The sequence below is a fragment of the Eleutherodactylus coqui genome, chromosome 12 (genome assembly GCF_035609145.1).
Source record: "Eleutherodactylus coqui strain aEleCoq1 chromosome 12, aEleCoq1.hap1, whole genome shotgun sequence".
Lineage (NCBI taxonomy): Eukaryota > Metazoa > Chordata > Amphibia > Anura > Eleutherodactylidae > Eleutherodactylus > Eleutherodactylus coqui.
The window spans coordinates 111,339,537-111,627,894 of record NC_089848.1 but is presented as its reverse complement, the minus strand read 5'-3'; the positions used below and the strand labels follow the sequence as shown (position 1 = coordinate 111,627,894).

Genomic DNA, 288,358 nt, shown 5'->3' with positions numbered 1-288,358 from the left:
GCCATTTATTATGGGCAGAAAATCTGCCTGTGCAATAGGACCTTTTAAAGGGCCTCCTACACTGCCTGATGATTGGGCAGATCTTTTGTTTCCCTGATTAGTGGGCCACGTAAGGATGCTCGCCATGGGCAATGAATGAACAAACGTTCGCATCCAGGCATAAAAATACTTGCCCGTTGGCTGCGCATCTTCCCGGGATGTACATACAACCAACGATGGCGGTGTGGGACGAGCCATCACGTTAACCATTTGTCTGCTTACCAGCAGTCCTACGCCGTATGAGCAGCAGCAAACGGGAGCCGCTTGGGGCTCATTACAGCAGGTTGATTCTTGGCCCATAAAATAGGTGTCTTGGGGCGTCGCTTCAAAAAATGGCTGAAATGGCTGATTTTGAGCGGTAGTTGTCCTGTGTAGACGTGGAACCTAACAGGGTCCTGAGTGACAAGTTGCTCGGTTTCTTCTTTGTTGAGCATGTTCTCGCTCCGTGCAAACAGGCCGCCGGGAATAGAGGTGACCAGCGGGGATCTCCGGGGCTCCGACTCCATTTACTGAGTGACTATCGCTCCTGTTTGAAAGCGCAGAAGTGACGGTTGTCCTGCGTAAATTAACCCTTAGGTTGTATCTACACGGACGAGTGTAATATTGGTCCACGAAACTCGCATGGATATTGCATTTGTAAACCAGTGAATAGAAAAATTGCATCGCACTCGAATGAAACTCGCATTACATGCAAATGGGATTTTTTTTTTTTCTCCTCCTCCTTCCACAGGAAATAATGGTAATTCCGTAACGGAATCGCTCAAAATCGGGTCGTGCTGTGATTGATTTATTTATTTTAGTCTCAGACCATCGGTAAATAAGGCCATTAGAATTAATGTTAATTTCACACAACTTGCGCCTGACACTTGCCCGTGTAAATACGGGTGTCCTACGATTTTCGCTGCCTGCGTTGATGAATTTTATTTGGACCAAGTATATAATTTCCTGCCGCAGTAACTTCTAAACAATTAGTATCACTGAGGATGGGATCTCGCTGTGCGGAGTCACGTCTTTTATACGGATCGCCGTCTGGTGTTGGCTTCTTATGGGGGGAGATCTGCGCGGTTTACAGCTCCGGCGGCATCCATTGTTGCTAAATGCAATCGTCACCTTTGTACTTCATTTGCAGGGAAAAGTTCAGGAAGAGCGGTTCGTCCTCCGCTGCACACTTGGCAGACTATTCCAAAGTGCGTTCTAAATATAAGCAGTCGGCGTGCCGGTGATGGCGCAATATGTGATTACCGTGTAATGCTGAGACATTCTCCTGGCACTGATGGCATGTTTTGTCCTATTAATGACTGGAGACGCTCTTGACTGTTTCTACATAGACTAACGGCTCTTCCACTCTTGCGTTTTTCTTGCAAGTTTTTTTTTCGCGTGATATTGCTTTTTTTTACGCAAATGTCATAAAAGCATTGCACAAAAATTTCAAGTTTGTGCTTTGCGATTTTTATTTTTTTTTATTTTTTATTTTCTTCTTTTTGTGATGCATTTTCAGTATTAGAAAGTCCCGTCGACATTCGCATGAAAAAAAAAGTGCAAGAAAAACTTAAATGTAGAAGAGCCCTAAGGCCATGTTCACACAAGCAGATTTTCTGCAGACTTTCCGTGCCGACCCTCTGCAGGCAAAATCCACAACATTTACAGTAGGAGAAAAGACTTAAAGGGGTTGTCCCGCGAAAGCAAGTGGGTCTATACACTTCTGTATGGCCATATAAATGCACTTTGTAATGTACATTGTGCATTAATTATGAGCCACACAGAAGTTATTCACTTACCTGTTCCGTTGCTAGCGTCCTCGTCTCCATGGTGGCGTCTAATTTCAGCGTCTAATCGCCCGATTAGACACGCTTGCGCAGTCCGGTCTTCTCCCTGGTGAATGGGGCCGCTCGTGCCGGAGAGCATCTCCTCGTAGCTCCGCCCCGTCACGTGTGCCGATTCCAGTCAATCAGGAGGCTGGAATCGGCAATGGACCGCACAGAGCCCACGGTGCACCATGGGAGAAGACCCGCAGTGCATCGTGGGTGAAGATCCCGGCGGCCATCTTAGTAAGGTAAGGAAGAAGTCGCCGCAGCGCGGGGATTCGGGTAAGTACTAAACTTTTTTTTTTAACACATGCATCGGGTTTGTCTCGCGACGAACGGGGGGGCTATTGAAAAAAAAAAACCCGTTTCGGCGCGGGACAACCCCTTTAAATTTTTATCCATGCGCTTCAGAAAAAGCCGCCCAGAATCAGTGCATTAATTGGCACGGGTTCACCTTCTCAAACGACGAAGTGAATTCTGCATCCAAATCCACATTAAAATGCAGGTCAAAATTTGCTCCAGATGGTGTCTGTTTTGATGCGGAATCTGTGCTGCTCATCCACCGCGGACATCCTGCCGCAAATTCCGTCCCGTGTAAAGGCAGCCTAAGGCTTATATTACACGATCGCGGGCAGTTACCGCCAGCACTCGCTTCTCCCAAACAATTGCCGGTCCCATTCCGCAGGTGCAGCGTGGTAATTGGCGCTGTCACACGAGCGTTAGTGGCGCTTGTGTAGGAGCAGTTTTAAGGACCCTTCACAAGGCCTGATTATCGGGCATGAACCTTCGCCGAGACATCGGGCCAAGTAAATGTGGCAGTGATCAACTGGCGAACGGGTAAATGCTCTCTATTGTCTCTACTTGTAAACCAGTAATAACGATTGTTCGCCTCCATACTGATGCTCTTCTACCTGTGGGAAAGCTGCATAGGCCCCCAATGTCAGATCGGAGATGGGGTCCCTCCGCTCAGTTGGTTAAAGGGTCTGCAGCACTCGGGAGCGCTTGCAGCATCTTCATGGTTTCCATGCGTCTTGTAGCAGCTGGGCCGACTCTTGCAGCTCTGGATGTGAAGACCCTAGCAGACTTCTGTGGCCCCTGGGATCGTCCTAGAAATGAAAATGTCTTGCAAATGTTAAAGGGGTTGTCTCGCGGCAGCAAGTGGGTCTATACACTTCTGTATGGCCATATTAATGCACTTTGTAATATACATTGTGCATTAATTATGAGCCATACAGAAGTTATAAGAAGTTTTTCACTTACCTGCTCCGTTGCTGGCGTCCTCGTTTCCATGGAGCCGCCTAATTTTCGGCGTCTAATGGCCAAATTAGACGCGCTTGCGCAGTCTGGGTCTTCTTCTGTTCTCAATGGGGCTCCGTGTAGCTCCACCCCGTCACGTGCCGATTCCAGCCAATCAGGAGGCTGGAATCGGCAATGGACCGCACAGAAGCCCTGCGGTCCACTGAGGGAGAAGATCCCGGCGGCCATCTTCAACCGGTAAGTAAGAAGTCACCGGAGCGCGGGGATTCAGGTAAGCGCTGTGCAGTTTTTTTTTTTTAAGTCCCTGCATCGGGGCAGTCTCGCGCCGGGGGGGGGGGGGGGGGGGGTTTGAAAAAAAAAACAAAACCCCGTTTCGGCGCGGGACAACCCCTTTAAGAGTTGACATTAAGGTGCGGTTCCGTGTAGGATTGTTTGTGTTGAATGTTCTTGTTGCTCTCCGCTTTGTGTTTACCGTTGGTAATCTGTTTATATAAGGCCTGTTTCACAAGGGCTACATAATCATTGCTACAAAGCGCATGTATGTGAAGCTCATGGCTTTATATGGGTTCTTTTAGGCTACAAAACCTCATGTGAAAGAACCCGTTGGAAACCATCAGCTTCACATCCATGCGTTTTGTAGCTTGTGTGAACGAGGCTTGAAGAGTCCATCGGAAGCTCCTGGCAGTACATTCAAAATGTCTGTATGCCCCGACCCACCTGTCGGAGGTCGAAAGAGCGTCTTTGTGGCCTCCGTCAGGCCGGTATACATCAGCAGATCTCCTTTATCTATGTGGGAGCCTATGGGCCATCTAGGTTAGCGTGCGACTCTTCAGCGGCATCCATTGGATAGTTCTTGAACTCCTCCCGACGTATAAATCCATCACACACTGCAAACTGTGTGAATACACCCTGAAAAGAGCAGGAAAACGTGTATTTAATTGGCCCCTAAACCTACCTTTGATACTTGGTTTGGCAGAAGTTACATCAAAACTGCAATTCAACTATAAGAGCAGCATTACTGATCCCATAGAGCCCTCAGTTATTGATCCCCAAACAGTGGCTCATAACCCCTTTCTGCTTGGCTTGCCATGGGGGTCCTGAGGTCTGACCACGTGTGTTAGCAATGGACATGATTACATACATGTCTTAACCACCCAACAGTGCCAATGTGGATGCCATAACACTAGTGTCAGATGCCACGCGAATATTTGAAATTTCACCAATTTTGTTTCTTCACATCTAGGCAGGGGTATCATGCAGCCAAATATCGCGCTCCGGTGGTCGTCCTCCATGACCTCCTACATTTAAGCGAATGCTGTCTCGTTGAGGCGCGCACGTTCCTGCGACTCAATCATTAAAAAAAATCCATCAGATTTGGATTTTTTGCAGTTGTTGGGTTGACGCAACTTACAAGACTTCATTCGCTTATGTTGGCCATGCAGTGCAAGCAAAGTCGCCGTGTAGCCCAAAGACTCCCCTCTTCCATCTCCAAAAATATACAGATTTGAGAATATAGGTTGTTGGTCTCAAATGGGGAGAGAACCCAATGCCAAGTGATGGAAAGCCTTACAAATAAAGGTGGGTGAGTGAGTTTTGAGTTGAACGTGCTTCCCAAGGTACAGAAGGTTTGGGACCTCTGCCCACAAGATACCCATGGGATCTGGTCTGTTAGGCCTTGTAAGTCCCTTGAGCAGGACGTTCTCTGTGGGCGATGCCGCTTGTCAAACAAGTTCAGTTTTCAGTTCTATAAACTGAAAATTACAGTTTGACTATTAATTGGAGTTGAGTTGTAATCCTTCTGTACTCCGAGGACCGAAGACTCGCTGCTCCTGTATGTATGTGTTAGAAGCTCAGTAAGTCAAGTAGCGTTTGAGCTGAATGTTTTGGGCTGTGAGCAAATCCCACAGAAGTTACTGCCGCTCCTACAAGGCTTTATAGTTAACCAAAAATACAGAGGCCAAAACAGGGTTCCTCACCGCAATCCTCCTTATTAGAGCAGCGATATATGAAAACATAAAGGGCCTTTCCGGGACACCGCTACTGATGAGCTCAGTTGATCGGAGGGGTTCCACTGCTCGAGACCCCTGCCGATCACTAAATGATGTGACAGTGCTCCGCCACAAGGCGCTTGCTAGAGGCTACCGGGGTGCGCTAACACCCCAAGCGTTGTGAGGTCAGGGGAGAGCTGGATCTGATGAAATTGGCTGCAGATATGTAGCTGATTTTGAGTCCAAATCCACAACAACGATGCAGATTTTTGACTGTTTTGGATGCGGAAATACTGTGGAATTTGCCATGGAATTTTCTGGTGGAGAAACGCCAACATTTCCGTCCCGTGTGAACGTACTCTAAAGCCCTATTTACACGCAATGAGTATCACTCAAAATTAGTTCAAATAATGGCATATGATCGATAATCGTTGCGTGTAAATGCTACCATCGTGCACTTTTGGCAGAACGATTATTTTAAGGTGAGCTTAAAATCCATACTTCAGCTGGAGAGAGAAAACTGGGACCGCATGCTGTGTTCTCCAGGGGAGCAGCTGATTACATTGTATTCAACTGACAGCCCATGCGAGAACAAAGGAGCTGATTGCAGAGCTCAGGCCGTCTGCCACTAATGTCCATTTGCACTTTATCAGCTTAATTTGTGTGTAAATGAGTCTCCAGGACCTGCTTGCAGAACCTAGAATGGTAGAGTTGGAAGGGACCTCTCCAGTGTCATCTGGTCCAACCCCCTGCTCAGTGCTGGACTAGATGACCCTGGAGGTCCCTTCCAACTCTTCCATTCTATGATTCTATGTTCAGCAAGCAGCTCCTGGAGACTCATTTACATGCAAATTAAGCTGATAAAGTGCTAATGGACATTAGTGTCCATTAGCACGTTATGCAAAATAATTGCTAAAACTTTTAATCTTTCATTCGTTTGAATGATTATCTTTTCGTGTAAATGGGCTTTTAGACTGAGTCCACAGCGATGGTGCATTTGGTTTGAGGAATAAATCTCTTTATGCTGTCAAGTATTCTTATCTTGTGTCTTTGTTTTCCAGCCTCCTGTTAAGGTTTACAGATGACACATTTGACCCAGAACTTGCTGCTACCATCGGTGAGTGACGTGCAACTGTTCATTTGGTTTTTATAACCTTGTTAAAGGGGTATTCTGGGCACAAACTAGTGCTTTAAAATCTAATCTACATTACAATAAGGCATTCTGTAATGGAATCGCTGTACCCGGTCCAGCTACCTTCTTCAGTTTGTCTGTCACATGACCATCCAGTCGACAAATATCTCCAGTTCCTCTGACATCTTGTCTGCATTTCCACTTCCCTGCCCATAGTCTGACATCCTGTGAGCAGTGCATGATGGGAGGACGGTGCAGTGTACTGCTCATGTGCAGTTCAGAGTGCTGGATGGTCCTATCAGTCTGCCTCAGCCGGCTTTATTACACTCTCGGTGAGAGGGACACTGGTGTCACGTTCCTGAACTCCTGGCATCATGGCACTTAGGATGTGAGAGCCAACGCCAGGAGAACGAGCCGTGATGCTGCAGCGTCTCATCGGCTCCTGTGACTGCAACTATCACAACCACCAGCGGGACCACTGCGTTGGATCCTGGTGGCGGCAGAAGGGTAAGTATATCCCAGTTTATTATTATAACAGGCAGACCTATAGAAGCAGAGTTAACTGGTAACCAGACAACCCCCTTTAACATTATCAAATAATGTCATTAAATGGTGACTGTCACCTTAAATACTGGAGTCAATATTTGCAGCTTTCATTTAAAGTGAGTTTTCTGGCACTTTAATATTGATCACGCTTAGGATAGACCATCATTATGTGAACCAGCTCCCGGCACTCCCACGGATCAGCTGGTTGAAGAGGCCCGAACGCTGTGGCCTGCTCATGGTTTACATATACATATAGCACCCCAAATCCTATGTAGAGGCCTGTCTTTTGAGCGATAATCGTTGTGTCTAAACACGCGGCCATCGTGCTCTGTTTGTTCAATGCACATTTCTAGCCAACTAGAAATGAGCAATGAGCCTTATCAGCGCCGCATGCTGATATCTCAACGGGCGGTGCCGATGGCATTCTTTCAGGTGGTATCCCGCTGGCAGTTCTCAGCGGGACACCAGCTGAAAGTGCTGAAAACAAAGCAGCTGTTTGCATATACAAAACAGTGGCATTGTTCTCTGAGCTATCACAGTGGTATCCTGCTCTGCCTACATTAACTCTTAAGTAGCTAATTAGCTACTTTGAGTTCTGCAAAGATAATCACTCAAAACTGTCACTCAGACTGTCGTTTAAGCGATCATCATTCGGTGTAAATGGGCCTTAATGAAGGCTGTATTCGCACCTGTGCTGGAGCCTCTGTTCAGAGGGTTCGGTGCAAATCTGGCAAAACAGAAATCATGGGCAAAATGGCTCAATGATTCCTGTTAAATGGGTTTTCCCACCTGAGACTCTTATGGCCTATCCACAGGGTATGTCATAAAAGTCTTAATAGACGCGGGTCCCACCTCTGGGATACTCTCCTTTCTCCAGAATCTAGTGTGACCACCCCGGCCTGTCTGTATGCAGTGATTAGGATTTACAGAAATGGCGTAGCGCAGCCCGCTCGGCTGTTTCCATACTTCTGGCCGTGTCACTGTAGATGGGGAATACCCCTTTGATCAGTAGATCACGGTCTCGGAGCGCAGCAGTCACACCGTCTCGCCCTGTTCTTCCATTTGCTTGAGGAGAAGACCGGAGCTTGTCCATTGTCCCACATCACCTTTCAGGTGTTCCTGCTCGTCTTCAAGCTGTTGTCATTCCTTGCAGCAATTCATGACTTGACTTGACCAGAAGTTTAACCATTTGTGGTGCAGAAGACTCGCTGGATTATCTCATGTGCAGCCGATCAAATAACGATGGTTTATTTTACAGGTGTCGACTTCAAGGTGAAAACAATTTCTGTTGACGGAAACAAAGCCAAGCTGGCTATCTGGGTAGGTGTGAGAAGAATGGCCTCTCTGTTCTGGAATGTTCTAGACTCGCCCTAGTTATTACGCTCTACTATGACAGGCATGCCGGCAAGACTTGTCTAGATGTGCCAGGATGATGTATTTGTGGCTGCACACCCATGAAGCTGAGGGTTCGCTCCTGTTTGTGCGGTGTCGGGGCGTGTCGGCCGCCATCTTGCATCTTCGCACTTTTATTAGATGATGTTGAAAATAAAATATGTTAATACAGCCAGAAATAGACTGCATCTAAAAACATTCTAGGTTACTATAAACCCTCCAATTATCTTGTACTGCCGGCCGTTCAGCCCACTGCCGGCTGTTAATAACCGGGGTGCGGGCGTTGGAAGCACCTGGTAGGCTGGCAGACGCTTCTTACAAAAACCACTGAAGGAAAAGGGCGCTGCCAGCAGACCACCTTGGGCCGGCGGGTCTGGCTATATGAAGACAGCCGCTTTGGGGAGGGACTACCTGAATGTCGCTGGTTTTGTTGATTGACACAACCCCTCGGTAGGAGCCGTCCTTCAGGAATCTCCGGAGCAGGGAAGGAGTTGGCCCACATAATCTTCCATGTGATGTCATCTCATTTTAGACTTATTGTACTTTGGTAATTTGATACAAAAATATTGCAGTAATTCCGGTGATTACATCCCTCATCGGAAAAGTGTAGGCAGCGGTATCCGTACCTGCATCGTGAGTGTGTGTATATATGTGTGAGTGATATATATATCTCTCACACTCCTACCAGGGGACGGATGACAAACTGATTCTCACAGAGAGCCGCCTCATCCTTACTTTTGCCTTCAGAGACCTGATTGTAGTATCGTACGGGCTCACTCACAGGAGTGGATTTGCGCAGCGTATTATGTGCGCAATTTTTGCACGTGTAACACAGTGAATGGATTAGTTCGCATGAGGGTATTTTTGAACATTGCGTGAAAAAATATGCAACCTGAAGTGAAAGTATGGTGCAAATACGCAGTGAATATGCAGGAACCCTGTGTACTTGTGCGCCATTTCAGTGATTCTATCTGTATTCTTTTGTGTGCGCAAATATGAAGTGTTTTTATGCATATACAAACACAATGCAGCGGCCCAAAACGTGGCTGCACTAGTAATAGTGACCTCCTCCCTATTGTGCCCGCACTAGTAATAGTGACCTCCCCTCCCCATTGTGGCCGCACTAGTAATAGTGACCTCCTCCCCATTGTGGCCGCACTAGTAATGGTGACCTCCCCTCCCCGTTGTGGCCGCACTAGTAATAGTGACCTCCCCTCCCTATTGTGCCCGCACTAGTAATAGTGACCTCCTCCCCATTGTGGCCGCACTAGTAATGGTGACCTCCTCCCCATTGTGGCCGCACTAGTAATGGTGACCTCCCCTCCCCGTTGTGGCCGCACTAGTAATAGTGACCTCCTCCCCATTGTGGCCGCACTAGTAATAGTGACCTCCTCCCCATTGTGGCCGCACTAGTAATAGTGACCCCCCCCCCCACCACCACCATTGTGGCCGCAGTAGTAATAGTGACCTCCTCCCCATTGTGGCCGCAGTAGTAATAGTGACCTCCTCCCCATTGTGGCCGCAGTAGTAATAGTGACCTCCTCCCCATTGTGGCCGCACTAGTAATAGTGACCTCCTCCCCATTGTGGCCGCACTAGTAATAGTGACCCCCTCCCCATTGTGGCCGCACTAGTAATAGTGACCTCCTCCCCATTGTGGCCGCACTAGTAATAGTGACCTCCTCCCCATTGTGGCCGCACTAGTAATAGTGACCTCCTCCCCATTGTGGCCGCACTAGTAATAGTGACCTCCTCCCCATTGTGGCCGCACTAGTAATAGTGACCTCCTCCCCATTGTGGCCGCACTAGTAATAGTGACCTCCTCCCCGTTGTGGCCGCACTAGTAATAGTGACCTCCCCTCCCCGTTGTGGCCGCACTAGTAATAGTGACCTCCTCCCCGTTGTGGCCGCACTAGTAATAGTGACCTCCTCCCCATTGTGGCCGCACTAGTAATAGTGACCCCCCCCCCACCACCATTGTGGCCGCAGTAGTAATGGTGACACCCCCTCCCCATTGTGGCCGCACTAGTAATGGTGACACCCCCTCCCCATTGTGGCCGCACTAGTAATGGTGACACCCCCTCCCCATTGTGGCCGCACTAGTAATGGTGACACCCCCTCCCCATTGTGGCCGCACTAGTAATGGTGACACCCCCTCCCCATTGTGGCCGCACTAGTAATGGTGACACCCCCTCCCCATTGTGGCCGCACTAGTAATGGTGACACCCCCTCCCCATTGTGGCCGCACTAGTAATGGTGACACCCCCTCCCCATTGTGGCCGCACTAGTAATGGTGACACCCCCTCCCCATTGTGGCCGCACTAGTAATGGTGACACCCCCTCCCCATTGTGGCCGCACTAGTAATGGTGACACCCCCTCCCCATTGTGGCCGCACTAGTAATGGTGACACCAGCTCCCCATTGTGGCCGCACTAGTAATGGTGACACCCCCTCCCCATTGTGGCCGCACTAGTAATGGTGACCTCCCCTCCCCGTTGTGGCCGCAGTAGTAATGGTGACTCCCCTCCCCATTATGGCCGCACTAGTAATGGTGACCTCCCCTCCCCGTTGTGGCCGCACTAGTAATGGTGACTCCCCTCCCCATTATGGCCGCAGTAGTAATAGTGACACCCCTCCCCGTTGTGGCCGAAGTAGTAATAGTGAAACCTCCTCCCCGTTGTGGCCGCAGTAGTAATAGTGACAACTCCCCTCCCCGTTGTGGCCGCACTAGTAATGGTGACCTCCCCTCCCCGTTGTGGCCGCACTAGTAATGGTGACCTCCCCTCCCCGTTGTGGCCGCACTAGTAATGGTGACCTCCCCTCCCCGTTGTGGCCGCACTAGTAATGGTGACCTCCCCTCCCCGTTGTGGCCGCACTAGTAATGGTGACCTCCCCTCCCCGTTGTGGCCGCACTAGTAATGGTGACCTCCCCCCTCCCCGTTGTGGCCGCAGTAGTAATAGTGACCTCCCCTCCCCGTTGTGGCCGCAGTAGTAATAGTGACAACTCCCCTCCCCGTTGTGGCCGCACTAGTAATGGTGACCTCCCCTCCCCGTTGTGGCCGCACTAGTAATGGTGACCTCCCCCCTCCCCGTTGTGGCCGCACTAGTAATGGTGACCTCCCCCCTCCCCGTTGTGGCCGCAGTAGTAATGGTGACTCCCCTCCCCATTATGGCCGCACTAGTAATGGTGACCTCCCCTCCCCGTTGTGGCCGCACTAGTAATAGTGACCTCCTCCCCGTTGTGGCCGCACTAGTAATAGTGACCTCCTCCCCATTGTGGCCGCACTAGTAATAGTGACCCCCCCCCCCCACCACCATTGTGGCCGCAGTAGTAATGGTGACACCCCCTCCCCATTGTGGCCGCACTAGTAATGGTGACACCCCCTCCCCATTGTGGCCGCACTAGTAATGGTGACACCCCCTCCCCATTGTGGCCGCACTAGTAATGGTGACACCCCCTCCCCATTGTGGCCGCACTAGTAATGGTGACACCCCCTCCCCATTGTGGCCGCACTAGTAATGGTGACACCCCCTCCCCATTGTGGCCGCACTAGTAATGGTGACACCCCCTCCCCATTGTGGCCGCACTAGTAATGGTGACACCAGCTCCCCATTGTGGCCGCACTAGTAATGGTGACACCCCCTCCCCATTGTGGCCGCACTAGTAATGGTGACCTCCCCTCCCCGTTGTGGCCGCAGTAGTAATGGTGACTCCCCTCCCCATTATGGCCGCACTAGTAATGGTGACCTCCCCTCCCCGTTGTGGCCGCACTAGTAATGGTGACTCCCCTCCCCATTATGGCCGCAGTAGTAATAGTGACACCCCTCCCCGTTGTGGCCGAAGTAGTAATAGTGAAACCTCCTCCCCGTTGTGGCCGCAGTAGTAATAGTGACAACTCCCCTCCCCGTTGTGGCCGCACTAGTAATGGTGACCTCCCCTCCCCGTTGTGGCCGCACTAGTAATGGTGACCTCCCCTCCCCGTTGTGGCCGCACTAGTAATGGTGACCTCCCCTCCCCGTTGTGGCCGCACTAGTAATGGTGACCTCCCCTCCCCGTTGTGGCCGCACTAGTAATGGTGACCTCCCCCCTCCCCGTTGTGGCCGCAGTAGTAATAGTGACCTCCCCTCCCCGTTGTGGCCGCAGTAGTAATAGTGACAACTCCCCTCCCCGTTGTGGCCGCACTAGTAATGGTGACCTCCCCTCCCCGTTGTGGCCGCACTAGTAATGGTGACCTCCCCCCTCCCCGTTGTGGCCGCACTAGTAATGGTGACCTCCCCCCTCCCCGTTGTGGCCGCAGTAGTAATAGTGACCTCCCCTCCCCGTTGTGGCCGCAGTAGTAATAGTGACAACTCCCCTCCCCGTTGTGGCCGCAGTAGTAATGGTGACTCCCCTCCCCATTATGGCCGCACTAGTAATGGTGACCTCCCCCCTCCCCGTTGTGGCCGCAGTAGTAATGGTGACCTCCCCTCCCCGTTGTGGCCGCAGTAGTAATAGTGACAACTCCCCTCCCCGTTGTGGCCGCACTAGTAATGGTGACCTGACCTCCCCTCCCCGTTGTGGCCGCACTAGTAATGGTGACCTCCCCTCCCCGTTGTGGCCGCACTAGTAATGGTGACCTCCCCCCTCCCCGTTGTGGCCGCACTAGTAATGGTGACCTCCCCCCTCCCCGTTGTGGCCGCAGTAGTAATAGTGACCTCCCCTCCCCGTTGTGGCCGCAGTAGTAATAGTGACAACTCCCCTCCCCGTTGTGGCCGCAGTAGTAATGGTGACTCCCCTCCCCATTATGGCCGCACTAGTAATGGTGACCTCCCCTCGCCGTTGTGGCCGCACTAGTAATGGTGACTCCCCTCGCCGTTGTGGCCGCACTAGTAATGGTGACTCCCCTCGCCGTTGTGGCCGCACTAGTAATGGTGACTCCCCTCGCCGTTGTGGCCGCACTAGTAATGGTGACTCCCCTCGCCGTTGTGGCCGCACTAGTAATGGTGACTCCCCTCGCCGTTGTGGCCGCACTAGTAATGGTGACTCCCCTCGCCGTTGTGGCCGCACTAGTAATGGTGACTCCCCTCGCCGTTGTGGCCGCACTAGTAATGGTGACTCCCCTCGCCGTTGTGGCCGCACTAGTAATGGTGACTCCCCTCGCCGTTGTGGCCGCACTAGTAATGGTGACTCCCCTCGCCGTTGTGGCCGCACTAGTAATGGTGACTCCCCTCGCCGTTGTGGCCGCACTAGTAATGGTGACTCCCCTCGCCGTTGTGGCCGCACTAGTAATGGTGACTCCCCTCGCCGTTGTGGCCGCACTAGTAATGGTGACTCCCCTCCCCGTTGTGGCCGCACTAGTAATGGTGACTCCCCTCCCCATTATGGCCGCAGTAGTAATAGTGACACCTCCCCTCCCCGTTGTGGCCGCAGTAGTAATGGTGACTCCCCTCGCCGTTGTGGCCGCACTAGTAATGGTGACACCCCTCCCCGTTGTGGCCGAAGTAGTAATAGTGAAACCACCTCCCCGTTGTGGCTGCAGTAGTAATTGTGAGTAAAAGAGATGAAAAAGGAGGGTGGAGCAAGACCCAGTAAGGGTGGTGGAATATTTATGGGGTACAAAGTGTTTCCAATGATGGAGGTGCTGCCAACCAGATGACGCTCCACCAGGGTGGGTGTGAGTGTAGCGAATAGAATGTGGAAAAAAACTGGTGTGGGGGCGCAACTGCAGTAGTAATAGTGACCCCTCCTCCCCATTGTGACCGCAGTAGTAATAGTGACACCAACCCCCCCCTCCCCCTCCCCATAGTGGTCGTAGTAGTAATAGTGACTTCCCTGTTGTGGCCGCAGTAGTAATAGTGACACCAACCCCCCCCCCCCCTCCCCCCTCTCCCCATAGTGGTCGTAGTAGTAATACTTACACCCTCCTCCCCATACTGACCGCACTAGTAATAGTGACCTCCCAATTGTGGCCGCACTAATAAGTGACACCCCCCTTCCTCTCCATTTTGGCCGCAGTAGTAATAGTGACACCCACCTCCCCATAGTGAACGCTGCAGTAATAGTGACCTCCCCGTTGTGGCCACAGTAGTAATAGTGACAACACCCCCCCCCCCCTCCCCATTGTGGCCGCAGTAGTAATAGTGCCCTCCCCATTGTGGCCGCAGTAGTTATAGTACCCTCCTCATTGTGGCCGCAGTAGTAATAGTGACCCCAACCCCCCCTTTCTCCCCCTCCCCATAGTGGTCGCAGTAGCAATAGGTACACCCTCCTCCCCATAGTTACTGCACTAGTAATAGTGACCTCCCTATTGTGGCCGCAATAGTTATAGTGACACCTCCCCATTGTTGCTGTACTAGTAAGTGACACCCCCCCCTTCCCAATTGGGGCAGCACTAGTAATAGTAATCCCCCCCCCCTCCCTTCCTTCCCCACACACACACATAGTGGTCGCAGTAGTAATAGTGACACCCCCCTCCCCATAGTGGCCGCGGTAGTAATAGTGGCCGCAATAGTAATAGTGACCTCCCTGTTGTGGCCGCAGTAGTAATAGTGATGCCCCCCTCCCTATAATGGCCGCAGTAGTAATAGTGACGCCCCCCTCCCCATCCCCATAGTGGCTGCAGTAGTAATAGTGACCTCCCTGTTGTGGCTGCAGTAGTAATAGTGACCTCTCCTCCCCATAGTGGCCGCAGTAGTAATAGTGACGCCCCCCTCCCCATAGTGGCCGCAGTAGTAATAGTGACCCCCTCCCCGTAGTGCTGCAGTAGTAATAGTGACCCCCCCCCATCCCCATAGTGGCCGCAGTAGTAATAGTGACCCCCCCCCATCCCCATAGTGGCCGCAGTAGTAATAGTGACCCCCCCCCCCCCCATCCCCATAGTGGCCGCAGTAGTAATAGTGACCCCCCCCCCCCCCTCCCCGTAGTGCCGCAGTAGTAATAGTGACCCCCCCCCCCCATCCCCATAGTGGCCGCAGTAGTAATAGTGACCCCCCCCCCCCCCATCCCCATAGTGGCCGCAGTAGTAATAGTGACCCCCCCCATCCCCATAGTGGCCGCAGTAGTAATAGTGACCCCCCCCCCCCCCCCCATCCCCATAGTGGCCGCAGTAGTAATAGCGACCCCCCCCCATCCCCATAGTGGCCGCAGTAGTAATAGTGACCCCCCCCCCATCCCCATAGTGGCCGCAGTAGTAATAGTGACCCCCCCCCCATCCCCATAGTGGCCGCAGTAGTAATAGTGACCCCCCCCCCCCATCCCCATAGTGGCCGCAGTAGTAATAGTGACCCCCCCCCCCCATCCCCATAGTGGCCGCAGTAGTAATAGCGACCCCCCCCCATCCCCATAGTGGCCGCAGTAGTAATAGTGACCCCCCCCCCCATCCCCATAGTGGCCGCAGTAGTAATAGTGACCCCCCCCATCCCCATAGTGGCCGCAGTAGTAATAGTGACCCCCCCCCCCCCCCATCCCCATTGTGGCCGCAGTAGTAATAGTGACCTCCCTGTTGTTGCCGCACAACATGTAATGTGTAAGCGGAGGACCGGCCCCTGCCCCCGAGGACGAGGCTTTAGGGACTGATGCAACTCGCTGGCTGCAACCACAATGGTGTAAGGCTGCTCACAGACCAGCGGTGTCCATCCTGATCCTTCCGATGTCTGTTGGTTTATGTGCAGCTTTTCTGTTCTGCGTTACTCGAGGCGCAGTTTTCATTTTCTTGTTTTAAAGGGTTTCTGGGAAATTAAAAAAAAAAATTCTGTGGCCTCTAAACAAAGAAAAACTAAATACTTTCCTATGCGGATGGATCACCGTCCAACAGTGCCCCAGTGTCCGCCGCACTCGACCACCTGCCGCTTCTTCCAGGTTCTGTGCGGTGGTCATTAGGGCAGAAAAACTGCACGGGAGCCGCCAGAATAGAGGAGTATTCAATTTTTCTTTGTTTTAACCTATTTTATATCTCAGAAAAGCCCTTTTAAAGGCGTATTCCACCAAAAAAACCTACCACACGAGATGGGAGATAAAATGACTGATCACTGGCGTCCGACCGCTGGGACCCCCGCGTGAATGCACAGCTCTTGTGGTCCCCCTAACGAATGCATGTGTGACCTTTCACCTCCTGGTAACACTGTAGGGAGCTGAGCGGATCGCTTGGTGGTTCCATACAGTAAATAAATGGCGGGGTGGTCATGCATGTACGCTGCCACTGCTTTTACCAGGGGTGCGCCATTCTCGTGAGCCCTGGAGGGCCCAGCGATCTCACAGCTGCCTTGTGGATAGGCGATGTGTATTTTGGGCAATAAGACCTTCAGGTTTGTGTCCACGAGATGCTGAAGAGCTGCAGATTTTTTGCAGCATTAAATGTGACTGAGGTTGTAGAAAACCTGATCCACCTGCTGGGGGAAAAACACTGCAGCAGAAACGGACAGACGCTGCGAACGTCACATCTACGGCGTGTTGTTTTATGCTGCAGATTTTCAGCACAGATCTCGCTTCCTCAAATAAGGGGGCGAAATCTGCGCTAGTTTTGCTGCGGTTCAAAATCCGCGATGGATCTCCAACATGTGAACATAAAGCTTACAGTTTATACCACATTTGTGATTTGCACAATTCCTGTGCAGTTAAACCTTTTTTCCACAGGGTGGCGCCAGAGTACAACACAACGCGGCCCGTCTTCTCTTGTATTCACCTCTGTAATGTCTCTGCAGGACACGGCCGGACAGGAGCGCTTCAGGACGCTGACTCCCAGCTATTACAGAGGCGCACAGGGGGTTATACTGGGTAAGAGGGAAGATTTTGCACACATGCTTAACTTTGTTTAACCCTTTAATGACCAGCAGTTTTTCAAACTTCCTTTTTTGATCCCTGCTTTTCAAGAGCCATAACTTTATTTTTGACAGCCGTTTGAGGGGTTTTTATTCTCCATGAGATGAGTTGTGTTTTTACCAGCTCTAATTAAGAGTTGTCAGTTTTTTAAAATTTGTGTTCCTTTTGCCAGAACATGATTAAAATTAGCCAATATTCGCCCCTCTTGGCGTCCCACACTGCATCTCTGTACTGTAAAGGGGCTGCTGTAGCCTGTAAATATAACATCATAGAGGAGACTGCAGCTGCAGGACCTGCAGGGAGTCGGGAGAGTTGAGGACCCGCTTATTGAAAAATGTTTATTTTTTGTTTATTTTTTTTATATGGAAAAGGCGGGTTGAACTCCTAATATTTTATTTTATATATAGTCCTAGACACTTTATTAAACTTTTTTTTTTATCTCATGTCACACTAGGAGAGCGGAGCTTGTGATCAGTTGATTGGTTGTACAATATACTGCAGTACTTCTGTATTGCAGTGTATTGTACACTTCAACTTGTCTATTAAGCCATGCTGCAGGCATATATTAAAGGGGTTGTCTATAGGATAGGGTATAACCTGCTGATTGGTGGGGGTCTCGCCTCTGAGACCTACACTGATCTGAGAATGGGGGGTCTCGTGTCTCCTGTCGTCCGCACTGTCGGTTTATAGCACCCCCCGCAGTGAGGAGACTGAATGTATTGATGGTCTCACAAGCACACTGCTGCCCCATTTATTTTCACTGGGATTGCTGCGATAGCCAACTGACGCGTGCTCAGGTATTTTCATCAGCCCCTTGAATTGATTGGAGTGCCAGCGCTCTGTTCTTTCTGATGTCACCTGCGGAAGGAGAAGCGACCCCAGAGTGGCGTACTGGCTGACATGGTACCAGCGTTCTCGAGATTGACGGGAATTAGCAAGATATCCCCTTCCCTATGACCTGTGATCCTGGTACAACCCCCTTAATAGACTTCAATGTATGGCATCCCTGGGAATCTTCACTAGGCTGCAGGCTGTCATGTGAACCCTTCAGCACCCATCGGTTCTGTCATGAGGGGGGCCTCCAAACCTATGGCAAGCTGCCTAGACGACCTGGTCAGCATTGACCACAGCATATAAGTCGATCAGCAGTATCTCCGATCTTAAGACGGGTTTCAAGCAGTCAGCTCTTGCTAAATCTGAAGTGGTCTTGGCTCCCGTGCCCACACCATACCATTACAGTCGGGGCCCGCTGTATATTTGCAGGGGTCGTCGCTAACGGGTTAAGAAAAACGGAATACTTGGAAATTTGAATTTAATTAGTAAATGAAGAACTAGTAGTCTGAATATACGGCAATAAGTAGTACGTTGTGTTCAATCATCAGTAGAGATGAGCGAGCATACTAGCTAAGGGCAATTGCTCGAGCGAGCATTGCCCTTAGCGAGTACCTGCCCGCTCGAGAGACAAGGTTCAGGTGCCGGAGCGGTGAGTTGCGGCAGTGAGCGGGGGGGGGGGGGGGGAGGGAGATCTCCCCTCCGTTCCTCCCCGCTCTCCCCCGCAGCTCCCTTCCCGCCGCCGGCACCCGAACCTTGTCTCTCGAGCGGGCAGGTACTCGCTAAGGGCAATGCTCGCTCGAGCAATTGCCCTTAGCTAGTATGCTCGCTCATCGCTAATCATCAGAGATCAGGACTTGATTCCACCATATACTATAAATATCCGTTTATTACTGTGCCTCGTTGTAACCTGCTGTCTCCCTCTTACTTGCCTCTCAGTGTATGATGTCACCCGGCGGGACACGTTCGTAAAGCTGGACAACTGGTTAAACGAGCTGGAGACGTATTGCACAAGAAACGACATAGTAAAAATGCTGGTTGGAAACAAGATAGATAAGGTGAGTCTGAGGACACGTTCTGCGCACGGCCGGGGCTTTATGGCTGGATTTGTTACAATGAGCACATGATCAATGACAGACGGCCCTGCCCAAAGCCACCGCCGCAACGCGATGGAAACCGGCAGCGTATTTAATGCTCATTTAAAGGGATGGTGCAGGATTAGAAAAACATGATTGCGGTGTCTTCCAGTAACGGCACCACGCTTGTTCTTGGGTGGTGTCTGGTATTGCAGTTCTGCTGTACTGAAGTGAATGGGGCTGAGTTGCAATACCGCATACAACCTGTGGACAGGTGCGGTGCTGTCTTTGGAAGAAATCAGCCATGGTTTTCTAATCTTGCAATGGATGGCAGACGAACACCCACCCATGTGCTGTCCGATACACTGGGTTATTACAAATGATCTTGCTCGTAGCAACACATCACAGTATGGCTTTTATTTCTCAAGCTGCTGAGGTTAAATGAAAGCTGCTCTGTGACTGGTTGCTATGGACAACAAGGACATTTATGGTTACACAGTTTTGCTAAATTAGACCCAAAAAGTTTTTTCTTCTGCCGTTGTCGTCGCCAGAGAGAATATGTAGCTGCCGATGAAGAACTCGAAAGCACTTTGTGTCCTTGATTTTCATGTTTACCAGTCTGTTCCAAATGGACGTTACACACTAATAACAGTTCTGTGAAGCTCCATCCAGCGGCCGCAAAATTCGTAAGCGGAACTCCAATTTTAAGGAAAAAGGTTCCATCTGTTAGCGAAAATCGTCCGTCCGTCCACCAGTGATTGTGGAAACAGCGGAGCGTCCCGTGCAAGTTTTACATGAAATACTCAGAAATCCACAGTCAGAGCGAGCAGAGCACTGGGCGTCCCGCCGCTGAGCGTGCGGAAGATACTGCGCAAATGTTTGCAATGTTATCCCTACCGACTGCAATTGTTACCAGCCGTGAAACCAGATGACAACGCGCGGCGACGCTCTTAATGCGAGCGGATGGAGACTGTAATCGGAAGCGATGATGTCATAGAGTCGTTAGTGATGAAGCTGCCTTCCGGGCAACAAACAATGTCACAATGTGGGGTGGGTGAAATTCAAAGCGCAATTGTTTGTTTGCCGCAGATTTCATCGTGTGCTGCGAAGGATGAGATCCGCTGTGATGATACGCAGCACAAATCAAAATTCTGAAGATGTTAAATTCGCACTGCAGGACGACTCCTCGCAGACTCTTCTTGTGCGCGGCGTGTAGCCGAACTTTGTTTTACTCTTCCACTTTGCGGCTACTTGAAGACCCTTAACCTCTTAAGGACGCGGCCTATTTTGGGCTTAAGGACGCAATGATTTTTGGCTGATTTTCATCTCCATTTTTCAAAAGCCATAACTTTTTTTTACTTTTCCGTCGACGCGGCCGTGTAAGGGCTTGGTTTTTGTGTGGTGAACTGTAGTTTTTATCGGTGCTATTTTTGGGTACATAAACTATATTGTAAACCTTTTTTTTTTATGATCACAGAGAGAACGCATCAATTCTGCAATACATTTTTTTTTTCCTTAAGCGTTAATTATGTAACATAAATGACCCCAATACATGTTTTTCTGTGGGTTGGTACGGTTACAAGGATACCAAAATTTTTTTTTTTCCAGATTTTCCACTTTTCTGCAATAAAACACTTTCTTTTGGAAATCTTTTTTTTTCTCTAAATGGCTGCATTCAAAGTCCTGTAGCTTTTTAATTTTTTTCTATGTACGGAGCTCTGTTAGGCCTTATTTTTTGCAAGAAAAGCTGTCGTTTTTTTTTTTTTTTTTTAATACCATTTTGGGGTACATATGGCTTTTTTTGATCACTTATTGCGTTTTTTGGGAGGCAAAATGCTAAAAGAAAATGATACCAAATATGTGGGATTTTTTTAATGCTAATATGAGAAAAAGACCAAAAAGGGTGGGGGTGTGTTACAATTTTTTTTTTTTTTTTTCCACACCATTTGTGTCCCTTTGGGTGACTTGCATCATAGCACCAATGATCGCTATGATAAGGCATTGCAGGACTTTTCTCCTGCATTGCCTTATCGCTTATAACAGCGATCATAGGCAGTGGTAATATAGGACACCTGTAGTGTGCTCCCTCTGTGAACCCTTCCCATGCCGCAATCTATGTCGATCGCAACAGGGAAGTGGATAACAGCGGGGGGGCGCATCTCCGATGCACCCTTGCTGTTGCAGCTGGAGGCCTGCTATCAGTGACAGCCGGCTCATGTTGCCGAATACCGCAAGATCTCGTATGACCTGCGCTATCCACATGATGTAAGGGTATGTCCAGTTGCAGGAAGTATCCATGACGTACCGTGATGTCATATGGAGGGAAGGGGTTAAAGTTGGTGAGCGCCACATAATATCCTACTGCTGGTGGTTACCGCATTGCTGCACATGTTGTGTTCTAAAATTGGGAAGACCTAATAACATCCTGATGATCTCAGCCACGTTTGCTGTTACTCTGCATTCATGTAATGTTCCGTTCATTGCCAGGTCTGATTTACAGAGTTACTAATATTTAAAAATGTGTTTTTGCAGGATAACCGAGAAGTGGACAGAAATGAGGGCCTCAAGTTTGCACGAAAACACTCAATGCTGTTTATAGGTATGAAGGTCTGATATTGCCTCCAGTTACTTCCCATTCAGGTCTTCTGTGCCTTAGACATCTGGTGCGTCTAGTAGCATTCATTCAGTCTAGTCATGAGTGTTCTTATTGAATTGAATGTCCCCTTATTAGAGCCCCGGCCCTCTCACGAATCGCTCTTCCCTGCCGGTGACACCGGAGTGCAGCATAAAATCACGTGACAAGCTTTCCATGGATCAGTTTCAGTGTAAATCCACATTAGATGGGAAGATCCAGCGATCGGAGCGACTTCCAGTGAGGCCGGTCATCGGTGCTAGACTAGCCGGCGTGATTGAGGAAAAACATCCAGCGAAAGGGGATCCTGTTGAGTTAACAACTCTTCACTAAAGGGGGTCAGAGGAGGATGCACAGTCAACTAAATGCAATGCTCATGGCTCCTACTAATGTGCCCGAACGCACAACTCACTCCTTAGCATGGTGGGTTATAACAGCAGAAAACCAGTCCCAGCGCCATCGTGCCTAAGAGAAAGACGAGACTCCAGCGAGCAAAAAAGCAAAAAAAAATTGTATCGATGAGCAGCGGAAAAACATCCCCTAGTTATATGGTTCCAGATTTCTGTTGCTGATGGGAGGTTAGAATTTGGTGCAAGCAGCATGAATCGCTGACCCCTTCCTGTCAGCTAGTCAGAACATGTCAGCACCGCCATCTAATCCGCAGCAACTGCAAGAAGCTTCCTGTCCGCAGGGGCCGATATTCCTGCAGGACAATTTCATCATCTAGAGGAATATCTACCATGGCATGTGGCTGCAGTTTTGAAGGCCAAAGAAGGTCCAATGCTCCACTAGATGGGGGGGGGCTCTAATGAAGTGACGATTCAGTGTATAACAGAATGCTGTAGGAAGCCTTTATATTGTACTTTACATTTACAGCTATGTGGAGGATTTGATGCTTTGACTGCTAATGAGGTTATATTAAAGGGGTTTTGCAGGTAAATCCTGTTGATGACCTAGTCTCAGGATAGGTCACCAATAGTTGATTGGCTGGGGTCTGCCACTCAGGACCCCGGCTGATCAGCGCACATTGTGATTGAAACAACACACAAGGGTATGGAGTAGAAGCAGTACACGTTGGGTCGGCACCGATCAGCTGATCGGCCACGGTCTCCAGTGGTATCCCTTTACATTTTGGTAAATGTAAAACATGCTAAATAATACTTGTTTCTAGCAAAGTCCTAATTTTGCCCACCACATCTTTGCCTGGCATATTGAGTTTACAATTAGAACGGCAGCGTTGTGTTGGTGGGGGTCAGGAAGACTGGTTTTAGGTCAGCTGGCAGTCGTGGTGGGGTTGGGAGGAGGGGGGTTTACCTCAGCTGGGGGTCATGTTTTGGGGGGCTAGGAGGATGGGGTTTATATTAGTTGGTGGTTGTGCTGGTGGGGCCTGGAAGACTGGGTTTATGTTGGCTGGTGGTCGTATTGGTGGGGCTGGGAGGATGGTGTTTGTTAGCTGGTGGTCATGTTGGTGGGGCTGGGAGGACGGGGTTTATGTTAGCTGGTGGTTATGTTGGTGGAGTCGGTACAACAGGATTTGTTAGCTGGTGGTCGTATTGGTGGGGCTGGGAGGACTGAGTTTGTCAGCTGGTGGTCATGCTGGTGGGGTTGGGAAAACGGAGTTTGTTGGCTTGTGGTCATATTGGTCGGGCTGGGAGGCCGGGATTTACGCTAGCTGGTGGTCATTTAGGTGGGGTCGTGAGGACGAGGTTTGTGCTAGCTGGTGGTCGGGTTTGTGGGGACGGGTAGACTCTGTTTATGTCAGCTGGTGGTCATGCTGGTGGGGTTGGGAGAATGGAGTTTGTTGGCTGATGGTCATATTTGTGGGGCTGGGAGGCTGGGATTTACGCTAGCTGGTGGTCGGGTTTGTGGGGACGGGTAGACTCTGTTTATGTCAGCTGGTGGTCATGCTGGTGGGGTTGGGAGAACGGAGTTTACGTTAGCTGGTGGTCGTGTTTGTGGGGACGGGTAGACTGTCAGCTGGTGGTCATGCTGGTGGGGTTGGGAGAACAGGGTTTGTTGGCTGGTGGTCGTATTGGTGGGGTGGGAGAGCGAGGTTCTGGTTGAGTGGTTTGGACCAATTGGGCTCACTGTTCGATGCGTCTGCTTCCTCCCTTCGTTCCAGAGGTCTCTAAGACCTTTAAGTCAAGGACGAGACAGGAAGCAGTCTGTTTCTGAGACCGCAGCAACTTTTTTTTTTCCTGCTCGTCTGACTCTTCATTTGATCTTTTTTACTGCTTTTTATAACCACATCTTAAAAAGAGACAATGTGGTATTGATTGTGCTTGAACAACATGCAAATAATGCGTTACACGTCTCGCTGCCTGCAGCCCCTCGGAGACGTCACTTGTATCTTTCCCATAATAGATTTGACACATTGTAACTTCACCTGTTCCAAAAGTGGAATCATTTCCTGACCGTCTGATATCCTTTGCCCCCGAGCGGTGCTGGCCGGCTCGCCGGATGGCTCCACGCTCAGTTAGGCTGATGAGTATTTCTTGTTCTGTGCGGATTCGCTCCACATTTGCTGCGGTGTTCCCTGTGATTGGGCCATCGCTGGGATTCGTTTCAGATGAGTAATGAGACGGTTTATCAGCGTTCTGTAAGGTCTTTTGTTGAACGGTCTTGCCAGTTTTGTTCTCTTCCATACAGGCCGCGTTCAGGCAATGTTTCATCCTTGTTTTGAGGATTATAATACAGAGCTAATGAAATCCTGTGACACGTTTTACATGGCCGCCATTTTCACGGCCGTGTTTTAAAATGCAGCATATGCTTTGCTTTTGATGAAAAATCTGCTGTTCTAACCTGTGGAAGATGATTAAGGAGTAGCTGCACTTTTCACAAACTTTCGACATGTTAGAGACATTTCAAAAGTTTTGATTAGTGACGGTCCTGCTGCTGAGACCCCTGCTGATTGCTAGAACGAGGGGGCTGCAGCTGAGCTCTGAGCCCCTTCAGCCATCTTTGTTGCTTTTGGCTCCCAGCAGCTGAAGACTGCCTCCTAGAGGGGAATAGAGGCTGATGGTAATGTAGCGCTTAGTTTGTAAGTGTTGCGCACCCAATGGTTGCATGTTGCCCCGGGACTGCCTGACGCCCCCCAGTGGACTGTTGGGGTTCATTCTCGGTAGAGCTATTATATGCTGTTGTTTGGCCTCATCCCAGAAGTTGAACAGTAAAACGGAAAGCTCTGGATCTGACACATGCTGACCCTAGAAGGCACCAGGTGGACCGCATTGACTATTGGGGTCTGTCATGAGTCTGTTATGCCCTCCACCGGTTTCTCGGATAAGATGGCGCCGCATGCGGAGATATTTCGTACTGTATTTGAATGGAAACCTGCGACGACGGCTCCAACTGGAACCCCCGACTTGGATGTCTACGAGTCTCGGTCAGGCCGAAAAATGTCAGCTGTGAAACAGATCTTAAAATATAATATATAGAGAAGTGATCCTGTAAATGGCGCGGCCCGATACAACACATAATCGCCTACAGGGTCATAAAAGGTGAAGTCTAATCCGTTCGCTATGCGGTACAATAACATGAATACAATTATGTAAAATAATTAGCTCGACTTCATTAAACCTGAATCATTGAGTGGAAGAATGATTGATATATACGCGGCCTGAACTCGCCAGTAACCGATCGGGTGTAAATCTTCAGATCTTGTTCCTTTCGGCAGGCGTTATGCTGACTTTTTACTAAATCTCGATTTAACTGAAGGGCAATGACAGGTCCCAAATCCCGCAGAGCTGCGCTCCATAATCAAAAGAAAACACATTAGGTATCATTAAAATTTACTGCTCGGCGGTCCAGGGGTCAATCCTTATTGTTCTTGGCAGCCGAACGGGAATGAAGTTATGAGGCTGGAAGACGAGGCCGCTGGACATGGAGGGTAGCCGCTTGACCCCAGGAGCCTTGGGGAGGGGTGAGCGGAGCTGCTGCGTCTCCACGGCTTCAGTTACAATTAGCCGTAAGGAGCGCGCAGTTTTCTCATAGTTTTATAGATTTCATGCCCGCAAATACAGATCGCAGTACGGCGATTGCACAGACCGCAGCAACCACCCACGGGTCAGGGGGCCACGAAACAAAACTAGTTCTTCGGTGTTGCATGTTACTTTGGGCTCATTCACACAGGTGTATGCCAGACCAAAACTGGGTATTCCTTGCATATTGCGACGGGGGCCGGTACATGAAAGAGCCGAGGGTGAGGGTGAGTTCCGCGGTGCTCTCTGCAGGCGCTCAGGTCGGGTCCGGTTGCGAGAGTTCTCGCAGCCGGATCCGACCCGGCCGTCTGCAGGCGGCCTTAATCAGCAGGGCAGCAGATCTCCATATCTCACACACGTAAAAGATATGCCCGTAATATGGAGTGCAAATACATCCATGTGGATGAGGACTTTAAATGGTTTTGCCCAAGGCGTTTTTTTCTGGGGGGGTTAAGGAATAATTTGTGTGATAGTGGTTGTTTTTTGGGTTTTTTTTACGTGTTTTTTGTGGTTTTACCGCTACACATTGTCGCATCTTGCCCGCTATGAGGGCGAATAACTTTCTGTGTTGTGAAAGTAAATGATTTCACTGGTTCTGTTCTTGGAAGCCGCAGCGGCCGTATCCACTGTCGCCAATGCTAACCTGTGTCTTCCGTCTATTCCAGAGGCCAGCGCAAAGACCAGAGACGGCGTTCAGTGTGCCTTCGAAGAACTCGTGGAAAAGATAATACAGACCCCCGGACTCTGGGAAAGCGAATCGCACAACAGAGGTGTCAGACTGTCCGACGAAGAAGGCGGCCGGGGAGGAAGTTGTGGCGGATACTGCTCCATGCTATAAAGTAGTCGTTGACCTCTCATCCGCCGCCCCGTGTCTAGTCAGACCCGTTTCCTGTATATAACATCATTTACAGTTAATATAGGGACCTTACCAGTTTGCACATCTTTGTTTGTATCATGAGGCAGATATTTGTAGAATACCCTTCAGCAGATTTGCAGTCCGAAAATGTTAAGCGCATGAAAGTTTTTGACTTTTTACCAGCGGCACGAACAAAAGCGCGTTAGCAACTGCATTAATTACAGCGCCGCCTGTTCATATTGTACTTTTTAACTTTCTTACATTGCAGCACATTTCTATACTACGTCGCTACGTCCTGTTCGCTCGCCTTCTTGCTCCTCTGCCGTACACTTGTGTCTCTTGTTAAACAATCCCAGCAGCGGCCATCGCTGAGGACCCCTCGCTCCACTCCGGATGTTCCAGCAGATGTCTTTTTATCACTTTGCCAACAAATTTGCAATTTCCTCCGGTACTGTAGGTAATAACCCCGGCATATGGTGTTTATGTTTGTAAGTCCCCGAGAGGTCATCACTTCTCGGCGCGGCTCCTCGGGGTTTATAGTCGGTGGAGGAGTCAGAGCCGATATTCCAGCAATTGCTTCCTGTCGGAATGACCTGTTAGAGATGCTGTCCTGCTCCTATAACCGTCTCCCTGCTGCACGTCGTCTCCTGTCTCTCTCATTTCTTTTGCGCTTTGGGTCATTTGCAATCTATTACATTGAATGTAGGATCCTCCATAGATCTTCCTGTCGCTGCTCGTGCCACTTTGTCGATTAAATTTGGACTTTGTTCACCACCGATCCAATTATGAAATGCATCGCCATCTCCACCTGCAGGCGCCGGTCACGATGTACCGTTCGGCTTTCTGGGACTCTGATGAACTTAAAGGGCTTGTATGAGATTGAAAAGATTTGAGTTGCTTTCCTCGGCCCCCAGAATCGGCGCCGCTCTTGTGTACTGGCGGTCTCTGGTACTGCGGCTTCTCCTGAATTCTTATACGGCGCAACCCATTGAGGCTTCCTTCAGATTGTCTTTTTCTGGCATTTTAATTAAAAACGTGCAAGTAAAATGCATCGTTTTTAACAGCACCTGCGCACTTTGTGAGGCCTTCCTCCTTTTTTTTTTTTTTTTTTTTTTTTTTTAACACGTGCGTTTTTTAAATATTCCCCGTTTTTGTTTTTTTTTTGTTATAGAAGCCTGTGAGAAAACACCAGGGAAATTAGCAGATCCGGAACTTGCGGTGATTGTAAACCCAAAAACGCCGCAAAACGGAGGGGAAAATTCTACTAAACAATGAGCTGTTGGTGGGACTTCCGCAGCGATCATCTGGATGCAGTGGATTTTGCCGCAGTTATAAAATACCAGTGTCAATCACCAAAAATGTGTTGTTTTACCAAAAAGACCGATTGCAAGCTTTGGGTTCCTTCTACATGAGAAGATCTGTCGGGCGCAGATGTCCAGCAGGTCGTCCCAGTGAGGATCGTTCTTGGGCTTTTGCCTCAGTGGATCCTTCCGGTCTGCCGCCTACATTCTCAGGGTAAGCCGTTCGTGAATGAATGACTGCCTGTTTGCGCGGGTCGATTCGTCGTTGGGTTTTTAGGCGTGCCTAAACTGAACAATGGAGGAACTATCGCTCATTCGGTCTGTCTACGCTCTTACGCTGAACAACAATCCTTCAGATTCTCGCTGATTACGGCAATCTGATTGGTTTGCCGGCGCGTGTGAAAGGGCTCTTCCGTTGGTGTCGCACACTGACTTTTTTGCAAAAATGCTGCATTCTTTCCAGTTTAAACGCAATGGCCTGTTTTTCTTATTTTTAAGACCAAAACCCGCTGCATCCAGGTGTTGGCTGTCGGTGAATATGAAGAGTCCTACAAGCAGTGCGTGTTTTTCGTAGTGATGTTTTTCTCACTTTTGCCGTGTTTTTGGGTCAGTGGCATCTTTCACAATTGCAGCATTCTCTGGTTGTTTTTTTTTCTCCTGGCATTTTGCCATAAGCTCCTCTATAGGGAAAAGAATGTATGTGACCAAAATGCCGACATCAGAGTATTGCAGGTGACTCTTTTAATGTCTTTACAGTACGAAAAAATTTAGAAAAAACCTGCCTGAAGGAGGCCTTTGGGGCGCGGGGTTAATAAGAGGGGGGGGGGGTGCAGATTTTCTGTGTGGAAAATCTGCTTTCCACATCCGTGGCCGCTGTTGTGGTTTTGCTACAGATTTCGCAGTGGATTACCTCCTTGTTTCCTGCACGGATCGGCCTCCGGTGAGGTCTTTTGCCTAAAATCCACAGCGTCGGTTATGTAGGTTTTCTGTGAATATACACTTGTGGTCTTTCCAGGATTAAATGGACCAGTGCAGGGGCTTTAAAGAAGACTCAGCAGATTTGGCCAAGTACCCCAATTAAAGCTGCACCCCCTCTTGCAACGACGATCTCCTAAAATGAAATAAACCTATATTAATATTCTAGTGACATGTAAAGTGTTCTGATGACTGTTTACAGCATTGTAGATGGGTTATCACAATGTGCCGGTCATGTTAACAATTGCTGCGTCTGTATGCACATGTGGTGCCGCCATTTATGTAATCGCAGGGGGGTTACTCAAACTCCAGCCTGCGTGGAACCAGTCCCCGCTCCGTGTTCTTGAGGTGGCGGACGGCTTCCCAGCCTGGTTTGGCGGTATTACATGCATGGAGTGTCGGAGCATTTCTACACTGTGGATCCTGCAGCCGCCATTCGGAAGTCTTGTAATTTTTAAGAGCTGCTTTTCCATTGAATACATATCTTGTGTTTTTGGGTTTCTCCGCTCTTCTTCGTCCCGCCGTCACTCCATGCAGCAGTTCATGTTTCCTAAAATTGCCTTGAAGTTACTAAACCTTTTATTCCACGTATAAAGCACATTATAACTTATTTACAGAAGTGAATAAACCTTCTATCACCGTTCTCTTCTCTTCTCGCCCGGTTTTGTGTTTTTCTGCCTACATTTAATATTTAAAGGGATATTCCGGTTACACAAAGTTGCTGTCAAATAAATAACCAAATGTTATTAAAGTTTGCAGTGTGTTTGTGCCTTGGGTTGTGCCTGCAGCTCCATAGACCGTTCTCTTCTCCCGGAACGTCACAAGTGTTGGTTCCCAGGTCCCCCTGTAGCGCTGGCGGTCTCACTCAGGAGGAATGACCTGGGGCAGCTATTTGGGGATGGATTGCTGACCAATAGCAGGGCCACACTTAGTGGGGACACTCACAGGAAGAAGGTACAGAGCGGAAAATTGTGCGACATGTATTTTCCAGCTGCATTATCGGCAGGGATGCGGTGGCCATTTTGGAAAATAGGGATGCGGGGGAAAGTCTGATATAAAGGAGCCGATAAGGTGGTGACGGCTGTGAGATTTTCTACCCGTAACCAGCGGTATATGAACATGGCGCAAACACCTTTCAGATCTAGAAGTTTTGAAAATTTGCTTCACATCTGGAATACCCCTTTAAGTAGATATATTATTATATTGGCACATGATTCCTAAAGCGGCATAGTGGATGCAGAACTCGCAGCCTGTATGGTTGAGAGTAGCTGCACTGTTAGCCCTTTGGACATATCCTAGAAACATTGAAGAATATTGACCAGCGGGGGTCCTGCTGCTGAGACCCCGCTGTTTGCTAGAGGACTGCAGCGCTCACACAAGGGTTGTGTTCCCTTGACTGTCTTGGCTGCTTTTCAGCTCCTTCCGGCAACTTCATCAAGGTGTATAGCGCCTTCTGTAGACCTCTGTGTGGGCTGTATTCTGCGTTCAGAAGGAGGGGACGTAACGCTCAGGGTAGCGTTGCAACCCCTCATTCTAATAATCAGTGGGGGTCTCGGCACCCAGACCCCCCACTGATCAATACTTTTATCATGTCTCTACGACTTATCACACATTAGCTGAAAGTTTAGTTACTCTTTCAAGAGGACTTCCCATGTCAGAGGGGCCAACTGCAAAACTTTGCAGCCAACCCCGCTGACTTCTGTCTTTTGCTTCTGTTGGCCCGTATGGACTGGTAGACCTAGCACTGAATGTGGTGTTAACCCTCTCGAATCCACTGTCTGACATCTAAAGACATTATTATTTAAGACTGTACAGCTCCGACGTTGGAAGACGTCCGTCGGGGTTCTCTTACTGTATATTGCCAGCCTCTCTGCTGCCCGAGCCTATCCAACGTGTCACCTCATGCAGTACTGGCTTTAGCCAGCAGATAGCGCCATTGTATAACAGAAAGAGTAAGCCCCCCTAAGAAAACCAGGATACAAATTGGATTGAAAAGGGTTAATATGTGACAATGAGTGGTGGACCGCCCCCTTGAGATATTCACTGCATTGAGTTGAATCGAAGATGTCAGGTGGGCGGTACTCAATGGGTGACAGACTTGACAGTGAATGATAGTGATGGCCCACTTGACACATTTACATAGCCAGGAGTCAAATCTAAGAAGAGCAGACCTATGAAATGGGTTAGTATATACAAAAAGATGGCATTGCAGCCGCAGCCCCGCTGACTCAAACTATGTAGCCATCTGTTGTGACGAGGACATGGTCGGTCCTCTTTAAGGGAAGTAAAAGGCGACTCTCATTGATTTTTTTTTTTTTTTTCTTTTGTAACTGCGCATGAACTCATGTGGGCAACTTGTATTTGTTGCCCATGTGATGTAGCAGAGCTCAACATGCCATTTAACTTTTGGAGCTGCAACCCTGTGACCACTCTACCAGGGCGGAGATGCAGCAAAGTTAGATTTGCTATGGTGGTATTTTGCAGCAGGTTTACCTGCAGCCCAGCCTAAACCCACAGGGGTTGTGCCAAGTGATAAAGTTATGCCATATTCGCAGGACAGGGAATAACTTTATTATCGGGAGAGGTCCGACTGCTTGAACAACCGCCGATCCTGAGACTGAGGGTTTGGTCGATCCCATAGTGCATGGAGAGGATGTCGCACAGATGCAATACTCCATTCACTTTAATGACTGACGGCGCCAGAGATTGCCAAATCACTTAAACTCGGTAGTCTCCGGCGCGGTCATTGAAGTGAATGGAGCAGTGCCATGGCTGCGTGACCTCCTCTCCATTCACTCAAGAGACCGAGCAGACTCCCATTCTCAGGATCAGTGTGGGTCCCAGCGGTCGGAGCCGTACCAATCACAGTACACTTTCCCATGGAGAAGGGATTACTTTATAGTTTTGCACAACCCCTTTAAGAAGTGTGATCATAAAATGACCTATTATATAAATCTCATTGTTGTGTTAAACGCATTTTTTTTTTAATGTTCGGCTATTTATTTTTTAAATCTACAATTTTTGTTTTTAAGGGAAAGGAATCTTAAACTCCTGCAATTCTCACACTGACCACTAGGCCTAATCATAGTCTGACACTTTCTGCTCTGTAGAGAAAATTCCACTGTCATGACAGGCTGGATTACACTGAGAAGTGACACCTATATATAGATAACACAGGGCCCAACATTCACAATAGTCACAGCTCACCTCCTCCCCTGCACCCGGCCTAATCATAGTCTGACACTTTCTGGTCTGTAGAGAAAACTTTTAAGCTGTCATCTCCTCATCATCACAGACAGGATTACACTGAGAGGTGACCTATATATAGATAATGTAGGATCCACCATTCACAATAGGTAATGTCACAGCACACCTCCTCACCTTCCTGCACAGATCACGCCCACAACTCTCTCCCATAAAAGAATATCCACTATGTATATGGCCCATGAGGCTGCTGTAAAGCTAATCTCTTAAATGCCCTTCCCCCATGGTCATGTACAGACAGTAGAATTAAAAAAAAAAGTCTTCAATGAGAAAATAAAACCAGATTAGAACAATGGAAAATGTTTCACCATCTGCTGTTACTAAACGCCAAAATTTAAAAAAACAGCCCATTGTTGGGTTTTCAAGAGCCAATTTAAGTAAATCTATCTGCATGAAGGCTTGTCTTTTGCAGGACAAGTTGTATATTTTACTTCCACCATTGGTGAAAACGTTTTGGTCTCCAGCATCCAAAGAATAAGATAAACCTTGACGCTTATTGCATCATGTTAAAAACCTCAGCCTGTGTGCACACGGGTTCCTCAAACTTTCTGACGCGTTTCAGCAGAACATCTGCCTTAGGGTGCATTCACACGAACGTATATCGGCTCGGTTTTCACGCCGAGCCGATATACGTTGTCCTCATGTGCAGGGGGGGAGGATGGAAGAGCCAGGAGCAGGAACTGAGCTCCCGCCCCCTCTCCGCCCCTCTGCACTATTTGTAATAGGAAGAGGCGGGGCGGGGTGGGGCTAATTCTCGGAACTCCCACCTTTCCCCATTGCAAATAGTGCAGAGGGGCGGAGAGGAGGCAGAGAGGGGGGCGGGAGCGGGAGCTTAGTTCCTGCACTTGGCTCTTCCATCCTCTCCCCCCCCCCCCCCCCCTGCACACGAGGACAACTTATATCGGCTCGGCGTGAAAACCGAGCCGATATACGTTTGTGTGACTTCACCCTCAAGCCTGGTTTAGACACAACGATTATTGCTCAAAAATCTTGTTTTTTAACATGATGCAATAAAGGTCAAGTTTTATCTTATTCTTTGAATGCTGGATACAAAACATTTGTTCACTGCTGCATGTGGAGTCCCGGCTTCAGGTTTCTCCATTCATCCTGTTGGAATTCACCTGTTCATTTTTCAAACATCTCTATGAGGTGAGCTGCACCATTACCATTTACCTTACCAAGTAATGAATTTGGAAATGGGGAAAAAAATAAAAATTTGGGTGAAAATGGGAAAAAAAAATAATTGTCGTATTTTTCAGGGGAACTTGATGTAGCAGCATTCATGGTTGGTGGTAATGAGATGTTGCCATCAGTATATGGGTCAGTTATGATAAAACTATGCTTATAGATGTATAGATGTAGTTTTTTTTTTTTATATATACATTAAAAAAATAAATAAACCGCCCTTTTATTAAAGAAGAATTGCTTTTTGCTGCCATAGTCAGAGCCCCATCATTTTCAGGATCTCCATCTGTTCAACAGCACAAAGCGTGTCTATAAAGAGTGTCCCTTCCTCTGGAGGACCCAGCATGCCCATACTTCAAAGGAACAGCTCATTGATTTCAGTGTGAACGGTGTAATGCTCCATTTGTCCACCGGTGGTGCTGCAGGTGATTTGAACGCTTCTGTCAGGCTTTTTCATCGATTTCAGCTGATCACTGGAGGTCCCAGTAACAGAACATCCTTTGATTTGTCGTCAGGGAAATCTTCCAAAAAAAGTTGTATTGTCCAAAATAGGCAACCCTTGTAAAGGGTGGAAGTCTTCCTGGCATCACACCTTTTATGTGTTGACAGGGTCGAGCAATATTGTATCCTTACCAAAAGCGAGCATTAACTGTTCACAACGCAGCGGCTCCTGAAATGTATATGGCTTGGACGCCGTTTCCCCCTTCCCCGTTTTGCTGAGGTTCCCTGGTGATGACCTTGTTATCAGAACCACATGCGATGGCTGGCCCGCTGGCTGGATTTCATTTGAGAGCTTTTTTGGACTCTTCTGTTCCTATAACTCTGAATGACACCATAACCTGTAGAAAAGAAATACGGCGTCCTAAATATTCGGAAATTAAAGCCATCTTTGTTCACAATAAGCTCTCTATGATGCTGATAACAAGGAATACATTGAGGCTTCAGTGGAGCTGCAGATCGGAGGAACTTGGATAGTAAAAGTAATAAAGTGCAACATAAATCACATTGAGGTCTATTGTAGAGCAATTACATGTGTCGGCAACCTCTGTCTTACCGTTCCATGAACCGTACAAGACACGGCGCTAGCGGTATCAATACAATTAGGCAAGTTTGCTGACATAATCACATTAACCCTTGTGGGGTACCATGGGCTCTGTCTGATCCCAGCCTTGTTCATTGCAGTCCTGTGCTTTGAAACCGGTCCACACAAGGGTTAAAGAAAATGGCGTCATGAACAGGATGTGAAAAAGTTACCAAAACTGGTGCAAAAGGAAAATTCAGGTTCTGGATCTTATTTCTTAAAGTCCATTTTCTAAATGCAAGAAGCAATTTGATTGGTGCAAATAGAAAGGGGAGGAGTTGCCCATTAATGGTCAGTTTTTAGTCCAGTGGTAATGCTTCTCCTTGTGGAGGGCACTGTGGGAGTCTCACCGCACATGCAATACTCCCTGGGAAAGAGCTATGCAAATAAGCAAAAGAATAATGCACCAATGAGGGACGTACAGCAGGGGCGTAACTATAGAGGATGCAGGGGATGCGGTTGCACCCGGGCCCAGGAGCCTTAGGGGGCCCATAAGGCCTCTCTTCTCCATATAGGGAGCTCAGTACATTGAGTAAAGGATTATAGTTGGGGGCCCTGTTACAGGTTTTGCATTGGGGCCCGGGAGCTTCAAGTTACGCCTCTGACGTTCAGGTTTAGTTTACATCCCTCATCACGTTGCAGGGCCTGTTAAAAAGTTGGATATTGACTCCTAGAGTAGCTACCTTCCATTTTGTGGTGCTGTGGAGGAATTATATCATCACTCATCTGCATAACTTTTTCCCAGGTAGCATTGCATGACCTAAAACTGTTAATTTGGTTATTGGTAGGCTTTCCGCTCTTTCTACCAGTTCTTTGCTTGGAATCTCCACTGCACCCTGTGCAGCCGAAGCCTATTTCTCGCCAGGCATGTATTTGACTTGGTGTGGCCTGAACCCGAGACTAAAACCAGCCATTAGGGCAGCCCGAACAAGGGGCAATTAAACCTTCCTTGTCCAATGAGCCTAATTGTGATGCCACCTGTCACCAACTCCTTTACAAATATGCCCTATTAGAGCATGTGGACATCAAAGATGGGGATCCCCCACTCCCCAAACAGAAAGTGGTAAATGCGGTTCCTGCTCAGCTGGGCTTGGTGCATCCATGTTTTCTCTGAGCTTGAATATTAATACACTTAAAGGGCTTATCCCCAGATATGAACCTATCCCCTATCCACAGAAGAGGGAATAAGTGCCTGGTGGGGGTCCAAACACTGGGAGCCACTCCTATCACACAAACCAGGTTCTCATGTCCCACCGTAAGAGATGGAGTGATAGCGTTGATGCTCAGTTGCTGTGCCATTCAAGGATCTGTCAAAGACGACCCAAGTACAGTGGTGGCCGTGCCGGGGATTGCTGAGTGTTGTACTTGGTCTGCCTTGGAGATGAATGGAGTGGTAGCGTGCATGCTCAAGCGTTGCTCCATTCATATGGGGAACATGGGACCCCCATTCTCACGATCAGTGGGTCCCCCAGTGGTCGGACCCTCAGCCATCAGACATTTACCCAGATAAGTTCATACCGTATCTTAGGATGACCCTTTGATACTTAATCCCCCCCTTGGTGCAGTTAAATAGTCAGAAAATGATGAGCTGATTGTCGAGCGACCGGTTTTTCTTACAAATGGTTTATTTTAATGAAACCCCTCTTTTAACAGTGCCCCACTATCTATCATTATGTACATCTAAGGCCGCTGGCCCATGGGCAGGTCAGATTCCGCATGTGGAACTCAGCCCTGGCAGCAGTAGCTTCCGGACGTACCTGACTTTCTGTAGCTTTTCATCCGTACTGCGGATAGTCCGCACGGCTCTCCGTCGGACATGCGCAGTACAGATTTTTTTTTAACTCCTGTTTTTCCCATGTCATAGCCTAGCTATGACGCTGAATCCGCGACCTCTCCACAACGTCAATTTCGGGAAGGCCGCGGATCGGACGGCTACCATTGACTTCAATGGAAACCGTCCACAGAATCTGTGCAACATGGAGCATGCTGCGCGAAGACTGCAGTTGCTTTCCGCTCGTGTGCAGGAAGAATCACTTTTTCATAGCATGCTATAGGCGGTATTTGCTGCGGAATGCAGGGGTGGACGCCAGCTCCGGATTCCGCGATGCAAATCTGCCCGTGTGCAGGCGGCCTTAGCTTGATGTGATGCGGTTTGTTATCAAAGCAACTCTGTCTTCATGTGTATGCATTATGTAACTATGAAATAGGGGCCCCTGGATGGTGGTGGGGCCCTTCTGAGCTTACCACTGACCATGAGCGTTTAGTGTCGGTGCAGGACCTGCTTTCACCCATGGGGCTTCTTTTAAGGGGGAAGAGTTGGGAGCTTTCATTGGTACCATTTTGGGGTACATGTGACTCCGATTGCTTTTTATTGCGTTTTTTTTTTGGAGGCGAACGAAAAAAAAATTCTGACGTTACTTTTTTAAAATAATTTTTACGGTGTTCAGCATGTAAGATAAGTAACAAGATATTTTAATTGTCTGCGTCGTTCCAAACGTGTTATTATCTATTATGTGCTGCTTTTGGAAATATTTTTTGGTGTTTTCTCCATTTAAGGGTTCGTTCCCATCGGGTGGAAATACTCCAGAATTTGCACGTCAGAAAATACCGCTGCAAACTTCTCAGCGTTTCCACATTCAAAAGTCCAATCCGGCGCCCAATGTGATCGATGAGACGCTAGGATAGTACACTGCATTACTTATGTAGTGCATTCTACTAAGCCTATGGTTACTTGACAGACGTGGAGGCCTTTGTCAGGCTTCCAGCTGTTCTGAGAATACATTGGTACTTTGCAATCGCATTGTAAGGTGCTGATGGGTGTCAGAACGAGCCCCCTCACCCTGTCATCTGCTTACATGCTGCAGTTGCAATTGATTGTGGCATGTCATAGAATCGTAGAGTTGGAAGGGACCTCCGGGGTCATCGCGTCCAACCCCCTGCTCAGTGCAGGATCACTAAATCATCACAGATAGATGTTTGTCCAGCCTTTGTTTGAACACTTCCATTGAAGAAGAACTCACCACCTCCCGTGGTAACCTGTTCCACTCATTGACCACATCTATAGAGTTAAACTGCCAGGATCTGAGATTTCTTCAATCCTGGCTGTTAGATCCAGAGCCTTGCTGTCAGGAGTCAGCCAAGCCACCGCCTTAAAAATAATGTAAGTGCAGGTTTAAAGCCCTTAAGGCCTTATGCACACGGCGGTGACGGGCTCCGCAAGTGGAATACCGCAGCGGAGTCCATCATGGCGTGCCCCCAAAGACCCCATAATTACCTCCGAATCTGCTGCGCGAAGTCTCGCATGATGGTCCGGTGCGGCCGAGGGTGTGCAGGGCGGGTATTCACCTTGTACTACCACTGTTCTACAGCGGAAGTATAGTGTGATGGGCGGCTTCATTGACTACAATGGAAGCAGTTTGCGTATACCCACGGCAAATAGGACATGCCGCGAGTAATTTCACGTAGTGTGTACATTGAGCTATTAGGTTCAATAGAATCTAATAGCTGTGGTGAAAAGCCGATGCATTAGGCCTTAGTGAGGTCAGTAAAAGGCGTATTGCGATCATGAAAGGGTTAATAACAACAGTCAGCAACAAGTTAGCGAACAATTGCAAATACAGAGTATATAGGAAGAGTAGGCTCAATAAGCTTGTCTTGTAAGAGTTTGGGGAACGCGGGCCATATAGAGCATATAAGTCACACCGCTCATCGTCTGACAATCCGTAAAGTAGCCTATTAGGTGAGTCTTCGGCAGAGATTAACTGTTCGCCAGTCCCGGGTACTGAGCACTGGAGCCGGCTGGTAACTGTGGCGCTGGTACAGCGGTCCTCCGGATACACAGTGCCCAATCTTGCGTCTCTTGCACGCCAAACCCACGCCTCTATTGTTATATCACACAGACGTGACCTATGTTCCCAGCATACCCACGCCCGATCACATGATCGTGCAGGCATATAGTTACATTATAAGACCTATAAGTGGTGACTGCATTACTTTCATGCAGCCACTAGAGGGCAGAGCAGTCTCACACATATACACTGTATGCAACTGTATAACATACATGGTAAAGTGTTACGGCACGCGAAACCACTCTACAACTATACGCTGCGCCTCACACTCACTCATCATCACCATAGCATCTACAGGGTGGGACACAGAAAAGTAGTCGGCACTGCACTCTTATGAAAGCTGTCTAAAAGAAAATCTGTCTTTGTTGCCCAAAGCGACCAATCACAGCGCAGCTTTCATTTCTTAAACACTGCGCTGTGATTGGCTGCTAGGACAGCAAAGATTTTCTAATAGTGTGGTGGCTGGCTGGAAATTTATATGTATAGATTTCAGTCGCCGTCCTGGGACTAGCTTTGTTTATAAGGCTGTATTCAGATGACGAAACTTGAGTTGTATCTGAGAAACTTAGGAGGGAGTTCCTCGGCCAGTACATAGGTGTCCATCCATGTGCCGCTCAATGTTCATTGCATGTGCTTTTGTACGCCATGAAAATGGGGCATGCATTGGTCAAGCTGGCTATAATGGACCTGTGTGTTGTCCGTGGAATCCATGAACGTCACGTGGCCCGAGTGGACAGCCATCTCAGTGAGCGCTTAATATTATTTTCTACTCCTGACGTTCCTTTTCGTATCACAAAAATCCTCTTGCCTCTTCAAGGTCCTATTAAATGTTCGCAGTAGGGTAGAAGATGAGACACTTTGGGTGTGTGGCGGCATACGTTTATTGTGCACAGGTCATTACGGATGTGGTGATACCAAATGTATATATTTTTAATTATTTGTTTAAAAAAAAAAAACTTTGTGCACTTTTCCATTTTTTAAAGTTATTTTCTCTATTTTTTACTTTCTTTTATGTCCTTTTTAGGGGACCTGAATCTACGATCTTGTGATTGCTCAGACAATATAGTGCATTACTTCTGTGCTGCGGTATATTCTCTGTTCATTCACATTAAGGGCTCGATTCAAACAAACATATATGCCCTACTTATTACGCACATAATAAGCGGTGCCAAAAGCCCATGGATTTCTAACGGGACCCTCACACCAGTGGTTTTTGTATTTTCTCACACACGAATTGTGCGTGTGAACCAAAAACACAGCATGCCCTATTTTGGTGTATATCATGCACTAATATAAGCTATGGGGATTTCACATACGCAACGAACATGCATGTACACGTGTATTTGCTGTGTACTGCATATTTTACACGCGTGAAAGTGAGCCCTAAAAGCCATGGCAACTAGAGATAAGCGAGCGTACTCGCTAAGGCAAATTACTCGAGAGAGTATTGCCATTTTCGAGTACATGCCCGCTCGTCCCAAAAGATTCGGGGGGCAGCGGGGAGGAACGGGGGAGAGAGATCTCTCTCCCCCCCCCCCCCCCCTCTTTCATGCTCACTCCCAGAACTCACCGCTCACTCCCGCTGGCCCCTGAATCTTTTGGCATGAGCGGGCATGTACTCTAAAATGGCAATACTCGCTCAAGTAATTTGCCTTAGCAAGTACGCTCGCTCATCTCTAATGGCAACCCATTGGCCCTCCAGAATTGGATGGCGGAGTGCTGATGACATCGTAGATGGACCCCTCCGCCAGAAGGGGCAACATCGATAGAAGCATGTAAAGAGTTAATGACGGGGATTAGTGCTCTCTCTGATCGCTGCCACTACAGGTGGACCCTGGCTGTCAGTCACCGCCAGCTCCAGCTCCCGCTGTGGCCAGCTCCTGAACCCGTGCCATCCATATGCTATGCATGTACCGCATTTCATAGGATCCACTTCCCTACCATGACGGCATGGGGGAAGGGTTAACCAGTTCTCGACTGCCCATAGCTTATAACTGTCCAGGTGGTCCTTGTTTAGTAAGAAGGGGGACAGGAAAGACTTCTGGTCAGGAAGTGGTTAAAATGACTTTTCGACTTTGAATATTAAAATGGCGAGTAATCTCTCCAGATAACAGCGAGCTGAGCGTGATGTATATTCATGTTAGCGTAGAAACTTCAACAAGAAGCGTCTCTGGCGGGTTGAATCCTGACAAAACAGTTTATCTTTTGTTCTTCTGCACAGTAAGGAATAATGTTTTTGACATCCTTGCCCTGTTCCTTCCCTCTCCAGTTGCTGCCTCTGAAATCTCAGACTCTGCTCCAGCAAATTACAATTAAAATTGGCACAACTGGCAGACGCAAATGCGGAGCTGGCAGCGAGCGCGCCAATTATTTTCACAGGGAATTCATTTGGATGTTGGCTGTAAGAGCCCCTTCTCTCCTTTGGAGCAGGTACCACTTAAAGCTATATTTTTAACTTTTTCTAGTGCCTTTTGGCTGCTGTTATTGTTATATCATATTTTACCTAAACAATACAGCATGTTCAGATTCCTTCTCAAACAAATAGTTGGGTTAAAGCAACACACATTGGCTGGCAGGATCAAAAAAACGAAGCTAAGGGAACATTTGTAGGTCAGATCAAGAGCAAACGTATTTGTCTGAAATCCTTTGTGATTCACATAACTTAGAAATGTAACAAAATAAGCTTAAATGATTCCATACCGCCCCGTCACCGAAAGAGCCGTGTAATCCGAAGAAGGATTGATTCATTTGCGGGGTAGCGCTGTATCATCAGTTGAACTGAGTTCAGTGTTGTGAGCGGCTCGCAGTAATGTCCTTCCGTGTGACCCGATCTTACATTGTGGAAGTGTTGGAAGAAGTTTAAAAACAACATAAAGAGTGTAAAAATAAAGGTCTTTTATTTCCAAATGTTTTCCACATTTGGGAAGATTTACTGTCTAACAGTTAGTGCAAACTTTGACGAGAGCCTTAACGAGGTTTTCAGACATTTACTATTGATGACCTCCTGTAAGGCTGTAATGACACCTATCTCAGGTGCGGTGGTTCCATGGATCCTTGGAACCTCAATAAGATGGCCGATCACAGTGTGGCTAGCACCACAAGACAGTCAGACAAGGCTTGATTGTGATGTAGTTGAGTCGGGCAGGTAACAGGATAATGTAGCTGAGCCGGGCAGGTAACAGGATAATGTAGCTGAGCCGGGCAGGTAACAGGATAATGTAGCTGAGCCGGGCAGGTAACGGGATAATGTAGCTGAGCCGGGCAGGTAACGGGATAATGTAGCTGAGCCGGGCAGGTAACAGGACAATGTATCTGAGCTAGACAGGTAACAGCATAATGTAGCTGAGCCAGGCAGGTAACAGGATAATGTAGCTGAGCCGGGCAGGTAACGGGATAATGTAGCTGAGCCGGGCAGGTAACGGGATAATGTAGCTGAGCCGGGCAGGTAACAGGACAATGTATCTGAGCTAGACAGGTAACAGCATAATGTAGCTGAGCCAGGCAGGTAACAGGATAATGTAGCTGAGCCGGGCAGGTAACGGGATAATGTAGCTGAGCCGGGCAGGTAACGGGATAATGTAGCTGAGCCGGGCAGGTAACAGGATAATGTATCTGAGCCGGGCAGGTAACGGGATAATGTAGCAGAGCTGGGCAGGTAACGAGATAATGTATCTGAGCCGGGCAGGTAACGAGACCTTGAAACAACTGCAGTGATACTCTGGCAAGGCATAATGGAAGTCCCAAGATAAAAATAAAGTACTTAATGAATTAATTAGGAACCACTGTAGCAACATAGACCAAAAACCAGGGAGAGCTAATCATTGCATTGCCACAGTGACCATACTGTCAAAACATGCTTCTCCTGGCCAAGACCACAGTGGCGTGTACAGAGGCCTTGGCAATATGGTGCAACCTCTTCAAAGATGCAGACGGACAGCACCAAAGAGTTGAGCAGTGAACAGTCATATTATTGGTGCACTCTGTGACACGTATCATCAGGATCGGTCATTAGACAGGGGTCTGTATTCTGCTCCCTGACCTTGGCTCTGTATTCTGGACTCTGTTATTGTGTTATTGCCTGCTGCCTTCGCTGACCATCTGTCTGGAACCTGTTATTGCACCTGTGCTGCCAGCCCTGCATACGCACCTGTTCACACCATCAGGTACCTTACCTCGGCCCATTGCCACGTTGCCGTCACCGGCGACACATCCGCATACAGAAGAAGACGACTTCTGACAGGTACGCAGGGTCGCCAGCAGCGGGCACGGGAGGATTCCTTGCGGAGGTTCCCACATGGAATCCGTGCATGCCTGTGTGCATGAGGCCTAGCATTAGGTTTTGGCCAACCACAAGTTACAGCAAAATTCATACATTACACCAACTAAAACGTGATCCCGTGTCTCCCTATGGAGTTGTCCCGCGATTGTGGTAATGCCATAATCTCACCACAGCTCACAGACATCCATGTAGCCCAAGTCTTATATACAACTGCTATAATCCTAATTCTGATAATATTATAGCATACAGTAGCGCTGTGATATGCAATATTATTATAATCTGAGGGGGTCCGACCTCTGGATACCCTGTTGATTGTGACAACGAAGGCACCAAAATCTAAACTAATTTTGACTTTGGGGATATTTGGAACTCAGCCCCACAACTTTATTCGAAGCCTCAGTAGGGGTTCTGGCAATCCTCTGAGCAATCTGCCATCACTTACTGGTGGGAAAACCTCCTTCGAAACATGCAAAAATAATTCTTCCAAGAATCTGGACAAATAGCATTCTGCCAAGCCTCTACTGCCACCCACCACCCGGATGTTTTCTGCCATCTGGCTACTTAGTTGATCCTGACAGTAGCCTATGCTTGCATTCAAGGTTAAAGGGAATGGCCTGTGATTGAAAGTTATCCCCTTTCCCTTATACACCGGATAGGGAATAACTTTCTAAATTGGGGGAGGTCTGACCACTGTGACCCCAACTGATCCTGAGAATCAGAACTTTGCTACAAGTTCAGTTCGACTCCAATCCAAACCAAGCTTTTGGCAAAGTTCTACGTGAAACAGGGTTCTACTCAGGGGCATAAACAGAACTCATGGGGCCCTATAGCGAATCTTGAAATGGTGCCTCTTCTCTGAGCTCCTGTGGCTTGTGCTCAGTACCCGTTACCCACCCCCCTTTTTTGCTGTAAGTGTGCAGGAGACCAGGAGAGGAGTCGAATGGTGCCCTGAGCGCTTCAGCTGGCATCAGTATGGTATGACAGAGTATGTAATCACATTTTAACTGTCAGACGGTTGTTGGGGGTATAAAGCCTCCACAAATGGGCGCGCTCAACAGCGATCACATGGCCTGCCTCTAGTGGCGGCACGCCACTGGTTCTACTGTTACTGTTCGCTCAACGTTTGTCCTGAGCACTGGTATATAAGACCCATAAAAACCCTCCACAGTTATCCACAGAGTCCTACACCATTATAGACACAACATTTAGGGCCGCTGGTGAACTTCCGGTTCAGTTTGAACTAATCTGGATTGAACAGAACTTTTTGCAAAAGTTCAGCAAACCGGCCAAAGCAAACTTTTAAAAAGTTTTCTCATCACTTGTCATCAGCATTCGGCAAGTTGATACTTTGATGGCAAATGCACCAACTAGCTGAGGCTTGGTAGCAGAGCGGAACATTTTTTTTACTTTCTAGGGTAATAGTCAGGTCAATAGTAAGGCTCTTCTTCAACTTTTAAACCAGAGTATGAAATCGATAGGTTTGGAAAACACATTCATCACACACAAAAGGTCTTAAAAACGTTTCTACCTCCAAAACTGTTCAAAGATTTTGACATTGCCAGTGCGGTATAAATCCTAGGGACATCCCAAGTTATAAATCACCTCGGTGGGTGTGCACACTACACAATGTTAACATCTTTATTGCTAGTCTAAAAATTGTTGGTTTGTTGATGATACATTTAGATATTACAACTTTGGCAAAGCAATCCCATCTTATATTTCAGCGCTGTCCTGTGGAGACCATGTAATTAACGAGCGGCGATAAATCTTTAACATCAGCTCTCAAACCCTGGCACGATGCATCCATATTATATCTACAGAGCTCAATGTGTTCCTGAGCAATTCAGATGTTCACCTTTCCTTTGTACCTATTTTTCCCTGAGGGTCTCTAATGTATACAGAGAGAATGTAGTTACATTATCTGCGACAGTGGAATAGTAGAACTTAAAGGGGTTGTCCCGCGCCGAAACAGGTTTTTTTTTTTTCAACAGCCCCCCCGTTCGGCGCGAGACAACCCCGATGCAGGGACCTAAAAAAAATCCGCACAGCGCTTACCTGAATCCCCGCGCTCCGGTGACTTCCTACTTACCGGTTGAAGATGGCCGCCGGGATCTTCTCCCTCCGTGGACCGCAGCTCTTCTGTGCGGTCCATTGCCGATTCCAGCCTCCTGATTGGCTGGAATCGGCACGTGACGGGGCGGAGCTACCAGGAGCCGCTCTTTGGCACGAGCCGCCCCATTGAGAAAAGCAGAAGACCTGGACTGCGCAAGCGCGTCTAATCTGGCGATTAGACGCTGAAAATTAGACGGCACCATGGAGACGGGGACGCTAGCAACGGAGCAGGTAAGTGAATAACTTCTGTATGGCTCATAATTAATGCACAATGTACATTACAAAGTGCATTAATATGGCCATACAGAAGTGTATAGACCCACTTGCTTTCGCGGGACAACCCCTTTAAGTATCAGGGACTTGTAATGCCAGGCTACAGAAGGCTCAAGAAATGCACAAGACTGTATTGGTGCTGCTAGTAATCATACGTGACTCAGGAATGTTATATTACTAATCTAGATGCATACACATGTCTTATTAGCGTGTCACGTGTCCTAAATAGAGATGAGCGAGCGTACTCACTAAGGCAAATTACTCGAGTGAGTATTGCCATTTTTGAGTACATGCCCGCTCGTGCCAAAAGATTCGGGGGTCAGCGGGGGTGAGCGGTGAGATGCGGGAGTGAGCATGGGGGAGCGGGGGGAAAGAGAGAGAGAGATCTCTCCCCCGTTCCTCCCCGCCGCCACCCGTCGGCCTTCGAATCTTTTGGCACGAGCGGGCATGTACTCGAAAATGGTAATACTCGCTCGAGTAATTTGCCTTAGCGAGTACGCTCGCTCATCTCTAGTCCTAAACTATACTACATAAGATGCAGACCCTTGCAGCCATCGTTTGTGATGGGAACTGCACAGAATTGGATAAACTGGTTAATCTTCAGCACACAAGTCATTCATCACTAAGTGCAATGCATCGGCCCGTCTACAGTGGTTCAAGGAGTGTCATCATTGGACAGCAATGGAAAAGCTTTCTATGGAGTAACTAATCACTCTACTTCATCTTCAAATCAGTTGGACAGACCTGGGTGTGGAAGACACCTGGGGAATGCATTTTGTATTAGTGTGTTGTACCAACAATTAAAGGGGTTTTCTGCCCTTTTTTTTTTACTGATATCCTATCCCCTTTAATTGATGGATGGGGGTTCACCACTCAGGACCCTTGTCCATCAGCTGGTCATCCAGCCCACTGGCCAGCGCAGTGGGCCGGATGTGATCATCAGAGGTCAGAGGAGGAAGTCAGAGGGCCAACTTCATTCTCATTCAAATCAATGAGAGCCCAGCACTGCTCTTACACTTCCTGGGAATGGTTAGCCATATTACCAACAAGACAGCACACCTTGTCACACATCTAACGCTGTTTTATGTTGGTTTGACGTAAAGGATACTCAGTAATTGAACTGGCCTGTATAGAATCCCCACCGGAACCCTACTGAACATCTTTGGGACAAACTGGAACATCAGGAAAGGAAATATGAACAGCATCCATCTTCTTTGAGAAAACTCGCAGGACATTTGCAGGATGACTGGAGGGAAATACCAGCTGAAGTGTATTAGACGTTAGTAGAAAGTATGCCATGGAGAGTATCCGATGTCATTAGGGCCAAAGAAGCCCCACTAAGTATTATCATAGGGAAATAAATACTACTTTTGATTCTGTCTCAGGTGTATGATGGCCTGATGCCTTACCAACCCAAAAGCTGATGGGGCGTCTATGGAGCCCATTGAATGATCATCTTCAAACTCCTTATCTAAGAAAATTCCAATTTCCTCTTAATTTAACCTTGGAACTATCTAATACGTATCATATTAATAGACTCACATTCTGAATTTATATTGTTATACATTGCAAATTGACTGAATTTATAATTTGAACTGTTCGACTGATATTGCAACAGATGCACCTCATGATACCTCCTGTCATTATTGGTAACTTGCAAGAAGCAAAGAGGCAAAGAATTAAGGATGAAATACTCACTAGACACATATTTCTATTGTCGTATGGATCAGACTCCTAAAAAAAAAAGCTTGACCTCTATATAAGATCTTCATTATAAAAACTCTAGCATTTGAAGGGAAATATAAAGAGCCAGCCAAATAGACCCAATGACCGAGTCACATCCACACTGGATATCCATAATAGACCCTCTAGTAGTCTGCAAATGGCTCATATTTCGAACAGCAAATCACTAGTCAGAAACCTCTCCGCCGAGAAAGAATGGAAATGTATCCTGACCAAAAAAACGTAAAGGTTGTTCCACTGCAAGCTGATAGTATATAAGGCTGTCATATGGACAAATGGAGGAGACTTTGAGTAGTCCGAAATGTGACGACATATCCAGATTCTAAGAGTCAATCAGAAAAATTAGATGTTTTTGTTTTTCAGTTCAATACACACAAATATCCCAAAGCATCGAGATTTGTGACTATTTCTTCCCAATTTTACATTTTTTAGAGTTGTTTCCAAACTTATGGAGGGTCCTGTAGTTTGTAGACTTGTCCTACATAATACATGGATTCTATATAGACATTAAAATCATGTTCAAAGTCAATCTGGACTTTCGGTTTCTTGGATTGGGTACTGATGCACCCTTATTTGTGAATGCTGAGGCGTATCCTCCAGTATCACATGGCTGGTAAATACCAATAGTCATTGGGGGAAATTGAAAAAGTTACAAGAGTTCATTCCTCGTTATAATACTGTAGGTGATGCATCCTAGCTATTGTACGGTAGGGTGGAAGCCCTGAAAGAATAGTCAACAACAAAACTAGCAACAATGACTCTTGTGCAAGCCTTGCTGCTGTCGTGGGTTGTGGTAGAGTGACACAGGATTCGGGATGTAATGCAGCAGAGGGATTAGCAAAAATATACAATGTTTGTTAAAGAACAGAATAATATAAACGAGTTATGACACAATAACGAGCAAGTGAATAATTTTCTGTTGCATGGTAGGGACTTCTACTACTGTATCCAGGCTAGTTTCAGGTCAGGAACATGACTTTGCCTTGATTCCCTCAGTTCCAGGTCATGGTTGTAGCATGACTATTTTCTTCATTTTGGTAGCAAATAATCTTTGGATCCTTCTGGTCAGCCCCTCTCACATCCAGGGGTTCAGGCTTCTGTTGTGCTTTTCATTTTCTCTCTCCAGCAGCAGCTCCCATCAGCACCTCCACACACTAACCCAGTCTTGGTACTCACTCTGTGGTGCAGCTAAAATTGCCTTACTAGTGCTGACATCATCTCACTAGAAAGTTCCTACGGAGCATGCTCAGTTCTATTTTGAGCAGCCATCTTGGTGCTCCATTGCGAAGCTCAGTACACCCTTTAGGAGAGCCCCTTACACTGCCCTAGAGTCAACCACAGTGACCCAGCTGCAAACCACAGTCTTCTTTCATCCTCATCGCAGCATTTCCATGATCCTATGCACTCAAAAATCATAATCCTGTGCTGAACTGCACAGGGGAACATATTGAAGTCATCTGTGATAAACCACCTCTGGTGGGACAAACAAAAGCATTAGAGATGGTGGGACTGTCCAGCAGAAGCAGGGACACTTGGGGCTATGCCACACAGCATCGATAACAGAGGCCAATTTCACCAGTGACAACTGGCACCTTTCGAAGGATACACAAATGTCATGAGTGGTGGTGCATGACCCAGCATCCAGGATACGAGGCAGACAATGGAGTTACAAACATAACAATATTAGTTGTAATGAAGAAGCTTGAAGAGAACAGGCTTATGCAACAATTATTAATTACAGTATAAGCAATACACAGCGGGGAAAGAACAAGTGAAACTTCAGTATACCCCTTTAAACCAATAATCACGGCTTGCCGCACACAGTTCGTAAATAACTGAAGAACTGACCGCAGTTAGCGAATTTGTTGTAAACTCTCAAAGCAATTACCCAAAAGTCCCAGACTCAGACCTTTCACAAAGTATTCGAACCATACATTTACCAACACCCCAAAGGACAGCCTTTTGTGACAGGCCTGCATATTCCCTAACAGTCACTAAATGTTTGCACACGTTCGGCTTTATCGAGGTTGACCTCACTTACAATCTATTGCAGTAGCACTCCTCGCTAGTTAGTCATGGTTCTGGTCCAGGAGCTTTACCTTTTCTCAGTTGCAGTACACATGTTCTACAACACAATCATCCTGGGAGTTCACTCACATGGTGACACACATAGTTCAATCCGGCATCGAGCCTCCTGATCTATTGGCTCTCGGTAGTCCTCCATTATGCATCTACAGCCTCACCTAGTACATAAATCCCCACAGACTCTGCAGTTCATTACACACTCAGTCTCAGCACAACACTCTCTGTATCACCAGCAGCCCCTCTGCCTGCTGTGCAGCACCCAACTCTCGCAGAGTTCCTAGTAAGTTTTTAAGACCTTTTTGGGGAAAGCGATCTAATATGTTCCAGGGACCTTTTCTATGCACTGTGTAAGGGGGGCACTGCTTCCCCATTACACAAACATCAGACTTTGGGAACGTCTTGTCCTGCAGGTGACACAAATCTGTGGATTCATGAAAACAGTAAAGGGGTTGTCCCGCGCCGAAACAGTTTTTTTTGGTTTTTTTTTTAACCCCCCCCCCCCCCCAATCGGCGCGAGACAACCCCGATGCAGGGGTTAAAAAAACAAACCGCTCAGCGCTTACCTGAATCCCGGCGGTCCGGCGTCTTCATACTTACCTGCTGAAGATGGCCGCCGGGGTCTGCTCCCTCTGTGGACCGCAGCTCTTCTGTGCGGTCCATTGCCGATTCCAGCCTCCTGATTGGCTGGAATCGGCACGTGACGGGGCGGAGCTACACGGAGCCGGCATTCTGCACGAGCGGCTCCATTGAAGAGAGCAGAAGACCCGGACTGCGCAAGCGCGGCTAATTTGGCCATCGGAGGGCGAAAATTAGTTGGCTCCATGGAAACGAGGACGCTAGCAACGGAGCAGGTAAGTAAAAAACTTTTTATAACTTCTGTATGGCTCATAATTAATGCACAATGTACATTACAAAGTGCATTAATATGGCCATACAGAAGTGTATACCCCCACTTGCTGCCGCGGGACAACCCCTTTAAGTAGACCAGGAGAAGCAGAACAAAAGTTACATGAGAGTCTAGAATATTGTTCACCTGACATGTAGACTAAAACTTTTGTTTATCCATGACATTTCGAAGACCGCTAGGAAATATGTCATCTCCGCCCCTAAAAAGACTGAAGATAATGTTGTTTGTTGCTTGTTCTTTAGACATAATAAGTAGTCGTCCCTTGAACAAAAACAAGAGTAATACAAAAGTCATGCATGTCTAGCTTGACATTTGAAAATGAGTTGGCAGCCATGTCTTTTAGGGTTTCATTGCCAGCAAAGTATAAGCCGAGTTAATATTTTCCACTGTGTTACAGATGTTAACCGAGGCTATTGTTTGACCTAAATGACTTTCTTGACCCGATCAGCCAATGACATCATATCCCACACGATGCGTAATAATGAGCTTAGATCTATTACAGATTGGTCGTTGCCTCTCCGCATTGTCTGTTCTTGGAACCCGTCGCTCGTCTTAGGTATTCCGGTTAAAATGTGTCACCTGAAAACGAGCAGCGTTTATGTAAGGTCTTAAAACTTGAAACAAATGGTAAACAAAAAATGTGGAGAGTCAAATCCAATAACATCTTGAACTTGTAACTATCTCTGTGTTGTCTTTCAAGCATTAATAAAATCCACATTGGAGATGTGGCTTTGATACTGAGGAAAGGAAGCAAACACATCTGTATTCGCTAAACCTTGGCCCACTTTTATGTTTGTTACTTTTGTCTTTCCCCTTTTGATGACATCTTTTGGATGGTGTTTTAGGCTTCACATTTTATTACATTTTGTAATGCGGGGGGCACGGGATAATCTCATTTCATATTAACGAATGTATTTTTGTGTTCCTTTCTGCTGAGCACGCTCTGTATTTTTCTATGACCTCATTTGTACATGAAGGTTACGTGTTGCATGATAAAGTATAGGATTTACTGGGGGGGGGTTGCAGCTCAAATATTGATTGATTCTTAGATGTCGAAAGGCATTGATATTGCTATCTCTAATCATTAACAGTATTAGACACATTCCGATAAGCCACAGACAAATTTGTATGGTGTCCTTGGCGAAGCAGACAAGATGTAAATCCTCATCAGCTGACTGCGTGAAGCTTCACGCTGAGCCACGGTTACATGACAGCCAAATCTCGAAAGTCAAATAATGGTCAGGACAGTAAATTCCTGGGTGTGGGCTCTTAAGAGCTATGGAAACCCTTAGGCATGCAAAATCAATACACACATATTTTACTATATCCCTGAAGAAAATAATGATGAACTTATCCGTTTTCTGCATTGAGTTTTTTCTTCTCTTGCATTTAAAAAGCCTCAGTTGGTTTGCAAGTTTCTAGCTGAGGGACATTCGTTGCTCTGGTCAACTGGTCTCTCTCATCAACATGCACAAGTTCAGCATCTCCTCCCGTCTCTCAGAGGCTGTGTAGCATATCTACACCCACTCAATACTGCACAGCTATCTCTCATCTTTTCTCTGAGTAGCTGCTGGTCCTGTTCCTCCTCACTGCTGATAAGAGCAAAGAATTCACCTGGAGGGAATTACAGCCCTCTGTAATAGGTGCTTTCTCTGCTCTATTTCTCTTGCTGATCTCGTCCACAATCCCAAGGTAATGTCATACAGCCCTCTGTAATAGTAACTTGCTCTGCTCTCTGTCCTCCTGATCTCCTCCACAATTCCATGGTAAGGTCATACAGCCCTCTGTAATAGGTGCTTTCTCTGCTCTATTTCTCTTCCTGATCTCGTCCACAATCCCAAGGTAATGTCATACAGCCTTCCATATTAATAGCTTGCTCTGCTCTCTGTCCTCCTGATCTCTTCCACAATTCCAAGTTAATGTCATGCAGCCCTCTGTAATAGGTGCTTTCTCTGCTCTATTTCTCTTCCTGATCTCTTCCACAATCCCAAGTTAATGTCATACAGCCCTCTGTAATAGTAACTTGTTCTGCTCTCTGTCCTCCTGATCTCTTCCACAATTCCATGGTAAGGTCATACAGCCCTCTGTAATAGTAACTTGCTCTACTCTCTGTCCTACTGATCTCTTCCACAATTCCATGGTAAGGTCATGCATACAGCCCTCTGTTTTAATAGCTTGCTCTGCTCTCTGTCCTCCTGATTTCCTGCGCCATTCCCTGACAGCCCTCTGTAATAGTTCATTGGAAAGGCAGTGAATGCACATTTACAGCAGGGGAGCGGTCTAGGGGAATAGCTGTCAGTTTACTCTTAGGGACACAATTTGCTAAGATTTCAGTCCTCCTGTCTGCAGTGCCTTGGAAAACAATACATTGTAGAAATCAAATAATTACACATTTTTAATGAAAACCAATTACAAAAAGTCTCTATTTCCAAAAATACATTGTTTAAAAAAAAGAGTGTCAAAGTGTACATATCCTTTAAGTACTCAGATCAATAAACTAGGGAGTCTTGTCGTGAACCCTGGGAAGTGAGGACATGCACCTTCAGCAGCTTCCTCTGCAATTGACCTGTTGAGCCTAATGCAAAATATGTAACGGGGTCCTCCAACTTTTCATGCAAGTGAAGTCTCAGGCACCAGCTCCTAGACGTGACCGCAACCCACACACCAAAAACATGCAACAGTGATTTTCCTGCACAAGAATAATGCTTATAGGACATGGATAATGCACTAAAAGATATAATGTCAAGAAGCTGGTCCTGTATCGATCAGCCAATCACCGAGCTGGCTTCTAGTTAAAGAGGGATTATGTCATAGATAACCATCACTTGAGGATGCTACATGACCATGTCACCTTATACTGCAAAAACCAGATGAGGCCACCTATAGACGACTTGCACAGTTTCACATCAGACTTCTGCCCTTCTATGGAGCTTCTGAACTTTTCCTTTATATTTCATGTTACCAGGTCCCATATTGGGTTTTTTGGGCCTTTAAGGAAAGTAGACTATTTTTATTAGTAAATTAATTTTATTTCCCTTTACGTAGGATTTCTCGCTCCCTTCTATCGTCGGCTTTAATACTAATACCTTTATTCTTCATGTTCATGCTCTTTATTCTCACAGCACTTCCCTCCTCGCTGCCCGTCATTTCTCGTGCGTCTGCTGTAGTATCAGGAATTACCATTAGTTTCAACCTTAATGCTAAAATAAACAGAGCAGCCGGCCACCCGAGACATTATTATTCCAAATGGCTTGAAACGTCGTCTATGTAACTGCGCCCGTAGATTCAACAATGTCTTTGACTTCAGACCACAGCAACCACACGGCTATTGCTGTACAAATTGCTTCGCATTGCAACGGCTTAATTACAATCAGCAAATCATAAGCAACTAAGGAAGAAAAGACTCCAAAGTGCACTTAGGTAAAGTTACATATTAGAAGATATTGTGGATAATTCACCTCTAAGGAAAACTTACCATTAAACTGTACTTGTCACTTATACGCCGAGGAGCCGGCGATATTATGAGCTTAAGCAATACGGTTTGGAATGTGCGCTTTCAGTTATAGAGGCAACTGCAACTAAAGCACAAAGTTTTCAAAAGTGACCCGACCCGGAAGATAGAAACAAGTGATGCTGGAGATATGTGACAACAAAGTTAGGACACTCCTGTAAAATTGTAATTATTTTTTTTTACACTTGTAGACGTAGTAGTATATAAAAATAAGCTATGTAATTAACCCCTTCAGGACCAGAAATTTTTCTTTTTTTTTTGTCCCCCACCTTCCAAGAGCCATAACTTTTCAATTTTTCCAGTGACACGGCAGTATGGTTTTTTTTTGTGTGTGGGACAAGTTGTATTTTTTAATAGTCCCATTTAACGTACTATATAATCTATTGAAAAATGTAAAAAAAAAAAAAAAAAAAAAAAAGGAGGGGGAAATGTGAAAAAATCTGCAATTGCGCCCTTTTGGGGGGATTTAATTTTTACGGAGTTCACAATACAGTCTAAATGATGTATAAACTTTGTTCTATGGGTCAGCATTATTACGGTAATATCAAATTTATATAGTTTTTTTTTTTTTTTTTAAGTAGATAAATTTTTTCTTAAACAAAAATTGCTTTGTTAACTACTTTAAAAGACTAAAATGGTTTAAAAAAATGATTAGGTCGCCCATATTCTGTCGCCCAGAACTTTTTTATTTTGCAGTCAACGGGCTGGTATGAGGGCTGTTTTTTGGGGGGTGAGGAACTGTATTATTTTGGTACCATTTTAGGGTGATCTATGGGTTTTTGATCACTTTTGAGCTGTAAGAAGTTTACAGTTGGACATTTAAAATGTGCTTCTGGGCTGCAAGTTTTAAATGTCCCGGTGTAAGCAGCTGGGAAATCCTTCAACCCCTCTGCTGGGCAATTCCCCAGCAACAGGGGGCAGTAGGGGACTCTTTTTACCTCTCCCCCAAGGGATTCCCCCATAGCAGGGAGAGAGAGGGGGGCTGGGTTACAAATCTCCCCTGAGAGTTTCCCCCGAGAGCGGGGGCAGAAACAGAAGAATCCATCCTCTAGCCCCGCCCTTCTAGCTCCACCTCTCTCAATTTGCAATGTGCAAAATCTCAGGGAGGAGACATATAGCCATGCCCCCTCTCTCTACCCCACCCCCTCCCTCTCCACTATGAGGATATCCATCCGGGATCCCTTGTTGCTCTACCCACTCTCTCTATGCACTATGGGAATATTCCTCAGGGATCCCCAGAGCAGGGAGAGAGACAGAGCGGGGCTATGGGGTAATAACCCATAGCAGGGAGAGACAGAGCGGGGCTATGGGTTAATCTCCCATATCCCCACTCGCTCTCCCTGCTATGGGAAAATCCCGAAGCCCAGCGGGGCTTTTTCTCTCTCTCCTCCTGAAGCAGCTGCGCTTTTTTAAGTGCAGCTGCTCCAGTAAACGGGCAGTTTTCATGCCCATGAAGCTCGGGACTTCTGCATAATAGGCCTTGGCAGACCTGGACACCATTGTCTGGTGTCCAGTTTCCATGGCAACCCTTCGACCATGGAGGGAGTCCCATTAACATCGATCATGGCATGTTAGGGATTAACTGCGGGGATCAGTGTTCTTACTAATCTCCACAAAATTTGCTGCTGATGATAATTTATTGTGCCACATAAAAGATGAGCTAACCTGACAAACAAGTGTTTGCGCATTTGTCAAGTACTTTGCGGCCCCTTCACACGACCCAATCATCAGGCAGTATAAACGGCCATTAAGGAACAATAATCCCTGTGGCTTATCTCCTGCACAGCGGATGGCTGGGAACACCAGGAGCATGGCCGGCCTTAGTGACGTGCGCCCCGTGCGGTCACACAGTGAACCGGCAACCAGCTTGTTGGGGATGCAATAGGTGCATGTAGGCTGGGGATCATCACTCTCCTAGGTTTACCCAGCCAAATTATCTTCTTCACTCGGGTGGCAGCGTCTTGTGGAGTTGCATTAATCATCGCCCTCTTAGCTCTTTTTCCTCCTTTCTGATGTTCCAAGGCAACAGTCTCAGCTCACTGGCGTTCTCGGCAACACAATCACTTAGTTTTGGTTCTGTATTAGGTTATGTACTTGATTCTCAGATTGTATTTATGTTTTGAGCTTGGTTCTGGTGCTGTATTTATGGACAGAGTTAGGTCTGTACTGTATTTGTGTTATGCTTTTGGATATGATTCTATATTTATATACTGAACTTTGTTCTGGTATTGTATTTATGTTATTAGCTTGCTTCTGGTACTGTATTTATGTACTGAGCTTGGTTCTGGTGCTGTATTTATGGCATGAGTTGGTTTTTGTCTTGTGTATATGTGATAAACTTGGTTCTAGTTCAGTATTTATGTTATTAGCTTGGTTCTGGTATTGTATTTATGTACTCAGCTTGGTTCTGGTGCTGTATTTATGGTATGAGTTGGTTTTTGTCTTGTGTATATGTTATAAAGTTGGTTCTAGTTCTGTACTTATGTTATTAGCTTGGTTCTGGTATTGTATTTATATACTCAGCTTGGTTCTGGTGCTAGATTTATATTATAAGCTTGTTTTGATACAGTATCTATTCACTGAGCTGTTCTGGTGTGGGTATGCTGCTACTTTCTGCACGTGGGATGCCATTTAACCCAATATAAGACTGGCACTGACCAGGAGCACCTTTGACATGAATTCTGTTGCAAAGGCTATAGGGAAATGGTGCGCTTACTCCTCTGGACATATATGGTGAAGTTAGGCCATGTATCCCCCATTGCGCCGGTACCTCAAGTTGTACCCAATTTTCCAAACAGTTGTCAACCGCTGAAAGGGACTGTTGGATAATAAAAATGCTGTTATGTGCCAAATACCGTGTTTCCCCGAAAATAAGACAGTGTCTTATATTAATTTTTGTTCAAAAATGTTTACCTTTTTTACATGTATAGCTGCCTGGACACTATTTAAATTGACTTTTTTAATTAACTGTTAGCAGGGCTTAATTTTGGAGTAGGGCTTATATTTCAAGCATCCTCAAAAAGCCTGAAAAATCATTTTGCATCCTCAGAAATTCTGGAAAATCATGCTATGTCTTATTTTCAGGGTATGTCTTATTTTCAGGGAAACAGGGTATCTACTTTCTATCTAGTTATGTTTCTCCATAACTGCACATTGTTAACATATATTTGTAATGTCACATTCTCCACGTTGTTGGGATGTCAGTGACGCCGGTGACGTCGGCGATGTATCATCCCAGATGAGATTCGTTTCAATTTAATATTTAATTTTACAGTTCATATATTTAAAAAGCTCAATTATGTTCCTGTGATGGAAAAGGAAACCTGCTCCTTGGCACCGTTAATTTTTAAAGCAAATACAAGCCAGGTACATTTTTTAAAGTATGTGTTCCACGGGAGCCAAGAGAGAAAGCGATTGGACTTGCTGACACAGGAACCATTGACCTACATCAAGGATTATGGCAAAATATATTAAACACATTTTACGGCTACCTAGGTATTGTCTAAGCGTTTTCTCAGCATTTTTTTGGCGCGGCGTCTTGAGTCCAGGTTACTTATGTTGGAATGAAGAATTTGATTTGATTCTTTTTCAAAAACTTTTTTTTTGTGCTTTTCAAAGAAAGAATAAAGCAAAGAGAACATTGAAATTCATTTGTTTATATGGTTTTCCTGTTTGGAATTGAACATTGGAGAAATTAATTTTTCCAGCTCATAATCTATAAAGTGAAGAATTAAAAATAGAACTTTGATGCGCAGCAATTGGACAGGAACTGCTGACTGCCCGCGGTTCGCCAGGCAAGATCAACTGATCGTCCTGGCAGCTGCATTTCCTGTACAGCAGCCGGCTGGTGTGTAATAGGGGTACAAGTTATTACTGTTCCATGTCAAATGCTCTGTTGTTTTGTGGTCCTGTCTCTTTTAGAGAGTCAGAAGTGGTGTTGAGTCTCCTTAAGGAGAGTACCCAAAAAGTGTGTAGGGACACCTAGGGGGTGAGTGGATATGGGGATGGTATAGTCTCTTCCCAAGGAGAGCACTCAGAGGGGGTGTAGGGACACCTATAAGGAGACTTATAAGGCGATGCTCCTCTAAAAAATGTATGCAAATCAGAAAGATGGAAAAATACCCCTACAGCGCCATCTATTGGATGGCAGCATTCCTTTAAAGGGGTTGTCCCGCGGCAGCAAGTGGGTCTATACACTTCTGTATGGCCATATTAATGCACTTTGTAATGTACATTGTGCATTAATTATGAGCCATACAGAAGTTATCAGAAATTTTTCACTTACCTGCTCCGTTGCTGGCGTCCTCGTTTCCATGAAGCCGTCTAATTTTCAGCGTCTAATCGCCAGATTAGACACGCTTGTGCAGTCCGGGTCTTCTTCTTTTCTCAATGGGGCCGCTCGTGCCGGAGAGCGGCTCCGTGTAGCTCCGCCCCGTCACGTGCCGATTCCAGCCAATCAGGAGGCTGGAATCGGCAATGGACCGCACAGAAGCCCTGCGGTCCACTGAGGGAGAAGATCCCGGCGGCCATCTTCAGCAGGTAAGTAGGAAGTCACCGGGAATTCAGGTAAGCGCTGTCCGGTGTTCTTGTTTAACCCCTGCATCGGGGTTGTCTCGCGCCGAACGGGGGGGCTGTTGAAAAAAAAAAAAAAAACCCGTTTCGGCGCGGGACAACCCCTTTAATTCAAAGTAACCTTATAAAAAAAGTCTACAATGATTGGGATTTTTAAACCAAGCCAGAAACCATGCATATACAGACTGTTTCGGGTTTTGGATTGGTTTAAAAATCCCAATCATTGTAGACTCTTTTTTTAAGGTCACTTTGAATTGAAGGAATGCTGCCATCCAATAGATGGCGCTGCAGAGGTATTTTTCCGTCCCTCTGATTTGCATATATGTATCCTTTAGAGGAACAGAGGTGAGCTGAAGGAACAGAAAGTGCAGATTGGTGAGGAGAGCAGCTAAGCTGGGGATGGAGGAAGAAGAGAGTCTTTCGTGCTATAGGCAGGGGCGTAACACTAGGAAATGCAGGGATGTGGTCGCTCCTGGGCCCAGGAACCTTAGGGGACCCATAGGGCCTCCATAGAATAAGCCTAGTAGTATGAATAAAGCATTATCGTTGGGGACCCTGTTACAGATTTTCATCGGGGCCCAGGAGCTTCAAGGTACGCCCCTGGCTATAGGGTTTAGTAATTGTTTTATGAGCAGTTTTCCTAAGATGAACAGGGAAAGGAGTGTCCATTATTGAAGTCAGTTCCAACTGGTTTCTCCATTCCCTCCCCTCCGAAAATACTGGACCCGCACTGGTGAGCTGGTGAGAAATTGATCCCCGATCGTCTGGGCACAGAACTGCTGCAGGTCATGCCAACGGGCCTAAAGACTGTTCAGTGAACTCAGTATCACCTATTGTTTCTTCCAGTGAACCGGGCCAGGACTTTGAGTTGCAACCACTTCTTGGGCATTATTATTATACTGATATATTCTTGGTTACTAGATTAGAAGTTACTGCATTACAGTTAATGAACCCATTGGTTAACCGGCTATGATGACTCCCAAAGGCAAAAGCTGAAGGGGCTTCTTCCCCTTCATTCACAAGGGGCATTTGGGGTGTGCCATTCTTGGGATCACTTGGGATCCCAGTGGACTGATATTTATGCTCTCTCTTATGGATAGGGAATAAATGTCTTTAGTGGGAAAAAAACCCTTTAATATTACGGCCCAACCTAATGATATATCAATATATGGAAAAATCTCTTTAAAGGGGTTGTCCCGCGCCGAAACGGTTTTTTTTTTTCAACCCCCCCCCCCCGTTCGGCGCGAGACAACCCCGATGCAGGGACTTAAAAAAAAAACAGCACAGCGCTTACCTGAATCCCCGCGCTCCGGTGACTTCTTACTTACCGATTGAAGATGGCCGCCGGGATCTTCTCCCTCCGTGGACCGCAGCTCTTCTGTGCGGTCCATTGCCGATTCCAGCCTCCTGATTGGCTGGAATCGGCACGTGATGGGGCGGAGCTACACGGAGCCCCATTGAGAAGAGAAGAAGACCCGGACTGCGCAAGCGCGTCTAATTTGGCCATTAGACGGCGAAAATTAGACGGCAACCATGGAGACGAGGACGCCAGCAACGGAGCAGGTAAGTGAAAAACTTTTTATAACTTCTGTATGGCTCATAATTAATGCACAATGTACATTACAAAGTGCATTAATATGGCCATACAGAAGTGTATAGACCCACTTGCTGCCGCGGGACAACCCCTTTAAGGCCTCGTACACGTCGTATATCAATGTGTATGTTGTCTGTCTGGAGGCACTCAAGGTCCTAATGACTCAAAACTACATATTGTACTACACCCACATTCATCTGTAATCATAAATGTGAGAGCGAACATGTTATCAGAAAATGACCTCTTGTATCAAGCAACTTTTTATGACAAATATAGTTTTTTAGAAATTTTTTGGTTCAATTTTTGATGTCACGAATCTATAGTTAAAAAAAAATCCTACAATGCTTTAGTTTACACACTGACCATTAAGGCCCCCTGTCCACAGCAGTGAATCACGCTGGCCGACGCTTCCCATAGCATTGCTATGGAAAGCGCCGGCACCTGTCCACGAGCGGAGAATCATTGCGATTCTCTGCTTGCGGCGGGCAATTCGCAGCATGCTGCGAATTGCCCCGATTCTCCGCAGTCAGCCTATCTATTAGATAGGGCTGACGGGCGGAGATTTGGCGGTGGCTCCTGCTCCCAGGCGGCGACTCCGACGGTGGAGCTTCGCTGCGGGATACCGCATCGCCCGTGGACAGCTGGCCTAAGTCTTGTAATAGTTTTAGACTATTACAATAGTTTCTTCAGTTGTCATCTCAGTATCATCACAGACAGGATTACACTGAGAGGTGACAACTGTACATAGATAACAGAGGATCCACCATTCACAATAAATGATGTCACAGCTCCCCTCCTCCCCTCCCTGCACACTGATCACTAAGCTTAATAATAGTCTGACACTTCCGGTTCTATAAAGAAAACTTCTCAGCCGTTATCTTGTTATTAGAGACGAGCGAACGTACTCGGTTTGGGTGTTTTTGGACTTGAGCACCGCTTTTTCAGAGTAACTGACTACTCGGACGAAAAGATTCGGGGGGTGTCGGAGATGCGCGGGGGGTTGCAGAGGGGCCTGGGGGGGGGGGAGAGAGAGAGCTCCCTCCTGTTCCCCACTGCTACCCCCCGCTCCACCACGCCGCCCCTCGGCACCCCCGAATTTTTTCGTCCGAGTAGAAAGTTACTCGGAAAAAGCGGTGCTCGAGTCCAAAAACCCCCGAACCGAGTACGTTCGCTCATCTCTACTCATTATCATCACAGACAGGCCCCCTTTGACATAACACAGTAAGTGCTCATCATAGTGACCCTTACACAGTAAAGTGACCCAACTTACCAATAAAGCCTTTGTTATGTCCCCATTGTAATAATACCCCCTTTTGCCTTCACTCAATAATACTGACCCTTTACTGTCCTTATTTAATAATACCACATTTAGGAAATAATGCCACCCCTCTTCCCCCCCTATTTGTGCCCTTTTGGAAATACACTCTTTGTCAAAGAAAATCCTGCCCCTAGAAGGAGTTGTCATTTTGCTGCAAAACTTGGCAAGCGGTTACATCTTGGGCAGATATGTTCAGGACGTCCTGCAGCCACATGTGTTCCTCTCATGACGGCTTCGAAGAGGCAGCAGGATAATGCTTGGCCGCACACACAAGGGGGTCACAGGAGCCCCCACAACATTGTCATACTTCCATGGCCGCTCGGTCACCAGATTTAGCACTAATAGGACATGCATGTGACCATCTGGGACACCAACTTCCAGAGCCTACGAGTTTACATGATCCAGAAGCTCAAATTACAACAAATGTGGAGCTATATACAGCAGGATACCAAACAGAACCTGTATGCCCGCCCATATCACATCTTGTATCCAAGCTAGAGGTGGTACAACAGGGTACTAGAGCCTCCATGCCTGCCAGTATCACATCTTGTATCCAAGCTAGAGGTGGTACAACAGGATACTAGAGCCTCCATGCCCGCCCATATCACATCTTGTATCCAAGCTAGAGGTGGTACAACAGGGTACTAGAGCCTCCATGCCTGCCAGTATCACATCTTGTATCCAAGCTAGAGGTGGTACAACAGGATACTAGAGCCTCCATGCCTGCCAGTATCACATCTTGTATCCAAGCTAGAGGCGGTACAACAGGGTACTAGAGCTTCCATGGTCATCCATATCACATCTCGTATCCCAGCTAGAGCCTCCATGCCCACCCGTATCACATCTTGTATCTAAGCTAGAGATGGTACAACAGGGTACTAGAGCCTCCATGCCTGCCCATATCACATCTTGTATCCAAGCTAGAGGCAGGACAACAGGGTACTAGAGACTCCATGCCCGCCCGTATCACATCTTGTATCCAAGCTAGAGGCAGGACAACAGGGTACTAGAGCCTCTATGCCCACCGGTATCACATCTTGTATACAAGCTAGAGGCGGCACAGCAGGGTACTAGAGCCTTCATGCCCGTCTATATCACATCTTTTATCCAAGCTAGAGGCAGTACAACAGGGTACTAGAGCCTCCATGTTGACCAGTATCACATTTTGTATCCAAGCTAGAGGCGGTACAACAGGGTACTAGATCCTCCATGCCCTCCCATATCACATCTTATATCCAAGCTAGAGGCGGTACAACAGGGTCCTAGAGCCTCCCTACAAAGGGTCATTTTTCCACAATAAATGGTCCTCTTGCTCTGATATTGTAATTACTCTTATCAACATTACAATCACACAGAGAAAGTTTCATCCCATCCGACAACTTCTAGGGGAGGGATTGGTTTTGATAACAAGTTTAATTCCCCCAAAGTACCCCTTTCAGAAATAATGTTCCATGCTTGTACCCCCTGTTGCACTGCAATCCCCCGCTGACTTCTCTGTTGTGCCATCATGTGACAGACACCTAATTCTTGGGGACGTTCGCCCGCCACATTAACGTTGAGGCGAGGAACTGACTACAGTGATCCTGTGTTTGTCACACATCGCAGAATGCGGAGGTCAGTGGAGGTCAGCGGCGCCTGCTGCAGCGGCTGGGGAGCGACAGGGGAGGTGAGTATGGACTGTTTTTTTTTAATGAAACGTGCCTAAAATTAAAATCAGGGCGCCAGACTGCTATGCCTGCGCCACACTCGTTGTGGGTCCTGTGAGCCCCGGTTTGCTGGTGCTGATGCCAGGCCTGCCTAAGGCTCCACATTCGGCAAGTTCCTAAAAGAGATGAGCGTCCAAAAACGTTACATTACCTAAATTGTTACTATTTGGCAGAAGCGGCATGTAAGTAAAATCTTTATGTTTATACCGAATCCGGGATTTAATACATCCATAATAAAGCTATCGCCATATAACTCGTGCTGGTCTGGTAGAAGTGACTTTAAAGTCTGCAATATGAGGAATAACTCCCAGAATATTGTGTTGTCTGCAGACGGAATGATATTTCAGGACTGTAATATTTTACTGCTTTCCCCATAATGTGTTTTTACATGGAATTTAGCCCCTCAGGAATCAAAGCCGAACATTTACGGTACAATATTGAATAAAAAGCTGAGCGGTCTTTGGAAAATGATTCTCAGACGTATAGATGTGTGCAACAAAGCGGCCTTTTTCTACTTGACTGTAAATCCCTGCGTGGCGCACATTGCCGAGAACACGGGTTATGTTCATAAATGACAAATAATTCTGCTATATTAAGGAATATCTGTTACTCATGAAGGGAATACATTAAACCGTAACAATCTGTTTTCCTTCAATGCCCGATGTCCGCTCAGTTTCTAGACACATCTGTATGTAGCCTTTGATGGCTGCTCCTTTCATTCTGTTGGCTTTTATTCATTTTATCCAGTGCAGAGAACATTTGTAAGCTACATCATAGCAAATCACACACTGCATTTGTTAGGTCATCCATCATATACTCGTCAAAGAATACTATCAAACCCACAGAAGAAGCTATCGTTTTGCTGCTGAACCCGTCCTGCAGTTCCATCTCGAGCAGATCTGTAAATGATGAGAGTTGTGGTGATTAGATGAACGGTCACCTGAGGTCCTAAAAGTGGTTGCCCCTTGGTCTATAAAAGGGTCTCGGAGGCTCCTTGTGTGCTTCTTCTTCTGCTTGTGTAGAGCTTGTTGACCACTAGACGCCTCTACGATACAGAGAAGAGATTTTACCCCGTTACCAGAGTCTGAGAAGGGCGCATTATTGGGATGTGAGAAGCTGGATGGTCGTATCGACGAATTGTCCCCAACGGGCCATTCTGTCCAGACTGTTAAAAGGTGTTGGGAACAGTGGATGTGTGAGGGCACACAAGGCGACCGGGCTCAGGATGCCCCCTACAGACAACAAGTAGAGAGGAACGTTTGACCAGACTGTTAGGAGGTGTTGGGACCAGTGGGTGGGGGCACACAAGGTGACCAGGCTCAGGACGCCCTCTACAGACCACCAATAGAGAGGAGCGTCTGACCAGACTGTTAGGGGGTGTTGGGACCAGTGGATGTGTGACGGCACACAAGGTGACCGGGCTCAGGATGCCCCCTACAGACTACCAGTAGAGAGGAGCGCCTGATCACCCAACAAGCACCAGCAACTCCAACTGTTTCATTGTGCACCATCCAGTGACAGGTGGCGCCATCAGTACAGGCCCCTGTGTTTGTCAGAGCCATTTCCAGGCACTTGGCTGAAGGACATTTGGTCTCACAGCGCCCATTACATGTACGGCCTTTGACACCCACCATTGCGTCTGTTTGCTGTCGTGTCATGAACTATGAAAGTGGACGCTACAGAGTGGAACCAGGTTGTCTTCAGTGCCGAACCCAGGTTCAATTTGGTAACTAATGATGGCCGTGTTCATGTCTTGAGACCTAGGGATGAGCGCCTCAATCCTGCCTTTGCTGTGGAGCAGCACACTGGCCCCACTGCTGGTGTGCTGGTCTAGGGAGACCATCACATACAACAGTCGGTCCCTCCTAGTAGTGGTAACAGGGACAATAACAGCTCAGCAATATGTTCAGGACATCCTGCAGCCACGTGTGTTCCTCTCACAGCGGCTTCCAAGAGATATTTTCAAGCAGGGTAATGCTCGGCCACACACACCAGGGGATCACAGGAATATCCCCACAACATTGTCATACTTACGTGGCTGCCCAGTCCTCATATTTATCACCAATAAATCATGCATAAAACCATCTGGGACGCCAACCTTGACAGCCTATGAATTTGATGATCTAGAGGCTCAGCTGCAGGAAGTGTGGAGTGATATGCCGCAGGATACCATACGGAACATGTATGTCTGCATGCCTCCCCTTATCACTTCTTGTATCCAAGTTAGAGGAGGTCCAACAGGGTACTAGACCCTCCATGCCTGCCCATATCACATCTTGTATCTAAGCTACAGGTGGACCAACAGAATACGAGAGCTTCCATGCCAGTCCGTATCACATCTGGTATCCAAGCTAGAGGCGGCCCAACATGGTAACAGAGCCTCCATGCCTGCCCGTATCACATTATATGTCCAAGTTAGAGGGGGTACAACAGGGTACTAGCCTCCATGCCCTTCCGTATCCCACCTTTTATCCAAGCTACAGATAGATTAACAGGTTACTAAAGCCTCGATGCCTGCCCGTATCACATCTTGTATCCAAGCTAGAGGCAGTACAACAGGGTACTAGAGCCCCCATGCCTGTCTGTATCACATCTTGTATCCAAGCTAGAGGCAGTACAACAAGGTACTAGAGCCTCCATGCCTGCCTGTATCACATCTTGTATCCAAGCTACAGTCGGTACAACAGGGTACTAGAACCCCTATGCCTGTCTGTATCACATCTTGTATCCAAGCTAGAGGCAGTACAACAGGGTACTAGAGCCTCCATGCCTGCCTGTATCACATCTTGTACCCAAGCTAGAGGCAGTACAACAGGTACTAGAGCCTCCATGCCTGCCCGTATCACATCTTGTATCCAAGCTAGAGGCAGTACAACAGGGTACTAGAGCCTCCATGCCTGCCTGTATCACATCTTGTATCCAAGCTACAGTCGGTACAACAGGGTACTAGAACCCCTATGCCTGTCTGTATCACATCTTGTATCCAAGCTAGAGGTGGCCCAATAGACTTTATTCACTTAAAAGTCTCCTCCTCCTCCTCTGATGCCTCTCACAAATTTATAGCTGGTTGATTGAGGGTCTATCCACTCAGAACCCCGTCTTTATGAGCGCATGGGACAATGATCTCGCTACAACCAAAACACCAAAGGAGTGGTGCAAAGCAGTTCTCATGTCTCTCAAGCTGCCCATGGTCTGTAAAGCTCAGGAGAAAAATTATAAACTATTAGCAAGGTGGTGCCGATGTCCTGCACTGCTACATCGTATATATGCATCTATCTCACTGAGCTGCTTGAGATGCGGCTTGGGCACTGGAACCATGCTGCACATGTGCTGGGACTATCCTTCATTTAGAATATTCTGGAACATGGTGTTCTCCACCTACACAAGAGTTACCAGATGATCTATTACAGCGTTCCTCAGATTGTCCTGCTCTCCATCCTCCCAGGATCTATCTCATCAATAAAGAAGGATGTCTTACGCCATTTCTTAACTGCAGCACGTGCTGTTATCCCCGGATATTGGAATACTCCACAAACACCCACTACTCTTGAATGGATCCAGGAGTTAAATGAGATCATGACAATGGAAGGGTTAATGTCTGAGGATTCAGACTTCCCATAGAACTTTATTGTAATATGGAGCCGCTGATTCTCTTGTTAATCTAACTATAAGGCAGTGGGGATACTTCACGGTGCCTCCCAGTTCCATCCTCTGATATGTGTCTATCTCCCTTATTAAAAAATTATTATTATTGTATTTCTTCCAACCCCCCACCCCCACCCCACCCCGCTCTCTCCTCACTCCTCACTTTCTTTATCCACTTTCTGATAAATTCTACTTCTAAGTTAACAATACTAAACTTACTTGGAGTTCAATATAGTTATGTTAAAATCTTTTTGTCTGAAGTGACAGAGTAATAGTGACCCAGTAGTGGCCCCAACTAAGTGACCCAGTAGTGGCCTTTAACTAAGAAAGTTCCTCCTTGTAGGACGTTACATGGATGCTTAGTCATCTCTCTAATTATAATAACTACAGTTAAACCGATCCATAGATCCGGCAATGTGAAAGTTACAATAGTTGATTTTGTAAATTCTAGGGGACCTTCCTGTCCAATAACAAGATAATGTAAAATTAACGAATCACAAAATCAAAAGGAGATATGTATAATATATGTTTTGAAATTACATAAGAAATGTTAAGGTTACCGTTTTCTTACATTTTTATGGTCCTGCGAGACCTTTGTGCTTTTGTTTCTTTTATAATATTCACAAAACTTTAATAAAAACTGATTAAACACAACTGCGAGATAGAAGTACATTAAAGTAATGTATTGACATGTGAAGGTCAGACTCTGTTCTTTGCACCATCTCCTTTCCCCGGCCCAGGAGATTTACTGAGTCTTCTCGAAGCGCGGCAGGTCTGCCCCTTGTCTCGGAAGCCTCGTGGAGAGTTGTCAAATATTTAAAAGTTATATTTTGATATCTCTGTATGTAGCTTTTACTATTGACTCCTTTCCTACATGCATCTTATATGTACAGCGCATATCAGGTATCATTGCATGGAGCCAGCTTGGGAGCTGAGTCTGCTCTGTATATGGTGGGTGTCAGACATCTTTTTTCCCTTTTCTTCCCTTAGACATTTTTTAAGTTTTCCAATACATTATATGGCACATTGAATGGTACAATTCATTACACAAAGAATGTGCTCTCATGTGGTCATGTCGCTGCCTACAAGTTTCAAACCACACAGGGGCTTACTCACAGCATTGGACCTTGTGTAGTTTGAAACTAGTAGGCTAATCAGGATGTCCTAATTTTACTATATTTTAAACTCATGAAATAAAACTTTGGTTCTGTTCTTTTCGTTCTGTGTTTTTCACTAAACCAAGGCCGCCTGCAGACGAGCGGGTCGGATCCGGCAGCGAGAAATCTCGCCGCGCGATCCGACCCCAGAGCCTGCAGGGACGAGCGCGTACTCACCCGCGCCTGGCGGCCCCGGCTCTTTGATGTGCCGGCTGCCGCGCAGCCGGCGCATGCGCAGACCGGAGCCGGCGGCCAGGTGAGTGCGTGCCCCGCAGGAAATTAGAACATGCCGCGGTTTGTTTGCCGCGCGAGATTTCGCGCGGCCAAACCGCGGCCGTCTGCATAGGAGTGCGTATTGTAATGCACTCCTATGCAGACTTTCAGCGGCGGAAATCCCGCGGGAAATCCCGCGACGGGATTTCCGCTCGTCTGCAGGCGGCCCAAGTGTTCGACTTTTCTACTTGGAATTTAGTGCTACTATCCCCTCCTGACATGGTCGTTTATCAACAGCAGTTTTTCAGAGATCTTCAGAGATTTGAGGGATTTATGTGGTCACATTCAGTGAGCAGTACTGCTGTGTCTGAATTGCTGCTTGTGTGTGGAAGCTGACTTTAGCTACATTCACAGGGGAAACTCAGCCCGATTTTGCGTTTGTCAATGTGTGTTTTGCCCAAAGATGTGAGGCGTTTTTCATGCAAAATGCCTCGCATCACTTCTGGGAAATTGCGATCCTCCATCGCTTGATTTTAATGGGAAACATCACATCGCAGTCGCTTGTACATCGTACGGCATGTGATGTGTTGGACTGTCTATTGAAAACAATGGCTGATTCATTCAGAGGAACGCGAAAAAATAAGACATCCAGTGATTTTTTACATTGCAGCATTGCTGTCTGACTCCATTCAAAAGATTGGCGTTCATATCCGCGCGAGCTTTGTGCTTGTGTGCATGAAGCCTTACTCAGGTTTAAGATTTCAAGCACAATTTCTATCTCATTGAGTGGCAGCCAGAATGTGGATTTTCATCCTTTTGTGATTAAATATGTATTCATTCCTTTGAAGGGGTGTTTCCTGTTTCTTGACCCAACATGACACATCTGCTTTTTGTACTCCGTTTCAAACAACTGGATGTCCCTAATAAGCTAATTACATTTAAATGTTAATTTTTATAATAAAGTCTTAGAGATTCCATGACATTTGAAAATTGAATACAAAAGCAATTGGCTGCAGCTCAACAACAGTCGTATGATCTTAACGGAGGCTGGACGACATTGCCGGTCAGTTGTAGCTAAATGTTTTGTATCATTCAACACGTCCATTACAGTGGAATCGTAAGCCTGATCACACCATCCTCTCCATGTTAATTAATACTCTTAATATTAATCCTAAGTGAATGATGTCGGCGGCCTCTGCCCGACTGCTCTGTATTATTGATTCGACTACCACCTAAGATTGGCCTACTGCATGCTCAGGGTACCCCAAGCCCTTATGGTGTGTAATGGCACCCCCTCCTGTAAAATAAAAAAAAATCACTTATTTTACAGGCACTGAAAGTGTCAAAACACAAGATACTCAACCAATATTTGAACCATTGAGACTTGTCTGAAGTGACAGAGTAAGGGCTCCCACCCACTGGCGATATTTTCTCCACTGCGATGCAAGACTAAAGTTAAAGTCTCGCATCGCAGTGTGAGAAAAAAATCGACATGACGCCAGGATATCGGCATCACGTCGACATATCGCCAGTCTTTTCAATTGGGCCAGCGGCAGCAGCGCTAGCCCCATTAAAAAGAGATGGAGAATCCTGGGGACTTCTACCACAGCTGTGACAGCTGTGGCAGGAGTTTCCTTCATCCCCGCGGGGACAGCAGGGATTAAGGAATCCTCTGCCACAGCTGTGGCAGAAGTCCCCGGGATTCTAGCCCATTGCTTTCAATGGGATCGGCAGTGCCGCCAATCCCATTGAAAGCACTGCTTTCTGCCAAGCCCCGCGGAAAGATTATCGGGGAAGGGCTTGAAATATAAGCTGTTCCCCGATAATCATCAATAAGTGGTAAAAAAAAATTTAAAATTATTACTCACCTCTCCTGTGCTCAGCCGCGCCCTCCTGCTGGCTCCCCGGCGCTGCTATTAAGCTAAGGGCTATGTGTGATTGGCTGAGCGCTCAGCCAATAGCTTAGCAGTAGCTGCTATTGGCTGAGCCCTCAGCCAATCTGCACAGCCCTTTCAGGGGGCAGGGATTTTTAAATCCCCGACTGCTGAAAGAGCTTAATAGCAGTGTCGGGAGCCAGCAGGAGGAAGCGGGTGAGCGCAGAAGAGGTGAGTAATAATTTTTTAAAATTTTTTTACCACTTATTGATGATTATCGAGGAAGGGCTTATATTTCAAGCCCTTCCCCATAATCATTCCGTGGGGCTTGGTAGAAAGCAGTGCTTTTAATGGGATCGGCAGCAGTGCCGATCCCATTGAAAGCAATGGGCTAGAATGCCGGGGACTTCTGCCGCAGCTGTGACAGCTGTGGCAGAGGATTCCTTCATCCCTGCGGGGATGAAGGAAACTCCTGCCACAGCTGTCACAGCTGTGGCAGAAGTCCGCAGCATTCTTCCTACGCTTTCAATGGGGCTAGCGCTGCTGTCGCTGGCCCCATTGAAACCACTTGCGATATGCCAGATCTATACCAGCCTCTTTCTTGCGCTGTGATGCAAGAGTTTTCTCGTGCTCTCGCAGCGCAAGAAAGAAAATATCGCCAGTGGGTGGGAGCCCTAATAGTGACCCAGTAGTGGCCCCAATAGTAACTGTCCTCCATAGTGACCTCAATAGTAACCGTAACCTACTCAATGGCTCCCTGCAGTAATAGTACCCTCCATAGTAATAGTGCCCTCAGCAGTTGCCACAATAATAAGTGTTCCCCCTTGGTGGCAATAATAGTAATAGTGACCCATTTATTGGCCTCAGTAGTAATAATATTGACTACCCTAATGTCCCCAGTAGATATAGTCACCCCTTTAGTGACCCCAGTAATCATAGTGACCCTGTTAGTGGCACCAGTAGTAATACTGACCCCCATAGTGCGCATCTGCGCTATGTACAAGCTGGCATCTGCATACAAGAATTCAGACACCGGGGGTGGGGGTGGAGGAGGTTAGGGGTTACCCTCTGATTACAGCAATAGTGGTGACTGCCAGAAGACAGGAGCAATAGGGCAAATGAGTTGCATGTTTGTTTAGTTGCTGCCTGGCTGGCTGGCGATTTTTTACTGGCCCTTAATATGACTAATGAAAACTAATTACCGTCTGGGTGGCAACCCTCTGCACCTATGAGGTCCAGTAGTCTGCCATCTGAGGTGGCAGTCTCAGCTCACCTCATTATAGGGGCATCCCTGAGCATAGTTAAAGAAATTGTATTGCAGCATAGGAGGTAAGTGTCTGATTGGAGGGGTCGAACTGCGAGGACCCTCACCGATCATGAGAATGGTGTTCCACATTCTCCCTGTAGCCAGAGTAAAGCATGAATGATATCCTGTGCTTGCCAACTGTGGGGGTCTCAGGACCCCCAAAAATATGACACGCATTCCCTATCCTGTAGATAGAGCATCCTGTAGATAGAGCATAAGTTTAAAACTTGGTGCAGCTCCTTTTAGGGGACTAAGTCAGACCCCTTCTTTCCCTATACGGCACTGGGAAAAGCGGGAGTCTGGATTCATCTTAACATCTATGAATACTATTATGATAGAGTCACCAACATTTTATGTGTACGTCAATCTGAGCATATCTATACAGCTATGACAGTATTGCCTCCCCCCCCCCCCCCCCCCCTCCAGCAGTCCAGTGCAGTCAGGAGATGTGAGGACATTAGGTATGAAAAAGAGGATCACACAGGCATATCCCAGTACAGAAACCATTAGATGCCCCCAGGTGTAGAGCTGACAATGGGGTCTGGTGGTGGGATGTCACTTGGTGTAGAGCTGACAACGGGGTCTGGTGGTGGGATGTCACCAGGTGTAGAGCTGACAACGGGGTCTGGTGGGGGGATGTCCCCAGTTGTAGAGCTGACAACGGGGTCTGGTGGAGGGATGTCCCCAGTTGTAGAGCTGACAACGGGGTCTGGTGGTGGGATATCATCAGGTGTAGAGCTGACAACGGGGTCTGGTGGGGGGATGTCATCGGGTGTAGAGCTGACAATGGGGTCTGGTGGGGGGATGTCACCAGATGTAGAGCTGACAACAGCGTCTGGTGGGGGGGATGCCACCAGGTGTAGAGTTGACAACGGGGTCTGGTGGGGGGATGTGACCAGGTGTAGAGCTGACAACGGGGTCTGGTGGGGGGATGTGACCAGGTGTAGAGCTGACAACGGTCTCTGCTGGGGGAATGTCACCAGGTGTACAGCTGACAATGGAGTCTGCTGGGGGAATGTCACCAGGTGTAGAGCTGACAACGGGGTCTGGTGGGAGGATGGGACCAACCAATCAGTATGGGACATCGCAGTTTCTGGACCTTCCAGAGTCCACTGTTGGCCATGTTATTGGGAGATGGAAACCATCCAGTGTGTGTGCTGCCGCCACGTTCAGGGAGACGTCGTAAACTGACGGAAAGTGGACAACGAAGCCTTGTAGGAGCTGTGAAGACATCCCACACGACTTCTGCCCTCGCTCAGGAGGTCTCACCAGCCACTGGAACATACCCCGTGGATAGGAACTAATTTGTAATTCTGGTACAACCAATTAAACACATTAAGTATCTAGTTAAACTTTGAAAGATGGATAGATATGAGATAGATATGAGATAGATATGAGATAGGTAGATAGATAGATAGATAGATAGATAGATAGATAGATAGATAGATAGATATGAGATAGATAGATAGATAGATAGATAGATAGATAGATAGATAGATAGATATGAGATAGATAGATATGAGATAGATAGATAGATAGATATGGGATAGATAGATAGATAGATAGATAGATAGATAGATATGAGATAGATAGATAGATAGATAGATAGATAGATAGATAGATAGATAGATATGAGATAGATAGATAGATAGATAGATAGATAGATAGATAGATAGATAGATAGATAGACGGACCTACAAATCCCAGCAAGGAATTTTCATGAAGACGAACAATATTTACCTCCATATTACCATCATATTGCCCCGTCTCTCACCCGTCGCACTGAATGTACTTACACTGACTGTAACCTGTACTAATATTATGGTTCTTCTCTAGACTATCACTCTTCAAAAGGTTTCTGGTTTCTGCTCCATCGCTGACTGCTATAAGTTCTGGCAGCCTCCATTCTTCTTGGTTAGCGCTGCACTCCTACCCGCCATCAATGCTCTTATTTCCTGCCTGCAGCTATTTTCTCACTCCGTCCTGCTTTCAGGATCAACAGGTTCTCATCACCCCTGATGTGTTTTGGAGATATATAGCACTTCAGCTGGAACTCCGGCACATTCTTTCAGATTATTGACACAAAAGAAAAGATTCTGCTCACTGGAGGCTTCAGAGAGTCCTAATCTTATTAAAGTGTTGGCTCACAGGTAAAGATGAAGGTACATACATCTCCGCTGCTAAAGGTCACCAGAATCAGTCCCTTGAAAATACAGCCTGATGATGTTTATAAGAATCCTACATTCACTGTTACACTTCAGAACTTTAATGGAACTTTTTTGGGACAAAACATAACTTGGAGTCAGACAAGGAGGTGCGCAAGTGCCGTTCCAACAAAACTAAATATAGACATTTTCCAGACAAATCTCCAGAAAACAAGGGCTGATAATGCAGTGCTGCGGAGGCGACAGAGATATGGATGGAAGGACGGACTGACAGATAGATAGATAGATGTGAGATAGATAAAATTATAGATAGATAGGAGCAGGGGCGTAACTATAGAGGATGCAGGGAATGTGGTTGCACCCGGGCCCAGAGCCTTAGGGGGCCCATAAGGCCTCTCTTCTCCATATAGGGAGCCCAGTACTATAAATAAAGCATTATAGTTGGGGGCCCTGTTATAGGTTTTGCGTTGGGGCCCAGGAGCTTTAACTTACTCCTCTGGGTAGGAGATAGATAGATAGATAGATAGATAGATAGATAGATAGATAGATAGATAGATAGATAGATAGATATGAGATAGATAGATAGATAGATAGATAGATAGATGTGAGATGATATAAATATGACGTAGATAGATAGATAGATATGAAATAGATAGATAGATAGATATGAGATAGATAGATAGATAGATAGATAGGAGATAGATAGATAGATAGATAGATAGATAGATAGATAGATAGATAGATATGAGATAGATAGATAGATAGATAGATAGATAGATAGATAGATATGAGGTAGATAGATAGATAGATAGATAGATAGATATGAGATGATATAAATATGACGTAGATAGATAGATAGATAGATAGATAGATAGATATGAGGTAGATAGATAGATAGATAGATAGATAGATAGATAGATAGATAGATAGATAGATAGATAGATAGATATGAGATGATATAAATATGACGTAGATAGATAGATAGATAGATAGATAGATAGATAGACATGAGATGATATAAATATGAGATAGATAGATAGATAGATAGATAGATAGATAGATATGAGATAGATAGATATATTAGATAGACAGATCTGAGATAGATAGATAGATAGATAGATATGAGATAGATAGATAGATATGAGATAGATAGATATGAGATGATATAAATATGAGATAGATAGATACATATTAGATAGATAGGTAGATGAGATTAGATATGAGATTCTCCCGCCATTTGTAACATTTATATTCGGTGCCTGGAGAGGGATAGCTCACTACCCCTCTCCTCTCCAGTAGGGCACACAACATTTAACCCCTTGAGTGGCACGCCCGGAAATTTTCCGGGACGAGCTCCACTGCTCATAGTGACATAGCCCGGAAGATTTCCGGGCTATGTATCACTATGGGAGCTGCAGAGCACAATGCCACAAGCTGTGACAGTGTGCTCTGCCTGCACAGACCCACACAGAGCAGTGCAAGGGCTTTGAAAAACCAGCAGAAGGTATTGCCGACATGTCGGCAACCTCCTGCTTTGTTTACAAGTTGCCATAGAGACCATCGGCTTGTCAGAAGCAAGCCGATGGTCTCTGTGGCAGGGAGAGCTGGTTGTTAGCTGTCAGAGGACAGCTAGGTACCAGCTCTTACAGCAGAGATCAGAGAAAACCTCCGATCTCTGCTGTGTTAACCCTTTACATGCTGCAGTCTATGTGACTGCAGCATGTAAAGGGTTGTCACTGCAGCATGTAAAGGGCTGTCACCATCGGAGCCCCGGAATGTGATCAGGGGTCCTGATGGGTCCCTGTGGAAGTCCCCTAAAGGGACAAAAAAAGAAAAAAAATGTTTAAAAATTAAAAAAAAAGTAAAAAAAATTATTAAAAAAAATAAAAAAAACACTTGTCTCCCTTTACTTTGTAAAAAATCAAAAATACAATCACACATGTGGTATCCGTGTGCGTCGTAATGACCCAGAGAAGGAAGTTAATACATTATTTAACCCCTTAATGACATGGCCCCTTTTTTTCTTTTTTCCCCATTTCTTTTTTTCCTCCCCCCTGTTTAAAAAATCACAACTTGTCCCGCAAAAAACAAGCCCTCACATGGCCATGTCAATGGAAAAATGAAAAAGTTATGGCTCTTGAGACGCAACTGCAAAACTAGTTGAAATTCAATGATTAGACCATTTTAAAAAACCTGCCCTGGTGGGCACGACAGGGTGGTAGGAAACCTGCCACTCAAGGGGTTAATGGTAAGTGCAATCTGCTCCCCACGCTTGCACTTATTTCAGAGCTCTCTTGACCCTGTATAGGCTAAGCCTCTGCTAGTACATACATACTAACACTGCAATAACCATTTGAATATCCTTTTAATAAAATATACTAAAGGGTTCCTTGAGAATATTTTTTAATTTTATTAATAGAGATGAGCGAGCACCAAAATGCTCGGGTGCTCGTTACTCGGGACGAAATTATCGCGATGCTCGAGGGTTCGTTTCGAGTAACGAACCCCATTGAAGTCAATGGGCGACCCGAGCATTTTTGTATATCGCCGATGCTCGCTAAGGCTTTCATGTGTGAAAATCTGGGCAATTCAAGAAAGTGATGGGAACGACACAGCAACGGATAGGGCAGGCGAGGGGCTACATGTTGGGCTGCATCTCAAGTTCACAGATCCCACTATTAAGCCACAATAGCGGTAAGAGTGCCCCCCCCTCCCAACAACTTTTACTTCTGAAAAGCCCTCATTAGCAATGCATACCTTAGCTAAGCACCACACTACCTCCAACAAAGCACAATTACTGCCTGCATGACACTCCGCTGCCACTTCTCCTGGGTTACATGCTGCCCAACCCCCCCGCACGACCCAGTGTCCACAGCGCACACCAAAGTGTCCCTGCGCAGCCTTCAGCTGGCCTCATGCCACACCACCCTCATGTCTATTTATAAGTGCGTCTGCCATGAGGAGGAACCGCAGGCACACACTGCAGAGGGTTAGCACGGCTAGGCAGTGACCCTCTTTAAAAGGGGCAGGCAATAGCCCACAATGCTGTACAGAAGCAATGAGAAATCCAATCCTGTGCCACCGCCATCAGGAGCTGCACATGTGGGCATAGCAATGGGGAACCTATGTGCCACACACTATTCATTCTGTCAAGGTGTCTGCATGCCCCAGTCAGACCGCGGTTTTTTATAAATAGTCACAGTCAGGTACAACTCCGCAATGGGAATTCCGTGTGCACCCACAGCATGGGTGGCTCCCTGGAACCCACCGGCTGTACATAAATGTATCCCATTGCAGTGCCCATCACAGCTGAGGTAACTTCCGATTAAATGCAGATGGGCTTCGGCCCACACTGCATGCCCCAGTCAGACTGGGGTTCTTTAGAAGTGGACACATGCAGTTACAACTCCCTGTGGACCCACAGCATGGGTGGGTGCCAGGAATCCACCGGCGGTACATAAATATATCCCATTGCATTGCCCATCACAGCTGATGTAACGTCAGCTTTAATGCAGGTGGGCAAAAAATTAATTGGATTACACTGTAGGCGAGGGCCCCAAAAAATTGGTGTACCAACAGTACTAATGTACCTCAGAAAAATTGCCCATGCCCAACCAAGAGGGCAGGTGAAACCCATTAATCGCTTTGGTTAATGTGGCTTAATTGGTAACTAGGCCTGGAGGCAGCCCAGTTAAAATAAAAATTGGTTGAGGTGAACGTTTCAATGCTTTAAAGGGGTTGTCCCGAGGCAGCAAGTGGGTCTATACACTTCTGTATGGCCATAATAATGCACTTTGTAATGTACATTGTGCATTAATTATGAGCCATACAGAAGTTATAAAAAGTTTTTTACTTACCTGCTCCGTTGTTAGCGTCCTCGTCTCCATGGTGCCGACTAATTTTTGGCCTCCGATGGCCAAATTAGCCGCGCTTGCGCAGTCCGGGTCTTCAGCAGTCTTCTATGGAGCCGCTCGTGCCAGAGAGCGGCTCCGTGTAGCTCCGCCCCGTCACGTGCCGATTCCAGCCAATCAGGAGGCTGGAATCGGCAGTGGACCGCACAGAAGAGCTGCGGTCCACGAAGACAGAGGATCCCGGCGGCCATCTTCAGCGGTAAGTATTGAAGTCACCGGAGCGCGGGGATTAAGGTAAGCGCTCCGGTAAACTTTCTTTACTTCCCTGCATCGGGGTTGTCTCGCGCCGAACGGGGGGGGGGTTGAAAAAAAAAAAAACCCGTTTCGGCGCGGGACAACCCCTTTAATGAGCATTGAAACGTATAAAAATTGTTTACAAAAATTATATGACTGAGCCTTGTGGGTCTAAGAAAAATTGCCCGTTCGGCGTGATTACGTGAGGTTTCAGGAGGAGGAGGAGGAGGAATATTATACACAGATTGATGAAGCAAAAAGGTCCCCGTTTTTGATGGTGATAGAGAACGATGCTTCCATCCGCGGGTGCAGCCTACGTATTGTTTAGGTATCGCTGCTGTCCGCTGGTGGAGAAGAGAAGTCTGGGGAAATCCAGGCTTTGTTCATCTTGATGAATGTTAGCCTGTCGGCACTGTCGGTTGACAAGCGGGTACGCTTATCCGTGATGATTCCCCCAGCCGCACTAAACACCCTCTCTGACAAGACGCTAGCCGCAGGACAAGCAAGCACCTCCAGGGCATACAGCGCGAGTTCAGGCCACGTGTCCAGCTTCGACACCCAGTAGTTGTAGGGGGCAGAGGCGTCACCGAGGACGGTCGTGCGATCGGCTACGTACTCCCTCACCATCCTTTTACAGTGCTCCCGCCAACTCAGCCTTGACTGGGGAGCGGTGACACAGTCTTGCTGGGGAGCCATAAAGCTGGCAAAGGCCTTGGAGAATGTTCCCCTGCCTGCGCTGTACATGCTGCCTGATCTCTGCGCCTCCCCTGCTACCTGGCCCTCGGAACTGCACCTTCTGCCACTAGCGCTGTCGGATGGGAATGTTACCATCAGTTTGTCCGCCAGGGTCCTGTGGTATAGCATCACTCTCGAACCCCTTTCCTCTTCGGGTATGAGAGTGGAAAGGTTCTCCTTATACCGTGGGTCGAGCAGTGTGTACACCCAGTAATCCGTCGTGGCCAGAATGCGTGTAACGCGAGGGTCTCGAGAAAGGCATCCTAACATGAAGTCAGCCATGTGTGCCAGGGTACCTGTATGCAACACATGGCTGTCCGCACTAGGAAGATCACTTTCAGGATCCTCCTCCTCCTCCTCCTCCTCAGGCCATACACGCTGAAATGATGACAGGCAAGCAGCATGGGTACCGTCAGCAGTGGGCCAAGCTGTCTCTTCCCCCTCCTCCTCATGCTCCTCCCCCTCCTCCTCAACGCGCTGAGATATAGACATGAGGGTGCTCTGACTATCCAGCGACATACTGTCTTCCCCCGCCTCCGTTTCCAAGCGCAAAGCGTCTGCCTTTATGCTTTGCAGGGAACTTCTCAAGAGGCATAGCAGAGGAATGGTGACGCTAATGATTGCAGCATCCCCGCTCACCATCTGGGTAGACTCCTCAAATTTTCCAAGGACCTGGCAGATGGCTGCCAACCAGGCCCACTCTTCTGTAAAGAATTGAGGAGGCTGACTCCCACTACGCCGCCCATGTTGGAGTTGGTATTCCACTATAGCTCTACGCTGCTCATAGAGTCTGGCCAACATGTGGAGCGTAGAGTTCCACCGTGTGGGCACGTCGCACAGCAGTCGGTGCACTGGCAGATTAAACCAATGTTGCAGGGTCTTCAGGGTGGCAGCGTCCATCTTGGACTTGCGGAAATGTGCGCTGACCCGGCGCACCTTTCCGAGCAGGTATGACAAGTGTGGGTAGCTTTTCAGAAAGCGCTGAACCACCAAATTAAAGACATGGGCCAGGCATGGCACGTGCGTGAGGCTGCCGAGCTGCAGAGCCGCCACCAGGTTACGGCCGTTGTCACACACGACCATGCCCGGTTGGAGGCTCAGCGGCGAAAGCCAGCGGTAGGTCTGCTCTGTCAGACCCTGCAGCAGTTCGTGGGCCTGTGCCTCTTCTCTCCTAAGCTAAGTAGTTTCAGCACGGCCTGCTGACGCTTGCCCACCGCTGTGCTGCCACGCCACCGACTGCTGGCAACGTGCTGCTACTGCTGACACATCTTGATTGCGAGACAGAGGTTGCGTTGGAGGAGGAGGAGGGTGGTTTAGTGGAGGAAGCATACACCGCCGCAGATAACAGCACTGAGCTGGGGCCCGCAATTCTGGGGGTGGGTAGGACGTGAGCAGTCCCAGGCTCTGACTCTGTCCCAGCTTCCACTAAATTCACCCAATGTCCCGTCAGGGAGATATAGTGGCCCTGCCCGCCTGTGCTTGTCCACGTGTCTGTTGTTAAGTGGACCTTGGCAGTAACCGCGTTGGTGAGGGCGCGTACAATGTTGCGGGAGACGTGGTCGTGCAGGGCTGGGACGGCACATCGGGAAAAGTAGTGGTGACTGGGAACCGAGTAGCGCGGGGCCGCCGCCGCCGCCATCATGCCTCCGAGGCAGGAAAGAATTTTGCGCAAGCCTGCTGTAACACTTAGCTGGCTGCGTATGAATTAGGACAACTACCCCCAGCAGAGACCCAGTACACTTGTGGACAGGAATACAGCGGTGATGTAAGAGGCAACACAGAGGCAGGAAAGAATTTTGCGCAAGCCTGCTGTAACACTTAGTTGGCTGCGTATGAATTAGGACAACTACCCCCAGCAGAGACCCAGTACACTGAGGACAGTCACAGGCAGCCCAAATAGATTTTTTTCCCAAATGTTTTTGGAAAGGCCCACTGCCCATATACACTAAATATGTCTTCTGTCCCTGCCTCACCACTACTGGCCCTGGACAATGTAAAATTACTGCAGGACGCAATGCTTTGCACGGCCGATATACAAAAAAAAAAAAGTGCAACACTGCAAAAAGCAGCCTCCACACTACTGCACACGGTTAGATGTGGCCCTAAGAAGGACCGTTGGGGTTCTTGAAGCCTAAAATAACTCCTAACGCTCTCCCTATAGCAGCTGCAGCACCAGCAGCACTTTCCCTGAACTATGTCAGAATGCATCTGTGGCGAGCCGCGGGCGGGGCCGATTTATATATTCGGGTGACACCTGATCTCGCCAGCCACTCACTGCAGGGGGGTGGTATAGGGCTTGAACGTCGCAGGGGGAAGTTGTAATGCCTTCCCTGTCTTTCTATTGGCCAGAAAAGCGCGCTAACGTCTCAGAGATGAAAGTGAAAGTAACCCGAACATCGCGTGGTACTCGTCACGAGTAACGAGCATCTCGAACACGCTAATACTCGAACGAGTATCAAGCTCGGACGAGTACGTTCGCTCATCTCTATTTATTAACTAAAAATGATTTTTATATGTATTTTCCTTTTTTATCCCATTTATTGTCATTTTAGCATGTTCTAGCTTTTATTGGAACAATGCAGCATATGCACATGCAGTATCATGTATTCCGCTGCATAACAAGTTTAAATAGAACCACCTATCATGTATGTAACCAAGTATATGTTTTTTATGCAAAAATATGTTTTCTTTTACCATTATACATAATTAATTAATTTATTTATTTAATTTGTCAAATATTTTTTTAGTTTTTGTTTTCCCTTTATCTCTCAACTATTCTTTATATCTATTCTTTATTTGATATTATTCATGCAATCGACATGCCATAATGTGTAATCCTTCCCATTACCCATTCTATAACTTAATTCGATACCACTAGAGATGCTCGGGTCCTTGTTATTCGAGTCGAGCTTTTCGTAAAATTCTAGAGCTCTACTCGAGTAACGAACCCCATTGAGTACAATGGGAGACTCGAGCATTTTTTGATGTGGGACGCCGGGTCCCGAGCTTTTTTTTTTTTTTTATTGGTTCGTGTTTTCTCTCTTTCTCTCTCCCTTGCCTGCCAGACAAAAAATTTGCCAATGGCACAAGCTGCGTCGCAACGGGGAGGGGCCAAAACAAGCACGTCACAGCGGGGAGGAGCCAAAAACTAGGGCAGGGCCGAACACAATTTGATGCTCATTCGAGTAACGAGCACCATCGAGTACGCTAATACTTGAACGAGCATCAAGAGTACTCAGCAGAGTATGTTCGCTCAACTCTATGTACCACCCATTCACAGCTAAGTGTTCCAGCAAAGTACTGAGGAGGGGTGCAACAGCCCGAAAATGTGATTATGTATGCTGGTCTACAGTAAAGACAGGGAAGGCAAGCTAAATATAACATCTCCTGCTTCTCTTTATAAAAGGTTGTGCCTACACCCATTTTTTTCATTTTGTTTACTCTGCACACATGTCCCCCTTGAAAGGTGTGAAAGTTTTGGGGTTGGCTGCACCATTTAAAAAAAAAAGTTTACACCACAAAAATTTGTTTTTATGCTCCTACAAAAAGGAAGAAAGCATCTTAGGAAGGCTCTTGTTTATAGATTTTAGCCTCCCGGCTAGTGCTCCAACCGCTCTTTTTACAATCATTTTTGAGAAATAGCTCTTTGTCACAATTTATTTAATGTATTAACTGTCAAGTTAAACTTTGCTACATTGTTAGATAAACAGATAGATAGATAAATAGATATGAGATAGATAGATAGATAGATAGATAGATAGATATGAGATAGATAGATAGATAAATAGATATGAGATAGATAGATAGATAGATAGATAGATAGATAGATAGATATGAGATAGATAGATAGATAGATAGATAGATAGATAGATAGATAGATAGATAGATAGATAGATAGATATGAGATAGATAGATAGATATGAGATAGATAGATAGAAGATAGATAGATAAATAGATATGAGATAGATAGATATGAGATAGATAGATAGATAGATAGATATGAGATAGATAGATTGATAGATATGAGATAGATAGATAGATAGATATGAGATAGATAAATAGATATGAGATAGATAAGACTAAATAGTAAATATGCAGACCGTTCCTAAACCAAAACGACGGGGTGTCCAATAAACTGAGCTGTATAAGGGTCAAAGCCACTAGATTGAACCTATTTGGCTAAAGATAACCCCAGGGCTCATAAGGAAGTATTGCTAAAGCGTCACTCTGACTCTTCCATAATTCCCACAGTTTGTAGTGAAGTACACCCTAATCTATTTTATCAGCATAAGAGATAAAAGATAAAATAAAAAAGAGTAGCAGCACCTCTGGCCTTGATGGTAGGTCATATTTTTAAGAAGTCCAATCTGTGAAGGGCTTTCTAAATTAAATTTGACTTTTTCTGCACTCTGTGAATAAGATATGAGATAGATATGAAATAAATAGATAGATAGATAGATAGATATGGGATATAGATAGATAGATAGATAGATAGATAGATAGATAGATATGAGATAGAGATAGATAGATAGATAGATAGATAGATAGATAGATAGATAGATAGATAGATAGATAGATAGATAGATAGTGGGGAGGCAAGCAATAGCTCCCTGTCACAGTTTATTTAATGCATTAAGTGTCAAGTTAAACCTTGCTACATCTGTAGATAGATAGATCGCCCGGTAGATGTTTATAAGAATCGTACATTTCTTATTAAACTACAGAACTTTAATGGGACTTTTTTTGGGACAAAACATAATTTGGAGTCAGACAAGGAGGTGCGCAAATGCCGTTCCAACAAAACTAAATTTAGACATTTTCCAGACAAATCTCCAGAAAACGAGGGCTGATAATGCAGCGCTGCGGAGTGGAGGTTGCCAAAGATTTTAGGAGGCATTGTAACCTAATATGAAAATGGAAACTGAAGTGCGTCACAGAATATTGAGGAGATGGAAAGAGGGCACAGCATTATAAAATAGTAGCAGGCGGAGGGGTTTTATGACTCCAATTTCTAAGTTGTTCAAATTAAACTATTAGTATGGCCCAGCTGGGAGTCAGCTTACTGCACGGACTGAGATAATCGTGTGAGCCCTGATATATAAGGATCACTTATTCACTTTCTGGTTGGCACCATGCACTTACTATTTATGGCTATACGGATATACAGCCTGCAGTCAAAAAGCCGGATCCAGCGCAATATCTCAATACTGATGACCTTTAGTGAAATAACAATAGTGTACTTGAATAGGAAGGCATGCTGTGCTATACGATGGTACAGTGCACTGGCCCTTGAGGGCCCCAGAACATGGGTTTCAATGTTGTGTTGTGGCCCCTGTAAGAGAGAGAGAGTAAAACCCAATTGCAAAGTTGAAAAGTAGTATGTGCAAAGCAGAAATCCACTTTCTGTGTCTCTCTAAGCCCCGTGGGACCGCTGCTATGACTGAAGTAAGGGAAGTCCTCTTCTGCTACGATACATGCAAGGAGCCACCGTTGGACCTGTGTTCATTCCAGGGGCTCTCAATGTGGATCGATACCTGAATCTCCTGCAGACGACAGTGCATGACTTCCTGGATGACCTGCCCCTACATGCTGTTGCGGGTGGTGGTGCGACAGAAGTTCAGGATTAAAAGAAAAAACGTTTGGTACCGTGTTAGTCAGTAGAGTAAAATGTGACTGTTCACAGTAAGAGAAACCACGTAATCTTGTAGACATGAGACCTTCAATTGGCTAACAAAAATATATGATGTTATAGCAAACTTTCGTAACTATTTAGGGTTAATAGGACAGACCTAATAGAACAGATCAGAAGAAGTATATATATATATATACACGTATATACACACATACATATAAGAAGGCACGGACATGATGTAATTAATTTGCACTTAAAACAATACCAGAACAGGCGGAGTAGAGGAGTCAATACTTAGTCCACTGTTAAGGGATGTCTAAGCTGTTCCCCCCCTCACCGGCTCTCTGCTTCTCTCCTCCAATCGGCCGTTTGCAATGGGAGGGGGCGTAGCTAAACTCTGCTCTGTCCCGCCCACTCCCATTGCTGGGAGTGGAGGAGAGAGACAGAGAGTCGGTGAGTGGGAGGGAACTGCTTAGATGGAAGCATATACTGGCCGACCATGAAAACGCCGGCCGATATACCCTCATGTAAATAAGCCCTGAACTTGTATTCCAAACTTATTCTATGAGATTGAGATTTGAAGTTGCCTTTTAATATAGTATCTTTCATATGTTGTGTCTGGGGCTAGACAAATGCTCAGCTGCAGGTAAGTTGTTCTTTCTTTCTTTAACCCCTTAGTGACGGAGCTTTTTTGTTTTTTTCTATTTTCATTTTTTCCTCCCCCCTTTTAAAAAATTGTAACTCCTTTATTCATCCATCGGCGTCGCTGTATGAGGGCTTCTTTTTTGCGGGACGAGTTGTATTTTTCAGTTTTACTATTTAATGTACCATATAATGTACTGAAAAACATTTAAACAATTCTAAGTGGAGAGAAATTAAAAAAAATTCTGCCATCTTTTGGTGCGTTTTGTTTCTACGGCGCACAAACTGTAGCAAAAATGACATGATAACTTTATGATAACTTCATTTTATGGGTCAGTAGGCTTACTATGATACCAAACATATATATATTTTTTGCTGTACTACTTGTATTTAAAAAGATAATTAAATTTTTTAAATTATTTTCTGCCACAGCATTACATCATACTGCAATCTGACAGGCAGTCTATCAAGCCACCCCACGGGGATGGCTTGATAGGCATTCTGACATGACATTTTTACAGGGGCAGTATCGGTCCAGTATGTAAAATTCAAAGAAGTTAACTGCGTGGACCTTCAAGTTAATAATGTTAAAATATAACTTTTATTATGAATAAATAAAAGAAAAAAAAGGAAGAAGAACAAAACACACATATATAAAGTCAAATACGGGGTGATGGATTTAGAAGTGAGTTCCACTAGTATAGGTAATTATAGACCAAATTAATTGAGTCGGATAATCAGACTCAGTTGATACGTATTATTGGTCTTAAAGGCATGACTGATAGTCCAAATCTGCTGAACGTGTGTCATTCAAATAAGGAAACGACACACGTTCGACAGTTGAGCATAAAAAACATAACCCAACGCGTTTCCCCCATGTAGTGGGTTCTTCAGGGGTTCCAATACGTTACTTCCAGTAATATACTGGGTAGTGGCTGAAAAAATATTTTTCGCCGTTAGTTCCAGTTATATACTGGGTAGTGGCTGAAAAAGTAAGTGATTCACGATGCGACCTCGGAGTATCAAAAAATGGCCTCGATAACTAGCCAATAGATACGGAGGAGTCGCAGCTAGATCTACTTAGTCAGGAAATAGCAACCAGATCCATATCAAGGTGGTTTTATAGATAAAGAGGATAATCAGATGGTTCCGCCTTGTGTAGGAGTGTTTAACTTAGAGCCAATCAGTGTGACTTGGAGGTAGTGCCTCATAGCAGTAGTTGCTATGGAATCCAGGACGCTATTGTATAACAATTCCTATTTAAAGCACTGAGAGCTGTTGATTCAGTATGCTGTCAGTCCACCACCAGGACTGACATGCCACCGTTTTTTTCATTTACTTTGATTTCAGTTTTGTTCCTATGGCTCCAATGCAGGGTTTAACCTATTGAGCATCTAAAATAGGTAGCATCTATTGAAAGAATACCTGCAGAACAATAGAGGTTGCTAGGGAGCCAGCTTGAAAATCTTAGTTAACGGCAATAACTCTCTTTGACCAGGGTGTATTATCCTGGTCACATCTTTACTTAGAGGATATATTTGTTCTTAAAGCTCACCCTATCCGTGTGCATCATCATCACGGAACTAGATCTGTCAGGGAATATTCTCTTTATCTATAAAACCACCTTGATATGGATCTGGTTGCTATTTCCTGACTAAGTAGATCTAGCTGCAACTCCTCCGTATCTATTGGCTAGTTATCGAGGCCATTTTTTGATACTCCGAGGTCGCATCGTGAATCACTTACTTTTTCAGCCACTACCCAGTATATAACTGGAACTAACGGCGAAAAATATTTTTTCAGCCACTACCCAGTATATTACTGGAAGTAACATATTGGAACCCCTGAAAAACCCACTACGTGGGGGAAACGCGTTGGGTTATGTTTTTTATGCTCAACTGTCGAACGTGTGTCGTTTCCTTATTTGAATGACACACGTACAGCAGATTTGGACTATCAGTCATGCCTTTAAGAGCAATAATACGTATCAACTGAGTCTGATTATCCGACTCAATTAATTTGGTCTATAATTACCTATACTAGTGGAACTCACTTCTAAATCCATCACCCCGTATTTGACTTTATATATGTGTGTTTTGTTCTTCTTCCTTTTTTTTCTTTTATTTATTTATAATAAAAGTTATATTTTAACATTATTACCTTGAAGGTCCACGCAGTTAACTGCATTCTGACATGACAGCCTTTCAGAAGGCACTCGGCTGCCATGACACCCACACTGCTCCCGTCGATCTTAGCGCGGCTGTACAGGACCCACGAACATCGTTCGGAAGATTTAAATGCCACTGTCAGAATTGACGGCGGCTTTTAAAGAGTTAACAGCCCTGATGAGCGGTACAGATTCAGCCAAGCTCTGGATTCAGATTGTCTTGTCTGATCAGGATATACCGAAACTGGTCTCTCAAACAGTTCCTAGGCTATGTTTACACAGTGGAACAAAGAACATAACCCACCACAGGTAACGTGGAATAACAGATGAGAGGGAAACTTTCCCTATATGACTCAGAATAAGAGACTGTACCTGCTGTAGCGGATGTCCTGTCCTGATTAGAACGCACCCGACCCATGGTCCTTGGCCACTCATTGTCCCTATTTGGGACAGAAGTATACAACTAAGGCCTCGTTCACATGAGCATTGTTTTGCACGTGCGTGTGTGCGCACAAATCCATGCATCCATGCACGTGCCAAACGCATGAACCTAGCTGCATGCCTACTGCCGTCAATGGGACCGCCGCTGATGCCGGCATCCCCATTGAAAGCAATAGGATGCAGGCATCCCCTGCAATGATTTTCGGGGTAGGGCTTTAAATATAAGCCCTTCCCTGAAAATCATTCCTAGCTGTAGTTAAAAATAAAAAAATATATATATATTCACCTCTCCACCACTGCCGAGGCTCAGGGGCATCTAGCCACTTGGTCTGCGGCACTGTAACGGAGTTCTATTTTACCCTGACGTCTGGAGCTCCTCCCACTAGGAAATATTTGTCCTAAGTGCAAATATACTTCTGATCAATAAGGTGACTAATGCTGGAAGTCTGACCAATAAGACTGATGAACTGGAAGTAATAATGTTTGAGGAAAACTACAACATAGCAGGAATAACTGAGACATGGTTGATGGAACCTGTGACTGGCTGTGAACTTACAGGGTTACAGTCTGCACAGAAGAGACTATAAACTAGAAAGGGGGAGGGGGTTTGTCTTTATGTAAAATCCCATTTAAAGCCCACCCTATGAGAAGATCCTACGGAAGGGAGATGAACATGCAGAGTCTTTATGGGTGGAAATATAGCGAGGGAAAAACAACAATAAAATCTATAGGGGTTTTCTATAGACACCAAATATAACAGAAGTTACTGAAAATCTATTACTGAGGCAAATAGCTGAAACAGCAAATCATAATGAGGTAATTATTATGGGAGAGCTTAACTATCTGCATATAAAGTGGGAGGGTGAAACCTGCAGATCTCATAAAGAAACAACTTTCTGTCAATAACAAGGGATAATTTCCTTACCCAACTTGTACAGGACCCGACTAGAGGGATGAACAACTTGGACTTAATATTTACCTACAGACCTGATAGAATAACAGAGGTGCAAGTTGGTGGCATCTGGGAAATCGATACTATGATATAATACACTTCTACTTCTCTTCAAAGGGGAGTTTTATCAGGAAGCTACGAAAATATTAATGTTTAGGAAGGCAAAGTTCGATCAGCTCAGAGATGCCCCGAACCTTATTATTGACTGGGGCAAAGTCCTCAAAAATAAGAGTGCAGACAATGTATTGGAAATATTTAAAACCATCCTAAAAACCTACTGTGAGAGGTTCATACCCTACAGGAATAAAAGGGTTAGGAGGAGTAAGAGAAAACCAATGTGTCTCAATAAAGATGTAAAGTGGGCAGTAAACAGCATAAAGAAAGCATTTAAACTACTAAAACAAAAAGGCAGCGAAGAAGCACTAAAAACCTATAGGGGAAAAAATAAATTCTGTAAAGAGCAGATAAAAGCAGCAAAGATTGAGACAGAGAGACTTATTGCCAAGGAGAGTAAAACTAACCCTTAACTGTTCTTCAACTATATAAATAGTAAAATGATTAATACTGAAAGTGTTGACTCTTTAATAAATAATATAGGAACAATTGTACAGGGTGATGAGGAGAAAGCAAATGTATTAAATAGTTTTATCTCCAGTGTTTTCACAGAGGAAAACAAAATGTCAGATGAAATGCAGAGTGATAAAGTAAACTCTCCACTAAATGTCACAAGTTTAACCCAAGAAGTAGAGCAGAGCCGCCTTAAAACGATTAACCCCTTAACAACCATTCATATGTCTTTTGATGGTGACCACTAAGGGGCTTTATTCTGATGAGCCGTCTTTTGATGGAGGCTGCATCAGAAGCCTGGCATTGGTCTCCCATTCCAGAGAGAGTGGGTGCTCATCTATTACATAACAGCCTGGCACCTGCTCAAATCAAGGACCCAAGAAATCTCTGTTTCCCACTGTTTAAACCTTTACATGCCATGGTCAGTGACAGAGTGAGGGGCTCTCATCAATGAGACCCCTGTGATATGGTCACGGGGACCCAATGGGTTGCTATGGCACCCATAGGCTTGAATATGGCCTCCAGATCTGCCAGCCATGGTGGCCTATTAATTATAATAAACTGTTATACTGAAGTATAGGGTTGCATTAGAAGAATGATAAAGTTCTAGGAGGACAAAAATAAAAAGTGAAAAAAGTATAAAAAATGAATAAATAAAAACATCAAAACCTCCCTTTACTATGAAAAAAAAATCACACATGTGTTATCGCTGCGTTTATAAGGATCCAGAGAAAAAAGTTCAAATCACAGAAAGGGGGATATCAAACAGACAAAAAAATCACAGAAAGTGGTCATATACTCACTGATATACTGATACAATAGGGCAAACATATAAACCTCTTATCCCCCAACATGCAGACGGCCAGACTGCTAAATGGAGGAGCAAGTAACACACGTGAAAGACACTGATGAAACAGCCACTCACAGACCCTCTTTTTATTGAGGGGGTTACTGTTTGGTATTTATTCATGCACAAAAAGTAGATACAGGGTGTCAGACCACATGATACGTGTAGTGCACCGTGCAGGCTTAAAACCTATCAGTGATGCCATATTTGAATCCAGCGGGTTGCCCTGTATCCCACAGATGAACCACACTGGCACTGGCACACTGGGCTTCCCCAGCATTCAAAGCCGCACTACATGTTAATGATAAATACTGATAAATACGAGGTACTAGCTGATATTTTGGCCAAAATCCGTGAGTCCACAACCCGCATCACGGGTCTTTGTTTATTGTTGGTCCCTACACTAGCATTAGTTAAAATCACAGAAAGGGAAATATCAGACAAAAAAAAAATCACAGAAATTGGCCATATACTTACTGATATACTGATATCAGGGCAGGCATATACACCACATCCCTCAGCATGCAGACAGCCAGAATGCCAAATGGAGGAGTAGGTAACACATGTGAGGACACCGATGACACAGCCACTCACAAAGCCTCCTTTTATTGAGGGTGTCAGACTACATGATACATCTGAGAAAAAAGTTAGTACATTATTTAACCCGCATGGTGTATGCCATGGAAAAAAACCATACAAAAAACATGCTGAAAATAGCTAATTTTGCCTATCTCTCCTTACAAAAAAATGAAATAGTAATCAAAACGTCACATGGATCAACAAATGGTACCATTAAGGCAGGTTGCACTCGAATGTGTCAGATTCTGAATGCGGAATCCCGCACTGGAATCCGACCCTGTGCCCGGCTGGTGAGCCCACGTACCTGTCCAGTCGTCTTCTTTTCTGTACTGACGATGTTCCGGACAGCTTGCCATTGGAGATGCGCAATACAGATTTTCCCACGCCATCGTTAGATGATGAAATAGAAACATTTTAGTGTAAAAAAAAAAACTTACCTCTCCACCGCTGCCGTGAATCGCTCAGCCAATCACAATCAGAGCTGCCAGCAGGCGGAGATTTTAAATCCCTGGCTGCTGAGAGCTGAGAACTACAGCTAGCCCTTCCCTGAAAAAGAATGCAGGGGTGCCGGCAGAGCATTGTTTTAATGGAGCCGCCGGCAGCAGCCGCGGCTCCATTGAAAACTATGCGTGCATTCCCATTGGTGCACGCATGTCCTATCTTTGCAGGCACACGCCTGCAAAGTATGGACATGTGCCCACACCATAGGGAATGCATTGGGGCTAATAGAAGTGTGTTTTTGTGTTGCGTATGTACACACAAAAACACGCTCGTGTGACCCCCACCCTTACACAGCTCAGCTGAGAAAAAAATTACAAATGTTAGGGGTCTTTGAATGCAGCAATAAAAAAAAACAATACTTTTTTTAAAGTTGCAAATAAGAAAACTTTTGTTGATTTTGTTAATCTTACTTCTAGAAAATAATGGAATAAAAAACAATCAAAATGTCATATATTCCCAAAAATTGGACAAATGAAAATTAGAGTTCATCCCGCAAAAAACAAGCCCCCATAGAGCTCCAGCGATGGAAAAATAAAATACTTTGGCTCTTGGAATCCGACAATACAAAAGCAAATCTTTAAAAACAAAAAGTGTTTTTTTTTTGTACAAAAATAGCAACACATTAACATACAGTATAAACTTGTTGTCGCCGGAATCGTGCCGACCCGGAGAATAATGTTATCACAGGATTTATTTTACACACTGAATGCTGTAAAAATGAAAGTCCCCAAAAAATGGCAGAATTCCTTTTCTTTCTCCAATCCCCCTAAGATAAATTAATAAAATGATGCCATTAAAAAATACAACTTGTCCCGCAAAATACAAGCCCTCATATGGCTATGCCGACTGAAAAATGAAAAAGTTAGGGCACTAGGAGTGTCTTTAAAGATGCCATCCTGGAGGACCTCAAGGAAAATAGCTGTATAACTCTGTATCAGCATGGGTTTATGAGAGATAATCTGATTGGGTCACCATTACTAGTGGGGTACCACAGGGGCAGTATTAGAGGGGTCACTGTTACTAGTGTGATACCACAGGGGCAGTATTAGAGGGGTCACCGTTTGTTGTGGCGTACCACAGAGGCGGTATTAGAGGGGTCACCGTTTGTAGTGGGGTACTACAGGGGCCAGTATTAGAGGGGTCACCATTTGTAGTTTGTACCACAGGGGCAGTATTAGAGGGGTCACCATTTGTAGTTTGTACCACAGGGGCAGTGTTAGAGGGGTCACCATTTGTAGTGGGGTACCACAGGGGCAGTATTAGAGGGGTCACCCTTTCTTAGTGTGATACAACAGGGGCAGTATTAGAGGGGTCACCGTTACTAGTGTGATACCACAGGGGCAGTATTTGAGGGGTCACGATTTGTAGTGGGGTACCACAGGGGCATTATTAGAGGGGTCACCGTTTGTAGTGGGGTACCACAGGGGCAGTGTTAGAGGGGTCACCATTTGTAGTGGGGTACCACAGGGGCAGTGTTAGAGGGGTCACCATTTGTAGTGGGGTACCACAGGGGCAGTATTAGAGGGGTCACCCTTTCTTAGTGTGATACAACAGGGGCAGTATTAGAGGGGTCACCGTTACTAGTGTGATACCACAGGGGCAGTATTTGAGGGGTCACGATTTGTAGTGGGGTACCACAGGGGCATTATTAGAGGGGTCACCATTACTAGTGTGATACCACAGGGGCAGTATTAGAGGGGTCACCGTTTGTTGTGGCGTACCACAGGGGCAGTATTAGAGGGGTCACCGTTTGTAGTGGGGTACCACAGGGGCCAGTATTAAAGGGGTCACCATTTGTAGTGGGGTGCCACAGGGGCAGTATTAGAGGGGTCACCGTTTGTAGTGGGGTACCACAGGGGCAGTGTTAGAGGGGTCACCATTTGTAGTGGGGTACCACAGGGGCAGTATTAGAGGGGTCACCATTACTAGTGTGATACCACAGGGGCAGTATTAGAGGGGGTCACCGTATGTAGTGGGGTACCACAGGGGCAGTATTAGAGTGGTCACCGTTACTAGTGCGGTACCACAGGGGCAGTATTAGAGGGGTCCGTTACTAGTGGGGTACCACAGGGGCACTATTAAAGGGGTCACCGCTACTAGTGTGATACCACAGGGACCAGTATTTGGCCCTATTCTTTTTAATATATTTATTAATGGGCTGGTAGAAGGATTGGACAGTAAAATATCAATATTCATAAATGATACAAAACTGTGTAAAGTAATTAACCCAAGAAGGACAGAATGCGGTTGCAGGAGGCTCTGGATAAGTTGGGATTTGGACAGAAATTTGGGATATGAGGTTTAACACTGATAAGGGCTCCTGCACACTTGCGTTTTTCTTGCGCGTTTTTTTCACGCGATTGTCAATGGGACTTTCTAATGTTAAAAACGCATCGCACAAAAATTGTGAAGCACCAACTTGTGATGCGTTTTTAACATTAGAAAGCCCCATTGACAATCGCGTGAAAAAAGGCAGCGATATCGGAGTGTTAAAAAAATGCAGGTGGGTGTGAGCCCTAAGGCTGGCTGTCCACAGGCGCTGCGGTATCCCGCGGCGGAGATCCGCGGCAGGAGCCGCCGCCTGGAAGCAGGAGCCAGCAGACGAATCTCCGCGGTGAGCTTATCAGATAGATAAGCTCACCACGGAGAATCGCAGCAATTCGCAGTATGCTGCAATTTGCCGGTTGCGAGCGGAGAATCGCAATGGTTCCCCGCTCGTGGACAGGGGGGCTGTGCTTTCCCAGGACTGTAACAAAGGGGCACTCTAATAACTATGTATAATATATCAGGGGTCAGTACAGAGATCTCTATCACCATCTATTATACCCAGGACTGTAACAAGGGGGCACTCTAATAACTATGTATAATATATCAGGGGTCAGTACAGAGATCTCTCCCATCATCTATTATACCCAGGACTGTAACAAGGGGGCGCTCTAATAACTATGTATAGATATATCAGGGATCAGTACAGAGATCTCTCCCATCATCTATTATACCCAGTACTGTAACAAGGGGGCGCTCTAATAACTATGTATAGATATATCAGGGGTTAGTAAAGGGATCTCTCCCATCATCTATTATTCCCAGTACTGTAACAAGGGGGATGTGTGCATGTTTAATGCTTGGCAGGCCCACCCCTCCCCCTAAATTTGCGGTAAGTATATGAGTGGTCGTTCATCAGTATTTTGCTCCTCCATATAGCAATCTGCCTGTCTGCATGCTTAGGGATAGGATTCAATACCTACCCTTGTATTTTGTATCAATATATCAGTAAATGTAGCCATCGCCTGTGATTTTTTTTTCACATTTCCTTAGAATTCAATGCAGGAATCCAGGATATTCAAATGGGTTCACTTACTTTCTTACAACTGTGTTTGATTTTCCATCTAAATGAAGCAGTTGGAAATTAGCCAAAAAGATCTTTACGTCCAGTGACAAACCCACTTATACATTTAGTAAATCTGCCTAAATATCTTAAGCCTCGCCTGAATCACAGTTAATCATTTGCAAGGCTGTGAATTTAAGAGGACTATCCAGCAGAATTATCCGCTGCTCTGTCTTCTATCACTCCCTTCTGCTAACATACACTTGGCATTAACCTTCTAGCCTTTACAATACTACATTATCCTCCAAGTACTTCTAGTCCATGTGTGATCAGGCAAATGGATGAGTTGTCATCTTACACCTACTTTGAGAAGATGGTTCTTGCTCGAGTCTCGCCTTGGCAAGGTCACCGCACATCATCCTTCTGTTTCTTCTTTACCTCCGACTCCCCCAGCGTTCATAAAAACCTCCAAGTGTTTTCCATATGTGTAAACAGCGCCTTAAAGTAAAACAAACACGGCTCTTTAACATTCCATGGCTTCATTGTAACGTACAGTAATTAATAAAAGCTGCTCCTTCCAAAAAAAGCTTTTCAAAATTAATTGACAGAAACAGCTTCGGTTAGTCAGCAAGAACATCTGAACAACTGTCATCCATGAGCTGGAGTTGTGTGTTCTTTGGAAACCAGAATGTATTGAGGAACCTCGTCCAGAAGAACGAAATGGTTCTTATCTAGACAGAATGTAAACTTGCTTTATTGCCGCACATTGTAGTTACTGACAGGACTTAATTTCCTTCAGGTTCAAGCTTACTGTAAACAAACGAGAACGAAGAAGTTCTATGGTACAAGAAACAGCAAAAAGCACACATCGAAAAACAGCACTAAATTACCAAGTACCTATACAGCCTATGCATAGGGTACATAAAGCCAATAGCACCCCATCGAACTGAGATCAAACCTCCAAAGGGTTATCCGGTTACCCGGCACCGCCTTTTCAATAGGACCCCCTGTATTTAAATAACAAACTAAGATATTCTTTGACTCTTTGTGGTTTTGCTGCAAACCCGTCCTGCAGTTCCATCTCAGGCAGATCTGTACATGATGAGTTGTAGTGATTAGATGAACGGTCACAGGAAACCCTAACAGTGGTTCCCCCCATGGCCAATAAAAGGCTCTCGGAGGCCCCTTGTGTGTAGTGACCTCTTCTTTCATTTGTGTAGAGCTTGTTGACCACTAGACACCTCTACGACGCAGAGATTTCAACCCCACCGGCCGTTCTGACCAAACTGTTAGTGGCTGTTGATATCAGTGAATGCATGAGGGCACACAAGGTGATTTGGCTCAGTACGCCCCCTACAGACCACCACAGGATTCTCTCCTTGTCCAATAAGCCCCAGCAGCTCCAACTGTTTCATTGTCCGCCATCCAGAGACAAGGTGGCACCATCGTTACAGGCCTCTGTGGAACCAGGTGGTCTTCAGCAGCAAATCCAGGTTTAGTTTGGGCACTGAATACACACGACACATTGCCCCCCACTTGTGGTGTGATGGTCAGGGGGGTCATCGAATACGACACTCAGTCACCCCTAGTTGTTGTATGAGGGACAATGACAGCTCGGTGATATGTTCAGGACATCCTGCAGCCACGTGTTCCTCTCATGGCCGGACTTCCAAGAGGCATTCTTCAGCAGGATAATGCTCGGCCGCACACACAAGGGAGTCACAAGAATGCCTCCACAACTTTGCCACACTTTTGTGGCTGCCTGGTCACCAGATTTATCACCAATAGAACAAGTATGGGATCTACAAGTTTGTAAGATCTAGAGGCTCAGTTACTACAAATGTGGAGCCTGTATGCCTCCATGCCCATTCGTATCACATCTTATATCCAAGCTAGAGGTGGTACAACAGAGTACTAGAGTCTCCATGCCCCCTGTATTACATCTTCTTTCCGAACTAGAGGTGGTACAAAAAGGTACTAGAGCCTCCATGCCCACCATATTACATCTTGTATCCAAGCTAGAGGTGGCCCTATTGGGTACTAGAGCCTCTATGCCCACCTGTATCATATCTTGTATCCAAGCTACAGAAGGCCCAGTTGGGTACTAGAGCTTCAATGGCCACCTGTATCACATCTTGTATCCAAACTAGAGGGGTTCTGACAGGGTACTAAAGCCTCCATGCCCCCCTGTATCACATCTTGTACCCAAGCTATAGGCGGTACAACGGAGTACTAGAGCCTTCATGCCTGTCCGTATCACATCCTGTATCCAAGCTAGAGGCGGTAAAACAGAGTACTAGAGCCTCCATACCCTCCCATATCACATCTTGTAGCCAAGCTAGAGGCGGTACAACAGGGTACTAGAGCCACCAGGTGCATCCGATATCGTGCTCGTCCGTGTGAAACTAGCCCAAGTCTAATGTTGTCATTTGCTATACAGTTTAACGTCATCTGTGAGTTTTTAATGGGATTCCTGAAAAAAGTCTACTGTCCCGTGTCTCTACAATTCTGAGAACTTCTAGAAACATCCACAAACTTTTCCTCTCCCTTCATCTACTAGCATGTTGGACCTTATTTGTTCTTCAGAATCGCAGCAATTCCTCATAGATCACCCTAGGTTATAAGATCGTTCTGCAGGGAAAAAATGAAACATAATAAATAATAAGATTAATAATAAAATATGTAACACTGTGCGCCAAAAATTGCCAACCAATAGGCGGTATAAAGTTAGACTGGATAGTCTAAAAATATGCCAAATTTACAGCAGAGCCACTGTGATAAATCTGGCAGGTAAACCCTTAACACTCCATGGTGTACATTTACATCTTGGGCATGTAGGGTTTGTAAGGGGCGGAATTGGGAGCCAATCTCACCACTTTGACAACTGATATGTGCCCGCAACAGCCGCAATCAGCATTGATGGTGTACATTTACATCTTGGGCATGCAGGGTTTGTATGGGGTGGAATTGGGAGCCAATCCCACCACTTTGACATCTAATAAATGCCCACAAGAGCCACGATCAGCATTGATGCTGATCGTGACTGCTAACTCTTAAAAGGCTGATGAAAATTCTGACAGTGGCATTTAAATGTCCTGAGTCTTGTTTGGGGGTCCTAAATGCCCCTTCACCACCCCTTCCTCCCCACCATGATAAGTTCACAAGGTGCCCTTTGGTTTCCATGGCAACCAGGCTGCTGTGATAGATTGCCTTTGCCGATGCCTGTGATTGCCTGTCAGAATGCGATATAATGCTACACTATAGTATAATATTATAGGCATGAGGGATCAAACAAGCCTTAAAAATGAGTAATAAAAGTTTTATTACTATTAGAAAAAAATAAAAGATAATAAACGTTTCAAAACCCCTTTTCCCATATTTATAATAAAAATCAAAATAAAAGCCCAAAACATACTTGGAATTGCTGTGTTCGTAAAAGACCGATAAATCAAAGTAACGAATTACACGGTGAACATTAGAAAAAAATGCATAATACTAGAATTGCACTTCTTTGATCACCTGATCTCCAAGAAAAAATGTAATAAAAAGCAATCTACAAGTCATAGGAACTCTAAAATGATGCAAATAGAAACTACAGAACAAAAAAACGATGTAAAGATAAAAACGTTACGGCGATCAGAAGATGGCGGCAGAAAATAGCGTTTTTTTCCAAAGATATTTAATTTTTGAAAGTAGTACAGGAAAAAATATATCTATTGGTATCATTGTAATCGTACTGGTGCATAGAATAAAGTTATCATGTCATTTTTGCAGTAGTGTGTACGCCATTTAAACAAGCCCCCATCCCCCCCCACAGGATGGCGGAGATGTATGTTTTCCCCATTTTACTCCACTTCGAACTTTTTTGATGTTTTTCAGTAAATTTTATGGTACATTACCACATATAGAATTATTGAAAAATACAACTCGTCCTGCAAAAAACAACAAGAAGCCCTCAGCCAGTGACGTCAACGGATACACAAGAGTTCGGATTTTTTGCAAATGGGGAGGAAAAAACTAAAATGATAAAAAAAAAAGGTCCGCATCATTAAGGGGTTAAAGACTGTCTGGGCGAAGTCTGCTCTGTTTAATTAGACAGTATTAGTAAATCAGCTCCAATATGTTCCTTTCCCAATCATTAATAGTGCTTACACGCGACATACATGCATGTAGTGCATAAAACATGCTCGCGGTGCGGTACGAGCGTCTCGCAGCACTCGCCATTATATATGTATGGTTAACAGATTAATTCTTGTAACATACGATGGAAAACCAAACATTGTCGCCCAAAGAACAGAGAAACCGCCGAAGTTCTGCTGTGAATTAATTATATTTGCATTTTTTGTAGTAAAGCCAGTTGAATAGACGAGAAGACACCGGATAATTAACTCCATGTTTGAGCCTGTGATTTACATTGTTTTCCACCGCAGCGCTGCTCGCTTCGTGTTTCATACGTTGTAGGAGAGCGCAGCCTTGTTTTAACCAGAGGACGACCACATTGTCAGATTGTATTACTACTAAGAGCTGCAATAAAACTACACTGCCCTACCAGAAGAATTTGGACCCCCGTAGAAGTAGAATGGATTGTGTCTTATTAACATGCCACATGTCCTACACCACGCTACACTAGATGCCGATCCTTGGGGCGTCATCCATAGTTTGTGACGGGAAGTGCACACTATTGGATATACAGGTTATGCCGCTGCACACAAGCCGATCATTACAAAGTGATTGGCTAAGCTGCGGTGCTTGAAAACCAATCAGAAGTATCACATGCTGGAGGCGGGGTTTACAAACCCTGTTACCAGCAAGCGATCTTCTGTCGGCATTATGATCTGCAAGAAAGCCTGTCGGAACTGCAGAGACCAGCAGGAGGGATCCAGACGGCGCCTGCTAGGTAAGTATTGCTTTTTTTTTGTAGTACAGCTAGGGATTATTTTCAGGGTAGGGCTTATATTTCAAGTGCACCAGAAGGTGGCCAGTTGGAGTACAACCCTTGGCAACAGGTTCCATGAATGACAAGGGCATCGCCATGGCTCCCCGTTCACCGTGTAATGGTGCCAGCTCAGGAACAGGACCAGGTGGGCACACTGCAACGCACGTAAAGGGGACTCATGCTCCAGCTTGTGGCTCATGTTGTAGCAGGAACATTTATTCAACACTTCTCTTTTAACAGCTTCGCCTTATCCCTCTGCTGAGGGGGAAATGTTTATAGTCCATTGACTGGAACAATGTTGGTGCAGTTGAGGCAGCTTCTTCTTTTCGTTGCTCACAGTCTGTACAACATTCTACCTCATGCTGCAAAGCACTGCTCCTGGGAGTATTCCCATCTGACCACACCTCGCTCAACCGCTCAACGTCTCCTCCTCTCAGCAGTCGTACAAACAAAAAAACCCAACCATTTCCAGATCCTTTGCCTCCCCTTCCTTCCTTGAAGTCTATGAAGGCGTCAATGGCTAGTGCCCAAATATAGAGAACATCTATTGCTGGCGGAACCATCGCCAGCTGGCAATACAAGAGGCACTAGCAGCTTAGTACAAGGGGCCCTAGAGCATAATACAAGAATATAAAAATGATAACAACTAGTTGTCAGTTTATTCATACATTTTCAGGAGGAACAACTGAGGTGAAATCACATGTTGTTTTAAGTCACTCCCCAAACCACACCCTTTTTACTTTGGCCTGTATTTTTTGGTGAGAAGGATGACAACCCTATCCGGCCACCTCTGCTGTGACCCCTGATGTCTCTGCTTAGCGTCTGCTCTGTGTATAGAACAACGTCTGCATGCACGAATGCAGACATTGGGGGGAGGAGTCAGGAGTCACAGATCGAGTACAGTAGTGGCGGCTGCTTAACCAGAGCCACGGACCGAGCGAGTGCAATGCTTGTTGGGTTTCTGCCCAGCCGGCTCACAGCTGACAATTACTTTTTACCAGCCATTAATATGATCGATAAAAAATAAATACCGTCCGGATGGCAACCCAAGCGCCACTCATCTGAGGTGCTGAAGACTGCTGCCTGAGCCAGCTGACTCAAGTTGCCTTATGGTAGGGGCACCCTGACCCTATCTTTGTCCCAGCCTATATCTGAGACTCTTGCTGCGAGAGAGGAGGGAGAGCTGCACCGGGAAGAATCAGCACAGATATAGACAGAAAATGTATATTTCCAAAAATGATGCCGGAGGGGAATAGAAAAGATGCAAAATATGCAGGTTACACATATTTCTGTCTGCACTACATCTAATACACATCTACAGCTGCCTAATTTAGATGTCCAGCCCAATAGTCTCAACAAAATAACTCATTCAGAATCAACACGGCGAAGTATAAGCGATAACCGTATTTGTATAGTCCATATATCATAAAAAATATATATAAAATGGAAATGTGTTCCGACATAAAGTTATACGTCTCGCTGACATCTGGCTGGAATACGTCGCCTGCTAAAAGCAGCATTTAGTTTTGTAAGAAAAAAAAATATTCTAAACTGATCCAGGCTGTGAGCGCAACGTTACGGCCAACTATGCAAGAACATAATAATAAAAGCCCCGTAATGATTTATGGCCGCAGGATCCTCTTGCATCACACTGGAGCTTGATTTCATGTCGGGGAAGATAGAATACATCTCCTTGAACATTAATGTTCTGACTTACTACCTATAAATTCACCTGCTGTCACTTTGTAGGATACCAGGAACGACTTTAGCGCGACTCTTTCGCTACAGTTAATCATCTGTTTGTTTTTGTCGGTTTTTCCTCCTTTTTTCGGTGATGTAACACGATCTCCCCGGCGGTGTTAGTTTACATACATCCCCGTTTCCGCATGTTTGCATTCACTTTCCAGTTGTAAATTTACGCTCTCCTAAAGCCGTGTCATGGACTTGCGCACGCTCCAGCGAAATAGATACCAGATATATTTCATTATGGAAATCGTGTGCTGAAGTCCCACCTCAATTGCACAATAGGAAATTGTGCAAAGTGCGTGATCCCGTATTAAATTGGTTTCATCCATGTGCTATTGAGTAATATTTTATGGAAAGGCTGAAATAAAGTCGATTAATTTCGTTTTTTTAAAAAGGCAGATAAGTTTTTGAATCTTTGCAACATAAAACAAAAGCAAGTCCATATAGTACACATGAAAAAAACGTAAAAAATCAGTTGGTATATCTGTGTTTTTTTCTTGTACATTATAATCTTATGGCTTATTTGTAATGGGGGAGTCTCCCGGTGGAGAGGTAGTCCCATCCCTACTTATCTTTGGGGCTATGGGAGCTGCTTGAGATCGGCCACATGCTCTTCAGCAGGGAGCCTTCTGGCCTGGGCCGAACTCTATCCCCATGGGTCCTCATATACGGTCGGTCACAGGACTGTAATAAAGCTGCCATGGGCTTCCAACCATAAGGATGAACAGCATAGGCCATAGCTGCCAGAATGTATAAACATAGAATTTATTGAACCAGATCAGTCAACGGGTTCAAAATATGACAACAGGAAAATTTCTGTATCACTTGCTAAGTAAGGCTAAAGTTCTTAAAATGAGTAACATTGCAAAACTATTCACAGTTCTTTTTGTGGTTTGGAAGATATATTAAGTAATTAGTAGCTGTCAATGCAGATGTAAATCAGATTGGCATAGTTGCTGCTCTCAGAATGGGCGTTGTGATTGCAGTCTCCCAAGACGCCCAAATTCAGATACAATCTGCCAGCCAGGCTATAAGCCATGAATTCAGATGGAGACCAACTCTTTACTGGAACAACAGCTACAATCTGAGGTCTCCAGGGCCTACAAGAGGAGTGAAGACCATCTTCCTATTGGGAGTCTTCCTTTCCTTCTTCTCCTCACTTTGACACACTAAAAGGGTGAGAAACACCCCCCACCCTCCATATATATGTCCGGCTTTGGGAAGGATGTCCTAGCACCCGTGTGCCCACGACCGCATGACTACCTCCCCACCTGGCATGCAACATGAACACCAGATGGCGATGGAACAAAAATACTGAACCCCCCTGTCATACTATTGCATATCAAATTAAGTGAAAACTCAAGAACAGGCAAATGCAGGACAGTCCCTCTTCTTCAACTTCACCATAACATCATGGCTTCCATTTATAACAGATCCAAACAGGACTTGATTTTAACTGCTTCATGACTACCGATTGTAAAATTACATTATGTGGTTTGAAGGGTATATGTAGCGGAATCAGGTGCTGATTCTCCTCTGTACCTGGTGACTATCAGCTAGTTTTGACAGCTGACACACATCCGCAACTGTCATCATTGGAGCTAGCTGAAATTATTGCAAATAACTATGTAGATGCCATGGTCAAAGTTAACAGTGTGTCTAAAGAATCAGCCTAGTCACAAAGCGACCCTTGGACTCGTATGCTTGGATACCTACCAAGTTCTACCATAGGTGGGGCTTAATAGACATAACTGAAAATCACCATATACTGCACTACTGGAGTATTGCAGTTTATAGTACAAGCGATTAAATCATTGCTGGTCCAAGTTTCCTATGGGGATTAAATAAAAATGTTTAACATTTTTTTTTAAACATTAAAAAAATAAAGAATATTAAAAGTTTTAATAAACTCCCCCTTTTCCTATTCTCCAATACAAAATCTAAACAATGAACAAAGCCCACATATTTGCTATCGCCGTGTTTCTGAAAGGCAAAACTATTATAATATTGTATGATTTGTATGACATGATGAACACTGTAAGAAAAAAAAACAGAATGCTAGAATTGTGGTTTTTGGTTACCCTTGGTTAAATAAAAAGTACTCAAGAAGATGTATGTACCCCAAAATGGTACTCATAAAAACTATAGCTCACCCTGCAAGAAGTGAGCCTTCACAAAGCCTAAATCGATGAAAATTTAAAAGTGCTATTGATCTGACTTTAACAACAGAAAGCAATGTTTACAGACTGTGATATAAAGAAGAGGGGGTGCTACACCATGTAGACACGGCCCTGGTCCAGTTTTTCTTAGATGTGTTACTGCCATCCATTTCTAAATGCGTTAAATATTGTGAATGAGATAGAAGAATGTCTCCCTTTCCACTTCTGGTATGTGTTCTACTGTCAATAAAATATCATTAGATGAGACTTCCAAATCATTGCATTCTTTTTTTCTTTACATTTCTTTACATTTTATGCAGCGGCTCAACTTTTTTGGAATTGAGGTTTTATATGTAAAAAGTAACGTTCAATAAAATAATAGCGATAAAAGACAAACCACACATAAAAACTAAACTGTGCAGCAGGCAGATTCCCTATGCTGAGGAGCTGCAAGGAGTGAGACTGACAGAGACTGAAAAGGCCCTAAAGACCCTGGGGCCGAAGGGATGGCTGAAGAGTGCACTGGCTGGATCACTGGGATATAGGACCCTGCAGAGCATGGGAGTAGAGCTTCTATGCAGATGCCAGATACCGAGACGTGGGTGTTGAAGATAAATTGTGACAGAAATGTCAGGGAAATTCTGCGTACAGCACCAATCAGGCCCACCACAATGCCCCGCTGCCGGCGGTAAAGAAGAGACACCACAAACGGAGGTCTGGTATAGTTCCTCACACGGGGACATAACTGCGCACTTTATTACAGATTACATGGGGTCTGATACTCTTAGGTCACGTCACTAGGAATGTGTAATGGTTCTTATTGGCCCAAATCCACCGCATAACCATATATGTGATGTCCGCAGTTCCGCCTAAGGCAGTGTTAGTCATATACATAGTTAAACAGTCGTTATCTTGGTACGGCACTTCTCGGAAAACAGCCAAGCACACGGCCTTCGTATCCGGTTCTGTATTATCTCTGAATTTTCGGACACATCTCTCTCAGCCTTGCAAAGCCTTGGCATATGTGATATGATTTTTAAGGTTACATATTAAGTTTTTGTACTACAGCATAGAATAAGTATATATAGAAAAATAGAATTAGTATACATATAAAAAGAAAGACACATAACGAGATATATTCATATTTTCTACCTACAAATGTATATATTTCCCTCTCAGAACCATCAGCGCAGAAGAGATAGACCAGCGCAACAGAGAAGCTGATATTCAGCAAAGCCAGATACAGGCACAGACAGGTTGTAAGTGGACTGATTCCTCCGGGACTGATAGGTGTAAATGCATGGCCACAGATGGGGGAAAGTGGGCTTGTTGAGACAGGCGAGCAAGTGTTATAAGATTTGCTGCCAAAGTATAGTGGAGTGCAAGGCCTTGCAAGAGTTAACCAGCTATATTGTTGTCTAATATGTCCATTATGTAAAGAGTGATGTATATATTACACGTATAATTGTGCAGTGAGACACATGACACATGGCAGCACTGAAGATGTAAGACCAAATGGAGAGATCATAATGGGAGTCAATGGCGGCTGGTAATCTGTGTGGAAAGAACACACTCAGTCTGAAGATAATGACGAAGGTATCAGGCAATGATTGTAGAAGGCCTGTTAGGCCTGTGCCTTCATGCCATCACCGGGGAAGGAATATGGAAATGTCTAAGTTGATACATTTGCCACTGGTTATGACAAGAGTTTGGATGTAATAGTTATGGCCGGTAGGGATGTACTGTATGTCCCTGTGTAATGGGAAAATAAAACAAAGAAAAGGGGTTTGGTACCGCGTGCCAGTAGAGCAAAGTGTGATTGTTCTGAGTAAGAGAAACCAAGTACAGATAGTCCCCAACATACGAACATTCGAGTTACGAATTTTGGTAAATACGAATAAGGCTGTCCTCAAGTTAAAAGTTAGCACCTAAGGGTAATTCGCATGACGGGTGAGTGGTGGCAGCAGCGAGCAGGAGCAGCAGCTGCCGTAAACAGTAGCTCTCTCTTACTGTACCCACGTGGTTTCAGTACAACGCGTGTTGTAAATTCTAAACATGTCGTGTGCCAAGCGCAAAAGCAGTGGTGATGCAGGTATTTCTAAGAAACGCCAGGCCATCACAATGGAAACAAAGGTTGACATCATAAAAAGAGTGGAGCGCGGTGAGAAGATGTCTGATGTTGCTCGCTCATACCTGATGAATCGTTCTACCATCGGTACCATTCTGAAGAGCAAGGATAGGATCATGGAACATGTGAGAAGTTCAGTGCCGATGCACTCTACTATTATTAGTAAGAAACGTGGAAAAGTGATAGAAGAACTTGAAAAATTTCTGAGCATTTGGATGGAGGATTGTCATCAGAAAAGAAAGCCACCAAGCTTAATGCTGATTCAAGAGAAGGCTTTAAAGGGATTGTCTCGCGAAAGCAAGTGGGGTTAAGTACTTCTGTATGGCCATATTAATGCACTTTGTAATATACATCGTGCATTAATTATGAGCCATACAGAAGTTATTCACTTACCTGCTCCGTTGCTAGCGTCCCCGTCGCCATGGCTCCGTCTAATTTCGGTGTCTTCTTGCTTTTTTAGACGCGCTTGCGCAGATGGGTCTTCTCCCTTCGGCTTGCCTCTGCAGCATCGGTGTTTTGGCTCCGCACCCTTGTACGCGTCATCCCGTAGCTCCGCCCCATGACGTGTGCCGGTTCCAGCCTCCTGATTGGGAAGGAAGAGAAGTCTATGCCTGGCTTCAAACCCGCAAAGGACAGACTGACGCTACTGCTTGGTGGTAATACCGCAGGAGATATGAAGATCAAGCCATTGTTAGTGTATCATGCTGAAACCCCAAGAGCCCTGAAAAATATAGCTAAGGCCTCACTTTTTGTTGTGTGGAAGAGTAACTGTTTTATCACCATTTCATCACTGAGGTGGAGAGGTACTGCCGGGATAAGAACATTCCCTTCAACATTCTTCTCCTTTTAGATAATGCACCGGGCCACCCTCCTCTTCTGGATGATTTTCATGCAAATGTGAAGGTAGTTTTCCTGCGGCCCAACACTACCTCCCTAGTCCAGCCCATGGACCAGGGGGCCATTGCAACCTTCGAGGAATACTATCTCCATCACATGTTTCGTCAGGCACTGAAGGCAACTGAGGGTGATTCTGGGATGACATTGCGTGAATTTTGGAAGAACTTCACTATCTATAATGCCATAAAGAACATTGATGCTTCATGGCGTGAAATTAGCACAGCCACCATAAATGGAGTTTGAAAGAAACTGTGCCCTATGTTTGTCCACGATTCCCCTAGTTTAGTGAAGCTACAGGCAGAGGAACAAAATGTAGTCGGCAACTTAGTGAGCATCAGCGAGAAGTTTGACCTTCATCTTGAGGAACTGGACTTCCATGAATATTTTGCTGTGCACAACCAGGAGCTGACAAATGAGGACCTCATGGAACTGGAAAACCAGAGGAAGGAGGAAGAAAAAGAGAACAAACTGGAAGTGGAACCAGCACCGAAGAATTGCCAGACCAAGATGATGGCAAAGGCATTTCAGATGATTGAAGACTCTCTGGCACTCCTTCAATCACAGGACTCAAATGTGGAACGGTACACCAGGGTTGCAGCATCTGTCCATAATGCACTTCATTGCTACCGGGCCATATACGATGAGAAAAAGGTGGCCACCACCCAGGCATCCTTAGACCAGTTCTTTAGCAGGATGGAAAGATGTGATGAGTCTCATCATGACCCTGAACCAGTGCCATTAATGTCAGGTGTTACAGCATCCACTCCAAAATCTTCTCACCCTCCCTCTAGTTTTGACGTCCCATTACCACTGAGTGCCGATGACTCATCCTCTCCAATTGTTGATGCATCATTGTCTCCCATTTATGCTGCTCCACCATCGCCCAACGCTTCCTCTACTTCCAGTCAGTAATTTCCCACAGAGAACCAGTCCACGTACTCCAGCTGTGTCACCTTATCAAGGTAAGATCCTATTTTTGTTACTATTTTTTACACTCAACGATTCTATTACTTGACTGTGCATTTGTTCGGACATACGAACAAAATGTACTTGCGAACAGGCTCCTGGAACGGAACCTGTTCGTAAGTCGGGGACTATCTGAAATCTTGTACATATGATACCTTTTAATGGCTAACAAAATTGATGATGTTACAGCAAGCTTTCAGGTCTTCTATCAACCCCTCATCAGGCTAAATTAAACATTCCTCACAGATCACCTGCCGTTATTTTGCTTGATGAAAGGTTGATAGAAGACCCGAAAGCTTGCTGTAACATCATCCCCCCCCCCCCCACCCACAAAAAGGAGAAATCACGTGGAAGGCGGGGGAAATGAGGGGGTTAACATAAAAAGACCAAAACCCAATATGCATCTAAAATAGTCACCAATCTGGAGGCCAAAAAAGCTGAAATGTTTCTAATTATTCCCTCACAAGAGCGGAGTTGGGAATCCTAAGCAAAGGCATTTCTTTTAACCCTTCTAGAGGCCCAGATTTCCTTGATTTATTTGTAGTGTTAAACAACTTTTCCACAAAATTAAGATATTTTAATGCAAAACAACTTGAGACCCCTACAACAATGGTAATCTCCCCCAGTTCCCAGTCTCCCGATTTCTTTGAGGGGATACTTTCACTTTCCCTTTAAAGGACCTTTAACCACTGATTTATCTTTTTATCCAGTCGAACACAGGAATCCACTTAGAGAAACTCTTTATAGTAAAGTAATGAATGACTTCAGAACACTTAACAATAAAACATGCAACAACACTAATCATCTACTTAAATTATAATTTAAGTAGATCGTAAGTTGATTCTTTTGAAAAAACTTTCAGAGAATCATGATATAGTGATCAAGAAGGCGGATACGAGTGTCGGGATGGTCATTATGAATAGTTATTCATATGATCAGGAAGCTAAGAAAATTCTACAAGAGAAAGAGTACAACAGGAAACTCCATGTCAACCCCACCCCTGACATAAAGAGAGCTTTATTTTATTTAGGATGCATATGTTAAAAATGGTGTGACAAAAGACATAAAGGACTGTATTTGTATCAATACCCCAGAGACACCATATGTTTATTTCCTACTGAAGATTCACAAGTCTCTTACAAACCCATTTGGACACCCTACTACAGCAGGTATGGGCTCTAGTAATTAGAGATGAGCGAGCGTACTCGGTAAGGACAGATACTCGATTGAGTATTGTCCTTTTCAAGTACCTGCCTGCTCGCCCGCAAAGATTCCGTGCCGGCCGGGGGCAGCGGGGGAGAACGGGGGGGGGGGGAATCTCTCTCTCTCCCCCCTGTTCCCTCCTGCTCACTTCCGCAACACAGCGCTCACCCCCACCGGCACCCGAATCTTTGCGGGCGAGCAGGCAGGTACTCGGTAAGGACGATACTCGCTTGAGTATCTGCCCTTACCGAGTACGCTCGCTCATCTCTACTAGTAATCTATCCCAATACGTAGACCACCAGTTACAAAGATTCGTCCCTTACCTACTGGTCTTTTTGAGATATACTATACACCTATTAGAGCTGATTAAAGACCTTAAATGGAAGAATGTATACCTCTGGGCATTCCTTGATTTAAAATATCTCTATACAAACACCACCCCATGCGAAAGGGATTCAAGCCATTCACCATTTTCTTGTCTTTGACGCCTTATGCCTTCTGCACAAACATTTTTTTTAATCTTGAAGCAATTACATTTATTTTAACCAATAATTATTTCACATATAACAGTAATTTTTATCTTCAAATCAAGGGCACTGCCATGGGCACGAAACTCACACCAAGCTATGCAAATCTTTACATGGGGATGTATGAAGAGACTTACATGAATGATTCCCGCTTATTTTTTTATAAACGATTCATTGATGATATACTGATAATATGGGACGGCCCACAGAGTGACCTCCGTAATTTCATTTCTCATCCTAAAAGTAGTCATTGGGGATTACAATTTTCAAGTAACATTGATAATGATCATATGGTGTTTTTAGATCTGGAGCTTTTTATATTTGAAAATGTTATCCATACAAAAACCTATTTTAAAACAGTCGATTCCAATAGTTATTTTACCTTTATGAGCTGCCATGCAAAGAAGTGGAAACTAAATGTTCCATATGGTCAATTTTGTCAGATCAGGAGAAATTGCTGAAGAGACTCTGACTTTATTGAATAGCCCAGTGTTTTAAACAAAAAGGTTACCCGGCAGCCTTATTAACATCAGCTATAACAAAAGCCCAAAAACAAAAGCTTAGTCTCAAATTCCAAAATAATGAGGAAATAAAGAAAAACGATTTGCTTATTACACGCTTTAATACTAGAGATGAGCGAACCTACTCGGCCACGCCCCTTTTTCACCTGAGCGCCGCGATTTTCGAGTACTTCCATACTCGGGCAAAAAGATTCGGGGGGCACCGTGGGTGAGTGGGGGGTTGCAGTGGGGAGTGGGGGGGAGAGGGAGAGAGGGCTCCCCCCTGTTCCCAGCTGCTACCCCCGCTCCGCCACACCGCCCCCCGGCGCCCCCTGAATCTTTTCACCCGAGTGCGGAAGTATTCGAAAATCGCAGTGCTCGATCAAGTAATTACTCGAAACGAGTAGGTTCGCTCATCTCTATTTAATACGCATCACATGTCTATAAAGGGTATCCTTGCAAAACATTGGGAGACTCAACAAGGGAATCCTCTATTGTCAGACCATCTCATGTATCGACCACAAGTAGTTTGTAGAAAAACTGAAACCCTAGGTAATATACTAGCACCTTCATTACCTAGGAAACAACATGAGAATACCCTGATACATGGGGAAAGCGTATTTGTGGGGCATACAAAAGGAAGCGTTTAGAATTGCAAGTGCTGCATTTTTATCGGTGATGAAAGAAAAGAAATACCTCAAGAATGGGAGGACTGTAAAAAATGCATGATAAAAAATGTACTCAATTGTGGATCGAAATATATTATATATTTGTTGGAATGCCCTTGCGGCCTCAAATATGTGGGATGCACTATCAATTTACTGAGAATTAAGGTGAATCTAGCAACGCTATGGAAAGCTTCAGCGGGCGTGATTCGTCGGCGGTTTACCACTGGCGAAATCATGTCCATGGACAGGCACCCTAACTCTGATCTTTAATACCAAAAACAATAACAATACTGAATGACTATAAAACACAACTGTAAAGAATAAATTAACATTGCAGGGACATCATTACAGCAGTACGTATCACTGTGTTATCTGAGGTTTGACGTAGGACTGCAGGGACATCATTAGCAGTATGTATCACTGTGTTAGGGCTTAGTCACACGGGCACATCCTGCACAAAGAAGACGGCCGCACCTGCAGTGCGGATGACTCTCCGCAGCACCGGAAGAAAGAACACATGACCGGCAATGGAGCTGGTCATGTGTTCTTTCTGCCGGCGGTGCGTAGAATCGTCCGTACCTGCAGTGCGGCCGCCTTATCCTGCAGGAAGACGGGGGCATCGGGGCCCGGATGCGCCCATGTGACTAAGCCCTTATCTGTGCTTTGATATAGGATTGCAGTAATTATTTGCAAACGTTTCCTTACTGTACTGTACTCATCTGTACAGTCCTTACATTTTGCAGTACAGTGGGGATTCAGGAGGCAGGCAGCGTTCAGCCGGCACTTTGGGGATTCAGCTGCTGTACTGTGTCAGCAGGCTGGCAGACACAGCAACGTTCAGCCGACACTGCGCACTGTGGAGAGGGGGAGGAGTAGGCGCACGCTGATGCAGGAGAAGCAGAAAGTGACCGGCATCAGCTGCGCGCCGACTTACTGAGCGGCGCCCGGGGGCATGGAGCGGTCAGCGCCCTTATCTTAGGAATGCAACTTTATTTGAGGGACAGCCGCTGCGCTGACACATCGACTTTAGTTGAAAACAGCTTTACTTAAGAGCAATGCTGGTCAAGGGTTTACTGTATATAAATTTGGTATCATAGTAATCGTACTGACCATTAGAATAAAGTTATGTCATTTTTGTTGCAGTTTGTGTGCCGTAGAAACAAGACGCACAGAAAGATGGCGAAATTTTACTTTTTCCATTTCTCTCCACTTAGAATTTTTTGAAGGTTTTTCAGTACATTATATGGTATATTTACTAGTACTATTGAAAAATACAACTTGTCCCGTAAAAAACAAGCCCTCATACAGCAACGTCGATGGGATAATTAAAGGAAGTACGATTTTTTTTAAAAGGGGGAAGGAAAAAACGAAAATGGAAAAATGTAAGAAAGCTTGGTTATCAAGGGGTTAAAACTTTATGGGGGAATAAATTATTAGAAATCATCCTTTCCATCTCTTGATATCTGGTTGATCTGTGAAGCTGGATATTGAGGAGACCTGATAGGCTTCAGGTCTGCCCTGTATAGTAAGTACAACCATTGATTGCTAATCTGACAACAGCACAGTAGGGAAGGAGGGGTTTTTACTTCTTAATTCCTGCTTTTGCTGACCAAGGTTCTGAGGCCCTGGCGACCTCCGCTGTCGCTCTTCCTGCTCTTCTGGTGGGGGTTAGTGCTTGTGATTATGTTTGGAGGCGGGCTTGAACCTGCGGTATAGAGACCTGTCCTTTTAAAGGGGTTCCCCACACCAGATGAGTTCATTCCTATTTATTACAATATCTATAGTTATTCATTCACATATTGATTCCTCCTTGGAGCGCGGATATGATTATCCATCCTCTCTTACTTCCCAGTGTTGTTGCCCATGACGAACGGCATGCCCCTCTTCCACCTGCATCCTGTCATTTCTGAAGGGTGCTGCACGCTCCCAGCCTTCCAGCTGCCATTCCCAGCAAGTCTATTTAATGCATCCTCTCCCACTGGATAATGCCTGAGTAATTAGTCTTCTACTGTGCAAAGGTCCTAAAGTGTTTTTGACGATCTGGAGTTGACCCGTACCTGTCCTATTTGGTTTTCCTAGCTTCTCCTCTCCTGACTTCAGCTAGTTTGTTGACCATGGTTCTTTCTCCACCCTCTGGTATCACATTTTGGAATTCCTGACCAAGCTGTGTTGTGATAACAGTCTGGGCTTCCCTGCAACAAAGAGCAGATCCCCATTGGTTGGGCTAAAGGGTGAAAAACAGTGTTCCACAGGTACAGCTCTCAGATCTAGCCCTAAGTCAAATTGGTTTAGTGGCACTGAAATCCAAACCTGCTGCAATCGCATTAGGAGAAGTGCAAAATACAAAAAAAGTTTATATTATAAAGTGTATAAGTGTCCCAGACTAATGATTAAACTATGGTGAGCAAGGTACCAGAGCAGTCTGGACAGGCGTGTGTACACAAGTCTAATGAGGGCTAGATGCAGGAGCAGACCAAACAAAGTGGTACAGATCTGAGCGGAACACCTTGAACCTTTCCGACAGGACTCGCCTCGAGGTGGAGCACCGTCCTGAAAGGGACGACCCCACTGCTTGAACGAGGCAAGAACAGAGAAGAACTAGAGAACCAAAACTGGGACTACGGAGGGACTGAACATGAAACACAGAACAACAACAAAATTGACAACAAACAGACTGTAGACAATAGATGACAATAGAAGGATAATACAGAGGTGTCAATCCTCACAGACAGCACAGTTGCTGACATATTTAATGAGAATCCTAATTAGCTGACAGAGCTTCAGCTAACAGCAGCAGGGAGATCTTTAACCCCAACTAGTCAGGACTAACTGATGTTTGTGTGCATTGGCAGCGACATGGCGGTATTATTTTGCACTTAATCACTAACCCGCTTTATTTATAGAAAGTTTAGTTTATTAGACAGTTTAGTTCATATTTACAATGTCTGTTGTTTCCTTATTGCACAGACCTTCATACGAGTCTCTTTGAAGTAGTTTGCTATGGAAATTCCCGCACTAGTTATGGCAATAATTTGCATTTTACAAAGCATGAAATAGTAACCCACATCAAAGATATGTATCAGCTCTGTGTGTTTGTTTGGTTCCCACAACATCTTGAAATGAAAAAAAGACCATCATTAACTGCGAAACATGCGAAGTCTAATATTTTCTCATCATTTTAATATAGCAAGGTAACGGAAAAGACTTTAAAGGGAATTTTATATATTTTTTATATTAGTATAATATTTTTCTAACTGAAATCAAATAGCGTACTTTCCATTTTTTTGATGTTTTTTTTTTTTTTTCCGAATTGCAGATTCTTTTATTCTATTGTCTGCATATGACTATGGGGCGGCCATCTTGCCTGAGCTGTCTTACCTTAGCATTTCGAGATATGCTTTGCGGCAGCATCATGAGCCATTCACACAATGGACAAGAGCTGACTCATTAATTTCTATGGAAGAATATTTTAACCATGCTCTGTACAGTGGTTAGTGTGCATAGAGAGGGGAAGGAGGTGAGCTGTGACATCACCTCTCGTGAATGGCGGACCCTGTGCTATCTATATATAGGTGTCTCCTCTCAGAGTAATACTGTCTGTGCAGAGAGGGGAGGAGGTGAGCTGTGACTATTGTGAATGGTGGATCCCATGTTATCTATATATAGGTGTCTCCTCTCAGTGTAATCCTGTCTGTGCAGAGAGGGGAGGAGGTGAGCTGTGTTTATTGTGAATGGCAGATCCTGTGTTATTTATATATAGGTGTCACCTCTCAGTGTAATCCTGTCTGTACAGGGAGGGGAGGAGGTGAGCTGTAACTATTGTGAATAGTGGGTCCTGTGTTATCTATATATAGGTGTCTCCTCCCAGTGTAATCCTGTATGTACAGGGAGGGGAGGAGGGGAGCTGTGACTATTGTGAATGGTGGATCCTGTGTTATCTATATATAGGTGTCTCCTCTCAGTGTAATCCTGTCTGTGCAGGGAGGGGAGGAGGTGAGCTGTGACTATTGTGAATGGTGGATCCTGTGTTATCTATATATAGGTGTCTCCTCTCAGTGTAATCCTGCCTGTTATGATAAGATGACAGATGAGAAGTTTTCTCTACATAATAGGTGGTGTCAGACTGTTATTAAGCTTACTGGTCAGTGTGCAGGGAGGGGAAAAAGTGAGCTGTAACATCAACTATTGTGAATGGTGGATCCTGTGTTATCTATATATAGGTGCCTCCTCTCAGTGTAATCCTACCTGTACAGGGAGGGGGAGGAGGTGAGCTGTGACTATTGTGAATGATGGGTCCTGTGTTCTCTATATATAGGTGTCTCCTCTCAGTGCAATCCTGTCTGTACAGGGAGAGGAGGAGGTGAGCTGTGACTATTGTGAATGATGGATCCTGTGTTATCTATATATAGGTGTCTTCTCTCAGTGTAATCCTGTCTGTACAGGGAGGGGAGGAGGTGAGCTGTGACTATTGTGAATGGTGGATCCTGTATTATCTATATATAGGTGTCTCCTCTCAGTATAATCCTGCCTGTGATGATAATTAGATGACAGCTGAGAAGTTTCCTCTACAGAACAGGAAGTGCCAGACTGTTATTAGGCTTAGTTGTGAGAACTGCAGGAACTTTTTAAATATAGATCTTGACATCAAAATGTAAAAAAAATGCCCAAAGTTCTTAAATGTTTAACATAAAAACATTTTCTGATTACACATCCCTTTAATAACATTCCTACAAGATAAATGCCTCTACTTCCACTGTAAACAAGACAGGTCCACCTCGCCAACCCCAAAGGGCGTGTTAATGTTGCAGTCAGGAGAGATAGCACTTTCTCACATCTATGGACAGCTCTACTAATGTGTAAATAAGGGGTTGTCTTATGAGGACATTGATGATTGAGGGCAAGTTCAACTTTTCACATCCTTATCAAACAGTTAATTTTGCAAAGGAAAGTTTTTGCAGCTGCCGGAGAAATCTAATACCCCATGTCATATTCAGATGAGCGGGCAGTCATGTAATATACGGACAAGTCAAGCCAGTCGGTATGAGAGATGTTCTGTCCTGCCTCAGAGAGGGTCCCCTTTGTATAACGTCTCTACTTGGGTGTATGGACTGGTGTTTGCTCTCTCAGACAACCCATTTAAGACTAAATGATAGAATTATGTAACTTTGGCAAATGGACGGCTAACCCGACTGCCCCACCATAGTGGGTTATTCCCCCTCCAGTTTGATATCAGGTTGTTATTTATTTCATGAGGAGAAAAATCTCATAAATCCGACAAAAACTGGTTGATTTTAACAACATATAAACACAATTAAACGGCAATTGCTCAATAAAACTGACAAATATTGAAAGGGGAATATCCAATATTCATCGGTTTAAAGTCATCGTGAAATGTAGAAGGAAGCTCTTCGAGAGAACAATCTGAAATCCCATTAACCAGATTAAAACGCATTAGAGTCGGCCACAAATGTTCACTGGCAGTTCATTTGGCTGATCCGAGGTTTCCAATCCCTCTGTTTGTGGTTTGCTAGAAAACTGTAAATCTATCAGTATACAATAAAATGGACAATCCTATTAGAACTTGAAGCCTGTTCAACAGATTGTAATGTTCAGTTGTTTCAAGAGAACCGCCGAACAGTAACTAAATCTAAGAAGGGCTTAAGTCCACGAGCCGTGGATAGTGTTATATATCAACTCCTACCCACCAGCCTGTAAAGGGGTCCTCTAAAGCAGAGATGTCAAACACAAGACCTGCGGCCCAAATCCAGCCCACCACCTTGTCCTATGTGTCCTGCGGATATGCTTAAAAAAGAGGTTATTCAGGCAGCGCCTGGAAGCATAAAATGGGGTCAGAGCCGAAGCCACTGCTCCGACCCCTGTGTAGTGGCCGAAGCAGCTCTCATTGAAATCAGTGGGAGCTGCACCGGCCACTACAGAGGGGTCAGAGCAGGGGCTTTCGCTCTGACCTCAGTGTATCCTGGCGGGCGCTGCTTCTACTCACCCCACCTGTAGCTCCGGTCCAGCGGTACGGTGCAGAGTTTATGAACGCTGACGTCTGCGCCGAGGGGAGAGGTCAGCAGTCACAGACTCAGAAGCGGCCAATAGGGGTGCTGCTATTCGCCTCTGTCCAGGCAGATTTCCTGGGACAACTATAAGGGGTTACTATTACTACTGGGGCCAATACAGTGGACACTGTTACTACTAGGACCATTATAGGGGTGACTATCACTAATAGGACCACTATGGGGTCACAGTTACTACTAGACCAGTATGGTGGTCACTAATTCTACTGGGACAACTATGGGGGTCACTATTACTACTGTGGCCACTATGGGGACACTGTCACTACTACGGCCACTGCGGAAATCACAGATAGGGTTTGTTCATACAGGCATAAGCAAATTTTGGCTGTAAAAATACGCTGCATATTTGCACAACCAAATATTGCTTAACCCTTTTCAATCCAATTTTGGATTCAGGGTTTCCTAGGGGGCTTTCTCTTTCTGCCATTATACAATGGTGCCATCTGCTGGCTAGAGCAAGTACTGCGGTATGGGACATGCTGGAGAGGCCCCCGACAACAGAGCGGTCAGTAATCTACAGTAAGAACACCCTGCCGGACATCTTCCGACATCGGAGCTATACAGCCTTCAATCAGAATGTCTTCAGACGTCAGACAGTGGATTGGAAAGGGTTAAACCACATGTTTCAGCATGTTTTTCTGTGCACATATACACTGGGTAGGCTGCAGACAGGCTCATTGAAATAATGCACAAATATGCAGTAAATACGCTGGTTTCCTGCATATTCGCTGTGTATTTGCGCCCGCTCATTCACTTCAACTGCCTATTGCAAAGTGTAATACGCACCAAAATAGCTCGCTCCACGGATTCTTTTGCTGGATTTGATGTCTTTAAGCTAAGTGCACCTGTCATTAAAACTTCATTTAGTAACCAGACAACCTCTTCATGTTGATCAGTAAGATGCAACATTTTGATATTGTATTCTGATAAGATCTTTTTGTGGATTTGCGCTTCTTCTTCCTCAGTCTGCGCCGTTATGCTTTTTTAAAATCTTTCCCCAGCTTTCCACTTCATATTTCTTATTCTTCTGGCATTTATAGTCATGATGCATTGTGGCCGGAATTCTCTCTCAGTGCTATGGCCGGTGCTGAGTTTGGCTCATGTCCTTAGCTTTTAAAATCCCAAGCAAAAGGAACCCTATTGTAATGCAGCGAACCCCTGATGATGTCACCGCACTCCGGGACAACTTGTGTTAATAGGATAGCCTCTGTGATACTAGAAAAAGTGCAAATCACTTCTCTTTCCTAAAATTTCCTGTTTTTGAGCTAAAATATCCATCTAAGGTGCTGGCCACCAGGGGGCTCTCTTGCTTCTAATTTGCTGCTCTCATGTGAATTTGTCTCTAGTAGCGGAGATAACCAAATGGAGAACTGGGGGTGAAAAAGTGTGATCTCTCATGCTATCCATAGACGTCTACAGAGAAAATAAGGAAGGGGGGAGGAGTGAGAGAGACTCACACAGATTCAGCAGCAGTTAACTGTCGAGTGATTTACTGCTACTGAAATCCCATTTACACTGCTTAGTACTTATCTAGTGTTTTTCATGCTGATATTTTGTCTCTGTGTGTGCTATAGAAGGTTAGGGGGGAGAATCTGCAGTTTTCTCCACGTGCAGTGTATAGAGACATCATAGCAGCAGTCTACACCCACCAGCTCAGAGATAGAGAAGAGATCCTGCTCCCCTATGTGTGCAGTATATGGAGACATCATAGCAGCAGTCTACACCCACCAGCTCAGAGATAGAGAAGAGATCCTGCTCTCCCATGTGTGCAGTGTATAGAGACATCATAGCAGCAGTCTACACCCACCAGCTCAGAGAGAGAGAAGAGATCCTGCTCCCCTATGTGTGCAGTGTATAGAGACATCATAGCAGCAGTCTATATCTACCAGCTCTGAGACAGAAGAGATCCTGCTCCCCTATGTGTGCAGTGTATAGAGACATCATAGCAGCAGTCTACACCCACCAGCTCAGAGATAGAGAAGAGATCCTGCTCTCCCATGTGTGTAGTGTATAGAGACATCATAGCAGCAGTCTACACCCACCAGCTCAGAGAGAGAGAAGAGATCCTGCTCTCCCATGTGTGTAGTGTATAGAGACATCATAGCAGTAGTCTACACCCACCAGCTCAGAGATAGAGAAGAGATCCTGCTCTCCTATGTGTGTAGTGTATGTAGACATGATAGCAGCAGTCTACACCCACCAGCTCAGAGATAGAGAAGAGATCCTGCTCTCCCATGTGTGTAGTGTATAGAGACATCATAGCAGCAGTCTACACCCACCAGCTCAGAGATAGAGAAGAGATCCTGCTCCCCTATGTATACAGTGTATGGAGACATCATAGCAGCAGTCTACACCCACCAACTCAGAGATAGAGAAGAGATCCTGCTCTCCCTATGTGTGTAGTGTATAGAGACATAATAGCAGCAGTCTACACCCACCAGCTCAGAGATAGAGAAGAGATCCTGCTCCCCTATGTGTGTAGTGTATAGAGACATCATAGCAGCAGTCTACACCCACCAGCTCAGAGATAGAGAAGAGATCCTGCTCTCCCATGTGTGTAGTGTATAGAGACATCATAGCAGCAGTCTACACCCACCAGCTCAGAGATAGAGAAGAGATCCTGCTCTCCTATGTGTGTAGTGTATGGAGACATCATAGCAGCAGTCTACACCCACCCGCTCAGAGATAGAGAAGAGATCCTGCTCCCCTATGTATACAGTGTATGGAGACATCATAGCAGCAGTCTACACCCACCAACTCAGAGATAGAGAAGAGATCCTGCTCTCCCTATGTGTGCAGTGTATGGAGACATCATAGCAGCAGTCTACACCCACCAGCTCAGAGATAGAGAAGAGATCCTGCTCTCCTATGTATACAGTGTATGGAGACATCATAGCAGCAGTCTACACCCACTAGCTCAGAGATAGAGAAGAGATCCTGCTCTCCTAGGTGTACAGTATATGGAGACATTATAGCAGCAGTCTACACCCACCAGCTCAGAGATAGAGAAGAGATCCTGCTCCCCTATGTGTGCATAATATAGAGACATCATGGCAGCAGTCTACACCCACCAGCTCAGAGATAGAGAAGAAATCCTGCTCTCCTATGTGTGTAGTGTATAGAAACATCATAGAAGCAGTCTACACCCATCAACTGTTCCTGTATTGTGCTCGTTTCTGTATATGTGAAGTGTATGGTGACATCATAGCAGCAGTCTACATTAACGGTCAAAAGTTTTTGAACACCTAAATTTTCCGGTTAATTTTGATATTAACACAGTTCAAGTCCAGCAAATAATGTGAAATGGTCCAAAGGTTTAAATGTAAGTTAAAAACATGAAAATATTTTGAAACTTTAACCTGAAATGCAACAATAGTCTGAATTTATGATCTTAACCAAAAGGTTTTTTCAGGGAACTCATCAAGGACGGCTGCTCTTCAGAACAGAAAGCAAATTCTGATTTGAAATTGGATGCAAACTATTCCTACAGGCGTCTTAACTTTTGTAGATTACTTTCAAACCCTCTGAGTCTATAACCAGTGTTGGAACAGAAGCATTACATCCTCTATGGCAGGATGTGGACAGTTTTGCTCTTCAGGACGGAATACATTGCTATCATAATGGCAAGAAAGGCAATTAACCGAAGAAGGTAAACAAACAATTATAACCCTTGGAAGTGAAGGTCTGTCCTACAGAGACATTGCCAAGAAAGCCAAGATGGCAGTCAGTACAGTTTGCTATACCCTCAAAAGGCACTTAGAAGCTGGAGGAAACTCTGACAGTAAAAGGTCTGGTGGACCAAAGACCACTACAAAATCACATGACAAGTGTTTGAGCATCAGTAGTTTGTGTGATCGGCACCTCACGGCACAAAATCTTCAGTTGTATGCAGCAAAGAATAAACATGTTTCCATTTCAGCTGTGAAAAGAAGACTTCTATCTGAAGGGGTCCGACAGGTAGAGGATCAGTAAGAAAGCCACGGCTAAGAGTGCAAAATGCAATATAAGACTTGCCTGCAGCAAGCAGCATCTGCAGTGGACTACTGAAGAGTGGAAGAAGGTCTTATGGACTGATAAAACAAAATTTTACATCTTTCATACATCACAGAGGGTTTTTAATGCCATCAATTAAGTGAAAAGATGGTTCCTGAGTGAGTGAGACTAACTGTCAAGCATGGACGAGGAAGAGTGATGGTCTGGTGCTCTTCAGAGTTGGCAACTTGCTCAGGGTTACTGGACAAAAAAGGTTATGTCAGAACTACATAAGAAGACAAGAAGAAGTTGGTAGATCTTTCTCTCCTATGTGTGCAATGTATAAAGATATTATATCAGCAGTCACCATCCATCAGCTTGGAGATAGATTAGAGATCCTGTTCTACTATGTGTACAGTGTATGGAGACATCATAGCAGCAGTCTACACCCACCAGCTCAGAGATAGAGAAGAGATCCTGCTCTCCTATGTGTACAGTATATGGAGACATTACAGCAGTCTACACCCACCAGCTCAGAGATAGAGAGCAAGAGATACTGCTCTCCAAAATGTACAGTGTATAGAGATATCATAGCACCAGTCTACAATCAGCAGCTCAGAGATAGAGAAGAAGAGATCCTGCTCTCCTATGTGTGCAGTGTATGATGATATCATAGTAGCAATGTACACCCACCAGCTCAGAGATAGAGAAGAAAACATCCAACTCTCTTATTTGTACAGCATATGGAGATATCATAGCAGCAGTCTACACCCACCAGCTCAGAGACAGAGAAGAAGAGATCCGACTCTCTTATGTGTGTAGTGTATGGAAACATCATAGCAGCAGTTTACACTTATCAGCTCCAAGACAGAGAAGAAGAGATCCTGTTCCCCTATGTGTGTACTGTATGGAGTCGGCATAGCAGCTGGTCTACACCCACCAGTTCAGGGAAGACTGAGAATTACAGTCACACCCTGCAGAGGGGATAACTGTTGATAAATGCAGGATACAAGCCATATAATGGCCTAATGTAATTATATTCCTCATGTACATACATGGCACCTTATTCTGACAAGTCACCTGAAAGTGCGGCTATGTTGTAAAATATAGGTAATATTTGGGGGTGACTGAGAATTGTAGATAAGTGTTGGCATTATCTATGAAACTAAAGATAACAGAGCGATTGTGGAAAAAATTGGTAAAAGAAAGTTTAGAAAATGTAATAAGCAGCAGCTCGCATAGCTTTATAAAAGCCCAATTTTGTCAAACAAATCTACTTAGTTTTTCTGAAGAAGTGAATAAGACGTTGGACAGAGGGTTGGCACCGCACGGAGCATATTTAGATTTTTCAATAGCACTTGACACAGTGCCTCAGGCACTTAATATATAAGGTAAGGAGTTGCGTCTGGAAAGTACAGTTGGTAACTGGATAGAAAGCTGGCAGCAGGACGGTGCCTGGAGGGCTCTTGTAAACTCTTCATACGTTATCTGGACTCGGGCTGTAAGTGCTGCCCCCTGGGGCACGGTAATGGGACCAGTGCTGGTGATTTGTGTAAAACGGATTTGGATGTAATTTTATTCTCCCCATTTTTTTGTATTTGCGGATGACATAAAATAATGAAATGTAATAGATTTATAATCGTGTTCTCATTCTTATGTAGCAGCCCACATGCAATGAGAACGGGAAGCAAAATCAACTTTGATGCTGAAAATGTATAATTGGTTCCAAAAATACATAACACACAATTTACATTTTTAAATGGATCTCTATTCTATGACTTGAGGGTAAGAATAGATCCCCGACTTGCCAGCAGTGGTAAAGCAATTTACTTGTTTTGGCTCACCATGAAGAGAAAGCTCGACATGGGAGGGAGGCACTGCTGCAATGCCCAGCTATGACACACACTGCCGCTATTCAAAGCTGATCATAGCATGGCAGTACATACAAACATAGCAAAGTTTAGCTTGACACTGACAGTAAGTTAGCTCTGATCGCAGTAGTTAACTCCTTAGATGCTGTGGTCAAAGCTGGCTGTGCGTCTAAAGAATCAACAGGAAGGGGGCACCTGCTCTCGCTCTCCATCAACACTCCCTGCAATGCAATCAGTGGGTGCCGATGGGCTTGCAGAGCAGTTTGGAACCTACCAAAGGCTCTCAGGGCTGACATGGATAACTGCTCATCGAGTCCTGCCCAAGGCAGTGCTTAATAGGCAACGTGAAAAATCGCTGCATACTGCAATGCCATAATGATCGCAAGTTCAAGTCCCCCGAAGGGACTAAATAAAAGTGTAAAAAAAGATTTAGCAAATTTTTTTTTAAAGGTAAAAAATAAATATATATATAACATTCAAGAAACCCCTTTTTTTACCACAAAAATATAAATAATTAAAAAAAACACATATTTGGCATCCTTGTGTACGTAAGAGTCCAAACTGTTAGAATATCACAATACTTATCCCATATGGCGAAGGTCATTAAAAAAAGATGGAATGCTAGAATTGTGATTTTTAAAATAAAAGAATGAAAAATTTCTGATCTTGAAGGGGCCAAATAAACTGTGGCATAGAACTTTTTGTTGCCTTTTTAATAGCTTGTGTTGTTAAGACAAGTTAACGTATTGCAGCAAGTTATCAGCATTGGGCTTCATTTTGCTGTCTGCAAAGTCATAAACTGATTTGGACTCATTTGCATAGCTTTTTCCCAGAGAGTAGTGCACGGCCCATGAGACTCCCGGCATTCTTGTTATGCTCTTCACAAAGAGAAACATTACCTTCCAGGACTCAATGTCATAGACAAATAGGAAAAGGCTCCTGTGACTTCTTGTAACATCAGATTGATGGCCTCTCACCCAGCTAATTGTAACCTTACTGTACACTGATGAGGGGCAAGAATCCTGAAACGGCTGTCTGTACATGGGTATTTTGATTTGGTTTACACCCCTAGTCATGTTGCAAGGGCTGTTAAAAAGTTGGATATCATTTACAGGATAGCCAACTTCCAATAGGTGGTGCTGTGGAGGAGTATTCTAGCACTCATTTGCATAGTTTTTTCCCAGGGAGCATTGCATGGCTGATAGAACTCCCTATGCTCTTGTGCTGCTCTCCACAAGGAGAAATTTTACCTTCCTGGACTCAACATCACAAATAGGGGCAGCCTCATGTGATTTCTTGTAACATGATCTTCATATCCAGGGACTGTAGAAGTACCTCAGGGCTAAATGGCCATTTAACATGTCCTTATGGCATACTTTAATCTCTAAGTGATTACAATATCAGAGCAAAAAGATCACTTATTGTGGAGAACTGACCCCTTGAAGGGAGGCACTAGTACCCTGTTGTGATTCAGCCAAGTGCCTGAAAATGGCTCTGACAAATACAAGGGCCAGTACTGATGGTGCTACCTGTATCTGGATGACAGACAATGCAACAGTTGAAGCTGCTTGCGCTTGTTGGACGATCAGATGCTCCTCTCTACTGGTGGTCTGTCGGGGTATCCTGAGCCCGGTCACCTTGTGTGCCCTCACACATCCACTGGTCCCAACATACCTTAACAGTCTTAACAGTCTGGTCAGATGCTCCTCTCTACTGGTGGTCTGTAGGGGGCATCCTAAGCTTGGTCACCTTGTGTGTCCTCACACATCCACTGGTCCCAACACTTCCTAACAGTCTAGACAGAATGGCCCAGTGGGGGACAATTCATCGATATGACCATCCAGGTTCTCACATCCCAATAATGCGCCCCCTCTCAGATTCTGGTAACAGGGTGAAATCTCCTTTCTGCGTCGTAGAGGTGTCTAGTCATCAACAAGCTCTACACAAGCGGAAGAAGAGGTCACTACTAGAGATGAGCGAGCGTACTCATCCGAGCTTGATGCTCGTTCGAGTATTAGGGTACTCGAGATGCTCGTTACTCGAGACGAGCACCACGCGATGTTCGAGTCACTTCCGTTTTCTGGCCAATAGAAACACAGGGAAGGCATTACAACTTCCTCCTGTGAAGTTCCAGCCATATCTCACCCCCCTGCAGTGAAGGGCTGGGGAGATCAGGTGACACCCGAGTATCTAAACTGGGGCCGGCCGCACAGATGCACGCTAAGAGACATTAGGGAAAGTGCCGTCCTGCTGTAGCTGCTATAGGGAGAGCTGTTATGTTCGTCTTCAAGAACCCCAACGGTCCTTCTTGGGGCCACATCTGACCGTGTGCAGTACTGTTGAGGCTGCTTTTAGCAGTTTTGCACATTTTTTTTTTTTGTATATCGGGCGTGCAGAGCATTGCGTCCTCAGTCTGCAGTCATTGTACAGAGTATAGGGGCAGTCCTGGTGAGGCAGGGACAGTGGTACAGGGAAAGAGATTATACTGGCTATATAGGCAGTGGGCTTTTTCAAAAAAATAGGAAAAAAAAATCTGTGGGCTACCTGTGACCGTGTTCAGTTTACTGCGTGTCTGCTGGGGGTAGTAGTCGCTCATTAATACCCTAGACTGCTACTACTACTGAAATGGAACTAATAATGTGCTCCCCCTATACTGCTGCTTTGGAATTGTTACTGGGGCCTGTCTGGACTGCTACTACTACTGAAATGGGCGGTTGGGCAGCATGTTACCCAGGAGAAGTGGCAGCGGTGTGTCCCACAGGCAGTGATTGTGCTTTGTTGGAGGTAGTGTGGTGCTTAGCTAAGGAATGCCTTGCTAATGAGGGCTTTTCAGAAGTAAAAGTTGTTGGGGGGGGGGGGGCCCACTCTTGCCGCTATTGTGGCTTAATAGTGGGACCTGTGAACTTGAGATGCAGCCCAACATGTAGCCCCTCGCCTGCCCTATCCGTTTCTGTGTCGTTCCCATCACTTTCTTGAATTTCCCAGATTTTCACAAATGGAAACCTTAGCGGAGCATAGGTCCCATACAAAAATGCTCGGGTCGCCCATTGACTTCAATGGGGTTCGTTACTCGAAACGAACCCTCGAGCATCACGGGAAGTTCGACTCAAGTAACGAGCACCCGAGCATTTTGGTGCTCGCTCATCTCTAGTCACTACACACAAGGGGCCTCCGAAAGACTCTTATAGGCCAAGGGGGAACCAATTTAAGGGTCTCAGGTGACCTTTCATCTAATCACACCACAACTCTCATCATTTACATATTTGCCTGAGATGGAACTGCATGCTGAGTTTTGCAGCAAAAGCAGCAACTTCTTCTGGGGGCGGAGGGTTTTTTGATAGTGTGTAACATATTATAATTGTTATACGGCATTTGTAAAGGTAGAGGATGTATCAGTGGCTATTAAGCCCAGATATGCTTCTCCACTTAGGTTCTGTAGACTGATTCCCCATGGCTACTTTGCAGCTCCAGAAAGGCAACAAGTTCAACATCTTCGGTGCAACAAACAGGACTCACCCAAGCAATACAGCTGCTATTCATGAGCTTCCACTCTAAGTGCATCACAGAATATGGCACCACTGCTGTGTCCACATCCAGTATCTCCGGGTGCCTCACCCTCTTAAAACAATGGATTTGCTGTATGGGCTCCAGATCCATCTAAGCAGATTGTAATAGAAGGAAAGGTCATCAGAGGAACCAACAGCTCGATGTACTGACTGCATTTTTCCAAGGTTATCTGCGACATGTTTCCCTGTATTCCCCATTTAAGTTTTGTAACATAAGCTGGTGGTAAATCTGTAGTCAGACGTATTATATCATGCATCATTAGCTGCTAAGTCTTTGTATCCCTCTAGGTCTACAGTTTACAGTTTCTCTTGAAGGCTGATCTTTCTCAATTTGATGAGTGATTCTTTTCCAGTGTTGGTGGAGCTGATGAAGAGGGGAACACACAAAAACTTTCCAGAAAGTTAAGATAAAAAGAAATGTTGCTAAGGCACGAGTAGCCGGTAGTGAAGACACTCAAATGTTTTTTTTTCTTTCTCTTTAATAAAAGAGACTCTGTCACCATCTTTTTGCACCCCTCTGTGAGGGCAACAAAAGTTGGTGCCTGTCCCACTGAGTACAGTATACATCTGCTGTGTGAATCTGTGCAGTAGTTTTGGAGAAACTTTTATTTTATCAGTGGCAGCAAATGCATAAAGGACTACAAGAAGTAGTCCAGGATTGTCATGAGCTGCAGCTAGCTCCACCCTCACCAAACGTCAACCAATGATTGACTGGTGTCTGCTTATTATAGTGCATAGAGAGAGAGAGAGATGCCAAACATTGGCTGGAGGGCAGGGTGGGCGTGGCCAGCCTGAAGCTCATAAATTTGCAGGACTAGTTCTGTGTCTGGCTGCTTTTAATAAAATGCACGTTTCTCCAAAACTCTTGGAACAAATCTACACGGCAGTAGAGATGAGCGAGCATACTCATCCGCGCTTGATGCTCGTTCGAGTATTAGGGTGCTCGAGATGCTCGTTACTCGAGACGAGCACCACGCGGTATTCGTCTCGATTAAACGAGCACTGACCATTGAATTCAATGGAGCCGGCAATACATCCGGCTCCATTGAAAGCAATGGCCTGCCGGCGAGCGCGGGGTGAATTGTCGGGAAGGGCTTAAATATATAAGCCCTTCCCTGCAATTCATCCAGAAATGTGTAAAAAAAAAATATATATATATACTCACCTTGTCCCGGCAGAACAATGTTAGCCCATCGAATTCAATGGAGCCGGCAATACAGCCGGCTCCATTAAAAGCAATGGACTGCCGGCGATCTCGGGATGAATTGTCGGGAAGGGGTTAAATATATAAGCCCTTCCCCGCAATTCATCCAGAAATGTGTAAAAAAAAAATATATATATACTCACCTGGTCTCGGCAGACGGAGTTCAGCGCGGCCAGCGGCAGTCCTCCTGAACTGCTCTGAACAGCTGTGAGTAGTATTCAGCAGCCGGGGATTTAAAATCCCCGCCTGCTGAATTTGCTGCCTCTAATTGGTCACAGCCCGACCAATCAGAGGCAGATTCCACTCACACACCCATTCATGAATTTATGAATGGGTGTGTGACTGCTGCCTCTGATTGGCTCAGCGGGACCAATCAGATGAGAGGCAGCAGTCACTCACCCATTCATAAATTCATGAATGGGTGTGTGAGTGGAATCTGCCTCTGATTGGTCAGGCTGTGACCAATAAGAGGCAGCTCATTCAGCAGGCGGGGATTTTAAATCCCCGGCTGCTGAATACTACTCACAGCTGTTCAGAGCAGTTCAGGAGGATTGCCGCTGGCTGCGCTGAACTCCGTCTGCCGGGACCAGGTGAGTATATATAAATATATATATATTTTTTTTTTACACATTTCTGGATGAATTGCAGGGAAGGGCTTATGAATTTATGAATGGGTGAGTGACTTCCCTTCCCGACAATTCATCCCGCGCTCGCCGGCAGGCCATTGCTTTCAATGGAGCCGGCTGTATTGCCGGCTCCATTGAATTCAATGATCAGTGCTTGTTTAATCGAGACGAGTACCGCGTGGTGCTCGTCTCGAGTAACGAGCATCTCGAGCACCCTAATACTCGAACGAGCATCAAGCTCGGACTCGCTCATCTCTAGTTGTTATGGATGTGGACTTAGCAAAGTTCTGTTTTTTTTTAAAAAAAAGCATAACGTATACAAAAAAAGTTTTTCTTCATTATTTTTAACATAGATTGTTTTTTGCTATTTTTATAAATGTAACTTTCATGGGACTTGAACCTGGGATCTTATGATCTCTCAGGTAATGCATTGCAGTACCTCTGTGCTGCAGTGTATTCTCTTTTATGCACATTAAAAGCTTCGGCAAACTATTGGCTCTCCACTAATATATGAAAGTCACTAAAGTGAATTTTTATAGCAGTTTGTCACATTAGTACCAGCACACACTTTTTTCAGTTGGTCCTGTCCTTACAAGTTATGGTTATTATCTCCTGTCCAGACTAGTTAGGGTTAGTATATCTTTGCTGCTATTGGCTGAGGTTGCAGCTGGTAATTGACAGCTCTGTAAGCTGACCAGTAGGTTCATTAATTATGTCAGACACTGCGCTGTCTGTGTTGATTGACAGCACTGGCAGCCAATCAGCTGCTCCCCTTTCCCTATATAATCCGGCTCTTCCTGGCTGGAAGTGCTGCTTATACTTTTGTATCTCTGGCTTTGTCAGCAACCTCAGTTTACTTATCTGTCTCCTGGTTAGTTCCCTGTGTTCCTGTTTGTTTAGTATTCTGTGTATTCCTGTATTTTATTTGTTGTCAGTTACTGGTTGTCACCAGTATCTGTACTCTGGTTCCCCTCTGACTATGGACATGGCTTTGTGTAAGTAGTGGGGTCGTCCCTTTCGCTATGGGTGCTCCGCTTCAAGACAGGCTCTGTCAGAGTGGTTCAGAGTGTCCTGCTCAGATCGGTACCCCTTTGTCCGGTCTTCTCCTGTGTCTAAGCCACATTTAGTAGCGAGCATACATGCCTGTCCTGACTGTTCCGGTACCTTGTTATCCATGATTTTGTCAGCAGTCCAAAATAGACGTGACACACATTATAGTATGCTATAGATACACGTTAACCACTTCGTGACAGACATACGACTATTTACATCCTGACTGCTCATACCTCGTGCAATTAGGATGTATGTAACAGTTTACAGTATGTGCTGTGTATGGAGCGTGCTCGGGAGAAGAACCCGTTCCATACACAATGGGTATCAGCTGTCTCTGACACCCACCAGCAACAGCCACGATTAGAGATAACAGCGGCATTGAAATATCCCAAACGGGATGTAAATGTCCCAAAAAGTCCTTCCCCCCTTCCTCATGATAAGATGGGTGCTCCCATCTCGGTATCTTAGCAGCCTGGGGCCTTCTGAATACCCCCAGGGCTGCCATGATTGTTGGTGTGACTGTGGCCACTGGCAGGTCTTTAACCCCTTCCCGCCCCATGATGTAAGGGTACGTCATCGGAGCGGGGTACTTCCCGCAAAATGACGTACCCTTACGTCATAGGGATAGCGCGAGATCATAGCAGATTTCGGGCTATCCCACTGCGGGAGCCGGCTATCAGTGATAGCCAGCGTCCCACTGCGACGGCAGGGGGCATCAAAGTTGCGCCCACCCACCGTTAACCCCTTCCCTGCCGCGATCTAAGTAGATCGTGGCAGGGAAAGGGTTTACATAGGGAGCGCGCTTCCTCTGTGACAACCAGCCAGGTCTCTCACGATAACATCGCGAGAGCCCAGCTGGTTGCTATGGCAACAGGATGCCGGATACCAGCGTCCTGTATTGCCATAGCCTAAGATCGCTGTAATAAGCAGTAGCCGTGCCATGCCTTATCACAGCGATCATAAGTGCTGTGGTGAAAGTCCCTCAGAGGGACATAGATGTTGTAAAAAAAAGAGAAAAATAAAGATCAAAAAATAAAAATGTAAAAAAAAGTTAAAAAAAAACTTTTTTATGCTTTTCTTATATTAGCATTAAAAAAATCCCACATATTTAGTATCGATGTGTCCGTAACGTCGCATACAATACATTGAACACGCTTTTTATCCTGCACTGCAAAAAAAAACGCTAAAAACTGAGGCAAAATGCAAATTTTGCATCCCAAAAAACGCAATAAAAGTGATCAAAAAAAATGTATGTACCCCACAATGGTACCAATAAAAACTACAGCTTGTCTCGCAAAAAATAAGCCCTCACAGAGCTCCATCCATGGAAAAATAAAAACGCTATTGGACTTTGAATGCAGTGATTTTAGAAAAAAATAATAATTTCTAGAGATGAGCGAACGTACTCGTCCGAGCTTGATATTCGTGCGAATATTAGGGTGTTCGGGATGCTCATTACTCGTAACGAGTAGCACGCGGTGTTCCGGTTACTTTCAGTTTCCTCTCTGAGACGTTAGCGCGCTTTTCTGGCCAATTGAAAGACAGGGAAGGCATTACAACTTCCCCCTGTGACGTTCAAGCCCTATACCACCCCCCTGCAGTGAGTGGCTGGGGAGATCAGATGTCACCCGAGTATAAAAGTCGGCCCCTCCCGCGGTTCGCCACAGATGTCTTGTGAGTTAGCTGAGGGAAAGTGCTGTTCTATTGGAGTTGCTGTAGGGAGAGTGTTTGTAGTGAGTGTAGGCTTCAAGAACCCCAACGGTCCTTCTTAGGGCCACATCTACCTGTGTGCAGGCTGCTGTTAGCAGTGGAGAAATTTTTTTTTCTTCTCAAAATCCGCAGTGCAGAGCATTGCACCCGGTATTAGGGACAGAAGTGGTGCTTAGGCAGGGAGAGTGTTAGGAGTGAGTGTAGCCTTCAAGAACCTCAACGGTCCTTTCTAGGGCCACATTTAACTGTGTGGAGTACTGTGCTGGCTGCTGTTAGCTGTGTTGCTTTTTTTTTTTTTTTTCTCAAAATCGGCGGTGCAGAGCATTGCACCCTCCATTGATACTACAGGCACAGAATTGTGTAGGCAGGGCCACAACACAGTTATTAGTCATTGAATATCCGCAGTGGGCCTATCCTTTTAAACAAAAGGCAAAAAAGTATATTTGCCCTGCCTCTGTCAGTCCTAAGGGCTCTGGGTACGTGTGTGCTGCGTGGAGAACGTAAAAAAATCAGACGCAACCAGCTACGGTTGAGTGCAGCCTTGCGCCAATTTCTTTCCTGCCTGGGAAATACCTGCTCTGCCACAGTTAATAACTCTGCAACAGTAAAGTTCTGTGACACTTTTGCAGGGCCGCAACACAGTTATATTAGTCAGTGAATAGACGCAGTGGGCCTATCCTTTTAAACAAAAGGCAAAAAAGTATATTTGCCCTGCCTCTGTCAGTCCTAAGGGCTCTGGGTACGTGTGTGCTGCGTGGAGAACGTAAAAAAATCAGACGCAACCAGCTACGTTTTACTGCAGGCTTGCGCCAATTTCTTTCCTGCCTGGGAAATACCTGCTCTGCCACAGTTAATAACTCTGCAACAGTAAAGTTCTGTGACACTTTTGCAGGGCCGCAACACAGTTATTAAACTTATTATTCATTCACTAGAGGCAGTGGGCCTTTCCTTTTTAAAAAAAGTAAAAATAAATTATATTTGGCCTGCAGGCTTGCGCCAATTTCTTTCCTGCCTGTGAAATCAAATCACTGCTAATACAGCATGCTGAGGGGTAGGGGTAGGCCTAGAGGACGTGGACGCGGCCGAGGACGCGGAGGGCCAAGTGAGGGTGTGGGCACAGGCCGAGCCAGTGCGGTGTCCAGGGGTACAGGCAGGGCCAGACCGAATAATCCACCAACTGTTTCCCAAAGCGCCCCCTCGTGCCATGCCACCCTGCACAGGTCAAGGTGCTCTACGGTGTGGCAGTTTTTCACAGAGACGCCTGACGACCGACGAACTGTGGTGTGCAACCTCTGTCGCGCCAAGATCAGCTGGGGAGGCACCACCAACAGCATGCGCAGGCATATGATGGCCAAGCACCCCACAAGGTGGGACGATGCCCGTTCACCGCCTCCGGTTTGCACCACTGCCTCTCCCCCTGTGCCCCAACCTGCCACTGAGATCCAACCCCTCTCTGAGGACACAGGCACTACCGTCTCCTGGCCTGCACCCACACCATCACCTCCGCTGTCCTCGGCCCCATCCAGCAATGTCTCTCAGCGTAGCGTCCAGACGTCGCTAGTGCCACAGTTTGAGCGCAAGCGCAAGTACGACGCCACGCACCCGCACGCTCAAGCGTTAACCGTGCACATTGCAAAATTGATCAGCCTAGAGATGCTGCCGTATAGGCTTGTGGAAACGGAGGCTTTCAAAAGCATGATGGCGGCGGCTGCCCCACGCTACTCGGTTCCCAGTCGCCACTACTTTTCCCGATGTGCCGTCCCAGGCCTGCACGACCACGTCTCCCGCAACATTGTACGCGCCCTCACCAACGCGGTTACTGCCAAGGTCCACTTAACAACGGACACGTGGACAAGCACAGGCGGGCAGGGCCACTATATCTCCCTGACGGCACATTGGGTGAATTTAGTGGAGGCTGGGACAGAGTCAGAGCCTGGGACCGCTCACGTCCTACCCACCCCCAGAATTGCGGGCCACAGCTCGGTGGTGGTATCTGCGGCGGTGTATGCTTCCTCCACTAAAGCACCTTCCTCCTCCTCCTCCTCCAACGCAACCTCTGTCTCGCAATCAAGATGTGTCAGCAGCACGTCGCCAACAGTCGGTGTCACGCCGCGTGGCAGCACAGCGGTGGGCAAGCGTCAGCAGGCCGTGCTGAAACTACTCAGCTTAGGAGATAAGAGGCACACGGCCCACGAACTGCTGCAGGGTCTGACAGAGCAGACCGACCACTGGCTTGCGCCGCTGAGCCTCCAACCGGGCATGGTCGTGTGTGACAACGGCCGTAAGCTGGTGGCGGCTCTGCAGCTCGGCAGCCTCATGCACGTGCCATGCCTGGCCCATGTCTTTAATTTGGTGGTTCAGCGCTTTCTGAAAAGCTACCCCCACTTGTCAGAGCTGCTCGGAAAGGTGCGCCGGCTCTGCGCACATTTCCGCAAATCCCACACGCACGCTGCCACCCTGCGGACACTGCAACATAGGTTTAATCTGCCAGTGCACCGACTGCTGTGCGACGTGCCCACACAGTGGAACTCTACGCTCCACATGTTGGCCAGACTCTATCAGCAGCGTAGAGCTATAGTGGAATACCAACTCCAACATGGGCGGCGCAGTGGGAGTCAGCCTTCTCAATTATTTACAGAAGAGTGGCCCTGGTTGGCAGCCATCTGCCAGGTCCTTGGAAAATTTGAGGAGTCTACCCAGGTGGTGAGCGGCGATGCTGCAATCATTAGCGTCACCATTCCTCTGCTATGCATCTTGAGAAGTTCCCTGCAAAGCATAAAGGCAGACGCTTTGCGCTCGGAAACAGAGCCGGGGGAAGACAGTATGTCGCTGGATAGTCAGAGCACCCTCCTGTCTATATCTCAGCGCGGTGAGGAGGAGGAGGAGGAGGAAGAAGATGAGGAGGAGGGGGAAGAGACATCTTGGCCCACTGCTGACGGTACCCATGCTGCTTGTCTGTCATCCTTTCAGCTTGTACGGCCTGAGGAGGAGGAAGAGGAGGAGGAGGAGGATCCTGAAAGTGATCTTCCTAGTGAAGACAGCCATGTGTTGCGTACAGGTACCCTGGCACACATGGCTGACTTCATGTTAGGATGCCTTTCTCGTGACCCTCGCGTTACACGCATTCTGGCCACTACGGATTACTGGGTGTACACACTGCTCGACCCACGGTATAAGGAGAGCCTTTGCACTCTCATTCCCGAAGAGGAAAGGGGTTCGAGAATGATGCTATACCACAGGGCACTGGTGGACAAACTGATGGTAAACTTCCCATCCGACAGCGCTAGTGGCAGAAGGCGCATTTCCGCGGCCCAGGTAGCAGGGGAGGCGCAGAGATCAGGCAGCATGTACAGCGCAGGCAGGGGAACATTCTCCAAGGCCTTTGCCAGCTTTATGGCTCCCCAGCAAGACTGTGTCACCGCTCCCCAGTCAAGGCTGAGTCGGCGGGAGCACTGTAAAAGGATGGTGAGGGAGTACGTAGCCGATCGCACGACCGTCCTCCGTGACGCCTCTGCCACCTACAACTACTGGGTGTCGAAGCTGGACACGTGGCCTGAACTCGCGCTGTATGCCCTGGAGGTGCTTGCTTGTCCTGCGGCTAGCGTCTTGTCAGAGAGTGTGTTTAGTGTGGCTGGGGGAATCATCACGGATAAGCGTACCCACCTGTCAACCGACAGTGCCGACAGGCTAACACTCATCAAGATGAGCAAAGCCTGGATTTCCCCAGACTTCTCTTCTCCACCAGCGGACAGCAGCGATACCTAAGCAATACGTAGGCTGCACCCGCGGATGGAAGCTACGTTCTCTCTCACCATCCAAAACGGGGACATTTCTGCTTCATCAATCTGTGTCTAATATTCCTCCTCCTCCTCCTGCTCCTCCTCCTGAAACCTCACGTAATCACGCCGAACGGGCAATTTTTCTTAGGCCCACAAGGCTCACTCATATAATTTTTCTAAACAATTTTTATATGTTTCAATGCTCTTAAAAGCGTTGAAACTTTAACGTCAACCAATTTTTCGTTAAACTGGGCTGCCTCCAGGCCTAGTTACCACTTAAGCCACATTAACCAAAGCGATTAATGGGTTTCACCTGCCCTCTTGGTTGGCCATGGCCAATTTTTCTGATGTACATTAGTACTGTTGATACAGCAATTTTTGTGGGCCCTCGCCTACAGTGTAATCAAATCAATTTTTAGCCCACCTGCATTACAGCTGATGTTACATCCGCTGTGTTGTGCAATGCAATGGAATATTTTTGTGTATCGCCGGTGGGTTCCAGGGAGCCACCCATGCTGTAGGTGCACACGGAGTGTAACCTACATGTGTCCACTTGTAAAGAACCCCAGTCTGACTGGGGCATGCAGTGTGGGCCGAAGCCCACCTGTATTACGCACGACATTACTACCTCAGCTGTGTTGGGCAATGCAATGGGATATTTCTATGTACCCCCGGTGGCTTCCTGGCACCCACCCATGCTGTGGGTCCACAGGGAATTATAAATGCATCTGTTTCCACTTGTAAAGAACCCCAGTCTGACTGGGGCATGCAGTGTGGGCCGAACCCCACCTGCATTAAGCACGACATTACTACCTCAGCTGTGTTGGGCAATGCAATGGGATATTTTTGTGTATCGCCGGTGGGTTCCAGGGAGCCACCCATGCTGTCGGTCGACAGGGACTTCACAATAGGGAGTTGTACCTGCCTGTGTCTATGAATTAAAAAGCCCGGTCTGACTGGGGCATGCAGAGACACCTTGACAGAATGAATAGTGTGTGGCACATAGGTTCCCCATTGCTATGCCCACGTGTGCAGCTCCTGATGGCGGTGGCACAGGATTATATTTCTCATTGCTTCTGTACAGCATTGTGGGCTATCGCCCCGCCCCTTTTAAAGAGGGTCGCTGCCTAGCCGTGCCAACCTCTGCAGTGTGTGCCTGCGGTTCCTCCTCATGGCAGACGCACTTATAAATAGACATGAGTGTGGCGTGGCATGAGGGCAGCTGAAGGCTGCGCAGGGACACTTTGGTGTGCGCTGTGGGGGGGAGGGGGGCGGTTGGGCAGCATGTAACCCAGGAGAAGTGGCAGCGGAGTGTCATGCAGGCTGTGATTGTGCTTTGTTGGAGGTAGTGTGGTGCTTAGCAAAGGTATGCCATGCTAATGAGGGCTTTTCAGAAGTAAAAGTTTTTGGGAGGGGGGGGGCCCACTCTTGCCGCTATTGTGGCTTAATAGTGGGACCTGTGAACTTTAGATGCAGCCCAACATGTAGCCCCTCGCCTGCCCTATCCGTTGCTGTGTCGTTCCCATCACTTTCTTGAATTGCCCAGATTTTCACACAAGGAAACCTTAGCGAGCATCGGCGAAATACAAAAATGCTCGGGTCGCCCATTGACTTCAATGGGGTTCGTTACTCGAAACGAACCCTCGAACATCGCGAAAAGTTCGTCCCGAGTAACGAGCACCCGAGCATTTTGGTGCTCACTCATCTCTAATAATTTTCAAAAAAAGGGCTTTTATTGTGGAAAAACCTAAAAAAAAAATTACAATTTTGTTATCTTTGTAACCGTACCGACCCGCAGAAAAAAATGTAGTGTGTCATTTATGCTGCATAATTAACGCTCTAAAAAAAAATCCCAAAAATCTATGACAGAATTGATGCGTTTTCTCTCCCTGCGATCATAAAAAAAATAATAAAAGTTTGGCAATCTAGTCTATGTACCCAAAAATGGTACCAATAAAAACTACAGTTCGCCACGCAAAAAAACAAGGTCTTATACGGTGGACGGAAAAATAAAAAAGTTATGGCTGTTGAAAAATGGAGATGAAAAAATACCAAAAATCATTGCGTCCTCAACGCCAAAATAGGCCGTGTCATTAAGGGGTTAATAGGCAGGCTGTTTAAAGCATAATTCAATATAATAGTACAGCATTATACTATATAAGTAATGAAACAATCGCAGGTTCAAGTCCCCTAAAGAAAAGAAGTGAAAAGAAGTAAAATAAAGATAAAAGAGGTTTTTTGAATTATTATAAGAATAAAAAAATATTAAAAGTTATTTAAAAACCCATTTCCATTTAAAATGTTTTAAAAAATCTAAAAATTGTCATTACTACGTCCATGAAACTCCAATCTATTAAAAAATCACATTATTAATCGTGCATGATCCGTCAGAAAAAAAATATGCAATTGCAGAATTGTATTTTTCGTGGTCACCGCGTCTCAAAGAAAAATTTGGATAAAAAGTTATCAAACCGTTGTATGTTCCCCAAGCTAACCCAAAGGTCCCGCCGCAAAAAGGAAAATGTAAAAAGTTATGGCGGTTAAAGGATGGCGACAGAAAGCAATTCTTTCTTTTTTTAAATGGTATTTTGTGTTTTTAAGCATTACTATATAAAATCCTATATAAATCTGTTATTAAACGCACTGAACACGGATTAAAAACGTGTCATTTTTACTGCACTATGCACGCTGTAGAAATACATCCCACCCCCACACACAAACACACACACAATAGTGGGGGGAGGTATTTGTCCCATCTAGAAGTTTTTAAAAGTCTTCTAATACATTTTGTGGTAGGTTAATTGGATGCCTAAAAAAGACTCTGCTGATCCATGCAAAAGCTTAAATCTTGTATTAACCCCAGCAAGTACTAAGGAAGAGGTTCCAATACCTCAAAACGTGTATACGTGCTGGTTTTAATAATGAAAAGAGATCTTTTTGGACTAATACACCTCTCTTATATTAATTTTATTTACGTAAAAAGGGTTAAAGGGTTGCGCCAATATCGCCCTCCAAAAGATATGTGTGTGTGTGTATATATATATATATATATATATACATATCACCCTCTTCTTGGTTTCCCCCTCCCTCCTCCACGTATTGTTCTGCACGTTTACCCACTAGGTATACCGTCAGCTTTGGTGGGCACCACCTTTGGTGTCTATACCTCTCCGTCTCGCAAGAGTGTATCACCATTGCCTTTCACACCAGGGTTGCTCCACCTTTTTTCCATCTACTCCATATTTCTAATACATTATATGGTATGTTAGTTGATACCCTTGTAAAACACAACTTGTCCTAGTATTGTCCTTGTTTAGGGCATTTTACATCCCAGCAATAATTGTTCCTTACACAGGAACGACCATTGCTCAGTGAATGGAGGCGGAGTTGGCCGGTGAACGTTCCGGCTCGCCCGCCTCTTCACAGTTATTAGGCAGTTGTTCATAGATGGACGACTGCCTGTTCAGACAGTCCGATCTGTCATTCAGTTTGCTGCGTACAGAAACTGAACAAGAAGCAAACAATTCTAATTCGCCGTTCAGTCGGTGCTGCATTTACACCGAACAATAGTAGTTCAGATCCTCGCTGTATACTGGAATCTGAATGATTTATTGGCCCGTGTAAAAGCACCCTTAGTCCAGGCATGTATCCATGTGCCTACAGAGTAGCATTGACTCTCATTGAACGCCATTCAAGATCTATTCTGGGGGGATCCAATTGTATAGAAACCAGATTGATCAGCATCCAAAATCCATAACAATAATTGACAATACCCCCAAGAAACCCAAACTGCGTAGCTACAAATCCAAAGCATCTGTCACAGCTTCTACAGATACGAACATTGCCAAAACTGATTATTGCCTTCAACATCAGCATTCAACCAACCAAGAGAATATTTCAAGATGTCCTCAGATCCATCACATGGGCCATTGTGGTTACTGACGCCCTATGAGTCACATCCACAGGATTAGAATATTTGTCAGACCTCAACATCCGTTTTCTAGGAAACAAAAGAAAATATTTCTATCGCAGTGATTGTACGAGGACTGAAATTTCATCTCCTGTGCCTACAGTTCAGGGGAGGAATGTGGCCTCTGTTATACACAGGAAGATTGCGTATAATTGTGGTAATCGTCTGGCACGGACTGGATTCTTACGAAGCCAATATGGATCAATATGAGAATCAGCTAACTGCGCTGGACAGAAAATGTGAATCCAGAATTATTTAGAAATGTGTTACCATTTAGCGTACCTACTTGGCTCCCGCCGGACTCCCGAGATTTACCTTGAACACTTTCCACAACCGCAATATCTAAACCTCATCTGATATCCCGCTGGATACATCGCGTTTCCATAGTCTACATTCAGACATAATGATTTTCATTGTTTCTTTTTCTCTCTTGACAAATGTAGCAATCACTGAATTCAATCATCTGTTATGGTTGGAGAACAGAATTTACCGTCACATAATACCTTAGAGCGGAATAACTTATCAGAGTACAAACAGTGGTTAAGTATTCAATGGTTTTTCTGGTGATCGGACTGAAGATGACACCAGAAAGGTTCCAGGAACGCATTAAGTTGATCAAGATGGACATGAAAAGGGTATTTAATAATGTACATGTCAAGTAGACGGATGTGGATCCGCCTTGCCGCACACCAGTTTGTGGTCTATCTGAGGCGGCAGCTACCGGGGAACCCTGATTTTTCCACTTAAGCCCTCTAAGCGGGATACCGGATTTGCTGTGGGGTCTCCAAGCCATAACACACACAGATAATCCGAATTGTGTGGCTGCTGACGCAGCATTGGGCTGAGCCGCGGTATCTGCAGGTCTGAACAGGAGTCTTGCAGGAATACAGAATGTGGTCAGGACTGGCGGGTGCAATAATGAGGTCCAGGCTGATTTCAGGGAGTCCTGAACACAGTGCTGATGCCAGGGAGCACAGACGTCAGAATGGTCAGGCAAAAGGTCAGAAGCAGAATGTACATAAACAGCGACTTTGTCACAAATTGCTAATGAAACCAAATTGTTTAGGCATCCTCCATGAGGGGATGATGCATAATATAGCAGGAATAACAGCTGATTGGTGTGGAACAGAATTAAGGAACACACGCTGGCCCTTTAAGAAAGTAGGCAGAAGCATGGGAGTGAGCAAAAGCAGAGGTTCGGTGTGACGTGGCAATGTCCGACCGTAATCTCAGAAGCATGTGAGCAGCGGTGATGACCTGTGGCAGGATATGGTCAGGCAATACACTATGTATCCAGCATGATGAGATAGATAAATGGAATTTTCCAGTGTGTGTGAGAGCACCGTTAAGCTGGATAGAAAACCCCTTTAATGCTGTTTTCTAAAAATATTTAATTTATTTTCTAGAAGACTAGAAGAGGCTTGTAAGATAATCGCCATTTTGAAGGCAGGAGATCTTCTTTAGATCTTCGCTGATGCAGAATGCTGAAGAGACATTCAAATACACTTGAAAGAACCAACGAAAAAACCATCAAGGCGTCTGCAAATCCAAATTTGGCAATTCACAGAAATTTCACAAAACATTTTCAGAATCATGTAAAACGCGTCGAGTCCTGATCCGCCTCGGTAAACAACTTGTTGGAAAGGATTCGTCTTATATGCCAGAATGATTTGATTCCTTGCAGAAAAGGCAAATAAACAGTGTAGATTTTTCTATCGAGTGCTTTGCGGCCATGTAGATTACGCTCACTAAGAATAAATCAAAATTAGTTCAGAAATTCGTAATTGAAAACATCAGGCTGACGGGGATTTTAATTGGAATTCATTAGCACATTTGAGTGTCCCCACCCGATAGTAGATCTACTGACCCAAACTCACATCATCATAGACTCCAATGACGCTGTGAGTTTCATGCCACATACAACCCATTTATCAGGCTAATAGACCTTTTGGCTCCACCTAAAAAAGGCTACAAAAAAAGGCTCTGCCTTATTCTTTTTTCCCCAGAAACAGCACCACTCTTGTCCGTGGGCTATGTCTTGTATTGCAGCTTAGCTTTACTTGAATGGAGCTGAACTACAATACCAGCGAGATGATGGAGACTGGCTATGTTTTTGGAATAAAAAGCAGACCCATTTTTTCTAATACCATACAATTTCCCACTTTTAGTTGGGTCAGAAAGGGCAAAGTGTTCCAAGATTTGCCCTCAGTAATGTCACTCAATACTAAACAAGATGGGTCACAAAACATTAGCTGTAGGATGCACTAACCTACAAGGTGTCAGCCATAGTTTGTGATGGGAACTGCACATTAGTGGACATGTCCGTTACGCCACTGCACACAAGTCGCCTGTGACGAAGCTCAATGCATTGGAGGGTCTACAATGATGCAAGGAGTGACGTCAATGGACAGTTGAGCAATGAAAGAACATTCTATGCTGTGACAAATCATGCTACTTTATCTTCACATCAGATGGATGTACCTGGATGTGGAGGTGCCTGATGAACGCCTTTTACCTGAGTGATTTGTGCTGACCGTTAAGTACAGTGGAGGTTCCATTATGGTCCGGTGATGTTTTATGTGGTTCGGTCTTAATCCATTGGTTCTACTGACAAGAACCCTGAACACGGAGGTGACCCTGACATTGTAGATAATAATGTGCTGCCCACAATGTGACAATACTCAGGGAATGTTCAGCAATACTTCCAACAAGACAAGGCACCTTGTCACACACCCAACGCTGTTTTATGTTGGTTTGAGAAAAAATATACTCCATGATTGGACTGGTCTGCAAAAAGTCCCACCTGAACATCTTTGGGATGGACTGGAACTTCGCGTCAGTTAATATGAACAGCGTCCATCTTCTTTGACTCCACTCCCTGTGAATGCTGTGTAGCACTAAAACCTGCTGATTTTAGATTCGGGAACATCTTTGCTAAACCATAACATGTACAGAGAAGTGTAGAAATGCAAACTACTGATTATTAAGATATGGTGGATCCAGGCCAGAGGCGTAATTTGAAGCTCCTGGGCCCCAATGCAAAACCTGTAACAGGGCCCCCAACTATAATGCTTTATTCATAGTACTGGGCTCCCTATATGGAGAAGAGAGACCTTATGGGCCCCCCAAGGCTCCTGGGCCTGGGTGCAACCGCATCCCCTGCATCCTCTATAGTTACGCCCCTGACCCAGGCTACTTGGAGTGTGCATGGGTGGCTAAAAACAGGGGGACTGGTAAGATCTGGGATAGTAGACTGTTAGTGAAGTCAATCCTGGCTGCTGAGCTTGGTGTTGGGTCATCTTCATAATACAATTGGAGGGTTGGACAATCATTATTAAAATGCATCAATGTACTTTCAACATAATAAAACAACTAAGACCAGTTTCAGATGAGCATATTACGGGTGCATTTATGAGTCCCTAATATGGACGGGTGTCCTGGCCTAACTATATGTCTACTAACCCAAACTTGGGTCAGTAGACCCACGGTTGGACTGGGACATTTGTCCGTATTATGCTCATCAACTTACCTTACTAGTAAATGTGGCTAGTGTTATAAATGATGAATTATATAAACATCCATTACTGATAGAAAGACTTACAATGATGCCCATGGAACAATGGAATAAGAAGGTGAGTCAAAAATTATCCGCACTCCAGTTACATTAAAATCTCTATTGGCTGTGCTGTCTTATCAACACTTTCCATTGTAGGTCACTGTTTTCCCAGTCACTGCCGTGCAGGTTTCAATGTGTTATGCCAGTTAATTTGTGAATATTATACAAGAAAAAATGGCATCCCCACTTATGATTTGCAAGAAAGAAGAGCAGCGTACAGTGATTTATTTTTTGAGGTCTGAGGGTATATCTAGTGCCGATATTTATCATAGACTTTGTGAGTTCAAAGTAAAAAGTAGATTCCACGCTCACAAGGTCCTGCATAAGTAAAGTAAAGTTCCAAGGAATTGGTATATACATATACCGTACTTTATTGTAACGCGTTTCGGCTGATGCCTTTATCAAGCAATACAATTACATATTTTAAAAAATTGCACCATATATATAGCACATAGTATACTCACTCACTAGACACCAATCTCATTAGCATGTGCACCATGGTAGTAATAAGTCAATTGACATAGACACGTGAACCACGTGATACATTGGAACGCTACTTGTGTTCCAATATTGGATTACATGGAACCAGCATAATTACCACCCATTCATAAAAACATATAGATGCATTGATCTCGGGTATAATCAGCATGTCAAGATCTTCTTATTCACTATAAAAGGAGATACTACTAGGTGTTCCATATATAACAGGACACCAAATTTAAACCATATATATAGAAACAAAAAAAAAGAAAAATCATAGACTTTGTGCACCGTATAAAGTGTTTTGTCGCAAAGAAGTGTGTTTGAATGAATAGAGAAGTTCAAGGAAGATTGCACAGGTTTCAGCCATGAAGAAGGTGCTAAAACATTATCAGGAAAAAGGTTCAACAATCAACAGTGCTCGTTACAGTGAGATGCTAACTGAAGAGCAGAAGCCCAAAGTTCAAGCAAAATGCGGAGGACTGCTATCTAAAGATGATGTGCTGTTAAATGACAAGGCACACCGCTGCCCATATAGTGGACACTCTCCAAAAACTTTGTTTTGAGGTGTTAAAGAATCCTCCCTATAGTTCTGATCTGGCCCGATCAGACTATCCCCTGTTTGGTCTCCTGAAAGAAGCCTTAAGAGGATGAAGATTCACATCTAATAAAGAAGTGAAGACCAGCAATGCATTCGTGGCGGCTCAGCCTAAAGCCTTTTTTAATGAAAGCTTGTTGATAGATGGACAAAGAATATTGAAAAGTAGGGAGATTATGTTGAAAAATAATGTATTTGTCTTTTCTGAAAGCTGAATAAAATAAATTATACAGCCCGAGTGCGGATAAAGGTTTTGACTCACCCTTGTACATTGACTGGATTGAGTGGATTTAACAAACATCTTCATAAAAACCATCAAAATGTATAAAATACTGAGTTTTATAAACTTTTCATTTTATTGCGAAATTTTTTGATTCATTATAAAAAATGACTTTTCAAATTTTGCCGATAGTCCTAACTCATGAACAAATCTTAACACTGGTAATTTACATTATCCGGCAGTACAAAACCAACAAGGCATATCCATAATTGCCAATCTGATGGAATGAAGGCATCATTTCTGTGTTTGGCAACATTAACCCATTTCAGTCCAGGTTACCTGAATACAAGAAGTCGAAGACTAAATACAAAAAAAAAATAACATTACGGCATTCATAATTTAAGGCATAAATATTTCATATCATGCCCACGTTCTAGCTTATTACTGAAAGGCAAGGCACATATGGTAAAAGCAAGGCAGACAGTTTTACTTATAAGCTGAGTACTTATGCTCCGTAGCATAAAATAAGTTAGTATTTTGGTTAAAAAAAAACAGAAGACATAAAAATTTACATGTCCCGTAGAACCCAGTGGGTAGAAGATCTTATGCGTGGAAGTCCAAGGCTGGTGGGACTAGTTTCAAAAAGTCTATGAAATGTTCTAAGGCAGAAACATGCTTGTGGTTGTGATCAGCAGTCCCGATTGCTCCATGGTTGGTAGGAAGCGGAGTCCCGTTCATTGATATTGCTGAATTAGTGGCACTTTAACTGTCTTAACTTCTGATATATGTGATGATTTCTGGATGATGCAGCTAGTGGTCCCCTGCAGTTTGTCTTTGCCTTGCGCCAAATTTGTTAAGGCCATGGCTGCGTTGATCTCCCTCCAGTAGGTCTCATCCTTGCTGGCCCCTTTTTTATTAACTGCACTAGATTAAGTGAAAGAAACACAATTGCATCAGTTTATCTATTTACAATGATCAATTAATCATTCAGGTAACTTCACATTATGGTCTTTGGAAAGTTTAGAGAGCAACCGAAAAGATGGTGTTTACATATGGTCAATGGTGATACGGTAGAAAACGGAAAAATTATACCACCAAAAATAAAAAAATTCTTATTGTAACCCTTGTGTGGTACCACAGAGTCTATCTGACCCCAGCCTAGTTCATAGCTGTCCAGCACTGTAAATCTGGTACGACACGAGAGTTAAAGGGGTTGTCACAACTTTTACTGTTGATGACCTATTCTCAACAACACCCCCCCGCCCCTATTAGAATGAATTTAAGTACGCTGTATTAACAAAAGTATTGGGCTACACATAGAAGGTGATGAAATTCGGTTTCATTCCCATTTTTCAATTCGGTGTGGGCCACCTCTGGCCTAAATGACTACATTAACCCTCCTAATCCGCTTTCCACTAAATTTCCATAGATGTATGGAAGGCATTTTAGTTCGTCCCAAAAATGCTCGATGGATTGAGCCCCAATACTTAGTGCTGTTTGACATGGTGCTCGGTCATGTTGGTAGGGCTTAGAGATGTACCAAGAGAAGTGTTGAAGCTTGATTTGAGGAGCAGAACATCTGCAAACTTCATTGGTCATCCCAAAGTAGTATCGTATTTCCGTGAAAATAAGATCCTGTCTTATATTAATTTTTGCCCCAAAAGATGCACAGGGTCTTATTTTTGGTGGGGTGTCTTATCCTCACCAAGCAGGCACCGTTTGGGCCCCTCCAGCACAGCTGTGGTGCTCCGGCAGGCCTCGATGTAGTCCTCAATGCCGACAAAGCTTCTCTTGCTGGTGACAGGACTTGAATACCCCGCCTCCAGCAAGCGATTGTCAGCTCTATACCTGGTGGCATTCGGATGGTTTCTGTACTTGGATATGTCTGTGTGATACTCTCCTATGTACCTAATGCTCACAGATCTGATTTGCATATCCCCTTTGTCTGACAGCACAGGATTGGTGGGAGGCCCAATACTTTTGTCAACATAGTGTACTTTAAGAAAGATATTTAGATTCTTCATACAGGTTTATGTAAAACGTACAGAGTTGTTAAGAACTTTTACTATTGATGATCTGGCCTTAGGATTGGTCATCAATAGTTGACCAGCAGAGGTCTGCCACTTAGGATCCTCGTCAATCGACTGATTGCCAGGCCTGCTATCAGTAAGGATAGCGCTGTTTGTATTGCAGTGGCCTCATAGTGCAGGCTCAGATCTCATTAAATTTAATGAGAGGCGTGCCTGCAATACAGAAAGAGCTATCTGCTTATAGTGCTCTCTGCAGTAACAGTGAGCCCAGTGATCAGCTGATTGGTGAGGATCCTGAGCGGCAGACCCCTGCTGGTCAACTATTAATGACCAATCCAGATCATCAATAATAAACGTATCTGAATGGTGGAAGGTCTGACCTCTAGGAGCTCTACTGATCATGAGAATGGGGGACCCAAATGACCCTGAATGAATGGAGTGATGGTCATGCATGCGCACTACTGCTCAATTCATTTCTTTGGGACTGTCCTATTAAAATAGGGAATAGGTTCTTTCCATGGAATGACCTCTTTAAACACCAACAAAATAACTATTCCCAGTCCTACGTACCATACAGATGTAAAGCAGCTCACTCACCTTTGATATTTATTTGGTCCAGACTCCAAAGTGTCTAAAAATTAAACAAAGTTGAGTATTAATAATTTCAGTAAGTGACAATATGCTGTATAGGTGATGATTTATAAACAGACCACTTGGCATTAAACTTGTCCATTAATCATTCTGACAGCCGAGACACATTTTTACATTGGTTTAGTTAAGGGACCTTTCACACAGTGTTGGCGCAATACGCCCTACTGCGGAATATTCAGCACCAAAATAGCAGAATCCTGCCGGCAATTCTGCAACAAAATCTGTAATTAATCGTGCAGTCCTTTGCAGTGGGCTGGACGTCATCATCAATGGTCGGAGGGGAAGGTAGGAGTGTTGGCTTCACCCCGATTGAAATCAATTGGAAAGCCGTGATGCTCCTACTCTTCCTGCTCAAGGCAAGACACAGGAAGTGTAGGAGCGGCGCTCTGACTTTCCCCTCTGCCCAGTGATGTCGACAATCTGCTCGCTACACTGGAGAGGAGGATGGACGATCAGCTGATGGACAGGAGTCCCGAATGGTGGACCCACGTCCGTCAACTACTGATGACCTATACAGGGGAACAGCCTGGAATACCCATTTAACATGACATACAGCCCCCTCCAGAAACTGGAAACACCCCAAGTTTCAAACAGCAAATTACTAGTCAGAAACATGCCTCTGAGGTTCACATCAGGTCAAATTGTTGTCTTTTATAGTCTTTTTGGTCTCAAGTCTTTTCAGTAGGTGCCCAGTTTTGAGGAAATGCGCTCTGCCTCAATGGCTTGTCTCCCAATGGGTCTGAGTTCACTGCCCTTTCTCAAGAAAAGTGTCATTTGTTACCCTTTAGAGGTGGCAGAAATGTTTATCCCGTGCCGTTGGCCATCTGTGCCCTCCTCTTCCCATCGAGATCTTTGGGAGCAGAATGGAGGTCTGTGCTATTAGGCATTTAAGAAGTTATGGCTAATCATTCTGAATATAACAATCAACTTATATAGATTTGGTCTGGGTGGATCTCAGTCAGGTGCTCTGATGGATTTATTACCCTCGTTAACACTACACTAGAGATGAGCGAGTATACTCTCTGAGGCAAATTACTCGAGCGAGTAGTGCCTTAGCCGAATATCTCCCCGCTCATCTCTAAAGATTCGGGGGCCGGCGCCGGTGACAGGTGACTTGCAGCGGGGAGCAGGGGGGAGCGCGGGGGAGAGAGGAAGATCTCCCCTCTGTTGCTCCCTGCCCCCCGCCGGCCCCCGAATCTTTAGAGATGAGGGGGGAGATACTCGGCTAAGCCACTACTCGCTCAAGTAATGTGCCTTAGCGAGTATACTCGCTCATCTCTACACTACACCAATAAAAATATTGTGCCAGACAACAAATACAAATATTCTTTATCTTTGTTAATTCATACTTAAAAATTGAAGTGGCCTCCTTCCATTAAGACAGGGGCGGATCATCCAAGACGTCACCCACCATCATCTGCAATAGATTCAGGTACTGATCCACTTTGGGCTTTCTTCGAGTACGCTTTCGCATAGGCCATACTATCATAGCTTTCCTCACTTCAGTCATAGCAGCGGTCGAACGGCACTTAGAGAGACACAGAAAGCAGATTTCTGCTTTTCACATGCTACCCGTCAACTTTGCCATTGGGTTTTCTCTCTCTCTCTGAGGGGCCACAACACCAAATTGAAATCCATGTTCCGGGGTCCCCAGGGATCCGTGCGCTGCACCATCATGCAGCACTGCATGCCTTCCTATTTAAGTATGGTATTGTTATTTCTACATAGGATACCTGTACTAAGATATAGCGCTCCATCAGGCTTTATGAATAGCCTTGGTATTAGAACTGAATAAAAAGGGTTTAAACACAAGAAGGATTAATAAAGAATTGCCAGTTGATTGCTGGACAAGTAGGAGCAGTTCTGATAATATGTATCCTCACCACAGTCCTGTTATACAAACTGAGGAAAGAACTTGAGCCGAGGCTGAAACGCGTCGTTTTACAGTATAACCAATAAAGAAGTTTCATTATCTACCACCACGTGAGGCCCTCTTGACCGCTCCAGCATTGATGATGACCCTACTGATCCGTTGCCAGTTATCACCGTGGCCACCTCTCCCACCAACGATTGTACTCTTTTGGTGGGGGATACTTATACAGTTATAGTTGGAGGTAATTCTCCTCCACATTTTGTAGAAAAGCCATGGGATTATCATGAGTAATTGTCTTCTACAATAACAAGTGTAATACTCATACTCAGTACGGACGTTGATGTCCGCCCTCATTTCCTTGTAGATGTTTTTGAGAGGATGTGACTCCTTATATAATAATTCCAATGACACGACTACAGAATGACAAGCCTGTGTGTCATGATAGCCAGAATCTAGTATTTTACTGCGAGCCAAGCCAAATAGACGTTACTGAACATATACAGTATCATTTCTGTGTTTAGTTTGGCTCAAGGTACAAATACAAAGAGCCTCTTGTTGCCTCGTATATTTTTACATTGGAAGCAATGATTTCACAATAGGATAGTCTGAGAGAAAAAGGAGAAATTCTGAGGAACAGCAGTTTTATCGTTCCCGATAACTTCCTGCATAGAAGTGTTTCTAAGAAATGTAAATTCGGGATCAGTCATGTGCAAAATGGCTGCCAGAATCATTCCCAAGTGCTTCCGAGAAGGTTAGGAAGGCGTTTTACGTACAGGTTGGGACAAGGGTATAAAACATATTCTATAGACAATACTAGTTGTAACCAGGAGCAGGTAATCGGGTGCCAAGAGCCAGTTAGCTGAGGGTTGGGAGGCCTACATTAAATCGCATAGACATTGGGACCGTGTGGCAGACTTCCACCTGCAACCGGTAATAAAATGCATTAAAGGGGTTGCCTGATTTAGGAAAAGGCAGCCTAAGAGGTCCTGCATGGTATGACATCACAAAACAGCTGATACTCACCTCTCCCAGCTTCCCCGCTGGCTCCAGTCTCCACTGACTTGTTTACAGGTTGCAATCAGCCTGTGACATCCCATAAACCCACCACTGCAGCCAATGACAATGCTCAACAATACTCTCTGAGCGCTGTCATTGGCTGCAGCAGCTTGTTTGTAGACGGTTCAGACTGCGGCCTCTAAAGATGACTTCAACAGGGAGACCCTGAGCCGCCAGCAGGGGACAAGCGGGAGAGGTGAGTATCAGCTGTTTTGTTATTTTATATCATGGGAGATGCCTTAGGCTGCTGTTTCAAAACTTGGACAGCCCCTTTCAGTTTATCCCCTTCCCATTGCAGTCCTTTTTGTTTTTTATTTTCAGATTTTTCCTTCCCACCTAAAAACGTTTTTATTTTTCCAGTGACATATCTGATGAGGACTTGTTTTTTTGTGTGATGAGTTGTATTTTTCAATAGTAACAATTAAAATAATGCATTGGAAAACATTTAAAAATTTCTAATTGGGGCAAAAATGGGGAAAAAAAACAGTTGTGCCATTTCTTGGGAGTTTGTTTTACTGTATTCATGGTGCAGCAAAAAGGACGTTAACTTTATTTTGTGGGTCAATATGGTTACAGCTATACCAAATTTATGTCATTTTGTTTAGGTAGTGTAGTGTATAGAAGTTAATCTGTGGAAGCTTCTGGATGTTTCTGGATGGTCTATGTTGTCTTGTGCTTATGTGTATTGTCAATGTGTTCCATGTGAGCGAATATGATGTGTATTACATAGCTGCAGCACTGAATGGGTTACTGTCTGGAAAAGTATCTCTTTGTTTGTCATGTGACCTTGTTTTATATATGCTGATGCAAGGCGCATGAGTGAGGGCATTCCTGTTAGTCACCCAGCCTGTCTGTCTTTGGAGGTCTTTCCTATCTGTCGTGTGGAGAGTAGCTGCTCTGCATACAGACACCTTTAGTCTGTATGTAGTAGATATGGAAGAGGCTGAGAGGATAGAAGACGTGTGCTGTGGACCCCCTTCTTCTTCTCTGCATGGAGGAATAGGCGAGTGAAAGTCCACAAGAAGCGCGAGTTCCCGCTGTGTGGCATTGGGTGCAAATCTCTACTCCGAGAGGGTGTGCCGGTGGAGAGTCAGTAAAGTGTTCGTGAGAAAGTGTCTGGGAACAGAGAACCACAGATAACTTGGCCTGTGTAAGTCACTCTGTCCTCCCGTGTTTCCTCTCTGTCACACCACGTGTTCTGCTGCACTACCTGTCCTGCCGGTGGATGTCAAGTGTGGACTGTATTGAACTTTACTGCAAGTTGTGTTTAAACGGCTTCACCGACCGTTCCCGGTTCTGCCTTTAAACCTTAACCCTGCGTGAGTGGACTCTTTATTCTGGCATCGAGAGATCACCGCAGAGGAAGGAACGGTGGCATCACCGTGACAAAGTGGACTAAGGTAAACCCTTAGTGTCTCTGGTTACCCTCCGGGTGGGAGGCGGTGGAGCCACTGTGACAAGGCCTACATCTAAACCCCGCTGTCTCCTAGGCTGGGGCGCTCTCCTCAGACGCTGCAGTAGTACTGCTTAAAAAAGACAAAATGCCTTTCAAAAAATATATACCAATATTTTCTGTCACCATTTTTGACCAGCATAACTTTTTTATTTTTCCGTTGATGCACCTGTGCAAGAGTTCATTTTCTTCTGAGTGATTTATACTTTTTAAAAGGTACCATTTTCAGCTACATAAAACTTTTTGATCGCTTTTTATTCTTTTTTTTTCTGGGAGATTGGGTGACCAAAAAAAAAAAGCAATTCTGGCGTTGCGCATTTTTTTTCTGATGGCATTCATCATGCAATGTTAATATGATATTTTAATAAATTGTACTTTTATGGATGCAGTGATACCAATTTTTCTTTTTTTCTTTAGTTTTTTTTTTTTTTACGTGACAACTGGGAAAAGGTTTTTTATTATTAAGGTTTGTTTTTACATTCGTTTAGCCCCTATGGGGGACTTTAACTTTCAATCATTTGATTGTTTATGCAGCATTTAAAGGGTTAACAGCCACAATCAAAAGTTATTGTGGATTGTGGCTGCTGCAGGCGAGTGCTGGCTGTAGAAGGTGGCCAACACCCGCTGGCTTGGCTCTCGAGCCTGTTCCATGTACATGTACGGTGCTCGTCAAGAAGGGGAGGTGAAAACATTTGTGACTTCTTGAGTCCCCTGTGTGACTGGTGTGATAGTGCGCAGGAATGACCATCGCTCCATTCACTTCTATTAGACTGAAGGAGATAGCTGAGACTTGTACTCAGCCATCTCCATAGATGGTGAATGGAGCGATGGTCAAACATGTGCACTACCATTCCGTTCACACAGGGGACTCGGGACCACGGTTCTCATGAGTGATGAGGCTCCCAGCGCTCAGACTCCCCATGAATCATATATTTATTGCTTATCCAGTGGATAAGTGATTAATGTTGTCTGCAGAAAAAACCTGCATAAAGGGGTTGTTGTTCAGGACTTTTTGGATTTTTTCTATTGATGACCTGTCCTCAAAAATTGACGAGCCTCCGCCGGTCTGGGTCCGCACCGATCAGCTGATTCTCGGTGACATTGATCAGCAGAGATCCCAAGCTGCTGACCCCTGATGATCAATAGGAAAAATCAAAAAAATCTCGGACAACCCCTTTAATGCACATATGTAGTACTTATGAGAAAATCTCTAAACCCACAAAGTACCCACATGCACCCCAAATTTTATATAGAGGCATACACAATCAATGCATATTCAATTTTTGAATGCCTCAAGAGGAGCTTACAGCTCCTCATGGAACCATTTTATGGTCTGAAACAAGGCCCACTTCGGAGCCGCAGGGGCTCAGGGTGCCAACTGTACAGGCTTTGCCACGTATCTGAGACCTTACAGGCAGCCGTTGCAGCACAAGTGACTGACATAGTGCCCAGGGCAGTGTAAATGTTTATGAGATGCAGGGCACCAAAATATATTAATTTAACCAAACCGTATATATATTACCTACATTTGTTAGAAGCACCGTGGCATGATGCATAATTTTTCCTTTTTCTAAACAACAATGTGTTCAAATATTTTTCTTTGGACAGTAAAAAATCTAAAATCGGGAAAAAAACCATAACTTAGAAGAAAAAAAAATCTTGAAGTCCATGGACATCCATTGTTTTCGCTGGATATCTGATCTTTGGAAACAGGCTTAGCTTAGACATTGGGGGGTTGGATCCAAAGTCGAGGAGACATAAAGGTCTTTCCTTTATAATTTTCTACTCTTTAGCACCCACTCCTGGTTATGGCTACAATGGATGCATACTATGGGTCCTAATTAAAGACCCCTGAAGAAGCTGAACGCTCCATATTGTTTGATGTTTTTTCCCAGTAACCATATTGTAAATCGCTCACTTTGATGCAGTGTGACATGCAGGTTTTGGATTCAGTTTTTGCACATATGTTTACTCTTTACTGCGGCTTAGCCAGTGCATGTCTTTCAAAATATTTGTTGCCCCAATGAAAACCCACTTTTTGTTTAATGGAACACGGATATTTCATTTTTGTGTGTTAAAAACCAGTCATATTTTTGCAACATGCCTGTTATAAAACCGAACAGAAATGGTAATTGATTCATGAAAACCACGCGTGAGTCTGTTTTTGATCAAAAGGAATGTAATAGGGAAATAAAATAAGGCAATAAGTTTAACATTATCACAGTCTGCATGCTGGCTTTTGGTTTCTAAAGGTCACTAAGTTCTTTATGAGGCCTGGACATAATATTACTTGAATAAACTTTCAGAATCCCCCACACTTTGTGTTATGCGCAGAAAGCCCCGTAAAGTTTTATGACCGAGTCGCATAGAAGTGTGCCACGTGCCAGACCCCGTAATGTATAAGCCTTCTCCACGGTGATACTTTTTCAGTGATATGAAAGCTAAATAATGTGTTTTCCACATATGTTGGGATTTTTTTCTTTATATCCTAAAGCACTAACACCTTTTGTCTTAAGCTTGTACGTTGTAAATTCTCACGAAAGAAACAGCGAAAGGAAATATTACATAGCGGTTCCTGGATTTTTGGGTCAAACAATAAACTGTAGAATATACATTCAGATAAAAAAGCATGGCGGATAACAAAAATATCCATACCAAAGGGACATCTGTCAAATCTGACATCAAGAGGAAGTTTCCCTAATTAGGATTCTGAAGGTCCCTAATAAACAAAGTGGTTCCTGCCCAGCAATACCAAGAGATCTTGAGGATGGAGTGTTTTGTTTTTGATGATCAACTTGTTCAAAATCCGGTCCCTGGTGACTCTGTTAATGATTGTTCATACCAGATCATCTACGAGATCTACACTTGTTTTTACATCAGTGAAAGTTATAAAATTTGGAAGCACAATCTTTTCAATAGTTTGTGAGCACATTTTGGCCTGATCTCATGTACTATGCTTCGGTTATCCAGGGCTGAAGACAACATGACGGAATCTGCAGAGCAGAGAAGTGATGAAGTTGTTTTTTCTGAAAGGTATGTCAGCCAAAGACATTCATGGTGACATGGTGTAAACATTAGGTGACAACTGACCTTTGTACACCACTGTAAAAAATCAGGGTGGCCAAACTTGAAAACGGCCAGTTCAACACTGACATTCTGGTAGACCTCCAATGATGTCTGCTCCAGAAACAATAGACACCATTTATGACATGATTCTGGAAGACCGGTGAATTTCTGCTAAGACGATAGCCAAAGCTCTGAACATTTCCAGGGAAAGAGTTGGGTTCGTAAGTCAGGATCACTTGGACATGAGGAAGATGTCTAACAAGTGGGTCTCAAAATGTTTGTCAGCAGATGAAGCCCGCGTAATTCTGTAGCGTATTTGGCAGGATGCTGATGCTTTCCTGCCCCGATTGGTGATAATGGATGAGATGTGGGTATTTATGTGTGATCGTGCGTCAAAAGAGCAGTCAAAAAAATGGAAACACAGTGGTTCCCTGCGTTCAAAGAAGTTGAGAGTGCAGAAGTCGTCATCCAAAGTCATGGCGTCTGTCTTCTGGGATATAGATGGGCTACTGCTTGTGGATGATCTTCCAAAGATGTCTACTATCATGGCTGTGTATTACACAACACTTCTGAACAAATTGAAGGAAGCAAGGAAGCCTAAAAGGCGCGGAAATTGACCCAAGGTGCACTGTTCTTGGACAACAATGCCTCATCCCACACATCGGCTATCACCGAGAGCAAACTGGCTGACCTTGGCTTGGGGGTGCTGGATCATCCTCTTTCTTTGCCTGACCTGGTGTCCTAGAACTATTATCTGTTTTCTAATTTGAAGAAATACCTCAAGGGAACCAAATTTGCCTCCATTTCTGATGCAAATACAGTGGCTGACACCTGGTTTGCCACCCAACCAAAGGAAATCTATCTGGATAGATTGAAAAAGTGCATTGACACCTGAGGGAACTATGTGGAATAACTGTGAAATTTTGTTGTTTTCTGTACATTTTTTTGTGATAAAAGACATATTAGAACCCCTTCGTAGTGATTTTCACCTTTCTCTGTTGTTGAAGTGCTTTATAGTACCGCTACGTGCTACAAAAACTGCATATTCACTCTGTTCTTGGTGGTTTCTATGGCATTCATGGATGACCAGTTGGTTTGATAAATGATTCTTCTGGTGGTTAATAAATAATATAATTCATCATCTGGCGGGTTAATTACTATATCTCTTCTGTTCTAGGGGTTAACTACATTATTCTATGTGAAGTAGGGAATCAATACTTTATTTGGTGGTTAATTACATTATTACTAGTGTTCTCCTTTAGTATCCCAGACACAATGGGAAGAGTAAGAGGTCTACCTGTGCAATAGAACAGTATGATCAGTACAGTTTGGTAGAAAAAACTTTTTTCACTGTACCTTGGCCTCCGTTCTCCATCTTGGCTTTCTTTTTCATATGCGGAAAACAGCATTGTGACAGAAACCTGGACAGAGGTAGTTCCTTTAATGTGTGAAACAGGGGTCTTTTTTAATCACCACAAGGTTTTGGTCCATTTTCTATCCTTCTAGAATGATAGGGACTAACAGGGATGGAAACCTTGTAAAACCGATACCAAAGTACTTTCCACTTCGCACATTAAAGGCAATGGCTCTGTCCAGGCTTCCATCTCAATGCCATTTTTTGCTATATATCCTTCCCCATATTATATCTAGGGACAGACTAAGAGACTAACCTTCTTATGTCGAGACATGGGGCTGTGCTTATTAGGACGATTGTCCTGCTATTAGGCAGGGTCCACCAAGCCCATGTTTTTTGGGATAGCGATTCTGTTCCGGTGTTGGTCCATTATGGACATTTTAAAATGTTTTGGTGTTACGTCTTTCTGTTGGCCTGTAAAGGACAATTATCACGTCTAAAGAGATGTGTTGGTGATGCCCATAAAGAGCATCATGAATAGTGCCCTCGTAACTATCTGAGTTAAAGTTAGGGATTGTGGGTAAAAAATGGTCATCTGACATGTTTGATATCAACTTGAAAAATAAGAGATCGTTCAAGAAATACGTAACTGTTATGACCGTGCGTTTTCATTGTACTCAAATTCCAGCAACCTTTGGAGGTCCATTGTGCCTCAACATGTCCCTACACGCCCTATATTACTAAATAACCTCTAATTCAGTCAGTTTATGGTATCAAATGAAGCCCATTCATATCTTAACTACATGGTTCAAGATAATACATACACTGTAGCACTCTAGCACTAGACAACCTAATAAGAAGCATATGCCATAATAGCAAATCATAACAACCAATCAAAAAGGTGACCAAGCCACAAAGTGATGCTTTTCTGAAACTATTTCTGCCCATAGCCCAATTACCGGATACGGTATAATGCACATGGGTGACCGCATAACTGGCATAATGCTACAAACTCATGGCAGCAATGGGATATATGAAGTAATGGATTTAGACAGCTCTCTCCAAAACATTTTCCTTTGGAAAGAGCGTCGCCATTGTGATAAAGTTAGAATCATATTAGGTCCATGATCAACAAACGATAAAGAAGAAAACTTTTTTGTGCGTAAAAAATATATTCACTAGAAACAATATAAAAAGGATATTACCAAAAAGGTAAAAGATGTAAAAGGGTATTTGGAAACCATACCATGGAAAATGGAGCCTAGTGACTGGCCTCAAAATCTGAGGAAGCTTCAGGGCCCATGATTGTGTGAGAGCAATGGTCCACCTTAGCTACGTGAAAAACATGCGTGAAAATCGCAAGTGCAGCAATGCAATGGTGATGCGATTTTCTTGAGAAATGCATTGCCTGTGCATAAAAATTACAGGCTTGCAAGTCCGATATTGCACTAACCCGTGTAAATGTTGCCTAATAATAGGATCACTGGCCATGGCACACAGGATGCCATTCTCTGCCATTACATAGCTGAGGCTTGATGATGTCACAGAGGGAGCGATCAACATTGATTGAGGCATGGGGACTGAGGTTCTCAGCAATCCCTGCTGTTGCAGTGAGAAGGCCTGCTGTCAGTCATAGCTGGCTCCCACTGCGGATGGCACGGGTTCAGCTTCTGAGCGGGCACCATCCACAGGACGTAAGTGTACGCCCTGGGGAGGAAACCACTTCCCACCCATGGTGCACATTTATGCCCTCGGGCTGGAAGGGGTTGAGTCTACAGGGAATTTGAAATTTAGAAAAATGGAGCTCCTCCCACTACAAAGATATAATGAGAAATAAATCGGTTCAAAATTATGAATCTGTTTAGAGCAAAAGCAGAACATGGTATTGGGTAGAAATTCACCTGAAGTTCGGACATTCGGCTTTATTATTATTTTTTTAAAGCAGACGTTTCTTTTTATTTTCTCTTTTTGAATTTTTTTTGCCACCTCTCAACTGGCAACATCTCTAAATACCGAGTAAAATACAGATGTGTTTAATAGTAACAGATGCGGCGTAAAGTAGGATTTGTGTACGCAGCTCGTTAAAAGCTTCTGTCGCACAGCAGGAAGCAGGGATACATACAGTCCAGTCCATCTGTTCCAGGATCCTATTGTTCCTCACCTCAGAGTTTCTATTGTTGCCGCATTGCAATAAAAGAGAATAAAGTCTCAAGGAACAGTAAATAAGGAAAATATGTCTCTGACACACTTGCTGCATCACTCAAGAAACTAAACAAGTTTGTCAGCAACTTTCTCTCTCATTAGAAGCAGACGGTGGAGAAAACCATTCCAAGGTCAGCGGGTGTTGGCGCACGTTGAAAAAAAAACATCTCCAGCCCAACTTGCTTTGTGTTGAACTGTGTTTACGTAGACGAAAGTTGACAAAATCTGCCTCTCATTATGAGCGGCACTCATCTGTGAACAAATGAACTGATATTACACAAGCTGCTAACGAGCTTGTTGTAAATGGAAAATTAGAGCAAAAATCACACATCGTTTGCACTTTCGTAAGCTCCACAACTTCGTCGAGGTTCGTACTCAAAACACAAAGCCTAAAAACTGTTATAAATAACTAATCACTAATGAATCCTCATGGGCAGCTCTGTTAGAGAAATAATGGTAGTGTATGGCCCTTCTGCTCCTGATCCCCCGCACTGCAGTCAGGGACGCTTCAACCATAGGCTACCCTCACCTATTGTGTGTCTCTCTGCCGCACCGGTCTCCGCTCACTTCTGGGTTCAGCAGTCACGTTCCTATTGAAGACTGTGACTGTTGAACCCACCGACCAAAGTATTTGGTGCACCCGTATAGTGGCTGTTGTGGTCACATGCTTAGACAGGTGCATGACTGCTAAACCTGGAGGTGAGCAGAGACTGCAGGAAAGCCTGCTGGACCGGGGTTAGGGGAGTATGATGTAATAAATGAATACTGAGAACAATGGTGGAGGGCGGTGCTCTAAGACTACGGGTCAACTAGTTTGAAAGTATCAAAATGTAAATGTTTAAAAGATCTGAAGGACATAATATTGAAGTGTAGACAAGGGGGCAATAGTGTGATTAGAAATAAGGAGTATTTGGTGAGCAAGGTAGATCACCAGTTTAACAACTGCAGAATGGATTAAAGGATCCCAGTTGATCTGACATTGGACAATCCACTTGGCGGATTGATTGTCTTCAGCACCAATTCATTGACTCAGCTATTGTCTTGGTACCTTAACCTTTCCCAATCCACTGTCTGATGTCTAAAGACATTCTGATTGAAGGCTGTACAGCTTCCAATGTCGAAAGACGTCCAGCAGGGTATTCTTACTGTATATTACTGGCGGCTCCGTTGTCAGGGGCCTCTCCAGCATGTCCAATACTGAAGTACTAGCTCTAGCCAGCAGGTGGTGCCATTGTATAATGGCAGAAAGAGAAAAACCCCTAGGAAACCCGGAATCCAAAATTGGATTGCAAAGGGTTAATTGATTCCATGACACCTTTGCTAAATAGTGTACCATCACATATGATCAATACCAATCATCTCTAGCACTCTATACAAGATTTTCAATTGCAAAATGAATAGACCTGGTCACAATCGATATGCTAGGATTCCACATTGTGCAGGCCTCAATGTCATTAAAAAAATTGTTGGATGGGCCTGACTAGACTAAAAATGTAAAACATTTATTGGTGAGTTTTTTTGGCATTTATTTTTCCCATAATTCCTTTAAAGGGGTTGTCCCGCGCCGAAACGGGTTTTGTTTTTTTTTCAATAGCCCCCCCCCGTTCGGCGCGAGACAAACCCGATGCAGGCATAAAAAAAACAAACCGTCCAGTACTTACCCGAAACCCGCTCCAGCGACTTCTGACTTACCTTGTGAAGATGGCCGCTGGGATCTTCACCCTCGGTGGACCGCAGGTCTTCTGTGCGGTCCATTGCCGATTCCAGCCTCCTGATTGGCTGGAATCGGCACGTGACGGGGCGGAGCTACCAGGAGCCGCTCTCCGGCACGAGTGGCCCCATTCAGAAAAGAAGAAGACCGGACTGCGCAAGCGCGTCTAATCGGGCGATTAGACGCTGCAAATTAGACTGCACCATGGAGACGAGGACGCTAGCAACGGAACAGGTAAGTGAATAACTTCTGTATGGCTCATAATTAATGCACGATGTACATTACAAAGTGCATTAATATGGCCATACAGAAGTGTATACCCCCACTTTGTTTCGCGGGACAACCCCTTTAAATGCGAAATGGTGTCATTAAGTGGTTGGCATGCCAATGGGTCCACTCGTCGCACCAACCTACTCAAATATCATTATTTTTGAGGAGAAATAAATTTATAAAGTCAATTACACCTTCATCAAAAATATCCAATTGTAGTGGAGATACATAGACGACGTGGTAATCATCTGGGGACTCGTCAGACATCCAAGACTTCATTACAACAATGTGGATACATTTAGCATGACGATGACTTAGGAGCGGGGAGGCAAATCATGAGAAGCATTTAGAAGTTTTTGTTTTCAATATGGTCTGATGACTGGCGTAATGTACCATTTGGAAGAACTGGCATATAAATCAGATTCGATCCGACAAGATATATGGACCATCAAGGCAAGTTGGTGAAAGTTTCCACAGTGAGGGGTAAGTAGTTGACTAATGGCATCACTGGTCATTTTTAATTTGGCAGTAGTCATTTCTGTCCACAAATATAAACAGGAGTTCTACAATTGTGTGGAAAGTTGAAAATTTCATCACAATCTGATTATGGGGTGTATACCAAGTTTTGTCAGTGCAGATCCAATTGTATGGGGAAAACAATATGTATCCTGTATAAGATGATTTAAGAACATGTACGTTCCTTTAGGGGTAGAATCACCTTGGGAACATCACAATAAAATCCAGCTTTCCTAATCTTCACAGGGATCAACTACTCTTTCCATATTGTATCAGTATTCTTAAAGGCTACCAAATGTGATCACTTACAAATATAAAACTTAAAGGGGTTTTCCCTCTCCAAAGTCTTTTTCCTCCCCAGCAGCCCACTAAAGTAACATTTGCACCTTTTTTTCTGCCACATCTCCATACCTATGTGCGTGGCCCGACTACTCTGTTATTCTCTGGGACCAGCCGCTGCGTCAATTCAGGTTTTGGCTTGAAGGGTCAATACCCATCAGGACCGCGTCTTGTTTAGTACTGCACATGCACAGGCTGTACAACATGGCTGCTTTAGTGCCACAGCTGTCCAAAGCCTGTGCCTAATTTCATAGCTCAACCCTAGTCACTTCATAGGAGCTCCGTGGACAAGAGTGGCCTGCTTTCTGGAATAAACCTTTACAGTCCCATTAAAGTGTCTGAGACAAAAATGTAATTGCTCCCCTATTTCCAAAAATGCTTAAATATATTTTTGAATTTATTTGCCTATTATATACACACAGTATATGTCTATTTAAGGCTATATTCATATCTGTGTTGGAGTCTTTCAATTTGGGCGGTATTCAGCGCTGTTTTTCTCATTACAACAATGGACACTGCGGCAGAACCCAACGGGACCCCATTGGGAGTCCAGAAACCACAATGTACTGTAGATGTAAAGGGGAGCTAAGGGAGGTCTTGTGTTATCTTACTACTAGATTGGGAAGCAGGATTTAGTATATTAACATTGTGTTGGCTGTCTACTGTTGGCATAGGTTCCAGAAGGATCTCCTCATGAATATGTTGGACATGTAAATCAGCCAGGTATATGCCGTACAGTTGCATGCTGCGCCGACAGATTCACATTTTGTACAGCAGGCTGTATTTTAGTATGGGGAGAAAAAAAGGCCTATATTAATGTATACCAGCCTGAGTGATGCCAAAAGGACCCTTGTTTGACATACAACAGCTCCATGGGGGTCTATGGACATGTTCCACATACGTACCAGTGGTGTACACTGGACACACACTCCTAACACTCCATTAATAGACCTTTAACCCTTTCCAATCCACTGTCTGATGTCTAAAGACATTCTGATTGAAGCCTGTACAGCTTCGATGTCAAAAGACGTCCGGCAGGGTATTCTTACTGTTTATTACTGGCCGCTCTATGGTCGGGGGCCTCACCGGCATGTCACATTCTGCAGTACTGGCTCTAGACAGCAGATGGCGCCATTGTAAAATGGCAGAAAGAGAAATCCCCCTAGGAAACCCTGAATCCAAAATTGTATTGCAAAGAGTTAAAGGGCCACTCTGGTGATGTTTTTCTATTCATTCATTATGTAGCTATCAACCCCTGGAAATACAAGTGAGCTAGATTGTCATGTGATCTCAATTCTGACTGGCTCAGATCAACTTGGAGTTATGCTCTCTGAAAGTAGTCAATTTCTTAAGGCCCATGTGATGCTATTACATGGATTTACCACAGAAACTGCCTAGAGGGGAACGCAAACTCTCCTATCACAGTTACTGATAATGATCACACAGGTATAATAGAGGAGATCACAGCTCATCCTCCTGATTGCATACTGATGCTATGTAGCTTATGTAGGTCAGTATAGAAGGTAATGATAATTAAACTGCTTCCCTTCATGCACACTGAGGCCTCAGTCACACGGGCGCATCGGCACCCGCACACCGGCGCCGATTCCCCCGTGTGACTGACACCAGCAGACGGACGTACATGCAGACGGCCATCTCTCTGCAGCGCTAGAGGAAAGAACATGTGACCAGCTTCATTGCCGGTCATATGTTCTTTCCTCCGGCGCTGCAGAGAGATGGCCGTCTGCAGGTACGTCCGTCTCCTTCCTGCAGTCACACGGGCGTATCGGCGCCGGTGTACGGGTGCCGATGGGCCTGTGTGACTGAGGCCTGAAACAGCTGTCTGTGGATGGTTTTGTTAAACAGTCACATTGATTTGAAGGAATGCTGCCATCCAATAGGTGGCGCTGCAGAGGTATTTTACCATCTGTCTTATTTCCCCAGTGTATAGAAATAGTATAATCTTAGCTAATGCCAAGCTGATGCATCATGGGATAAATTTGGAAGTGAAAGTAAAATCTTAATTTCAAGATGGTGTATAATAAGCATCAAGGAAGAGGCTGCAATACAGAGAAGGCCTTCGGAGTGTGACTGGCAATGAGGTGATGGGTGCAGGGATAGAACAATGGGTTTTTGCCAGAGTGGCCCTTTAATAAATTTTATCATAGAAAACAATGCTATAACATGCATATATCACAAGCATATTCCTATTCCCAATAAGCAAATTCCCCAGCAGCACAAACTGTAGATGTTTAGTACCTTTGTCATTTCCTGGCTTCTGTTAAATGAGTCCCAGAATTCCTCCTTGGTTCCAGTTATTTTAAGTGTTATGAATGACTATGATGTTACTTTTTAAATGTTCCAGAACATTTTCCATACACCTTTCTGCATGAACTAAACGGTCTTACACTTTTCTTTTTATGTGTATCTTGCATTCATTTAGACGCCACTGTTGCCAACACATAACCGGCTGGCACCGAAACATTCGACTTAAACGCTCCGGCCAAAAAGAAGACTCAGACATCGTATTATTCACTGCATGAGTTTGGTTACATTGGTTATTTGATCTTTACTAATGCAGTGAGTCAAATATATACTTGTAAATGTGAAAACCTTGAAATCGATGGTAACATCTGAAAAATGTGTCTTAAATTTTGGCCCATTTTGCTCTGATTGGCTCACACCGGCCCGCGGTTATAGGCAGTAATTAACGGTATAGGATTTCTCCTTACTGTGGAAAAAGGGGCTGCAGGATGCTTATGAATGTTATAATTAATACTGACCCATTAAAGACCAGATCCTGTTTTGGAAAGTGCTGGTTTAAGGGGTAACATTTGTTTCATTGCAAAGGGAAAGATGGAACATTGCCTCTATGCGCCACCTATTGGAAGGTAGCATTCCTGCAAGTCAGTGTCAGACCTTTTTATAATGAGTGGGAATTATGAGCCAAAGCCAGAATCTTCTCTGGAAGGAAAAGACAACCATGCACAGACAGGATGTTTCGGGGTGACTGCCCCTCATCAGTGCGCAGTAGATTTATGACTTGGCCTGCTGAACACTGATGAGGGGCAATCACCCCGAAACAGCCTGTCTGTGCATGGTTGTCTTTTCCTTCCAGAGAAGATTCTGGCTTTGGCTCATAATTCCCACTCATTGTGAACAGGTCTGACACTGACTTGCAGGAATGCTGCCCTCCAATAGGTGGCGCTGTAGAGGTATTGTTCCATCTTCACATTTGCATATTTCCCAGAGGAGCATGCACGGCCTTATAAGTCTCCTCACACTTTCTATGTGCTCTCCCTAAGGAGAAACGATACCCTTCCTGTTCCATTTCTTTCATCGTTACATAATCACTGTGATGTTTGCTGTTTGTTGCATGATAGCGTGTCTTTACTCTTGTGCCACACTGAGCGATTAGGCGCATGGTAAAATGCATGACGTCTCCAGCAGGTGGAGCTGTAGATGCCACTTAGCATGGAAAGGGGCAGATTTTTCATCAATGGGCAGGGAGAGAGCTGGACTGCAGGCAGAGATGGACTGACCACTAATGTGCATATAGCGTGTAGCGCACTTAAGGAGCGATATCTGGAGAGTGGAGGCGCAGTGCAACCAAATGAAGGCAACAATACATTCCTCATAACATCAGACATTGAACAGTATATTCTGTTGTAGCCAAAAATTATGGGACAAATTTTAATTAGCATTTTCCATTCAATTATGTTAATTACAATATGTGATGTTCGGGGTGAATCCGGTCAATTTAGGATTACGGCTATGCCGGGTCATAGTTTAGTTCTCCTTTATTATGTTATTGCAATTTTTTTACATTTAATTCTTTTTTCTGCAACAAATCTTCCAAAAGATTAGAGAAGTCCATTGAGCTACAGAAAAATCCTGTATCGTGACATGAATCCCCATCAGGGATAATCAGAGCGAAGCCCGAACCTTGCAGATCTGATATAATGAAAAAAGTTCAGCAATCCGATCGGCTATGTAACAACTAAAGGTAACACAGACTACAGTATTGGATACATGTAACCTTCCTATGGGCTCTTGTGTTTCCATAGTAACAAAAGTAATGTGTGGGCAGTCATTACAGGGTTTAACCCCCCCCCCCCCCATATTATTTAGGATCAATAAATTAATTAAATTTAATACATTTAAAAATAGCAAATTAGGAAACCAAATAGAAAAACTGAGGATAATTTAATAAGATTTTGCCAAGGTCATATATTGAGGCTTCGCAGTGTATATATTTATAGCTGGTTTCTCCAGTCTCTGTCTGACCATCCTTGCAGTAATATAAAAATTCCAAGGTCGTCCGTGGGCTGCGACATGGCCATTTACACATCAGTGTTGTTAAAGGGAATGAGTAATCAGAAAATGACTGCTTGTATAAATCAATTTTTAAATTATTTTAATCTATATTTTTTTATTAAAAAATTCTTAAATCCTGTAATTCTCACACTGACCACTAAGCCTAGTAATAATCTGACACTTCAAAGAAAACTTCTCAGCCGTCATCTCATTATCATCATAGGCAGGATTACACTGAGAGGTGACACCTATATATAGATATTACAGGAGCCACCATTCACAATAGGTGATGTCACAGCCCACCTCCTCCCCTCCCTGCACACTGACCACTTAGCCTAATAATAATTTGACACTTATTGTAGAGAAAACTTCTCAACCCTCATCTCATTATCATCACAGGCAGGATTACACAAACACACACACACACACCAGTCACAATGGCACAGATCCCCGCTTCCCCCTCCCTGCACAGGTCACAGAGCATGCCCACAATCCTACACAAGTCAGTGGATCTCCTACTGTCCAGTGTGTATTAGGCCCATAATGTTGCTGGTGAGAATATCTCTATATGCTGGAAACTGCAACTCTGAGGAGACCCCCCCCCCCCATCCACAGTCATATACTGACAGTAGAATAAAAACATCTACAATTAGAAAAAAACTGATGATAAAAATGTAATATGTTTCATTACCTGATTTTAATTAGTAAAATAATATAATATTTGGGGTAAGGTATTGCGACACCACAGCCAGCAATGGCAGCACATTTTATACATACAGTACATTGGCCAATGGCAACCATGGTGAATTCCAATCCTCAGACATCTTCAGCTCTTGTAGACTTCTGCACTGTCACGTTTTTGCAGCTATTAAACTTGCACCCTTTATGACAGTCTTAAAAGGAAATATTTCAAGACATCTGCTATGAAGACGGATTCAATGCAGGGACATAGACATCAAAGAAACGCAACCCAAGCCAAAGTTCTTGAGCAAGCTACTGATGAATGATGTTGCCAAACAGATAAGATAGAGCCTGCAAAACATCTTCCCCAGCATGATGCTCTATGGAATTGTGACTGTCGTCCAAATAAAACTGGGTGTTCTGATACAACAGAGTACAAGGAAACCCGGCAGTGACCCTGCAGGAATTCTTCAGTGGAGAGCCACCGAAGTCAGCGGCCTTCCAGGAAGAGAATCGGGGTAACGGAGAGCGCTCTAATAGGCAACGTTTCTGTAGAGTCTTAGAGGACCCCACTCTATCCATACAATTATATGACAACCATCATGCTCAGCGTGCAATGGTATATGGGAAGCCCCATAGTCACGCGGATGATTTTGCACGTAAGCACACAATGATTTTTTCGGGGACTTTCATCGAAACTTTTAAAAAGCTGAAACGTTTTAATTTTTCCATCGACATAGCCGTGTGAGGGCTTTTTTTTCTGCGTGACGAGGTGTCGTTGTTACTGATATCATTAATTATTTAAATGAACCAAAAGAGCATTTTGACTCCGTTTTTTAGCTGTTTTTTACAGCATTTGCTGCACAGAATTAAAGGGGTTGTCCCGCGCCGAAACGTTTTTTTTTTTTTCAACAGCCCCCCCGTTCGGCGCGAGACAAACCCGATGCACTGGTTAAAAAAGAAAACCGGACAGTGCTTACCTGAATCCCCGCGCTCCGGTGACTTCTTACTTACCTGGTGAAGATGGCCGCCGGGATCTTCTCCCTCGGTGGACCGCGGGGCTTCTGTGCGGTCCATTGCCGATTCCAGCCTCCTGATTAGCTGAAATCGGCACGTGACGGGGCGGAGCTACACGGAGCCGCTCTCCGGCACGAGCGGCCCCATTCAGAAGAGAAGAAGACCGGACTGCGCAAGCGCGTCTAATCCGGCGATTAGACGCTGAAAATTAGACGGCACCATGGAGACGAGGATGCCAGCAACGGAACAGGTAAGTGAATAACTTCTGATAACTTCTGTATGGCTCATAATTAATGCACAATGTACATTACAAAGTGCATTAATATGGCCATATAGAAGTGTATAGACCCACTTGCTGCCGCGGGACAACCCCTTTACCCTTTCCAATCCAATTTGTATTCTGGTTTTCCTAGGGGGCCTTACTCTTTTTCTGCCATTATACAATGGTGCTATCTGCTGGCTAAATCCAGTACTGCATGAGGCGACACGTTGGATAGGCTCCGACAGCAGAGAGGCTGGCAATATACAGTAAGAGAACCCCGACGGATGTCTTCCCACACTGGAGCTGTACAGCCTTAAATCATAATGTCTCCAGAGGTCAGACAGTGGATTGGAAAGGGTTAAGAGTGAGTTCAATTTTTTGTAAACTAAGAGGGAAAATGGCACAAAAATTTTTATTTAGTTTTTTTTAACGTTTTTTTTAATATATATATATATATAATATATATATATATTTACATTTTTTTTATGTACCGGCGATGCGGTGATTGCGGTGATTGCGGTGATTATTGGTTATCATAGGAATCATCCTTTTCAGTATTGAAGATAATTTCACACAGGCGAGCGCATTATTGGGCTGTGAAACCCGGCCCGATATCGCGCTTGTGCTGTGCAATTTCCCCATGGATGCAAGGTGGTTTTGTATAAAAAAACACCTTGCTTCACTTCAGGGAAGTATCGATCCTCCGAATTGGCAAGTGTTTACCTTAGTTTTCAATGGGGAACGTCGCATTGCATCGCACTCGAATGCACCTCACACCCTGTGCAATGTCTTTGCCGGCCCATTGAAAGCAATGGGAGAGGCATTCAGATGGAATGTCCAAACATAGGACATGCTGCAATTTTTTCCTTCACCGCCGGATGTGGTTGGTTCATATTCATGCAAGATTTGTGCCTCTCGCAATGCACAAATCTTGCACGATTTTGTCAGCCGTGAGACACCAGCCTGACTGCAGCATATAAGGATTTCACAGCAGGGATCAGTGTCCTCACCAATCCCCGCTGTCGCAGCGGGAAGCCAGCCATCATTCACAGCCAGCTCCGCTGCGGATGGCTTGAGTCCAGCTTTTGAGCCTGTAGTATTGATAGGATACCAGTGTAAGTCCATTCACTGCTTCCCACCAAGGACTTACATTTACACCCTGGGGTGGGAAGGCGTTAAGGTTACACATCACAAAGCTATGATTCCTCCGTAGGCAAAGTAAAATTTAGCAGACGGACTATTTTTTAGCTGTGTCACTGGCTCCAGTGGTGTCGATACATGTCTACATGCCACAGCATTACTGTAGTTCAGTAAAGAGACTGGCATAGGACCAGGGAAGCATCGGTACAGCAGTTACCGGGGATTGGTAAGATGAGTATTACTGTTATTTTATACCATTTAAAACTGAAATCCTCATCTTTCCCCCATTAGACTGATTAATCACAATTAATGGCTCCATCCTTTACTCCGTCCCACTAGGCTGCTGTCTTTGTGCAATATTGGATTCTGCCCACCCTTCAAACTGCACATACAAGCCCTCACCACCTCCTGTTATCTCCAACTCAAAAACATCTCTCCTATATGATCTTTCCTCAAGTCCTTGTCAACAAAAGTGCTGCTTTCATCATCTTCCATTTAGACTACTGCAACATCCTTCTCTGTGGCCTCCCTTCCCATGCCCTTGAGCCTCTCTGATCCATCCTCAAGTAATCACGTTACTCCCCTGCCTCTCTCCTTTCCTAATCCATTCACTGGCTGCCCACTGCCCAACAAATCCAGTTCAAATGACATACAAGGCTGTCTACAACCTGCCTCCTCCATACCTATCTGACTGAATATCCTGATACCCCCTGCATGTAATCCCCTATATACAATCTGTCATCTCTGACCTAATATTCCGATATCTCCCCACATGTAATCTCCAGTCCCTAGAAGACCTTGTTCTCTGCTCCTCACACAATCATCACCAGGATTTAGCCCATGTATCTCCCATTCCCTCGGAACTAGAAATGAGTGAGTATACTCGCTAAGGGCAATTACTCAAGTGAGCATTTCCTTTAGCGAGTACCTGCCCGCTGGACAGAAAAGGTTCGGCTGCCAGCGCGGGTGACAGGTGAGTTGCGGCAGTGAGCAGGGGGGAATGGGGGAGATAGAGAACTCCCCTCCGTTCCTCCCCGCTCTCCCCCGCCACCGGCAGCCGAACCTTTTCTCTTGAGCGGGCAGGTACTCGCTAAGGGTAATGCTCGCTCGAGTAATTGCCCTTAGCGAGTATGCTCGCTCATCTCTACTCGGAATTCACACATTAGACTCTTCACCACCTTGAAGAGCTACAAAAAGAACCATAAAAACCTACATCTTACGAAAAGCTAAGACCTACAGTAACCCCTCTGCTATATGAGCAGCTTCGACCCCAGCCTACTGTTTCCTTCCCCTTTCCTCGTAGACTGTAAGCCCTCGTAGGCAGGATCCTCTCTTCTTTTCCAGTTGCACCTATTTAGCCCCTGCTTATTTTCCTGCTCTTCCTATGTAATTACCCCGGTTTTCATCTGTTCAATAAACTGAAATTAATGATGATCTCCAACCCCAATTCCAAAAAAGTTAGGATGTTGTGTAAAATGTTAACTTTCAACTTCTACTATGCTTTCTATTGTGAATAGAATATGATTGGGTGAGATTTCCAAATGATTGCATTCTCTTATTCTTTACGTTTTACACAGCGGTCCAAGTTGGGGTTGTAAAATAGATAATAATTGTCAGCTTTTTAAAAAATTTCCCAAGGTTGGAGAATCCCTTAAAGGACTAAAGATTTGCTCCAGGGGTTAGTCCTGTTTTCTTTTCACTAAACCAAACATTGTTGGACTACATCCCCCATAATGCTTAGCCAATGACTAAAACCTTGGAGCCCGACCTGATCTGGACGGACTCGTCTCACACCTGGTGAATAGAAACAGCACTGGTGGCTTAATTATTCCAAGTATTAATTCATATAAAACAGCCCATCCACATTCTCAATAAAAACATCCACTGCATACATATTTGACACCGTCTGGCGCTACATTGTTTTTTAACACTATGATTGCTTTGTTTTAAGCTCAAGTAATTTGCCCCTTTAGATTTATAAAACCAGGCAATAAATCAACTTTCTCAATTTTCCAGTAGAAGCTTTTTTACTGTCTGAGGTTTGCTGGCAGGGTTGTCCCTCTCACGGTCAGCATGTGCAATTCACTCGCTCTATATATAGAAGTGGGAAGTCAAGACAAATTCCACAGACAGAACCCAAGAAATTCTTCAGGGAGACCAAAGGAAAAAATGTGAGCAACATCACAATTACTCCCTTTTTGCTAAAGCAGCGTAGAGCCCGCCAAATAATCCCACATCCATTAGACTTTATGTTGTAACGTAATTTCCTTTTAATGAGTGTGGAATTCCAGGCAGAATCTTAATTTCCTTCCCCTTACACATTTACACAGCGGCAGGTGTATTCCTCCTTGTAATTATGAAGTTTGCCAAATAGCTTTAACTTTCTTTAGATCTACTATGTCTAAGCACATTCCTGCTGCCATCGGAGATTTGTGGCTCAGCAACGGGTTTTCTCTTGTGAACGCTGAAGAATAAAGAGCAAAATACTGTATAATACAAAGAAAATAAAGTTTAAATCTTCAAATCGGATTGACTTAAAGGGTTGTTTAGGATTAGAAAAACCTAAAGATTTCACAGTAAAATATCGATATTTGCAGATGATACAATTATGCAAAGTAATTAATTCAAGAGAAGACAGAATGCAGTTGCAAATTGATCTGGATGAGTTTGGAGCAGAAAAGTGATAAATGATGTGTAATACTGATAAATGTGAGGTTCTGCACACGGGCGGGAAATACATGTCACCATTACACACTAAACTGGAAACCACTGGGGAACACTGACATGGAGAAGGACTTGGGGATTTTAGTTAAAAGGGTTGTCCCGCGCCGAAACGTTTTTTTGTTTTTTTTCAATAGACCCCCGTTCGGCGCGAGACAAACCCGATGCAGGGGTTAAAAAAAAAAAACGGATAGTGCTTACCTGAATCCCCGCGCTCCAGTGACTTCTTACTTACCTGGTGAAGAGGGCCGCCGGGATCTTCTCCCTCGGTGGACCGCAGGTCTTCTGTGCGGTCCATTGCCGATTCCAGCCTCCTGATTGGCTGGAATCGGCACATAACGGGGCGGAGCTACGAGGAGCCGCTCTCCGGCACGAGCGGCCCCATTCAGAAAAGAAGAAGACCGGACTGCGCAAGCGCGTCTAATCGGGCGATTAGACGCTGAAAATTAGACGGCACCATGGAGACGAGGACGCTAGCAACGGAACAGGTAAGTGAATAACTTCTGTATGGCTCATAATTAATGCACAATGTACATTACAAAGTGCATTAATATGGCCATACAGAAGTGTATAACCCCACTTTGTTTCGCGGGACAACCCCTTTAACTGTAAGCTTAACTGCAGCAACCAGTGTCAGGCAGCTGCTGCCAAGGCAAATAGGATCATGGGGGGCATCAAAAGAGTTATAGGGGCGCATGACGAGGACATTGTTCTTCTTCTTTACAAGTCACTGGTCAGAGCACAGATAGAATATTGTAGACAGTTTTGGGCACCAGTACTCTAGAAGGACATATCAGAGCTTGAGCAGGTACAAAAGTAGGCAAGTAAAGGAATAAATAGAATGGGCGGACTACAATACCCAGAGAGGGGATCAGAATTAGGATTATTTAGTTAAGAAAAAAGACAGCTGAGGGTCGACCTAATAAATACGATGTATGATATATCAGGGGTCAGTAGGGAGATCTCTTCCATCATCTATTATACACAGGACTGTAAAAAGAGGGCACTCTAATAACTATGTATAGATATATCAGGGGTCAGTACAGAGATCTCTCCCATCATCTATTACTCCCAGGACTGTAACAAGGAGGCCCTCTAATAACTATGTATAATATATCAGGGGTCAGTACAGAGATCTCTCCCATCATCTATTATACCCAGTACTGTAACAAGGGGCGCTCTAATAACTATGTATAGATATATCAGGGGTCAGTACAGAGATCTCTCCCATCATCTATTATACCCAGGACTGTAACAAGGGGGCGCTCTAATAACTATGTATAGATATATCATGGGACAATACAGAGATCTCCCATCATCTAGTATACCCAGGACTGTAACAAGGGTGCGCTCTAATAACTATGTATAATATATCAGGGGTCAGTACAGAGATCTCTCCCATCATCTATTATACCCAGGACTGTAACAAGGGGCGCTCTAATAACTATGTATAGATATATCAGGGGTCAGTACAGAGATCTCTCCCATCATCTATTATACCCAGGACTGTAACAAGGAGGCCCTCTAATAACTATGTATAATATATCAGGGGTCAGTACAGAGATCTCTACCATCATCTATTATACCCAGGACTGTAACAAGGGAGCACTCTTCTAACTATATATATATATATATATATATATATATATATATATATATATATCTCAGGGGTCAGTGCAGAGATCTCTACCATCATCTATTCATACCCAGGACTGTAAAAACATTGGGGGCGTATTAGGCTGACATTCTCTGTGATTATGTAGAGGTCAGCTGTATTGAAGTGAATGGAAGAGAGCTGCGATACCACATACAACCTGTTGATGGGTGTGGGGCTATTTTGGAAGTTTTCAAGATATAAAACTGGGGTTCTGTGGGTGCTAAAGAAACTTAACAATCTACCAGTAACAATGCATCATCAGCAATGCTTGTTACTGGTAGATTGTAGAGTATAGTATACTGGTAGAGCTTGATACTGGTAAAGTATCAAAAAGGATTTATGATTTTTATACATAAAAGTCCTTTTGTTTATCCCAAAACACCTTTTTTTCTTAAATTATCCAAAACAGAGATGACTCTGCTTACTTTGTTGCAGTCTACACAGCAAAGCTAAGCAACAGAAACCAAGAAATGACAGCCTATTGGCCGTGTTTGCTCTATTAGCCGGCATAAAAACTGGAATATTTTAAAAGTTTTCTTTATATATAAAAATCTAAAATGGAGCAACTATAAAAAAAAAATGGTAATAATAAAATTTCCCTTCTTGAAGTGTAACAGCAGCATTTAAATGTAATGCTTGGGACTTAAATATCCCAAAAGACTCCCCACAAGGAGATTATGGAATACAGTCTGGGTATCATGGCACTCTTGTGCCCTCTGGACGTTTGCCTTTTAAGACGAGCCTATAGTACATCTTAATAGATTGTCTGTCAAGATACAGTATAATGCAATACTATACTATTGCAGTATACTGTATAAGCAATCATACAATTGCAAGTTCAAATTCCCAATGGGGACTAAAAAGAAAAAAGTCAAAATAAGTAAAACAAAGATTGCTTAGTTATACTAAAAAGTAAATATATTAGAAGTAACAAAAAAACTTTTCATTAGTATTACTGTAGCCGTAAAAGTCCATTTTATTTAAATATTACCTTATGAATTCTGCACAGTGAATGACATAAGCAAAAAAAACTAAGCACAATGCAAGCAAATGCACGTTTTTAGTCACCCCATTTCTAATCTCCAAACTGAAACTGTATAAAAAGGGATCAAAAAGTCATATATACCTCAAAAACTACTAAGTCTTACACAGCTGTATCAATGGAAAAAAAATATTCTGGGTGTCAAACGATGGTGGCACAAAACGTTTTCTTAAAAAGGTATTTTATTTAAGTAGTACTACATGAAAAACTATATAAATCTGGAACCTCTGTAATCATACTGTCCCACAGAATGGAGATAACGTGCCAACTTTACTGCACTGTTAAGTAAAATCCCCCCCTCCCCCCCCACACACACCCAAGAAATAATGGCATAATTGTGTTCTTTCCATTTATTCACTTAGACATTTGTAAAAGTTTTCCAGTACATTATATGGTATGTTAAGTGGTACCACTGAAAACTAGAACTTGACCCAAAAGAAAACAACAAGCTCTCATGTAGCTATGTCAACGGAAAAATAAAAAAGTTATGATATTTTTTAAACTGGGGAGGAAAAATGAAAATAAAAAAATAAAAGGGCTGCAGCAGGACGGAGTCGTAAAAGGGGGACCTTAAAATAGGAACGGTCAAGACCTTCTAGACTTTTTATGGCTTAGTCAGCTATATAATAAATAATCATTACAGCTACAGACAAGTTTAGGATCTACAAAGAAAGCCCTAAAAACATCATTTATACTAAACGAACGCCTAAATTCCTGCGATTTCAAGTTTTTCTATATCAGAGTCTGCATTCTTATACCTAAGACTATTCGATGGGACTGTCCTGGGAATGGGAATATAAATGGGTGGGCTTGTGCAGATCTGCATAGAAGGGACTTTTCTATGGAATTTTGAAGGAAGAATGGGGTGTGGCTTAAAATGCGTCATTATATGCGATTCAAACAAAGCCTGGACAAAGATGGCCGCACCATCTTCTCTGACTGCCTGATGCACACTGTGTATTAGTACACAACATTAGTCTATGATATTACCCTACTTGGATTAACCAGTGCTGCCCCCCTGAGCCATGCTGACCAGTCACATTATCATAGTGTCTTAGACTACCAATACTAATACAGTGCGTACCAGGTAGTCAGAGAAGTGGTTTGGCCATCTTTGCATGCCCAGGCCTGGAGGGTCGCTTAAGGACATATAGAAGATGATGTACAGACAAAACTAGAGCCCTGGTGCAAACCATAGAACTCAATGAAGATGAATGAGGAACATAGCTTTATGTCATATAACCAGTACATGACGCGTTTCAAAGCAAAAATACTTTTGTCAAGAGAGCTGGACAGTGAATTCCAACAAGTTGGTCACAGAAAACACCACTGACTTTCAGGACAATCAGTGGTGGCTCGCGGGTGAACATATAATGCAGCTGTCAGCATGATGTTACGACATGATGTCACCGCGAGCCACGACTGATTCTGCTGAATGTCAATAGTGTTTTCTGTGACCAACTTGTTGGAACTCACTGGCGTAACTGTAGGGGATGCAGGGGATGCGTTTGCACCCGGGCCCAGGAGCCTTGGGGGGGCCCATAAGGCCTCTCTTCTCCATATAGGGAGCCCAGTACTATGAGTAAAGCATTATAGTTGGGGGCCCTGTTACAGGTTTTACATTGGAGCCCAGGAGCTTCAAGTTATGCCTCTGCATTAAGGAGTTAAGAGAAGTTGGGAGGCTCCAAGATAAACGGTTGCACCCGGGCCCATGAGCCTTTAGCTACGCCCCTGTTGGAACTCATTAACCACTTCAAAATGCATTATGGCTTGGTAATACGAAATAAAGCTATGTTCCTCATTTATTGCGTCTTCACTGGGTTCTATGGTTTACGCCAAGGCTCTAGTTTTTCTGTACACTGTCTTCTATGGACATTACCACTTCTTTGGCCACTTTAGTGTTAGTAGGCAGCTGTTTCCATAGGTTGCTTCATCCAACACGATCCATCTGTGTCTTCAGCTCTTCCCGTTGCTCCACACAGTGTGTATACTGTTCATATAAGGCATATGGCACAGGTGATTGTGCATCTAAGAAGCAACAAATTGAAGATTTCCTCATCCCATCCTTAGATTGCCCCGAGTGGCCCTTTACAGAGAAGACCTAAGAGCAAGTAGTTTTATGGCCGTCCACCACTATGTACTAATGTAAACGTGTTAGTCAGTTTATATATGGTAAGTTGAATCGAGACAGGTAGATACAACTACATTCTACTGCTTTATTTCCACATGCGAGAGACGTAGTTTGGAAAGGATTGGTGTGTTATAAAGACCTGGCTTTCCCTTAAACAAAAACATACTTGCATTAACTAGACCCATGTGTGTCATCACGGCATTTAGAGCTACATATGTTGCATCGTACAAGTGAGGATCAGTCCCACATGTGTCTGACTGAGATGAGCCAGAAAGACTGTATAGATGCTACAGTGCACACACTAAGGACACGGGCCAGGAACCAGTCGCTTTAATAGGCAAACAAACACTACTCAGACGGAGCCTCCGAAGCCTTGTTAAAGTGGAATGAGAGTGCAGAACGACAGGGCTTACGGCATAAAACAAGGTGTGCCTTCATTGCTAATAGAGAAAGAATGACATGTTTTGTTAGCTTGATCCCAGCCGTCCACCAGGGAGATGTCATTAGAAAGGATTTGGGATTTTCATGTCCATACTTTGTAAGTCGCCTCTCCATTATAAACAAGAGTTATTTGCAGAAGTTTGGAACGGGTACATTATGTTATACAGATGGATCCATCCTCCGTACCGACTATTTACTGTGATGAAAACTCGTCCAAATTGTTAAAATCGTTGACCCCCATACATAACATATGTAAGGCTTCACCTGGCAATCCCTCTTCTTCCAACAGGTGAAGTCAGGCCTCCAGACAATCCTGGCATTTCCTGTAGATATAGCCAAAAAGAAAACCGTGCTGCCCAAACTAGTTAAACCCTTCGGCTTGTTTTTGTGGGCCAAGATGTATATTTCAATGCACCATTCAGGGGTACGTACAGTATAATGTGTTGTAGAATTTTTATTACATTTTTTGGGGGGACGGGTTTGGAAAAAATGCTTAGACATTCTGCCTTTGTTTTGGGGTTTTGTTGTTACAGTGAGAAGTGATCGCCAATCGAAGAATTCTTGATTGGCGCTGTGAATCCCTGATAAGACTCATCGTCAGCACACTGAAAGACAACGATGAGCGACGGCTGAAAGAAAACTGCAGGATGTCAGTGCAGTTACACACAACGATTATTGCTCAAAAAACGGCTTTTGAGCGAATTTTGAGCGTTAATCGTTGTGTCTAAATGGGCCTTTACACGCTCTATACAAAGGGAGGCTAGTAATGTTGAAGGGTTATTCAAAATTAAAAAAGGGTCTGCTTATTTTCCAAAAACAGTGCCACTCTATTCCATGGGCGGTATCTGGTGTTATATCTCGGCTCATAGAGGTTGCTGTTTCTGAAAAACAAGTATTTTTTTCTACTCTGATGAGCTACTATCCCTGACTAAAGGTTAAAGAGGTTTTCTGGGTCTAAAGTACTGATGACCTATCCCAAGGATAGGTCATCAATAGAGATGAGCGACCATACTCGTTAAGGAGATTTACTCGAGAGAGAGCATCGCCTTTTTTGAGTAACCGCTGGCTCGTCCCTGAAGATTAGGGGGGGGGGCGCGGGGTTGAGCGGGGGGTTGCGGATTGGATCGGAAGGTAGAGAAAGATCTCTCTCACTCTCCACCCTCGCTCATCTCTAGTGCTTTGGCTGCTTCATTCCATGCCAAGGCTTTGGTGCAACCTGCTGGTAGGCAATGACTCCAAAGAGTGTAGAGCCAATGATTTTGGTTTCATCAGTCCAAAATACAGTGTCATTTAAAGAAACCAACTTCATTGGCTCTACTTTCATTTGAGTCACTACCTACCAAAAAGTTGCGCTGAAGCTTTAGTATTCTGACGATGGGGCATCCTCAGTTTGTGGGGTTGTGACAGAGGCCGTGGTAGACTCCAGGAGTGCTAGGCCTAAATCTTTCAATGCTACTGCCAACAGTCCCTAATACCCAGGGTCTGGCCATGTGAGCTCTGGCTTTACTCCGACGGTAAACTGAGCCTGTGACGGTGCGGGAACACATAGTCGTCAGCCGTAAGAGACATACTCTGAAGAAGACATGGCGATGCTCAATAGCATTTCATAAAATAAGACAACAGGTTTAACTCAACAAACTATCCCGACTTTAAGGAAATAAGGTTTATAAAAGTTTCCTGCTGTTTGCAGTCCATCCTATAGATTGCCCGTAGCATTCTCAAAAGAGCCCGGTTTCCCAGGAACAAGTCCTCATTGTTTCTAAATAAGCCCACTTCTGGGCCCGTAATCCAAGATGTCCGAAACCGCCGATAACATCCGTAGGGATAACATCCCCGTGCTCCCGCCCCCACTTAAAGGCATAGTGAGCTTGCATATAATACACACAACAATGAAAGGTGAAGAAAAACAAAAAGAGTTGTACAAACAGCTCACACCACCCCGTTACAATCGCGACATTTATTTTGGCTTTACGAGAATATTTGTGGAGTTGTTTGGAGATCTGCCTAGCAACAGCATACTTATTCGATTATTTGCTTTCAAAGTACCTTTAACAGTCTGTAGTAGCGCAATATATGGAGGCTTAGAAGGAGTTAAAAATGTCATTATAGGAGGTTGTGCGGTGTACGTATAACACAGCTGTTCTTCATCGACTGTACTCCTGCTTCCAACCAATAACTATTGATTTAACCTCTGACTGGAGGGTAAAAAAACACCTCTGCTGCATTTGCTGTGAGATGCCCCATTAATCGATAATTCGGTTTGCGAGGGAATAAAAAAAAAGGAGCAAAGCAAAAAAAATTTTGGCAGAGAAAATGGAATTATTTTACTCTTTTTATTTCAAAAAATTCCCATAAGGGCTCAGCTAACAAAAAATGTTAGTTTTCCACTGGAAAAGACAAAGAGAGGTCTAGCATGCACCGCCACATGTTAAAACACACAGTAAAATAGTCTATACTTTCCAGTCACGTTTGTGGAGTGGGCAATTTATTAGCTGTTTGGCTGCCAAGTTCCACTATTATCATAACTATAGAACATTTTTACTAAAACCAAATTATATTTAGCTTTTCAGTCCGAGAACCGCCGCTTTTAACCATAAAAAAAAAAAATGTTCAATGGAGTGTCGTAATAAGTTAAACGTCCGTGGCGGACCGTATATCACAGAGAAGTGCTTCCTACACTTTTCAGTCCTGCGTTTTGCGCCGTTCTGCTATTTATCCAAATTGTAAGATCTTTTGTATGTGAATGCGATGCATAATGAGGTGGCGGAGATCAGATCTTTTACTAGCAGAGTTTGAGGATCACAGCATACAGTATTTGGAACTGGATAAAGTTTAGCACATTAAATGGACCATGTAATAAAAGGACAGTAACACCGCGAAACAAAAAGGAACGCTATTTATTTGAAATGTCTGCTGTTACCAGCCAGAAACCATTAAAGAGGTTGTAAATGTTACTTGGTGGAGAACTGTAGAAAGTCATGTCTCACCACCGGCTGGTGTCTGTGCATGCCAATGGTGACAGGGGGCGAGTGCGCACCAGGAAAGTCATAAAGGGACAAATGGGAACATAAAAGGCAAAAATGTGACCAGAAAGGCAAACTAAAATATATATATTATGAGTAGAGATGAACGAGTATACTCGCTAAGGCACATTACTCGAGCGAGTAGTGCCTTAGCCGAGTATCTCCCCGCTCGTCTCTAAAGATTCATGGGCCGGCGGGGGGCGGCGGGGGAGAGCGGGGAGGAACGGACGGGAGATCTCCCTCTCCCTCTCTCCCCCCCGCTCCCAACCGCAACTCACCTGTCACCCGCGCCAGCCCCCGAATCTTTAGAGACGAGCGGGGAGATACTTGGCTAAGGCACTACTCGCTCGAGTAATGTGCCTTAGCGAGTATACTATCTCATCTTTAATTATGAGTAAAACTATGGCTTTTCAAGTATAGCGCCACTTTAGGGTGTGGCAGAAATAACAATTTAAGATATAATATTGGTTATTAAGGCGGATGGAAATACACCCATCTATCCACCCTGGCCGGGGATTATGGAAATAACCGAGGTGACTATACCATGCTGCTTCCTTAAAAGGGTTGTATCGCAAGTTATCCCCTATCCACAGGATAACTTGCTGATCAGTGGGGATCTCATTGGTAAGACCCCCACTCATCTTGAGAATGGGGGTCCCATTTCCCCTGTCCTCCGCACTGTGGGCTTGCTGCACTCCCTGCAGTGAGGAGAAGACTGAATGGAGCGCTAGTTACACAAGCGCACTGGAGCTCCATTAATTTCTGTGCCAACGGCAAGAGCTTGGGTATTTCCATCAGCCCCATTAAAGTGAATGGAGCACCAACCGTGCATGCTCAGCCGGGGCAACATTCATTTTTAGGAGAGAAAAGCGACCCCACGGTGACAGACAGAGGAGGACATGCTGAGACCCCCACAAACAGCAAGTTACCCCATCCCGTGGATAGGGGATAACTTGGGATTCTGGTGCAACCCCTTCAATGGGGTTTCCAGGACTTTTACTATTGATGACCTATCCTCATGGTAAGTCATCGTTAGTTGATCAGTGGGGGTTTGCCGCCTGGATTCCCTGCAGATCAGCTGTTCCCAGGCCTTCTGTTAGTGTGGACAGAGCTGAAAGCAGATAGCATTGTCCGTACTGTAGGACAGTTTGGTACTACAGGCACGGCTCCCATTGAAATCAGTGGGATCTGTGCCTGCACTATCAACTGGGCTGCTGCAATAAAGTGCTTCCAGAGCTGTCCGCACTGACAGCGGGAATGGAAGTTACGGAAACGGTGTAGAACAACAAGCTATGCTGTTACGTAAGCCAACAGTGTTGTTCATTGTACTATGCTAGCTCCATAATTCCTATTCACTTCTATGGGAGTTACAGAAACCGCATACAATGGCCTGGTCAGCTGTTTCCAAAATCCCAACCATCTGCCACAAACAGATGGGATGGTGGTCTGGGGGGAGGGGGGCCATTTTAGAGAAAGTTGTGGGTCTCAGAGGTAGGGACGCACATATATTAGACTTAAGATGTGATGAAAATTAAAGGGGTTGTCCCAACTAGAAAAAAAGTACCCCTGGTGGGCAGTTGATCCCCATAGTTTTGAGTCTATACTTTGGCAAAGTTACATGTGGCCGCTACAGTGAAATTCTTACTAGAGATGCAGTAAGGAGTTTTTAAGACAGTGTGGAAAAAGTTATGGGAAAAACAGAAAAGGAAGAAAACTAGTGAGTGACCCCAATCAAGAAATTAATGGCCATGACCATACAAGCTGGAACGGCTTGGGGACCTCCTCTTCTCTTATAGGTCAACTATCTAAATACCTTCCTTCAGTAGTGAACGATTCCACCAGCTTGCTGGACACATTCATTGTAGCTGCCAGATCCATCAACATGCAAAAGAGGGTTTATGACAGTCTGTATTTGCAGTATAAGCAGTTATATAAAAAAGACAGACTGCTAATAAGTGTATTGGACAACTGCAGGGTATATAACACTTTCAGAAGTCTTGCAGGAGCCTTTATATCAGGGAATTGCTATTCAAAAGGGGCGTCACTGATATCTACTTTTATCACTTACCCACTGGATAGGTGATAATACACTGATCACTAAGGGTCTTACTACTGAAATCCCTACTAATCCCAAAAAAGTGAGGAGGAGGAGTTAGAATACTGCATCCTTGCACGGAGTATGAGCATTGTCACTCCATTCACCTTCAATGGCACTGCTAGATTCTGTCAACCCCGATGAAATTAATGGAGCGGTACTGGGGAAGCAGTGAGGAGGAGAAGGGAACATGGGACCCCTCATCTCGGGATCGGTTAGGGTCTCAGTGGGTCTATTCTATGGATAGGCAGTAAAAGTCAATTTTGGTACAACCCCTTAAATGAATTCTGTAAATTGCATTTACTAGGATCTGCCATGTCCTCCGCGGCTCCCTGACTGCAACGCTGTCTTTTTTTGTTTATACTCACCCCTCTTCTACAGAATGGGCTCCGCTTAGATTTTGCGCTGTGGATGTGTCAAGTGTACGGTCTCTACCACTCACTGTAAACCAAGTCTGACCTCACCCAATCACACAGCAGTGACGAGAGGACATGACGGGTCTCCTTTAATGGTGACCATTTTGGTTGTCACTTTGATATCACAGAATCAGATAAAACTTATAAAAATGAAAGTTTGTACAACTTTATACTGGATGTCAGTTCAAGGACTTGAATGCTCTGCTGATATTTTGATATTTTATGGGGAAATGTACTTTAATTAAAAAGTGGTTATGAAAATGAATAAACTGGCGTATAACAGCGGCGCTGGCACTTACTTGAACCCTATAAAATAAAACGATATTTTTTAGAGGTGCTTCTGTTTTTAATATTTTTCCACTTCCATAGAACAAACCTAAAGTGAACCAAGGTTACGCCATCATCACCGCGGGACAAAACGACCTGTTAAAGTGTCTCGTTATAAGGTTCAGTGTCTGGGGGTTGCAGTAATGAGACCATTTAAATGACATCTTGAAAGTAAGCCATATGAAAAGATTTATGACTGTCGTTTTAGTAAGATCATAATTAATACCGTTACCTGAAATGCAAAAATAAAGAAAACACAGCGAAATAGGAAATCTAACACCGTGCCTAGTTATTCTAACCTTCTAACAAAGGTTACAACAATAATTAGTGGTTGGTACCGTAAGTACAGTCGATGAAGCACAGCTGTCTCGTGCAATCTGGCACAACACCAAATTGCTACATTATTAACTGGTTTCTGTAGAAGTCTGAGTCACCGGGATATCCCCAGTACCGACAGGCAGCAGATAATTAACAAGTACTGAAGACACAAACACTGAGTTTGCCACTCATAGAGGGTTATTTGATGCCTATGCTGCAGAGAGTACCACTAATTACTAATGTTTTCTTGCAATAAAACCTAACCGCATATTCATAATTCGCTATTATTGCCTTATCAGTGTGGTCTGACTGCTAAGACAACCCAACAAGGCCTAGAATGACCTTTTTCTTTTTGCCCAAATAGTGCCAATTTCAACCTAGTGCTGTACCAGAAATTGCAATGTAGCCCAATTTAAAGGGAAAAGCCCAAGACTGAAACTTATCACCTATCAGCAGGATTAGTGATAAGTGTCTGACTGTTGGGAGTTCACTCTGCTCACAATAACGGGGATCCCTAAGTTCTTCAACTACTAGGAACCCCACTGATCCCGAGAATGGGGGTACTGTTTCCTCCATCCTTCTTGGTGTAGCCCCTGCAGCAAGGAGGGGATTAAATGGAGTGACGGTTATGCTTGTGCAGGACCGCCAGAAGTAGTGAGTTTAAAGCACTTGGCTATTTCTGTCAGCCCCACTGAAATGAATGAAACAGCGCTGTGTATGCGCGACCTGCGCTCCATTCAATGATGTCACTGCGGGTTGGAAAATCCACCCGGAAGTGATGAGGAAAGGGGAAATGGAATTGCACACATTGGGAACAAAGAAAAACACAATTCGGCTGCAAAGATGACTCATTGGAACTTCTGGAAAAACTACAATCTGCCCACAACGAAGAACCTGTAGGACCATAAACCTGAATAAAGTAGTTCAAAATGAAGTAGTAGACATACTATGAGATTTACATATTCAAGCAGACAAAGTCTTGGCCCAATCTGACCATCATTTAAAAGAAAAGGGTGCGGCTCGTTGACATGATGACAGGATGATGAGAAACAATAATAGAAAATGGTCAAATATGCAGATTTAAAGCTCGAAGTACAGCGTCTCTGGCACAAGCCGGCAGTGGTGGTCCCAGTGGTAATCAGCACACTGGATGCCGTGCCTAAAAATCCTTGATCGGCCCTTGAAACAACTCAATATTGACAAAATGAGCATCTATCAGTAAGGGACCCACACACTTTTGTTTTTTTAATGCAAATGTCAATGGGACTTTGTAATGTTACAACACATCGCAAGTTGGTGCTTTGCAAATTTTCGGCGATGCATTTCTAACATTAGAAAGTCCCATTGACACTTGCAGCGTTCACTGAGTGCTAATTGGGAGATTCAAGGAGCGGTCAATGTACCTTCATTGCACTCTTATGTAAAATATGATATGTGTTCCTATTAGAGATGAGCTAGTGTACTCGGTTCGGGTGTTTTTGGATTCGAGCACCGCTTTTTACGAGTAACTGACTACTCGGACGAAAGGATTCGGGGGTGGTGGGCGGTGTGGTGGAGCGGGGGGTAGCAGTGGGGAACAGAGGGGAGCTCTCTCACTCCCCTCTGCAACCCCCCCCCAAATCTTTTAGTCCGAGTAGTCAGTTACTCGGAAAAAGCGGTGCTCGAGTCCAAAAACACCCGAACCGAGTACGCTCGCTCATCTCTAGTTCCTATACAAAACTCCAATGAAAGATGATTTTTTATTTTTTTTTAAATGCAGCGTTAAAAAAACCACAAGTGTGTGGGAGCCCTTACAAAAGGCCACACTGCCGGGCTCTGCATGCATCTTACGCCGATACACAGCACCATCCGAGGTTCCTGGGTAGTTCCGATGAGTTATGAAGATGGAGTTCCAAGCTGCGATCTCCTGCTTGTGTGTAATACTAATAATACGGTATTATAGGGAGCTGAAATTTACAGAAAACCTAAAGTTATAATTACAAAGTATATAAAAAAACAAAAACCTAACGTTCTGATGCAGTTAATGCGTTGAGTTAATGGACACTCAGCGCTGGAAAATGTGAGATGTTTTCCTCTTCTACACTGAAGATACTGACAGGTACAACGGCTACTAAGAGGGACTCTACATCAGCAAGAAGGGTTCATCTTCAAGTTTTTGGGTTTTTTTGGCTACAAAAGTTTTAAATTGGTAACAATGTTTACTATGAAAACAAACAATGACTGTAGCAGTCATCAGGTGAAACAGCATCTAGTGGCCAAACCAGCCAGACGGCAGAGGAATCAAGAGAAAAGCATCTCAATTTACAGCATGCAGTAAAACGGAAAGCTCAACTTCATTATCATCACTAAACAAAGTATAATATTAAATAAAAGAATCTACAAAACTATTACAAAAATACAATTTTCAGAAATCTTTGATAATTACTGGATGTAAAAGTAGCTACACGTAACCATGCAACGTTTAGGTGAAGGCCAGTCGATGACCTCCTCATCAATGCCCGTCGATGACCTCCCCATCAATGCCCGTCGATGACCTCCTCATCAATGCCCGTCGATGACCTCCTCATCAATGCCCGTCGATGACCTCCTCATCAATGCCCGTGAGTAGAGATGAGAGAAGCTCCAGCTCAAGATGATTCACTATTTCAGGCTCATTGGATTATTTTTGGAAACATGATTCATGAACTGAAGAGCTGTAAGAAAACTGTACGGTAGTTTATAAGTGGAAAGTTATGTGTAATGACCATTCGTTTTTTTTCTGGAATTTTTGTATTTTTTGATAAAAACATATTTGTAGAGAAAAGACTCCAAAGCTTTAAATAAGGACTTGACTCATTTATTCTTTAGACCCAAAATGGAGATATTTATAGATATGCTGCAAATGCTTGCCCAACACAATTAGCGGGATGGCAACCTAGCTAAGAAAACATCACCATCCAAGTATTGTAAGTCCTCCATGTGCTCATGACTGTTCCTCTTGTTTTAGTCTGCAGATGGCTTCACTTGTTTTGTGCTACATGATTGTTACTTGTTACTGTAAACCGTATGTTGCAAATGTAGCCGGCCATTTTGAATCAAATGAGATGGTCTGTTCGGCACCCGGCCACTCATACATGAACTAATCTCTTCATCACGCGCGTAATATGCAATTCAAATATGCTTGTGTGAATGAGCCCTTATATAATGCCAATATATTCTGCAGCGCTGTACACATATTTTCATCACTCTCTGCCCCCAGCGGACTGATAATCTAAGCTTCCTACTGCAAACACATGCACACTGGGGCCAGGCTCACCTATGAGTATGCTTTTCGGAAGAAAGCAGAGGAAACCAATAGAAACTTCATGCAGATGGTGTCCTGGGTTGAAATCGCACTCAGAACCCAACATGCAAGGCAACAATGCTAACCACTGAGCCACCGTGCCACTCTGTAGCGTACCCTGTAGCTGTTCCCCGGGGACACATCCCTGTTTACACGCCTTGTAATGGCACCACAGCGCTTCTGATCTGGCCAGCGGGGTCATTTTCCAGGAGGAGCAGCTCCTCGCTTCTATGCCTGCTCTACTTCTGCTCTCTCATCACTGCTTCCACCCTTCGCCTTATCTACAGTGCATGGATCACTGGCTCCTCAGTGAACTAAGCATGTGTGGCTATTGCTCGGTACCGCACATGCGTGTGCAATAACAGGCAGCTCTGAGCTCTGCATTTCCAGCAAAGACAGTGAAGCTACATCACTAGAGATGTGGCGTCGATTGCCCTGGCTAGAAGTAAAAACCAGAAATCATCATGATGTCAGCGGAACCAACAAAACTGAGCTGATTTTGGTCACATTAACTCCGTTGAAATTGCGGCAACTGTTGTGGCCGAGAACGTCCTGGCGCCTCCATAAATGTCATACCTGTTATGTCTTTTGTAGATGCACTGTGCAAATTGTCTAGTCTCCTATTATAAGTATTGCATAGCTGCAGCAAGTGAGAGGTTAATGTCTGCATGAGACTGGGAGATGGCTGCAAATGTATCAATTTATGTTTTGTCATGTGGTATGTGTGAGATTATAAATATGAGTGACTGTGGTGTGGTAGAAAGTGGATGAGAGCAGATCAGATCAGATGATATCTTATCTTCTGGGTTCTTGAGAATGCTAGCCACATAGGGATACATTCAACCCTTAGGTGGTGAAGAGGAAGAATGGAAGAAGAGGAGCAGTTTCTGAGGGTCCCTATGCCAGGAACCGTGGAAGAGAGAAAGTGAGAGAGAAGTAAGAGAGAGTTTGAGAGTGAGCGTGAGCAGATAAGGCCGAGATCACTGTGCAGAGGTACTGTCTTACCGGAGTGTCAACCATATCCCTTATCCTCCTATGGAGAGCTCCCCTTCCAGAAGCGGTTCCTGTCAGATAACTTGGCCTGCAGGACTGTTGTCATCCTGTGCTTCCTCCCTGATCTCTAATCTACTGTTTTGCCTGCACAGCTGTCTTTTGTATTTGTGCCTTGTATCAAGTATTCAGCAAGTAACGTTTGCCAGGCCCTGACCATTCTCAGGGACTGAGGTACTTAAAGTTACACAATTGTGGACTCTTTCTTTCTTCCGCCAAAGCTCTATACCGGTAGGAAGGAAACGCTGGCGTCACGCGTGACAAGCAAGTACTTTCCGGTTCTATGTTTATTGGCCATCCCTAGCAAAGGGGTGTCCGGAAGGGGCCTAGTGGTGCTAGGGCTGAGGTCACGTGTTATTCCTCCGGGAAGGAGTTTGGTAAGTGCCACCATGACACGTGACAGCTTTACCCTCCCAGCTCCTCCACATGGACCTTGTGTCCTGAGTGGACACTCCGGTTCACCACATAACAGAGCAGAAAACGGATTGCATATATGTGGAGAAATTGGTGGCAGCAGGAAGTGAGATAGAGCTGACGCTAAATTATTATAATGACAAACCCCCTCTAACGCTTCATTAAAGGGGTTGTCTGGTTGTAATTTATCGATGGCCTATCCTTAGTAAATTGGTGGGGGGTCTGCCGCTCGGGATCTTCACTGATCAACTGTTCTCTGAGCATTTCGCTCGTGAACTGAGCTTATTTGTGCAGTAAGCAGACAGTGCTGTTCCAGCTGCAGTGGCTAGACTTGGTATTATAAGCAAAGCTCCCACTGACATGAATGGGAACTTGGCTTGCAATACCAAGTCTGGCCCCTGCAGTGAGAATGGAGCTGTTTGCTTCCTGCAGAAATCAACAAAATGCATGAGCACACAGGCTCGGCTAACATCTGATCAGTGAGGATGCCTGGTGGTGGAACTTTGCTGATCAACTATTGATAACCTATCCTGAGCATGTCATCAATAAGCGCTGCGGAATATGTTGGCGCTATACAAATAAAGATTATTATCAATAGTTCCATCCTGGACAACCCCTTTAATAAGGAATGCTGCCGTAAGAATAGCCAACAGCAAGGAGCATGTAATTTCCCAGCAAACAATACAATATACTAGCAAATCATCCTCAGCCTCCAGGCACATAATTGGATTTAAAGCAAAATAAAATAAATCATTGTCATAAGTTCTATTTACCGGTGTAACTAAATAAAAACGCGAAATGCGCCAAACAAGGCCCCACCGCTGGTATGTACACGCCTTGCACAATAGCCAGCACAAGGGAAATGAATAAGCATTGTATTGAGGAAAGGGCAAAGAAGGGGTCGCAGACAGAAAGCAGAGACATCCAACCACAGCAACGAGCGCCCGGAATTCCTCCTCACTGAAGCTTTTTCTAGTTTACATTTGAAACAGATTTCGAAGACAGAACATCGATGTTTCCATATAATTCTGTATTTACAAGGCTGGTTTTGTGCAATTATTGAGTGGGACCCTCGGTGTTATCCTCAAACTATCATGCAATGAAGTCTCGATGCTAAACATGACTTTTAGTACCAATCTGGCTTCATGCCTGGCAAAAGTACAGACATGAATCTAAGGCGGCTTTTTGACCATCTGACATATGAACACTCTAACTGTGGGAAACGCACCCTGGTATTTATAGACCAGGCAAAGGCCTTCGACTCAGTAGAGTGGAGGTACTTGTGGGCAGTGATGCAACGGTTTGGATTTGGGCCAGCATTTATTAGGTGGGTAAAGATCCTATATGACTCCCCAGTAGCCAGTATCAAAACCAATGTCCATGTTTCTGCCCAGTTCCCCCTCGGTAGAGGCACACGACAGGGTTGCCCCCTGTCCCCTGCCCTGTTTGCCCTTGCTATAGAGCCCCTTGCAATTTGGGTCCGGACCTCGCCGGTAATAAAGGGATTTAAACTTCACAATTATGAAGAGCGCATAGCACTATATGCTGATGACACCCTCCTCTTCCTCCAGGATCCAGAGTCCTCTCTTGATTCTGCACTCGCCATTTTTGACACATTTGGCCTACATTCTGGTATTCGGGTCAATTGGGACAAAACCCATTTAATTGCAATAGACCCTGCGGCAGCTGAGCTCCCTTTGCCCACTCCACTAAGCTGGACAGCTCAGACAAACTATTTGGGTATAAGGGTGTCGGTGGGGGTTTCTACCTTCTTTGACCTTAATTTAGCTCCCCTCCTTAAATGGGCTGAGGGAATGGCGACGCGTTGGGCCTCTCTCCCGCTCACTCTAGTGGGCAGAGTCAATTTGTTAAAGATGAAGCTACTACCAAAATTTTTGTACGTCCTGCATAATTCCCCTGTCCTGGTCCCAACCAGATTCTTTGCCACGCTGCGTGGGATTGTACTGCGTATCCTGTGGAGAGGCTCCACCCCCAGGATTAAATTGGAGACCTTGTGCCTCCCAGTGAGCTGGGGAGGATTAGCCTTACCCCACTTCTACTACTACTATCTGGCCAGCCAGCTGGTGTATGCTGGGTGGTGGCTGACTTCATCGGATTACAATCCGGCGGTGGGACTGGAGCGCAGGGTGGTGGGCTCCACCCTAGGATTGAGGGGTCTGCTGATGCGTGGCCCCTCCTCTCCTATTGCCCCCTTACCTGACCCCATGCTGGTAACACTTAAAATATGGCACAAGGCCTTGCAGCTGACCCCTGTAGTGGAAGTCACATGGTCCCCACATACTCCTTTGTGGGATAATCCACACTTGCCGCACCTGCAGCGCTTTACAGAGTCTGCATTCTGGAGAGCTCATGGTATTAATGTACTATCGGACATAGTCAGTGAGGGCATCTTCTGCACTTTCCTCCAGCTTCAGATAATCTACAACCTGCCTGGGCACTCCTATTTCAGGTACTACCAGCTACGACATGTGATCAGGGCTCAGTTTCAGGGCCTGTCCATACCGATGTCCCTGACTCGGTTGGAAGGCTTGGCACAGATGTGCAACCTAGTAAGACCACTGTCCAGTTTCTATGCCCACCTGATGCAGTGTCTTGCCCTGTTGAGGGAGAGGGCGACCCAGAAGTGGGTCATTGACATTCCTGATCTGTTAGCGGAGGAGAGTGAAGACATATTGGTGAGCTCTGGTCCTCCTTTGATTAGTGCTAGAGATAGGCTTATCCAGGTAAAGTTCATACACCGTATATACTACACCCCATCCAGGCTACATGTAATGGGTCTGCTCCCCTCAGCGACCTGTCCCCGATGCTTAATTGCTGATGGGACCATCATGCATATGTTCTGGGACTGTGGTGTCATGCGAGACTACTGGGGGGACATTCTTGTATTTATGGAATCTCACCTGGGGGCCCCGAGGATCATGCACCCTGGGGTTTGCCTCTTTGGGCTTGTTGGAGACCTACTAGTGGCAGCCGCAACCCGCACCTTATATAAGCTACTGTTTTTCTATGCTAAGAAGGTGATTTTGTTAAATTGGAAGCACCCTGGTAGGCCGACCAGAAACGCATGGATCCAGGTGGTGAACTCTGTGCTTCCAATGTATAAACTGACTTATATGGCAAGGGGATGTCCTGAGAAGTTTGACAAGGTTTGGGGGCACTGGATGAACTGTCCGGCAACAGCAGCAGAGATGCCTGTCTAGATACTGGGAATGGATATGGTGAGGGATACTCGCTTGAACCAATCTACTGTTTAGGCTAATTCTTTTTTTTTTTTTCTTTAAGAGTCGCGCAGGGTTGTTGTTTAAGGTGGGAGGGGAGGGGGGGGTTGTTCTATCTATTTGTTTGTCCCTTTTTTGGTTGTTTTGTCTTGTTTTTTCCTTCTTTTTTCTCCTGGTGTCTTGGGGCTCCAGACTAGGAGCCCTCCCTGGTTGGGTTTGTTCCATTATGAGTAGTTGATAAATGTGAAAATGAACAGCCAAGTATTATGTTTTACGAGAAATGCACACGAATATGCGAGACACTCAGTGTTTTCACTTTTGTCTTTTTTTTTTCAGTTCTCATGTACTGTAATGTATCAGCAAGGTGTGCATTCTTTATGATGTCTGCTGTTACTGTATATTTGTCTTTTGGCTAAATAAACGTTCCTTTAAAAAAAAAATATGACTTTTAGTAAAGATGAGAAATCAAGTAACATTAGGATTATGCCGAACCTACAAACTTCCCGCTAATCATAGAACGAGGCCATAACAAGGACGAGGATCGTGTCATAAAACTGTTCACTCACCGAAAAACCAACCACAAGATGAGATTGCAAAAGGTGGGATTTTATATACATATATGGGGCTTCAGATGGCGACTGAAATGGACACCAAGGTGTTCAGGATTTTGTAAATGGCGACAAGATTTTTCAATGCAATTCTACTACAAGTGTGGAGAGGGCTTTGGGTGAAAATATAATGTCCACGGCTCTGGATATAAGGGTGGATTCAGATGACTGTATATCGGCTCGGTTTTCACGCCGAGCCAATATACGGTGTCCTCATCTGCAGGGGGAGGAGGCTGGAAGAGTCGGGAGCAGGAACTGAGCTCCCGCCCCCTCTCTGCCTCCTCTCCACCCCCTCTCCACCCCTCTGCACTATTTGCAATGAGAAAACGCGGGACAGGGGCGGGGCTAAGTTTTGCAAATTAGCCCTGCCCCGTCCTGCCTCTCCCCATTGCAAATAGTGCAGAGGGGCAGAGAGGGGGCGGGAGCTCAGAGCACTGCTCCTGGCTCTTCCAGGCTCCTCCCCTGCAGAGAGAGAAGACCTATATCGGCTGGTCGTGAAAACCAAGCCGATATATGGTCGTCTGAATCCAGCCTAAGGGTGCATTCATACGAATGTAAATCAGCTCGGTTTTCACGCCGAGCCGATATACGGTGTCCTCATCTGCAGTGGGGGGGGGGGAGGATGGAGGAGCCAGGAGCAGGAACTGAGCTCCCGCCCCCTCTCTGCCTCCTCTCCGCCCCTCTGCACTATTTGCAATGAAAGGAGGCGGGATGGGGGTGGGGCTAAGTTCTGAGGAATTAGTCCCGCCCCCAACCCGCCTCTCCCCATTGCAAATAGAGCAGAGGGGTGGAGAGAGGGCAGAGAGGGGGCGGGAGCTCAGAGCACTGCTCCTGGCTCTTCCATCCTCCCCCCCCCCCCTGCAGATGAGGACGACGTATATCGGCTCGGCGTGAAAACCGAGCCAATATACATTCGTGTGAATGCAGCCTAATACTGTAAAACTAAAGAGGGGGATTTGGATGTAATACTGCAGGGGGCCTTTGAGTCTAACTGCACTGCAAGTGGGACTATCAATGTAATCGTACTGGGGGGGGGGGGGGGCTATGTACGTATTTATATGGCAGGAGAGAAGCTTTGACTTTGATTATACCATGGGAGATCTTTGCATATAATTATACTTGGGGGGGGGGGGGACTTTTAGTGTAATTATGCAGCAGTGGGGCTTTGAACGTGATTGTGATGTGGGGGGAGGGGTGGACTATGAATGTAATTATACTTGGGAGGTGTTGAATGTAATACTTGGGGTTAGTGGAAAGCAAACTGAACCAGTACAACCCTGTTTCAGGTTGAAGTTTGCTAAAAGTTCAGTTCAAATTATTGCCAAAACAAAGTTTTGGCAAAGTTTGACCGGAAACAGCGTTCTACTAGTTCGGTCCACTCAACATTACTCCTGAACACTGGTGCACAATAGGGGACTAAAAGCCCTGCATACCACTCTCAAGTTTATGAGAGCATTTATGGCTCTTAGACAATGCTATACTCCACTTTTAGGGGCTTTGGTGAACTTCCAGTTCAGTTCGAACGAATTCGGTCCGAATCAAAAATTTTGCAAACTAGCCAAATCAAACTTTTCAAAAGTTTGCTTATGACTTCTCAGAGGGGGCCTTAAATGGGATTATTCTGTGGGGAAGGCTTTAAATGTAATCATACTGCTGGTTGCCTAGAATGTAATTGTACTCAGGGGGCTTTGATTGTGATTATACTGTGGGAATGCGGGTGATAAACTAGGAAGTGACACTGCGTATATTAAAGGGGTTGTCCCGAGGCAGCAAGTGGGTCTGTACACTTTTGCATGGCCATAATAATGCACTTTGTAATGTACATTGTGCATTAATTATGAGCCATACAGAAGTTATAAAAAGTTTTATACTTACCTGCTCCGTTGCTGGCGTCCTCGTTTCCATGGTGCCGACTAATTTTCGCCCTCCGATGGCCAAATTAGCCGCGCTTGCGCAGTCCGGGTCTTCTTCTTTTCTGAATGGGGCTCCGTGTAGCTCCGTGTAGCTCCGCCCCGTCACGTGCCGATTCCAGCCAATCAGGAGGCTGGAATCGGCAATGGACCGCACAGAAGCCCTGCGGTCCATGGAGACAGAGGATCCCGGCGGCCATCTTCAGCAGGTGAGTATGAAGACGCCGGACCGCCGGGATTCAGGTAAGCGCTGTGGGGGTTGTTTTTTTAACCCCTGCATCGGGGTTGTCTCGCGCCGATCGGGGGGGGGGGGTTTAAAAAAAAAAAAACCCGTTTCGGCGCGGGACAACCCCTTTAAGGGGAGGACTCAGTCTGAATGTGTTTATGTCATTTGTTGTACTGTACAGTATAATACAGCAAGTCTTTATTATAACATTGCTTTTACATGTATTTAAATTTAGTGACTAAAGACTTCATTTAGTTCCTAAGTTTTTAGTGTAGTTGCCAAGGGCCCCTTGGTAAGCTTCTAGTCTGGAGCCCTGATAAATACATTGGAAAAAATAGAATAAAAATGTGAAATATGTAGAACTGTTGTTCATATGGTTTAATATACATATTTGAGTCACATTTTTATGACCAGCTGATAAATTGCCCCTTTTACCCATGACAACAAGTGATATGTGAGCAGACAGCTTATCGCACATCTCTCCAGTCAACGACATAGTAACATAGTATGTAAGGCGGAAAAAAGACACATCCATCCAGTTCAGCCTATTAACCCCCAATGTTGATCCAGAGGAAGGCAAAAAAAAAACCCCAATGAGGTAGAAGCCAATTTTCCCTTCCTTCATGGGGTACATGCTGCTGATGTCGAAATAATGGTCATAATAATGTGTCTCAACTGTGCATAATCATGAGACATTCTTCATTTACAAAGAGGAAAGCAAAAACCTAAAAGGTGGCGCTTCTTCCCAAAGTGATCTGAAGTCCTATATCCACAAGAATTCATATTGCAAAAAATTGGCAATAGGTGATTTGGGCCCTACAATCGCACCGTTAATACCCAGAGAACGACACTATTATAAACTGTGTTCCATTAAGCTGTTTTGTAAATGGCTGACAAATATTTTCACTAAGTGATTAATTAATTAGTAGTTGATAAACAAAGAGAAACATGAACAGATTTGTCAAAACAGCTTAACAGCTTCAAGATAGCGGTAGATTTTCACTCTGTGTTACTCTGTGTGACACCAAACTAAAAAATAAGTCAAAAAGCAAATAATGTACTACACAGTATATTAATAAGGTAACGATGTTAATATTTATCTACTACAAAAGGTCCCATAGATGTTTAGTAGGGCTCAGGTTTGGACTCTGTCAGCTGATCCAATTGTGGAAGATCAAACTAACATAAAGCAAGGTTAGATGTGTGACAAGGCGCGTTGTCTTATTGGAAGTATGGCCGACCATTTCCGGAGTATTGCCACATTGTTGGCAGCACATTATTGCCTAGAATGTCAGGGTCATCTCCGTGTTCATGGTTCCTGTCACTACAACCAACGGACTGAGACCGTGCCACGTAAAACATCCCAAGACCATAGCTGAACCTTCGCAGTACTGACTGTTGGCACAATACTCTCAGGTAACTGGCGTTCCTCAGGCTCCTCCACACTCAGATACCTCCATCTAATATGAAAATGGAGTAGAATGAGTCATCACTCATCATCCCATAGAACATTCTTCCATTGCTCAACTGTTCAATGACTGTGCTTCTTTATATGTCCATTTGACTAGCATGACTCTTAACCCTGAATGCCATCAGTTTAAAGCAGAACGGGTCCTACAATATGAAGAACTAATGTTGCAATTAGTGTTGAGCGAACAGAAACAGTCAAACCTTGTTAAAAGTTCAATTTGACACAAACCGAAAGCTTGGGCAGTTTGGCCAAACTTACTAAAATAATTGTTCTTCAAAAATGCATCTCAATGGTTAGTACGGTTGCCTTGCAGCACTGGGGTCCTGGGTTCGAATCTGACCGAAGACAACACGTGGATGGCTGTTTGTGTGGGTTTCAACAAACATTCATACAAACTCCATGCAGATATGTTGCCCTTGGTTAGCTTTGAACCTAGACAACAGTGCTAACCACTAAGCGAAGAAGGAGAAGACATTCATGGCTCTTTGACACTTTTACAAACCGGTTTTAGGGGTATTGGTAATGTTCCAGTTCAGTTCAAACTAATTCGGACCGAGACAAACTTTCAGCACACGTTTGGCGAACCAGCTGAATGGAACTTTGCAAACCTTTGCTTAACACCAGTTACAAAGAGCAGAAGGTTTTCTATAACCCCCATATGATCATTTTCTTCCAAAAGCCTTATGCAGAAAACAGCCATTTATCCTTGTGTAGTTATTGCTCATAAACTGACTGCGAGAACAAACCTAAATGGTTTTTATGTAATCATTATGTTAGAAAAATTCCAAAATCCATGTTTCCTTGGGGGAACGCAAATACACTTTACCTTCTATAGCTATATTTACTTTAGCTGACCTCATTCCAGGGTCTGATCTGCCTCCACCCGTTGTTGGACCCATTTTCTCCTTTTTTTTTTTGTTTTAGTCACACTCACAAATCCAAATACAGCACATCCACTTCTGCACCCACATCCAAACCACACCATCCATTCCGCCCACAGTGCAGTGCCAAAGACAATCTCCGTCTGGAACAGTGCACCTTCCCAGAACTGCCTGCGATCTATGTTTTCATTTAGCCATTCTAAACTAATTTGACCGTGTTCTCCATCCTATGGTTTGGAACAGGTAGAGATGGATTTGCTTATGTGCTTCTGTCAAGAGCATTGTTGTAACATTTTAACATGCTTGTGATGTCCCTCGGACATTCCACACATCCTGCCATTGTTTAGAAAAAGTCTTCTAATACATCAGATTGTTAGTGTTGAGGATTTTTTCGTTGCAGGAATACATGTCTGGCTTGAATATTTGATACAACAAATCACATTTGTTTAGTTTCATTGAGTCCTGTGTAATTACTGGCTTTTCCAAAGATCTAAGACCTGGACCTACAACCAAGTTGACCGCACTCATAGTCATAGCCGTCATGGACAAACAGTACGGCGCTACCACTTCACAGGTAGACTTGTATTACTTCGCTTCTTACAACTGGAGATACGTTTAAGTAAATGATTAGCTACAGTATAAAGAACAAAGTGCCAGAAAGTAAAATACCAAGACCATTCGACCGAATATATACCCAAAAAAGACAGCTTGGCTGTGTATGTAGCAAGTCAGACCCTGGAAAAAGTATTTGTCCTTCCCTACAAAACCCATTTCAACTCAGAGTTAAGCAAAAAAAATAGCACTATGTGTCGGATCTACCCTGTTTCCCTGAAAATAAGACATACCCTGAAAATAAGACATAGCATGATTTTCCAGAATTTTTGAGGATGCAAAATAATTTTTCAGGCTTTTTGAGGATGCTTGAAATATAAGCCCTACTCCAAAATTAAGCCCTGCTAACAGTTAATTTAAAAAGTCAATTTAAATAGTGTCCAGGCAGCTATACATGTAAAAAAGTTAACCCTTTTTAAACAAAAATTAATATAAGACACGGTCTTATTTTCGGGGAAACACGGTATATCTCACAATATGGCAACAAGCCTCTTAATTGATACAATTCAAAATGTCTGCATCATAGGAGCTGCGTAGGGTGCTCATCATTCAACTTTGTATCATCCATTACTCAACAAGGTGATACACTGGACCCCTGAGCAAGAATCAAAAGTAGTATTTATTTCCATATGGTAATACTTGGTGGGGCTCCTTTTGCCCTAATGACATCGGATACTCTCTGTGGTATACTTTCTACTAACGTTTGATACACTTCAGCTGGTATTTCCTTCCATTTGTTCAGCAAATGTCTGCCCAGTTCTCTCAGAACTCCAATAGGTGGCGCTGCAGAGGTATTGTTCCATCTTCGTTATTTGCATATATTTCCCAAAGGAGCATGGATGGCCTTTAAAGTCTCCTCACTCACCTTCTAGGTGCTCTCCTATACCCCTCCCGAATCATGTCCCAGGTCTCCCACTAGCCATGCTCTATCGCACATATGCTGGTGGGTAGCCGCCCTAATAGTAGCTTGGAACATATTGCACATTGTTTCTCCAAGGCAAACACAGCGGGCCTCGGAGAATTCAACATTAGGTTTAGATCAAATTATAGTAACTTCACTAGAAAAAACTTTGGGGTCTCCAAATTTGGAACTTCTGGAATATGAAATAGAGTTAAGCCTGTTTTTAATGCAAATGTTCATTGGTTAGAGGCTCCTAAAAACAACGGCGCGCCCGGACTGAACTGTTATATAATGCATGAATATTATCCCTGCTCGCGTGAAGTACTCAGGCTTTATTAAGTAGGTTCTGCCCCCCTAAACGGCTGCTTAACATGCAGTAACCATTTCATTTATAGAGCAAACTCCAGCAACCTTCCAGAGCAAACATTTCCCAGAAGCCGAGGTGCGTTCACAAGCAGCCGAGTGTTCGGCGTGGTCCGTGTTTGCATTTTGTGAGAGTGAAGTTTAATAGCGCATTAACTGGAGCCGCGCTTTAAAATGAAGTTGTAGACAATCTGCGGCGAGTTAAGAATCTTTACGGCTGCAAAATTACAAGTTGCCTAAATTGCCATTTACACTGCAGACGCTTCGTGTGATGGGAAGTGCTTAGTGCGCTCTGTATGTATGCGAACCAGAGGGAAATAGTAGGAACGATCCTGAGCACTGAAAAAGGTATCGCAGCTCATGATATTTATCACTCGTCCACTCGATAGGTGATAACATTAGGTCCACTGGGACCCCCATGCATCACTAGATCAAGGGGCTCCAGTAGCCCCCGCCATCTCAACCCGGTGCAAAACAGACACCATCAACAAAGATAGGGTTATGGAAATGCTGACGGCGCTGCGGTGTGGAGGATATGCAGGCGGGATGGAGAAATAAAACTATATTCAGGGTATGTGTTACAGAGCCGCCCCGCTCCTTCATCAGGCCAAATACAGGCTACAAAAATGGGGGGGACTTTTAGAAAAGGGCACAAATTGGGAGTGTGATGTCAGGACTGGAACAGCCAATCAGAGGGCAGTAATGTTATACAGTGCTCAAAGTATTACAAACAATAAAAAATATATCTTGACAAACATTATTACATATCCAACGTATAGGATGAAAGGCTGATAAAAAGTGAATCAATATTGCACATGTAATAACAATTAAAATCACGAGACAATCCATTAATAATAAAACCACAATTTCAAGATGTGTATAAAGGGCGACTTTACACACAACCCATAAATATATATATATATACATATATAGATACTGTTGTACCTTGACGCCACCGGAAGCTAGGGGTTTGACAGGGCTTGCATGGAGGAACGCCCCTGTCACACTACTAGCTCCTGATTGGCTGAATTCTTGAAGGTCCTAGTAGAGTCTTTATTGATTTTTGGCTGGCCAGGAGGGTTAGGCCTCCTTCCCACGAACGGATTTCCGCCGCGTAATTCGCGGCGAAAATCCGCTGCGTTGCCCGCAGCTATTAGGTTCTATTGAACCTAATAGCACAATGCTCACGATGCGTAATTCCAGCGCGGAATTACGCACCGCGATTTCTCCCGTCCTCACCCGCAGCATGCTCTATTTTCTGCGGGTGAGGACGGGCTGTACGCACTGACGGCTTCCATTGCAGTCAATGGAAGCCGTCCGTTCACGCTATCTCCCGCTGTAACCAGCGGGAGATAGCGTGAAAAAACACTTTCCCGCCCACCGCCGCGCGTCATCTGACGCCAAATGACGCGGCCGGCCGCGTCACGTGACACGGCCGGCCGCGTCACGTGACACGCTCGGTGACGCGGCGGTGGTGGGCGGTGACGGGCGGTGACGCGGCGGTGGTGGGCGGGGAAGCGATTTCACGCTATCTCCCGCAGGTAAGTATAGGGGCTCTGGGGGGCGCCGTGACGGGCTTCACTGCGTAATATTACGCGGCGGACCCCGTCACGCTCGTGGGAAGGAGGCCTTAGTGTTAGTTTTCCTGTTAGGCTAACATTATTAGCTCTAAATGCTTCCATGTTACAGCTGTAATCCTAACCCTCCAGGCCAGCCAAAAATCAATACAGAAGCTACAGCTATCACTCTCCCTGGAGCAAGCGTCCGTCCCCCCTTCCATCTCCCCTGGGCAACCGATACTCGCCACCTCTGCTGACAGTGTGATTTTGGCGGCACCGGAGGAATCCCCCTGCTGTTAGGCTGTGCCTCCGCTCCCTCACTGCTCCGTCTGCCAAATTTTTTCACCCGGTGTGCCGGCTCTCTGCTCCGTTTCGGCCGCTGGCTCTCTACTGCTGACAAGTGGGTGCCCCGATCACTGTGTGTTCTTCTCTTCCACCGCTCCCTCTGTTGCGCTGTCCTCCCCGACGAACCGCCGTGTCAAGACAGCACTAGGGGAATTAAACACGCCCCCAGCCATTTAGAAGCTGGTGGCATTACGACATTTGGAGACTGCTGTATTATGTCGCCGCCCCTAACTTCCGTTGGCGACATAATACAACAGTACCATATATATATATGTGTGTGTGTGTGTGCACACATCCCACCTGAACCCTATTCAACATCTTTGGGGGAACTGGAACATCAGTTCAGGAAATATGAACAGTGTCCATCTTTCATCTTCTTTGACAGAACTCACCAGACGTTTGCAAAATGAATAGAGGGAAATACCAGCTGAAGTGTATCAAACATTAGAAGAACGTATTTCACGGACAGTATTTGATTGCTAAGTGCACTGTTCAGACACAATCTTCTGCTTCTGTGTCTGGCAAGTATGGGCATTGGCCCATTCTATCTGTTCCCTGAATTTATATTCACTCTCTTCCAGCACTAGGGTTAATAGCTTCAGGCCTCCTGTTCAGCTGATGCATCTTTTCCAATCACAGCCCCGTATCGCTGCCCTGGGCCTTGTAGACCTTGCTGCAGTGTTGATGAGAGTTGGTTCCCTTCACTTCATGTCCAGTCGCTGCTTTGGCAATTACCTTGCTACTTTGCATTCTGCTTGTGCTCTGTGTTCTTTGTTCGCGTACTCTGTTGTTTCCGTTGTCCGCTTCTTTGTTTATTCTTGTCCACTTGTTCCTCCTTTACTGTTTCTTTACTCCCTGGTGTTGTTCTATCTTTGTCTTACAGGTGTTCTAGCCCGCCAGAGTAAGTCAGCGACTAGAGGAAGATGGTGGGGTCGTCCTTATTGGGACAAGTTCTCCGCTTGTAGGCAGGGTTCCCCCTTTCCTGATTATTAGTTCAGGGCAAGATACCTTCCCTAGTTTCCATCTATATACGGGGCTGTTCATCTGGTTTCTCTCCTCCCACACTGGGGTTGGCTGTCACCCATGCTGCATCGGATCTTCACCGACCTGGTCGGTTGACACAATGGTTCCACATCCACAGTCCTTACACTGATGTCATTAGGGCCAAAGAAGCCCCACTAAGTATTAACAGATTGAAATAACTACTACTTGTGATTCTTGTTTAGGTATTCAATTATACTACAGATGTAGCGATCGTTAACATGACTAGCACATCATGGCAACTCATTTCACAACATTGTAATACACTGTAGTTAAAGCCCCTTTTACACGACACGATTATGGTGCAAATAGCTTGTTAGATTGAGAGGTTCGCATGACAATTGTGCAGTGTGAACGAATGCAGTGAAAGAAGATCAACATCATTGTTGGTCTTCTGATGCATCGTTCTGTGTAAACAGGCCTGTTTATTGTGAATGGAGGTGGGTGGGCCAGACAGATCCCCGGCTTGCTCCACTGGGATGGCTGTCGGGCACTGAAGCTCCTAACAGCTGTCCCGTGTAAAGGGGGCTTAAGTTATCATAATGTATTAAATGTCAAGTTAATGTTTGCTGTAGGTGGGTAAATCAGAAGTGTCTCTGGGGTTAGAGAGATTGAGGTTCTTTCTCAGCACTGACTACGATGTTGAAAGTAGTCAGTAGCCCCCGACCTACTTGATTATTTGACTACCCATATATATTAGAAAGTGGTTGGTCAAATGCTCATTCAGCTGACAGCGTTCTTTCCTGACCCCCATACAGATGGACACTTGGCCGAGCGGGTAGAAAGCCGCTGCCTCCTGAGAACAAAAGAATGAGGCAACTAAAATCCAACTTCCCAATCCTTATCTCCTCTTATATCTTTCTTCGGTGTAGAGGCAATCATACACTTCAATTGATTGCCCAGCCGATCTACAGTAGGCCCGGAAAGATTTCAGACCGTTTCATTTTTTACATTTGCTATGTTGTGTTTCCCCATCATTCTGCACTCAATATCCCATAATGAAAAAGTTAGAACAGAATGTTTGAAATCTTTGTACATTTAAAAAAATTGAAAAACTATCATTCTGCATTGGCATAAGTATTCACACCCTCTGGTATGACACTTGTAGCTCTGGGTGCCGCCCATTTCTCTTGATCCTTTTTGAGATGTTTATACACCTTCATTGGAGTCACTTGATTAGATATCACTTTAAAAAACACACTCCTGTCTATATAAGGTCTCACAGCTCACAATGCATATGAGTCAAAACCAAGCCATGGGGAGGAAAGAACTGCCTGTAGAGCTCAGAGACAGGATTGTGTGGAGGCTCAGATCTGCAGAAGCTGCAAAACATTTCTGCTGCTCTAAACGTTCCAAAGAGCCCAGCGGCCCCCATAATACTTACATGGAAGAACAACCAGGACTTTTCCTAGAGCCGCTGACCCCCCAAACTAAGGAGAAGAAGGGCCTCGGTAAGAGAGGTGACCAAGAACCCAACGGTCACTCTGGCTGACCGTCAAAGATCCTGTATGTAGATGGGGGAAACTTCCAGAAGGTCAACCATCACTGCAAACTCCACCAATCTGGGCTTTATAGCTGAGCAGCCAGAAAGAAGCATCCTCAGTAAGACACATGGAAGCCCCCTGGAGTTACCAAAAAACATCTAAAGGACCCTTAGGCTGCAAGAAGCAAGATTCTCTGGTCTGATGACACCAAGATGGAACCTTCTGCCTTTAAGCATTCTGTATGGAGGAAACCTGGCACCGCTCATCAACTGCCCAATAAAATCCCCATAGTAAAGCCTGGTGGTGGAGCATCATGCTGGGGAACAAGGAGACTGGTCAGGGTGGATGGAAATCAGTTGCCTCTCATCACCTGCCCAATACCATCCCTACAGTGAAGCCTAGTGGTGGAGCATCATGCTGGGGGAGACTGCTCAGGGTTGATGGAAAGCTAAATGGAGCAAAGTACTGAGATAATGACAACCTGATCCAGAACACAAAGGACCTCAGACTGGGCAGATGGCTCCCCTTCCAACAAGACAATGACCCTAAGACCCCAACCAAGACAACACAGGGGTGAGGACAACTCTGTGAATGTCCTTGAGTGACCTAGGTGTAGCTCTGGCTTAAATGCAATCGAACATCTCTGGAGAGACCTGAAAATGGCTGTCCACAGACGGCCCCCATCCAACCTGACAGAGGGAAAGAAATCCCCAAATCAAGGTATACAAACCTTATGGCATCATCTTCAAGAAGCCTGGAGGCTGGAATTTCTGCCAAAGGGGCTCCAACTAAGTACTGAGTACGGGGTGTGAATACTTATGGCAATGCAAAATGTTCTACCATTTTTTTTTTTAGCGTACATAGTTTTCTAACATTCTGTTGTCACATTGCCATTATGGGGCACTGAGTGCAGAATGAGGGTAAAAACTTTAAGTGCTTTTTAATTTGCACAGGGCCAGTACATAATAAAATGTTAAAGTGTGACAGGGTCTGAAGAGCTTCCGGACCCACTGTATATATGTAATGTGAATAGTCACCCTTAGGGCGCCCACCCACTGGCGTTTGCGTTTTCCGCGGGAAAAAAACGCAGCGTTTCCTGCGATTTTTCCGCGCGTTTTTCGCGGCGTTTTCGCGGCTTTTCCATTAATTTCCATTGACTTTCATGGGTGCATTAGGAGAAAAATAAGGACACATATGCAACTGACAGTTCCTATGTTAAAAACGCAAACGCAACGCAAAAAAAACGCCAGTGGACAGGAACACATGTTATCTCTATGCCTGTGCAGGAAAAACGCAAAACGCAAAACGCAGGTAAAAAAACGCCAGTGGGTGCTCGCCCTTAGACTGCTGTGACACTGTTGGACATTGAATGGGACATCATGTAAGGGATTCTCTGTTTGGGTGTCCTTTTCCTCTATGAGCCAGGATGAAGAGATGCCAACAAGTAGCAGATCTCATACTGGTGGACTCTGTATTTGCTGCCCCTTTAGTTAAGAATTGCAGAATAATTCCATAACATTAAGTACTTATCGGTGTCTCTCAATTTAGAAGAAAAAACATCCCAATAATACAAAGCCAGGGATGTGGGGGATTTTAGAATCCTCGCTGTTGCCCTGTAAATCCATCAGTAGAAGCCAGTGGACGTTAGCCAATCGACTTCACCCAAGGCAATAGAAGAAATCGCTGAAGTCCAGCATTCTCGCCATAGACAACATTCTTTAGTCGAATAAGAAAAAGTGGCAAAAAGTTACACAGATACAATCCCTGCGGGGAAAACCTGGATCCAAACTTTAATTTTTACACAACCTATGACAAGTAATACGGTGACCAAAATCCCATTCCTGCCGCCACAAGACTTGTTGGACAGAAGGTCGTAAAATACCAAAGTAATATATGACCTAAAAAGAAACTTTGCTTTGGAAAGACGACTTCTCTAATCTGGTTCTAACTAAAAAGTGAGCTGCTCTGAAGTTACAGCCGGGCTGAGTGATGTCACAGATAATTGATTAAGACAGTGGCTGTGTTATTACCAAGGATTTTCTGGGCAAAGAAAACTAAAGCGCCGTCCCAAAAATTTTGTATTTTAGTTCATGCATTTTTATTTTTTGGAGATTTGGATTTCAGATGGAACTTTTCTAAACATAATTAGTTGTTTCTTTTTCCTGGAGAGAAAAAAACAGTTTATGATGTAGAACTGATATTGTCGATGAGCAGATTATTGCTGCGCGGATCCTGAACATTATCAGCGTCGTCCAGCAGATTAATTTTTTTAATGTGGGGAAGGCTGTAAAATTAAAAAATAGACTATAATCACCTTTTTCACTTCCTCCAGTGCACACCAGACTTAGCTACCCATGCGACTACAGGGGGTGCCAGCCACCAGCTGGTAGGGGGTGCGGATGTAGGTTGTGCAGCCCCCTACCGTAGGTCCAATTGGCCAGATGATCTTGTTCCTCAGTGCGGCATCGTTTTATGGAGCTACATACATCCTCCTTTCCCTGGCTCTGTCTCTTGCTCTCTGATGTTCCGTGGCACCACGGTCAACCTATTGATGCCCCTGCAACACAACTGTTTGGTTCTACTTTTGTGTTTATGTTATGCACTTGATTCTGGCATTGTATCCATGTACTGAGCTGCTTGACTCTAGTACTGTATTTATGTCGTGAGCTTGGTTCTGGTGTTGTATCTATGTACTGAGCTTGGTTCTGTTGCTGCATTTATGGACTGGACCTAGTTCTGGTTTTGCATTTATGTGATGAGCTTGGTTCTGGTGCTGTATTGATTTACCAAACTTAGTTCTGCTGCTGTATTTATGTTACAAGGTTGGTTCTGGTACAGTATTTATTCACTGAGCTATTTTGGTGTGTGTATTCTGCTATCTTGCTGCTTTCTGTGCACAAGCAGAATATAGGCAGACTGCATATCAGTACTACATATGTAGGTTTTTGTTAAAATGGGGGAGCGCCAAAAAAAATTCCGCAAAGGGTGCCATCTAACCTGGGTTTGGCTCCAGCATTCTTTTCCCTCCAGTCTCCATTCACTTCCCAGTAGTGTGATTACCCATTTAACACATGAGTAATGCTGCCAATCACTAGGCTCAGTGGTAGCAATGTTGGGGCCAGGGATTGGCCACAGTGGTCATGTGCTTAGACTAGACAGTGTACGACTAGCTGCTGGGAGACAAGCAGACACCAGCAGGGTCCAGAGGAGTGGAAACTGGAGCAGTGGGTGGAGTAAAAGACGTGAGTATAGTCTATTTTTTTTTCAATAGCTATAACATAGCTATAAGCCATCCTGATGAAGAGGCCGGCATTTGGCCTGGGAAAGCATTATTATTAGTGTCTTCACTGTCAAGGAAACGTTTTCTAGATTTAACTCGTGCATCGGCTGGAAGCTCCAGGACCTGTCAGGCGGTCATCATCTGCTATACAGATGGACGGTTGTAGGAGTGGGCAGCACTACCTAACCTATGTTTGATACACAGTATGATAAGGTAAGTAGCTGATACACTTCAGCTGGTGTTTCCCTCCATTCATCCTGCAAATGTCAGGCAAGTTCTCATAAAGAAGATGCATAGGCCAGTCTACAATGATTCAGGGAGCATTGTTATTTGATGGTGAAGCAACGGATGATCATTGCATTGATTTCTAATTCACACTACAGATTGTTGTAACTGGTTGTGGAGGACGCCTGAAGAACGCCTTTTGCCGGGGTGTGTTGTGCCAACAGTTATGCAGGAGGTCCCAATTTGGTCTTGGGATGTTTTATGTGGCATGGTCTCAGTTCATCAGTTGTAGTGATGAGAACCATGAACACGGAGTTGACCTTGACGACAATGTGGCAGTACTCTGGGAATGGTCAACCATACTTACAATAAGACAACGCGCCAGAAACTGAAGGATCAGAGGGGCAGCAGAAAAGGACAACTTGTCCCCAAACTGGATGGTCACTTTAATGGGCTGCCTATAATGTGGCAATACTCTGGGAATAGTCGGCCATACTTCCAAAAAGACAACGCGCCTTGTCATATATCCAACTCTGTGTTACTCTGGTTTGAGGATATTGATGCTCCACAATTGCCCTGGCTATACAGAGTTCCCACCTGAACCTACTGAACGTCGGGTCAGGAAATAGAACTTGTCAGATGTTTGCAGGATGAATGGAGGAAATTACCAGCTGAAGTGTATCAGACGTGGGGAGAAAGTATGTCATGGAGAGTATCCGATATGATTGGAGCCAGTGGAGCCCCACTAAGTATTTTCATATGGAGAGAACCACAACTTGTGATTATTGCTCATGCTGCCACCATTTTCTAACAGTCTAACAGACACTGTAAACAGCTCTGCGATTGGCCGGTGATGATGATATTAGCAGCACTGGCCAATCACAGAGTAGCTACAGCATACCGGGAGTCCCAACACCACTAAAGAAGTATAGATGCTGTGGTAGACTAAAAATGGTGGCAGCCATCATGACCACCTAACAAAATATAACCAGATAACCAGAACCGCTAGAACGAAGGACAAGGAGGAAAAGATAAAATAGAGGGAAGATGGCCCACCACGCTCTGGTTCTTGGACAGAATTTTGTCCCAAAACTGGAGGATTGCTTTAAAGGAGTTGTCCAGTTGTAAACTACTGATGGTTTCTCAGTAGGATAGGCCATCATTGAAAGATCGGTGGGGCCTGCCACCAGGGATCCCACCGATCAGCTGCAGGGGCCAGGTGTGGTATTGCCAAATGTGAAGAATTGGCCTTGTTCTCTGTTACAGACTTGCATCCTACATTTTCGTACCCACTAGTAACTCCGCACGTTATCAAGAAGGAAACTATTTTTTCTTTTAAGCGTCTTGAATAGATGAGTATCGTTTCCAGAGTGCTGCTATTACTCCCTGTAACAGAGCTCGGAGTTTTGCAATCATTCCTCCCGCCACTATAAGAAGGAAAATTACATAACCGCACCTCTGTGATGGCGAGAAACAAAAACAGAAATGATTTGGAGAAGTAGAAGCACATTGTACAATGGAACGGAGAGATGCAATTTCCAGGCTGCAGGAAGCTGCGTCCTTCCACAGGAATGCATTGGCTTCACTGCCTCATTCCAAGAAAGGGCTTTACCAAAAATCGCTACCCATACCGCCATCACTAAATAATATGTACAACCACCGCGTGCCGCACAATAAATGCATCACAGCTACTAATGGTGGGAGAAAAACCGAGCAATCGCATGAGCCGAGTCTGGAAGTGCAGGCAGAACCGTAATCCATTATTAATGTCAGGAGGGGTGTCATCACTACTTAAGGAGAGCACCTAGGAGGTGAGGGAGGAGACTTATAAGGCCATGCATGAGCCTCTGGGAAATATATATGCAAATAAGGAAGATGGAACAATACCTCTGCCGCGCCACCTACCTACTACACACTGATCAACGGTCTGTGTATGGGTTCTGGCTTGGTTTTCAACTACCAATCATTGTTGTGAAGACCTGTATAAAGGGTCAGATATTGATTTGAAGGAATGCTGCCATCCAATAGGTGGCGCTGCAGAGGTATTGTGAATCTCTGTTACAGACCATGAGGATGATCTTACTTCTTTTTCTGGATTGTTAATGACATCCTCTGGTACAGCAAAGACACGCAATTAGTGTTTTCCATGCCACATAATTCAACAAAATAACTTTATTAATACTCAGCATGACATCATCCAAGGCTTGAAAATGGTTGCAGGTATAGAAAAAAATGACTGCTCCTACTAATATCTGATGAAACCCTTAAAACATACATCACATGACCCCCTTTCTTTTGAAGCCTCTTGGGCTGAATCCAAGATACCTGCCACGGAGATAGCCAACAGCCACCACCATAGTGCCAAAAAGCTTCCTCCATCCAAGTGTTCTACAGAGTTATGTACTGGTATCTCTTTTATTCACAAGATCTTCTCGTTGGCCCTGACTTTTGCATCACCCTGTACAACAAAAGCCATTGAAACGGCAAGAAAACGTTTGACACACTGTCAAGTTAAACTTTGCTGGACCTGTGGATCTCAGTATATTGCATAACACACAGATCGTTAAGGTTAGTACACTTCCACTACCAGCACAATCTGAGACTGTGAAGACTACCATAGTGAGACTGTGAAGAACGCCACAGTGAGACTGTGAACACCCCCATAGTGAGACTGTGAAGACCACCATAGTGAGACTGTGAACACCACCATAGTGAGACTGTGAAGATCGCCACAGTGAGACTGTGAACACCACCATAGTGAGACTTTGAGGACTACCATAGTGAGACTGTGAAGATCACCATAGTGAGACTGTGAACACCACCATAGTGAGACTGTGAAGACCACCATAGTGAGACTGTGAACACCACCACAGTGAGACTGTGAAGACCACCATAGTGAGACTGTGAAGATCGCCACAGTGAGACTGTGAACACCACCATAGTGAGACTTTGAGGACTACCATAGTGAGACTGTGAACACCACCACAGTGAGACTGTGAACACCACCATAGTGAGACTGTGAAGATAGCCACAGTGAGACTGTGAACACCACCATAGTGAGACTTTGAGGACTACCATAGTGAGACTGTGAACACTACCATAGTGAGACTGTGAAGACCGCCACTGTGAGACTGTGAAGATCACCATAGTGAGACTGTGAACACGACCATAGTGAGACTGTGAACACCACCATAGTGAGACTGTGAACACCACCATAGTGAGACTGTGAAGACCACCATAGTAAGACTGTGAAGATCGCCACAGAGACTGTGAAGACCACCATAGTGAGACTGTAAACACCACCATAGTGAGACTGTAAACACCACCATAGTGATACTGTGAACACCACCATAGTGAGACTGTGAACACCACCATAGTGAGACTGTGAAGACCACCATAGTAAGACTGTGAAGATCGCCACAGAGACTGTGAAGACCACCATAGTGAGACTGTAAACACCACCATAGTGAGACTGTGAACACCACCATAGTGAGCCTGTGAACACCACCATAGTGAGACTCTTAACACCACCATAGTGAGACTGTGAAGACCACCATAGTGAGACTGTGAAGACCGCCAGAACGCTTTGTGAACACAAAGAGAACAGGAAAACTCCATCTAGAATTTGCTCCGGTCTGAAGTGCGACTCTGAGTTAGTGATTGAGTCACCATGTGGCTGTTCCTCCCCTGCTGGCGGAGCGCCCCCTGGTAATGAGTGAGCTCATAAAGGAGTTCTTTACTGAAAACTGAAAACACGCTCTTTCCAGGTTGGACATAATTACTTGGCTGCTCTTTATTTGGTCCAACAATCTCTACGGGCAACCACAACCTAGCTCTATACCTAAGGATGCAGCGTGACTTGTACACCCAGCGTCTAATTCATTAGTTATGTCCAGTGCTAGTTGTGCAAATTACAATCTGGTGATGCAAAAACACATCACACTGCAGCTCATCTAGTCACATTAGTGCAAAATGACCTTAGGGGCATAGCTATAGGGGATGCAGGGGTAGCAGTCACTACCGGGCCCTGGAGCCTTAGGGGGTCCAAAGGCCCCCCTATCGCATCAGGAGGCACTAATGTTATAAATAGCACATGGTACCATACGTAGGGGCCCTGTTACAGATTGTGCTTCGGGGCCAAAGAGACGTCATAGAGTACGAGAGAGAAACTGCTTTAGCGGCTCTACTCCCATTGTAATCACAATTCCCATCCGACCTTGGTGTAATAGCTGCTTCAGCTTCCATTGACTTCAATGTGAGGGCCGCCGGCTACGGCACTTCCTCTGCAGGACCCTATGATGACATGTGGCCACCCTGCACTGACAGTAGGTGGGTGATCAGCTCATTGCAGGAGATCCTGAGGATAGGTCATCAATAGATTTTGCCTGGAAAATCCCTTTAAAGGGATTGTCTAGAGAATGAATTTACATATCACTACTATGTAAAATAATATATCACTCTAAGGCCTCATTTAGACAGCTTGTTTGGCCAAGATGAGAATACCCCATTAAGATCTATTTAAAGAAAAGCTGAACAATAGGTCCACTCCAAGAAGTGTAGGGTATCCGTACCACGCCATAGTGGAACCACTGGCGGTATTTTAATTATGCACCTCTATTAGGCCCCCTTTCAGACGGACATATTTTTGCTGAGTATGAGGTCCGTGTTGAGTGATCCGTGATCAGAACCTAATGTTAATCTAAAAGGGTGGATCACATGGCTGTATTTTCAAAAACACTGAATTATCTATTTTTTGCATATTTGTACTAATATTCTCTTCTATTGGGCAGATATGAATCGGTAAAGTACAGATGTAATGCATTTTGAAACAAGTCTGTAATACGGATCCATATTGTGGCCGTGTTTTTATACAAAGAGTAGAATGTGATGCGGTCAGGAGATAATGGCGGTGACACCACCGAATAGACGAGGCTTCGGTCCACACATTCATAGAAGCACAGTGTCAGATTTGTCACCTCGGTCCGTCGGTTTATTTCCAGCACCACATTAGTAAATTTCCTTCGATGTGGCTAAGGCTGGTTTCAACAGATCGTAAAACTGTGTTTGCAAGGCCGGGAAGAGGCGAAAGGTGGAACTTTCCGCTGGGTGATAATGATCTTAGAAATTAGGTCTGCAATAATGCGAACAGTTTACAAATCAGATGTGTTCTTCAACGGTGTTTTTGTACATGGTTCCCGTGAGCTCACTGTCCAGACTCCAGACTAGTAATAAGTCCCAGATGAATTTAGTAGAACTTGCTGGACTCACTTTGTGTCTTGCGAACCACACCTATATGTAATGTTATGTGTGAGCTCAGACTGACGCCTTTCATGCCGCACTGGCATCTTATCCAGGCTGCATCGGGGTGATAGCATTCACTTCTATCACAGAGAAGCGACCTTAGTTGGGATTTCCATAAAAAATCTGCTGAAATGTTGATGACGCATTTCACAGTAATACTAGTATAAAGCATTTGCCCCAAGTTTGGTATATCTTCTGGAGAACGCAAGGGTAGAGTCAATATACCATACCAATATGCAAACAGGGACAATAGTCAGGGCCAACTCCAGTATATGCGAGCGCCAGGCATTGTTCCCTCTGAGCTGGGTGCTCTGGAAATGATAGTGTTAAAGGACTTGTCCAGCTGTAAATTATTGATGGCCTATCTTTACATCGGCAGAGATCCACCACCCAGGATCCCCGCTGATCAGCTAATTACTGGACCAGTGCATTCATGCACTGAGCAGATTCCTGCAGGAAGCAGACAGCTCCCTTCCCACTGTAGTGGCCAGGTTTGGTATTGCAGGCAAAGTTTTCATAGACGTGAATAGCCTGTAAAATCAAACTTGGCCACTACAGTGGGAATGGAGCTGCTTGGTTCCTGTAGAAATCAGCTCAGTGAACGAGTGCACTGGCCAGCAATTGAACCTCTGCCAATTTACTATTAATGTTCTATCCCAAGGAGACAACATCAATAGTTTACAACTGCACAACCCCTTTAAAAATGCCATACTTTGCAGACAAGTAGAGCTGTTATTAGGACCACTGGCCTCATTACTATGTTATTTTAATGCTTATCTTCCCAGATCGCAAAGCTCAGAGGGAACAATAGCCCCGGGGCAACAGAGGCCAGAAGGCTCGATGTCTATGCTACAGTTGGCTTGACAAGAGAAAAGCAAGTTCACCCAAAGTGCCAATAAGCCATAGTATTTGCCCAGGTTTGTCTTGTACTGATGATAGCCCTTTAGGATCACAGCTCTTCCTTGTATTTGTTATAAACATGTACTTCTCTTCCTATGATAGAATCTCTCTGGTAATGTCTTAATCAGGGGGAATTCAATTGGGAATTCTGCTCAGGTATGGTCTGCCTTCACTGCCAGTCTTAGCACTAGGCAGAAATCGATGCCAAGGCCCTGTAAGCTCAGGAAGAGCAAGGTGATCTGGATAAACATGCGTACTACTTGTCAAGACAAGGGATGGGTGGACACGGATCCGCTGTAACGCTACTGTCTAAAGAAGACTTCATGGATGCTGATTGAAATCACTTGACTCAAGCCAAATCTCCTGATTTTGGGTTCAATCTTCTCGTCTTGTACAGAACAAAATGTGCTCATCTTACCTTTGTTGGCCAAACATATTATAAGATACGGTCTAATATCAGTAGTTTGCTTAATTTCCTCTATCAAAATGCCAGGATCTTATAGAATTGGTACATAAGAACAAACAGAACAGTATGGAAAGCTTCTGGGTAGACTCACCTGTACGGTACACAAAATTGCCTTCAGTTTCTGAAGATGAAGGGGACACAAGTTCTTCTTCAAACTCATTTGAGCTGAATGATCCTGAGTGGTTTCTCTGTCGGGTGTTTTCTCTCATGACTGAGTTAGTGGCCATGACATGTCTTAAGGAGTCATTGAGATAACGATGCAATAAGCTGCTCTTGTATTTTGGAGGTGAGACGTAGTCTTCATTGGCGCTGGCTTCTGCCCTCATCCCTGACTTGATGACCGAGTTCTCAGTATTTATCACAGTATGGTGGATGGGTTTATCGTATGCTTCTTCATTAGCATGACTCATGGGAGCGTTTTCCCCATCTGAAAAGCAACAGACAATAATGTGTGTTATACACTGAGGAAGGACATGATGTGCTCCATTAAAGCCTAACTGAGTTTTGAACAAGTTTTCTACAATCTCCCAAGTTATCCTCACTCTCCTCTTATTTGCTGCTGTTTGCACCTTAACATATCAATAAGTTCTGTTTTTCAGGTGGTCTTCCCCATTTTTCTGTTGCCCCGCTGTTTGCTATCCACTTTTAGGGAGGGACCTTGTAGCAAGCCTAGCATTCTGCAGGTAGTTCACTGTCCTGACCTCCTTACCATGACATCATATGGTGCATTGCACTGTCTCTGGTCCAATTAAAAGGGAGGCAATATCTGAATACCTGCCCCTCTGCTTTTCCAGGCCAGTCAGGCATTTAGACACATTCTTGCCAAATGCTTAGTAAATCCACACAGACACACGCTATAACAGCAGGAGAGGCGAAGACTGCAGAGATCATTATCACAGTGTCTGCAGATCTGTCAGCCTGTGCATGTAAGTGCACTGGAGCTGCCTGTGAAGAAAGCCCCTACCCCTGTTCCTATGGAAACATCCCTTGTTACTACAAAAGCTCTGTTCCTAACGACAGTGAGTGCAGAGAAGCTGGAAGAGAGACTGTAAAAACATGATTTACAGTGGTGAAGCAACAAAATATTTAATGCAGAAATGATGAGACTAACAATAGCTGTTAGATGAACGGAAGTTGTCTGAAAGGGAGCTGTGCAGGGAGGAACGCATCACTAAACCAGTTCTGAGACCCCTTAATTCTCAACATCACCTTAAGATTTATGTGTGTGAATAATATACCTTTTATTCGCTTTGTGTTGATTTCTTTGAATAAAGCATTTTACGTCAATGCTTAAAGAGACACTCTGGCAAAAATACATTTTTCCATTATCTTCTATATTCACCTAAATAAGCTACATAAGTATCCAGTCAGGAGGATGAGTTGTGATCTTCTCTATTATAACTGTGTGACAGGAGCTGTGTGAGCATCATCAGTAACTGTGACAGGAGTGGCTGTGCCCCCCCCCCCCCCTGTAGGCTGTTTCTGGGGTAGGATTTAAGTAACAGCATCAAACAGAGAAATTGACTACTTTCAGAAAACATAACCTCAAGCAGACATGACAATCTGAGGAACTAGAGGCTGGGAGATTCAGATAGAAATAACTAACCAAGATAACATTAGCTCACTTATAAATACTTGGGGGATAGCTGTATAATGAATGATTAAAAAATAAATGGAGTGGCTCTCTAAACCTAGACATGAATGGTAAAAGTACACGGGTTAAACGTGTCCACCTGTTTGTCAGTCTGCAGGATCTTCTGCATCTATTGATCTATTCAACTTTCAGCTGGAGTCTAGGCAATGGGCAGGGATTACCAATGTTTGTGTTCTACTGCATAAGGGCTTAGTCAGACAGGCGTTTTTTGCCGCGATTTGCGGATCGCATGACGGATGCGCATCCGCAAATCGCGTGACCGGTGCGCGCAAGTCGCCCGCAAATCGCCCGAAAATCTGCTCCTAGCCGCGTTTCATTAGAAACGGGCCGGAGCTGTCCAGCGCATTGCATTCAATGGAGACGGCAATACAGCCGTCTCCATTGAATTCAATGCGCTGCGGGCGAGCCCGGGATGAATTGTCGGTAAGGGCTTAAATATATAAGCCCTTACCTGCAATTCATCCTAAAATGTGTTAAAATAAAAAAAAAATTGCATTCTCACCTTCTGCCGGCAGCCGGAGCTCCGAGCGGCCGTCCTGCAGTGGGTGTGAAGGGGGTGTGAGTCAGACCTGCCCCCTGATTGGCTCAGCGCTGAGCCAATCAGAGGCATGCCTCACTCACACCCATTCATGAATTCATGAATGGATGTGAGTCAGACCTGCCCCTGATTGGCTCAGCGCTGAGAGGCAGCAGTCACTCACCCATTCATGAATTCATGAATGGGTGTGTGAGTGAAACCGGCCTCTGATTGGTCAGGCTGTGACCAATCAGAGGCAGATCATTCAGCAGGCGGGGATTTTAAAGCCCCGCCGGCTGAATAGTGCCGAGAAGCAGTTCAGGAGAACTGACAGCGGCCGCGGCTGGACTCCGGCTGCAGCGGAAAGGTGAGTATACAATTTTTTTTTATTTTAACACATTTTAGCATGAATTGCAGGGAAGGGTTTATATATTTAACCCCTGCGAACAGAAATCGCAGATCGCAGATAGGTGCGATCTGCGATTTTTTGTTCTATAATTTTTCGGACGAGCGCATAAAAAGCGCTCATGTGTTCGATACCATTGCAAAGCAATGGTTTTAAAAAATCACCGGACGCATGCGCATGCGCAAATCGCGGCAAAAAACGCCCGTCTGACTAAGCCCTAAAGGACAAAGGGGAGAGGCTCCTGCTGCAGCCAGCTGTCGCCAGGCACAGAGCAGTGAGCAGAGAGGGGGACATGGATGATCTCCCAAGACACATAGATAAGATTTATTTACTATTTTAATTAAAATTTGAAGAGAAAAATGATGTTAAAGAAAAAGAGCAGATTAATGGCCCTTTCATGCAGCCCTGGGTCAGGTTTACTATAGAGAATTTGACAGTTTTCTGTTGCATTATTGCAATTAAAAAACCTGTTTAACATACTTTGCATGACATTTATGATGTGTTTTGAACTCTTCTTTTTCAACAAGGGGGCGTAACATAAATGTCACAAATTATGCAAAAAAGTGCACCACTATTTTTACTAAAGTTTTGGCATAAACTACGTCAACTAATAGGTGATCTAAAGTCAGACTCAACAGTCTTACAATTTGATTGATTTTTGTCATACGCCACTCTAATAAACGTAGCACATTTAAATACTGCCTGGTCTAAGTTTGCACTGTCTAACTATTATTAAACTATTTTTTAAATCTTTTTAAATACTTGTAAAAAAAATAATGAACAAACATCATACATTTCAAAGCTTTTCATTGCACTTTTTGTTGTTTTGGTGGCTGTTTTAGTTTTACAGTATAAGGGCTTATTCAGACGACCGTATATCGGCCGGGTATTCACGCCGGCCGATATATGGCGTTTCTCTCTGCAGGGGGAGGAGGCTAGAAGAGCCAGGAGCAGTGCTCTGAGCTCCAGCCCCCTCTCCGCCAACTCTCCACCCCCTCTCCGTCCCGCTGCACTCTTTGCAATGAGGGGAGGCGGGGTGGGGGTGGAGCTAATTCCCGGAACTTAGCCCCACCACCATCCTGCCTCCATTGCAAATAGTGCAGGGGGCGGAGAGGGGGTGGAGAGGAGGTAGAGAGGGGGCAGGAGCTCAGAGCACTGCTCCCGACTCTTCCAACCTCCTCCCCCTGCAGAGAGAGATGCCGTATATTGGCCGGCGTGAATACCCGGCCAATATACGGTGGTCTGAATGCACCCTCAAAATGTGTTTTCATGGCATTTTAAACGTCGCATAGAGAAGCCTATAATGAAGCATGCTGTATCTTGAAAAGAAAAGAAAGCACTAAATTATCAAAAAAAAATATAGAACTAACATGTGCTTACAGAATTGTTGTCTGATATAAAAAGCTATTAAACAGAACAAGTAGAAGATATTGAAAAACGCTTCAAAATACTATGAGGAATTGCTGCAGTTATTAGGACTTTCTGCGTTTGGTGTACCTCTAATTTTGTATTTTGCTCTTTATAGCTTTCTAAATAATATTAATTATCTTTAATGTGGCTTTTGTGGAATCCGCCTGTAATATCCCCATATGTTTTCCTGCTCTAACAATGAACAACCATGTAACATAAAATACGTCTATCCAGATTTATTTTTCTAAGACTGGTGTGAAAGGGGAGGTCGGGGTCACGGCGGCGCAGGGGGTGCAGACTAGCTAATAAACACATGGTTCAGTCGCAGGTATACGGTCGTGCCCTTAAGTCGCTCTGTTCTGCATTCTTGTGTTACAACCTTCCTAACAAACTCCATTTCTCCACCAATAAACATTCCCGGTCGGCTCACTGGAACTGTTCTATTTAGACTGATCTACAACTTATTCTTCACAGGAATAGACCTTCTTTTCTTAGAGTCTGGCTGGTGTCCAGTATAAATATAAATACTCTATAAAGGCTACCTCTGCGTAACCCACATGGAAGGGATCAGATATCGCTCCTTGTTTTTTCTTCATACATGACACAGAGTTCCTCATCTTTACATTTCTGCTGCTCTGTCTCAAGACATTAATAATATGAAGAATGTCCTCACTGAACTGGGGAGCCTTGGTTCTTATTGAAGACATCCAATGGTGTATAGACTTGCTTCAGGCAATGCTCCATGGGAAAAAAAAAATCTAAACTAGCTCTACTCCAAAAGGAAGAAACTTACTCATACAGGTAAGCCAGAGACTCCATAAGGTAGAGAAACCTGTCATAGCGCGCTTCCGTCATGGCTATCCTGCTCTTGCAGCAAGGAGGCATCACCGCCATGCTGCTACTTTTTCCTCTGGCCACTCTTTGAGTTCCGCCTGTACGGCTTGTGCATGCTCCTGCCCAATCTTTTAAAGGGCCAGTGCGCACTCCCATTACTTGTCCGCCTCCAATCCTGTCCCTGCAACACCTATATTAGACATCCACACCCAAGAATGGATGCCTTCGCAGTTGGTCTCCTACCATTGTGACAAAGCCCCAGTTCGTGTGTCGCTAGTTTTGACTCATGCTCGTTCTGACTATTCTGACTTCTGTGCTCCCTGACCTCAGCTCTGTATTCTGGACTCTGCTGGGCCTATATACATAAAAAATGATAGTACTGAGGATCTGCCACATGAAATACACTATGCTGACAAAAATATTGGAATCCCAACGGGGCGAGTGGAGAGATGTCACCAGGTGTAGAGCTGACAACGGGGTGTGGTGGGAGGATGTCACCAACCAATTAGTATGGGACATCGCAGATTCTGGACCTTCCAGAGTCCACTGTTGGCCATGGTATTGGGAGATGGAGACCATCCAGTGTGTGAGGTGCCGCCACGTTCAGGGAGACCTCATAAACTGACAGAATGTGGACAACGAAGCCTTGTAGGAGCTGTGAAGACATCACACACATCGTCTGTCCTCACTCAGGAAGTCTCACTGGCTATTTATTAGCACCAGAACCATTCGTAAAGAACTGCATGCAAAGGGTTAACATGGATGAGCAGCTGCACACTATATTACAGCATCAAATACCCAGAGGAGCCTGCAATGGTGTTTGGAGTGTTGCTCTTGGACTGTAAATGAGTGGAAGTGTTTTGGACAGCTAAATCACAGTAGACCATCTTCTGATCAGAAGTCTGCACTTTTGAGTGGCAGTTGTCTGGAAAGCAGTTTCAACACAACTCCATCGTCCCAACACGCCCTTCAGACCTACCATTACTATCTCTCTTCTCAAGGAATCGAGGCACATTCCTCCCCACATCTATGGGAATTTGGTGGAAAGCATGTCTAGAAGGCTTACTGTAGTTATTGAGGCCAAAGGTGGCTGGATTAAAAAATGTAAATAAATTCCAATTTCATCACCTTCTATGTGGGATTCAGTACTTTTGTCAACATAGTGTATGGTCTAAATAGTGGGTTATCCATCTCAAAAAAGCAACCTTTTGGAAAAGTTTCACCATGTATGATTTAGAACTGACAGTTGTCCTGTGGAGGTCTTATCTGGGTCATGGGAATCTTGGGGATGTAAGCTTGTAAGACTACTTTCAATGCGGCATTGATACCTGAGGTTCACAGAGTTCTCTGATGGACACTGACCTCTGTAGATAGATACAGAAGACAGGAGAGGACACTATGTTGTATTCAAAAACCCAACTTAACAATGACAACGTCTGCATCCCGACTGAGCAGAATGATCTGAATGCACATGGACAAACCTTCTGAGCAGGAGTCTTCGCTGCTGACACTTAGCCGTTCAGCATTTCCTTGAACATATTTGTTGTACAACTTTATCCTCAAAGCCCAGCTCAGATCCGGTTGTCTCACAGTGTTTTTGAGCCGTCGTCTTGCATTTGCAAACCAATTTGAAACCTAGAACAAAAACAACATTTAATTATTTCGACCTTTCACACCTTATGAGCCATAAGATACAAATCAATGCGGGATAAATTGTCAACCACAACATCAAAGCTCTAAGACAGTGTTCCCCAACTCCAGTCCTCAGGGACCACCAACAGGTCATGTTTTCAGTATTTCCCCAGTGTTGCACAGGTGATGTAATTAACATCAGTGCCTCAGACATTGCCACAGGTGTTCTTAACCATAGGATATCCTGAAAACATGACCCGCTGGTGGTCCCTGAGGACTGGAGTTGGGGACCTCTGCTCTAAGAGACAAAGACAGAATGACAGAAAAGCTTACATGGTAATAAGTATCGAGAGCCCCCATGGACTTAGGGAGCTTTAGGGCCATCCCATATAGCTCATGGCTGTGAGCTGCTGCTCCATTCATCTCTGTGGGACTGCCAGAGATTACCGAATGCTGTACTTGGCTTCTCTTCAACAGTCCCATAGACATGAATGGAGCGGCATCATTCATGCTTGGCTGCTACTCTATTTATATGGGTGGACATGGGACCCCCGTTCTTGTGATCGATCCTATGGATAGGGTATAAGTTGAAATCTTGGGATAACCCAATTAATTACATTCCTTCGTCCATAATTCAAGGTTGGTACACCTCTGTACTACAGCCTGCGTTGAACATGCCACTATTTTTGTTCTTATGGATTCTGTGTGAAGCAATAATCTCCATATGCCTCTGTAACTGGTGTCATGCGTAGGCACAGAATGGGCCCATAGACGTCTATGGGTGCCATTCAACATAGACCCAAAAAATGTGCCCAAGTGCAATAGGACTAAGACCCCTCACAACATACACTGACACAAGCCATAATTACATACAGGGGCTCTGCAGATCGAAGACCTTTACAAGGAAAACATAATGGCTTGGAGTTGGGTAATCTGTGGTGACATAAACTCCTAATACCTCGTACAAGGAAAAACCGCACAAGCAAACCACCTCTGTAAATGATCTCCAGATTCAGCAATGTCTATAATTATCAACCAAAGAAAACCAGTAAATGACTCATTATTACTCAAGAAGAAATATTGATGCCATACATTCAGCCAGCACATCTGTATCTGCTCTGGTTATCTTCCAGCATATTGCTCACATTATCCGCCGCCTCATTTACTTGTTAAATGGTATCTTTAAAAAGATCACTGAGTAGCAATAACCACTTATTTAGACATGAGATCCACAAATGCAGACTGACAGTAAAATGCATAGGCTGTTAGAATTAACCCCTTCTTTACTCTTTGTAAAAAAAATATCCCGTCCCTAGAAGAATTTGTCGTTCTACTGCAAAATTTGTCATGCAGTTCCATCCTTACACCCCTGTGTCTGTCGGAACCAATTCTAGGCTTTTGGATGAAGGACATTTGGTCTCACGGCCCCCCTTACAGGTATGGTCTCTGACACCCACCGTCGCCTCTGTTTGCAGTGATGTGGGGGACGATGAAACTGGACGCTACGGAGGGGAACCGGTTGTCTTCAGTGATTAATACAGGTTTAGTTTGGGCGCTGATGCCGGCTGTGTTCATGTCTGGAGACCTCGGGGTGAGCACCTCAATCCTGCCTTTGCTGTGAAGCGGCACACTGTCCCCTGCTGGTGTGATGGTCTGGGGGGGCCATTGCATACTACCGTCGGTCCCCCCTAGTAGGGGTACGAGGGACAATGACAGCTCAGCGATATGTTCAGGACATCCTGCAGCCACATGTGTTCCTCTCATGGCGGCTTCCAAGAGGCAGCAGGATAATGCTCGGCCTCACACACAAGGGGGTCACAGGAATGTCCCCACAACATAGTCACACTTCTGTGGCTACCAGGTCACCAGATTTATCACCAATAGAACATGTATGGGACCATCTGGGACACCAAATTCCACAGCCTACGGGATTACATGATCTAGAGGCTCAGTTACAGCAAATGTGGAGCAACATGTCGCAGGATACCATGCAAAACCTGTATGCCTCCATGCTGGCCCATATCACATCTGGTATCCAAGCCAGAGGTGGTGCAACAGGGTACTAGAGCTTCCCCCCCCCCCCCCCCTTATATCACATCTTGTATCCAAACTAGATTGATGGGGGTCCGACATCCAGAACCTCCACTGATCCCAAAAATGAAGGCATTAAAGCCTCTTCATTAATTGTCCAGTATAGCAGGCGGCCAGGAGCGCTTCTGCGCAGGAAAAACAGGCTGTAGCGCTTCTATATAATTTTAGTATTGCTGCAATCATACCCACCTGCTGAAAAAAAGAATTGATGTTTTTTCTCTCTGTCCTCCCAAAAATGTTTTTATAGAAGCTACACCATACATTATATGTAACAAAAAGTGATACCAATAAAAAGTGCAGCTCATCACTCAAAAAGCGAGCCTCACACGGCCGCGTCGGCGGAAAAATAAAAACGTTATAGCTTCTAAAAAGTGGAGATGAAAATTCCCCCCCAAATTTTCACATTCTTAGGTCCAGAATAGGCAGCGTCTCTAAGGGGTTAAAGAGAAATCTGGTGCCGGAGCGTTGGAGTGTCCAGTCCATTGGTGGAGTCTCACTTGTGACTATGTGCTCTGATACCTTCTGGAATCGGTGGACATCGTTAAGAATCACTTACTAATTATTGCTCCCCCTCCACATAGTGATTGTGGTTTTCCAAGACAAGGTGAACAACAAATCGTATAATACGGCTGGCAAGAAGAGCAGATAATGGCCCAGATTTACTAAACCCGACACCTCATATGCCGCTCTTCATCTGAAAACCGCTTGATTAAGATACGCCAAATATATTAAGAGGCGCGGTGAGATATGATCATGACTTCAGGTAACTGGTGAGCATCACAGAGAAGAGTAAAAAACCCAAACCATCATTCTCCCTCCATAGGCTGCATCTTAAAGGGAATCTGTCGCCTGTTTCTATTACTATCATCATTTATTGTAAATAAGGAAGATGTAACAATACCTCTGCGGCGCCACCTACTGGATGGCTGCATTCCTTCAAATCAATGTAGACTTTTTAACAAGTCTGGGAAAAGGTAAACAATTGTTGTTTTACAGTCAAAAAGTCGTACATTGATCCAATAGGTGGCGCTTCAGAGGTATTGTTCCATCTTCCTTATTTGCATCAATTGCCCAGGAGAGCATGCATGGCTTTATGAGTCTCCTCACTCGCTTTTCAGGTATCTTCTCACACCCCTTCTGGGTGCTCTCCTTTGGGAGAGACAAAGCTTCCCACCCCCAGGTGTCTCCACTCACTTTTTGGGTGCTCTCCTTAAGGAGAGACAACATCCTTCTTGACCCACATTTATTGTAAAGCACTATTAATTCTGAGGTGACTCTGTATGGATGAGAAGAGGGGTCTACATACACTATCCAACCAAGAGTAACTGGACCCCTGAGCAAGAATCACAAGTAATATTTATGTCCATATGGTAATACTTAGTGGGGCTCCTTTGGCCCTAATGACATTGGATACGCTCTGTGGCATACTTTCTACTAACATCTGATATACTTCAACTTTCCCTCCATTCAACCTGCAAACTTCTGGCGAGTTCTCTCAGAGAAAATGGACACTGTTCATATTTTCTGACCCGGCGTTCCAGTAGGATGTTCAGTAGGTTTAGGTCAGACTCTGTGCAGCCGGTCCAATCGTGGAACATCCATATCCTCAAACCAACATAAAACAGTGTTTGGATGTGTGACAAGGCACGGTGTCTTGTTGGAGGTATGGCCGACCATTCCCAGAGTATTACCACATTGTCTGCAGCTCATTATTGTCTACCATATCAGGGTCACCTCCGTCTTTATAGTTCTTGTCACTACAACCAATGGACTAAGACCATGTCATGTAGCACATCCCCAGATGATAATATTCGCTTCCAATCCCTCTAGCTATATACCAGGCCTGTCCCTAGATTCATAATGACAATTTAATAGACCCATTCTAGAAGTTCTGTCATTTTCATTCTACTCTGCAACGACACACTTAGATTAGTCAGAAATGGCGACTCCCGTAAGAGATATTAGCTGAGAAGGATGCCCTGGAATCCTTCCACCTTTTAATGCACCATGGATGCCGATTCCTCTCCAAGTCCTCCGCATGATCTATGGCTGGCTTGCCTAGGATTGAGCATGACACAACAACAACATGGCAGGATTAGTTTAATGTCTGCCTAGATAATCCTCTAAAGGCTGCAGTACGTCAACCTCCTTCAAGTAAAAACCTGAGAAGGAATAAAAGGACATATAAATAAAGATCTATCTATGCATTAAGTGTTCATTCCCAAACTGGTGGTTGCTGATCCTATTTCAATGAGCACCGCAAGCCAAGCCGACTCTCAATACCCTACGTTCCATCACTGCGGAAGGCGACGGAGGAACACTTAGAAGTTGATATGAGAAGTACAGAACTATTTTAGTCATTTCATGTATTCTGCAAAGGGCTTTTGAACTTATGTACCGAATACAAGAAATGCATTTTTAAAGGGGCCGTCTGGTTGAGATCAATAGAAGGGGTCTATTCAGAGCCTCAACTATTGGCCAGAACAGAGGCCAATGGAGGCCCGGAATAGCCATGGGCTGAGTCATTGTATAATGCTTCACTGGATTTCAACTCAAGAATACTGGACACTTAATGATTCTCCCCCAAATTATAGCTGATTGTTGGGGGTCTCGGTGGGACAACCTATGATCAGTTTATCACCAGGGGATTTCTCTTCTGAAAAGGGATTGGTCCAAAGTAGAAACGTGACCCCATTTTTTAAATTCACTTTCATTTTTGTTTACTTTCAAAAAATCCAAACTCTTGTACTTTTCTGCCAACTTAGATGTCTGAGGGTTGTTTTTTGCGGGCCGAGTTGTATTTTTCAATGGTCCTATTTACTGTGCCATATTATATATGTGAAAACTTTTTAAAATTTCTACGTGGTGTGAAATGAAAAAAAAAGGAATTCCGCCATCTTTGAGGGGAGACGTGTTTTTATGGTGTACAAATTACAGCAAAAATGACAGGATGACTTTATTCTAGGGGGCGGTACGATTACGACGAGACCAAATTTATACAGTTTTCCTGTACTAGTGTAACCCCTTAATGACGCAGCCCTTTTTTCCCATTTTCGTTTTTTCCTCCCCCTTTTAAAAAATCATAACTCCTTTATTTATCCATCGACGTCGCTGTATGAGGGCTTGTTTTTTTGCGGGACGAGTTGTATTTTTTAATGGCGCTATTTAATGTCCCATATAATGTACTGAAAAACTTTTAAAAAATTCTCAGTGGAGTAAAATGAAAAAAAAAAACGACATTCCACCATCTTTCGGTGCGTCTTGTTTCTACGGCGCACAAACTGCAACAAAAATGACATGCGATAGTTGGAAGGGATTAATGGACATTCTTTAACAGGATGTGTTATTCTACATAACGTTTGTTGGGATCGCTTGCACATTAGATGCCAAGAAATAATGTGTTACATTACATATATATATATATTTATTTTTTTTTTGTTTGTTTTTTTTTGTTTTTTTGTCACTGTGTTATGATATAGAAATGGAGTTAGTTAAAAAGTTTACTTCTGCAAGCAATCATTTCAGCTATTTCCTATTTGGAAAAGTTGTATTGGCAAAATTGTGTAATTGAATTATTATATGAGCATATAAATTGAGATATCAATAAAAAAGAGATTTTTAAAAAAATGACCCGATAACTTTATTTTACGGGTCAGTACGATTGCTCCGATACCAAACTTGTATAGTTTTTTTTTTTGCTGTAAGACTTTTATTTCTTTTTTAAAGACTTTTTTTTATAAATTATTTTCTGCCGCCATCTTCGGCGCGATATAACTTTTATATGTTTTTCCATCGACGTAGTTGTGCGAGGGCTCGTTTTTTGCGAGGTGTCCTGTAGTTTATGTTGGTACCATTTTGGAATGCATGATTTTTTGATCACTAATTATTCCATTTTTCTGGGTAACAGGGTGATCAAAAAAGTGTATTCCTGGTGTTCTTTTTTTTCGGACAATATTCACCGTGCGGGGTAAATAATGCACTACTTTGATAGATTGGACTTTTGTGGACGCGGTGATACCAAATATGTATTTTTGTTTTAGGATTTTAGGATTTAGATTTTTTCATTATAGATATGGCAAAAGGGGGTGATTTAAACTTTTATCCCTCTTTTTTATAATTAGTAAAACTTTATTGATCTTGTTTGTAGGGGACCACAACTAGCGATGCTCTGATCACTCCTGCAGTATGATCTAATGCCAGAGCATTACATCATACTGCGTTATGACAGGCAGTCCATCAAGACACCCCACGGGAACGGCTTGATAGGCAGTCTGCTAAGACAACCCTGGGGACTTTCAGAAGGGCCCCCGGCTGCCATGACACCTGCGCATGCAATGACAACCGCACAGCTTCCTGCGATCTCATCACGGGGGGGGGGGGGGGGGGGGGCGTACGGGACCCAAGAGCACCATTCAGTGGATTTAAACGCCACTGTCAGACTTGGCAGCCACATTTAAAGGGTTAGTACCACTGATCAGCCGTGCAGCTGCTTGCAGCTATTGCCCACGGGTGTCAGCTGTAATAAACAGCTGATGTCCGCGCTGTATGAAGAGAGGCCGCCCCGTCATGTCTCTTCATACATACCCCGACACTTTAGTAGCACCATTTGATAAATACAACTCGGCCCGCAAAAGCAACGAGCCCTCAGACGCTACATCAACAGAAAAATAAGAGTTATGAAATTTTCAAAGTGGGGAGGAGAAGAAGGAAATTGGACTGTGACCTTAAGGGGTTAAATGTTGCTACTAGAGATGAGTAAACCTACTCAGCCACTCCCCTTTTTCACCCGAGCGCCGCGATTTTCGAGTACTTCCGTACTCGGGCGAAAAGATTTAGGGGGGCGCCGTGGGTGAGTGGGGGGTTGCAGCGGGGAGTGGGGGGGAGAGGGAGAGAGCCTCCTTTTCACCCGAGTACGGAAGTACTCAAAAATCGCGGTGCTTGATCGAGTAATTACTCGAAACGAGTACGTTCACTCATCTCTAGTTGCTACCCAGCTCACCACGCTCCCGTCAGTGCCAGTTGACCACATGCTTCTCGAAGGCCTTGGTGACAGTTTTGTGCCTTCCCACCATGAACAACCTGAATTTTCATTAAAATATCTTCTCCCATCGAGAGAACCTTATGTTATAGGGCGGTACTTGGTGCGATGGCGTCATCTGATGGGTGCTGGCGGTAGAAGTATGAGTGATACTACACATAACACTCATGACCTCTATTTTCGTATTGTATGCCATATCTTCTCTGACTTTGTTATGCTCCATTGTAGCGGGGTGTTGCCAATAATTTTTACATGACCCTCGTAATTTTAAGGTCTGACTCTTATATTACACATGGGTGCCCCGCCGTGTGTGCGACTATTACAACATGCTATTTCATGCTGTTTTCTCTTATTTTATATATTGCAAAACCGTTAGCTAGAAGGTCACGTTGGTGGGATTAGTTACGTGACAGCTCGGGATTTAATGTGTCCACATGTGTAGAAAAACAATGAAATGTTTTGCCAATGAGTTGAATCTAAGCATCTCGCAGTGAAATCCTGTTAGGTAACACTATCCACGTAACCCCGGCTCATTCTCCACTGCAGAACGATTTCCTCTAACAGAGAGGCTGGAATCAGACGTCTCACAAGATCCGCGCGGAGGAGGCTCCAAGTGATCAGGAATTTCAGGGCTGAACCGGAGTAAGAGATGGGGGTCACTGCAGAGGAGATTTTAAGGGTTTATTCATTGGGGCTACTAACAAAAGCCTCTTATATGTCATGCTGTAAATGTGATACAAAGATGGAGTCAATGTCATTCTTAGAGGACTTGTCCAGTTGTATATTCTCAAAATAGGCCATCCATAGCAGGGGGCCGCTGCTTGGAATCCCTGCCAATTGATTGTTTTCCGGGCTGATAAGCTCATTCGCTGAGCCGATTTCCACAGGAAGCAGACAGCTCCATTCCTACTGCAGTGTCCAGGCTTGGTATTGCAGGCATTGAAGTGAATGGGATCTCTTGGCCTGTAATTCTAAGCCTGGCACTGCAGTGGAAACGGAGCTATCAGCTTCCTGTAGAAATCAGCTCAGTGTGTAAGTGTACCAGCTGGGCATACAAGTGATTGGTGGGGGTCCCAGGCATTTGACTCTCACTAATCTGTTACCCTTTTATGTGAATAGGCCATCAATAGGGTAGTGGACAACCCCTTTATAGGGCTTGAGCCAAATTATTATTCCCTGTACATATGACCAATTAGAGCAATGAACACCATGGACCAGGGTCCCCCGATTTGGACCCTCTCTATGTCTCAGTATGGAGTGAGGCTCAGTAAGAGTGGCTCCCATCTCGGAGGACCTTCTGCCATCCTGTTGCTCCGAAACAGACATTTCTGTGAATGGCCATCCTATAATACTACATTTCTACTGCAGGGGAAATGTCAGGGTGGCCTCAGCTGACCCTGGTATAATCAGTTGTTAGCCAGGAGTGCCAAGAGTGGGATCACCTCATACCCCACATTCTCAAGTGGATGTCCATCTTGATATAACCCCTTTAAGAAGCTTGGAAAGTTAAAGCAACCCTCTGGTTTCAGGAAAAATTCTGTCTGGGGAGGCGGGCTGTGCCTCCACTTCCAGGTCCCATTTGTGTCCTTCCAAGAAGGCTGATATAATCTTCAGACTACCTAATCCCCACAGTGCATTGGTAGTGCTAGACTGCCAAGACCCTATAATTGCCCTCTGATTAGCAAGGGCTGATCACATCAGCCAATCAGTGAGAAGTGCACAGTGTGTATTAGTTATAAAATTGCTGCTGATGATGCCCTTATTACTTTGTGGGGACACAGAGGGGATATTACTATTTCTTTGGGGTATAAAGCTGGCATTACTATGGAAGGTTCTGAGCGGGACATTAGAGGTAATGGCAGGACTGAAAAACTTTGTCATGATGGACAGATAGTGAAGAAATGGCAAAGTTGATAACTCCAATGAGAGATTACATCAGCAGTCAGAAAAGACATCACCTATGATCACAGGAGGGAACTAAACTGTAATCACTATCACTGTTAGGGTGTGCTACTAGGACCTATTGTTCTACATGGGTTTCCAGTAGCACAGCCCCACCAGTGGGGGTTGATTGAGCTGGCTGGGTGTGGATTTCTCCAGCCAGCCAATCACCACAGGTCAGCTACTCATATATACCAGCTACTCTGCTATAGGCTAGGCTGCTGGGCTTTCCTCTGTTTGTTCAGTGTAAACAGTGTCATGTTCCTGCATGTCTGTGCAGGGTGCCGGACATGAGGTGTGGACAGTCCTGTTCAGGGTGCATGGTGTTTGGTGTTGTATGCAAATCCCTGGTGTGCTAGTGTGAGCTGCATTTAGTCATGCTGTGTTTCGTTTGTCATCTAGGTCTACGTAGGTCCCTAGGTTCTAGCGTGGGGCTGTCCTTGTCGGGATGATCACCCTGCATTATGGCAGGTTTCATGTGGAAGTTGTCTTGTTAGAGTAGGGACCCACGAGACAGCGAGGACCCTTGAAGTGGGCTTGCGGGCTTAAGTATCTTTGCCAAAATATGAACCAATACCTTGCATTGTGTTTTGGGCATTTGTCAGTCAGTGTTATGTCTGTCCGTGGGTTATATCCGCTGTTTCCGAGTTCCGCCATTTCGTGAGTGTGAATGACGTAACAATCACTATGTAGAACTGTTATATGGTGACTGCATTATATAGAGATACACTAGACGTGAGTTGATGTATCTAAGCCCACCGTATTATAAGTGTATATATGTGTATGTGCTGCTAGTGCTTCATCAATGACTATGTGTTCACATATAGTGCATATGCCACAGATAATCTGCTTCAGATTATATTAGCAGAAGAGTGAATAGGATTTTGAAAAATCCCATTCACATGTTGCTGAAAAAATCTGCAGCATAAATTGACCTATCTTGTGAATTTTAAATCCACAGCCGGTTAAAGGGGTTGTCTGGTTGTAAACTATTTATGCCCTATCCTTAGGACAGGTTATCAATAGTAGATCAGTGGTAGTCAGTCAACCAAGACACCCACCAAATAGCTGTGAGTTGAGGCCAGCATGCTTATGCACTGAGCTGATTTATGCAGGAAGAAAACAGCTCCAGTCTTACTGCAGTGGCAAGGCATGGTACTACAAGCCAAGTTCACATTCACTTCAATAAGAACTTGGCCTACAATACAAAAGCTGGTCATTGGAGTAAGAACTAAGCTGTCTTCTTCCTAACAAAAGTGCACCAAACAGCTGTTCGGCAGGGGTCCAGAGTGACAGGCCTCCACTGATCTACTTTTGATTACTTGTCCTGAGAATAGGCAATTTATAGTTTACAACTGGACAAACCCTTTATATTATGCTGCAGTTTTTCCGTGCACAACGAGGTACGGTTGAGTAACGGATGATTAATACAATAAATTGCTACCATCAAAATGAGGAAATATATAGAGGTTTTGGTGTTGTTGCGTTTACAACTTAGTTCCTTATTGACCACTAATAAGGCTGATGGGCATCATGAAAGTGTCTACACAGTTGGTCGACCTTCTGAACTCCCAACGAGGAGTAATATAGTTTCTCCAGGTGCAGTAACTGAATCCACGTGTACACATCTAACGTCTTATAATTTCCCATAAGCTGGGCAGAAGAAAAGGTTTTATCGTTCTAACAAGAGTATTTTATAGACACTTTTTCAGAAGCTAACCGTTTCACTTCATGAGGTCAACTCCGAAATCTTATACCAAGAGAAAAGTCTAGAGCTGAAGATGATTTTTACCAAATGTGGAGGATTAGACAATACTGGGTGTAGTCCGCCGTCCGTCCCGTGTCCTACGGAGTACCCTGCACTCTCACAGGCTCATCACTACTTTGTAAAACAGCATATGGGAACATTTTAGTGGAAGCTGATGAATATTGCTTTACGAAGAACAAAAATCGAGCAGGTTTTGGCAGATCGCCATGCTAATTTATGTCTATAAGGGTCATGGTGAAAGTCAATTACTTTTCAGGAGTCCCTCCCCATAATAAAACGTTGGCTCATCTGTAACACCTGCTCATAGGCTTTTGCCAAGCAATGTTATCTATGCCAAATCTTCCAGTATTGTATGTCTATTGTATGTCATCTTGGCAGGATGCTCCCAACGAGGGGCTCAAACACCCCTTTCTTTCCCTTTGTCTTCTCCTTTAGCTTATCAACAGCAGAGCTGTAAAAATCTAAATCTGTACCCCAAGTCTATCTCGTACAACTACAAAGTGCTAACATTTCAAATAGGCTTCTTTCACATCCTTAAAGGGGTTGTCCAGTTGTACACTATTGATGGCCTATCCTCAGGATAGGTCACCATAGTAGATCAGCATGGGTCAGTCACCTAAGAACCCCAATGATCAGGTGTTCTTTAGGCCTGTGCGTTCATGCATTGAGCCAATATCTATGGCAAGTGGACAGCTCCGTTTCCACTGCAGTGGTTAGACTTGTTATTACAGGCATTGAAATGAATGGAAAATTGGCCTGCAATACCAAACCTGGCCACTGCAGTGTGAACAGAGCTCTTTGTTGGCCGAGCGAACAGCCATCAATAGTTTACAACTGGACAACCCCTATAACGTCTTTCTGCATCAGGGCATAAATGGGTAGGAAGCATTTCCTGTAAATGGACATGCACTTACACCCAACTCAGAAGTCGGCCTCCCATTGCAACAGCGGGGATCAGTGAGAGCACTAATCTCCGCTGTTAACCCCTTACATGCCACATTCAAGGTTGATTGCAGCATGTAAAGAGATGTAATTGCAGATGGCCAATGGGTTGCCATGGCAACCATACATCAGTCAATGGCGTTCGGGTCTGCCATGGCCTGTCATCATTATCACAAGCGCTGCGGAATAAGTTGGTGCTATACAATTAAAGATTATTATGATAAGTAATAAGGCATTATCAGAGTGATCATAGGATCAGAGGTTCAAGTCCCCTACAGGGTCATAAAAAATATAATACTAAATATAGTTGAGAAAACACCTGGAAAAAATAGTTTTAAAAAACAGTGTTACGCGCTTTTATGCAAAAGTGGAAAAAATAACGAAGTTAAGGCTTTTTAAGAGTAGAGATGAAAATCCATTAAAAAATCATTATGGCGTCACTAAGGGGTTAAAGGGAATGTTCTACTACAGCAAGTTATTCCCTGTCCACATGACAAGGTACAACTTGCTGACCATGGGGGTCCGACCGCTGGATCCATAGAATGCAGCCTTGTGAATTCGGAAGTGTGGGCAGCTCAAGTGCCAGTTCCACTGAAGTGAATGGAGTCTACACTTTCAGATGCATTCTGGCTGCATTCCCAGGATCACTGGGGGTCCCACCAATCAGAGCCCCACCATTCAGCAAATTATCCCCTGTCATATAGATAGGGGATACCTTGCTGTGGTAGGCCATCCTATTTTAACCAAAGGCTCCAGGGCCCCAATGCATATTCTGTACAAGGCACCCCAAACCTTTCTGCACTATCAATGGCAATGAGCCATTTAAGTACTTACTCCCCTGTCAACATCCCCAAAACTCTATGCAGGCTCTTATAACAACCAACACGAATCATTCTCAGTAAAACGGCACAACAGATACATGGATGTAGTAAGCAGTATTTAATGGGGTTTACTTGGTCCCACAGGAGTATGGGTAGATGTATCAGAGCTCTGTCCTGGAACATGCCACGCACCTGTTGGCATTGGGAATGCTCAAGACAGATTGTCATCCTTTGCAAGTAAATAAGAATGTTTCCGTTCATTGATAGCAAGCATAGATCTTGTAAAAGGTGAAGAATTGAAATACAATGATTATCACCGATCCGCCAGATACGGTGAGAAGCAGTTAGGACTTTATTCTAGAATGGTCTAGTTCACACATTGATGTTTTTGTGGCCCTTTTGTTAGCGAAAACCTGGAGAGGATCTTGTAAACTGCAGTGTGTGAACAAAGCCTAAGAGCGACGAATGCCTTTAAAGCTTCATGTTTAGTGCTTTTGTTCCTATTGGTGCCTAAAAGGAGTTGTCCAAGATTTAAAAAACATATGTATGAATGAACTGTAAAACCAGCACAACCGTCCAGTGAAGATACTAAGTGGATAAAGATCGATTACCTTATTAAGTAAAACACCAGCAAAGAAACACGTTTCGAGGCGAAGGGCCTCTTCATCAGTCAGGCTGAGATACAGGCAGTAGCTACAGCATATACTGGCTATATCCCACCCTCATGGATGAAGAGGCCCTTTGCTTCGAAATATATTTCTGTGTTGGTGTTTTACTTAATAATCTATCTTCACCCACTTGCTAAGAGTACCTTCATTGGAAGGCATTCAACTGGTTGGCAGCACCTCCACCCAAACTTCATCTCTATTTCTCGCTCATGGTCATTCTGAACCACTTTAACCTTTGATGCTTTTAGGCATATATCTACGCCCTCCAGCATTGGAGATTGTATAAAGCGGGATGGAGAGCTGGTCCTGCTACATACAAGGCGGGTGCCGGCAGCTTCTGACAGGTAACACCTGCCTGCTAGAGCCTCAATCAGTGATAATGCTGATTGCGGCTGTTAACCTTTTAAATGCTGCTGTCAATTCTGGAAGTGGCATTTAAATGCCCCGATCAGAGTTCGGAGGTCCCGAACGCCCCCCATGGGAGGTGCCGCTTGGTTGCCATGGCAGCTAGGGGCCTTCTGAAAGCCCCCAGGGCTGCCATGAATTAATGCCTATTAAGACGTGCCTGTGGCAAGCCTTGATCGACTGCCTGTGAAAATGCAGTAAAATGTAATACCACGGTATTACCTTACACTGTATGAGCTATCAAAGAATAGTAAGCTCAAGTCCCCTATGGAAACTAAAAAAAATGCAAAAAAGTTTTATTCATTATTAGAAAATATAAAAGGTAATAAAAAATGTTTAAAAAAAACTTATCCCATGTTTATAATTGAAATAATGAAAATAAAAAAACCCCTAAAGCATATTCCTCCTGAGGACAGCCGGGTCGGATGCCTTATTTACTCAGCACAGTGAACCTCGTTAGAAGAAAAAAATACACAACGCCAGAATTGTGGGATTTTTTGGTCACCTGGTTGCCAATAAACAATTTAAAAATAAGCAATCAAAAAGTTGTATGTACTCCAAAATGGTACCAATAGAATACACAGGACGTTCCACAAAAAAAGTGCCCTAGGCCCATTTAGACACAACGATTATTGCTCAAAATTTGCTCAAAAGCCATCTTTTGAGCGTTAATCTTCTGTCTAAAGTGCTGCGGAATAAGTTGGCGCTATACAAATAAAGATTATTATTATTATTATTATTAAATGCACTGTCATCCTGCACTGTTCACTCATTCTTTCAGCTGGTATCCCGCTGGGACTTCCCAGTAGGATACCAGCTGAAAGCCCCGAGAACAAGGGAGCTGTATACAGAAGACAGCACTCCACCTATCTTCTGCATACCTCGCTCGGAGCGCTCAGCTGTCTACCAGCTGAGTGCTCCAAGAACACAGCAGCTGTATGCAGAAGACAGCGCTCCCACTGTCTTCTGTATACAGCAGGAGCCTTCATTTACACACTAATAAGCTCTTAAGTAGCTAATTAGATACTTAAGAACTTATGCAAAGTGAACGCTCAAAACTGTCACTCAAACTACCGCTTGAGCAAATTTTGAGCAATCATCTTGATGTGTAAACGCACACAGCGATTATCGCTCAAAAGATTGCTTTTGAGGGAATTTTAAGCGATAATCGTTGTGTCTAAATGGGCCTTACGTCGATGGAAAGATAAAAAATGATAGTGGTCAGAAGATGGTGGCAAAAAATTTTTTTTTTTCTAAAAGATATTTTATTTTTTCAAAGGATGTACAGCAAAAAAATTAAAATAAATACATTTGATATCATCAGAATCGTACCGGCTCACAGAATAAAATCATGTCATTTTTGGCGCAGCATGTACGCTGTAAAAATGGTGAAATTGCATTATTTTTCCCTCTACTTAAAAATTTTTTCAGTATGTTATGTGTTATTTTAAATAGTAGCATTGAAAACTACAACTCGCCCCACAAAAAACACAAGCCCTCAGACAACTACATCGATGGAAAAATAAGAGATATGACTTTTTGAAAGTGGGGAGGAGAAACTGGAAATTTAAAAAAACGGTTGCGGCCTTAAGGGGTTAAATCTCTAGGCACCAATTCAGGGTTGCTCCGCCCACTTTATCTTCTCTGTACTATTCTAAAAAAAAACAAAACATGGCTACTGTCTTCCTTTAGGAGCGCCACACCCGTCCACAGGTTTTATGTGGTATTGCAGCTCAGCCCCATTCATCTCAGAGCCAAGCGGCAATATCAGACCCAATCTACGGACAGGTGTGGCGTTGTTTCTGCAAGTTAGTCAGATGCTGGACAACCCCTTTAACTAGCTGTTCTTGTAAACCACCCAAACAACTCCTAGTTTTTGCTGCAGATAAAGTCTATTTCTACAGCTGTACGGGACCCGGTCAGAGGGACCTATATCAGCACATTGCATGTAGAACAGTCCATCAGTCCACAGCCTTGGAGAGCCAGGAACTATTTTCCACTTGGATTAGTACATTCAGGTACTATGTTTTTGATGTCTTTACCTGTACGAGAGTCATCTGTGACCCAAGTGCTAGCAGTATCTTCTCAGTCTTGGTTGGGTAGGGATTGTCCCGGTGCTTGTACAACCATTGCTTCAATGGGCGTGCCATGTCCTGCAGCGCCTGCCGTTTGTGCCTCACTTTACCGCTTGCACTTCTTGAGCTGCTAACAAAACAGAAAAAAGTTAGATAATTGATAAAGAAAAATAATTTAGTTGCAAATATTTATTATAACTCAACATCAGAGGGTCCTTCAGCTTTAATTACCATTTGATAATTAATACATAGAGGATTCATCTACAGAAAAACATGGGGTAATTCTGTAAATACTTTACCTATCTGGCACTGATCCTGAGTTAAACCCTATATTATAGTGCAGAGCTGCACACGCAGTTGTGCAAGCAATTACTGGAAACTGTCAACAAGCTTGTTGCCAAACAAAACAACTCCTATACTGCTGGTACTTTACTGTAGGTCCTATACTGTTGGTCCCATACTGCAGGTCCTATACATCAGCTCTAATACTGCAGCTCCTATACTGCTGGTCCTTTACTGCAGGCCCCATACTGCAGGTCCTATACTGCTGGTCCTATACATCAGGTCCCGTACTACAGCTCCTACACTGCAGCTCCATACAAGTTCTGTTGCAGCTGAACAAGCAGGGAATGCTGGGGGATATGAGCTGTGAATAAACTATATACCTCATATCACAAGCAGAGTGCGACTCCTCACTTTCTAGTACTGTTACAGCCACAATTTGTCCAGAGAGTGCTGGACATGTTTGGCCAGGACACTCCTTTAAAGAGGTTGCACCAGAACAGACTTTTATCACCGTTGAGACCCCCTCCAATCCCGGGATTCCTGTGTCCCCAGTCCTCCTCTTGGGGGCTCACTGCATTCCCTGCTATGAATGGAGCGGTGGTCGAGCATGCAGGGCGCAGCTTCATTCGTTTCCGTGGCACTGCTGGAGATAGCCGAGTGCTTGTGTCCTGCTATTTCTGTCAGCTCCTCTGAAATGAATCGATTGGCACCTCTCATGTGCGACTGGCGCTCCATTGAATCTGATGTTACAGCAGGTGGGTGCAACGAGCCCACAGTAAGAGGGAGCATGGGACTCCCAGTCTCGTGATCTTTGGGAGTCTCAGCAGCAAGACCCCCACTGATCGGACTTATCACTGATCCTATTAATGGGTGGTAAATGTCTTTTCTGGTAAAACCCCTTTAATAGGACCCCTTTATGTTGATGGAAAGGTGCACAGTAGTGTAAAAAAAGTCACCCCTGTTGTGTCCACAAAACACAGATGTTTTTCCGTCCATGTGCCGTTTCGTGCGCCAACTTACGCGATCCGTGTGAACTTTTATTTTACTTTAGTATGTCATGTTTTTTTACATTTGTTAGAAAATAAAACCAGCCCTACTTTTTTTTTCTACATGTCTTAAAAGCGTATCTGAGTTTTCAACAAGTTTTCTACAATACCCCAAGTCCTCTTTACCCTCTTCTCATTTTCTTTACTATTGTCTGCAGCCCATTTAATTTCGATAACTTCTGATTTTTAGGTGGCCTTCCCCATTTTTCTGTGTCTCTGATGTTTGCAATCCACTTTCAAAGAAAGAGTGTGTAGCAAGTCTAGCATTCTGCCAGTAGTTCATTGTCCTGACTTCCTTGCCCTGACTTCCCAGGCCACATTGTACTTTCTCTCGTCCAATCAGCAGGAAGGCAGTATCTGAATGCCTGCCCCTCTGCTTTCCAGGATGATCAGGCAGTTAGAGACAATCTGACCAAATAGTAAGTAAACCAACTATAAAGTGTGTGTAGTGTATGCACCCACATACTGTAACAGCAGGAGAGACTGTGGAGATCATTATTACAGTGTCTGCAGATCAGTCAACCTGCAGTGCATTGGAGCTGCCTGCGAATATAGCCCCTCCCCCATTGCTATGGAACCGTCCCCTTGTCCTAGTTACTAAGAAAGTTCTGTACCCAATGACAGACAGTGGATTGCAGAGAAGTTGGACCCCTAGTGGAAGCTAATTCAAGCATGGTTAATAGTGTGAAAGAAACAACATTTTTAGTGCACGTATATTACAGAAGTGATGAGACTGACACAAGCAGGTAGATGAGCAGAAGTTGTCTGAAAAGTTAGGGCCCCTTTAGGCCGCATCCACGTGGGCAACGCGATTTTGACACAAGAAAATCACAGCAATATCGCATTGCAGCTATCGCGGTGATAACGCGATTTTATGTTACGACTTTGTAGCACCATGTGAAAGATTTTTTTGGGGTGGGCTTGAAATATAAGCCCTACCCCAAAAATAAGCCGTAGCTGCAGTAAAAAAAAATAATAATAATAATACATCACCTAAGAGGCGCTGTCATCTCTGACGCGTCTTCTTTACTGAAACTCCCTGGCACTTGTTTGAAGTCTTCTGCCAGCCCTTCCTGGATTGGAGGATTAAATTTCCCGCCTACAGAAAAGGCTGGCTGTCATTGGTTCATCATGTGCTGGCTCTAATTGGCTGAGCCATGGCGCTCATGAACCAATCACAGCCAGCCCTTCCTGGAGGTGGGGATTTTGATCCTCCAATCCAGGAAGAGCTGGCAGAAGACTCAAGACGAGTGTCGGAGGTGAAGATGAGGCGCGGGAGATGACAGCGTCTCTTAGGTGATGTGTCATTTTTTTTTTCTTTTCTGCAGCTAGGGCATAGTTTAGGGCGTTTTCATGTGATGCCACAGAAAGGAAGGCTCCATAGGAAACATGAGCTACAAATTGTGGCTGTATAGAGAATGCTGCGATTTTGTAGCCTCGCATGCTACAACATATTGCTCGTGTGGAAGAACCCATAGGAAAGCATGGGCTCTACATACAGAAATGCGATTAGTAGCTCCGTCGCATTGCGACAAATTCACGTGACAAAGTCGCCAGTGTGGATTAATTCCGAGTGCTGTCCATTTTTTGGATGCCCACTAACTTGAATGGATGAGTCTCACCTGCATATTGCATCAGAATGGCGCATGCTGTGAGTTTTCTCTCATGGTCAGTGTGCCCATGTAAAATACGGACCCGTGTCTTGCCACACTGACTCATCTAGGGCCGTGCGCCGGCCAAGTCTAGTCCGTGTTTTACTTGGACAGCATGAGGACTGAAAAAACACAAGTGTGCCGGTGACAAGTCCTAATATACGCTAATCTGCCTGGTTACTAGGAGCAGAACAGACACATCTACTTTACACTCAAAGTACAAAAATGTTTAAAAATCTGTTTTTCACTCCTTTCCACTCACACAAGATAATGAAATGGCCTCTATTGTGAATCCGGTGTCCTAATAATGGAGGAGATAGAAGAAGGCGTCCCGTGAGCCGCAGCCAGTGGGATCTCTTCCCTCCTCCAGCATTTGGATTTGATGATCTCGGCCATTCTCGCAGTGTAACAGATGTGTTACAAATTACATTTTCAACAGTCTGACGGCTCCAATTTACCACATTAAGGGTTTGGCTGAAGCTGGGAAATGTATGCAGATATGACAGCCTGTCACACACCTCATTTACTTATAATTGGCCCGAGTTAAATCAGTCATTATTGCGAAAAGTTTACACAGTAAACCACACAAAACCGCCGAGGTTTCAGCGCCGAGGGCAGAAGGCCGGGACTGAAGCAGCGAGAGCGAGCGCTGGCTTTTTTATTTGTGGTATCTGCTTCATCGGGGGTTAATTCCGGCACCTTTTAGTCCCCGGGGATCGCTGTAACGGCCCCACTTGTGCTTTCAGTTTTTTTCTTTCTTGTTTTTAAGAAGTTACAGAAAAATACAGAAAAAAATCCTGTAAAAATGGCTGAAAACAAATAGAATCTGACTGCTATCAGGTGGAAAAAAACGGAATATTAGCGGCTTTATCATAATTATAAAACGTGAAGATTTACGGGGTTGTTTTTTCTTATTCTTTCACTGCTGGTAAAGCTTATTAGTTGGGTAGAGCGTGATACGTCACGGGATGCGGCTGTTCTACATTCTCAGAAAAAAGCTTCAGACTCGCAGGCAAAAACGACAGATTACAGAGAGGAATACTGCCGCTCCCGGATTCTGGCGCCGCACTCGCCATGTAAATACGCCCTCATACTGTGATAGAAAAATTTGGGAAAACTTCTGTGAATTTTTTTTCTTTTTTTTTTGTCATTAATTAGACTGTTTTATATAATATTAGACTTCTCTAACGCCTTTTAACTTGTTGCGTCTCGTATTCCTGCGCGGTCGGCATTATTTCTTTAATATAATTACATGCAAACTACAGAGATTCATTTGCGTATTTTTATAGTGTCTGAATCACATATTTGCAGATGATCGCAGTTAATTACACATTTGACAGCAGATTACCACATATTTGTCATACAATTACAGCACATGACATCATAATATTATCGGTGTATCATTATACATACAGAACGGTGCAAAAGTTTTAGGCGGGTGTCAAAAAAGTGCTGCAAAGAAAAAAAACTTTGCAAAAGTAGAAGACATCTGATTGACTCCAAATGTATTCTGCAGCGGGACAACAACCCCCAACATCCAGCCGATGTCATTAAGAACTATCTTTAGTATAGAGAAGAACAAGGAGTCCTGGAAGTGCTGATTTGGCCCCACAGAGCCCGGATCTCACATCATCCAGTCTGTTTGTAAAAACAAACTCTCATACGGCCATGTTTATGTAAAAATAAAAAAAAGTTGTGGCTTTGGAAAAGTGGAGAAAAAAATTCTTCAAAAATTGTCGTATTCCTTATCGCCAAAATAGGTTGCGTCACTAAGGGGTTAACAACTATCTGCAGCTTAGATAGGAACAAGGAGTCCTGGAAGTGCTGATTCGGCCCCACAGAGCCCTGATCTGACATCATCTAATCTGCCTGGGGTTACATGAAGAGACAGAAGGATCGGAGCGAGCCGAGATTCACAGAAGATCTGGGCTTAGTCCTTCATGGTGTCTGGAACAACCTCCCTGCTGAGTGCCTTCAAAAACTGTGTGCAAGTGTACCGAGAAGAACTGATGGAAGGTGAGGGCCGTCACAGCAAATAATGATTTGATTATATTTCTCTTTAGTTCAAACACTTTACATTTTGGTAACTGACAAAAATGAACTATTAACCCTTCCACTATTGAAAGCATTCCTACTCTGCAGCATCTTTTTAACATCTGCCTAAGGCCATCTGCAGCAGAATCCGGCCCTGGTAGCAGCAGCTTCCGCACGTACCTGCTTTCAGTTCGCTTCATCTGTACTGCAGATGGTCCTCACGGCTCGCCACTGAACATGCTTCAAACTCCTGCTTTTCCCGCAGAATCCGCAGTCTGTCCGCATTGTCATTTGCAGATGGGCTGCGGGTCGGATGGCTGCCATTGATTTCCATGGAGGCAGTCCGTGCAGACACCGCAGGAAAATGGTGCATGCTGCGATTTTTTTCTCTGCAAGTGGAAACCGCAATTGGTTTCCGCTTGTGTGCGTGAAAAATCACTTTTCCATAGCATGCTATGCAGGGCATTTGCCGCGGAACACGGAGGCGGACGCCCACACCGGATTCCGCAGCAAAACTCCGCCTGTGTGCAGGCGCCCTAAAACTGTTGAAGAACCCTGTATACCACGTCATATTTATAGATAGTATCAGCATTTTATTTTATGACAACCTAATATTATATATATACATTATAGCATATAGTATATACTGTCTTCAGGGAATACAGAAAGGAGACGTCCGAAACCAACACAAGATCACCGCTGTCTTCCATTTCTGGACTTATATTTATAACCGCGCTATTTAATATCGGTTACATGAATTTGTGACATCAGATTATTTCCTCAATGCATTTTTATTATTGCTTACAAATCTGATGTACAAATGAAATAATAATATTATAGACTTACATGTAATAAAATGAATGCATCATATATTGTTTATCTGGTAGTTTTCATATATATATATATATATATATATATATATATATATATATATATATATATATATATATACACACACACCCTGTTTCCCCGAAAATAAGACAGTGTCTTATATTAATTTTTGTTCAAAAAGGTTTCACTTTTTTACATGTATAGCTGCCTGGACACTATTTAAGCTGACTGTTAGCAGGGCTTAATTTTGGAGAAGGGCTTATATTTCAAGCATCCTCAAAAAGCCTGAAAAATCATTTTGCATCCTCAAAAATTCTGGAAAATCATGCTAGGTCTTATTTTCAGGGAAACAGGGTATCTGTCTTGTTTATACAGTATGTAATATTGTTGTTGTTAGCCGTTTCATCGTTCATGACCCTCAGTGACCCCAAGTATGTAATATACTATACCGCATTGTTTCATTGACCACGCACCGCGCCACCACATTTACGGCCACATTAGGCCTGACCATCAAACTGAACCGCTTACGGAGGGCAGAAGTTGGACCCGGCGACCCTGGAGGTCCCTTCCCACCCTACCATTCTATGAAAATTGTTAAAATGACTTAAAGGGAAACTGTCAGCAGAAACTGACCTATAATATAAGTAGCATTTTTGTGTTAAACACAGTTTTTAAGAATTTTTGGTGATTTTCTTTTCTAATTTTTAGTCACAATCTATATTTTATAAAACAACCTAAAATCCTGCATAGAATAATAGGCAATATTTACTGATTTGTAGAGAAAGCTTTGTCGCAGTCATCTCCCTAACATCACAGGCAGGATTACACTGAGATATGACACCTATATATAGATAATACAGGATCCATTAGTCTCAATAGGTGATGTCACAGCTCACCACCTCCCCTTCTCTGCACACTGACCACTAAGCCTAATAATAGTCTGACAGTTCTGTAGAGAAAACTTCTCAGCCATCCTCTCATTATCATCACAGGCAGGATTACACTGAGAGGAGACACCTATATATAGATAACACAGGATCCACCATTCACAATAGTCACAGCTCCCCTCCTCCCCTCCATGTACAGACAGGATTACACTGAGAGGAGACACCTATATATAGATAACACAGGAGCCACCATAAACAACAGTCACAGCTCACCTCCTCCTCCTCCTCACTGTACAGACAGGATTACACTGAGAGGAGACACCTATATATAGATAACACAGGGTCCACCATTCACAATAGTCACAGCTCCCCTCCTTCCCTCCCTGTACAGACAGGATTACACTGAGAGGTGACACCTATATACAGATAACACAGGATCCACCATTCACAATAGTCACAGCTCACCTCCTCCCCTCCCTGCACAGGCAGGATTACACTGAGAGGTGACACCTATATATCGATAACACAGGATCCACCATTCACAATAGTCACAACTCCCCTCCTCCCCTCCCTGTACAGACAGGATTACACTGAGAGGAAACAACTATATATAGATAACACAAGATCCACCTTTTACAATAGTCACAGCTCACCTCCTCCCCTTCCTTGCACACTGACCACTAAGCCTAATAACAGTCTGACACTGCCATCTCATTGCCATCACAGGCAAGATTACACTGAGAGGAAACACCTATATATAGATAACACAGGATCCACCATTCACAATAGATGTCACAGCTCACCTCCTCCCCCTCCCTGCACAATGCCCTCCACACGGGTCACAAAGCATGCCTAGAACAGTCTCCCATACAAATCAATGGGTCCCCTCCTGTCCATTGTGTGAATGGTCCATGAAGCTGCTGTAGAGCATCTCACTAAACACTCTAAATGGTGTTAAATGTAGCTCAGGCAAGATGGCCGACGCGAGATATAAAAAATGGGAAATGTTTCACTATCTGATTTTAAGTAGTAAATAATGTGTGATATAGCTTCTAAATACGGTAAATACAGTATCAAGAAATCCTGCGAGGTCGTATTATGGGCGTTCACTAATTAGTTACACAGAAAACCTTCTATATAATATGCAAGGCATTGTATGCAAAACAGCGTAACCCGTTATATACCAGGCGATACAACAGGGTGCTGTGCAGCCATATAATACACAGCTCTACCTGCAGATACCACAAACAGTCGCCCAGAATTAGTAAAAATGAGTCCAAACAAAAAAAGAGAAGAAAATGGGATTTATAACCAAATAATGAACTGTCTGAGGGCTCAGCCAGACGGACGGTTTTTCATGCGTTTACTCGCGCATAAAAAAGATCCCACTGCGTGCGTAAAAAATGCGTGACCGCGTCCGTGGCGATCCATATGTTCTATCTTCTGTAGGTGCGAATTTTATGCGCATGTAAAAATCGGACATGTGACCGCTGCCATTGGAAAGCATTGGTTCGATATAGATATATAGCGTAAACGCAAGTAACATGCGCTCATAACAGCGCCCGTCTGACCGAGGCCCAATCAGGTTGCAGCTTTACTTACTAGAGAATGAATAGTTTTTTCTCTAAAGGTTCACACAGGAGTTTTGCCTCATTCAGGGCTTCCGCCTCTCTGTTACACTTTTGGAACTGAGAAGCAGAAAAGAACGGAAGTAAAGCTGAAATAAGCCGATCCGTCCAACCCAGTGATTTCAAGGGAATTAAAAAACACCAAACGGAATGTTTTCAGCTCGCTTCAGTTAATCCTGTAACGAAAACGGAAGCGAACGGAGGTCATTGAAATCAACGGGGAAAACAGAGCAGTTTATTTCAGTTTTGGCGCTTTTACCCGCTGGCGTTTTTTTAATGCTGCGTTTTCTTTTACTGCGAATGTCAGTCGGACTTTCTAATGTTAAAATTGCATTGCACAAAAATCGCAGAAGCGCAAACTTGTGATTTTTGTCCGATGCGATTTTAACATTAGAAAGTCGCATTAACATTTACCGTAAAAAAACATAGCGATATCGCAGCATTAAAAAAACGCTAGTGGGTAAAAGCCCTTACTTTCGTTTTTTTTCTGCTTCTCAGCTCCAAAAACGGAACTGAGGGATGGAACTACGGCCCTACTGTGTAATAGCATGTAATGAGAATACAAATAATGAAACATATATGAATAATATATAAACAAGCAAGATCACGAAATGTAACTATAATATCAAACAGAAAACACAACATGTAACTATAATAGGATACAGATAGAAACACATAGAAAACGGACTGTAGAAGCGGTCCATCCAATCCGCCCTGATGGTATCTCTCTCTTAGGACAGATCGATGTATCCCAGGCAGACTGAATGCATTTATTGTTAACTTTCCAACTACATCTGCTGGAAGTCTGTGCCGAGCATCTACTACTCTTTCAGATAAATTATACTTCCTGACGTTGCTTCTGATTCCCCCCAGCTACTCTCAGATTGTGCCCCCTGCTTCTAGTGTTTAGCTTTCCAATAAATATTCTTCCTCGCTGAACTTTATTTATACCTGTGACATATTTATAGATGTAACGACTACCTAATAATGTAACTGGATGTACCGACTGTGCAATAACGTGTTTATATATGTCACTATAACATCGTACAGATTTATAATATATTTCAGAAATGTTTAAATAAAATAATCAAGTAGCAAAATTAGAAGCTGATAATTGCAGCGCCCTCTACTGTTCACACTAATATCTGAAGTCACCTTGTATTGCTGTGACTCATATACAAGTTTTCATAACAGAAATTGTAATTTGCATTACATTAGCAAGATTCCACATTTAATATGACTTGAATTAGAGATTATGAGACTTATTATACTCAATCCCTTTAAAGTCTACATTTTGTATGTTTAAGGCCGGGGCTACACGGTGACTTTTCTGTAGCGTGACTTTCCAGTTTTGACTATCACCCTACAGCTGCAGTTCAGGGAGTCCTTGGAGTACCGCTGGCTGCTCTCCTGTCACTCAATAGTTAAAATTGAAAAGCTGCACTTCAAAAAGTCTCCAATGTGCCCCCCCCCCCCCCCCCCCCCCCCCACACACACACCTCTCCGGTCTGAGCCTATCCAGGCTGTCACGGTGACCTCTTATCCTAGTAATTCAATAAAGAACCACAAATAATTACAGAAAGTGTTTAACAATAAAAGTGTAAATATATAAGTACCCCGTTACTAAATTCCAACAATTCAAATCTTTTCTCCTTTCAATAAAAAGAAAAATTCTAGAAATTAAAAAAAAATTAGCAAAAAAACAAATCCCAGCTCCCTACTTTCCAGTCCATTTGTATTATGGGTCCTTTATAAAAAAGCATGCAATGCCCCCTAGCGCCGCCATCCCATGTGATCGTATCCCGACTTCACGCAGAAGGATAAACAAACACAAAACAATCATTGGCGTTCAGTTCTTATTTCTCTGCTCCTATCTGCACTTGTCAGATCCCTTATATTGCGCACTCTGAGGGCAGCAGTCTGATTTCAGCGGTCTGTCATTTAAAGAGTTAATGTAAAGTGTTTTAGAGAGCTTACATGAGCAATGCACTGCTAGTGTTAGGAGTGTTATGAGCTTGGTTCAGGAGCTGAATTTATGTTATGTGTTTGCTTCTTGTATTGTGCCTATGTACTGAGCTTGGTTCTGGGGCTGTATTTATGTTCTGAGCTTGGTTCTGATGGCTTATTTACATGAGCGTATATCGGCTGGCGTTTTCACGGACGGCTAATATACGCTTCCATTTGAGCAGTTCCTCCCTTCCCTTCCCCTCACCGGCTCCCTGACTCTCTCCTCCACTCCGGCGTTTGCAATGAGAGGGGGCCGGACGGGGACAGAACTAAGCTCCGCTCTTTCCTGCTCACTCCCATTGTTGGCTAAGGACAAAAGGCAGTGAGGGGGCAGGAGCTTAGCTCCGCCCCATCCCACCCACTCCCATTGCAAACCGCTCGAAGGGAGACAGAGAGAAGGTGAGGGGAAGGGAAGAGGGGGAAAATGCCGGCTGATATACACTCCTGTAAATAAGTCCTGATGCTGTATTTATGTTATGTGCTGGCTTCTGGTACTGTGACTATGTATTGAGCTTGGTTCTGGGGCTGTATTTATGCTATGAGCTTGGTTTTGTTACTGTATTTATGCTATGAGCTTGGTTCTGGTACTGTATTTGTTTACTGCTAGGGATATAATCCTATCTTTCTGCTTACTGCACAAGCAGAGTGCAGGCAAACTACCTATCAGTGCAATATATATCCATCTTGTTCACCCCTCCATCAGTAAAACTCAGTTCACTCAGGCTCCACAGCTTCTGGTCACTGTACATAATGGATCCGTACTTAAACGGATCCTGATTAATCATAATGGGGTTCTGTCACATTTCCCTTTGGGGTTCTGGTATTTTTGATGGCATGAATGGCGCTGCAGGCTACACTGTTCTCGCCATCCAAAGTGCTGGAACCACTGAACAAATGCAGAGCTTCCATAAGCCCAAATGTGAGCGGAGCCTGGTGTGTTTTGTGAATTTATAAATTAGTGATACAAGTACATAAACTCCCAGCATCCGGGGGTCTGCCCATACTGCACACGCCGTGCAAGCAGATATTTACTGCCAATATGTAGAAGTGTCAAGAAAAAGCGCTGTCATTAGTATCAGTGAAGAGGTATTTTCCATTATTGCTATAAACGTTGCGCTCCTGGCGCCGACTCCACGTTGTGTTATTTGACAAAGTGTTGTCTTTTTTATTTAAATAAAAGACTCTTTAAAACACTTTCACTACCTGGAATTTGTTACTGACATCAATTTTTCCTTGGCAGCCGACCTTCGAAAGCATCTTTAGAAATTTTCTGGCCCGGCACCAAATCCACATTCAGATGCCCAGACATGAGTAATAGAATTCAGCTGAGTACTAATGGGATTCCAGTAGATGTCACTGCAAGTCAACGCGAGCGGCAATAAATGTGTTCCAGTCGTCACAAATATTTAGCATTTCTGAGAACATCTGAAGAAGAACGCTGGATCCACGAGCGGCTAATGACAAGCCGCCCGACTCACAATTACCGTCATTATTTATCAACCTGCAGAACAGATTAACTAATAGTAAGTACTGAAATCAGTTCATCTGCTGGCAGCAGGAACCCCAAATGTTAGTTTAAAGATGTCTTATGTTACATCGCTTCTCTCCTCCCTCCTTTGTTTTCTCTTTGAGGCCGAGGCCCCACAAATGATGTCACATTAGTACTGAAGAGACACCAATAACACAAGCAGCATCACATAGCAATCAATGACACGCCATTCATGTATCCGAAGAAGCAGAAACCCAAATCCAAATGCGAGACTTACTTCCTTCACTGCAGATACACACGGATATTCCGCTCCGCATGGGCGGGGCTACCTTTCTCTTGTTTCACAATTATGGTCATCTAGACTGAGCTTCTAGAAGGAGGTTCCAAAGCAGATGTGAAATTAGCCTTACATATACCGGTGATGAGACTGGAGATCTGCAATGGCCATTCCTGATGCCAAGAGTCCTGGGGGTGCCCCTGGTATCAAGCGCAGTGACACCAATGGATGTAAGGCCCTATAGTAAAATACAAACTGGTCAGTACTTACCCCATCTGCACTGCTGCCTGGATCCAGCACGGTGCTGCTGTCTGTTGTGACAGCTGATGCCAATACAAGTCAGGTGACTGTTGTAGCCAATCAGAGGCTGTTTGGCTCTCCTGGCATCATGGCACCTGGTGTGTGAGCGCCGATGCCAGGAAAAGGAGCGACGATGCCGCAGCGTCTGATTGGCCGCTGTGGTCACCTGACTTCTGCTTTCATCAGCTATCACATCAGACACTGGGACCACAGCGGGGCTGCAATGCTGGATGCCGGCGATGGGGGGTGGGGGGGATAGGTACCGATCAGTTTGTTGGGAACAGGAGAACCCCATTAACAGCCAATTTGACTCACAATTGGTGACACCGATTTGCTGCAAAACTGTATATTGGCGCATTTTTTATTCGCACCTTGGCAATACTGCAGCCAATACCCGGGAAGTCACCCTCATCAGATCTCTTTACTGTAACGCACTCTGTACCCGTCTCACGGCGCATTCACATCAGCATTGTTGCTTTCTGCTCTTCCATCAGATGAGCAGCAAAATGGAAAAAAAAGGCCTGTTTCCCTTCCTACTGATTTCGGAGGGATTCTCCGAGCTTCCGTTCGGTTGTTTTTTTTCTCTTTTATTAAATGGCTAAAATAGCGCAGCGCTTTTTATTCCAATAGAAAAAAGGAAAGCGAACAAAAAAGACGCTTTTTGTTTACAGAACTCAATGGAAATATTTCCACTTGTTTCTGTTCTTGTTGTCTATTGTAGCGCCACAAGAAACGTACAAACGTCTAAAACGCGTGCATCTTAAGCATACACTTATGTTTCAAACTAGTCCGCGCCGTGTTCTAATGTTTTGCAGCTCCGCACGTTTTTTTCTTGATCACAAAAAAAAAAAAGTATAATCTGAGCTTACAAAATCGTACAGCCGCGCGTCCGGACGTTTTTCAATGTCTTCAATGTTAAAAAGAAACGTTTACGGTTTCATAATTTTTTTTCGTTTACCAAGCTGCACTGTCAGGGCTCATTCACAGGAGGGAAGCTGAGTTAGCCGCGCAAAAAACGTGACTATTGGAACCAATGGTTTCTTGTGGAAACGCTCAGATAAAGGTATTTTAGGTGCGCAAAAAAAAATCGCGCCTAAAAAAATAGGACATTAGTGGCTGGAATTCTCTGCAGCACGAAAATATAGGTCGTGACCTATCATTGGGGCACAAAACACAGGCGTGTCCCTAGAATCCTAAGGCAGCTGGAAAAAAAAGGGCGGGGAGGGAGTTTAGCTGCGACCAAGGCTCGGAAAAGAAGAACGCTGCCGCTAGTTAAGACATTAGAAGTCATTAGGAGGATTTCGACCGACTGAGGGAATTCCGAACAGCAGCGCATTGTTTCTGCAACACTTCGCTCCAGATTGTGTGGATGGGCAACTCTTTGCGCAATTAGGTCCCTCGTTTGAATGCGCCCTTCAAAACAAATGCTAAAGGAACAAAGAAGAAACAAACTGACAGCAAAGGTCCGTTTTTTGGTCAAATCTGTCTAGCGGATCCATTAAAAGGATGGAAAAGATGGTTTACGTTTGGTTCCATTTTAATTACGTTTTGCTCCGACGCACTAACTACCTGTTGTTTATAATCACCACTTATAAACCCGCGGCTCTCAGCGCCGGAGGGGCCACAGGATTTGATCAACTTGTGCAGTGAGAACCTTTTTCACGCAATTAGTATAAAGAGTTGCGCGGTTTTACAGGCATCACATGAGTGTGGACGCTGCAGCGGGTTTCAACCATTATAGGTTTTTTCTGCCTTTTTTAATCGATGAATTGAAGCACAAAGAATATAATAAAGATAAATAAGATGGGAAACGCTTCGACGTCGCGGTAAATCATTTCCGGTAACGTTTGACTTGTTATGCAGAACCTGAGTACGTGATACAAAGTAGCTAACGGGCTGTAGAAGCAGCAGGTGACCCGGCAATCTATACATCACTGGCACTCTGGAGATCAGGTGGTGACATACAGCCATACTACCTACCATCACCACCCCCATTATACACGGGAGGAGGGCGGCCGTCGCCAGTTCTGGACGCAGATTATTCCTCGCTGGCAGATTTCTCCCATTTGTATTATTTCAATTATTGAAGAACCAAAGCCTTAACGTTTAAAGGGCAGACTGGGCTGGACGAGGGGAGACTTGTGCGCTCTGTAGGCATTATTGACACGAGCGATTCTACATGGCTATTTTGCTAAGACATCGCCCAAAAATCGCGACCCTTTTTTGGTTGCCAATTTTTCACGCTGCGCCAAAAGAAAGGTCTTGCCCAATCTTTATAGGAAAAACACTGGAAGCTCCTATGGGAGCTGAAAAAAGGGAAGGGGAGGGATTTTACCTGCGTCCGGCGCTCGGAAAAGAAGACCGCTGCCGCTATTTAAACATTAGAAGTCATTATGAGGATTTCTGCCGACTGACGAAATTCTGCGATGCAGCGTCTTTTTCCTGTGATACGCCCGTGGGAACGCATCCCCCATGTGATTGAGGCCTTAGTGCCGCCATCACATTTACATGCTGAGGTGCCGCTTCTCTGGATGCCGGAGGGAAGGAAGTTTACTTTATGACATGCACTGAATGGAAGAGCTAAATAAAAAAATGTCTCGGACCGACCTCTGTAGGCCGCCTCACTGTCCACATGCACTTTTTTTCAGCTTTTTCCTCTATTTGCATAAAATGGCACGGATTTAAAACATTTTCATTTATTTATTTTTTATTACGTTTTATTAAAAATGTTTTTTTTTTTGGTGTTATTTTTATGCATGACATTTTTTTACGAGTTTTTTCTGGCATTTATTTCTATTCCGTAGAACATAAATGGCGGCAAAAAAAAACACCAATCCAAAAAAGAAAGAAAAATCTGCCACCAAATTTTGACCAAAAAATGCGCTGTTCAAAATGCTTTAAATATTTCACAATAGACTTAATCTAACATCGAGCCACACAAAAAAGGGCTGCTAAAATACAAAAGAAATCACCTAGAAAAACATTGCGAGTGGCCCAAGTAGCCCCCCAGTGCCAGCACCGATAATACCAGCAAGCTGGGGCTCAGGTCACACCGTACTTTTTGCCCAACCGCCACTTTTTATGTTTCAATGGTTTTTATTGAAAATGTTTCACAAATAAGTTTCTGGCGGGGGGGGGGGGGGGGCAATTATTGCTGTCTTGAAGTACGGTAAAAAAATATGTCTTTTTTCCTTTCATTATAACATCGTACGCAAAACCGCCACTTTTTTGCCGTTTTGATGCTCGAGTATTTTTTTTCCAGACAAGAAAATACATAAATCCAAATGTCTGCTGAAGGCCAGAGAGTAAAATGTTAAAATGCCCTACAAGTAGCGCTTTTTTGTAATTAGACTTTTCTTCCACATTGCAGTTTGCTGCCCTAAATGCGTTTCTTCTAGCATTTCTATAGGAAAAAAGCACCAGAGAAAAAAACGTATGTGTGAATTAAGAAAGCTACCCAAAAACCACCAGAAAGAAGACTATGGAGAAAATGTATCATTTCATTTTTGGCATACTAAAGTTACAAAATTTGGCGCAAGCATGGTTCGAGCAAAATTTGTAACTTTTAGAGAGGTACGCCATTCTACGCCACTTTCTTGACAGCGACTCCATTTTATCTCCTCCTCAGTGCAGTGAACCTTCGTTAAAGAGGAGAGGGGGGGGGGGGCTGGTCTTGGGATTGCTGAGGGTCTCTGCACCGAGAGCTCCATCGATCAGACTTTTATTCCCTAGGCATAATTCTGGTGCAAACCCTTTAATCTTTGCTTACTGGATCCCTGAGATTGTGATCTGGCAGGTAGTCAGGGGGTCGTTATGAACTACATTCACAACTGAGTTTTTACACCTAATCAGAGGTGTCCTTCAGTATGTATCAGATACGATGGGCTTTATCTAAACTTAGTCCACAGCAGCCAATCACATTGTAACCCCTCGGCCCATTAAATTGGGAGAAACAGCTCTTTGGCCAAAATCTAAAGTGCTTGTCCAGCCTTGGACTATGTTCACACCGTCGTCTGAGCCTGTCATGGCATTACAGGCAAAGCCAGTCTTAGCATTAAAATGACTAAAATGAGGGCACAACTTTATGAGCCCCATTGGAAGCCAACTGGATCCATCCGGCACTGGTGGTGTTCATTGTGTGCCGTACTGTATCCTGCAACGCATCATGTTTCTCATCATATAAAACACTACATCACAAGTCTAACAATATGTCCTACCAAGTTCTACAACAGCAACTCAACCCACTTTCAATGCCGTGTATAATACCGCAAAAACACCCAACAGAATCATCACTTCTTGACGGTCCACAGAAAACAACTGATTGTGGGGAAAAACATTTTAGTGAAACGGACTTGAAACAGTGGTTTAATGACGACCACCCCTTTAGGATTATGGACATCATAGAGGGGGATCCCATACTAGCGAGCTTCATAAACACCTATTCATCTGACCCGCGGCCACATAATACTACATGTTATCTGCAGAGGAAATGTCTAACCAGTGTAGGCCTCCTCCTGCAAAATCAGCTGCATGAAAGACAAACCTGTCACATCTAGTACGACTAGTTTTCATGACTGGAGGTGACAAGTTCCAGGTCCAAAGATGAAGTCAAATTGATGACAGGTGATATAGTGACAATAAATATACGAACTAGTTTACTAGAACAGGCGAACTGGGCTGGTCTCTCAAGCAGAGCACCTCCCCCCAAAAGGGCGACCCCACTGCAGGAGAGAGACCGGGAACCAGCTAAGGTACTAAGTTACCTAATATATGGAGCTGACTGTAACGGGTATACTGAGAGCAGGATCTCTGGGCTCTAAAGGCACAGGATACATTGGCACAGCGAGATGGCCAGTACACAAGACTTATAACTGGCAACCTTTGTACAAACACTTCTCCATGGAAACTTATAGGCTGACTGGACTGATAGACAACCCAGCCAGCCTATTAGTGCTGGCACCAGAGGGAGATGTTACTCCTTCAGTGTCCAACTCAGAATGACAACACACAAGCATCGCCTGGCACATCACAGGGTCCTGGCCTGCCATGCTGATGTCACTCTAGGCCCGCCCATACTGTCGGTGCCATGATAAAACCCTAAAAGAAACCAAATGACCAGGTGTCGCTTCTACCTACTCTGGTGGTATAATCAGAATATCCTACTTTCCTTCTGCTTTTTGCAGGCTAACCAATGCTGGTGTTGCAGATGGGTTTGTTAGCAAAGCAGAGAATTACATCCAGTTTAGCCGCATAAAACAGCTCATCACAAGTCAACCTACAGACCGGTCATCCATGAGCTGTTATTGCAATGGATACACCAACGTAAATGCTGGGTGCATTATAGGACTCATATAGAAAACAGAGACAATGAACTCCCGTTGTGCGTCAGAGCCAAAGCAGACCTCGAAATGTCTCTTGGCATTAAAGGGATTGTACCACAATTACAAGTTATCCCCTATCCATAGCACATCCACAGGATCAGGAATAATTTGCTGATCGTGGGGGTGGGTCTCATTGTCAAGACCCCCGCTGATCTTAAGATCGCTGGTCCCATGTCCCTCTTCCTCCTCAGTGCGGGGTTACGCAAGTGTACTAGCGCTCTATTCACTTTCAATAGGACTGCGGAGATAGCCGAGTGGAGCCTGCTCCGCTATTTCCTTGAGCCCCACTGAAATGAATGGAGCGCTGACTGGGCAGGCTCAGCCAATGCTCCCTTTATACTGACATCACTGCAGGGGCGGGAAGAGACCCCTCCCCGCAGTAACAGGCAGAACAGAACACGGGTGTCCCATTTTCGAGATCGATGGGAGTCTCAGCAGTGAGGCCCCCATCGATCAGCAAGTTATTCCCCATCCTGTGGCTATCATATGGATAGGAGATAACCTGTAATTTTGGTACAACCCTTTAATAGCTGGACATGGCCAAGAAGACCTACGAAAAACGGGTTGTCTAAAACTCAAACACATTTACAGAATGCACAAACAGGTCATCATCTTAATTCATTCTGAATATGGACACATGAATGTTCTTACCCGGGCCGCCGATGTCTAATGCCGCCATTGTCCTTCACCGAGACACTGTCTTGAAGACCTATATCAGGATTAGGGCTTTCCATTCCTACTACGTATGGCCGAACTACCCTCTCGCGGTCACTTGTGGCGTCCTCAAACAGGACTTGACCGCTGAGCTTGTTAAACATGATGGTGTTCATGGTAGGAAGTCCCGGAGCTTCTCTCTCGGCTCCTAAAGAAAATGTCGTTTTGTAGTGCAGAAGAATCGGCTCCTACAAGAAAGAAGAAGACATGTCTAGATGAGACGACTCATGAATGTACTCGGTGTGATGTCACACAGCTGCCACGCCGAGAGCCTCCAACTTTCCTAAATTTCTGTCTCCCATAAGAATCTTCTTATTGGAGTCCCTAGCGGTTCCAGAGATTCCTCGTGGCGATCGATCTCAACATTTTATCATCATTTTAGGGTAAAGTTCTATAGATGTCATTTGTAGATTTGAGACCTGATTGGCTACCAAAAAGAGATGATGTTACAGCAGCTTCCAATCTACTCAGACTCTTCATCAGGCTGATTAACCCCTTTGTGACCACAATACACCCTTTTTCTGACCTCACTAATGGGTTTTAAACCTGCGCATACATCTTTTTAAGTCGGTGACTTGGCTGACTACTGATAGCCAGGCGCCTGCTTTAACTGCCAGGAATGGAAAAACCTCAGATCCTGGCAATTTAACTCCTTACATGCCACTATCAATGGCAACTGCAAACTGGCAATACTCATCCCAATTTGAGTCCAATTAGATCTGATAACTGCTCAATAATCACACATTGTATGGGGAGATGTTGAACACTTCAATACATTAGAAGGACTCAATATCACATATAGAACATGCCAAAGAACATGGTCACCGTTCATGTGTCACTGACAAGAGCTATGAGCTCTTGCTGGTGGAAGAAAGGGTCCCTTGGCACTTTAGAGGGCAGGGATATGCCACAATGCTGGTGATCGTTGGCACTTCTACGAGGTGGTAAGTTCAAGACTGGACTGGGGAGTCACTGGATGTTGTATATCTTGAGTTTTCCAAAGCGTCCGATACTGTGTCACATAAAAGGTTGGTATATAAAATAAGAATGCTTGGTCTCGGCGAGAATGTGTCTAAGTCGGGAAGTAACTGGCCAGTGATAGAAAGCAGAGAGGGGTTATAAATAGTACACCCTTCGATTGGGTCACCCTTACTAGTGGGGTACCACAAGGGGCAGTATAGGAGGGGGTCACACTTATTAGTGGGGTACTACAGGGGGCAGTACTGCACCCTATGCTGCCCCCTGTAGTGGGCTCTATGCTGCCAAGGCAAATATGTTCATGGGGGACATCAGAAGAGGTCTAGGGCCACATGACAAGAATTGTTCTTCTTCTTTACAAGTCACTGGTCAGACCACACATGGAATACTGTGGATAGCTTTGGGCACCAGTACTTAAGAAGGACATATCAGAGCTTGAGTGGGCACAAAGGGGGGCAACTAAAGTAATAAGCGGAATAGGTGGACTACAATACCCAGAGAGGTTATCAAGCTGGGGTTATTTAGTTTAGAAAATAGACTTCTGAGGGGCCACCTAATAACTATATATAAATACATCAGGGGACAATACAGAGATCTCTCCCATCATCTATTTATACCTAGGACTGTAACAAGGGGGCGCTCTAATAACTATGTATAATATATCAGGGGTCAGTACAGAGATCTCTCCCATCATCTATTTATACCTAGGACTGTAACAAGGGGGCGCTCTAATAACTATATATACATATATATCAGGGGTCAGTACAGAGATCTCTCCCATCATCTATTATACCCAGGACCGTAACATGGGGGCGCTCTAATAACTATGTATAGCTATAACAGGGGTCAGTACAGAGATCTCTCCATCATCTATTATACCCAGGACTGTAACAAGGGGGCGCTCTAATAACTATGTATAATATATCAGGGGTCAGTACAGAGATCTCTCCCATCATCTATTATATCCAGGACTGTAACAAGGGGGGCGCTCCAATAACTATGTATAGATATATCAGGGGACAATACAGAGATCACTCCCACCATCTATTTATACCCAGGACTGTAACAAGGGGGGCTCTAATAACTATGTATAGATATATCAGGGGACAATGCAGAGATCTCTCCATCATCTATTATACCCAGGACTGTAACAAGGTAGCGCTCTAATAACTATGTATACTATATCAGGGGTCAGTACAGAGATCTCTCCCATCATCTCTTATACCCAGGACTGTAACAAGGTAGCGCTCTAATAACTATGTATAGATATATCAGGGGTCAGCACAGAGATCTCTCCCATCATCTATTATACCCAGGACTGTAACAAGGGGGCGCTCTAATAACTATGTATACTATATCAGGGGTCAGTACAGAGATCTCTCCCATCATCTCTTATACCCAGGACTGTAACAAGGTAGCGCTCTAATAACTATGTATACTATATCAGGGGTCAGTACAGAGATCACTCCCATCATCTCTTATACTAAGGACTGTAACAAGGGGGCACTCTTTATGTCTAGAGGAAAGAAGGTTTCTATACCAGCATAGAAGGGGGTTCTTTACTGTAAGAGCATTAAGACTTTGGAACTCTCTCCTGAGGACCTGGTGATGGCAAAATCGATAAAACAGTTCAAGAGGGTTCTGGACGTCTTTCTTGAGTGTTACAATATTACATGTTTTATCACTGATTACTTCAGTAGGGTCGGGGATTTGTGGATAATTCTGATTGCCAGATTGGAGTCAGGAAGCAACTTTTTTTGCCCTATGTTTCCCACGCATATTAGTAACTACGTGCGGGAATGATGGGGCAGGATCTATTTTCCTGCAGATTTTCAAACTCCTGTGCTAAAGCAGAGTTTGAAAAACCTGAGAAGAAAAAAAATCCATTCCTGTGCAACTACACTCCGTAGCGGCGAGCGTAGTTGCACATACGGCCATCTGAAACCGCCCTCAGTATGTTACTTTCCTGTAGCCTTAGACTCTGTTCACATTAGCATCATGGCTTCTATTTAAAGGGGTCTGTTGTGGCTTCCATATCTTTGACAGCATCAATATCTCCGTAGACTGCGCAATTCTTGCCACCAGAAATACGGACTACACGGATTTTATTCAGACTGCAATGAGGATGGCGGCGGAGGAATAGTGAATAAATCAAAGTGCCGGAGAATATAGGGCAATGATAAGATAATGAACAGAAGGCAGCCGATCCCGCCTGGAACAAGCTGGCAAGTTGGTATTTGTAGAAGGTTTGTTTGAGTATTTCATAAATTGAGGTCCGTTCGCAAATACAAGGCGTTGCTGTGGAAAAGCTAGTAAAATGCAACCATCCATGATTAGGAATGCACTATTTATATCGCTGCGTCTCCTCCAATGACTGTAATGTGGCACAGAGGACCCACAGAAGAAACGGACGCTGTGCATGGAAGATGTACGGCCGAATACAACTAGATCATTTGTTCTGCTCAATTTGCGCCCCCGTCACATTTACAATTTGTGGATTCAGAATTTCAGGGGTTTGTAATGAAATTAAAAAGGTACTCAGCGAACCTCCTGCGCCCCTAATCTAATTCTCTGTATTAACCCCAGAGCCGCCGTCCCCACAGCCCCACAGAGCAGGATCAGGGTTATAGCGAAGGGGAACAGAAGACCCTCGGAGCTAATGTGAATCTATATAGCTATTTACAATGGCGTAATTTTCACAACCATGTTTTAACCCCTTAGTGACATGATGACCCATTTTGGAGCTAAGGATCAGACAATTTTGGGGGGGATTTTCATCTCCACTTTTTAAATAAACCATATTTTTTTTATTTCTCCATTGACATGGCCGCAATGAGGTTTTTGCATGGCGAATTGTAGTTGTCATTGATACTATGTTTTGGGGTATATATAATGTATTGTATAACTTTTATACATTTTTTTCTTTTGGAGGGCAGGGAGATGAACACATCCTTTCTGACATAGTTTTTTTTTTAAAGCATTAATCTTGCAGCATAATAGACACGATAAATTATTTTTGTGAGTTGGTACGATTTTGACAATACTAAAATGATATATATTTTTGTAGGTTATTCCACTTTTGCGCAATAAAATCCCTGTTTTTTTTTTAGAAAGTATTTATAATTTTTTGTATCTCTGCGTTCAAAGTCCAATAACTTTTTTATCTTTCCATAAATGGAGCTCTGTGGGGCTCGGTTTTTTTTTTTTGCGTGACGAGCTGTATTTTTTTTTGGCACCCTTTTGGGGTCTAAGCATTTTTTGATTACTATTATTTTTGGGGGGAGGTAAAATGAACAAAAAAAGGATTTTGGCTCCGCTTTTACGATTTATTCTTTTATTTAATGCAATGGTACTAAACATTACTTTTTTTGAATAAAGAGGGAAAAGTGTGCAAAAATGTTTAATGTGTTTTTAAAAATATTTATTGTTTTTTTATGTCCCTGTAGGGCACTTGAACCTGTGAAGTTATGATAATAGATTACAGTAGTTTAATGTATTATCGCTAATAATAGCAATCATAGGTCATGGCAGACCCAGACACCTTTGTCTGGTGTTCTGTTTCCATGGTAACCCATTGGCCCTCTGTGATTACATGGCGAAGGGCCGATGACATGACAGAGGGAGCACCCTCCCTCTGCAAACGCTTTACATGCCATGATCACGGCATGTAAAGGGTTAACAGCAGTCTTCTCACCAATTCCCGCTGTTGCAGCGGAGAGACCGGCTGTCAACCACAGATAACCCCCGCTGTAAATGCCGCAGGCTCAGATTCCGAGCCCGCGCGGTCCATAAGACGTAAGCTTATGCCCTGGGGTGGGAACTGCTACTTAAATTTACGTCCTGTACCGTTAAGGGGTTAAAAACACAGCATGTCCATAAAAAATACGCCCATTATAGTCAATGGCAAGCGATTAAAATATGGATGCATCTGTATGTCATCAGTATTGGCTCTGCATGCGCCTCCGAATCTGCATTTATTGGTAATGTTTTCTATTGCGCAAATACGGATCCGTACGTATATTATCTGTAACCCATCTGTAATACAGATCCGTGTTTGCCCGGTGGAGAATAAAGCAATGACAGCAGATGGGTGGTAAACACTGCTGACATGTGGTTGCAATATCGTCTGTAACACGTTCGGATTACGGAGGTCTTCCAGTAGGTTCCTGCTCTGGAGAGTCCAAGTCAGCGCTACACAGAAGGACGAAGAACGATAGATACAAAGGGGGATAGGGGAGCGTGGGTTTCATCACAGGACAGGGTAACGGGTATAAAATAAATAAATCTCACCTCGTTAGTATTTCTGAATGTTAATTCTGTGTTAGTGATCTAAACATTCCAGAAGGTTCTATTTGCTAATTACTTGGTGCACAAACAGCAAGCGAAGGTTTTACTACTTTGGATATAATGTGGTTTCTTCACTGCAAAGAAAAGCCCCCTTAAAAGTGTTTTATTACAAGTGCTTTAAAATACCTGAAAAGTTGTTATTATTGTTTTGTAATAAAGTAACAACTTTTCAGGTATTTTTAAAACATGTTTAATAAAGTACAGTTTTAGTTTCAGAGGGGGTTCTTTGCAGTAACAGTTTGATTGGTCACCTCCTATTTGGTATCATCTTTGCAGTGATAGGGGCCTTTCGCATATGTAGAATATATCTGCAAGACGCACCTAAAAAAAACCCCTAAGGAACCTTTCATACAAGACGCAATTACGCCGCAGGACGCAGCCGAATCTGCAGTTGCAGAATTTGACACCAAAGTTTGCAGGTCTAACTGTATTTTGGTGCAGAATTGCGGCAGGTATTAAGCCATGTTCAATTCCCCATAAAAGTCCGGAGGTAGCCTTGATGCAGAATTTACCGCGGTTTGCGGTGCTTACGGCTTATTCCGCCCTATGTGAAAGGTTCCTAAAGACAGCCTAATCTGCTGCAGATTTCTCTTCCATAACCCGCATGTATACATGTGGATTTTAGTGCAGGATTTTCAGTGTTTTTAGGCTTGACTTGCAGAAATGTTCTGCACATGTCAAACGTCCCATAGTGTAGGGGCTCATTCACACGGTCATATGCAGTTGGGGGCCGTAAAATATGCAGCGTTTTTTTTTTCACAGCCTGAGGGCACCCACCCACTGGCGTTTGCGATTTTCGTGCGTGAAAAACGCAGCGTTTTTGTCGCGTTTTTGGCGCATTTTTCGTGGCGTTTTCGCGGCTTTTTGCGTTAATTTCCATTGACATTCATGGGTGCATTAAGAGAAAAATAAGGACACATATGCAACTGACAGTTCCTATGTTAAAAATTGCAACGGACTGAAACAAAAAACGCCAGTGGACAGGAGTACATTCAAAACGAATTGCTCTTGAGAAAAAACGCAAAACGCAAAGGAAAAAAAATCGCCAGTGGGTGGGTGCCCTGAAGCTGCATGTATTTACAGAGTTTTGGTCCTTCTTCATTTTTTGCACATGTTACACTGCATTTTTCACGTGCACAAAAAAAAAGCTAGACGGGCCACTTGATTTCTCCTGCCTTTTAGTGTAAATGCGCAGTGAATGCGCATGTGTCATGCATATTCACCGCGTATTTTTATTGCTCCCATAGACTTGCATGGGTGACTTTGGTCGGTAATACGGAACAAAATAGGACATGCTGCTGTTTTTTTCACATGTGTAAAAAACGCATGTTTGTACACCCCAATGCAAGTCAATGTGATTTAAGCATTATTCGAAAATGTGCCGTGTGAATGAGCCTTTTACCTACTGGGGATATCTAAATTCACCCCTAGCAATAGGAAAAGTTAGGTAGCAGGTAAGTGATAGAAGGTACTATGTCGTGAAGGAATTTTTTCCCCAAAAGGGCTAATTGGCTTCTGTTCTTCGGGGTTTTTTGCCTTCCTCTGGATCAACAACATAGGAGGATAAACAGGCTGGACTAGATGGACATTGTCTTCATTCAGCCTTACGAACTATGTTACTATGTCCAAATTACCAAATCACATCCTACTATCCTGCTGTCTTACATAGGACTGCAGGAAAACCGTCCGCATAGTCTTATCATAATACACACAAGCAGAACAAAAACTGCAATCTCAGAGATAAATGACACACTCAACTCTGCTACATCTGTATAACATGCTATGGCATTGATTGTTTAAATGCTACCAAATGGGCATGTATAAACGTAGCGTAACCTACTGTAGTAACATAGTTGCAAGGTTGAAAAACGATACAAGTCCATCCAAAGGTTGGTTTCACATGCAGCTGTTTTACAGACATGTTTCTAAAGACATCACATCTCTGTATACCATCAATGTTTCATCCATATTTGTCTCCGTATTTTACTGATTCGTATTTGCCAAATAGAAAACAATACAAATCTGGAGGCAAGTATGTAAAAAGTAGATTATGCTGCGCTTTCAAAGAACGGCTCTAAAACTCCAGCTCTGTTTATAGCATAAAATGCTATTTATATTGACACGACTACCCTGTTTCCCTGAAAATAAGACATACCCTGAAAATAAGACACAGCATGATTTTCCAGAATTTTTGAGGATGCAAAATGATTTTTCAGGCTTTTTGAGGATGCTTGAAATATAAGCCCTACTCCAAAAGAAAGCCCTGCTAACAGTTAATTAAAAAAGTCAATTTAAATAGTGCCCAGGCAGCTATACATGTGAAAAGGTTAAACCTTTTTGAACAAAAATTAATATAAGACACTGTCTTATTTTTGGGGAAACGCGGTATTAAAAAATGAAAATCATCCCTGGATACCATGTATCGAGTTGTCATATGCACATTATATGTAACATACACTGTAATGTTGGGATTTCGCTTTGTTCTGGGTGATCTCAGCGCCGCTGTAGATCTGTGATTCCGGTATGACGTTCAGCGACAGATAAGGCTGTAGGCAAATGGGAGCAGTTTTTTGTAGTCCTAAAAAATCGGGCCAATTTCTGTGCAATTTTCTTGTTTTTTTCGTTTCTGCGATTTTTCTGTGTGATTTGCATTCGATTTTTAAGCTCTTTTTATGATTTAACGTGGTTCTATATGCTAAAAATTGATCACAACTGCATCCAATGAGTGCAATCCGTCTTTTTAATCGCACCCACAGACTTGAATGGGTGCTTTCTGTCTGAAAATCGCACCAAAATAGGACATGCTGCAATTTTATTTTACTCGGACTATTTGAGTAAAAAAAAGCCCATGTTTATTCATCCTTTCAAATAAAAGTGTTCTATTTCCATCCGATTTCGGACCAATTTCTTTGGTCTTAAAATTGGACAGAAAATCATTGGTGTGAATTTACCCCAAAGATGTAGTACGAATATTCCTCATGCATTATTATTACGGTTTCATATTTTCTAACATACTTTTTGCAAGTTGCTTCTACTTCATCCTGACAATCAGACAATCAGAACTTCCACAAATTTCAGTAGAAAGCAACTCAAAAAGCCAGACGACCGGGCTACCGGATGAGCCTCGATCGACATCTTCCTCCACAGCTACACAGTACATTATTTTAGGCGCGTAATATACACATAACATATATTTAGAATATGGTCATCCATAACAGGCTACTAGTGAGGTACACAGCTTCCAAACCAAAGTCCGCGGCAGTTTATGTATCTTTTTCTAGATCTCGCATTAACAAAACAAAAAAGGAAAAAAAAACATGAGCTTCTGGCGACACTTTTCTTCGCGCACCGACTAACTCCTGGGAGTTGTCCGGTCGTGTCCCAAACAGAAAGGAACCAGGAGTTGTCCAAAAGGCTCTAATCCCACAATGTCAGTATTCTCATGTGTGTGAATATATATATATTGTGACAACTAGTGTAATATACATTGTATCCATCACAATTACTTGCCTCCTGGTAATAATAATCTTTTTTATATAGCCCCAAACATATTACGCAGCGCTTACAGAACAGGGGGATACAGAAAGACAAAAGTACAAAAATACAAAAACCCCGGTTACACAGTAATTAGTTGATGGAAACAGTAGGGGTGCGGGTCCTGCTCCAATGAGTTTACATACTACAAATAATAGGGGGATACAGAAGGTAAAGGGGTAGTGATAGGTGATTGTACTGCGCTCCTGCAGGTATTGGTGCTACCCGAATATCAGAATTAGGGCTCGTTCACACCAGCGTTAGCCCCAGGTAACCACATCCATTTCTCCATTCCATTTGTGGCACATTGTAATGGAAATAAAATGGAATTAAACCGTTTCTGTTTTTTTCTTCATTGATTCCAATGAGTTGGTTTTTTTTAAACTGAAGTTCTTCCATTTGTTTCTGTTGGGTTTCGTTTCCATTTCCGTAAATGGAACAAATAGCACAGCGTAAACGGTTTAATTCTGTTTTTTTTCAATTACTACGCGTCACAAGTGGAATGGAATAACGGAAGTAGTTAACTGGGGCTAACGCTGGTGTGAATAAGCCCTAATTCTAATATTCAGGTGGCACCAATACCTGCAGGAGTGCAGTACAATCACCTGCTAGGAGGTACGTGATTGTGATGGACTACTATGTTGCCACATATCCCCAGTGTGGATACAGGCAAGCTTCTGGAATATATACAGTATACTGCATAGTGGGGGCATGAAGACATGCAGCCAAAATTCTGGAATTGTCTCCTAATATGATGCACTTTTAGTGCTACTGACATGACATCATCTGTTTGTGGAATATACAAAGACCCCAATAAATCTGATATACATGCCCACCTTATCACATGTTTCTTGCTTTATTACATCCCTCACTTATTTTATAACACTGATAATTGTTTGCAGATATTCAGATCTTTTAATGTTTTAATTTGTGTGTAAATGTATAAGTGTGTGCATATAATATATGACATGTGTATATCATATGAGTGTGTATAAACAGTTATCTCTGCATTTGTATATACATATGTATATGTATGTCTCTGTATGTGTGTATGATATATACTGTATTACATGAGGTGAGTCACATACGAGCTTCTGAATGGTGTATTTATCAGAGCACATAGGCTTACACACTATTATGAGCCCATACCACATGCCATGCGACAGTACCTTCTCTTGATATACCAGAGATTTATCTAAGATATAATCAAGATATTTATCGTTGACACACTATCTTATCGGACGATAATTTGGTATGCGTTCTTGTACGCGTGTGGCATGTCATATTTGTTCTAGCCCAGTTTTGGATTAATCACACGTTATCTGTTACTGTGCCCGTTGTGTGAATGTTTTTTAAAAGAGATATGTAATACAGTTTAATATTTTAATATAAGTCTTTTCTGTGATGAGTCACATATAGATGTACGTATACATATATATATATAGCTTTCTACATGAATGCATGTATAGATATTTACATGTGTAATATATGTATATTTTTTATACTGTATGTATATACTCAACTACATGTGGCATAAACTGTATGGATGTACTTATGTATATATCTCTGCGCATATATATGCATATATATATATATATATATATATATATATACATATAAATATATATATTCAGATATACACATTTTTCCATATATACATATATATATATATATATATATATATACATATATATATATATATATACATACGTGTGTGTGTGTGTATTTACCCATGTATTATGGGTGAGTCATAAATATAGTTTTTACATGTATGCATATGTAAATATTTATATGCATAGATATGTACATACACTCCGCTGTATGTTATATACTCTATGGTCAAACATATGTATATAATCTCTCTCTACACACACATACATATATATATATATATATATGTATATATATAAAACTATGTGTGTATATGTATCTTTATAGATGTACAGAGGCATTATGTGTGAGTTGTATATAGATATGCATCTCTGTACACACATATGTGTGTAGCATCTCCATATACAGTATATGTGTAGAGTATGTACAGAATTCTGTGTGAGCATTCATGTACTGTATATGTCTTTCTGCATGCATATGTATCCAAGTGTATACTACCATATATACAGAAAACTATATACTAGATATACAGACATATATTCTCCACCATATCCACATCTGTACACCTAAATAACCTGTATGTACAGTATGCATTACTGTGCATTATCTATTATTACTATGTGTTACTTACAGATGTATTTTTGCTATCAGGGGGGTTATTTACACTTTGAATGGGTTTTGTTGCAATACGAAAACAATGGCATTCTAATGGGTTAAGATAACTTTCTGCTATCCCAATCAAGCCAATATTTGCTGCATCTGTATATGACACCAAGGTGTTCTGCAGCACAGCGCAGACATGCTAGATATAACTTACAGGAACATATTCATTTAGCATTTTAATAAGTATGTGACCCCCTTCCCGCAATACTACAACTCCTAGCGGGTAATAAAGAACATTGCATGCTACAGAGCCCCCCGACCTCCTGGCTACCCAAAGCCCAGGTTGTTGCACAGCTCGGAGCCATGGCTTGAGGAGATCCATGGGTAGGAAGACTCTGCATGGAGCTTGGGTTTCCTACACTCCAGATGAGCCTGCGCTGCCTTTGATCATTCCACCGCCTGGGAAGAGCATAACAGTATTTCCAGTGTAACATGCGCTGATACATTACAGTGACCTTCCTTCATCCACACCATCAACAACCTGCTGCAGCGTCAGCCCGGATCTCACTGCGGTTTTACTGTGTTTAGATTGAAGTGGAGCAACATGAAAGGGTGGCCACTATAAATATTTGCAGGGATGTAATTCAGACGTTATTTGTCTGTTCTCCATAAAATATGAGCAGCTGTCTGAATTCCCCAGACTGTTCTACTGTATACTACAATAACATCAACACGCCTCGTGTGTGCCCGTCCTGCCCCACCGCAATGTGTGACCTCTATTTATAGCCCACTACTTCTGGCCCAACTCACTGGCACTGCCAACTACATTCACCCATCATTTTACAAGATATTGAGATGTAGCAGAGCCGAGATTGCCATTGGCATAACTCATCGTGATGTCACGGTGTCTCAGGTACCTGTAGCTGCATGGAATCCTAAAGGCAACACATTATCCCACAAAATCCTGCAGCCTCCAATTTACTAAAGGACAAACTCAACTCTGCTACATTGGTGATCTCTGTACCTAATGTGAATAGAGATGCATATCATCCACATCCCAAACTGATTAGAACTCCTAGCCTTTGCCAAATATATCTCATCACATGAAGTACTGTTCTTCTATTCATTCTTGTAACAAGTTACTTCTATATATGAGAAGTCTATATTATACATAATATATGTTGGGAGGTAAAGGGCAGGTTAGGAGGACTGAGGATCTGCAGCTGTGGAGAACTACAAATTTCAGCATGACATGATAGGAGGTGCAGCTCAACTACTGACTCCAATTGATTGTTGTCATATAAACGGATCTAGGTAGATAGATAGATAGATAGATAGATAGATAGATAGATAGATAGATAGATAGATAGATATGAGATAGACAGACAGATAGATAGATAGATAGATAGATAGATAGATAGATAGATAGATAGATAGATAGATATGGGAGATAGATAGATAGATAGATATGGGAGATAGATAGATAGATAGATAGATAGATAGATAGATAGATAGATAGATAGATAGATAGGAGATAGATAGATAGATAGATAGATAGATAGATAGATAGATAGATAGATAGATAGATATGAGATAGATGGATAGATATGAGATAGATAGATAGATAGATATGAGATAGATAGATAGATAGATAGATAGATAGATAGATAGATAGATAGATAGATAGATAGATAGATAGATATGAGATAGATAGATCAACCATGAATTTGCCATTTACAATTTAAAGCTAAAGCAATGCAGTAGCCCCGGCTGTACTCGGCTATGAACTGACGTGTGTAAGTCGTTTCTGGTGGAGAATGTATTGGGGCTACATCAGCAGTGATATAATTAGATAGAAATCATTACATCACATCTAATAACACTCCAGAAATCAGTGTGTCTATTTAAAGGAATGTGTGATATATACATCTTGGATAATAACTTAGTAACCAACTTCTAGGAAGATTTGCTCCTGGCTCCTGGGATAAATAGATATGATACAGATAGATATATGGACAAATATGAGATAGATAGATAGATAGATATGAGATAGAGAGACAGACAGATGAGAGATAAATAATTGATCTATCTATCTATCTCATATCTATCTATGTATGTATGTATCTATCTGTGCCATTTTATGCTGTGATCACACACAGTGACAGGTACTTGTATGGAGTCATTACCTTGTTCTTGTTCTGTTCCGCTTGTATAGAAGTTTCTGAGAGATCAGGAAGAGTCATTGACAGAAGTGTTGGCTTTATTCCTGTGTGTGCGCCAGTTTTAGCGCCGGGCGCAGTGCAGCAGCGCAATGGCTAGTAATCCATCCCCGGTGCGCAGCGCACATGTCTCTGCTGCGCTGTTCTCAGCTCTAACCGCACGGACCGCGGCCGCCTCTGCTCTATCCTATTTACTAAGCTCGAGGCTGCGCCCCGCACCGAGCATACGCTATGCGCCCCATGTTATCCAGCTGCGCAGCGCAGACTGCGAACATCCAGTGCAGGCGGAATACAGGGTCCGGGGCGGCGGGAGGCGGAGGGGGAGGGAGGTGTCCTGAGCTCCTATTCACTGCAGACCTCCTGCTTCTGGGCACAGAATAGCGGTACAGCCCCTAATGACACTCACTGGGATACACACTGTCTGATACTACTGTATGCTGCTGACTGTATATAGAGCATGTATACAGTACTAATATATCTGCCTGATACTACTGTATACTGCTGACTGTATATAGAGCATGTATACAGTACTAATATATCTGCCTGATACTACTGTATACTGCTGACTGTATATAGAGCATGTATACAGTACTAATATATCTGCCTGATACTACTGTATACTGCTAGCTGTATTTACACGATACATACAGTACTAATGTATCTGCCTGATACTGCTGACTGTATATAGAGGATGTATACAGTACTAATGTATCTGCCTGATACTGCTGTATACTGCTGACTGTATTTACATGGAATATACACAGTACTAATATAACTATCTGAATACTACTGTAGTCACTTGACTGTATATAGAAGATGTATACAGTACTAATATATCTACCTTATACTGCTGACTGTATATAGAGCATGTATACAGTACTAATATATCTCTCTGATACTACTGTATGCTGCTGACTGTATATAAAGGATGTATACAGTACTAATATATTTGCCTGATACTACTGTATACTGCTAGCTGTATTTACATGATATATACTGTACTAATATATCTGCCTGATACTGCTGACTGTATATAGAGGATGTATACAGTACTAATATATCTGCCAGATACTACTGTATGCTGGTGACTGTATATAGAGGATGTATACGGTACTAATATATCTGCCTAATACTGCTGGTTGATTTTACACGATATATACGGTACTAATATATCTGCCTGATATTACTGTATGCTGCTGACTGTATATATAAGTTGTATACAGTACGAATATAACTGTCTGATACTACTGTATACTGCTGACTGTATATACATTATACATACAGTACTAATATATTTACCTGATACTACGGTATACTGCTAGCTGTATTTACATGATGTATACAGTAGTAATATATCTGCCTGATACGAGTGTCTACTGCTGACTGTATTTACATGGGACAGTATATACTGTACTAATGTATCTGCCTGATACTGCTGACTGTATTTATATGATATTTACAGTACTAATATAACTGTCTGAAACTACTGTATGCTGCTGACTGTATATAGAGGATGTATACTGTACTAATAGATCTGCCTAATACTGCTGATTGTTTTTACATGATATATACAATACTAATATATCTGCCCGATACTGCTGTATACTGCTAGCTGTATTTACATGATATATACAGTAGTAATATATCTGCCTGATACGAGTGTCTACTGCTGACTGTATTTACATGGGACAGTATATACTGTACTAATGTATCTGCCTGATACTGCTGACTGTATTTATATGATATATACAGTACTAATATATCTGCCTGATACTGCTGTATACTGCTGACTGTATATAGAGGATGTATACTGTACTAATAGATCTGCCTAATACTGCTGATTGTTTTTACATGATATATACAATACTAATATATCTGCCTGATACTGCTGTATACTGCTGACTGTATTTACATGAAATACAGAGTACTAATATAACCGTCTGAATACTACTGTATTCACTTGACTGTATACAGAAGATGTATACAGTACTAATGTATCTGCCTGATACGGCAGTATACTGCCAACTGTACTTACATGATCTATACAATGCTAATATAACTGCCTGATACTGCAGTATACCGCTGACTGTATATACAGGATGTACAGAGTACAAATAAATCTGCCTGAAACTACTATATACTGCTGACTGTATTTACATGATACATACAGTACTAATATATCTGCCTGATACTGCTGACTGTATGTAGAGGATGTATACAGTACTAATGAATTTGAAACTGCTGTAAACTGCTGACTGTATATACATGATGTATACAATACTAATGAATCTGCCTGATACTGCTGTATACTGCTGACTGTATATGCAGGATGTTAACAGTATTAACGTATCTGCCCGACATTACTGTTTACTGCAGGCTGTATATAGAAAATGTATACAGTAGTAATGTGTCTGCCTGATACTGCTGACTATATATACAGGATACATATAATACTAATGTATCTGCCTGACACTACTGTATACTGCGACTGTATATAGATGATGTATACAGTACTAATGTACCTGCCTAAAACTACTGTAGGCTGCTGACTGTATGTGCAGGATGCATATAGTGCTAATGTATCTTCCTGATACTACTGTATGCTGCTGACTGCATATACAGGATGCATACCGTTGTATGTATGTATAGTAGTATAGTATTAATGCATCTGTGTCTGATACCAATACATATCATTACACACTACTAAGAATATATATAGTCATATATAGATAGATTAAAAAAAAATGAGATAGATAGATGATAGATAGATATGAGATAGATAGATGATAGATAGATAGATAGATAGATAGATAGATAGATAGATATGAGATAGATAGATATGAGATAGATAGATAGATAGATAGGAGATAGATAGATAGATAGGTATGAGATAGATAGATAGATAGATAGATAGATAGATAGGATAGAGATAGATAGATGATAGATAGATAGATAGATAGATAGGATAGGATAGAGATAGATAGATGATAGATAGATAGGATAGAGATAGATGATAGATAGATATGAGATACATAGATAGATAGATAGAAAAATAGATAGAAAAATAGATAGATATGAGATAGATAGATAGATAGATAGATATGAGATAGATAGATAGATGATAGATAGATAGATAGATATGAGATAGATAGATAGATAGATATGAGATAGATAGATAGATAGATAGATAGATAGATAGATAGATAGATAGGAGATAGATAGATAGATAGATAGGTATGAGATAGATAGATAGATAGATAGATAGATAGATAGATATGATAGATACATATGAGATACATAGATAAGAGATACATAGATAGATAGATATGAGATAGATAGATAGATAGATAGGTAGATGATAGATAGATAGATATGAGATAGATAGATAGATAGATAGATAGATGATAGATAGATAGATAGATAGATAGATAGATATGAGATAGATAGATAGGTATGAGATAGATAGATATATAGATAGATAGATAGGATAGAGATAGATAGATGATAGATAGATAGGATAGAGATAGATAGATGATAGATAGATAGATAGATAGATAGATAGATAGATAGATAGATAGATAGATAGACATGAGATACATAGTTATGAGATACATAGATAGATAGATAGATATGAGATAGATAGATAGACATGAGATACATAGTTATGAGATACATAGATAGATAGATAGATAGATAGATAGATAGATAGATAGATAGATAGATAGATATGAGATAGATAGATAGATAGATATGATAGATAGATAGATAGATAGATGGATGATAGATAGATGATAGATAGATATGAGATAGATAGGTATGAGATAGATAGATAGGATAGAGATAGATAGATGATAGATAGATAGATAGATAGATTGATAGATAGATAGGATAGAGATAGATAGATGATTGATTGATAGATAGATAGATAGATAGATAGATAGATAGATAGGAGATACATAGTTATGAGATACATAGATAGATAGATATGAGATAGATAGATAGATAGATATGAGATACATAGGTAAGAGATACATAGATAGATAGATAGATAGATAGATAGATAGATAGATATGAGATAGATAGATATGAGATAGATAGATAGATAGATAGATAGATAGATAGATAGATAGATAGATAGATATGAGATACATAGGTAAGAGATACATAGATAGATAGATAGATAGATAGATAGATATGAGATAGATAGATATGAGATAGATATGAGATTATATAGATGTGAGATAGATAGATAAATAGATGTCTAGATATATAGATAGATATGAGATAAATAGTTAGATAGGTAGATCAGCGATGAATTTGTCATTTAACAATTTAGATAGATAGCTAGATATGAGATATACAGTACTAATATATCTGCCTGATACTGCGGTATACTGCTGACTGTATTTACATGATATATACAGTACTATAATGACTGTCTGATACTACTATATGCTGCTGACTGTATATACAAGATATATACTGTAATACTATAACTCTGATACTACTGTATGCTGCTGACTGTATATAGTGGATGTATACAGTACTAATATATCTGCCTGGTACTGCTGTATACTGCTATATAGGATGTAACAGTATTAAAGGGGTTGTCCCACGCCGAAACGTTTTTTTTTTTTTCAATAGTCCCCCCGTTCGGCGCGAGACAAACCCAATGCATGTGTTAAAAAAAAAAAACCGTTTAGTACTTACCCGAATCCCCGCGCTGCGGCGACTTCTTCCTTTCCTTAGCAAGATGGCCGCCGGGATCTTCAGCCACATTGCACCGCGGGTCTTCTCCCATGGTGCACCGTGGGCTCTGTGCGGTCCATTGCCGATTCCAGCCTCCTGATTGGCTGGAATCGGCACACGTGACGGGGCGGAGCTACGAGGACCAGCTCTCCGGCACGAGCGGCCCCATTCACCAGGGAGAAGACCGGACTGCGCAAGCGCGTCTAATCGGGCGATTAGACACTGAAATTAGACGGCACCATGGCGATGGGGACGCCAGCAACGGAAAAGGTAAGTGAATAACTTCTGTATGGCTCATAATTAATGCACAATGTACATTACAAAGTGCATTAATATGGCCATACAGAAGTGCTTAACCCCACTTGCTTTCGCGGGACAACCCCTTTAATGAATGTGATTGTACCTAATATTTCTGTAAACCACTAACAGTATAGATATAGTCTGTACACAGTATTAATGTATCTGTGTCTGATATCAATGCATACCATTACATACTACTGAGAATATATATAGTCATATATAGATATGAGATATATGAGATAGAAAGATAGACAGATAAATAGATGTGGGATAGATATGAAATAGATAGAAAGATAGATAGATAGCTATGAGATAGAAAGACAGATAGATGTAGGATAGATATGAAATAGATATATATGAGATAAAAAGATAGATACATATGAGATAGATAGATAAATAGATGAGGGATAGATAGGTAGATAGGAGATAGAAAGATCTATAAATAGATGTGGGATATATATGAGATAGATAGATATGAAATAGATAGATAGATATGAGATAGATATATAAATATTAGTTAGATATATAGATATGAGATGATAGATAGATATATATAGATAGATAAATAGATATGAGATAGACAGATAGATGTGAGATATATAAATATTAATTAAATAGATATGAGATAGATAGATCAATAAATATTAGATAGATAGATCATAGAATGAAAGAGTTGGAAGGCACCCCTGGGGTCATCAGGTCCAACCCCCTGCTCAGTGTAGGATTCACTAAATCATCCCAGACAGATATTTGTCCAGCCTTTGTTTGAAGACTTCCATTGAAGGAGAACTCCCCACCTCCCGTGGCAACCTGTTCCACTCATTGATCCCCCTCACTGTCTAATATCTAATCTGTGTCTCCTCCCTTTCAGTTTCATCCCATTGCTTCTGGTCTTTCCTTGCAGATAAGAATAGGGCTGATCCCTCTGCACAGTGACAGCCCTTCAGATATTAGTAGACAGCTATTAAGTCTCCTCTCAGCCTTCTTTGTTGCAAGCTAAACATTCACAGATCCTTTAACCGCTCCTCATTGGACATGATTTGCAGACCACTCACGATCTTGGTAACACTTCTCAGAGCTCGCTCCAGTTTGTCTATGTCTTTTTTAAAGTGGGGTACCCAGAACTGGACACAGTATTCCAGATGAGGTCTGACTAAGGAAGAGTAGACAGGGATAATGGCCTCACTTGATCTAGACTCTATGTTTCTCTAAGTACATCCCAGAATTGTGTTTGCCCTTTTTGGCTGCTGCATCACATTGTTGACTCATGTTCAGTGTAATATCTATTAGTATACCCAAGTCTTTTTCACATGTGCTGCTTAGCCCAATTCCTCCCATTCTGTATGAGCTTTCTTCATTTTTCTTACTCAGATGTAGGACTTTGCATTTCTCCTTGTTAAATACCATTTTGTTAGTCGCCGCCCACTGTTCAAGCTTTTCTAGATCTTTTTAAATCCTCCCTCTCTTTTCTGTATTAGCTGTCCCTCCTAGCTTTGTGTCGTCAGCAAATTTGATCAGTTTCCTATCAATTCCCTCCTCCAGATCATTTATAAAAATGTTGACCAACACTGGGCCTAGGACAGAGCCTTGTGGTACCCCACTTGATACATTCTTCCACTTGGATGTGCAGCCATTTATGACCGCTCTTTGAGTATGATCACTCAGCCAGTTGTGAATCCACCTAACAGTCGCCTTTTCAATCCCATATTTGGTCATTTTTGCAATAAGTAAGGTATGAGGTACTTTGTCAAATGTTTTACTAAGCTCAAGATAAACTATATCCACCGCATTTCCCTGATCAACCCAGTTGGTGTTTCTGTCATAGAAGGAAATTAGATTTGTGTGGCATGACTTGTTGTTAGAGATGGGGTTCCCATTAGGGGCGCCGGGGTCCAGTTGGTGCGGGTTGCTCGTCCTGGTATGGTAGGGGCCCAGGCTGCCGACTCTGTCCGGGGGTTCCCCCACTCTGGTGGTTGGTCGCGGCGGACGGCAGTGCGTCCCGCATAGTGCGCAGGCGCACGAGGTGGCTTTATGTTTCCCGCCGGGGGCCATGTGACTTCTCCCCGCCCCTCTGGGTGGGAAGTCGTGCATATAAACTTTGATGGCCCAGACACTGGTTGCCAGTGTTTGGTTTTGACCTAGTCTGCCTGCACCTGCAATATATCTGACCTGACGTCTTTGGGTTTATGACCTCGGCTGTGCATTTGACTCTGTTTTTCCCTCCTGTACTGCGCACGTGTTTTCCCGGTTTGACATGACTTGTTTTTGACTACTGCTGGTTTGTTTGTCGTTGTGCCCTGTCAGCTACTCAGTGCTCACCTGCGGTTTCCCTGTCCCTCTTTCCTTGGGATCCCTCTCATTAGAGCAGCGCAGGGACCGTCGCCCAGTTGTCACCCTGGGGCTTAGCCCAGGGGGGCAAGTAAGTAGGGACACACGAGAGGGCTGGCATAGGGATTCGCTGACCATCTGTCCCCGCCAGTCCCTAACAGAAACACTGGCCCATATTGCTGCTGGGAACCTGTTTCAACCTTCCCGCTTGAACCCTGATATGGAGGCGGTTGCAGCCCTTGCTAATCAGGTGCAAGCCTTAACAGGGTTGGTGCAAGATCTGTCCACTAGGCTCCAGTAACAGGAGCAGACCATTGCTAGTACTTTGGTCACTACTGCTGCAGCCCCGGGCTGTGGGGTTGAACCCAAGATTGCGCTACCTGACGTCTTTTCTGGTGACCTTAGGATGTTCTTCGTTTTCCGGGAAGCATGCAGGGTATATTTTGAATTACCTTCCCACTCATCGGGTCCTGAATTCCAGAGGGTAGGCATTGTAATTTCATGCTTAAGAGGCGACCCTCAAGACTGGACATTCTCGCCACCCCCTCGACTCACGCCCCGGCCAATCGGTAGATGCCTTTTCTACAGCCCTCGGGCAGATTTATGATGAGCTAGATAGAGCGGGGTACGCCGTGAGTACGTTATTGAGTCTTCGGCAGGGAACATGTCCTGTGGAAGAGTTCTACTCCCAGTTTTTTGTGGAGTCAAGATGGAATGACTGCGCTCTGAAAGATTTATTTCTGACTGGGTTGTCTGAGTCTGTTAAAGATCTGTTGTTGTCGCACTCGGAACCCAAGACATTAGAACAGGCTATGACTATTGCGGTAAAGGCCGACCGTCATCTTATGGCCCGATGCAAGACTCGGACCGAACTGCCCATGACCCGGTCCGAGAATCCACCCTTCACCTTAGCTACCAATGAAGTCGAGACAATGGAAGTGGGCTCCTTGTCCCCAAAGGAGCGCAATGAATTCTGGCTCAGGAATCGATTATGCCTGTATTGTGGATGTCCATCAGGTCGCCCCAAGAAACAGCCGTCGGAAAACCTCCGCTCCTAGGCGATGTCTGGAGGGTACTTCCGGAATGTTCCAAATTGTTTGTGCCGTTCTCTATTTCACATAATGCTCATCTCCTCAACAGTTGGGCTTTCATTGATTCGGGGACTGCCGTGACCTTTGTTAATTTTGAATTTGTCAAGTCTATGTCTGCATGTCTTTTACTAGTGAATCCTCCCATCCGGGTCTCGGGTATTGATTCCACTCCGCTGTCAGCGTACTTAATCAGTAAGAGGACTCCTGAACTTGTTTTTTTCCGTAGGGGTGCTACATTCAGAGGTGTGTTTGTTCTTGGTGATGGAGAGCCTTTCCGTTGATTTAGTCCTTGGTTTACCCTGGCTCTGGCTTCACAATACCCAGTTTCATTTGTCCACCTCTGAATTAGTACAGTAGGGTCAAGGTTGCCATGAGCATTTGGTCTCAGTCCAGGTGCATTCCACTGAGTGTAAGGTAAAGGGGTTACCTCCGTATATTGAGAACTTTTCTGTCGTGTTTTCGAAACAACTTTCTGAGATGTTACCTCTGCATCGGGAATGGGATTGCAAGATCGATCTTATTTCCGGGAGCAAGATCCCTAAAGGGGAAATATATAATATAACTGTCCCTGAATGTGAGGCGATGGAGGAGTATATTACTGAGAGTCTTGCCAAGGGACATATACGTCCTTCCAAAACACCCGCAGGGGCAGGCTTATTTTTTGTGGAGAAAAAGGATGGTAGCCTCCGGCCCTGTGTTGATTATAGAGCCTTGAATAGGATAACCATCAAGAATCAGTACTCTTTTCTTCTGATTCCTGACCTCCTAAACCAGGTCATTGGAGCCCGTTGGTTCTCCAAGCTAGACCTTCGGGGAGATTATAATCTCAGTATCAGAGAGGGGGACGAATGGAAAATGGTGTTTAATACTCCTTTGGGGCATTTTGAATGTCTAGTCATGCCATTTGGGTTATGTAACGCGCCAGCTATTTTTCAAGGATTGTATGAATACCATTTTCTATGACATCCTGGGCACGTTCATGGCTGTATATTTGGATAACATTCTGATATTTTCTTCTGATTGGGAGAGCCATTTATGGACAGTTCTTTCCCGCCTTCGAGACCATCGATTGTATGCTAAGTTGGAGAAATGCCTTTTCACGGTACAGGAAACTGCTTTTCTGGGATATATAATTTCTCCATCAGCCATCCGGATGGACTCGGACAAGGTCAAGGCCATCACCGAATGGGTGCAACACACCAACTTAAAGGCGTTACAATGCTTTTTGGGGTTCGCAAACTTCTATCGGAAATTCATTATGAACTTTTCAGTGGTGGCCAAACCCTTGACCAAGAAGGGGGCTATGGTTGATTCCTGGTTGCAGGAGGTAGTGAAGACCTTTGCACTTCTCAAGAGGGCTTTCTCCACAGCACCGGTATTGGCTCAGCCGGAGCTAGATCGCCTGTTCATCATTGAAGTGGATGCATCTGAGCATGGTGTAGGAGCAGTCCTCTCGCAGGAATCTCCCAGTCGACCTGGTCTTCAACCATGTGCATTCTTTTCCAGGAAGCTCAATCAGGCAAAACGCAACTATGATATTGGCAACAGGGAATTACTGGCCATAAAATGGGCATTTGATGAGTGGAGACATTTCTTAGAGGGCGCTCATCATATTATTACGGACCTCACGGACCATAAGAATCTTGGGGTCTGCCAAGTGCTTGAGTGCTCGTCAGGCAAGGTGGGCATGGTTTTTTTCGCTTTTCAATTTTGTAGTCACACATGTGCCTGGGTCCAAGAATGTCAAAGCTGATGCGCTGTCACGCAGCTTTGGGGTTCCCGAGGTAGAGGAGCCTCAGCCAGAGAGTATTCTGGGCCCAGGCATGGTTGTAGCCGCTCTTACGTCTGACACTTCTGCTTTACTCCGGTCGGCTCAGCAGTCCGTTCCCAAAGGGGAGGCTATTTTTTCCCCGTGCCTTGCAGCTCCTCATATTGGTGGAAGTTCATTCGCCGGTTTTAACAGTGCATCGAGGGGTCCGAGGCACCCTGGAGCTGTGTGGCCGTTTGTATTGGTGGCTACAGATGTCTCAGGATGTCAGGGAATTTGTCAAGTCCTGCCCTATTTGTGCTTGAGGGAAGAGTGTATGGAGACGACCTGAAGGTCTGCATTGTCCTCTTCCCGTTCTGGAGAGGCCATGGACCCATCTGTGTATGGATTTTATTACTGACCTGCCCGAGTCCCAGGGGGGCTCGGTTACATAGGTGGTTGTCGACAGATTTTCCAAGATGGCGCATTTTACTGCTCTTAAGAAGCTTCCGTCCACACCTGAGTTAGCCACCATATTTATCAAGGAGATTGTGCGCCTGCATTGGGTTCCTGAGGATATTGTTTCTGACCAGAGTGTCCAATTTGTTGCCTGATTTTGGAGGGCATTTTGTAAGAATATCGGTATCGGGTTGTCGTTTTCCTCTGCCTTCCCCCAAGAGTCTAAAGGGCAGACGGAACGTATGAACCAGGAACTGGTTCAGTACTTAAGAATGTACGTGAGTGGGTCAATTATCTAGCATTGGCTGAAATTGCTATCAATAACCATACACATTCGGCGTCTGGCGTGTCTCCCTTCTTCTGTAATTTTGGGTTTAATCCCAGGTTCGCGGTGTCTTTCCTCTCCTCTAACAATCCTTCTGCAGACACTCAGGTCCAGGATCTACGGGAGGGGTGGGAGAAGGTGCGTGGCAACTTGGAGCAGTCCAGGGATGCAGGGCTTAGGAGGAGTAGAGGTACACATACTATCTCTGAACCTTTGCCTATAGGCCAGTAGGCCAGTTGGTATATTTGTCTTCCAAGAACCTGAAGTTAAAAGTGCCTTCTTTGAAGCTGGCTCCAGGATTTGTGGGCCCCTTTCCAGTCACTAAAGTGATTAGTCCTATGGCGTACGAGCTGGCACTACCGGACACGTGAAAAATCCACTGAGTTTTTCACAAGTCGCTCCTCAAGAGGTACGTCCCGACAGTTGCTTTTGACATACCCGCAAATCCTTTTTTATTGCCTTTGGTCACTGTTGCAAGCCTCTGTTGCAAAATTAGATCGATAGATAGATATGAGATAGATATATAGATATATATGAGATAGATAGATAAATAAATATTAGATAGATAGATAGATAGATAGATAGATAGATAGATAGATAGATAGATATGAGATACTAGGGGTTCCAGTTGCTGAGGGGAACCAGGAAAAAGGCTTGCAGCTTGACAGGACTTTCAGCGTTTCGGAGAGTGGCAACTCGCTTGGCATCAGCATTTGCCTCTCTGTTTCCCTGTGCAATGAGTGAGTCTCCCTTCTGTTTTCCTTTGCAGTGAATGACTCATGCCTCTTCTGACAGTTCCGGAATAAGAGGAGCATGCTTCACTTCTTGACCCGCTAAAGGGATCAGACTCTTTTTTTCAGGGCCCCGTGAACATGGAGTGTGAGGAAGGCATACTTTGATTCAGTGATATTGACTTTCACCCCAGCTGCCAGCTGTAGGGCTCTGATAAGTGCAATATGTTCTGCCTTTTGAGCTGATGTTCCTTTGGGCAGCAGTTCTGCTTTTCTAGTAGTCTGTAGGGTGACCACTGCATATTCAACATAGTATATGCCTTCATCCATGAAGCTGCTACCATCTGTATACTATTCAACATCAGGAGCTTCAAGCAGTTTGTCTTGTAGATCAGGATGGCTGCTGAAGACTTCATCCATCACCTCCCAGCAGTTATAGTCAGAGGTTTAAGTTCTGGTGGGCAACAGAATTGCTGGATTTAGAGTAGTACACACTTCCAACTTCAGTCTTGGGGTTTTACACAGGAAGCCTTGATAGTTGATCATGTGAGCATTTGTCAGCCAGTGGTGACCTTTGGCATCCATCAGAGTTAGGGCATAAGATGGCAAACATACTGTAAGATGTTGATCCAGGGTTAGCTTGTCAGCTTCTATAACCAAGGCCACTGTTGCTGCCAGTCTTCTCAGGCAGGGAGGCCAGGCCTTGGCTGCATTATCAAATTGCTTGGAGAGATAGGCAACAGGTTGATGCCATGATCCCATTGTCTGGGTGAGAACACTGATCACCAATCTCTTCTTCTCATGAACATACAAAATAAATGGTTTCTCCAGATTAGGCAAGGTCAGTGCGGGTGCTTTTAGAAAAGCTTGCTTGATGTTGCCATAGGTCCTTGTATGTTCCTACTCCCAGCAGAAGGGTCATCTTCACCTCCCTTTATGACTTCATTAAGGGGTTTGGCCATTTCAGCAAAGCCAGGTATCCATATTCTGCAGAATCCAGCAACTCCAAGGAATTCTCTGACTTTTTCCTCTGGTGGTTGGTACAGGGATATTGTAGACGGCCTACTTTCTTTAAACTCCTAGTTGTACCTTCCCTTGTGAGATATGAAATGCCAGGTATTTGACAGTTGCTTGGCAGATCTGTGACTTCTTACTTGAGACTTTGTTTCCGGCCTCATAGAGAGATGATGAAGCACTGTCTTAGTGTTCTGCAGACTTCATTCAGAGGTAGATTCAGTTATGAGGAGGTCATCCACATACTGTAGCAATACATTGCTTGGCTGGGAATTCTTCTTTAGGTCAATAGCTTCTCCGAAGAGTGCAAGTGAGTTCTTGAGCCCTTAGGGAAAATGGTACTTTTCTCTTGGGTCCTCACATTGGAAGGCAAAGATAAGCTAACTGTTCTCTGTCAGCCTGACTGTAAAGAAAGTGTCTTTCAAATTCAGCACAGTAAAGTGAGTAGCTTCTCCTGGTATCAGTCCAAGGTGTACGGGTTGGGCACTGTTTGATGCAAAGTAACCACAGCTTGATTCGCTGCTCTGAGATCCTGGACTGGGCGATACTCTGTTCTTCTAGGTTTCTTTACAGGCCGGAGAGGGGTGTTCCAGGATGATTGGCATCTCTTCAGAAACTTTTCCAGATGAAGTGTGATGCCCTGGCAGGCAGCAGATGGTAGGCTGCATTACTTGATGGACACCGGTTGCGCCCCTGGCTTCAGCTGCACTGCGACTGGAGGTATATTCTTGTTATGTAGTCAGTGGAACCACTGTGTTGTCACTCTGGGCAGGAAAACCACTCGGTGAAACTGACAGCTGATCCAGAGACCGAATACTCACTCCTGAGCGCATAGCTTGGTACGAGGTGGAAACTAGGACTGAGCTAGCCCTGCACAGGTGGGGAATATAAAATCCCTGCCTAACAGAGAGCAGGGTTATCGTCCTGACAAGAAGGGCCCTGAGCTGAAACCTGGGCGCTGACTAACCATGTCACGACCCTAACACCAGAGCGGGTCGTACCACGCAAGAACAGAGGTCAAGGGTTAGAGTAGGTAACAGAGAACCTGGAGGATGCACAAGTTGCAAAGAGCTACAGCAGGCTGGAGATCAGTAGCAACAGAGATCACTGTAGAAGCAGCAGCCAGAAGCTGTCATATAATTCTGAGCTAGTCCTGGTAGATCATCTTCAGCCCATACTCCTAGCAGTTTAATTACTAGGGTGGGACTTGGGTGATCTGGCTCATGAATGATAGCAAACAATCTCCATTCTTCCTCCTGAGGCACTGTGAGCAAGACGATGTGGGCAGGAGTTGGAACATCTTTTTCAAGTTGTAAAGGCATCTGTCCTTCCAGTTCAAGGGACACTTGGGCCTGTACTTTTCTCATCATATCCTGTCCCAATTTTGGTATTGGACAGTCTGGTGGATACAGGAATTGATAAGTGACTTCTTTGTCTCCCAAGGTGCATTGCCGTGGTACAGTAAAGTGATGCTTCCCACCTTGTCCAGTAGCTCTCACAATCTGGGCTATTCTGCATTCAAGAGGTGCTAGTTGTCAGATTATAACTGAATGTTCAACTCTGGTATCAACCATAAAGTTCACAAAATGACCCCATACGTTTATTCTGACCATAGGTTCCTGGGGCCCCAGCAGATAGGAACCCAGTCATCCTAATTCAGCATTATCTTCATACAGCAGAACGATAGGAGCAAAACAAGATGGAGGTTGTGGGGGCAGGCCTGAGTGGCTCTGCCATGTGCTAATCTCTGGTAGCGGCCATTTTGGGCCTGGCCCCTTCCTCCTTCTCTTCCTGTATGAGCAGAAAAAGTGAGGGGGCAGTCTCTACTCCAGTGACCATGCTTCCTGCATCTTCTGCATTGGTCTCCAGCAAGGAGGTGGTGTTGGGGCCCACCCTTCTGTACATATGAAGGAGGTGGGTTGTTTCGGGCGTTGTATGGGGGTGGGGCTGTCTCACACAAATCACATGTTAACAATCACCATCTTGTAACTTCAGCTATCTTTTGTTGTCTAAGTTTACATTACCTACTTTACTATATCATTTCCTGAAATTCTGCAACATACATTACAAAAGGTGACACGAGATAGTATTCAAATTCTTGGTAGAGCCTATCACCATCCTTATTTACTTCAGACTAGCAAGGTTCGTTAGCAAATATCTACTACGATGACCTCCAGTTATCATTATTACTCAAGATGTCTTCACTTGGAATTCCCTTCTAGCTACTAAGGTCTATCTGGGGCGTGACCAGGGCCCCCTACTGCCCATACATGACAGGTTGTTTCCTTGCGATGGCCTATATACCATCGCTACCATACTATCTCAGAATACTGTGTCTTACCTTTTGTAGTTGCCCTCAAATGAACATCATCGTACACCATCCATTTCCTGGAATCCGAGTTCCCTTTACTTCGCTGGGAGCGGAATAGGCATATTTGAGCAGAGTTTCCCGTCGTTCCAGAGAAATCTCTGAGTGGAGCCATAGCGGTCATATTTACGGAAACATTCCCGAAACAACTCCCAGGGAAGTTAGGTGGCAAAAAGCCGTCTCCGTCAAATCCCAGACGAGGTCCCCATATGAAATAGGATATTTGATAGGATCTTCTCAAGAAATGGTTATTTTATGTGCGCACAGCCCCTGGTGGATTCATCATCGCAAAAACCAGAGTGATTATACAATAGGATTCTAACAGTCTTATACAGTGTGGGCAGGCTTGACAAAGATCCCTGCAAGGATCGAAACGTTGCTGCTGTCTGTTTTATGTATGGACCATGATGGAATAAAGTGTCTTTCTAACTTTTAAATTCTTACAGTGGGTGCTGCCTCTTTCTACACCTCTTGCTAAATATATCGTGGGTTTGGATCCGACCCAAGGTGAGGCGTGGCATCCTTGAAAGTGTATATGAGTTGCTCGGCTTTCTTATAGCCTATTAATTGAGTGTTGCTGTGTACGATTTTGTGTGGAAGAGAGGCAATAGTAGTTAACCCTTTGCAATCCAATTTTCGGTTCAGGGTTTCCTAGGGGGCTTTCTCCTTCTGCCATTATACAATAGTGCCATCTGCTGGCTAGAGCCAGTTCTGCGGTATGGGACATGCTGGAGAGGCCCTGGACAACAGAGCGGCCAGTAATATACAGTAAGAATACCCTGCCGGACGTCTTCTGACATCAGAGCTGTACAGCCTTCAATCAGAATGTCTTCAGCATCAGAGAGTGGATTGGAAAGGGTTAAAGTACATTAATTTTTCTATGTCCTCGTACCACAGTGTGAATGCTCCTCATCCCTAATAATACGCTAGGGCTACACAGCGACTCTGTCTGCGACATACCGGTAGCTCATGGTGCCATAGTTCACATGTAGCCATGCGATCTCACGAAGAAGCAGTAACGTTGGAACTGAAAAGCTGCCGCCACCCATAAACTGCGACAAATCCAACCTCGCTGTACAAGCGCATCCAGCTTCAAAACGCTGCGAAGAATCCGCAGTATTTCCGCTACATGTGAACATTCCCGTAGAGCGAGGTGTTTGGGCGCTCTTGCAGCACTTGTTGCCCCTGGAAACCAGTTAGAAGTCTTGTTATGCTGAGGTAAAATAAAAGCTGTGTTATGATTTACTGCTGGGATTCTGTTGGGGCACCGGGGAATACTATGGGGGCACCGGGGAATGCTATGGAGGCACCGGGGAATGCTATGGGGGCACCGGGGAATGATATGGGGGCACTGGGGAATACTATGGGGGCACCGGGGAATGCTATGGAGGCACCGGGGAATGCTATGGGGGCACCGGGGAATGCTATGGAGGCACCGGGGAATGCTACGGGGGCACCGGGGAATGCTATGGAGGCACCGGGGAATGCTATGGGGGCACCGGGGAATGATATGGGGGCACCGGGGAATGATATGGGGGCACCGGGGAATGCTATGGGGGCACCGGGGAATGCTATGGAGGCACCGGGGAATACTATGGGGGCACCGGGGAATGCTATGGAGGCTCCGGGGAATGCTATGGGGGCACCAGGGAATGCTATGGGGGCACCGGGGAATGCTATGGGGGCACCAGGGAATGCTATGGGGGCACCAGGGAATGCTATGGGGGCACCAGGGAATGCTATGGGGGCACCGGGGTATACTATGGGGGCACCAGGGAATGCTATGGAGGCACCGGGGAATACTATGGGGGCATCGGGGAATACTATGGGGGCACCCGGGAATGCTATGGGGGCACCGGGGTATACTATGGGGGCACCGGGGAATGCTATGGAGGCACCGGGGAATGCTATGGGGGCATCGGGGAATACTATGGGGGCACCGGGGAATACTATGGGGGCACCGGGGAATGCTATGGAGGCACCGGGGAATGCTATGGAGGCACCGGGGAATGCTATGGGGGCACCGGGGAATGCTATGGGGGCACCGGGGAATCCTATGGGGGCACCAGGGAATACTATGGGGGCACCGGGGAATGCTATGGGGGCACCGGGGAATACTATGGGGGCACGGGGAATACTATGGGGGCACCGGGGAATGCTATGGAGGCACCGGGGAATGCTATGGAGGCACCGGGGAATGCTATGGGGGCACCGGGGAATACTATGGGGGCACCGGGGAATGCTATGGGGGCACCGGGGAATACTATGGGGGCACCGGGGAATACTATGGGGGCACCGGGGAATGCTATGGGGGCACCGGGGAATGCTATGGGGGCACCGGGGAATGCTATGGGGGCACTGGGCAATACTATGGGGGCACTGGGGAATACTATGGGGGCACCGGGGAATGCTATGGAGGCACCGGGGAATGCTATGGAGGCACCGGGGAATGCTATGGAGGCACCGGGGAATGCTATGGGGGCACCGGGGGGAATGCTATGGGGGCACCGGGGAATACTATGGGGGCACTGGGGAATGCTATGGAGGCACCGGGGAATGCTATGGAGGCACCGGGGAATGCTATGGGGGCACCGGGGAATACTATGGGGGCACCGGGGAATGCTATGGGGGCACCGGGGAATACTATGGGGGCACCGGGGAATACTATGGGGGCACCGGGGAATGCTATGGGGGCACCGGGGAATGCTATGGGGGCACTGGGCAATACTATGGGGGCACCGGGGAATGCTATGGGGGCACCGGGGAATACTATGGGGGCACGGGGAATACTATGGGGGCACCGGGGAATGCTATGGAGGCACCGGGGAATGCTATGGAGGCACCGGGGAATGCTATGGGGGCACCGGGGAATACTATGGGGGCACCGGGGAATGCTATGGGGGCACCGGGGAATACTATGGGGGCACCGGGGAATACTATGGGGGCACCGGGGAATGCTATGGGGGCACCGGGGAATGCTATGGGGGCACCGGGGAATGCTATGGGGGCACTGGGCAATACTATGGGGGCACTGGGGAATACTATGGGGGCACCGGGGAATGCTATGGAGGCACCGGGGAATGCTATGGAGGCACCGGGGAATGCTATGGAGGCACCGGGGAATGCTATGGGGGCACCGGGGGGAATGCTATGGGGGCACCGGGGAATACTATGGGGGCACTGGGGAATGCTATGGAGGCACCGGGGAATGCTATGGAGGCACCGGGGAATGCTATGGGGGCACCGGGGAATACTATGGGGGCACCGGGGAATGCTATGGGGGCACTGGGGAATACTATGGGGGCACTGGGGAATACTATGGGGGCACCGGGGAATACTATGGGGGCACCGGGGAATGCTATGGGGGCACTGGGCAATACTATGGGGGCACTGGGGAATACTATGGGGGCACTGGGGAATGCTATGGGGGCACTGGGGAATACTATGGGGGCACTGGGGATGCTGCACACCTCACATAGAGACTCACAAAGCAAAATGGGCCACAATTCTTGCACAAATAGGAAAGACTTACGAAAGTTGTTGCTAAGGAGACATGGGCAGCCATGGCAACCAATCATTTTTATTTAAATGGCTATTTAGCCTAATGTGCCCTTTTTTCACTGATTTGCGCAGCATATTGGGCATCTGTGCACGCATTGTGTGAGCATTTGCGCACCTCCCATAGTCTGTTCTGGGGACCTTTGGTGCGCAGATGTGCAGAAAGATAGATGACGCTCTGATTTTTTGTGCGCATGTAAAATGGGTGCACAAAAAAAGGAAATGTGAATGAAGCCATTGAAATCCGTGGGTTCTATTATCTGTGTATTGCATGTTTAAATTTTACGTGCGCAAATATACCCAAGTGAAGTTGGCCGGAGGGCTTAAACACACTGGAGCATATGCAAATTCACTTGCGTAATGGAGCATATTTGCGTATGAACTGGTGAAAAGTGCTTTTTCTTTTTACTATTTAAATTTCCAAACCACCAGTGGAGAGGAGCGTCTGACCAGACTGTTAGGAGGTGTTGGGACCAGTGGGTGGGGGCACACAAGGTGACTGGGCTCAGGACGCCCCCTATAGACCACCAGTAGAGAGGAGCGTCTGACATGACTGTTAGGAGGCGTTGAAACCAGTGGATGTATGAGGGCACACAAGGTGACCGGGTTCAGGACGCCCAAACAGACCACCAGTAGAGAGGAGTGTCTGAGCAGACTGTTAGGAGGTGTTGGGAGCAGTGGATGGGGGCACACAAGGTGACCGGGCTCAGGACGCCCTGACAGACCACAAGTAGAGAGGAGTGTCTGACCAGACTGTTAGGAGGTGTTGGGACTACTGGATGAGGGCACACAAGGTGACCGGCTCAGGACCCCTGACAGACCACCAGTAGAGAGGAGTGTCAGACCAGACTGTCAAGAGGTGTTGGGACCAGCGGATGGGGGCACACAAGGTGATCGGGCTCAGGACCCCAAACAGACCACCAGTAGAGAGCAGTGTCTGAGCAGACTGTTAGGAGGTCTTGGGAGCAGTGGATAGGGGCACACAAGGTGACCAGACTCAGGACGCCCCCTACAGACTACCAGTAAAGAGGACCATCTGACCAGACTGTTATGAGGTGTTGGGACCAGTAAATGGGGGCACACAAGGCGACCAGGCTCAGGAAACCCCCTACAGACCACCAATAGAGAGGAGCATCTGACCAAACTGTTAGGAGTTGTTAAGAGCAGTGGATGGGTGAGGGCACACAAGGTGACTGGGCTCAGGACCCCCAACAGACCACCGGTAGAGAGGAGTGTCTGACCAGACTGTCAAGAGGTGTTGGGACCAGCGGATGGGGGCACATAAGGTGACAGGACTCGGGACGGCCCTGACAGCCCACCAGTGGAGAGGAGCATCTGAGCAGACTCTTAGGAGGTATTGGGACCAGTGAATGGGGGCACACAAGGTGACCAGACTCAGGACGCCCCCTCTTACAGACCACCAGCATAGAGAACCATCTGATATGAGGTGTTGGGACCAGTGGATGGGGGCAAACAAGGCGACCAGGCTCAGGACTCCCTCAACAGGCCACCAGTAGAGAGGAGCATCTAACCAGACTGTTAGGAGGTGTTGGGATCAGTGAATGAGGGTATAGAAGGTGACTGGGCTCAGGACGCCTTGACAGACCACTAGTGGAAAGGAGCATCTGACCAGACTGTTAGGAGATGTTGTGACCACTGGATGTGTGAGGGAACACAAGCTGATCGGGCTCAGGACAACCCCGACAGCTCAACAATAGAAAGGAGAGTCTGACCAGACTGTTAGGAGGTGTCAGGAGCAGTGGATGGGGTACACAAGGTGACCGGGCTCAGAATGCCCCGACAGACCACCAGTAGAGAGGACCGTCTTACCAGACTGTTGGGAAGTGTTGGGACCAATGGATGAGAGCACACAAGGTGACTGCGCTCAGGACGCCCCTTACAGACCACCAGTATAGAGGAGCGTCTGACCAGACTGTTAGGAGGTGTTGGGACCAGGAGATGAGGGCACACAAGGTGACCGGGCTCAGGACGCCCCCTACAGAGCACCAGTAGAGAGGACCGTCTCATCATCCAGAAAGCAAGAGAATTTAAATGGCTATAAAGCCTAGTGAGGTCCCGTTGTGTGCTTTTCACAACAGGTTTGCGCCGTGTATTGCGCATTCTGTTGCCTATTGTGCACACATTTGTGCACCCCTAATCAACTTCTATGGGGCACTTTGGTGTGCAAATATGCAGAAAATAGAGGCGGTAGTATTTTTTCATATGCACATGAAATGCACGCAAAAAAAGTTGACAATGAGAACAATCCCGTTGACATCTCTGTATATTGTTCGCGGAATTAGCGTTCGTCTGAAGGAGCCCTAAGTCCTCACAGTCAGACACAACTGGGAGAATATCTATGCCAGTATCTCTAATCTGCGGGTATCTGGCTGGAGAGGAACTACAACTCCCAGCCGCCTGTGCTTGTCGGGTATGATGGGGGTTGGAGCTCTACAACATCTGGAGCTGACGGGTCTCTGAGCTGCTCTACAGCACCTGTGCTGCTCCACTGTGCGCTGCCTGTCAGTCATTCCTCCCCCACTGACTGCGCTTTGTACTTGGGGGGGTGAACTCGTTCCCCTACTGGAGATCTCTGGAGGACCGAACGATCCTGACATAAAGAAATGTACATTGTTTTCTCAGTGAACCCGAGATCCTTCAGCTCCTTCCAAAGTAAACTCCAGTCTCAACTCTAACAACAATGGCTGCAGATTAGTGAGACCCCCGGCCGCTCGCTGGATAGACCCTCATTATTAGGAGCTCCGGCTGCTGCTATGTATACAAAGTACATGGAGGAATTACATCACAGCTTCACGGATACTCTGCGTCTTCATGTGACCAACGCAAATCGGAGAATCGGACTCATGTTACTCATTTCCATAGCGCCTTGTAGTGACCAGCGGTACAGAGGTTAAATGCACTTCATGTGGCATGTCCAAGGGTAGGGCGTGCAATCACTATAGTACCAGATTTACTACACGAAGCTCCTTCACACGGGAGATTTTGTTCATGCACAAAATTGCACGTGCAAACCGCATGCAAAAGATAGGTAGATATTAGATAGATGTGAGATAGATAGATATGAGACAGATGTGAGATAGATAGATATGAGACAGATAGATAGATAGATAGATAGATAGATAGAGAGAGATAGATAGATATTAGATAGATAGATAGATAGATAGGAGATAGATAGGTAGATAGATAGATAGATAGATAGATAGATAGATAGATAGATAGATAGATATGAGATAGATAGATAGATAGATAGATAGATAGATATTAGATAGATGGATAGATAGATAAATAGATAGATATTAGATAGGTAGGTATTAGATAGATAGATAGATAGATAGATAGATATGAGATAAATAGATAGATAGATATTAGATAGATGGATAGGTAGATATTAGATAGGTAGATATTAGATAGATAGATATGAGATAGATATATATGGGATAGATATAAGATAGGTAAATAGGTAAATATTAGATAGATCTGAGATAGATAAATATGAGATTGATAGATAGATAGATATGAGTTAGTTAGATAGATAGGTAGATATTAAATAGGTAGATATTAGATAGATAGATAAAAAGAAAGATATGAGATAAATAGATAAATAGATATGGGATAGATAGATATTAGATAGATAGGTACATATTAGATAGGTAGATATTACATAGATACGAGATGGATAGATATATAGATAGATCGATATGAGATAGATAGATAGATAGATATGAGGTACATAGATAGATAAAAAGATATGACATAGATAGATACATAGATATAAGATAGATAGATAGATAGATAGATATTAGATAGATGGATAGATAAATATTAGATAGATGGATAGATAGATATGAGAGAGAGATATATATTAGATAGATAGATAGATAGATAAATAGATATGAGATAAATAGATAGATGGATAGGAGATAGATAGATATGAGATAGATAGATAGATAGATAGATAGATAGATAGATAGATAGATAGATAGATATGAGATAAATAGATAGATGGATAGGTAGATATTAGATAGGTAGATATTAGATAGATAGATATGAGATAGATAGATAGATATGAGATATATAGATACATAGATATGAGATAGATAGATAGATAGATAGATAGATAGATAGACAGAAGATAGATAGATGGATAGATATGAGATAGATAAATAGATATGAGATAGATACATAGATATAAAATAGATAGATATTAGATAGATGGATAGATATATAGATATTAGATAGATGGATAGATAGATGAGAGAGATAGATATTAGATAGATAGATAAATAGATAGGTAGATATTAGATAGATAGATAGATAGATAGATAGATAGATAGATAGATATGAGATAAATAGATAGATAGATATTAGATAGATGGATAGGTAGATATTAGATAGATAGATAGATAGATAGATAGATAGATAGATAGATAGATAGATAGATAGATAGATATGAGATTGATAAACAGACAGATAGGTATGAGATACATAGATAGATAAAAAGATATGAGATAGATAGATATGAGATAGATAGATATTAGATATATAGATAAACAGATATGAGATACATAGATAGATAAAAAGATATAAGATAGATAGATATTGATAGGGGTCAATCATTATTAATCAATAACCTAACATAAGAAAGATAAGGAAACAGTGTAATAAATGTGACATTAGTTATTTGGTTATATAATGTTATGTATTATATGTAAAACATTCCGGAAGTTGCTAGTAGAATTTGGATATAGAATCATATGTAAAAAGGTATATTCAAGCGTTTATTTGAATATTGATTTTAGAATACTAAATGTATGATTAATTAGATTTTATTCAGCTGAATACCAACTTACCAACTTTGTGCTGACTCCCGAGTAGGTGGCCGAACCAGTTTTGTCTATGTGAAAACTAGAAACAATGTCCCCTCTTTTGATGTGCAAATTGTTGATGAACTTTGAAGATTACACTTCTAGTCAAACGAGAAATGTAATTAACAAAAGTAGACAACCAAGAGTCAGTCTTTATTATCACACTGTAACTGTTTCTATGTCTACTTCAAACAGTTTTGTTGATACCTTTTGTTTAGAAAAGCTTGTTGATTTACAGTTGCCAAAAGTACTTTGTAACTAGGCATCAGGTAACATTTGGAAACGCCTTCTTTACAACTTGCATATAAACTAGCAATGTACAACAATAAACAGGATTCATTCTGATCACTAGACGGTCTGTGTAGTGGTTATTATGGTTCTCTATGAGTACTCTATATAATATTTCCTCTTAATTTGGATACAGGCAACATTCGCATTTCGGTCTGCGTTCCAGACCCCCCACAGTTTATTTGGCGCCCAACGTGGGGCAGAAGCTAACTCCTTACCTGCAGCCGATACCTGACGACACTACCTGCCGACCAGCCGGACGAGAGGCCACGGGACCCCAGATCTACAAAACACCGGTATACGGTAAGCTCTTGACTTACCACTCAAGCTCTGGGCTCTCCTGACTTCAAGTCTCGTGTCGACAGGGGGTGAGTTGCTGTATGTTATATAGGACGCTTCTGCCTGTTATTTATGGTGTTCTTAGTAACCGTGCTAGACGGAAGAACCCTTGTGTGTATATTGCCATGTTGCCTGTAGTAATTGTTGAAATCTGTACGTTGATAGTCTGTGTCATGTTAGCCATAATTTGCTTTTACTAAGTCTGTTATAATATCACCAGAAGTTCCCTTAGAAGAGAGGTCTGGTCTCCCCTAACCCCCCCCCCCCCCTAAGGAGTCCGTAAAACTATTCCAGGACCAGGGGTCCTTAGTGTACTGTGTGAAATAAAAGCCTGTGTGAAATAAAAGCCTGTGTGACAAATAGAAGCCTGTGTGACAAATAGAAGCCTGTGTGACAAATAAGGTTCTGTGTGCCATAAGCTGTGTGAGAAAGGGAAGGGGGAGACGTACGCAGACAAACGTATAAAATATATAAACAAGTGTACTTAGAAAAGCGGGAACCTTTAACTATGAGTTCTGGTAACAGTACGGGAAAAAGCATATGAAAGATATCAGAGACGCCGGTTTAGATAAAGGAACAGACAATATGGGAAACGTACAGGGCAAGTAGTATGCCTATATGGAAAACAGCTAGAGAAATAGTAAAAGACAAAGAAGGCACGTTAGCTGTGGGAAGAAAAATGTAGTAAGGTGTTTAGAATTTTGGGAGTCTTAGACCAGCAAGTTTGGGGAAAAGATTCAGAGATAGTCAAAAGGTTGTATAAAAATATGTTAGACAGATGGATTAAGGCAAGTATAGATACGGCAGTAAGGGGTTATCAGAGAAAGGGAATCCTCTTATAGTTTGTGTCCCTCTGGGACATAAAGTAAGTTCATGCAAAATCTGTGGACAATTATGTGACAAATAACCACTATTGTTTGTCTTGTAAGTCTTGTTGTTATGTAAACTAATCTTTGTTGTACGTCTTAGTGTTCTTGTAATGTCT

At 44.4% G+C, this 288,358-nt stretch overlaps 2 protein-coding genes across 4 annotated transcripts; one reads left to right on the top strand and one right to left on the bottom strand.

Annotated features, from left to right (window-relative positions):
- Window positions 1-2,622: 2,622 nt before the first annotated feature.
- On the top strand, window positions 2,623-29,249 carry RAB18 (RAB18, member RAS oncogene family). Its single transcript, XM_066584712.1, has 7 exons — window positions 2,623-2,681; window positions 6,076-6,206; window positions 8,026-8,087; window positions 16,838-16,910; window positions 18,726-18,844; window positions 21,395-21,461; window positions 26,140-29,249. Exons 1-7 carry the CDS (start codon window positions 2,623-2,625, stop codon window positions 26,310-26,312), a joined length of 684 nt encoding a protein of 227 aa, XP_066440809.1. The 3' UTR covers window positions 26,313-29,249.
- A 112,322-nt stretch (window positions 29,250-141,571) lies between these two features.
- MKX (mohawk homeobox) lies at window positions 141,572-263,290 on the bottom strand. Of its 3 annotated transcripts, none has more exons than XM_066584807.1 (7): window positions 263,158-263,290; window positions 249,836-250,086; window positions 231,335-231,497; window positions 215,468-215,621; window positions 209,257-209,592; window positions 144,086-144,119; window positions 141,572-142,382 (listed from the first exon to the last, which is right to left on the bottom strand). In XM_066584807.1, exons 1-7 carry the CDS (start codon window positions 263,212-263,214, stop codon window positions 142,193-142,195), a joined length of 1,185 nt encoding a protein of 394 aa, XP_066440904.1. In that variant the 5' UTR covers window positions 263,215-263,290; the 3' UTR covers window positions 141,572-142,192. The 3 variants fall into 3 exon arrangements, with proteins under 3 accessions (XP_066440904.1, XP_066440905.1, XP_066440906.1); XM_066584808.1 differs by having other exon boundaries at window positions 231,335-231,494; XM_066584809.1 differs by having other exon boundaries at window positions 142,247-142,377.
- Between the last annotated feature and the right edge of the window lie 25,068 nt (window positions 263,291-288,358).

Excerpts from the sequence above, each read along its gene's own strand:
- RAB18 (XM_066584712.1), top strand. The coding sequence starts at position 2,623 with ATGAACCTTCGCCGAGACATCGGGCCAAGTAAATGTGGCAGTGATCAA. Across the intron at positions 18,845-21,394 it reads TTGGAAACAAGATAGATAAG|GATAACCGAGAAGTGGACAG; the intron begins GTGAGTCTGAGG and ends GTGTTTTTGCAG. Across the intron at positions 21,462-26,139 it reads ACACTCAATGCTGTTTATAG|AGGCCAGCGCAAAGACCAGA; the intron begins GTATGAAGGTCT and ends CGTCTATTCCAG.
- MKX (XM_066584807.1), bottom strand. The coding sequence starts at position 263,214 with ATGACTCTTCCTGATCTCTCAGAAACTTCTATACAAGCGGAACAGAAC. Across the intron at positions 209,593-215,467 it reads CGAAGACTCCTGCTCAGAAG|ATGGGGAAAACGCTCCCATG; the intron begins GTTTGTCCATGT and ends GTTGCTTTTCAG. Across the intron at positions 144,120-209,256 it reads CAATTTTGTGTACCGTACAG|ACACTTTGGAGTCTGGACCA; the intron begins GTGAGTCTACCC and ends TTTAATTTTTAG.